The sequence below is a fragment of the Vitis vinifera genome, chromosome 10 (assembly GCF_030704535.1).
Source record: "Vitis vinifera cultivar Pinot Noir 40024 chromosome 10, ASM3070453v1".
In the NCBI taxonomy this organism is placed as follows: Eukaryota; Viridiplantae; Streptophyta; class Magnoliopsida; order Vitales; family Vitaceae; genus Vitis; species Vitis vinifera.
In genome coordinates this window covers 13,151,660-13,382,500 of record NC_081814.1, presented here as the reverse complement: position 1 = coordinate 13,382,500, position 230,841 = coordinate 13,151,660, and the positions used below count along the sequence as shown (strand labels likewise).

The following is a 230,841-nucleotide window of genomic DNA, read 5'->3' as shown; positions in this document are numbered from 1 at the left end:
AACAAATTTTTCTTTAAAGAAAAATATGTGGAAAAATTAAAATTTATTGATGTCAAGAATAGGGTATAATCTATAGTTGTTCCGATGATTCTTTTTAAAAGAAACTTGACTTAGGTTGTAGTTTGGTTTGAACCTTGGTGTGTCTTGGGCTTAGGCTTAGAATTTAGCTTGTCTTAGGCTTAGGCTTGAACTTTGGCTTGTCCTCAACTTGTCTTGGACTTTGGCGTGTTGTGGGTGAGACTTGGACTTTGGTGCAACTCACTCTCGCCAAGACCATGAATGCTTGATTTTAGATTGAAGACGCCTTGAAGTTGATCTTTGAATCTTCGAACCTGATTTTTGAACTTTTGAAAGCTTGATTTTTGAACCTTCAAAGGCTTGATCTTCGAATTTTCAAAGGCTTAATTTTTTAATCTTCAAAGACTTGAAGAACTTTTTGAATCCTTGAAGAAAGTTTTCTCTAACTTTTTTCAAGTGTGAAAGCTTTTTTATCTCTACTTTGGGTGATTTTCAAAGTTAGGGAGACCCTTCTATTTATAGGGATTAAGAGAAACATATTTGGATAATTTTTCTTATTTTTTACAAGTATTATTCTATGAGGAAAGTTAATATTTAGGAAGATTTTGAAATATATTTGGATAGGCTTAACCTTTGATACATTATTCTTTAATTGCATATTAATATTAAGAAAGTTGGAAAGCATATTTAGACACTTTTTAAATTTATTTATTTTAATGAAAATTAATGCTTATCTCTTCACTTATCAAACTCATCAAGTTCATTTATTTTGATAATTATATTTAATTATAAAATATTCCTTATATTTTTTGCCTGGGCCCATATGCCATGTCATAATTTGATTTGATATAATAATTGTCAAATGACAAACTTTTTTTATTATACTTATTTTGTATTGTATAATTTTTTAGGATGTATAATAATTAATAAGTGATTAATAAATTTTTACCAATTTATCTTTGAATTAAAAATAATTCTAATATATATTTAGAATGGAAAATGGAGTGAAATTAATCCCATGAAAATATGATAAATATATTAGAAAGGAAAAGACCAAAAAGGAGTAACAATGTGAACGAGTAGGAAACAAGATGAGGAAGAGGAAAAGGGGTGACGGGACGGCGCGAGGCAAAGGCAAAAACGGGTGATGGATGGCTGGTTGCGAGGGCATCCATGGAAGTATGGCATTGGCAGAGGAGCCTACACACCTTCTCTCTGACTACCCCTATAACCAACCCTCTCTGACCCTGACCATCTCATCCCTATCATTCTCTGCTCCTGTCATTTTCACATCCCTTCTGTTCCTCTCCCAACAATCATTACCTCCTTTAAAAGCTGATACAACCTCTTTCTTCTTTATTATTAATTTTTATTTGAAAATAATAAAAATTCTTGTTATATGATTGAATGAGTCATGCCCATGATAAGTTGAAATTTGAAAATTGGTTGGCTTGTAATGACATGTTACATACAATAGAAATGAATCCAGATGGCAAGTAGAACCTAACTCCTCACAATGCAATCATGCGTTTGTTACCGAAGCTCTTAGCTGCCTGTGACTCCCCCTGCCTCTCTTTGTGGGAGTGGGGAGTGGGTTTTTGATTTACACAAATCTTGAGCCGCCACCCACTCGCCAACAACCATCCCCTTTCTTTGTCAATCTCGTCACTCTCCACCCGCTTCTCTTTTTCCACCATTTCTGTGATCCATTTTGAGAGAGAGAGTCATGAAAGATGCTACAGCAGCTGCAGCGATGACTAGTAGTGGAAGAGGAGGAGGAGGTGGTAGTGGTAGTGGTAGTGGAGAGAAGGTGCGAAGCGTGAGTGATAAGGAGAAAACCAAGATGAGAGAGAGGCAGAGGAGGTCCATCACCACCAACATCTTCCACGGCCTCCGTAAGCATGGCGGCTACCCTCTCTCCCCTCGCGCTGACATTAATGAAGTCCTCCGCCACCTCGCCAGCGAGGCCGGCTGGATCGTCGACCCCGACGGCACCACCTACCGCCACTCCCCCACTCCCTCTTCTGTACTTTTTCTATCACCTCCTCTTCCTTTTTCCACCTTTTTCTTGTTATTTTCCTTCTCTTTCTAACCAGCCAAACATGTCTTCCTTTCCCAGGGTTTCGCTTCTTGCCCCGTCTGCGGCGCCGGCAAGAGAAGTACCGCCTCCACGCCCACCAGCAGCGTCGTCCTCGGCGGCGAGTGCTCCACCACGACATCCCCTCGCCGCTTCCAAGTCGGAGACTCAGTGCTTTCCCCGTACTTGGCTGGCTGTGGTGGGTCCGGCGTTGGTGATGTTGTGACGTCTGAGCGTGACATTCCTCTGGCACTCTACATGTACGGTGGACTTCAGCATTCCGGAACGACAGGAGAACCGTCGACGGCAGCGGTTACATATCAGCAGCAGCGGCAACTGTACCTGCAAGAGGCGAGAGCACCGATGACCTCTCCTCCCCGTCCGGCTTGAAATCCCTATTATTCCCTTACGGCCCTTGTTCTATATTTCTCTTTTCCCTTTTTTGGATTTTCTGCAGAAAAATTATTACTAAGAAAAGCAATATTATATTATATAGTGGAAAGATGGAACTGTTATGGTATGATTTCCTGGGTTCTATAGACATGATAACAGGCGAGTGATGAGGGATAGGGACCATGATTCCATAAGAACAGCAGAGGCAAAGATGAGAGGTTTCAGGAACAGCATCAATTTCTCATGACTCCCAAAAAGCATTAAGAATCAAGTCTTCCACATGATCAATAATTCCTGCAGTAAGCACCTCTAAGGCATAAACAGCTCATTAAAAAATTACACTCCTTGTAATCCATACTCACTACATTAAATTGCAAATCAATCATGACCTACGTTATTGTTTTAAATTGATTGCAGTTTGTCAAAATGCAGCCAGAGGTTGTTCACATAAATGCAATTCATTGTAATGTTACAAGCATCATCATTCGACCAAACTGCCCAGGAGAAGAATAAAAGCTTACTCCAGCTTTGATTGCTACTTACAACACTACAAAAATCTTTAAGCCATAATCTACTTTTGGAGCATCATACATCAGGGAAGCTTCTCCTTGCATTTCAAACTTGCTGTCCAATTTTTCAAGTGAAACCAGGGATTTCCCCTGGCATGGGAGCCAGCTCGTTCTTGCTGAACCTGTCTTCATCATAGAATGTGGCGTGAACCACCCTCCCACCAAAAAAGCGACCATCCAGGTCAACAAGGGCTTTTGTGGTTTCTTCGGATCTCTCAAACTGCACAAAGATTCTAACTGCCTCATCTACTGGGAAGTTTGGCTCTGTTATCTCAAATATGAGTACTCGAGTCACTGTGCCGTATTTTGCACACTCTGACCCAACCTCGTCTTCTAGTTCATCATCCACCTCACCAGGGCCCACCTTCAAGAGAATGAACAATACAATTAAAAAGGACAAACCTCTCCATTTTTTCACACTAGTACCCTGAATGTGGATCATGGATACAACAAAAATTTACATCTCAGCAAAGAAAAATATGGTGATTCAATTAGAGGTATACCACCAGGTTTCCATCAAGCAAAATAAACAACACAAATGGAATATACCATAAACGGTTATTAATCAGAAATATGCAAATGTTATATTAGAAATACATCATGACTGGCACAAGCATGCATCCCTTTCAAGATTTTAACATAGTAGAAGACAGAAGTATAGGTTACAAACAAGAATGAACCAAGTTTCCATTAATGATCAACCAGTAAAGTTCAGTGCTGTGATATTAGTCACCACGTAATATATGCCAAGTTTTCTATTACTCAAAACAAGACTTTGTGATGAAACTTTTATTGATGTTCTCAAAACATTGGCTCATTCTTGGTGTGGGTTATGATACCCTAAAGTTCATAACAACATACAGGTCTGGGATTTGGAGTTGAGGGGTTCTTCTGGTCAAGTTTTTATTACATTGAACCTTCTGAGGATATGATTGACAAGTTAGCACAGAAGATTTACAAAAGTTGTTTCACAGTAAAATCCTACTGCAATCCCCTTTATGTTTAGTGAGGGTGAGGGAAGGGGGTGGTGGTGCTTCATCCCATACAAGGCAGGCCTTTTACTGGGGATAAGATATGTGGGAGAAGATCCTCACACCATTGATAAGATTGATTAGGAGAAGGTCCTTGTCAACTACTCCTGCATACATAAATATAACAAGCTAAGTTGGCTAATCAATATTTACTGATTGTGAGGTGGCTCATAGAATCCAGGTTCTGTTTTTTTTTATTTTTTTATAAGTAAACAAGAATTGCATTAGAAAAGGCTAAACGCCACAGAGCATACAGGGAGTATACAAGACGGCTACAGCCTCAAAAAGAGAAAAAGGACCAAAAAGAACTACCTCCCCTCAAGTGGAAGCTATCCACTCTAAAAAACCTATAAGGGAGAAAGACATAGAATCCAGGTTCTGTTGTTCTCCATTTTCAGCATCAGTTAGGTATTTCCCGATTTGGTAAATGATAACATTACTGGCTGGCATGGCAATTTTATTGCCAAGATTAGAAGGCGACTTTGAAGTCCTGCTTTGAACTTATATCACCATTTATAGAAAATCCAGATTAAGACATTTGAAGGTTTGGAATAGTTGGAGCTGAATTTGAAGTTCCTAGGTGAAAGGGATTTTATCTCTTTAGATTCCATTAACAGCTTGATGGTAACCTAAAGTACCTACAGTGGCTGTCATTTGGCCTTCACTATTTTCCTTTATTTTTTTTCATGGCCTTGTATGCTTCATGTATCAAGGTAGTGGCACTTTTTAAGCATTTTCCAATGAATTTTATATTTTTACCACAGAAAACTATTGTTCAATAAAATTCATACATCACCATGCACAAAGCTTGTAATAAGCATACAAAAGCAATAGTGCTTACACAAAAACAATAGGAAGTGAAGGCTGATCAAGCAGGATAACTTTCCAGGTTTACAATCTAGACTAACACAAAACAAGACACATTTCTGTGGTAATTATCATCACATAAATAGTACAGCATAGTAAAAACCAGCAAACAAACACCACCATGAAGCTATGTGTGAGTGGAAGGTTAAATAGAAGATGAGAAAGTAGAAGATTCAGAAGTGCTTCATGCCTGAAATAATAAGCGGATCCCACCCCTTTGGTCTCAACAAATTTTGGAAAGAGATCAATATTGGAACTCACTTTAAATAATGAAGTGGTGGGAACACTATCAAGAAGCTGATAACAGATATGTTACCAAGAAATTGAGAAGGAATGTGTAGTAGTGGGTTTGAGAGATTGGAGAAAACGGGGAGTTTAAGAAATTAAAGAAAAATTAAAATAGGGAGACATTTTAGGCTTGTGAAATATCTCCATCAGGTCATCTTATATGATTATCTTGATTCTTTATCCAGTTATTTGGGTATAGAAGGAATCACAGAAGTAATGCATCCACCACCTAATTGCTAAAATTCACAAAAAAAACAACTAAAGCAACATTGCTATTTTATTTTCAATTAAAAAAAAAAAAAAATGAAAGCGCCCTAAAAGTATATAAGAATCTAATTCTCTTGTACACTTTGAGCAAATGCAAATAAGATGAAGTTTTCTCCCCAAAAGGGCAATGCAAAAATACAAGCATTTACAAATTAAAACCTCTATTACAGACTAACAACAAAATGTAAGATGACTCAATTTAATAGAAAATTGCCAATTGTTTGGAATGTTATGTAGAACCTAGCCAAGAAATATGGATCCCTCACTATCAGCTCCATGTAAATGATTTCCCATAAGTATTAATTTAACAAGCAGTTGGCTTACATCAATAGCACTGGTAGATTCCATGAAAACACTAAACCCCTTATCAGTATGTAGCAACAAGTACAAGAACAATATTAAAGAACAATCTTCTAGAGGTCCATTTTATGAGCTCCAAATATCTTAGTCAAACAGACTCCACATACAACATATTCATTAATTTCTTTTAAAATTTCAGCTTTGAGACAACTAAAATTGAGAAACAGACTATAAAAGAGATAGTTAGAAATCAGTGGATTACTCATTTTTAATTGTTACTATATCGATTGCAATGGAATCTTTAATATCACAGTTGGGTTTCAAGTTAGCAAATTCTACTTTTTTTTTTTTTTGTTACTTTCTTTGGATATAAAAAATATAGAAGACTTGGATGAATGGAAAAAAAAAAAATTACAAAAGAGGTTCATTGCCAAAGGTAAAGAAGTCCAAATAGCAGTTATTTTGGAATGTACTAGTTGTGAAGGAGTCAACAGCATTTCAAGATATATTCCTGAAAAAATTAGGCGTATGTCAGAAGCAGATTCCTCTATTTCTCTGTCAAACTCGTATAGTCTGGCAGTTACAACAAGAATTTCCAATGCACATGGTCATTATCCCTTCTCAAAGTCCATCTTGCAATTCACATTTCCCACTCCTAGTCCTAGAGTCCAGACACTCAGTCATCCTTAACATTAGGTTTAGAATCTGCCCTCCTTCCGCAGAAATCATTAAGGTTTATTAAAATCCATAAATTGAAAAATATAAGCTGAACACTATAAATGAAGGTTCCAAAAGAAAGGAGGTAATGTGTATAGAAAATTTATTACAAAAACACAACTACAGTTGATGGTCTTGCAAATGCAGGACTAATAGATTAATTCCCAGTAACCTGTTTAGCCCACAATTTCCTTCTAGGGATGATGTTTACAAAAAAAATTTCTCCAGCCCTTTACAGAAGGAGTTGACACAATATAAAGCCTGATTTAACACACATTCTATACACAAAGTGACTCTCTTTTTTGCTTGAATCAAAATATATAGTTAATACACTTACAAAAAATAGCCATAAAGGCCTACAAGAGATCTTAAACCTTTGTATGAGATTCCATGCTATGGGTTCTTTATCATATTAATACCCCACCCCTCATCATTGTGTTTCTTAGGCATTTAATAAACTGGAGAATCTTGATCAATTCGCTGAATTTTGATCTAATTGTTGGCTAACACAACATTTTACAGTACATTAGGGCATCTTATTAGCAAGCTGACCTAGGTAGTTTCATCGTATTCTAATATTATGGATCAATTTGTATGCACATGCAGAAATATTTTCTTAAGTTAGAAAATTTTCCCACATGAACACCAAAGAGCAAATTGGTCCCAAATGTGAATTGCAGATGCGAGCCCCACCAATCCCTGGACCCTAAAGCCTTCAACAAGATGAGGCTCTTTAGCCTAATGAGTAGGATGGGGAATCACCTTCACAGAAATCTCTCAAAGCCTTAATCCCACCCTTCACTCTACTATTAATATTAGTACAGAAAAAAATTATCCAACGAAAGACATTCCCTAATCTGTTTCCTCTTTCTACACCAGCAACATTTCATGAAAAAGGCATGATCCAGAAACCCCAATCAACATAGTCACAGGTTTTTTCAAATCCACTATTAAGACCACTCTTTCCTTCTTAAAGCACATCTGCTTATCCAGAAATTTATTCACTACCAAAGAAGCATCAAGGATTTGACTGTCCTCAACACATCCAGTCACCAAACTAATGGCACTAAGATATTCAATCCCAAGGGGAAGCATCTTTCATACAGATAAGAACAGTGAAGATTAGAGTTAATGGCTCATTAGACAAAGTTCCTTGATTACCCTAAATCATTCTCTCTCAAGGTTGACCACTAATCTTGATAAGAAATCAAAATAAAACTTTTTTTTTCTTTTTTTTTCCTTTATATATATATATATATATATATAGATAGATAGATAGATAGATAGATAGATAGATAGATAAAAGCATGTGTATTAAAAGTGCTGAAAGAGGGGAAAAAGTATGCATGATGTATACCCATCAAGGTAGCCCAGTTGGTCAGGGCGAATATTGGAAAGTGTGAAGTAAGTGGCACATGGTCTTGGGTTCAAATCCTACCACTGATGATACCTTGTATTTACCCAATGTTGGTTGTTGCGGGGCGGTCAACACCCCGAGGTTTGGGTCCTCATGGAGAGTCCTAAGGGCCTAGCCATGGAAGATTCCTCGGTGTATATATATAAAAGTATGCATGATGTATATAAGGCACCTAAAGCCAAAAAAGAAGAGGGATACACAAAAAACAATACCCTCACCTTACTTGCAGCCCAGCCAATTAATAAATCAAATAAAGACAACAAGCTAAGGCCTAAATGCACCCTAACCCATTTCAAGAACATGTACATAAAGGACCGTAAAATAGCTTGGCCCACCAAATCAGAATCTTCAAAAACTCTCCAATTTCTCTGCTTCCAAAGGGTCTAAAATAAGCACAAAGGAGTTTCTTTCCACATCTTCTTCCTTCTCTTCCCTACAAAGGCACCATGCCAACTAAGGAGGACATCCTTGACTAAAGAAGGCATCTCCCACTGAACACCCAAAAGAGCACAAAAAGTTGCCAAAGCACGACTGTATTGGAATGGTGAAGGGGGATATGATTTGTTGATGCCTCCTCACTTTTACACATATAACATCAACTCAATAAAAACTAACCCCTCCTTTTTAGCTAATCCAAAGTTAGAATTCTTCTCCAAATAGCTTCTCGAGCAAAAAAACTAACCCTCCTTGGGACTCAAGGGTTCCACACAATGCTTGAAGGGAACGCATTCTGATTGCTACCTGCTAAGGAGTAAAAGGATTTAACTGTAAAGATACCTCCCTTTGACAACCACCAAGTCGTGACATCCTCAACAACCCTTCTGATCACTTACCCTTGCAACCTTCTGAAAAAATCATCCACCTCTTCCATTTCCCAATCATTATTTTGTCTTGTGAACATTTGATTTCAACAACCCACTTCCCCCACTTGCACCCACATTAGGTCTACCCATGCATCTTCAGCAGAGGCTATTGAGTACAACTCCGGGAAAGCCTCAACCAAGGAATCCTCACCACACCACCATTCCTTCCAAAATCTCACTATCCTTCCATTCCCTTCCTAAAAACAATCCTTTTGCTAAAATCCTTCCACCCCTTCCCAATAGCCTTCCAAAGACCCACTCCATAACCTTCCCTCAATGATCCAGAACACCAACCCCCCTCTTCCTTTTCATACTTCCTTACAATCACCTGATTCAAGAGAGAGACAACTCTAGTGGTTGGGCTAAGGGGTGGGAGTGACTTTACATTCAAATCATCCATTAAAGACTTAGCAAAGGGGGAAGGCCATCTTTCTACGATAATGAAGCTTGCATTCTTAGAAGCAAATCTCCAACACCATTTTCCAAATAGGGCCTTATTTAGAGTAGTCAAATTTCTAATACCCAAGCCCCCATCCTTTTTACTCAAGAAAAGTATTAACCAGTTCACCAAGTGAGGCCAACAATGGAGCTCTCCTCCCACTTAAAGGAAGTCCTTTTGAATCTTCTCCAATGTTAGACTACCTTAAGAGGGATTAAAAAAAAGAATATGGAATAAATTGGTAAACTAGATAGAGTGCTCTTTATAAAGTTAGTTTCCCTCCTTTTGATAAGTATTGCCTCTTCCACAAAGCCAACCATTTCTAAAATCTTTCCTCCACTACATCCCACACTTGTAAAGGTTTAAAGGAGGCACCCTAAGGGAGGCCTAAATAAGAAGAAGGGAGAGAACCAACTTTACACCCTAACACCCTAGCCAAATCCTCTACATTAGAAACCTTCCCCCCTCCCCCGCCCCCTACCTATGAAGAAAAAGGAAAATGAACCTCCCCCACTAGGATCAACTCAATTTAATCCAAATTAATTTTCAAACCAAAAATCGCCTCAAATCGCATGAAAGCCCAACTAAAGGAATCCAAATGCTCCTTGTTTAAGCCACAACAAATTAGATGTCATTAGCAAATAAAAGATGTCACTACCATACCCACACCTCCACTCATATTGACCAAAACATCCTCTAGAAAGCTCCCTTCCATTGCCCTCTTCAAAATACAAGAAAGCACCTCCATTGAGATTACGAAAAGGAAAGGGGAAAGAGGATCTCCTTATCTTGGGCCTCTATAACTTTGGAAGAAACCTGCAAGGGTCTCATTAATTAAAACTGAAAAGCGAGCTAAAAAAAATGCATCACCTCATCCACCTTACCCACTTAGCTCTAAAGCCTTTTATTTCCATGATTGCTAACAAGAAACCCCAGCTCACATGGTAATAAGTCTTTTCAATATCTATCTTGCAAATAACCACACTTTCTGAGCATTTTAGTTGTGAGTTTAAAGCCTCTTTTGCTATAAGGACTACATAAAAAAATTATTTGCCCTCAACAAAAGCATGTTGGAAATTTGAAATCATTTTCCTTACCATTCTTGTTAGTCTATAAACAAAAACTTTAACTAAGAGATTATAAACACCCCCCACCAAGCTAATAGGGCAAAAATCCTTCAAATCCTCTACACCTTGTTTCTTAGGGATGAACACAATAAAGGCCACGTTAAGACTTCTCTCAAAATGACCCGTGTCATGAAACTCCATAAAAAAAGTCATTACTTCATTCTTGACAATATCCCAACAAAATTGCCAAAAAACCATTGTGAACCCATCTAGACTAGGAGCTTTATCCCCACACAAACTAGAGAGATCTAAAAGAACGCCGCCCTTAGAAAAAGCTTCCTCAAGGGACCTCGACTCTTCTCTGTCCAAAGAAGAATAATGCAGCCTGTTGATGCTCGGTCTCCAATCCCCTAGCTCTGACAAGATGCTTTAAAACGTGTTGATCACCTCCTCGCTTATCTCAACTTCCCCAATTAATCTTCTTCCATTCACATTGATAGCAAACAAGAAATTCCTTTTCCTTTGGACATTAGCCATTCTGTGGAAAAAAAAAAATTGAGATTTTATCCCCTTCTTTTAACCATAATTCTCTTTTTGTTTTTTGGCCTCCACGAAGTCTCTTCCATGCCCACCCATTTGCCAAAATCCTCCATGACCCTTCTTCTAGCATTTTTGTCCTCGGGAGAAAGATCAAGGTCTCTTTCAAGCCTCCCAAAAACCAATCTAACAAAGGGTAGCTTTTTTATTCATGGAAACATTCTCAATGACCTCTCTATTCCATACTTTGAGAACCTTCTTCAACAACTTTAGCTTGATAGCTAAGATGTGACTACATCAGCCACTAAAATTGTAGCTTGTCCATCGATTAGTAACCAAGTTTTTGAAATCTTCCACTTCCAACCACATATTTTCAAACCAAAAACGAGTTTTTCTTCCTCTAATGCCTCCTGCATCCAGTAAAATAGGAGAATTATCGAAAGTGGGCTTGGGCACCAAACTCTAAAATAGACCACTAAAATGACTCTCCCACTCTTACGAAACTAGGAAGTGATCAAACCTAGAATAGGATGGATTATTCAAGCCACCACACTAAGTGAAGGAGCCCCTTGTGAGAGGAAAATTCCTTAACTAAAGCTCTTCAATTATCTCTGAAAAACGCCTCATTGTTGTGGACGTTCTCGAGCAATATCTCTTCTCTCTAGGAAATCTGACCACGTTAAAGTCCCCATTGATGCGCCAAGGGTTACTCCACAACCCCCTATTATCACCAAGGTTAGACAACATATCCTCCATCTCAGCATTACAAATTGGCCCATACAATCTAGGGAATACCCAATTGACATTATAATCTCAATTCTTGAACCAACACGACAGAGAATATACCCCTCTTTCCATTTCTAAAAGCCCTAACACTTCTTTGTCCCAAAAAACTAAAATTCCCCATGCCTAACCTCTAGAATCCATAGTGCCCCAATTCGAGAACTTGCCTCTACTCCCAAATTCCTAACCTTAGTCTCCCACAAACAGACTAGGTCTACCCTTTGTGATCTGATAACAACTTTCACTACACTATGCTTTTCAACAACATTTATTCCTCTAACATTCCAAGATAGAATCCTAATATTCATCAACAAACCTTGAACAATTCCTAAAAGTCTTCTCTCACCTTCTTCCTGTCCCTGAAGCAAAATCATAATTAATAGAGCACTATAGCTTGCATAATTGTCTCCCAAATCTAGACTTAAAGGTTGAACCCTTCTTTTTTCCATGAACAAAGGCTCTACCCCTTTTTCTAGTCTCAAACCTCTGCAAAAGAGTCAAAATTTCATTCTCCAATCCTTTGACCGACAACCCCCACAAACCTGTTGAAAGACAACAAGTTTCCAAACAAGTCATCTTAAAAGGCCCCATTCACCAATCCTTGAGTTTCATCACCACAACCAACCCTCTCCTTGTTGGCTAACATCTCTTCTGTCAAGCCATCTAATTGGAAAAAAAGTGTGAAGGCCTAGGCTCTAATAAATCTCCTTCCATGGCTTTTTTTTTCTTTTAATTTGTTTTTTTTTCCTCAAAACAAATCTCTTTTATTTTTTAAACACTCAAAAGTCAACACTCAACACTCATTTCACACCCACCTTATAATGAGCATTGTTCTTCCATGCATGAGCACTGCTCTTCCATGTTTTATTTCTATTTTTCAATTGTTGATTTGATATTTTTTTTACTTCGATTTTTTTCCTTTAAAAAATCCACCTAACAATGAGCACCCAATTTCACACCCATAGTGAGCACCGAGCACTATTCTTGAGTTTTATTTGTGTGTGTGTGTTTGGTTTTTCAAATCATAAATTTTAAAATTAAATAAAATTAATTAATTTGAATTTAATGCTTAAATTTAACTTTAGGATTTCAAGTCAATTATGTCTTATTATTTTTTTGAAGTCAATCATTATGAAATCTTATTATTATTATCATTTCTTTTCTTTTTAGTATGAGTTTCTCTTATTAGAAAGCTTCACAAAAAGATTTTGTGGAAATATGTTATTGAAGTTTTCAGGAAGAAGCATATAAGATGTAAATTTTGCAATCAAAGATGCACGGAAGGGACAAATAGACTTAAGCATCACTTAGCCGGAACTTATCATGGTATAAAACCATATAACAAAGTCAATGAAGATGTTAGATTGGAATGTAAAGAGGCATTGACCAATTATAATGAACAAAAATAAAAAAGAAATAAATTGCTCGAAAAAATTGGTATGGGTCCAAATGAAACTACCTTTTCTAAAACAATGGGGACATTGGGGAGTGGGAGTGCAAGTAGGAGTGAGGAATTATACCCAAGTAACCCATGGATAAATTCACCACTTCACAACACAAACAAAGTGCTTTTAATTCCAAGTGGAAGCTAGAAGAAAGGAAGGAGGTGTGTATAAAAATTGATTGATTTATGTACTCAAAAGTCTCACATTCAATACAATGAATGATCCTTACCGGGTTCCTATCATTGATGCTATGACAAATTTTGGACTCAAGTTTAAGCATCTATCTATGCATGACTTGAGGGCATGGATTCTTAAAAAGTAGGTGAATGACATAAATATCATAATGGAAGTAATATGGATGCTCAATTATGTCGGATAATTGGAAAAATGGAAAGAGTAGGTGTCTTATAAATTTTTTGATGAATAGTCCTATTGGCACATGATTTATGAAATCAATTGATGCATCTAATACAATAAAAAATGGAGAATTAATGTTCAAATATCTTGATGAGGTGGTTGAATAAATTGGAAAGGAGAATGTTGTGCAAGTTATCACTGATAATGTCTTTAATTATGTGAATGTTGGAATGAAGCTTATGGAAAAGAGAAGAAGATTGTGGTGAACTCTTTGTGCTGGCCATTGCATTGATTTGATATTGGAGGATGTTGGAAAGCTAAATGTTCATGCTAATACACTTTTACGAACTAGACAAGTGGTGAAGTTCATATGGACACACTAGCTTGATGAAAACATTTATAAAAAATAATGTTATTCATTCAAATGTCTTATATTATGAGTTGTCCACTAAAGATAACAAATTATAAAAAATTGCAAGGGTTGCACTTGAAATTACGATCTCTACTAAATAAGATGAAGTTACGACAACTTGAATTTTAATTTGCAACTCATTGAATTTAGTAGAGAACTAAGATTAACAACAACAATAAAGAATTTTGCAAGTTGATCTTGGCAAAGAAAGAGATGAGCACCAATAAGATTTGGTGTCAATGAGCTAAAACAAATTAGGCAACAAATGAATTTAAAACTGATATTAAGTAAGAGTTGCTTTAAAAACAACAAGGAAATGAACTCACATCAAGTAATTTGAAACCATTTTTTAATCATATGATTCTTATGGATAAGATCATTTCTAAGATTTCAAGAAACTGATAACATTTTTTCATAGTAATAAAACCTAGGCTGGAACTATCAAATGCCCCAGTAAAGAACAAAAAAGAGGATCAGTTTCCATCCAATTTTCAAGCACCCATCATAATAATGCAGGTAAACATTTATGCAACACCCAATTTAAAGAAAGTTAATATCATTCATACCATGTTTCTGAGCAGCAGTACCCGGGTTGGTGGACTGTTAAAGTTGACACTCTTCACCTTCTTCTCTGGTTTAGATTCACTAGCATTCACAATAACCCCAGCTCGCCGATCAGTCTTCTTGGCCATCAAAGGAGTAGTAATTCCCTGTTCCTGCTTCCCAAGCCCTTGCCCCTCCTTCCAACCCATTTTCGCCATCATTCTTTGTGCTGCAGTCATTTGCCCACCCGCTCCAACCCCCAATCCAACCGTTTCTGACTTCCCTATAGTAAACCCATCTCCACTCGTTGGTGGAGAAGGTGACCTTGGCACAGCTCCGCTCATCGCTGCACGCCGCCTCCATGCTTCCTCACCTGAAATATTCAACCTTGAATCCCCATACTCCCTTTCCCTTTCTGCTGCTTCCCTTTCTCTCCGCTCTCTCTCCCTCTCCTCCTCCTCTTGCCGCCTCCTCTCGAGCTCTCTCTTCATCTCCGCCTCCATAGCCTTCCTCTTCCTTTCCCTCCTATAGTCCTCGTAATCATTGGGTCTTGCGGGGTCATACTCTTCAACCACCGACGATGTGACCCCGACCAATGCGGGCTGAAATGAGGGACTTCTCGCCCCTTCATTGGGTAGCACGGAAGGCGACGGTGCCAGCCCCGGCGAAATCAAAATTTTCGATGAATTTAGGGTTTTGGGTTTGGCTTGGGCGTGTTGGGTTTTAAGAACAGACTGCGGAGGCGCAAAAACCGACGACGGCTTGCGCAACGCAGCCGGCGCCATTTTGGCGCTGCTCGACCAAACCGACGAATTGGTCGGTTTGTCTTCATCAGCCGAGGAGGGGGGCGGGAGATCTCCGTATAACCCACCTAGCATTTTAAGAAGTATTGCTCGGATGAATGGAGCTACTGCCCACTCAAAACCCTAGAAATTCAAGGTACGATTTAAGCAAAATCAAGAGTCTTACAGCGGACTAATGTAAAAATCTAGGTTTAAAACACATTTCCTGGACAATAGTTTCGAAACAAAGTCTGTGAATCAATGGAATTAGGGTTTCCATTTTTTATAACAAGAGGGAGGACGTACCAGATAAATGACGCAGATGAGAAGGTTCTAGCCCGGTGTTAGCGATTTGTTATGCGGCTCATGCCCACTTGCTGCAAAGCGTCGCCTGCCCTGTTTGTCTGGGACGGAAAGAGAAATCAATTTTTATTTTTATTTTTTTTAAGTAGTGTTAATTATTATTATTATTATTATTATTATTATTATTATTATTATTATTATTAAGATCTTATAGTTATGAAAAATTCTGGATACACATTGGCTACCTATAAAAAATAAATAAAAGCAAGTACCAATAAATACGATGAAATATAAATAAATAATATTAGGATAAAAAAGAATGAGATCAAAACACAAAATAGTGAGTTAAATTTGAATACAAAATATTAAACTTAAAACCGTAAAAATAACATTTTTTTTTTATCGATTATGCTTTTCGACGTGTCCTATAAGGTATGATAGTGAAAACTTTTCTTTTTAAAAACATGATAAATAATATAAGAATACATGAGGTACCCGAAAATAAAAATGAAAAGCTTATTTTATTTTTCATTTATTGTTGTGTTTGAATTATAATTAGAAATGAACATAGAAATAAAAAATTTAATCTTATGAAAATTAAAATTCACTTTTATAAAAATTTTAATTTCCCTTTTTATATGGTATTATTATTAACCTCCCTTCCCTATTTCCATATAATTTCCAAACCTACTATAAAGGAAAATGATAAAATAAAATATAAAATGTGCAGGATTATGATAAATTTGACTATATTTAGAATCCATTTGGTAGTAATTTAAAACTTTTATTAAAATAATTATTTTTAAGTGCTAAAAATATTAAAAAAAAATACTTATTAAAATCATTATCAATAAAAGCTCTTAAAGGTTGTAACACATGGAAGTGACACTTGTTTTTCTTAACCAAAATTACAGATGACAATGGGCGGGTTTGGGAGGGGTCACCCTCATCCCAACCCTACTCCATTTATTCAAAATAATTTTCATTCCCTCCCATTAAAAAAATTAAGCGAGGTAGGATCAGGTTAGGTTGGGTGGGGTGGGGTGGGGTGGGGTGGGGCATGTGAATTTCCCATACCCACCCCAATCCATCCCACCCTTTTTAACTTTTTTTTGAATTTTTTTTAAGTTTTTAAGAGAATTGTTCTAAAAAAAAGTTTTTAATTACATTAAAATAAATTTATTTTTATAACTTATTTTATTGTAAAATAAGTTATTATTTACATATATATATATATGTATATACTAAAAATAAAAATTAATTTAATTTTATATATAATTAAAGCAAGGTGGGACGGGATAAGACAATGCTCAAACCTGTCCCTGGGTTGAAAAAAAAAATCTCAAACTTGCCCTTAACTAGTTTATTTAAATTTCAAACTCGTCTCATTAGGAGTGAGGTAAGGTGAGTACCGGAAAATAGGTTTTCTTTATTTCTCATATTCCATCAACGTGAACAACCATTTAGAAAACATTCCCTCAATTGACCAATAGGATTTTAGCCCTTAATATTATTTTATTATTAATTATCTTTTATTTAATTTAAAATATATATTTAATTTAAAAATAAGATTAAGTATTGAAACCCTATTGGTTAATTGAGGAGATGTTTTCTAAATAACCATTCACGTTGATGGAATTTGGTCCTCTCTTTACCTATAATATATATATATATATATATATTTATATGTGTGTGTGGGTGGTTTTCTCTCCATCAAGAAATGCACATCAAACTTAAGGGTCAAAAGAGAGAATCTTCTCTAATTTGTTTTTTTCTACAAAGAATTTCTTTTCAAGATTAATCTCATGGATTAAGGTATGTTTTCTTGATTATTTATTTTATCCGTGAAAAATCACAAAGTTCTAAGATTTGAGAATTAGAGTTATGATTGTTTTGCACAATTAAAGAAACCCTAACATGTGGTATTAGAGCGTATGGTTTATGAATTTGTGATTTTCCTTTGAAGATTATTTTATGTTTCTCTCTTATTATATAAAATCTTTTATTGAAAGAATTAAATTTATTGATATTTTCTGCTGCAATTGTATTGGTATACCTTTGCAAATTGGTTGTATGTTTTGACTTCCAAATAATTGATTATTCAATAATTATTGTTGACATGATTTCTTTAGTATATTATTGTTTATTGGTTTTAAAGTTTGTTTCAAGTCCTCCTTTGGTTTCTTTATACATATTTGTTGATAAAATCCTTAAGAGAATTGATTGATATATAATATGCCAATAGATTATGTGATTGAGTTTTCCTTTTGTCATAAAGTTTTGTTTTATTTTATTGTAACACTACTTTTACTGTGATAAACACATAATAAATACATGAAGTTTGAGTGATGTGTATATATATACTGTATTATTATTTATATTCATTGATATTATACAACTTGAATAGATATTATGAATGATTTGTTAATCGCCGAAGTGGTAGAACCCTAAAGCTTTATGTCTATTAAATTGTGTAATATTATTAAATAACTGTTATGACTATTTAATTTGATATTTATAGTATAAATAATTTGTCAATCACCAAAGAGGCCAAGTAACAAAACCTATGTAACAAAAAAATAATAATTATGAAAACATCTAATTAATTACTTAACTTAATACTGATATAATTTAATAGAAAAAAATCAAATTATTAATAAATTTTTGGTAACATTAGAAACTCATACCTTTATACCATAATTATGTATCCGAAACCGAGATTTTCATTCATTGAGGACTTGAATGGTAATATGAACTTGAAGGTGCCCATTCTCATTACAAATAAACCCAAGAGATTGGCAGGAAATCCCCGAAGAGTCCAGAGAAAATGGGGGCTTCTTGTTTACATATATTGTCAGTGTTTTCAATTTTCCTTGTGTTCTCAGTTCCATGGGCAGCTGCAGATTTAAGGGTGGACACCTTTCTCCAGTGTCTTTCGTACCGTGAACACCCCTCTTATCCAATCTCTGGGGCCATCTACACTCCCAACAATTCTTCATTTTCAGATGTTCTTTACTCGTATATAAGAAACCGCAGATTCATGACATCTACGACCCCGAAGCCCCTGGTGATTGTAACCGCTTTGCATGAATCTCATGTCCAAGCGACGGTTGTTTGTGCCAAGTTTCATTTTTTGGAGCTGAAAACCCGAAGTGGTGGGCATGATTATGAGGGCCAATCCTACGTATCGAATAACCCATTCGTCATCCTTGACTTGTTTAATCTTCGATCTATCACCTTTGATGATGCAACTGAAACTGCTTGGGTTCAGGCTGGTGCAACTCTTGGTGAGCTTTACCATGCAATTGCGGAGAAGAGCAAGACTCTTGCCTTCCCAGCCGGGGTCTGTCTCACTCTTGGCACTGGGGGACATTTCTCCGGAGGCGGATACGGGAATCTGATGAGAAAATATGGCCTCTCAGTGGATAACATCGTTGATGCGCATCTGGTTGATGTCGGCGGCAGAATCCTGGACCGAAATTCCATGGGAGAAGATCTATTCTGGGCCATTAGAGGAGGCGGTGGAGCCAGCTTCGGAGTCATCCTTCAATGGAAAATCAAGCTGGTTCCCATTCCTGAGGTGGTGACTTATTTTAAAGTGGGAAGGACATTGGAAGAAGGCGCCACTGATGTCGTGCATCGGTGGATTCAAGTCGCTCATAAATTACCGGAAGAACTGTTCATAAGGGCGCAGCCACAGGTGGTTCAGGTGGGTGATCAGAAGACAGTGAACGTCTCATTCATCGCCTTATTCCTCGGATCTGCTCAAGAACTTAAGCCATTGATGGAAAGAGACTTCCCGGAACTGGGACTGAAGCCAGAAGACCTCAAGGAAACGAGTTGGATTGAAACCACTCTACTCTTTGCTGATTTCCCAAGTGGAACCCCAACAACTGTTTTACTCAACAGGACAAGGACCCCAATCTACTTCAAATTCAAATCAGACTACGTGAGAAAAAACATTAAAAAAGAGGATTTGACACTGATATGGAAGAAGATGATAGAGTTGGAAAAGGTGTTCGTGCAGTGGAATCCATATGGGAAAAGAATGAGTCGGATTCCAGAGTCTGCAACTCCATTCCCACACAGATCCGGAGTCAAATTCAAAATCCAGTACCTAGTGATCTGGTTCGAGGATGGCGAAGAGGCCAGCAACCACTACGAGGGCCTGGTTAGAAGCTTGTATGATTTCATGACTCCTTATGTCACCAAATCACCCAGGGAGTCATTTCTGAATTATAGAGATCTAGACATTGGTAACACTACACGGTGTAGGACTTACTTACAAGCCAGAGTTTATGGGAGGAAGTACTTCAAGGACAATTTCCGAAGATTGGTTAGAGTGAAGACCATTGTTGACCCTGGTAATTTCTTCAGGAATCAACAAAGTATTCCCTCAATTATCTGGTATCCTAATGAAAAGGTCAAAGAATAAATGGTGTTACACGAAAACATTGGGAATAAAGAGGTCTTTTAAGCTATAAGGTGAGTTGGTGGGATGGTTTCTGTTTCTGGCTTTATATGTAGAAGTTAAAAATGGAATCCAAATTGACTGTTTTCAATTTGCAATATGGGTATTATACGTGTTTTATTAAATTCAAAATAGCTTCCCTAGGTCTCATGTTTTTTTTTTTTCTAAAATCATAAAGTAGTATTAAATTCTTTATAAAAGTGAAAAAATTTTATACAAGTATAGAGACTTATCCTATTTTTTTAAATATGTATATTTTCAAAAGTTTTAAAATTTAAGTATCCGTTTGGATACGCTTTCTATTTTTCCTTTTTGTTTTCAAAATCAATTTTAAAATAAAGTTGTTTATATTTCAATTTTCTTTTAAACAATTTCTAAATTCATTATTTTTTCAATGTAAACCTCCAAAAATTTTTATATCTTATGTAAAAGTTATTACTATTTTATTATTTTAAAAATAGAAAATAGAAAAGGGCATCCAAAAGACACTCAGGTAGTAAAAAATTTTACTCCTTTGATTTTTAAAACAATTTTTAAAAATCACTACTTTTTTAATGTAAGTCTCTAAAAATGAGCTCAACCTCAATTTTTTTTTTAAAAAATTACATAAACACAAGTCCTCAACATCATCTAAGGAGACATGTTATCTTAATCCCATGAGATATCATGGTGCCTACCTTAAGAACACCTATTGCTACCCGTCTTAATTAATAATATTCTAATTTCACTTTTATCCATCATTATTCCATGCATTATATCTTATGAGTATTCTGGTTAAACATCTCTTGCATTGTACATAACTTGGATGCATTAAGATTTACGTGAAAGATCCAAATCATTGGTTCTTTGCAAATAGATGATTTGTTCATAACCAATTCATGGACTACAATCCATTAAAGGTTGCAATGTACTACCTCCTAATTAGAAGAATGACTAGTCTTGGACATCAGGATGGGGTTCCCATGTTGGGTGCATTAGTGTGTTTGGTTATGCATTGAGAGAATATTAAGCTTATGTCAAAGTTTGTAGTGGCTTTGAAGTGATCATATATATCCTATGAATTAGGTCACTATTGATGCAACTTGGTAGCAATAGGTATTCTCAACAAAAGCACCATGATATCTCATGGTATCTCAAGGATAATAAAGATAATCTTGAAAGGCTTATACCTTTCACCTTGTTAGATTATAGACACTAGTTCGTGGGGAGATTATATATAGTGGATAACAGGTTATAGGTTAGACTTCCATCTTGTTGTAATATACATAGGGTATTGGACTGTAGTAGACTCTCTATAATGGAATATTGAATCAACTTTAGAATTGGATTTTGAGGAAGTCGGTATTATCCTGTGAATCCTAATAGTCCCTTTTGAACTCATATCCCTTGATGGCATGATATAAGGATTGGATTGGTTTTTGGTTCATTTATGTGCATAAAGATATTTTGGTAAATACGTAAGGGTGCTCAAAAGTTAGTGAATGGTATCTCCATTCTAGGTTAATTGATTAATTAACCTTATTAGATTAATTAATTAATTAAGACCCTTTTTAGCTAGATTAAGTAACCTAAATTCAAAGTAGGTTCAAGTCACTTAATCTTAGTGGAAGCTCATAAATACCCTTTCACAGATTAGGGCTTTAGACTTTTGCATTGTCGTTTACATTCTAGAGAAAGAACCCTAACCTCCATCCTCCAAATCTCCACCATCTAAGTGTCTAACTTCAAGGAGGAGTCATCAAGTCAAAGATTAATGGATTCGTGAGATTTTCGACAACTACCACACATTTAACAACATTCTTCACTGCAAGGAATCAATCTAGGGGCATCCAAATCTTGGTAAGAACTTATAATCTAAAGATCTAGACTTGTTTTTTTTTTCTTTATGCTTCTGCTGCTAGAATCTAATAGCTCTAAGGAGTTTTGTATATACCTGATGAGATCTAAGGCTAGAAAATGGAGTTATCTGGGATTCCCAATAATATGACCATCATAAGATTTCACCCATAAGTCAAATTCAATGAGGATTTTAGCGTTAGCTCAATATTCTTCCAAGGTTGATAGCCCATGTAGTATAGTAGCTTGGTAAATCATGACTACCCAATAGCCAATGTCATTATTCACCATAGATCTCATCTAATATATAACCATACAACCTAGTCTACTCAGCAGAGAAACCCATGCTAATGACCAAGATAAGTCATTTCTCTAATTAGAAGGTAATGCACATTGATGGATTGTCTAATTCCATAAATCAGTTATAAACAAATTATCATCTTGCAAAGAACCCATGATTTGGATCTTTTATGTAACTCTTAGAGCACCTAAGTCATTTAGAATGCAAGTGTATAGGCATGAATACTCAAATAATAAAGAATGCAATCAAGAATAAAAGAGAGACTAAAAATTGTAACATATAAATATATTAATGAATCTTATTCTATTATATCATGTCATACTTTTAACGGCTTTGTCCTAACAAACTCCTACTAGCCTTGACAGCATGTTAGGTATGTTAGGATAGAGCCTTTAAAAGCATGACATGATGTAATAAATTTGAAACTCATTATTTATTTAATGATGTTGTAGTTTCCCTTTTATCTATCTTTATTCCATGTATTATACTTTATGAGCATTCTTGTCTGCATTTTTTGCATTATACGTGACTTAGGTGCATTAGGAGTTGCACAGAAGATCTAAGTTAGAGGTTCCTTGCAAATAGATGACTTGTTTATAATCGGTTCATAGGTCTAGGCAACCCATTAAAGGTTGTAGTGCACTACATTCTAACTGGAGGGATGGCTAGTCTTAGCTATCAGGATGAGTTTCCCATGGTGAGTGCACTAGTGTGTATGGTTCCACATTGGACAGGACCTATGGTGAACCCTGACTTAAGGTTATCAAGTAGTCATGACCTCACCAAGCTGCTTCATTGTGTTGTCTCTTAACTTTAAAAGAATATTAAACTTGTGCTAAAGTTAGCAATGACTTTGACTTACAAGTGAGATCAGAAGTTGATCATATATTCCCTATGAATTAGGTCATTGTTAATGGAAGTTGGTAGCAATAGGTATTCTTAATAAATACACCATGATATCTCTTGTGATTGCGACAGTGTGTCCCTTTGGATGATCCTAAGGAGGCATGTTCATGGAAACTATGGTTATAGTAGTTCCTTATGTGGAACTTGACATAGGCTCTTTGAGAGCTAAAATATGACAATTGAACACATAATATGAGGATCTATAACTCAAGGATAGTAGAGGTAGTCTTGAAAGACTAATAGCTTTCACCTTGTTAGACTATGAACACCAATTCATGGGGAGACTAAACACAATGGATGGCAAGTCACGGACCTGAGCACTTGATATCTCATTGTTATTTACATAGAATACTGGAGTTCAATTGATTCTCTATAGTGGGATGTTGAATCAACTTTAGAATTTGATTCTGAGCGAGTCAATATTCCTATAGGTCCCAATAGTCCCCGCTATGAGCTTATATACTTTGTTGGCATGAGTTTTGGGGGGTTGAATTGACTTTAGGTTCACTTTTATGCATAAGGGTGTTTTGGTAATTATGCAAGGTTGCATAAGGGTAAGTAAACAAGGTCACTGGATTGGGCTAATTGATTAATTAGTAGGTCCTACTGGATTAATTAATCAATAAAAACTCATTTTGGGCTAGATTAAGTGACCCAAGCCAATATGGGCTCAAGTCACTTAAGCCCACTTAGGAATCCTATAAATACCCCCTAAGGGTTAGGGTTTCCAAAGTTTTTGTTTCTATCATCCAAAGAGATTGAGAACAATAGCCTTCACCCTTTTTTCCTCTCCATCGAAAATGTGCCAAGATCAAAAGTCATTGGGTGGAAGACTTCGGGTTTACGAGACTCCTGCGATTTTGATCTCCACTTCACCATGTAGATTTGATTCAGGAACATCCGAATCTGAGGTATGGTTTTCGTTAGCACTTTCTGAATCCTTTAAAGGTATAAAAATGTTATTTTTCTATTGTGCATAGGATTTAAAAAAAGCCTAAGATAGTTATCATGTTCCTAACCTGATCCAGACTTGGGAAACGGAGAGATTTGGGTTTTCCCATCAAGGTACAGATCTGACACTTATTTTATCCCTTTTTTCAACAAAGACTTTATGTTGTAAAGTCAATTACTTAGATATCTCCATTCCTATCCCTGGACCATTAGGGTGCATGCCAAACTATGCAAGACTTCTCTAGATCTATGCATAACGGAAACAATAAGCATTTAAAACTTGGATCTAGAGATAAGAAGACCATACCTATGATGTAAATGTTCCTAAATAAAATCTAGTTGGTTAAGAATCAATGCGGAACTTGTAGACTAGCAAATCTTCCATCTAATGACTCTTTTTCCTAGATCCCAACATGCAAAAAGGTGGAATCCTCTCTAAAGGGATGGAGACTAAGGTGGTGTTTGTTTTTTGGCTGAATAGAAAAAGCCAAAATATTTGGCTTTTTCTATTAAGCTAAAAGTAAGTTGTTGACACCATCCAATATAGCTAAAATGAACTTGTTATCAATAGGTTCAGTTTAGTTATGTTGGATGATGTCAACATGTTACTTTTAGCTGAATAGAAAAAGCCAAATATTTTGACTTTTTCTATTAAGCCAAAAAACAAACACCACCTAAGGTTCTTCTCTGAAAGAGTAAATGTCCAGAATCTTAGAAGCCTGAACCCTTAAGGGGGTTCATATAGGCTTTTTTATAGGCTTAAATGGCTTGAGCCCATCTTGGGCTCAAGCCACTTAATCTAACTCTATAGGTCATGGTTAATTAATTTTCTTTATTGGAATCCAATTAACTAATTAGCCTAATCTAGAAAGACAATTCACAAACTCCTATGAAACCTTACATTTTTATGAAAACACCCTTATGCACACATATGAATAAGGAACTTAAAATCCTTCAATAAATGTGCAACTAAGGAATATAAGTTCGGGAAGAGACTATTCAAATCTATATGAAAGTATTGGCTTTGTATGTGTTTGTCTTTTTTATGGTTTCTTGATTCTTTAGACTATATCACTATCCTATTGTTATCACAAAATAGGATAATAGGCAATACAGAACTTCCACAAGTTCCATGTTTGTTTAGTTTTTAGTTCACTAGTAGATCTACCTATTCTATCAAGTTTAATTTAATGTGATTTCCTTCCAAATTCAATTTTATTCCATACCCATTTACCTTGTATTTTTAAGAAAAATTTCACACAAGCTTTTCAATAAGGATAACTTTTGTCATCAAAATAAGTTGGATTATATATGGAGATCCTACTCTTTATGATTTAATGATTTAAGATCTTAGCAAGGATAAAATAAAATTATTTTTAAATTTTCTTGTTTTGATACCAATTAAGAATTTAAGATTTTGTATTGTGGAACTACCTAGGAGGGTGTGAATGGGTAGTCCTTCATTAATTACCCAAAAATTCAAATTTTAATTTATTTTGTTCAAGTTGATTGGAATATTGAATATGAATTAATCCTAACAATTCCAATCATACCAGTAGATAAACCGTTTACTTGAAAAACCAACTATAAAGCCTCTTAAAGACCTTTCAGATGTAAAAATCACAAGTCACAAACCAGAGAGTTAAAATCTACTAAATATGAAGAATAAGAATATAGTTTTACTTGGTGGGCACTATTTTCTCTTAGACTATCACTGTCAATACCTATACCCATTCTGGACTGCTTGAGTGCTAATAGCACTTGAGCAACCCCAAAGGCCTATTAAAACCTTTCTTTTCACTTATATTTTCTTTTTCTTTGTTATAATTTTAAATTAAAATTAAATTATAAATTAATTTTTTACCTAACTTTCATATAAGTCTACTTTATGTCTTTTGAACGTATTAACCTCCTCATAAATCAACAATATTTACTTAGATTATCCTAGGTTAATTTTGCAACAACCTTGAACCTTTATAGGTAATGTAAATCACAAAGTCTATAGAGTTTTCATTGAGGATAAATGAACAATGGTTGGATAACCAATTCTTCTCATTTGTTTGTTTGTATCATGCTAGTCTAGGTTTCTTTACCTTTTATTCTTTCATTCAAAACACATTAGCTTGAGTTTTTTTATATTTATTTTTCTTTAAACGACATAAAATTTTAATATGTTGCTTTTAAATTTACATTCTTTGCAATTTATATTTATGTCTTTAGTTATCTCATGTATTTAAACAATTAATATTATATATATATATATATATATATATATATATATATATATATATATATATATGTATATAAGATTATCATTTTTCTAAATCTTAATTTTTAATTTTCTTAGCAATTTTATTTTATTTGCAAGTAGTTGACCGATTTTTCATTATATAAATATAAAGAAATTTAAGGATTTAAAAGAAAATAAATTATGATAAAAATAATTCAAATTTTAAAAGTTACAAAACTTTGAGCTTGCTTGACAACATGATTTAAAAACAATTTATTATTTTTAAAAATTCATAGTACTTTTTGGTTAACATTCTCTATTTTCAAAATTTAAAAATAATGTAAAATAAAAATCAATTTTTAGAAAATGAGTAAAAATTGTTTTCACCGATTTTTAGAAATAAAAGGAAAATATAGAGACATTGAAAAAAAAACTATAAAAAGTAAACAAAATTAAATATGATATCTTTCACTTTCCTCTCCACGACCTAAGGGTCTCCAACGGGCCGGGTCGGGCCGAGCCCTTGGTAAATCTAAGGCTCGTGGCCCAGCTCATGGGCCCTCAAGTTGGGCGGGCTGGGCGGGCTTTGGGTAAAAATTAAAATACTTTTGAGTTTTGAAGGGAAGGGGATTCGAATCCCTTCCCTTATGGATCCATAAGCATTCAAGGAGAGCTAGCCACCAACTGAGCTGGCCCTTTTTTGTATAACTATTTTGCATTAGTTATATATATATTAGAAATGTTGTATGATTTTTGAAATATAGATACTGAGCTGGCCCACTAGATGGAATTCCACTTATAAACTTTTACAAACTATTATAAAATATAGAAAAGTAGTAGAACTATATGAAATACAATTAATTAGCAATGATTGTGAAGCAGATATTGATGTATTAAATGATTATGATTGGCATATTGCAGATCTTTTAAGAGATCTTTTTGAAGTATTTGATACTTCAATAAAAAAATTTTGTGGTGTATATTATCCATCTTCAAACCGAGTTGTCATGCAAATAACTAATATTTTTATTGTACTTCAAAAATATTTAAATTTGGATATATTTAATGATGCAATATTTGCAATGATAGAAAAATTTAGAAAATATTGGGGAGAAATACCTTTAATTTTTTATCTTGGTTTAATTGTGGACCCTAGATTGAAATTTGAAGCTTTGAATGAATGGTTAACAATTATTTATTTTAATGACCAAATAAAAATTGAAGAAATTAAAAATGAAGTAAATTCATTATTATATAATTTATATAACTATTATAAAGAAAAATATGGTGATGATATTAGTTCTATTAAATTACCACCTACATCTACAAGCTCTACATCTTTTTATAAAGGAGCTCTAGAAATGTTAAAAAGTTGAAAGAAGGCAACAAATAGTTCTCCAAACAACACAACTGATTTAGATAGATATCTTAATATTGATTTAATTTCATTTGAAGATGATGAAGATTTTGATATTTTAATATGGTGGAAATCACAACAACACAAACATCCTGTACTTTCTATCATTGCTCGTGATGTACTAACAGTTCCTGTGAGTACAGTTGCATCAGAAGCTGCTTTTAGTGCAGGTGGAAGAGTAGTTAGTGATAAACGATGCAGCTTAGCGCCGGATTCTATTGAAGCAAATATATGTGTGAAAGACTGGGCAATAGCAGATAAAAGGATATTTGATTCTATTCAAGAAGAAAATATGCTTGTCGATATGGAAAAACTAAAATCATCAAGATCTTCATGGATTTGCAATAGTTCGCCATCACTGCCAAGAGATAATGATTAAAATATTTTACTAAATGTATGTCATATTTTTATTTTTATTTTTGTGGTTGAAAAGTACAAATAATTGACAAATAAGTGGGTGCCAACCTAGTTGGGATGTATTTATTTTGTAGTGATGTAAACTTTTCCCACATTTTCAAATGTAATGTATACATTCAATGAATAAAATAGTTAGCAATGAATATTTTTATTAATGTAGCTTTTTCTATTTCTTGAATATTTTATATATATATATATATATATATATATATATATATATATATATATATATATTTTAAGTGGCGGGCCTATGGGCCTACTGGCGGGCCAGCCCGCCGGGCCGGGCCTAAATTAGGGCCCATGGCCCGGCCCATCCAGAAATGGGCTCGGGCCGGGCTGCGGGCCGCAGGCTTTTTGGAGACCCTTACCACGACCTAACACAATATAAAAATCATCAAATCTTATTTTTCTTTAAATTACACATATGTTTATGAATTTTCTTTAACTCCTATAAAATTTTTCATTAAACAAATTTCAATCAAATTATACTTGATATATAAAATTTATTTTAAAAATAATTTAAAACTTAAAAACTGATTTAATTAGTACTAAAAAATCATGAAACTCAATAATAATGGAAAATCATAGACTAAAATTCATTTTGAATTGCTTGGGTAGTCTCTTCTTTGCATAGGATTATATGTTTGCAAATTTTTTTCATTATGCAAATAAACTCTAAATCAAGCAAGAATTAATGTGTTAGATTCATTAATGAGTCTACTAATTTTTTAAAATAAATCCAATTAACACAAAAAATTTAGGAATAAAATTTGGTCTCTTTTCTATATAGAACCAAAATTTTCCGTTTTTTCTCACTAGACAAATAAACTCCAAATTAAGCAAACACTACATGCATTGGATTCATCAAGGCTAATCATTTTTAAAAATAATTTAAAATTCAAATAATAACTCAATTAATATCATAAATTATGGATATAAATTGATCCATAATATATATTAGGGATATATTGTGCACATAAGTATATTTTTATAAATTTTATCATTAGAGAAATGAACTTCAAATCATGGGATGCTTATTGAATTTATTAATAAGTTTAATCATTTTAAAAAATAATTGAAACTCAAAAAACTGATTCAATTGATTGCAAATTAAAGCAAAGCAGTCAAAGATATTTTGTCCATAACTGAATACTAAATATGTGCATGGAGTGAGAAATTTGACTCATTTACATGTTAAAAAAGTTAAACTTTATTTTTTTAAAATTCATTTAAAAAAAAATATGTTAGGATATTAGCTAGATCAATCTAAGGTAATCACCCTAGAGTAGGATCGAAAAGGTAATTGTCTTTTTTTGTAAATTTAAATTATATGAATATAAGAGATAATTATATACAAATATATAATAAATATCATAAAAAAAATAATTGCATATAAAATAAAGATAATAAGGAAGAGAAAATACAAACACTTATTTTTATAATGGTTCGATACAACTCGACCTACATCCATCTCCTCAAATGCCTAACTGATTGAGGGTTCCACTATTCCAAGACTTATAATCCAAGCCTCTAAGCTTTATAAGGATTATGTTTTCAATCAACTGTCTTGGACTTATGGCTCTAAACACCCTTTACAATCCTCAAGAGATACCTCACTCTTAAATAATCCTCCAAGTGATATCCTACACTTGAAAATCCCTAAGTGATACCTCATATTTAGATCTTTCCCTCTCAAAGGTTTGCAAGAAATGATAGGAAATATTCTCAAACAAAATTTAGGTTCAAATTATATAAGATAAACTAGTATTGAATAGTGCACTATTTATATGCAAAGTTTTGAAACAATTTACACTCAAAAACACTCCCTTAAGGTTCAAATATATTAAAAAAGGATTTTGAATATTAAGCTTACAAAACAATGAAGTTTGTAGCCATTTTATTAGAGCGGGAAGCTCAAGCTAGTCATTAAGCACAGTTTGAGGTCGTTTGATCGAGCACTTATTTAGCCAATTTACTAGTCATTAGCAATTAATATTTTTGACATTGTGACCATTGGGGTTTAGGGCTTCAATCAGTCCTTAACTAGTTGAGGTTTAACCTTGATCGATTAAGGCTTAACCTCAACCAGTTAAATACATGCTAATGGAAGAAAGAGAGTGTGCAAATGCACCTCAACTAATTGAGCCAACCGATTCCTCCCTGTCTCTGTTGGTTGCACTACAAAGTGCATATAAGACCTTAGTTAAGGTTTAGAACCTCCAATAAGTTGTATTTAGCTTCTTAAAACCTTTTAAAGTAAATTTAGGAAGAATGTGGTAAAAAGTTTTAATTAAAAGCATGAAATCATCCAAATATAAAAGATTTTAAAGTAATTCAACTCTTTGATGATTTTAGGTGCATGAATAAAATACATGACCATACTACATCAACAACCTTACAAAGAGATACAAATAGGTATTGATAGCTCTTTTCTTTAAAGCCTTCTCCTTCTTCTTCATTTTCCTTTGACTTGATATATTTTATTTTTGCTACTTTGGAGAAATCCTTTTGTCTAATCGCACTTAAAATGAAACCTTAGTTTTAAACTTTATTTTGTTATCATCAAAACTGAGATTAATAAAACTTTAGTTTTACAAAATGTTATTAGCAATTATTATTTTTTTAACATAAAAAACAATTCTGCTTTTATCAATTATTAATATTCATTTTTTTATTTTAAAAAAAATCAATTATTCTCTTATGAAGATGTTAATATCTATATTCTTATGACATATATTAAAATAGTATTTTTTTAATAAAAATATAATTTTATTTTTAATAAAAATAAAATTTATGATTTTATTATCATATTACTATTCATATCATACTAAAAAAATTTATTTATTTTTTAATTTAATTATGATTAATAAAATATTTTCATTTTTTTACAAGACTTGAAGTAACTTAATTAATATTATATAAATTGAATTTATAGTGTTTTCACAAAATCAAAATAGAAAAATTATTTTTAGAAACAACTTATTCAAACGAATTTTTAAATATTTATTTTTTAAAAAATAACTTACCAAATACCCTTATTTTTATAAAATCTCAAAAAAATTCATTTTTTTTATTTTAACTTAAAAAAATTAAAAATAAGAATATTATTTCATAGTTTTATAAGGCAAATGAGGTTGAGGAAAGTGGAAATACGGATTGTTAAACTTTATTTTATGATTGTTTTACATCATATATATGTTTATGTTTTGTCAATGCTATTATACTATATTTAAATTTTATTAATAATAAGTCCTTAAAATTCATATATTTAATTTTTTATTTAATAGCACATACATATTTCTTGGGGTTCTACAAAAGCAATATATTTAAAATAAATTACTTGGTATTTCTTTAATTTCTTTTTAAAGAACAATGAATATAACCTTAAAATCATGAATCAACAAAAAAGGGGTACATGCATGATGCCCTTTATAATATTGAATTATGCCATGTATAACATTAAGCATGCTCAAAAGCCAACCCTACCATGATTAAACACATCTATCCAAGCTCTAAAGATTTGCAAGAGTCCACAAATTCAAATGTCATGCAAATAGTAAAAGCATAGAGAAATTCAACATCTTCCCACTTGTGAATAAATTTTAGGGAAAATACGAGAAAAAATATTTAAAAAAAATAATAGGAAAGAAAAAAAATAGATTTAAAATTAATAAATTATATTTATATATTTATTTATATTCATTTGACTTATTTTTTCTTTTTTAAATAAAAATTAAATAATTTTAAAATATATAATTTTTTAAATAATTTTAATTATATTTTTTATGATAAACTAAATATTAAATTTTTTTTTTTTTACTATTTTCCTAGAACTAAACATGACTTTAATATTATTATGTTTTCCAACTTCCAAAAAATATGGTAATCCACCCATCACTTTTAAGGTGATATATTGCAATAAATTGTGGATTTTTGGTGATGTTTTATTGCATGGAAATAGAAGTATGAGGTACAATTGATATCAATCTCTCTCATGGGCCCATGGCACTAATTTTTGTAGCATCCTTTTCATGATGTGGTCAATGGTCATAATCCTAGAATTTATTGAAGTTGACTTCAACCACCATGGTCCTACGTGAAGTCAACATCTAACAAATGTAACTAGCTTAGTGATCAAGGCCTAGTGATCCATGCCAAGTACCCCCAACTTGTAGATGTTTGGATTTCATTATTTAATTTCATATTAGATATTTAACCATATTTCTTTTTCACTAACTGTATATATTGATTTAGACACTACTCAAAATATTATAAAACTCTTTGATGATAATTTTGTCAATTTATGACAAATTCATTTCCCAATCAAACTGCATGAAATTTGGCTAATTTGATTTTTAAATGAAGAATTAAAAGAAATTTTAAAAAGTGAATTTTATTTTATTTTTCAGTAAGAATTCAAGTTCGAGTGTTGTAAATATTCAAGTTAAAAAGAAAATTTAAAAAAAGTAAAGGTTCTTTATACCTTATAAGTTGATTACATCTACCTTGATATTTTTGTAAATGATATCACTCACCTCGATATGGTGATAGAAGTCTAAATGTACAAGGATGACCATTTTCCTTCACTTGAGCAAGAAAAATGGATTTCTAGTCTAGTTAGTGCATCAAAAAAGAAACTTGCATCATTCATTATTCCTTCCCAACTAGTATAAATAAATGTAAACATCACGTCAGAATTAGATATGCACATAACATTTTATGTTATAGTGTTTTATTTTTATTTTTTTACCCTTAAAACTAGTTTGTCTACCAATTGGAACTTAACCACAAATATGGGTGCCATCAATTGCACCGATGCACTCCTATAAGCAAGAAATAAAAATACCTATTATCATTAAGAAAAGAAAACAAGGATAGAACTTCTTATGTACAACAAGTTTATAATTCATAAATATTATTTATATAATCTTACCTTAAATCATGGAAAAAATTACGATTATTAACAAACATATGATGGTACCTCATTAACCTTATTGCTAGGACATATAAGAATTTTGGTTAGCCGACATAATGCTCATTTAACTTCATTAAAGTGTCAAGCAACAATCATTATCTTGTGTTAAAAATAGTTTGATACAACCTTTATCCTCACAGTATGTCCTACTATTAGTAAGAACATAGCAATTGTCTCTTCAACCATCACGCATCATATATCATTTATATTTTCATGTCTCTTAAAATGATCACAAAGGTTAAAAAATGTTTATTTATCAATTTGAAATAGTTCATAGCATGTTTGAAGGTGACCGTATATCATATCTCTTAAAAATTGTATCCTACTTAACATTGATGTCCTTTGAGGTGTCTTGCATAAAAATATTTCCTTATATTGATTTATTACATGATCAATAAAAAATTCATCTACATCATCGCCTCTTTCAGAAGATTAAGTTGACTCATATGGTGAACCACTACTTGTGTTGTTATTATATATTAGTTACTACACAAAATAAATTAACTCACAATATAAAATAACATTAAAGAAACATTAAACTAGATTCAAGTTTCATAACCATAAATAGAATTCACATAGCAAAAAGATAAATAAGATAGTAAAAGAGTCTAAACAAAAGAGAAATAGTACATATTACAATGCCACTATAAGGCTAATTTATCCAAATATAAGTACTCATATTTAAGGTCTATCAATCAATATTTTTTTTTCCTTTTATCAAACATATTCATAGAAATTTCTCTCCACTTTGAAGATGTGAACTTCTCAATAACCTTTAAATATTTGTCATTATCCAATAATTCAATGGTGTTGTGAGGCTTCTATGCACTTTATTATGTTAAAATAATTAATACCTACACTTATAGCTTTATTACTAGTTCCATTCTTATATCTCTCAACTTTAGCCAATAATATCTCAGTTCTAGCTTTAAATATCTTATTTCTAACCTAAATGTCTCACCCCAAGCTTTCACAGCATCACCCATTTGACTTAGTCTTGTCTTTTTCTTGCCTTTATGATTCAATTGAGAATCAATAGTTCAATTCCTAAAATAAGTGGTTACTCCTCCCATAATATTTAGACGTAGAGGACCATAAGGAATCTCACCATCTACATCCATATGCACTCTACCATATTGAAGATTTCCATCTATATTATCCTCATCATCAATGTTTGGAGAATCTTGGGTGGAAGAGTTGTGGAGGACACTAATTGTTATCGAAGGATTAAATGTCAATCTTAGCAACATATAGTATGAACATCTTTTTTATCCTTTTTTTTACATTTAGGTATGCCTAATAGAGCAAAAACAAAAACAAAAAGAAACCTTGACCCTTAGTATTGTGTCCATACTAAATATTTCAACTAAAAAACAATTAGTTTAGAAGTTGTTTTTACCTTAATGTAATTTTTCAAGCTTTCCTCTAGAGTATGCATTGTATTAGTGTCAGCATTTCAACCAAATACAGTATGTTTTAAAAAAGATCAGAGATCTCACGATGTGTTGCATGTAATATATCAAACTTTTGCATTAGCTATTTCATATTGAAATTTTTTTTCCCTTAACTATTTACTTTAAATAACATCTTCTTCCAAGTGTGGCTACTAAATGTACCATTGTCTAAGTTATCTTTATTAGCTTCAACTACCATTATGTCAATAAATATTTTCTCTATATTACCTCTCCACATTCCTCCATTCTCAACATCTACTATCTCAATTGTCATCTACACACATTCTCAACAAAAAAAATTGGATAATTTTATATTATTCATAATTGTGTATGTTTGTGTGGTTAAGATTGTTCAATTACATTTGATAATGTAATAAGATAATCAAAATGAGACAAATTTAAGTTTTTCAAAATATATATGACATGGATCTTACAAATTAAGTACTTCCAATCTTTCAAAACTCATTGATCTCTCTCTTAAACCTTCAAATAATAAAAATATCAAGTTAAATAATCTTAATTAGACATAATATATACAATATAAATAAAAGCTAAGCATTGTTAGATTGTTCTATCCTTTGATTAAGTTAATCATGAAGTATGATCAAGAGGGTGATATCTTTCTTTCTTTAATTGCATGTTTACTTGATTGTAAAGAATCAAATGAAAAGAAGGCATTCATTTTCCTTTTGAGTCCATGTGTTTACTTAAACTTTGAATCAATAAAAGGTCTAAGACTCATATGATATAGAAGAATCTCATTCTCCAAAATGGAAATTAGATAAAGATAGCTTTGGGATTGATGTAATTATTATAAACTAATGTAGAGACTTGTTTAATTGTGTTGAATGTATATCTTAATTTGATAGAATATCATATTAAAAATAATAATATATTTTCTAAAAAATAAAAATAATGGCATAATATAAAGATATAGAATTATTTTAATTATTTTTAATTGAAGAATAATATATTTAATCAACCAAATTTTAAATACAGATATTTTATATACGTAGTGTAGATTAATGCATCTTTAATTTGTTAAATAAATTTAGGATATTGGTACATTAAATAATATTAAATTATTGAGCTCTAATGCAAAAATAGTAAACTAATGAACAATATTTTTATACTCATTTTATTTTATTTATGTAATATTAATAATGATTTTTGAAATATTCGTAAATTAAGAATATTAAAAATATCTTGTTAATAATTATTCTTAATTTATAAAATATAAATATTCTTAATTAAAATTTCACTTTAATTATATATATCTAATGTTTTTGTACAACTAATTCTAAATTTGTCTCAAGTTCTTACGATGAAGGCACTCATTTAATAATATAACATTAAATGAGGATTATTTTAAAAATATAATATTAACATTAATATTTCTTATCTTTTTCTATAAGGCCATTATGATAATTAAGTTCATTTTCATTTTGTCTCGTGATATTCTTGTCAATTGTTTAATGAAATTCTTAATTTTGATTTTAATTCCTTTTATTATCTTTCTTTCTCATTTTAACTCTTTCCTTTTATTCTAACAAGGGAGATCAAAATTAATTTGTTTTGTGAGTCTTTGTATTAATCTATTTAGGGTTAAGCGAAAAACTAAAATGTCTTCTAATGTTACAAGGAAATAGACATAGCCACGAGTTTTCGATAATTATGATTATTTTCATGACTAAAGCACATATTTAATGCTAATCAAATGTCTAACACAAAAAAAAAACCATTAAAAGTAGTTTTTAAGGATTCAACATGTAGTGATGTTTAAAAAATGACTATTATGAAAACATATATTTGGTGATGTTTAAAGAATGACTGTCATGAAAACATATATTTGGTGACATTAGATGATTTTCCACTATAAAAGCAAGCATTAGTAGTGATCTTATAGGGAGATCAAAATTAATTTGTTTTGTGAGTCTTTGTATTAATCTATTTAGGGTTAAGCGAAAAACTAAAATGTCTTCTAATGTTACAAGGAAATAGACATAGCCACGAGTTTTCGATAATTATGATTATTTTCATGACTAAAGCACATATTTAATGCTAATCAAATGTCTAACACAAAAAAAAAACCATTAAAAGTAGTTTTTAAGGATTCAACATGTAGTGATGTTTAAAAAATGACTATTATGAAAACATATATTTGGTGATGTTTAAAGAATGACTATCATGAAAACATATATTTGGTGACATTAGATGATTTTCCACTATAAAAGCAAGCATTAGTAGTGATCTTATAGGGAGATCAAAATTAATTTGTTTTGTGAGTCTTTGTATTAATCTATTTAGGGTTAAGCGAAAAACTAAAATGTCTTCTAATGTTACAAGGAAATAGACATAGCCACGAGTTTTCGATAATTATGATTATTTTCATGACTAAAGCACATATTTAATGCTAATCAAATGTCTAACACCAAAAAAAAACCATTAAAAGTAGTTTTTAAGGATTCAACATGTAGGGTTAAGCGAAAAACTAAAATGTCTTCTAATGTTACAAGGAAATAGACATAGCCACGAGTTTTCAATAATTATGATTATTTTCATGACTAAAGCACATATTTAATGCTAATCAAATGTCTAACACCAAAAAAAAACCATTAAAAGTAGTTTTTAAGGATTCAACATGTAGTGATGTTTAAAAAATGACTAATATGAAAACATATATTTGGTGATGTTTAAAGAATGACTATCATGAAAACATATATTTGGTGACATTAGATAATTTTCCACTATAAAAGCAAGCATTAGTAGTGATCTTATAGGTGCCACAAGAACCATCTAAAAATGGTTTAAGTTTTCTTTTTTACTTTCATTTTTCACCAATACCTACACAACTAGAACCTAGTCATTATCTTTCCTTCCCCATCAACACAAGCAAATAGCTAGTGCTCCCTGTGGCTCTAAAGTCATCAACACATACCTTATATTCTCCAACATTTTCTTCCTTTAATATGCTTTACTAGATTTGGAATCTTCTCTAATCTCAAAAACATTTGATCATTCTAACTTTTAATATCTAGTTGTAGATTGCCAAAACATTATTCAACATAATAACTAACAATTTTATGTAGATTGCCAAAAATAAAAAATAAAAACTTTAAAAAAAATTATATAGTTATTTAAAATGAAATATAAGAGAAACCAAAACTCTAAGTAATGGAATCTTCGAAAAACATGTAATAGTTATGCAATTTTTTTTTGAAAAAAATTGTTTATGTTTAGACTAAAAAAACCATTTATTTATGTTTTTTATATGTTATTTTATCTAATTCATCATATTTTTTATTTAATAAATTAAGTTTTTACCATGAAAATTTTAAAATAACATGGCTTCAAAATTTATATATTTTTATTAAATTTTTAAAAATTTAATTTATATCTTCAAAATTATATTTGTTAAACTCACATAAAATAAAAAATCAAATGACCATTTTTTTCATTTTTTCGTGTGTTTTAATAAAAAAATATAATTAATAACTATTTTGTATAATACTTTTACAAAATTATTAAGTATGTAAATATTAATTATTTAATAATTTTATTTAGTTTTTAATTTATTACAAAAAAAAAAAGTGGTTCATATGTAATTAAAACAAAAGTAATTTTCTATCACAAATTTGATTGTGGAAATAAATTTAAACAAAAATTGAAATTTGTAAGTTTTCCCTTATATATTTTTTATTATAAATAATTTTGTACTAAAAAATAAAGTTCATAATATAATATCACATATTATGTGAAAATTATTTTTGTCATAGTTTTTAAACACGAAATATAATTTGTGGCTAAAAGTGATATTTTGTCATAACTAATTTTAAAGCAAAAAGTGAAATTCATGACACAGTGTCATATATCACGCGAAAATTATTCTCACCATATTTTTAGCAACAAAAAGTAATTTCCTTACACTAAATGATATTTTACCATGAATAATTTTGTAGCAAAAAGTAGAGTTCATAGCAAAATATCATATATCTTGTAATAATTGTTCTCATTATATTTTTAGTGGTGGAAAGGGAATTTGTGGCTAAAAGTGACATTTTCCCACAAAATTTAGTTTTTTAAAAAAAAAAAATTAATGGCAAAAAGTGATATTTGTTAAATGGGTGCCAATTAATTGCACTTCTCAAATATTTAAATTAAAAGTGTTATTTTAATGGGATTGAACCATTAAATATAAATAGACAAAAACTACCTTTCCTATGAAGCAAGATAAATTATTTTGTCATTTTTTACCCTCGAGAGTTTTTCCTCTAAATGGAATTTCTAACTTCATCATTGCCAAAGAATAATTAGTTTATGAGATTATAATAAAATCATTAGTTAACCAAGTAATGACAATAATGATGATGATGGTAATAATAATGATAATAATAACAACAACAACAATAAAAATAATAATACTAAGAGAAATAATAATAATAATAATTAAATAACAAAAACAGCAGCAACAACAACAACAACAACAACAACAATTATTATTATTATTATTACTATTATTATTATTATAGGCTATAAGGGTGTTTGTGGTTAGACATTTACTCGTTTGGATTTCTTTTTTTTTTAAGCTTGTGTAACAAATCACATCATGTTTATTGAGAATTTTACAATATAAGCTTTATCATTTTACCTTTTAAGTGAAAAACTATAATACCAAGTGTTAAGAGTAGTGTCCTTACATTCTTCATTCGTAGTGTAGCCTACTAAGAATCTTTAGTAATAACAATGAAATATGCAATAAAGATAATCGATCATCGAATCACTTCATTTATTTTGATTATAAGTTAATAACTAAAAATTAAAAATAAATTAAGAAAAAAATATATTCTCTATTTTCTCAAAACCAAAGTTCTTTATACGGTGAGAATTTTCACCTTATTTTTAGCTAAAAGTCCACTATTCTTTCCCATTTTAATGTGTAAAGCCATTTTTCATAAATATTGTTAATTTAATGGGCACTTATAGGTTATGATTTGGTGGTCATTACTTGTGCTCTGAAACTTATCTTATTTGGTGGGGCCCAAGGCAAGCCCCAACACCAAATATGTTAAGCTTTGGGCCTTGGGCCTTGACTTTGTTCTTAAGCTTGCATAAGGGGAGGGGTAGGAGGGGAGGGGGGAGAAGGGTTGGTAGGCAAACCTAGCCTAGTAACTCACCTACCCCTTTAATGCCCCATTTTTCTCACACTATCTCTTTGTACAAGATAGGTAAAAAAATCTAAACACATATTGATTTACTATTAGTTAGGTGTTTCGAGAGACAATTTTCAATTTGTTTAGCCACATAGCCTAATATAAGTCTACCTCTTTGGATTTTATACATACAAACAAACAAACAAACAAACATACATACATACTTACATACATATATGTGTTTTATGTATGTATGTATATGTATATATATATATGTTTTCTTTTTTCTTATGATCAATCACTTTCTATGGTCATTTTTCATAGGATTTGTATTACTTATTTAGATTCAATGTAGTGATGAGGACTAACCTTGGTTTTCTTCATGTCCTCATTCATATTGCCCCCAAGCTTAAGATCATGTTTAACATTTAGCTCTCCTTCAACTCCATTTGGGATACAACTTAGTAGAGTATGGACCAAAACTAAGCAACTCCAATTTAAGCTATATATGATGAGAGCTATCATGAATGACTAGTGATCGAAGAGGTTTCAGTAAACCTATCTCATTTCAACAAGTTTTGAATTCTTGATAAGATAAAAGAATTACAAGACACCTTTGGCTTGTACAACAATAAAACCTTTTTTTTTTACTTAAAAGCAATTAACATTAGGTTTAAAGTCACTTTGTTTTCCTTGTTAAGGGAGTTTTATTTCTTTCTAAAATTCATGTAGGACATTATCATTCAAAATTTTCTTCATTTTGATGAGATGTCTAATCCTAATTCATTAGTTCAACATAATGCATTATCTTGAAGAGATCCTATTTATTTGTACAATAGTTTAGTGCCTATTGCTTATTTTACCTCTCAACCGACTATAAATCTCTACAACTTGTGATCAAATCCTAGACATTAGTAAGGACTAGGTAAAAGGCAACATTATAGTTCTAGGCATGTGGCAGTATCATGATTTGAGCTAAGATTCACTTTAATTTCCTTTTAAACCATTTTATTATTTTTGTTTCTTTTCTTTCTTGGTACATTAATTTCACTTGTGTTCTCACTACTAAATATGTTATTTTAGAGAGTAAGTAGATTTCACGGTTAGATTAAATGGGTTTGATAAGATTTTTTTTACTACGAACATTTCAAAAAGAAAAAATGCATTCTAAGAAACCTCTTACTAGTGACAACGTTATTGACATTTTAGTCACCCAATCAACCACGTGAAGCAATCTTATATTGTCTTTCTTTAGTAATTGAACTAGATGTACATTTTTTGAGAGATTATTCTGTTCTAAAAATCTAAAGGCAAAAGAAGCAATTGCTTACCTTACTTGAAAAGAAGAGTAACAAAGAGAAGAAGACACCTTAAGATCTACAAGTCAAGTCTACAAGGGAATAGCAAGACAACTCTAAAGTGAAATGGATCAAAGTGGCTAAAAGGTTTTGTTAACAAGTGTTGCTTCTACAATTAGGCCCTTCCATAGGAGAAGATTGAAAAAATCATTCTATTTAAGTGGGATGAGCTAAGACTTTGATTTTTCCCCTTTATTAGTCAAATTGCTACCTAGGAGGCCAAAAATATCTATTGTAATTAAAATATTAAAGCCTAAATATGTGACAACTCAACTAAGAAAAAACAAAAATAGAGCTACCACAACTTTGTAATATTTTGGGTTGTCGCCTTTTAGAATCGATACTAATGTGTTCAATTGTTTTAAGTTAGAAGAATTAATTTTTTGCAAAATTTAATAAAACTCTAATATAAAAAAATAAGGATAAAATATAGATAAAGATTTCATAAAATATTTAATGAAATAAATAAAAGAAAATAAAGTGTTTTGGAGAAGTTAACAATCTAGTGTTAAATCATTATAGAGAGAAAGAGAGTACTATAAAATCTTGGGTTTTGAATCAAATTGAATCTTAAGACAAATATTACATTCAAAACTTAGTTTTTTCTTCTTGAAAGTGGATCTCTTGAACCAATTAAATATGATAGTTAATTTTGGTTTTCAATTATATTCAATTCAAGACTTATATCCATCTTATAAATTTGACCCTTAGATTTGTCAATATAACTAATGATAAAGGTTTTCCTAATAATCAGTAGTATCTTAGTAAGAATCCTTTGTACTTTATCTAGGATGAACTAACACATGATTTACTCCTATCAATTCAAACTTGAAAACATAAAAAAAAAATCATAATTTTACCATGTTTTTACTACATTTTCTTTGGATTCTTCATCCTCATGCTAGCATTTTTAGATCCATTAATTTAGTCAAACATGGTGGAGGATTTCTCCTGGCAAACCATGTTTATCTTCCAAGAAAATGAAAAAAAATAAAAAAAATAAAAAGTCAAAGAGAAAATAAAATAAAGAAAACTAAAGATTTATTAAAGAATTCAAGACGAACAAAGAAACCAATCTCCCCCATATATTCCATCTCCTCATAAACCTTATAATAAAACATATATATAGTCTAACCATAAAAAAAGACATGAAGAATCTTTAAATTGGTCACTTATTCTCCAAATAATTACCTAAAAATAATAATAATATTACAATTGTCAAATGTTTGAGATCCACTTAGGGTTGGTGGAGTGTCAAAAGTACAAGTTTCAAGGTAAATGAGGTGCAATCTCGGAGTGGTAGTGGCTTAATTCAAAATTGTGACCTTTTTTAATTTGATTTTGAATTGCGAAGTTGGATTTCTTTGCTTGGCAGTAACAAATTCAAGATTGGCATGATTTCAAATTGGTAAGTTGCATTTTGAATTCATAATTTCAAATTTGAAATCAACACTTATTCTGAGAAGTTAACTTAAAATGGTTATTACTTTCTTGTTTTAACACTGATTCAAGCACTATTTAAAGTGTTGGACTCGTGACTTCCTAAGCTTCAAAAAAATATATAGTTTACCCAAATATGATCTTAGGAAATGCTCTAAAATTCACCTCAAATTGATGATATATGCTAGTGCCAAATTTTGAATTTCAATTCCCATGTTGAAGTTCAAGCTATGGTTTCCAACTTTCTTTTTCATGCTTGCTTGCTCTCTAACTCTCTCCATAACACTCATTGCTTATCTTTCATGCCCATGAATTGTTCATTTTACCTTTGATTAGATCTCCTCACACTCCATAATGTCTCTCATTTATGCATATTTAAAGCTCATTTGGTAGTGATTCTTGGAAGTGTTTCTAACTTTTCCAACACTTGAAATTTTTTATCATTCAAGTGTTAGAAATGTTAGAAATGTCTCCTAAAATTACTATCAAACACACTGTTAGTCATTTCTCTTCCTTGGTTAAAATTGACTCTTACAACTTACATCATTTTCGTCACTTTAACTTGAAATTAAGATCAAAATATCTATTAAATCCATAACTAAGATATGTATCATCATTTTGAGTTGAATCAAAGGATTCAAGCTTTTTATATAACAAAAATCATATCATATATGGTTCAATGGAACACATATTTTGACTCCAATCTCTAGGTTATCCAAAAAAAAAAGTGACTGCTCTTGTTGTTGAGAAAAAGATTGCTTCTACAATATAGTATAAAGATAAGGTTAAAAGTTAACCCCTAAGTTTCATGCATCAAACACCTTCTAGATAGCGTTGAGAAAATATCAATGGACACTTATTTTCTTATTGATTCTAAACCATTTTCACTCTTCATTGACAAATCTTTCTCCCATACTTCTACTCATCATGGTCTAATTATCTATAGTAAGGAAGTGTTAGCCCTCATGTTGAAAAGTTAAGGTGTAGTGGGTTAATAATTACTCCTTGATGGAATATTTGAAAGCTTTGGTGAGTAATGTCTTATTTTGGATATTGAAAGTGAGCTCTTGACCACTAAAACTACCTATATGGGTGACAAGGTAAATAAGTAGTCCAAAATTTATTAATCCCAATTTCAACTTTATTTGATAATTATTAAGTTGTTTAATATTTATAATTAGAAATATAAAGGAATCCATTACAATAATCAAGACATAGAATGGGTGCAAAAACCACCTATAGAAAACTTTATAGGTGTAAAACTACAAGTTTAGAAAACATAGATCAAATCTAATAAATATGAAAAGAAAGGACATATTTTCACTTAACTTGGAGACTTCCTTATCCCAAGGAATATTGATTGGCTAAAACCTATATTTCTCTCTCACATCCTCAACACAACACCTTGTGCTTCTTACTCAATTACCTTAATTTTGCATTGAGGTCAATGGATTGTGTACTACTTGTCTACCATCAAAGAATTTAAAGACTCGTTCTTGAAAGCTTTGGAGAGTTTGGAACTTATAAAATGTGACAACAAAAGAATTAACCTTAGGTATTTATAGAAAAACCCTATGTATGAAGTCAACTTAGAAAATGACCTGACATAAAAATATAATTTTTTATGTTTGAAAAAATAAGTTTCAAATAAAAAATGTGTTAGGTGCTTAAACGTCCCCTAAATGAGCACTTCAATACCCTATACCTAGCTAGATGTTCAGTGTCCTATACTAATTTCCCCTTTTTTATGTTGTAAGTTCTATACTAGAATTCAGGCATCCTTAACACATCTTTTATCCTTGAACCAACTCAAAATTTCATTCTACTACCCTTACCTTCACTTTAATTTAAAACCATTAACTTACCTTATCTGTGCTTCCTTTTTAAAAGTACTTAACTTGTTTTAAAGTTGGATGAGTTCTATTAGAATCTACTTGTTTTGGTTTTGTATATTTTTGGAGCAAAATTGAAAATACTAACAAATCCTTCATTTTTTGTATATATATATAATTAAGTTCTTACTATCTCTATTTGGTGGTCTAGGTTTAGTTGGCCTTTGAGAACATGTTCAAGTGACACCATATCGTAAAAGAGAAAATGACTAAGTGCACTAACTTACAAGAGTTTGTTGATTATCAAGTAGAGAGAGCCTTGACCAATGGGCTTTCAATAAAATAAGTGTTGGACTGTTTGAAGCCAACTTGATTAAGGCTAAGTGTCACAAAATGCTTCAATTGACCCTCCCCATGGGCTTATATAGAAGGTAGGAACCTTCTAGAGACCCCTAGAGATATCTACACTTAGCTACAAAGTAGAAGAGTATGGAAGTTTCTAGAGAGGGTTAGAGATGTCCACACATCTCTACACTTGGCTAGGAGAGCATTAGATTAGTGTGGGGTGTTTTAAAATCTTCCAAATGCATCTTGTACATAGACTATGTCCGTGACAGTTGGTATCAGAGCACAGTTGCAAAACAAGCATTGTGAAGAAAGCATGTCGGGGTCCAACATTGAGGATGTTAGTGAGCAAACTCGTGGAAGGGAGATCGAGTCTATTGCATGGGGCAAGGGTAGGAAGGATAAGTCTCGTGATACCTTTGTCAATATGAAGGCAAGGTTAGCCAAGGTGGATCTAGCCATGACGGACATTCGAGAAGGGTTGGACTTGATTGAGCAAGGCATGGAGAAGGGAATGAAGGATCTTAGGGAATAGATCAAAGATCTTCATGAGGGGATTCTAATCTCTCGAGTTCAGCCAGTTTCGCACAAGGAGTTTATGTCCTTCTAAAAAAAAATCTTAAGCATACTTGCTAGCATGGAGTCTAGGATAAAGGCCTTGACTACTCGAATAAAGTCCCGAGACCAGGAGGTTAGGTAGGAATTGGCCATCTACAAGGTCGTTATGTTGGTACAGGTCATGACCACACGAGATGCATCTAGGGTGGAGATGCCAAAGTCATAGGGGTTTAGTGGCAAGTGGGATGCTAAAGAGTTGGACAACTTTTTATGGCATATGGAGAGATACTTCGAGGCTATCACACTGACTGATGAGGTGACTAAGGTAAGGATTATGACCCTTTACCTTACTAACATAACTACTCTATGGTGGCGTCGGAGGTTCATCAATATGGAGAAAGTCATTTTCACCATAAAGACATGGAAGAACTTTAAGAGGGAAATCAAAAGGTAGTTCTACCCCGAACATGTGGCATACCTAGCTAAGAAAAATATGAGTCATCTCAAGCACACAAGCTCGATTCATGACTATGTCAAGGAGTTCTCTTCGCTCATGCTTAAGATTCCAAATATGACTGATGAGGAGTTGTTATTCAACTTTATAGATAACCTGTAAGGGTGGGCCGAATAGGAATTAAGGCGCCAAGGTGTTCAAGACTTAGCCATTATTATGACAGTAGCAGAGTCTTTAACAGATTACAAAAAGGAAAACTTCTCTAAGGTTGAGTCTTTGGAGGATAGCCAAGCCACAGGTGAAGGAAACGAGGTTTCAAGTGACCACAATGCTCCTAGAATAGGATTAGGCAAAACGCTTAACGTCCAGGAAGGAAAATGTAAGATGGAAAATGAGTTTTCTCCTAAAATCAAATGCTTCCTGTGTGACGATCCACATTAGGTATGGGATTGTCTAGAAAGGAAGGCACTCAGTGCCATGATCAAGGAAAAGGAATAGGAAGACGAAACACATATGGGGTTGATGTAATTACTAGGTGTCCTCCAAGTCAACCCAAATCCTAGTATGCCTAAGACCTCTTTACTATTAGGGGTGCAAGTAAATAAGGCAAAAGGGGAACGAACTAAGGTAACCTGCGCACACATGACAAGGTCACCAAGGGAAAAGTGAACTCGATGGGCAAAAGGAAGCAACACTCCAAGTATTGAAAGTGCAGGTGTTAGCATCCATTTGAGGCCTCACAAGAAAAGAAGATGAATAATATTTTGGCTAAATGAGTCACTAGGAGACAAGGGGTCCCTCATGTGATAGAGTATTTAGTCCGATAGAAATGACTACCTAAGAGGCAGGCAAGTTGGGAACATGCGGATGCCTTGAAAAAGTTCTAGAAACACATCGACAGGTTTTGAGAAGAGACAATGATGGTGACATCGAAGACATGAGTGGGAGAGAGTGTCACAAGATGCTTCAAATGACCCTCCCCATAGGCTTATATAGGAGGTAGGAAGCTTTTAGAGACCCTTAGAAACATCTACACTTAGCTACAAAGTGGAAGAGTATGGAAGCTTCTAGAAAGAGCTAAAGATGTCAACACATCTCTACACTTAGCTAAGAGAGCATTAGAATAGTGTGGGGTGTTCTAGAGTCTTCCAAATGCATCTTGTACATAACCTTGTACATAGACTAAGTCCGTGACATAAGGCTAAGATTGAAGCAACCTAAAAAAATGGTTAAGGCAACCCAAAAGGATGATGAGGTATCTCAAAAAAGGGTTAAGGTAGCCTAGGAAGAGATAGGGGTTATCGTAAGAAAACATGAGGCATTCTCTATGCTTTTTTTTTTTTTTTGCTTTGAAGAAGGAGATCGTCAATTCTAACAAAACTTGAGTTTATCATCATTGATCTTAAAATTGAATTTTAAGCTCATTGCAAGAATCAAGTTTTCAAAATCCATGACATTGGCACTAATAAAGGTTTATAGCAACTTGTAAAAAGCACAATATCAAAAGTGAAATGGAGGAAATATAAGTATTACTAACAAACTATCTTACCCTTCTTAATCTCAAGATGTTGTTATGGGATTGGTGTTAATGATGACATATAAGTGCAATTCTTCTAATCACAATATCTTGTTTTGCTTGTATTTATAACATTAGTCAAATATGATCAAAATACTAATGCTTGTAAGGTTGGCCCATCCACATTTTGTAATAATTATCATTATTTAGTAAATGAATTTCCTCTTTTTGTATGTTTCACCTAGCCTACATTTGTGTTGACAGTTTTTTAACTCACCCTTTATTCTTGCTTTGAGTTTGTATTTCTTGCATTAGTAAAATCAAGGCTTTTCCTCACTATTTAGTTCAACTTTTTGCTATAGGACTTATTGGCTTTGAGGATGATGACCAACTTTTCTACAAATGACACCAATTTGATGGAACAAATTTTTCAATGCTCTTTGTTCATAACTTAGCCTAGCAAGAACTCCTAATAATAACAAGAAAACCTAAATATACTCAAGTTTTGCTAACAATGAATTATCTTCTTTAATGGTTAACAACCAAAGATGAAAAATGGATTAAGAAAAATGAAAATCTCTCTTTTGTCAAAACAAAGTTTTGTATCTAACAAGGATGCTTTCATCTTATTTATAACTAGAAAGCCATTGACCTTCCTCATTCCTCATAGATGACATTTCTTTTCTTTAATCTTGTTGAGTTTATGCCCACTTGCTAACCATGACTTGGTGGTTTTTATTGGTAGCCTCAAGACATGCTCAAAAATGAATCTTGCTTGGTAGAGTCTCAACTCCCTAAATTGTGATGGATCTTAGGCCTTCCCCTATTCCTTAGGTGACTCAAAATTCAACCTAAAGGGCCTTGCATAAAATCAAACCATGAGAATCTTGGGTGACAGGGCTTACCTAGCCTAGTAACTTGCTTATCTTGTCAAACATGACATTTTATAACTTAACAAACTACCTAGTCGTTTCCACGCTTGATTAACCTTAGAGAACAAAAGAGACACTTATCAAACAATAGTAGGTCCATTGTGAATGATACATTTTTCACATTTGTCTTTTATTACCTTCATTCCTAAGAATTTTTAATTAAGTCTACGATTTTATTCTTATGAGTTTATTTGGCTGTAATTTAGGTACTTGGTACCTAGACCTTTCATTTAAATATCCTTTAAAAATGTCATCTTATTGAATATATTATTAGCTATGAATTTGTTTAACCCTTTTACTATCACCAATTTCTATTAGTTTATTTATTACCAGTTTGGTTAACCTCATTACTGACCTATATATGGATGCTTTCCCAATATTACCATGGAGGCAAAGTGTGAAAAAAACCATCTTATCGATGTTTTCCCAATATTAGCATGGAGGCAAGGTGTGAAACAACCATCTTATTCTAAATTTCGGAGATTATTAATTTCAGGCATGATATGATATTTGTACTTCTATTTTTCCTAAATGGATTTTTTTCTCGATCTTTTGCCCCTTCAAATGCATTTTATTAATTAATTGAAATTTGGGTTAAACCTTAAATCCTAAATTTAGCTTCAAAAAGTTTAAGATCCATTAAAGAAATGATGGGATTAAGCTTCACCATCAATATATGTAGTTGATAAAAATTCCTTTTCTCATGCAATTGTAGGATCCATCATAATGATTGTCTCACCGTCATAAATATAAAAGTTTCATGTTTTGTCACATAAATAATATTATATTATAGTAGGCAAATATTTAAATATTTTATCAAGATATAATAATAATAAAGTAAAATAAAATAGAATGAAGAATAAAAAGAGAGCCACGTTGGATGGCCTCCGACAGGTGGACAAGGAAAAACCTCCAACTTCTGAGGGCAACTCAACCTAGCCAAAAAAGAAAAGGGGCAAAAAAAAAAAAAAAAAAAAAAAAAAAAAAAATCAAGGCAAAGTGGTCGCTACCTCCAGGGCATAATGCAAATGGTTAAAAACAGAGCCACAATGTCACAGTCGTCTAATTAATCATAATTTCCTCACAAATTTATTTATTTATTTATTTATTTTATTATTATTATTATTATTATTATTATTATTATTATTATTATTATTTATTTACGGGAATAGCGATACTTCCATTCTTCTCCAAACAGTCTCGCCCTCCCGCGATTACAGGTGGTGTGTGGCCTCTCTGTTATTGTCTCTCTGCGCTCTCCCAAACCCTCGAATCCGTCGAATCTAATCCAACCACATCTCTCCCTCTTTTGCATCTCTGGATTTCTCAGATTTTAGGGTTTCGTTCTGCCTCGATCGCCTCTCCTTCGTCTAGGGATTTTCTGAGTCCTCCATTGAGGGTTCGCCGGGGCGGTAGGGTTTCCGGCTTCGCGGATCTGATTTTTGAGAGTGATTTTGTTGACCAATTCACGATGTTCTGGCGCATGGCGGGATTGTCCACTGCGTCTCCCGTGAGTTCCCTCTGATTTCCTTTATTTTTTATTTTTATTTTTTACTTTTTTTGGATTTTTAGATCTGTTGATTTTTTTGGATGTTCGATCATAGTGCATGATGTTTGAATTGTTTTGTTTTTGTTTCTGTTTTTTTTTTTTTTTTTTTTTGCGTGTGTGAGATTTGTTGTTTATTGGGGATTTTGATGTTTTGTTGAATTGGGGTGTTGGGGGAAGTTTTTTGGAAAATAATTTTGGAAGTTAATATTTTTGTGTTTAGATTAAGCTGTAGATGATTGATGATACCGAGGTGCTGGAGATATTTTTTGGGCTTGCAGATTTTTTTTTTTCTTACAATGGAATTCTAATGCAACAGTGTCATGAGGTTTTTGATTTAGTAATTTTGTAGTTTTAATATTTTCCCCGAAAATGCTAGTTTTGGCATGAAAGTGTACTTCAACGAAAATCCATCTCTATTTTTTTTTTATTATTATTTTTTTGTTAAGAATATTTGCAAGTCATTAAATGTGACACTGTTGGATTCTGTACTGTTCATCTTTTGGTTCTTCCCGCATAACTTTTCAATGTTGACATTATTGTCTGTGCCCATACGAGATTTACTTTGACTCAAGTTTACTATAATATTTTAAGAATTATTGCTTTATTATGAGCCAGTAACGAGGGGTCTTTCAATGAAATAAACCATCAGTATAGTTATCTCCCAAATTATAGAACTTTGTTGCTTAAGTGTGAGCCCTGGAACTTTGGGATAAAACACCCCTCCATCATATATGATCATAATCTGCACAGCCAACTGATAGGCACCCAGAAAGATGAAGGTAAAAATACTCATAAAAGTAGTAGAAAAAGACAATAATAGTTTATGATTGAACATTAAAATAAGTAAGCAATCTTGTTATTTTAATATGTTATTTTGTGTACACTGGTTAATTTTGCAAAATAAGAAACTGGATCTGTAAGTGAGAATATATATTTTTTTGATCAGTAACAAACGACTTTAAGAGAGCGTACGGGTCAGTTGTTTATTGTACTCACTAAATTTTTAAACCATGGGCCTTCAATTTGCCGCAGAAGCAGGTAGAAATAGAAAATCCTTGGTTAACTTCCTTAGGCTAAAATTTCAGGCTGTTTTGCACTATTTGAATGGCTTGAAGGTAGGTACTATCAATTGCTCATCTACTGAAGTCACAACCATATCAAACATTGGTTGGATTGGCCTTCCTTTACAAGGATAACTGCATTTTCCAGATTAACTTATTATTACTGCAGGTAGTTGGGGTGGCAATGAGGGTAGATCGGCTTGAGTGGCTCAAGCAATTATAACACACCCATCCTGGAATCTGGTCCATATATTAAATTGGCTGGAATGCTAAAACCTGGACCAAGCCTTTTTAAGAAATTCTTAATTCAAACCCAACTTGTATAACCTGCTTAATCAACCATTATAGCTTTAGAATATAAAATTATTCTAAAAACTGTAATGACATTTAAGAATTATTATCCGTTGTTACATAATAATAAAATCAAGTGAAATGACCTTTTAAGTTAACAATTTATTGGGCAGAACCCTACTATGGAATGGTTGCCAAGTCGATAGGATATATCCATCCATACACACTTTCTTGTCTAACTGAAAGTTGTGTTTTTGTTGGAAGCTCCTTCTTCTTTGCTGAACTGGAGACCGCTACTCTAAGAAGAAAGTCTAAAATGAAAAAAAAATCCTTCCATGCCTGTTCTGAGATTAAGCTTTTTCTTTTCTTTTTTTGGGCGACTTTTCTTTCTTTACAAATATGTATCAGAACTGGCATAGAAGGATTTTTAAGAATTTTCTTTCCTTACAAATATGTATAATTCCTATGAGCCCTTTGGGCTAGCTATATCCTTTTAGTAACCTCTTCAAATATCGAAAGCATTGCAATATCTCTAAATGGTCCATATTTTCATTTATTCATATAGTGACTGGTTTTCCTATTAATCTTTGTGAAATTACCTATTCATAACAGTAAGCACAAAGAACAAATGAATTTGACCTTAATTGGGGTCTCCTTTAAGTTTACATTGGTTTGGAAGGTGGTGGTAGAGGAGATGTTCCACGAAAGACTAGTTTCACATAATGGTAGTACCTTTTTTAGGGCGGGAGACACTATGTTAGGAGACTCCCTCTAGCCTCCTTATTTGTTTTGTCTTTTTTTGTCATCTCTCAGGTGGAGAGCTTGAGGCTTTAAAAGATCGCACTTGACTTCCTCTAGTAGGTGGAGTCCTAGAGAAGAAACTCCATTTTGTCAAATGGTCGATCATGTATGGATAAAAAGAAAGGAAGCCTTGGTATCAAAGTTTTATCCTCCTTCAATAAAGCCTTGGTAGGAAAATGAGTTTAGAGATTTGCTTTGGAAAATGATCATCTTTGGATAGAGCATTTTGGGGAAATGAAGGGAGGAGTCACGAGGTTGGTGTTCTTGTATAAGGAGGGATCAATATAGGGTTAGTTTGTAGAAAGAACTGAGGGGTTCCAAGGATGGGGTTTTTTTAATTAAATATTTGTACTTGCATATGGAATTGAATGGTGGAGCATGTTTCTTACAAAGGAAGTTTGGGGTTCTTGGCCTCCCACAAGGTGGTTTTTGTGTTTAGGAAGTGGTTTGGGGCATTGTTTTGACCTTGGATTTGCACGAAAGAAGAGGGCGACCTTAGGAAAATTACTGTTGCCTATGCAATGTGAAGGGCCATCATCAAGTGAACTATATTCTTATCCATTGTGAGAAAGCTAAGAGTTCATGACATGTTGTTCTCTAGGTTTGTTATCTTCTGGAGGCTTCCAATTTTAGTGAAACAAATCTAAGAGCTTTTTGGGGAAAATGTAGTGTAAGTTTGGAGAATTGCTCTTTTATGTCTGTTTGAATTGTTTGGGAAGAAATTAATTACCTAACTTTTTGAAGGGTGGCGCTTTTAGTTTAATTGCTTAAAGTTCTCTGCTTTCTACCTTGTCTATTTGGTGTTGGTTTTTTATCCTTCTTAAACTTTATGTATTGGTTCAAGACTTATCATTGTGTTGAGGTCATTGGGTGTCTGCATTTTTTCTTTTATGTTTTTATTTTTTTATTTTTTTATTTTTTTTATAGGTTAATAGGCAAGCAAAAAATATTGTAACGACACCTAGTAAAGAAGCTCACCAAAGTATGGGTGTTTGTATTTTTCTTATTTGCCTATAAGAGAAAAAGTGTATGATATTATTTTGCTAGATATGTTGTTTTTATGTTGGCATTTGAAATTGGTAGGTGAAAAACAAAGAGCAAGAAATGCCCACACAAGGAACAAGAGCTAAAACAAAGACTAAGAAACAAGATGACACAGAAGGCATGAAGTCATGAACCCTCAAACCAAAGCATTTAAGTTGGGAGCCCATTCTTAGAAAAAGAGTTTGCTAATGGATTTGAGGAAGCATGGAATTAGAAAAAGGAGCCACTTAACTTAGTGGCTTAGATCTCTTTTTGCATTATCATATCAAGCCTCCTAGGTCCTAGATCTCTTTTTGGTAAGAAACCTTGAAAATTGCTATGATTGAAAATCACCCTTTGCTAGGAAATTTCTTAAACTCGAAGCAACCTCTATGTCCAGGTTGCTGTAAGTAGTGTGATGGAGTTGTTTTTTCTTTTTAATACCTCTCCACTCTATGTGGCCTTTTGATGCCTTTGTACATGCAGTGTGTGCCTTTGTGTGCTCCTTTGTTAGGCACTGTCAATATATTAAATCTTTACCTATCCAAATAGGGGAAAAAGAAGCCTTTAGGTCTAAATTTTGAACAAAGTTTGTTATCACCTACCTACCTCAAATTCCTAGTCAACACCATCAAAGTTAACCTTTAAGATATATGGAGAAGTTGAGCAACTCCATCATTCACTACAATCCTCTTAGAGTTATTGCCAAATAGCTTTGCCATCCAACATAATAACCTTTCAAATCCTTTGGGCCTGATTGGTCATTTATTTAAAGGGAGTGGAAAGTCTATTGGCCATTTGTTTGTGCATTATTCGATAACTTTGGGGCTTTGGCACTATATATTTAGACAATTTAGAATTTTCCATATACGGTGGGTTGCTCTTATTAATATATCTTCTTTCTTATCTATAAAAAAAAAAAAAAAACAATAAAAATTCAGACAAGTTAGAATTGATGGGGTTCCACCTAGAAGCATATGTGATATGATTATCATTTCATATAGGGGTTTGGGGAGTTCCATTAGAGGCAAGACCCTTTGATAAATTGCTTCTCTCACATTGCTTTAGATTGTGTAGTAAGAGAAATGTTGAAAATTTTCATTATAAGTGGAGGATGATTGGTGGTTGTGGGATTTACTTCACTTTTATTCCTCTTTTTAGGCCCATGTATTGAAGCTTTTGAAGACATTCCCTTCAATGCTATTTAATTCAATTGGCCTTCAGTGTGAATCAAAAGGGTATGGACATCATTGAGAGGAGCTTAGTAGCACCACATCTGAAACAACCTTCAATCTCCACCCATTCTCAAAGATGTTGGAATGATCTTAAGCCAGATTGAAATCAAATGTAGTCAAATGCCATAGAAATCCGCCTTGCTAGTACGATTAAATTCATGGAAAATGACTGCTATTATATTTGTTTCCTTTCTAGGAGGGACTTAAATCAATCTAGCAAGCTTGAATATTCTATTCCATAACTCCGCTTATCCCAATGTTGAAATAAATGATCAACCTTCTCTTACTACTTAAAACAATTATAATAGCTTAGGGTTGAGGTCTTGTTGGGGACTCCTCAACTGTAATAAATCATTGTTATTAACCTTTTTATTAGTCATAAGCTAATAAAAAACTCTAACCTTAGGCTAGTCTTTGAATTTCCAAACAGAATTAGCAAGAGCGGTAGTGTTGGCTTTTGTGATCATAAAAAGCAAGAAACAAAAAGAAAATATGTTTGAAGAGGTGAATAATCATGATATCTATTGCAAAGATGAAGATAAATAGAAAGGTAGTTTGAAAAAAAAAACAATATTGAGACATCATCAGTTTCTTTTTGTCAAGTTGAAAGTTAAAATTTCAAGATGTGGAGGGAGATGAATGGCCTAAGATTCGAGAATTGGGTGTATCCTTAAGACCTAGGAAGCAAATGTAGATTAGGGATGTGGAGGTGCTAGTGTCAGTGCCTCTTCAATGATTTCTTAGAAATGAGTTCTACTAGCATATTATATATATATTTTTTTTGATAAGTAAAGGAAATTCATTCAAAAGGCAAGACGCCACAAAGTATACAGGGGGTATACAAGGCAACTAAGCCTCAAAAACAACAAAACAAAAACAGCTCCCCTTAAGTGGAAGCCATCCACTCAAGAAACCCTATAAGGGAGAACGCCTCCTCACCTACATACAGTTTGGCCCAACTCCACAAATTACAAACAAAAATATTCTTTAACTTCTGAACGTTCAACACCCCCTCCCTAAAAGCTATCCTATTCCTTTCCTTCCACACCGTCCAAAAAATACACAACGGAATGGCTTCCCAAATCTTTTTCCTTTTCTTTCCCACAAACGAACCCCTCCAACTAACTAAAACATCCTTTACAGTTTTTGGGAAAACCCAATTCACATCTACTAAACCAAACACTATATCCCATAAAACTCTAACCACTGTACAGTGTATGAGTATATGATTTACACTTTCTTCCTCACAACCACAAAGAAAGCATCGGTTTGGAAGTTGTAACCCTCTTCTTTGTAGTCTATCCAAAGTCAGCACCCTCCCCCACGTCGCCTCCCATGCAAAAAAACAAACTTTAGTTGGCACCCTTGTCACCCAAATGCTTCTAGAAGGAAAGCCTGTATCCTCAGATCTCACCAGCAAATTATACGCTTCCTTTACCCTAAAATGCGCCCTTCCTCCTTTACTCCACAGGACTGAGTCTTCTACCCCAGAGGGTTTGTGGCCCCTCAAAATCTGAAGAAAATCTCCAACCAACCCCAACTCCCAATCATTGAAGTCCCTCAAAAAATTGAGATTCCAGTTTCCGTTGCCCGAATTTTGATCCCACATTTCCTCAACCGTTGCGTTCCTTTGAACCGCCATAGCAAAGAGATGAGGGAAACAATGGGACAACGCTGTCTCTGAACACCACACATCTGTCCAAAACCTGATTGTGTTGCCCTTCCCTACTTTGAAGAACATGTTATTCCAGCACCATTCTGATTCTTTACAAATCTCCTTCCAAACCCCTACTCCCACCGCCCCCATAGTCTTCTTTGGCCTCCACCCGAAATCCTCCTGCCCGTACTTCACTTTGATCACTTGTTTCCAAAGATTATCTTTGTCACTAGCATACCTCCATATCCACTTGCCAAGTAATGCTTTGTTCAACAAGGCTAGCTTTCTAATGCCTAGCCCACCTTTGGTCTTATCTGTACATACCACCTCCCAATTAACCAAGTGAGTTTTCCCCTCCATCTGTCTACCTCCCCACAAAAAGTCCCTTTGCAATTTCTCCAGTCTTCTAGCCACCATCTTGGGCATCCTGAAGATTGACATTTGGTAGATTGGCATGCTAGCCAAAGTGCTTTTTATTAAGGTAACTCTTCCCCCTTTAGATATATATTGCCTTTTCCAAAGAGCTAGTCTTCTCCTGACTCTCTCTTCCACCTTTGGTCATATATATTTCATTCAGATCATGGTTTTTTTTACCAGGCTCTCATGTCTTTCAACATTGTGCTTGTATTTTTATGCAAGTTTGTTTCTGGTTCCTCTAGGCGTAACTTTTATCATGTCCATGCTTTTTTGTCCATGCTTTTTCCTAATGAGGATGCTTCTCCATGGCTTAGGATGTCTCATGTTTCTGAGTTCAATGAACTAGATGCTAAGTGCTTATTATTAGTATTTTTTTTTAGTTGGAATTCACAATAGGAATGAAGATTTGGTTTGTTCCCTTCTCTTTATGTGCTAGTCTTGTTAATGGCACAATTCCAAATTTTTTCCGAAGCTTTAGGGGGCTTGAGACAAGGGGATCGTCTTTCTACCTATTTATTTGTATTGGCTATGGAGGCTCTTAGTTCTCTTAAAAGGGCTAAGGATGGTGGCTACATTTTGGGGTTTAGGGTGAGTGGGAGAGGAGGCGAGGGGGTGGAAGTATCCTATTTGTTGTTTGTTGATGATACCATTGCTTTTTGTGAACCTTCTCAAGATTAGATGACTCATTTAAGCTGGCTGCTCATGTGGTTTGGAATAATCTCTGGGCTGAAAATAAACTTAGAGAAGAGTGTGTTGATTCCAATTGAAAGGGTGGATAATGTGGAGGAGTTAGCCTCATGGATAGGTTGTAAGGCAGGAGTGCTTCTGTCCACTTATGTCTTCCTTTGGGTGCCCTTTTTAAATCAGTGATGACTTGGGATAAGGTCGAAGAGCGGTTTTGTGAAAGGCTAGTTGTGTGAAAAAGAAAATATATCTCCAAATTGGAGAGGCTCATTTTGATTTGGAGCACATTATCCAATTTGTCTATTTATTATATGTCCTTATTTAGGATTCCAAGGATGGTTAAATTGAGGTTAGAAAAGATTCAAAAAAATTTCCTCTAAGGAGGTGAGGCTCTAGAGAGAAAATCATAGTTAGTAAAGTGGGCAACTGTGTGCATAGACAAGGGGAGCTTGGGTGGTAGATGTATCTCCTCTCTAAACAAGGCCCTTCTTTGTAAGTGCATTTGGCGATATGCACCTGAATGGGATGTTGTTTGGAAATCGGTCATCGGTGGAATATATGGGGAAGAAGAAGGGGGTGACGTTGTCGTGAAGTGAGAGATGAGTATGAGGTTGGGTTAGGAAAGCTATCATCAAGGATTGTGATGTTTTTAACAGTAGAGTCATTTTCTGTGGGTAATAGGAAGAAGATGATGTTTTGGAAGGATAGATGTTGTGAAGATGAGCCTTTGTGTATCCTTCCCATCATTATATGTCTTAGCTATATCAAAAGAGGCTTGAGTGGTGGATTTAAGGGACTAGTCAAGTGAGGGGTGTTACTGGCATTCATACTTCTCTAGACATTTGAATGATTAGGAGCTAGACGATAAGGAAAGACAGTGGATAGGGTGATTTGAAGGGAGTAAGAATGAAATTTTTTTGATGAAGCTTTATACTATCCTAAAGTTTTTTTTTTTTTTTTTCTCCTAATAACCGAGGAACCTTCCATGGCCTTAAGACTATCCATAGGGACTCAAACCTCAGGGTGTTGACTATGCCTGTAACAACTAGCACCAGGTAAATCAAGGTAGTATTAGTGGCAAGATTCGAACCTAAGACCATATACCTCTTATTGGTACCACACCTTCCAACATTTACCCTTGACCAATTGGGCTACCCTAGGGGGCTCTATACTATCCTAAAGTTGAGAAGATCAATTCCTTTTCTGATGTAGTAATTTTGAATTCCTAGGTATCTTCTAAAGTGAGTTTTATTTTTTATTTTTTATTTTTTATTTTTTATTTTTTTGCTTCGGAGACAAGCTGGGGAGAAGTATTGACTTTGAGTCAGTTTCAAAGGAGAGAATGGTCTTTGGAAAATAGATGATTTCTTTGTAAAAATGAGGAAAAACCCATTTATCACATCCTCCTTCATAAGGGTTTTATTGTAGTTGTTGTTTTCTTTGTTTGTCATACCTTGGGTGATATCTTCCATGGTTAGAGAGACTCTCTTAGGATGACACGATTCCTTTATTGGAAAAAAGAACGAAAGAAGGTGCGATGAACCATTCCTTTGTGCATTTTTTGCATAATAAAAAAGGAAACATTTTGACCAAAGACTAAAAATACTTTTCTTAGTAAGCTTTTATTGTGGGTTGAGTTGTACATGGATGAAAGTCTAATGCCTTTAATTGATTTTGTTGATTAGTTGGGTTTCAATTGGTGGGGGGTGGGTGGGTTAGCTTTTTGTAGCTCCTTATTTGGTTGTGCCTTTTGGCGACTGTTATATACATCTTGTGTACTTTGGTGCACTATTTTTGGCTCTTTTTATGTATTATTATTATACTCACTTTATTCACCCATCCAAAAAAAAAAAAGGCAACTTGTGGCTAGAAACATTTGCTAGCTATGTTGACTTTTAAAAAAAAGGAACAGCAGTGGGAACCACTAATAGAGGTTCAACGTTAGAAGGCTAGGATTGAGAAGGCGGCCACCTAATCAACAAAACAAAGATATCATTCCCTTTGTGGAAATCTGCCAGACAAAAAAAAAAAATCCTTAGTTTTTCCTGATCATATGCAATGGGTTGTGAATTAGATAAGGATCCTACATTCTTTTCTAATCACAAAGGAAATTCTAAAAAGGAACCTTGATCAGAGTACAACTATTAAAGAAACTGGAGCTCATACTTAAAAGCTGTTTCTTGTTTCTGAATGCAAGCCAGGCACTACCAATTAGAAGCTCCTGAAAGTTGAAACTTTCACTTATTTGAATTTAGTTGTTTTGATGACGGACTATTGTGACTCACTGTGGCTGAACAAACAAGTATGCAGTCAACTAAGATTGTCCATGTATTGGCCTATCATTTACCCATGATTATAGGCTCATTTAAGAAGCTTGAGGGTCTCTTTTGACCCATAGTATAGACCTTTGGGCCCCAGTAATCAGTATGCTTTCCACACAATTCACATTGATCAGATTTTACAGAACAAATTCTTCCAAGTGATGCTGTTTGGGTTGGGTGCTTAATTGCAATTTTTAATGTATTATGTTCCAGAAAAAGCCACCCTTCATGCTTCTGTATTTGTCCAGACCTGCCTCCATCCAAATCATGAGCGTGCATGATTCCTAAAACCCAACATTGAACTATGTCTGTGATCTAAGTCACATTCTGACTCTTGAATCTCAAATCTGTTTGACTCCTTTTGGTATGCATTTGAAGCTTCTCTCTGTTTTTCTTACCAAAAAGTGTGACTCTCAATATTTTTTCTCTCTTACCATAAATTTCAGGTAGCCTTTATTATATAACTGATTGTTGTCACCCTTGGGGCCTGACTCAGGCGGCAAGGGGATGGGGTGGGGATGGGGGAGGTTCCAGGTTTGATTCCGTGTACCAAAAAGAATTACTTATAAAAAACATAGATAATCATTGTCTAGCTTGGTACATTAAGCTTTTTCTACTAGAATGTTTTAGAAAAGTGCGGTTTTAATTCTTCCATATTTTTCCCTTTTTGCTATATGTGTTGCAGGTGGAGACGATTTTGGACAAGGAAAATTTCACTTTGGAGGAGCTTCTTGATGAGGATGAAATAATTCAAGAATGCAAAGCTCTTAATGGGCGCCTTATCAATTTGTAATGCTTTCTTGAGACTGTTTACTTGTTTATGGTCTTTACTGTTTAGGTGCTTTTTTTTCCTTTTCTTTTCTTTATGTTCAACTGATTACTGGTAATTTATACATAGAGATCTTATCACAATGCTTGCTTTGTACTTTGGGGGATGGTTAGCATGCAGTTTGTTTGTTCTTCTTTTTATTTTTATTTTTATTTTTTTTGATAAGATTGTCTATAACAAAACTTAGTTTGCTTGATAATCGTCATCATAATAAAGGCTATGGAAGGTTATGTCATTACCTGATCAGGTCTTGGTTCTTCTGTGGATGTTCATTGTGGATACCTATAAAAATAACCTTTGTAAGTAAGGACTATATTTTAAAACAAAAGGAAGAGCAAATGGTTAAGTAATTACTGGTTAACTTGAGATGAGGCTTTTGTTTTATGTCATTTAAATTCTCATGGAGGGTTGGGGTATGTGATGCTTTACATTATCCCCATTTTGGTTGCCATGGTTGCCTAGAGGCAGTGGAATTGTGATAATTTTCATGCTAATTTGAAAGTGATATAATGCTTTAACCCTTCATTTTCTTTTATTAATAATATGCTTTCATTCATAGGCATCTGAAAGAATAACCATAAAGTTATGGTGGATGCATATTAAAAAATCTTACAGGTTTACTTTAGATGTGCTTTTCAACTGATTCATAGAATTTGATATCCTTGAGGACATGTCTTTACAGTTAACTTAAAAATTTGTATAATAATAGTTCAGTTGGAGCCTGTTTCTCACAACCCTCTTAACCCCTTTTGTTGACAGCATGTTCCTAGTAATGAAGAAATCTCCAGTTTTCTGCTTTGATTTCTTTTTTTACAATTGAGGTTGTAGCCTAGAAATTTTTGCTAGCACCAAGAAACAATGTTAGGAAAAAACTTGTATACATTTCCTCATTGTCATTACCTGAAAATGGTTGTAGATTAACCTATACACTAAGTGGTTGTGCAATTGAGATAAAAAAAAACATGGAAAGGATCAATTGTATCATTATATTTTTGTTATGTTAATCTAAAAACTGCTGTTATGTTATCTGATATCCAAGGATGTGGGATTGTGGTTTGGGTTGGTATTGGTGCTTTATTACAAAGTTGCCAATGTGTAGGCTGGGAGTAGAATTTCAAAATTGGTATCCGTGAGAGATTAATTTTTGAAGCCTCCTTCAATTGGATGAATTAATTTACTTGATCATGTATGAGATGTTGAATGATTCCTTGATAGATGGGATTTGAGATGTCCCTCATTTATTAAGGCTATTTTTCCTGGAAAGTCAATTCATTGGGATATTTCAGAATGGATGTGTTATAATTTTGTGTTGTTTAGTTGTTTTAGATGTGAATATTGAAATTGAATGTATGCAATATAAATCGTTTTTGTGTTTATGCATCTTTGTATAAATTATTTAAGGTTTATTTTTTTGAATTGATGGGTTCCTTGTGTACTTCAGAACCATTCTTTCTTTCTAAACTCTTTTTTTTAGTTATTTTATACTATTCTTTTTTGTAGTTTGCGGGAAAGAGCTCAGGTTGAACAGCTTATTCGGTATATTGTGGAAGAAGCTCCTGAGGATGCTGAAAAGAAGCGAACCTTTAAGTAGGTTTCTATGGATGAACATTTATATGTTGTTATGAGTTGTTTTTACCTGGATTTATTTTGTGCTAAGATGTGTCACTTCATTGTGAATATAGGTTTCCTTTTATTGCTTGCGAGATCTTCACTTGTGAAGTTGATATCATACTCAAAACATTGGTAGAGGATGAGGAGGTGAGAGGTTTTAACCAGTTGGTTTGTTTTCTCATTCAGTTACTGAATTTGACCAAATTTCAGCTATTGAAATGGTTATCCATTGGTGTGTTGGGCAGTTGATGAACTTGTTATTCTCCTTTTTGGAACCAAAACACTCCCATAGCACTTTACTGGCCGGGTACTTCAGCAAGGTATGATATTATTGAATAAAATAATATTAATCTTCCATGTCAGTAGGAACTTCACTTCTCTGACTTGAAGTTTTCTGTTTATGATGTGTTTCAGATTCTCGATATCTTTTCTTCTCTTTTAAATATTTAATTTTATCCTGGTGTTTTATGCCCTACTTTGTTTGTGTTAGGTTGTTATATGCCTGTTATTGCGGAAGACAGTTCCCTTAATGCATTACATTCAAGTAAGTTGGGGATTTTCTTCTTATCTAGTGAAAGAATTATTTCTTTTCATGTTACAAACATTTGAGATGATTGTTTGCTTGTTTTTGGTTTACCACTGAAAGGTATAATTTTGTGATTCTTGTGCACTTCTATGGGATAATGAAAATATAAGAGCAAAACTAAAATTTATGTGTTTAACTAGGTTAGAGGTTTCAAGGAATGATTCTCCTTAGTAGTAGATTTGGATTACTTTATCTAATAAACTATTCCATGCTTTTTTAGTGCATACTTGGATTGTACATGTGCAGCCATGCATTCTCTTTTATTCTGATATTTATGTTTATTATTTAAACTATGTTTTTTAGAGAGGATGCAATCACCTGCTCAATTATGTAGGGTTATGTTAGGCCTCATTTAGAAGGAAAGTCTATGTCTTTGATCTACTTTATCGATTGGTTAGGTGTTAAGTAATTTTGGGCAGGTGATTTTTTCTCTTTCGCTTGGTTCCTTATCAAAAAATATGTAGGGTTAGGGTTAAGGCCCTATCTATTCTTCCATCCTCTCCTTTATTTTATTTTTTATTTTTCTTTTGTTTCTTGACAATGTAAATCTGAATTTATAAAAGCCTAAACCAAATAACACACCTGCTCTTTAGTTCTGCATTTTATTTCTGTTAATCATTACCTGATTCTTTTAGTAGGGATTTCCATTTGCATGGGAAGTTGTAATTTCCTTCAAAAACAGGAAATGGTGCAAATTCATAATTCATTTCAAACTTTAATGGCCCTGGCTAAATTCATGCAAAAAGAAGGGGTACTACTGTAAGAAATCCAAAATATCTTGTTCCATGTGATTATGGAAAGTCTAGCTATCAAAGGTTCTTCTCCGAGTTTTCCTTCCAAATGCACCCTTGGGCTGTTGAAAAGGGGAGGCCCTCCACATCTACCCTTAGTGTGGCAGTTTATGGTCCTAAAATTGATAGGGTTAAATTATTTGGGCTTGAGTGCAAATATGTGTTTTTTTTTTTTTTCTATAAGCAGACAGAAAAATATTATAGATGGATGATAGGCTAAAGCCCGTCAACATAAACTAGGAGCATGCAAAGGGAGCCAAGTGGAAAGCACAAAAAAAGAGGGGCACAAACAATACCACCCACCCATAACTACTTAGCTCCTACCCAATCTATAAAATCAAACAAAGACAGGATTTCCTTCTAAGTGAAGCCTAACATGGTCCAAAAAGGAAAGCAAAAGAGAAGATTTAAGCGCTTGATCTGAAGTTTCCACATCTTCAAAAGCCCTCTGATTTCTTTCGCACCAAATGATCCAGAAAAGGCATCAAGGGGCAGCCAACCAAACTTTCTTCTGCTTTTTTCCTACTTGAATTCCACTCTAGCTTAGCAACATCAATCTAACTGAAGAATGCATCACCCGCTGCAACCCAAATAATGAGAAAAACAGCTGCCACAAATAACCAGCTGTAACACAATGTAGAAACAAATGGTCGATGGACTCCTCCTCCCTCTTACACATAAAACACCTATTTACTAAAGGAACCCCCCTTCTTTTCAAGCGGTCTAAAGTCAGGATCCTTCCCCAAGATGCTTCCCATGCAAAAAAACCAAATCTCATGGGAATCCATGGATTCCAAACCACTCTAACTAGGAAAGCCTTTGCACTCCGTAGAGTCGGGAAAGAATAGAAAGCTTTAATAGAGAACTTTCCATTCCTTGAGGCTGACCAAGTAATCTATCCTCTATCTCACGCCTAATCAAATGCTTTTGAATTCTCCGCAAAAAAGCCTGCAACAGCTCTAACTCCCAATCATGGAGGACTCTAGTGACCTAGATCCCCTTCTTCCTCCCACATGGTTACAACCCACGAGTCCTTTGAATTCCCAAATACTAGGATATGTTGTGGTTGAAAAGGATCTAAAGAGTGGGTAACAGGTACTTGGATACAAAAGGGGAGGTCCTCCAAATATACCCTTTGTGGGCTGTTTATGGTCCAAAAAATGAGTCATACTCATTCTGATAGAGTTAAATTATTTGGGCTTGAGTGCAAATATGTGTTTAGGTGTCTGATTTTTCGAATTCCCAAATATTAGGATATGGTGTGGGTTGAAAAGGATCTCAAGAGTGGGTAATAGGTGCTTGGGTACAAAATAAAATATTGGTATGATTAAGGATTAAGATGTATCATTTAGAATTTTATTTTTATTGCATCCACAATATCACTTTTTTTTTTTTTTTGCAAGACATAATGTTCTAAGCACAGAGGAGATATAACCAGAAAAAAAAACCTGTTATATTAGTTGTCATTATAGTCGTTAACTTGTAAAACATATCGTGTATCGTTCTTCTATTTTTTTGTATTGTGTATCGCATCGTATCGTGTATCACATCACATCGCATCGTGTATCGTAAGTTTTTTTATAGAGTGAAAAATCATTAGAAAAAATATATATATGCATATATATCTTTTGAAAGAATGAAACATAGAGTAATATATAACCAATTTTATGGAAGATAGGAGGAGCTAAATAGTTATATTATATTATATCATATGAAAACAGTGAATGTTAAAGTTTTGACAAGTTCAAATTAACATAATATGACTTTAATATATAGATTCATCACATAATCCACAATAATAACCTTCTTCAGATTTTAGCTATGCTTTTTAGTTCCAAATTCTAATTAGGCATATGCACTTATTGTTTGTATATATATACACACACACACACACACATACACTTTTATGTGTCATCTTCAAATTTTCAGCCTTTTAGGTTTGTCATCATTCCTTTTCCACCAAAAAAAAAAAAAAAAAGGCTAATATATTGAGTAAAGATTTTTATTCACTAATCACCATCATTTTCATTGTCAACATTCAAACTGGTCAAATGAAAATTATCTAATATTCATTGTAAAAATAAACTTGCTTGACTTCTATATAGCATTTAACAACAAGAATGTAGTTTTTCATGTAAGATTATTTTATCTATTTCTCATTTTTATGATCAATTTTTAATCTTTAAGTATATTTTAAACAATTAATATAATAAATTCTTTTAACAAAAAAAATCAATTTATTTTTTTGAAAAATTATAGAAAATAGTTGATGGTGTATGTATTGCTGTAACGTAATATGACGTATCATAAGATATACTTTAAAGTAAGATACAAATTGTGATACGTATCAATTTCCTTAAAAAATGTATTGTATCCAGTGTTGTCAAAAGCAAAAGGTGATAAGACTCCTTTTAGCCTAAGGCGAAAAACAAGGCGATAGCTTAACTATAGTAAGGCGATAAAAATATACATATATTGACCTATTCAATATTCAACCAATATAAGTGTTGTCTTCAACAATCAACACTATTAATTTTTTATCACTCATGATGTCGTATAAAATTAACAAAATAGTAATAATTATTGAAAGTTTAAAATATTATACCCCATATTATAAAAAACATTATATTGTTTAAAGATATTTATCCCATCTAAATGCATATTCTAATTTTTCAAACATCTAAAAAGCAAAATAAAAAACAAAATAAGAGATTGAACATTCTAGAGAAGCTTTAGGCATCATCATCATAGTCAATATTGAAATTAAAATTGTCATTACTTCCATCAAGACTAGATTGATAACCCTCCATTTTATTATCTCTATGATTGATAATATAATATTTTATCTTATACTTTGTTTAATCCAATGTTAGATTGAATGAAATTATAATCTAAGTATATTTAATCTTAAATCATGGTCAAAGACGACCGCCTCTATGCTTTGTGCCTTATCCCAAGGTGATTGCCTAGGCATTGCCTCTTTGAAGTCGCCTTGCCTAGGTCTTCAAAAGGCGACTTTTATCTACCCTACTTGGCTTGATGACCTAGGCGACCCAAGTGATTGCCTTTGATAACATTGATCGTATTGTTGTATCGTTCATGTATCGTAAGTGTTTAACAACTAGGGTTGTCATGTCTTATTTTTTGGAACTTTCTAATATTGATTAAGATATATTTGTGGGTTGGGGGGAGGTTTCAAGTTCAATTCCCTGTAATAATAAACAAATATGTTATATAAATTTTATTAACAGTTTTTTTTTTTAACTTAAGGTTTATAATTTTCAAATTAACTTATTTATCATAATAAACCAATATTTGATATGTGGCTTTGTCAAGTCCTAGAGTTAGCTAGCAGTTTGGGTTGTTCCTTCTGTTGTTCCACTCGTTTAGTTAATTTTGTTCTAGATGGAATAAGGAGTTAAGCAGATGGTTTGTTTTTCAGGTTTTTTTTCACACCCTTAGGTTGTACATTGTGCTATATTTTGTACATGTTCTTCTTTTATCCTTGATCATTATAGCTATCTTGTTGCTCTTCTCAGGTATTTCATTTTTTTTTTTTTTTGATTGGAAACGACACATAGATACATTGATAGAAAAAGAAGTATAATAAGAAGGATGAGAAATCCTCTCGCCAAAGAAAACTAAATTATAGGAAAATACACAGAAAACAAACAAACTCTCTATAAAGGACCATTCCTTATGGAGTACACACCGCTAACCAATCAAGTTGTAACACATTAAGGGGAGTCCCCTTAAACGCCTTGGAACAGAAAGCCCAAAAAGAAGCAAGGAAAACAATAGAGTTCCAAAAAACTTTGAATTCCTTGCTTTATCCTTGAAAATCCTCGCGTTTCTTTCCCACCACACAACCCGAATTAGAGCGATGTTCATAGCTTGCCACAAAACTATCCCCCTCTTAGAAGTACCAAAACCATTAAATTTGATGGATATCATGTCAAAGATGTTCATTGGGGGGACCCAATCCATATTAGCTAACTGAAATAACCTGTGCCACAACCCAATCGTCAAGGAACAATGAAGAAAAAGATGATCTGCTGATTCCCCATGCTTCATGCACAGAATACAAATATCAGGACTAAGGGCTTTGTAGGGTCTTCTCACTTGTAGCATGTCATTAGTATTCACCTTCTTGTGTGCCACTAACCAGACAAAGGACTTCACTTTGAAAGGAATTTGAGAATTCCAAACAAACTTAGAAGGGAAAACCTGAGGAGAGCCAGAAAATTGAGATAATGCTAGAAAGAAGGATTTGACTGAAAAAAGCCCTGAAGAGGATAATGGCCAAAATCTGGCATCTGGGACCAAATGAGATAGATGCAATCCATCAAGTGACCGCATGAGGCCTTCTAAGTCCTCTATCTCAGAATCTGACAGGTTACGACGGAAATTTAAATTCCAAGAGAAAGGACGAGTAGGACCGAGAACTGAAGAAATAGGAATGTTTTTATCCACGACTACTTTAAATAGTCTTGGATATTGGGTTCCCAAAGGTTGGCCCCCCCACCACAAATCTTTCCAGAACCGAATTCTTTCCCCATTTCCTACCACAAACCAATTAAACAAGGAAAACTCCTGAAAGACTTGTGCAATAGCCTTTCAAGGACAGCGATGTGACCATCTGACCAAAGTGTTAGCATCCCAACCATTGGAGTGTGAACCATATATGCTTAATATGACCTGATGCCAAAGAGCTGAACCCTCTCTAGGATACCTCCACAACCATTTCCCTAAAAGCGCGAGATTTCTTAAAGAAATATTCCCAAAATCCAAACCCCCTATTGCCTTCGGTTTACACACAACATCCTACCTCACTAAATGATCTCTTTTGCCTTCCCCAATCCCTGACCATAAAAAAATCCCCTTGCAACCTCTCGATTTTTGTAGCCACTGAAGCGGGTAACTTAAATAAGGAAAGTAAGTAACATGGCATATGGGTAAGGCAAGATTGGATAAGAGTTATCCTTTCCCTGAAGGATAAGTAGACCTTTTGCCACCCATCTAATCTACTTGAGATTCTCTCAATCACTAGATCCCAAAAGCCACACGCCTTAGGGTTCCCACCCAAAGGAAGACCCAGATAGAGTATAGGTCAGTCGGAAGCCTTGCAATCAAGCATCTCAACTAATCTTGAAAGATGAACCTGATCAAGATTGATGCCATAAATACTACTCTTGTCAAGGTTGACCTTGAGCCCAGAAATGTGCCCAAGCACTAACAAAAGACTCTTGAGAGTCTGCAGATCTTCCTCCCTAGTGTTAGAAAAGAAAATGGTATCATCAGCAAATTGCAAATGGGACACCCTAGTTCCGTTTCTACCCACCTTGAAACCCTCCAACATTTCTCTTTCCTCTACTCTCATAATCATCCTATTTAGTACATCTGCGACTAAAGTAAACAAAAAAGGGGATAAAGGATCACCTTGTCTTAATCCTCTCGATGCCTTAACCCACCCTTTAGTGCTACCTACCATTCACCAAGATTGCATAAGATACCGAGGATAAACATCCACTCATCCATTTCCTCCATCTAGGACTGAACCCTTTCTTCTCTAACACGTGATCCAAAAAATCCCACTTCACGTAATCGTAGGCCTTTTCAAAGTCTATTTTGAAGACGACACCTTCCTCCCCTGATCGTCTTCTCTCGTCCACTATCTCATTTGCTATGAGAACTGCATCCAAAATTTGTCTCCCTTGAACAAAAGCGCCTTGAATATAGTGGATGGTCTCATGTAGAACCCCTCTTAGACGCCCTGAGAGCACTTTGGCTAGTATCTTGTAGAGACTAGTGATCAAACTAATGGGTCTAAAATCTGATATTTTCTTTGTCAAACTCTTTTTGGGTAAAAGAACAATGAAAGAGGCATTAGTGCTTTGATTGATAATTCCGCTCCTATGAAATTCTGCGAACACTCTCAACAAATCCTCCTTAATCACATCCCAATAGTCTTGGAATACTGCAATAGTAAAGCCATCACGCCCCGGAGCTTTGTCCCTATCCAACTGAAAAATGGCCTTAGAAATCTCTTCTTCAGTGAAAGGGGAATCCAACCATAACGCGCTCTTTTCCGAAATAGGGGAACAATCTAATCCTTCAACACTCCAAGACTCTCCTGTAGGGCTCGCGTAGAGCTTTTCAAAGTAAAGTAAGATCTCCTCTGTGATACTCTCGGCATTCTTCAACACTAAGCCCCTCTCATTCTCCAACTCTTTGATATATTTCCTATTTCGCCTGCCATTAGCCACTTTATGAAAAAACTTAGAGTTACAATCCCCTTCCTTAACCCATTTCACCCTAGCTTTTTGTCTCCAATGGATTTCCTCCCTCAAAATTAATTCCTCTAGCTCCCCTTTTCTTAAGGCTCTTTGACTTAATAATTCAGAAGTGAGACCTCCTACCTGCTCAATGGCATCAAAGTTAGCTAAATCATTGAGGATACTTTTTTTCTTTTCATTAAGCTCTCCAAAAGAAAACTTATTCCACTCCTTCAATTTGGCTTTAACATATTGTAGTCTCCTCATGAACTTGTGGCCTTCCCATCCGTTTCCTTGAAAACCACTCCACCAATTTCTAAAGTTCTCCTTGAAATTAGGATGTTGCAGCCACATATTCTCAAACCTAAAAGGTGTTGGGCCCCACATAAACGGGTTGGTATCCAAAACAATTGGCCAGTGATCCGAGGTCCTTCTAATTAGGGCTTCTTGAAGGCCTCGGGGAAAGAGCTGCCCCCACTCATTTGAGTAAAGAAAACGGTCCAATCTCTTACACACAGGAGATTCTTGCAAATTTGACCAAGTGAAGGAAGCGTTCCGAAGAGGTGGATCAAGCAATTCACATTCTCTAATAAAACTATCAAAGTCCCTCTCGCTTGAAGTTAGACTCGAACCCCCCAATTTTTTTGAACGTCTCCTTATGACATTAAAATCGCCGCCCACACACCATAACGGAAAAGTTAGACCATATATGTCACAAAGTTCCACCCAAAAATCCTTCCTAAGTGAGGGACTATTTGGACCATAAACAACGGAAATCCAAAGAGGTCCACAACCGTCCAAAGTGAACTTGACTGAGACTGAGAACGATCCTATTACCACCTCCTCACTACGTAAATTTTTTGAATTCCAAATGATCAAAATCCCATTTGATGCCCCACATGCCGGAAGAGCAACCCAGTCCTTATTTCTGACCGTCTAGACACTACCCACAAACCTTCTGTCACACTTCTCCTTTTTTGTTTCCTGAATCATCACAACATCCGGATTCTCTGACCTAAGGAAATCTTTAACCACCCTTCGCTTATTCCTTGAACCCAAACCCTTGGCGTTCCAGCTGATAATTTTCATGGAAAAACACACATACCCTAACCTTCCAAACCAAATCCACCAGGTCTTAATTACCTGTGGAGCCACTGTTCTTCCTCTTGGAATACACCTTAATGTCCAGAGAGCATAAAACCTCTCGCACTTTAGCCATTTTCTCGGGGGACATGCCATCAATAAGGAAATCGCTCAATGGGGATACCTCAGTATCCCCCTGACTACCTGACAACAGATTGGAATCCTCCTCATGCGAGCTAACATTAGACTTCCTAGGGGTAAAGCTCTCGGACAACTGGTTTGATAAAGCACACTGGTTCTCCTCTTCATCACGGACAGGTATGTCAACATATTTTAAAGAGTCAACAACGCCTTTTTCAGAATTTTTTTTAGAAATAACTTGATTTTCCGTAGGAGACTAAGAAAGAGAGACTGAATTAGGTAGATGTCGACTAGAGGGACTTGACAAGGGAGATTCCAGACTACAAGAAGGAAAAGAAGAAGACTCGGGTGGTTGAGAAGGAGAGGGTTGACATACCTCCATGTTTTTCGCTCCCGGACTTTCGCAAATCCCCTCAAAGATGAGTCCTTTACCTCTGATTATTGAAATAGAAGGTAAATCCATGTCTGAAGAGCCACAAGGATTGGACCCCACTCGTCTCGTTAAACCTTCCTTGTCTTCTTCGCGGAACGCCGAGGTCTCTTCCCTCGAAAAGTTACAGTTCCGTGACAATTGACAATGAAAGAGAGGATTCTCTCTGATTCCTCGTTCCATTTGAGATCCTGTCCCGAAATCCTCTTCCAGATTGTGAACTTCGCTAGACGACGCTGAACCCGTAGGAGAAGAGGCTCACTGCTACTCTGATGTTCCTGTCGGTGATCAATGCTTGGAGGAAAGAGGGTGGACCACATCTTCTTTGAAACTATCGTCTCTTCCTCCTGCGTAGAGTCTCTCATCTGAACCACGGGAGCTTTCCCCTTTCTCGTTGCGTTTTCTTCCCTTCGAGACCAAACTTCCATACCAGAGGGCTTCGTTCCTCCTAAATTTTGGCCCAACCCCGACGGGCCTTTTAACTTACAACCCACGGTAGTGTCTGAAGGTGGGCTAGGGTTGGAAAGAGATTGGGCCTTTAACTCAAAGGCCCGACCTTCCTCTCCAAAGATAGCCTCGACGCCGGCCCTCTCATCACCTGGACAAAGTAGCGCAATCGCCTTTGCAGAGGAACCAACTCGCTGGAGAGATGGAGACGATGCCGCTACAATCTGGTGGGCTTGAGGAGCATCTGGGCTAGCGTGAAGCCCACGAATCCTCATCCCACTTTGGGCCCTTTCAGGCTAGGCTTTAATAGAAAGCTCAGGCACTATGGGCCCAATAAAATTTTCTTCTGCTGGGCCCAGGCTGCTCCTTCCCCTTCCATTCTCCCTTTTGGCCACCAAACTTGTACTTGAGTGCCGATAACGTGCCCGGGGAAGAAGCCTCCTTCTGTAGCACTCATTGACCCTAATGCTACCTCGTAGCCCCTCTGCAATTTTTGTTGACTGAGAGACGCAACTCCCGTTTTCACCCACTCGTTCCTGCTACGGGTTGTCTCGGACGTGACAACGTCGTCTTTGTCATCTTCTCCGGTGACTGAAACTGCTACTATATAGGTCCAGGCCCCATCTTCCACCTCAAGCAACGCTGGTAACACGACATTTGGAAGCATCTTCACCCACAGCTTCACCTTCGTCAAGTCCAACAGCACAGCTTCATTTTTTGTGGTTGCCAGTGCAACACAAGAATTTCATGTCTATCTGCAGTGAGGAAGAACTGGAATATTCGGGGATTTGGATTTATGAGAAGTTAATGTTTTTGTGGTTTTATGGAGGGGGAGATGCTAGTTTTTTTGTAACTTGATTGAATGTAGAATTTATTGTAGTTTGTGCCACTTGGACTGTAACATGTTTGTTAACTTTTGCATATAAGATATTTGCAGCAAAGATTGTGCACTGTTCTCTTTTACAATATTTACTTATTACTAATTAGATGTTCAAAAATAATTTGCAACAGTTTTGAGATTTGGATATTTCTTGTTCACCATTTGTCTTGATAGTATGGATCTGTTTTAATGGTCCGTGAGTTATTAAATAATGTTGAACTGCTGTACTGTGTTTGCATAGGTTCATCAGGAAATTTTCAGGCAGATGGTTGATCTTATTGGAATCACATCCATTATGGAGGTTGGTGCTTGGTAATTTATTTTTTGTTGCCTCTGATATTTGAATCTCTTGCTTGAGTTGGTTCTATTTCCAATTGAAAGTCTATGCTGCCTGGAGTGCGCTTAGGTGTGCAAGTGTTTTCCTAAGGGTTTGTTTGGGATTACTTTTTAACTTTTGCATTTAGTAATAGAAGTAGCAGCAGTTATTGTTGCTGTGTGATTTATTTCCTATTTGGGAACTTAATTTAAGAAATCCTTTTATCCTTTTATTCAAAATAAGGACAATTTTAATATTTTTGAAAGTTTTATCAAGTAAAATCTGGTTCCCTCATCGAGTTTGAGGAAAGGCACGAGTTTCCCTTTGTTTCCAAATCATAGATAAATCATGTTGGGAATTGTGGGTACCATATTTGAGATTCCGATCAAAACACTTTTAAAAGTTGTGTTTGAACTTCAAACAATGCATTTAGCCCTCCCAGACAAGGCTTAAAGCTCTTTGGGATGTATTTATTTATTTAACTTACAAACTGTTAAAGCTCTTAGACAAATATCCTAAACTACTTTGACCTTTTGTTGTTGTTACAAACAAAACTAATCACTTTTAAACTACTTTTGCAACTTCTAATTCTCCTTTACCCAGGGGGACTAGTTAAGAAATTTTTGAGCTGTTATACTGTTGGGTAATATATTGATTATTGGTTATTGATCTGAAATTGAAATCCATGAAACCCTTTTGCTTCTTCCCAGGTTTTAATACGTCTTATTGGTGCTGATGAACATATGTTTACAAACAACATGGAGGCAATGCAATGGTTAGATAGTACGGATGTGCTAGAGATGATTGTGGATAAGTTCAGCTCTTCGGTATGTTGCTTTAATTTGCTCTCAATTGACTTCTATTTGTGATTGCCAGTTTCTTGTTGGATATGGTTGTTACTTCTCAGTATTTGTGTGGAAACTGTGTCATTGACTTTGCTATATGCATGGTTCATGTCCAGATTTTATTGAATGTATCCCAATTCAAGTGTAATTGGTTAACTACCTACCTCTATCACAGAGCCCATAAATGTGACCACCTTGAAACTTGTTTGGTTCATTACTGATCTTTGCTTTATGATGGTTGACCTGATGTTTTCTTTTCAATGTCCAGATATAGTTATTTTTTAGAAACTATTTTTTTGTTCATTAAGCTAGAGGTCTGATTGGCATAATCTTTGCTCATCATTGTCAACATTAGTACTATTGGTCATTGGCTGGCAGTGGCTGTTATTGATGCACACTTCTGTTTGTTTTTGTCTTTCTTCCAGTACTATATAACAGTCTAGTTTTAAGTCCATAATTCACAAGTAACCTGGATTTTGAGCATTTTACTGATTCTTGAACAATTCATTCTGGACTAGACTGTTTTAGCACCATGTAGGTTGCTTGGCACTTCATGGTGTGTGGAGAACATTGTGTTAGAAATTACAAGGGTTTGGATGTGGGATATGTGTTTGTTATTGATCAAATATGTACTGTAGATGTGTCCAACAAAGACTTCAAAAAAAAAAAAAAAAAAAGCTAGTTTATTACAAGTAACCATAGACACATTGAATGTTTTATCTTAATTATACTCTTCAGTTTAGCCATTGGAGGATGAGACAAGAAAATAAAATTTAGGTTATTTAGCTATGCCTCTGTGCCCTAAGATATGGGTATTAAACAAATTTGATATCTAGATCCAATATTGGAACAGAGCATTTGTTCCCAAGTCGTTGTAACACAGATCTTAATAATCATCATGCCTGTCTTCATGTAGCTGTCGGCCAATGGTTAAATACTAATTGTTGCTTTCAGATTGTCCACCTTGATATTCTTTTCTTAGTCCCCTAATTTAGTGATCTTGTTTTTGTTCCTTTTCTTATTGACATTGTTTTTTTTGTAAGGGTTATTTGCTTGTTCATGAAATGAAAATATGCTTAGTGCAGTCTTTGCAAAATACTTATCATTTTTACTTGCATAGTTTTTTCCATCTGGGCACTTATGATTTTTGTGATAGCATCAATTGATTCCAGATAAGACCTTAATCCAGAGGAAGTACCTATTCGTTAGGCCTTAGCATTGACCTTCCAAGAACTGCCTTCTAGCATGGGCTATTTTATTAACATTATCGTTGTCATCATCATTCTTGTTGTCACTATGGTTCTCTTGGTTATTGTCATCATCCTTATTATTTTATTTTGGTTAATATTCTCTGATGCTATATGACACTCAATTTCTTTCATTCCCTTGTTTTTTAGATTAATGCATGACTGAATAATCATCAGAGATTATGAACATTTCTTATTATCATTCTCTATTGACATTTTTCACACTTCATTATTCTTAGTGAAAGGAAAAGTCTGGTCATGGTTTCACAATCTTCATGGTAATGAACTGCCTGCTTGTTATCTTAACGGTGTGAAGATTATCGTGGATTGGTTGATTCGAGATTATAATGATTGCTTATTGCTTGATTAGTTTATTTTCTATTACTGAATCCATATAAAGAATGTTTTGTTTTTTCTGTTTGCATTTAGACTTTATTTTATTTTTGAGTTGTTATGAAAGATATTTTGTTTCTTCTATTCTGGTTCAAATTTGTAATTTGAGGACATCTTGAGGTGACTTTATAGCTGCAAAATTCAAAAAACAATTTAGAAGCAACAGTAGAATGAGACAGTTGATCCAAAGTAATGAAAGCGGTTATATCCAAAAGGGAGAAAAAAAAAAAAAAAACTGAAAAAGTGACATCTTGGTGTTTGTAAACGATAAGTCTGGGTGGGGGATGGGAGGATGATTCCTGTTGATTCAGCAGCTTCTGGTATTGCTGTGAAGAGGACCTCCAATGCATCAACATGATGAGCCAAGTTGCGTCCTTTCATGTCCTAGGCTAGTGCCAGCATTCATGAATTGCTGATTTCGGTCATTCTCTACTAAAATTTTATTTTCATTGCGCACACATTTCCATCAGCCTGCAACAAAGCACTTTAGTTTCCTACTGGATTGGTTTGTGGATATTTTTTCAAGTTTAGTTTTGGTTCTGAGATCTTGTTAAGATTCTCTAGATAATGTTTCCCAACATAGTTTAGCAAAGTAGGCTGTAGCCTTCTCATCCCAACTCATGGTTTCTTTTTGCCTACTTTCTATAATTGTTTTGGCCTTTTAACTGTGGATACACTTGAAATTAATCTTTTTTGGACAAATAATATTTCAGGATTGTCCTGAAGTCCATGCTAATGCAGCAGAAACACTATGTTCTATAACTCGATATGCTCCTCCTGGCCTTGCCAGTAAAATCTCCAGCCCAAGGTATGACTTAATTTTTTCTTTTCATGTTGCTTGGAAATTTGCGAACACTTTCCATCTACCAGGCTGTTATTTAATAAATGTCTCTTTGTTTTGTTTGCTTTGATGCAGTTTTATAGGAAGATTATTTCGTCATGCTTTGGAGGACTCACGGCCTAAATCTGTTTTAGTTAACTCTTTGTCTGTATGCATATCTTTATTAGACCCTAAGAGGCTAACCTTGGGAACTTATCATATGTACAACCGCCAACTAACTCATGGATCCACAATAACTGCTAACCCAGAGACAGTTGAAGGCATGCTGGAAAGCCTAGGTGAGTCACCTTCTTTGATATTGGGTGTCAATCCATAATCTTGCAAGATAAAACAACAATTACTAGTGTTGATTTTATTTTTTTTTAATTTTTGATATTGAGGTGGCTGTGTGTCTGTGTGAAACCTAGGGAAGGTCATATTGGTATATGTCACAATATTTCAAAATGGAATAACAATTCGTTTTGTTAATTTTTAATCTGCGACTTAGTATGACTTGTGTCTGTGTGCATGTGAATTTTTTTGGTATTGGTGTGCATACTTGTGTGTAGGGATGACAATTTTGTGGGTTTTTCAGGTCACCCGCCCCGTCCCGCCCCTATTAGGACAGGTATGGGAGCATAGTAATCGGGGATGGGATGGGTTCAGGTGGTAATAATCTGCCCTCGAATATGAAATTACAAGTTTACCCCCACCTATAAATATTTGCTTCCCTTCCAGTCTTCCTCTCTTGTTTTAGGGTTCCTGTTCCTCTCCATCGTTAGGGTTTCCATTCCTCCCACTCAACGCAAAAATCCATCCGATAATCCCATTTCCTCCTCCTTTCTCGATTCATCCCTATCTATTGCATAAACAAATCTATTGGTAGTCTCATCACTTCAAGCCACTACCATTTTCTCCCTCCAAATCATATTTTTTTGCGTCCACGAACTAATATGGTTCTTTGTTCATTTGTCTTCATTTGTTTTTTTTTTTTTTTTTTGGATCTTGGACTTTAGGTATTTTTCTCGAATGTCGATTTGTTTGCTCTAGGTTTTTTTGGGAGATTCATGATGTTCTTCGATTCCCAATCTAGGTTTCTTTTTCATTAATGATAGATGTATTTTCTTCTTTTGCATGTCTAATATTTTATTTGAATCTCTTTATTGTTTGATTTTGATTGTGTTGCATGCAACCTTGCAATTTATTCGAATCTCTAATTATTTTTCTTAAATGGTAACGAAGTATGAGGGGGATAGGGGTGGATAGTAATCCTCATGGATTCGACATATTTTGGAAATGCATAAGCAAAGTTGGGGCGTTTTCTCTATCAGTTTTTGGGCAAAAGATGAGAGATTTTGTTGCAATTTGCCTTTTAGCAGGACAATTCAAGATTGAGAGTCAAAATTAGTGACAAATTTTTTTGTTGTCCTTGTTGGATGGTGATTCTGGTGAAGTTGAGGTTTAGGTGCTTCCCAAAAAGGAGATTGGTTTTTGGAAATGGCGTTTACCTGAATTTCCAACTTGTAATCCAGCCCGATGCAGCCCCTCGCTCCATTCGCCTTGCCCTGAAAACATATACCCGGATTGGGACGGGGTGGGGTTAGGATTTTAACTGTTGTTTCAAAACGGGGATGGGAGTGCATGCCCTGCCCCGCCCCGCTCTAGGTTTGGGACGGGGATGGGAAATAACTATATATTTTGGGACAGGGATGGGATAGGGGTGTCCAGTCCCAAACCCGCCCTGTTGCCATTCCTACTTTTGTGTGGGTGTGTGGCATAGCAAAGAGAAACTGCCAAAGATTACAAGTGAGTTAACCTTGGACTGTGTTTATACCAAGGTGGCATAACTTAAGTATGCTAGAGGTATAAACTACACTTGGAAGGACAAAGTAGAAGCAGAATGAAAAATAAAGGGGGAAAACAATGGTTCTATCCAGTAAGTGTCCAACACCTGGATAGTCTTGGGAATTTGCACATTGGAGTTGGTCTCCCTTCCTTGGACAATAGTGTGAACTTAGAGAAGGGGGAGTCTCCCTTGGATTTTCCATGGGTGACTCCCACCAACTTGTCGGGATTTGAGATGCTCGGTGATCCACCAAAGGGTTATTAATGCCCCAATGCTATAATGTCTTGGCAGAGGAATGTCTTTGAAAATGGTCTCATAATGTATACATTTTAAGATTAAAGACATGTAGTGCTGCATTAATGGAGAATTTTGTTATTCACAAGGCATCCAACTTGCTAGCCATACAACCTCTTAGATTGGTTTTGTTTGTTAGACTTGTGTTACATGATGGTTTGATGACATGGAATGAGTGAAATGAGACATGAAGAAGTTCTAGCCAGTTTTAGAATATTCAGTACATCTTCAACACCCATAAGCTTTGTTTTTGAATAGAGGAACGATGTTATTCCTCTTTTTGGGCCTCTATTGCTACAGATTTCAAGGGCATTCTTCTCAATATTATACTACTTGATTAGTCTTCAATATGTAGATCAAAAGGGTTAAAATAGCAAATAGAGGAACAATGCTAAGGGATTTTGAATTGCAAGACCCTGTGACGAATTTTGAATCATTTTTCTTTATGTTGCCTCCCACTGTACTATATCAATGTCTATCTTAGTAGGTTTCTCCTCTCTGTTTTTTATGAGATTTTGTATGTTGGGAAGGACGTCTCATCCTTTACTTGTATTTCTTTATGTTGCCTCCCGCTGTATCATATCAATGTCTATCGGAGTAGGTTTCTCCTCTCTGTTTTTTATCAGATTTTGTATGTTGGGAAGGATGTCTCATCCTTTACTTGTATTTCTTTATGTTGCCTCCCGCTGTATCATATCAATGTCTATCGGAGTAGGTTTCTCCTCTCTGTTTTTTATCAGATTTTGTATGTTGGGAAGGATTTCTCATCCTCGTTATTTTGTCGGAGTAGGTTTCCTCATTTGATTTCCCCTCAAATTCTTGGAGAAAACATATCCTTGAGGAAAAATTTATGTATAAAATTGAGTCCCAGTCTCCTTGAAGTTTTTGTATTTTCAGTTCTAAAAGAAGTTGAGAAGTGGGCAAAGCCTCTGCCTTCATCCTTCTTGTAGTTGCCTATTTCAGTATTAGGTGAGATTCTAGATTTACTTGACATTGATACTCATTTTTCTGGTTCTATCATTGGTGAAGGTGGAAATAGGTGGTAAAGCTACTACAATCTCATGAGTGCATTCACTTGTTTAGAAAGCTTCATTTAGTGAAGTGATAATTAATTAGACAGATGACTCAGAATTTGAGAATTTGGACACTGTATAAATGTGATCATTCTTCCTTACAAAAGTTTCAGGCCCAGTAGGTAGAAATTTGACTTTTTACCCCTCATTCATATGGAGTTCTATACTCTATTCTATAGTTTCTTGATTCATATGGAGTCCTATACTCTATTCTATAGTTTCTTGCAGTTTCATTATTTGGAAAACATGCATTCCTAACATTTACTGATAAATATTTACTATAAGAGAAGGTAAACTATTAAATGGAAGCATTTTAATGTGGTTGAGGCTATGCCTAAACTAGCTATTTCAGTTTTACATATTGCTGAATCACATTATTGACAGTTCAATGCTGGTTCTGTGTTTGTATGTCAGCTGATTGGGTGTGTATGTGTGTGTCTCTAATCAAGGGATTGGAATGCATTTCTTCGAAGTTTTGAAAATCTTTGGTTACTACAACAAAAAAAATGTTTGTCATGGTTCTGTTTTGTAGGTGATTTGCTCAAGCTTTTAGATGTTTCATCTGAGGAGAGTCTCTTGCTAACTACTTATGGAAAGTTGCAGCCACCTCTTGGAAAGCACCGTCTGAAGGTATCCCTTTGTATTTGCAATTGTTTAGGTGCTTTGTCGTGCACTATATAGGATGAATATAAATGTTTGTTTTTTTCTTCTTTTTTTTTCAATTATAGATTATTATTATTGATGACAACTTGATGCTGATTATCTATCAATATGGGAATTTTCAGATTGTAGAGTTCATTTCAGTTTTACCAACAATTGGTAGCGAAGCTGCCGAGAAGGAATTGATTCGTCTAGGTGCAATACAGCAAATTTTAGACTTGTTTTTCAAGTAAGTTGAGAAATTCTACTCCCTTATGCAGAGTTATCGAACCCTGTCATCATTCCTTGCTTGAATCTGATTGTAGGTACCCATACAATAATTTTATGCATCACCACGTAGAGAACATTATAGTATCATGCTTGGAGAGCAAGAATCGTCCTCTTATTGAGCATCTTCTTCGTGAATGTAATCTTGTTGGGAAAATACTTGAAGCTGAAAAGAATTATACATTGTCGGATGATCTAAACAAGGTAATGCACCACAGTCATTCATGAAATAATACTCACCTTAATTTAAATGGTGGTGGATCTAAACAACATAATGCACCAGCCATCCAGCCATCCATGAAATAATTCTCAATTTATTGCTTTATTTGGATGTTTCCCAGTTTATTTGTGGGCAAATTTTTAGATTAATTTTTTGTCTTAGTTATGTGGTTATGGCTACTTCTTTCTGTTGTGAATTTACCTATTGAAAATGTAAATTTGTTCAATCTTCCTGCAGCCAACTGTTCCTGCTGAAGGAAGGACACCCCCCAGAATAGGAAATATCGGACACTTAACACGTATATCTAACAAACTTGTTCAACTGGGGAGCAGCAACACCGAAATTGAGGCATATCTGAAGGTTCATTTCTAATTCTGTCCACCCCTTTTTAGATAAGAAATTTTACTTGTATTATATTTGGATTAAAGTACATGTAAAATGACAGTCCTTCAACAAATGAAAAAAAATGTACAAGAGTATAATAAGAGGAAAGAAAAATAAAAGACCTAAAAGGGAGAACAACAGAAGTCCTTACAGTAGGAAGCCTTTGGCTTCCTTCTTCTAAGGGAACAGAGCAACAAAACTCAAGCGGTACGTGAGGTTCCAAATACAATTGATAATGGAACCCAACCTACACACCTTGATTAGCCTCCTAGGATTCCCCATAAAAGAGCAATCCCTTGTCAAAAGACCCTCTATGGCCACTAGTTACCTAAGACAAATTTTTCTAATGATCTGGGCTAAGTAGCTCTATAAGGTTTGGGCCTTAGGCTCTCTTATGGAGAGGGCTTTAAAAGGGGGGTGAGGGCTCTGTTGGAGTCTTATGTAGAAGATGAAATCTTCACTGATGTCGGCAGGGGTGTCTCTTCCCCAAGGTTGGCGCCCTCGTTGCTGTCCTTCCGGGTGTCACTTGCTGATGATGCTCTCTTGGGGGAAGTGGCAAGATATCCAGGTTCATCCCTTCGTTCTGTTTCCTTTTTGGGGGCTGGGACTTCTACTTCTTTTGCAGTAGGGTCTCGAAGTCAGACGAAGGGGACAATGGGGGTGGTTCCCCAGCTTGAACACTCAATGCCTCTTGAGAATGATTTTGGCAGATAGAAGATCAATGGTGTTCTCAACCAACAAGGGAAAGGAGGTGGTGATTGGGGAGGCTGGGCCTGGCAGTGACAAGGAGAGTGTTTTGATGGCGGGTGAGGGTGATGATGCGCTGGAGGATAGGGTGTCTTTCAACAGTTTGCTTGCCTTCAGTAGGTTTTAAGGCTTGCAAACAGAGGGTTTTGAGGAGGAGATTTTGGTGCTTCTTGAAAAGATCAGGGAAAGGAAAGGACGAGAGGGTCAGGCCTTAAGGAGAGCAAGTAAATCTGGCTCTTCTGGTTTTGAAAGGGAGCTTAAGAAATTGGAATGGTCAGTAAAATACAAGAGAACATAAGCAGAGGAACAAAGGGACAGAGAAAGGGGGGTGTGTTCTTCAGGTGGTTTATGAAGCTAAGGATTTTAACTTGGAATGTAAGAGGGGCCAATGACAACAATAAAAGGATGGTTTTAAAATCTTTCATTATGGCATAGAGAGTAGATTTGGTTTGCCTTTAGGAAATTAAAATCCAAGTGTTGTCAGTAGGGATGGTGCGCAGTCTAGGAACATGCAGATTCTTAGACTGGGGAGAGCTGAAGGCGAGGGGGACAGCAGGTGTGGGGTCTTGGTTCTTTGGGACAATAGAGTGTTAAGAGTTGTTGGGTATGGAAGTTGGGGTGTTCTCAATCTCTTGCCATTTTAAGAACTGTAAAGATGGGTTTGTCTGGATTTTCATGGGGGTGTATGGTCCCTCTGGTGGGGGTGATAGAGAGGGTTTCTAGGTGGAATTAGGGGCCATTAGGGGTTTGTGGAGTGATTCATGGTGCATTGGAGGCAGTTTTAACATTGTTTCCTAAGGGAGCATATCGGTCCCAATGGGTTGTCTGTGGCCATGAGAAGATTTTCTGAGGTAATTGAGGAATTTTAGTTCAGGGATCTTCCTTTGCAGGGGCTTGAATAAACTTCACTCAATTAAGGTTAGATCAGTTTCTGGTCTCAGAAGGTTGGGAAGGCCATTTTAGCAGAGTGGTGCAATGTATCTTGCCTAGACCTATGTCAGATCATTCACCAATTCTTTTGGATGGGGATGGTGTGTGGAGAGGTCCTAGCCTTTTAAGTTTGAAAATATGTGACTCGAGGAGGAAGGTTTCATAGATTTGAAGCAATGGTGGACAGGGTTCAGTTTTAGGGGTTCTTCCAATTTCATTTTGGCAGAAAAATTGAGAAGTCTAAAGTGTAATTTAAAGAGATCAGGAAGAACTTAGTTCTCTTGCAAGTGGGTTTTTGGATGCAAAAGAGAGGTTGGAGGAGTTATTTGTTGAGGAGGTGGTTTCTAGGGAGGATTCAAGGGTAGAATTTTGTAAATGGACTATTATGGAGGAAACAAGTTGGACGCAGAAGCCTAGGGAGGGGTAGTTGAGGGAGGATGATAGAAATACCACTGTCTTTTAGAAAATGGCAAATGCACACATAAGGAGGAATACTTTGGCTAAGGTTAGAATAAATGGGGCGTGTTTAACAAATGAGATTGAGAACTTATCCAAAAATAAAATAAAAATAAGAAAACAGATGAGACTGAGATTAAGGCGGGGATCGCACAGGCTTTCTAGACTCTTCTATCGAAACCAGGGGAGTGGCGTCCTAATATCAAGAGTATGAGATTTGAGGCCCTAGATAGTCTAAATGGGGTGTGTTTAACAAATGAGATTGAGAACTTATCCAAAAATAAAATAAAAATAAGAAAACAGATGAGACTGAGACTAGGGTGGGGATTGCATAGGCTTTCTAGACTCTTCTATTGAGACGAAGGGAGTGGCGTCCTAATATCAAGATTATGAGATTTGAGGCCCTAGACAGTCTTGATGCAACAAAGTTGGTGAAGCCTTTTTTAAAGGAAGAGGTGTTCAAAGCTTTGTTAGATTTAAATGGGGATAAAGCATTAGGGTCAAATGGATTTTCAATGGCTTTTTGGCAGTGTTGTTAGGACTTTGTCAAGGATGAAATAATGGGATTCTTGGGGGATTTTCAAGAACAGGGTAGATTCGTAAAGAGTATCAACGCAAATTTTCCTAGTTTTGGTGCCAAAGGTAGGAAGGGCTGTAGACCTTAGAAGATTTTAGGTCTATACGTTTGGTGGGTAACCTTTATAAATTATTGGCTAAGGTGTTGGCTAATAGGCTTAAAAAGGTGTTGAGCAAAGTGATCCCAAAATCCTAGAATGCCTTTATGGAGGAGGGTAGGCAATTTCTTGATGTTGTGCTTATTAACAATGAAGCAATTGATTCGATGTTGAAAAGAAACATAGGGTGCTTTGTAAGCTTGATATTGAGAAGACGTATGACCATGTTAGTTGAGACTTTTCTGTTTGTGGTTTTGAACAAAATGGTTTTGGGCAGAAATGGATTAGTTGGTGCATTTTTTCACCAAAATTTTTTTCATTGTTAATGGTACCCCTTCAGGGTTTTTTGAGAGCTCTAGAGGATTGAGGCAAGGGGATCTACTTTCATCATACTTGTTTGTGTTGGCTATGGAGACGCTTAATTGTCTCCTGGAGAGGGCTAGGGAGGGTGGCTTTTTGTTAGACTTAAAGGTGAATGGTAGAGTTGGAGTGGGTTTGGAGGTTTCCCATGTCTTGTTCACTAATGACATGGTGGTGTTTTGTGAGGCTTCTATTACCCATTTGACCTACTTAAGTTGGTTACTCATGTGGTTTGAGTTCATTTTGGGTTTGAAGATTAACCTAACCAAAAGTGAACTTATTCTGGTTAGGAGAGTGGAGAACTTGGAGGAGTTAGCCGTTGTGTAAGGTTGTAGAGTAAGTGTGCTCCTGACCACCTATTTGGGCCTTCCTCTAAGCACCCCTCATAATTATTTGGCTGCTTAGGATGGAGTGGAAGAAAGGTTCCGTAAAAGATTGGCAATATGGAAATGATAATATATTTCTAAAGGGGGGAGGCTAACTCTGATTAGGAATACTCTTTCTAGCTTGCCAATCTACTTTTTGCCTTTGTTCTGGATGTTGAGGATAGTGAGGTTAAGGTTGGAGCAAATTGAGCGGGACTTTCTTTGGGGAGGAGGGACGTTAAAGAGAAAACATCTAGTGAAGTGGGCTACTGTTTATTCAGATAAGAGGAAAGGGAGCCTAGGTATTCGACGTCTTTCTTCTTTCAATAAGGCCCTATTGTGAAAGTGGAATTGGTGCTTTGCAAAAGAAAGGGAGGTGTTTTGGAGACAAATTATAAGTGGTAAGTATGGGGAAGTTGAAGGGGGCGGGTGTTTTAACGAAGTGAGTGAGAGTTATGGTGTTGGGTTATGAAAGACCATAAGAAATCTGTGGGAGAGTTAATTGTAGAATTTCCTTCTCAGTGGGCAATGGGAGAAGGGTAAAGTTTTGGAAAGATAAATGGTATGGCGATAAACCTTTAAGTGTTTCTTTTCGTTCTTTACTTGCCTTAGCTACTTCAAAGGAGGCTTGGATGTCGGATTTGTGGTCTCATTCTAATGGTAGAGGTATGTGGACTCCTAGATTCTCTAGGCATCTAAACGATTGGGAGATTGAGTGAGTGGAGCGCTTCTTGGCAAGACTACTTGTTAAGGGGGGAGTTAAGGGAGGAAAACACTAGGTGTGTTGGTTGGAGGCAAAGAGTGGAATTTTCTCTGTTAGGTCCCTTACTCTAGCTTGGGGGAGGGGAGTTCTCAACCATTCCCATCTAGTATTTTGTGGAATACTTGGGTTCCACCTAAGGTGAGTTTCTTTACATAGGAGGTGGCTTAGGGAAAAGCTTTGACTCTTGATCAGTTACTATAGAGAGATTGTTCTTTGGCCAATGGATGTTTTCTTTGTCACAATCACGAAGAGTCAATTGACCACATCCTTTTGCATTGTAGCAAGGCAAGGCGAGGGTGTTGTAGTAGCTTTTGGTATCTCATGGGTGATTCACTCCTCTATCAGAGACACTTTGTTAGGTTGACATGACTCTTTTGTGTGGAGGAAGCGGAAAAATGTTTGGGGAGTTGCTCCTTTATGCATTTTTTTGGATAATTTGGAAAAAAAGAAATAGAAGATTGTTTGAGAATGAGGAGCTCTCTGATCATAGACTAAAAGTCCTATTTCTATGTAGTTTGTATTCTTGGTCCAAGTTGTTTATAGGTGATAGATCGATGTCCTTATTTGATTTCATTGATTGATTGGGTTTAGATTGAGGGGGAATTCTCTCTCCCCCCCCCCCCCCCCCCCTCCCTCTCTCTTTTATTTGGCATTTTATGGACATCATGTGTACCTTGGTGTGCCTTTTTTTGTGCTTTTCAATAAAATTGCTTCTTATCTACCAAAAAAATAACAGAAAAAAAAAATGGTTTCTTTAGCTGGAGTATGATATTTGTGTGTACTTTTCTGTTAGCCACAAATCCAGAAAAGATGCGTTTTTTTGGGGTTACTTCTGGACTTCCAAACAAGATTGGGTTGGAGCTGGCACAAGAAGACCCCAAACTCCAACGCATTTCATTGGGGTTGGCAGGAGAGAGGAAGACGCTTTCTACAGACAACATAAGCTTGAGAGATCTTTAATCTCTCTATCTACAAGATTATTCCAAAATTAAAGATTCTAGGAGGGAAAATCATGCAGAAAAGAGTATACTTTAGAAATAGGGAGTCCTCTTTAACTTGAAGAGATCTGCACTTCTCTACTCCAATTTTGTTTATCAACCTGAACAACTACTTTCTTAGCTTGACAAACCTATAAATTGTACTTTGTGTCTCAAGACCCAGTCAAGCTATTAAGTGGTGTAATGGTTTTTGAGACTAATTGCATATGCACCAAGATGTTTTCTTATACCTAGACTGATTTTATGTTGCTCAATCCTCTAATTTTCTATCTACACTCAATTGTAGTTGTTCCATCTACATAAAAAATAATCTGAACTCTAGGAGTGTTGTCCAATTTTTTTAACAGTCTGAATCTTTCTTTCTTTTTACCTTTTTTTTTGTGCTCTTCTTTTCTTTTTTTTGTGCACAACTCTCCTCCTGTCTTCAATTGAAAGTAATTACCTCTTAAATGAACATGTATGTATGTGCTTGACATAACTTTTATAGTGTACTGGAAACATCTTAATGCAACTGGTGTTTCCCCCTCATGTTGTACTCTCAATCATATACTAGTGTTGGTTTTCCCTTCACAGGAAAACAGTGAATGGGTGGATTTTCATGGAACGGTACTCCTGAAGCGCAATGCAGTAGAAAATGTATACCAGTGGGCCTGTGGGTAGGTTTTCTTCCTTATGAATTTTTTTGCCCTTTCTCTTGCACCAGTATTGGATTTGAAACTTTGTATTCAGTAAGGTGGATGTGATCAATTCATAAATAAATAATCAATTTTACTTGTAGTGAGAGGTGAGGCCGCCTCACTCAATATGAACAGAAAAAGGTGTGAACCAGAAAGCCAAAAGTGCTAAATAGAGAAGTTTTTGTTTCTTAAGTGACAGCTTTCTTGGATGATGAATATTCTACTGTGTCAACCTTTTGAAGCATTACAGATTAGTTATATTACTGTTGTGTCTAAAATTCCTTATAAGAAGGATCAGTGTTCATGTGGACATGGATAAAAAATGAATAATTGTTTGAAAGGATGCATTTTGTGCTATTGAGACAGAAAAGAGGCTGAAAATATCTTACTTAAGACTAGCTTATGTCGGGTAGGATTCTAGTTGATTAGTGCTGCTTGTGTTAACAAATGATGGACTTGGATGACCATATTTGCATTCATTAAAACATATGAACTTTGTTGTTTGTTATGTGTTATATTCTTTGGGTTCTGCCTCGGTCAATTGAAAAAACTGTCTAGATGTTGTACAAGTTCCATTGGTGTTAAAGGAAAGGTGTGGAGAATTAACCCTCTGTGCTTCTTTTGGAGCCTGTGGAAGGACCAGGTTGAAAATATTTTGACTGAAATGTTCAGAGCTGGTGTTAAAAAACCATCTCCTTAATCTCTGTTTTCATGGTTTGACAGTCTTTTGGGGGTGGGGTGTTGAGAATTTCTCTCTTTTAGATTTTATTTATAGATTGGAATGGTTGAGGCCTTTTTAGGTCTTTAGGTTTCTTTTTGTTTCATGGTTCCTATGCACCATGTTTGTGTGCCATTGTGCTGGGCTCCATTTATGATTATACTTTTAAAGCTATTGATTTCTTAAGTCTTCTCATGCTATACCAAATAAATAACTGCATTTTGGTTCTGTGCTTACAATAAATCTGTATGCCTTAATTTCCAGTTTTCCATGTTCTGTGCTTACAATGAATCTGTATGCCTTAATTTCCAATTCTCCAATTCATTGGAGTTTAAACTACTTGGCATTATGCTTTATTTGCGGTAAACTTACGAAAATTCTAATTAGAGTCTAATGCATTCCATGTTAGCTTGGGTATGCATTTTCTGAACAAAATTCACATCTTGTACATTTTTATGCACTAGAAAGAGACTCTCCTTGTGGTGTTGGTTGTATTATACTTGAAGTGGGATTTGTTAGGTAAATGAAATCAGACAGTTATAAAGCATTGCAGCCTAGCATATGAAAGTGGCATATTGTTTTTGTATTATGGTGATTCCTGATACCATATGTATTCATACTAGTTTTTGTAACTAAAATTTTAGGGGCTAGGACTAAGTAAGATGCATCAGGCTTGGGTCAAACTGCCTTTTTCCCCAGCTTTCTGGAGATGATATTTGTGAAATTTAATCATCAATGTTTCTCATTAAATTGTAAAAATTTAGATCTACTGAATTTAATATTTTCCTTCTGCCTCTTTCCCAAATTATTCCCTTTTGAACTCATATAAGATTTTTGAATTTACGAAATTAGAGAACCAATTACTATATTAACGTAATAGAAAATGGTGTTATTTCCCCCCTCTTTTGGTCTGATATGTAATCTGAGTTTCATCAATTGTAACAGGAGACCTACAGCTCTACAGGATCGAACTAGGGATAGTGATGATGATGATTATCAAGACAGAGATTATGATGTTGCAGCTCTAGCAAATAACTTGAGTCAGGCATTCCGATATGGCATTTATAGTAATGATGATATGGATGAGGTATTGTTTAATCTAATTAGTCCATCTTTACTTTCTATTTTTGGTACTTTAACATATATATATATATATATATATATATAAGTTTACCCCAAATGCGAGTAAGGAACAAGGGGAAACATACTAAGCATACTAGTCTACAACTCAAGCAGTTACGCACTAATTGCAGTTTTACACTAATTAATGTGTAAAACGTTAGTACTGAGGTGTGGTTTTTGGTACAATACCACAGACATGCACCAATAATTTATTGACACATGTATATTTGAAGATAAAATAAAAATGAAAGACCACTTAAAAAATGCAACTGGAATAAGAAGGTTGAATTACATATATCTTCGAAATATAAAAGCTTTGCAACTCTTTTTTAATTGAACAATTATTATCTTAAAGAGAATTTTTTTTATAATTTTATAACTTGATAAATAAAATGATGAATTAAGATAAAAGTTAATTAAATATATTTTATTTAACATTTATCAAAATTCCGGTGAACACAACTAAGGAGAATGAAAAGTTAAAATTCTTTGTAACTTAGTCTAATGAAGATGAATTCAATTTTTGTGATAAAGAACATATAAGTTGAAGGTCTCATTATCTTGAGGTAACGTTCTTTTATTTATTTTATACAAATATGAACATGTGTAGAATTTAATTTTTGCATTATGATGACATTATTTGTATCATGATCAATCTTCTAATTTTGAGAATTTTAAAAGATTTAGGTTAAGGTAACATTCTTTTTATAGTAATTTATATTTATATCAATCTTATTGTAGTATATTGGTTAGTGGGTCATTCCTTTTATGTGTATCAACAGAACTCTTTTTCCCTATATTTATAGATTCTTTTACTCACTTACTGGTTGTTCTCTTTACCAATATCTTTTTTATTTTTTTTAATTGAATGGTTGAGATTCAATCTCCAAATACAATGGTTAATAGTAAATGTTCTGTCCCATATCTCTTTGGTACTGTAGAATTTTCCCTAATTAATTAAAATATTGTATTCTACTGTTATATGATTGATTATTCTTCATTTTGAATGTGCATTTTTTAACAATGTTTTCATTTTCTGTTCATTCATGCAGACTCATGGCCAACTTGAACGGGATGATGAGGTATGTTCAAGAAGTTTTATACCCTTAAATGGAACGTTTCTCACCTCCTTTCCCCTAGGCTCTAGAGTTATGTGACCGCCATGATGTGGAAAAACCTTCCAACAGTTTGGTATAAACCATTTGAACTTGAACCCAGTGTCATGAACAGGAAGGTTAACCTTCTGACAAGTATGAACAGGAAGATTAACCTTCTGACAAGTATAAAGAAACTACTCTTAACACATGCTAAAGGGAATGTTTTCCTCTATTTCTCGGAAAAATTTCACTAGCTTAATTATAGGGACCTTCCTACAATTTCCATAAAATACACCTCCCTCACTTAAGGTAACTGCAATTGCACCAAACATTGCATCATCACCCAAGTTTCACCAGGTTGTCGCTTCATATTATTCTCCTGAACTCTGCATTGATGAAAAATTTTTGATGTCATGCTCCACTGTTTATAGAAATGCCTATTTTACCCTTGCATAAATTGTTCTTAGGGGATAAGATAATTTATAAATAGCAGTTCCTGATAATTATTCTTTATGGATCTTAGGCACTGGGTTTTTGTTTCTAATTATTCAAATTAAAAAAAAAAAAAAAATTGCCAGTTCCACTTTTTTGTTTCACTCAAGTTGGAAACATGTAAGATGGAAGGTTTAAAGAAGAAATACCCCGTTTGATGTTTTTGAATATCCTGTTGTGCTTTGCCACTGAAGTTGATATTGGGCATAATTTTTCCAACCTACCACAGTTAATAAAACCTCATCTAAGTTTGTTGAGTTCAAAATTGAAGTTAAATATGGGTAGGAGAAATGATTCAAAATTAGAAATTTGGTCTACACAGAATCATTTTATGAAGTTTCGACAGTTTCAGATATATGATTGTTTTTTAGTTAATCTGATAAATTCATACCAAAAAATATATACAGAAGTTTTCTTTCTTTTGCTTGGAAGGATCTCTCATCCTTTAATCCCATAAAATCCTTTTTCTTTTTTTCTTAAAATATTTTTTCATTTCCCATCAATAGAAAGATGCAACTCCATCTGGGCACAGATAACTTTATAGATCTACACCTGATCTGAGTGGTTTTTCTGTCAGGAACTGTAAGTCACCTAGTCAAAAAGCACTATAATCCATAAAAATAAAAAGTAATAATAATTAAAAGATAAACCATGTTTGTCATCAAAACAGAAGATTGCTTAAGAGTTTTTACTTGGAAATTCAGAAAATCAAAAACTTATAATTGTTCCAGACCTGGGTTAAAGCCTTGCATGAGGTTGAACCTTATCCTTTTACTGCACTTGCATGGCATTGTTTAGTCGACTGCTCTCATGTTCATAAGCCATTGCTTTGATACCAAAACAAGTATTGTGTCAAATGAAATAGCTTCTTATGGAGATTCTTGGCAGGATGTCTACTTTGATGATGAATCGGCTGAAGTTGTCATATCTTCTCTGCGATTGGGAGATGATCAGGAGAGGTAGGTGGAAGCCCTTATTTTGACCTTCTCCTTCTATATGATACCTATTTAAAATGAAAAAAAAAAAAAAAAAGCAATCTGAAGGTCTTCTCCATTGTCCCTAACAAATACATTTATGATAGGCTTGATCCCACCACTCATGCCAGCTGTAAATAGAGGGGTTTGCTTAAAAGGCTTACACCACTCTCATTTTTTACCTTTCTTGTCTATCCACCAGATTTTGGTTTGACCATTTGAAGAAAGGATTAGGGCCTTCTTGAATATTTCTTTTGTCAACAAAGAGCCGACTCTGGACTATATTCTTCCTTTTTTTATCCCAGAACTTGCAACCATGATTTCTTAGTGAATTTTGAACTAGTTTGTTGTTTGCAAAATTTAGTAGGTTTAAATGCTATATCTCCTCTGCTTCTTTAGCTTAATTCTTTCAACCTACCTGCCAGTGTCACACATTAAGCCTGAACTTCATGCAAACAACTTATTGGGAAGTGGGGACTAAATGTTCATTTCTCCCGCTCTTTATTTTTCAGATATTCAGTTACTGTATCATACCAGTTGATTTACCTTTTATTGAAATTGTATTTGCCTTTGGTGTACACAGCAGCTCTCTTTTTACAAACTCCAACTGGTTTGCCTTTGAGGATGACAGAATTGCCAATGAGCGCTCCACTGGCTCGCTTGCTTCTCCATCACCTAATACTGAGACTGGTCTTACCAACAGTGGTGGAAATGATGAAGTGATTGTTGGTGAAGATGATGAGTTGGATGATACAGCAACATCATCTCCATTGCCAGAAGTAAAACCACACGAATCCACACAGAACAACCCATCTGATGATTTAAAAGAAATAGGACCTGATGAAAGTGATAAACCACCTGAGTGGGTTGAATGGAGGGAGACTTCAGATTCCAGCAATCCATCTGATGTGGATAAACCTCTGGTTCTACCCAATGGGGAGCTTCAATCAGGACATGAAAGTAATGAGATTGTTCCAGACACAACTGAGCCTTCTCCTTCGGTCATTGATGAATTGGTGAATAATGGCAATGCTGCTGGGGCATTACCAGAATCAATGGAGGCGGATCCAAGTTCCAACCTTCCTAAGCTGTCTGAATCATCAGGTGATGAGAATATGAACTTAGACCCAACTACCTCTCAGGATGTAGAGATGGCTGACGGAACAGAAGGCACTCCTGTAGCCACAGAACATGAGAAGAGGGATATGGCTGAAGAGGTCGGGAATTAATGTAAATTCTCAAGGATCAGTTTATGGGGCTAACTCACTTTATGCCATTGAGCAGGTGGGACATTCTGGATGCATTGTTGGTTGGCAAGTCTATTATGTATTTTTAGAGCCTTTGTACATCGATAATGGGGCTTTATTGTCAAATAGGGCTGATGATTCTTTCCCTCCCACCCGTAAAAAAACTGAGTGCTCTCTTCTCCCAACAATGAGGATAAGCAAAAGAACAGGTTCTTATTGGGAAGCATTTTTCTTTTCTTTTCCTTGTTTTTTTCAAATCCTTATCTAGCAAGTAATTCAGCAATTTCATTACCTTTTAGCCTCTCTCATTAGGTGAATCACAGACAGGAACTTGTCATGTGGCACATGCATTATTATCTATCCTGTTTATGTTCTACGCTTCTCGCCAGGAATGCCAAAAATTGTTGATTATAAGGCATTTGTTAATCTTCCAATCTCGGAAAAGCGCCACCGAAGGAAATCATGTTAGTCTTCCAACCTTCCTGAGCAAGAACATGGTTTTAAGGGATATTTGATTATAAGAACGATTATTTATTCATTCTCTTTTTGTCGTAATGGGTTGACAATGATGTTACAGTTTGATGGGCGTATGGATGAAGCTGATAAAATAAAACCATTACCTTATAATGAGTTCTCTGTCTTATTCAAATCTGGCTTCCTTTAAGACTTTCCATTTCAAGATGTTACTGCACTTGAATCAACCAAACTGAACAAAAGATATAAAAATTAGTCGACAATACATTTTTTTGTTAGTCTAATTTCATCTCTGTAAAGAATGGTGAGCTTGAAAATATACATATATAGACGCGTTCACTGGTTTGATCCTCTCGGTCAATATTCTCGATTAAGAATACTTCTCCTAGCAATGGGAGTGATTCATGCCCAATTGGTGTCTCAGCTGATTCATGTCCAGCTGGTGCTCCTTGATTAAGGGAGTAATCAACAAAATTTATAACCTATTACACCATACACTAGGGTAGCAAAGACAAAGCTACTATAGTATAGCGGCTCTAGGATCGTTCACTGGGAAGGGTTTCCAAATTACAAATGATATCAATTCGAAGTGAATTGGTACTTTTTCATTTCAAGGTTAGCTCAAGAAATAAAACAAAAACTTTGATTGGTAAAGATTTAGATTTTAAAATAACTACAAAGCAAGTGATGGAAATTACTTAGGAAGAAAAACATTCCTTGGAGGGTCAGGTTCACTGGGGAGGTTCCTCATGCAAAAGACATTGCTCCGGTCAGTTGGTTCATTTCCTCGCGTTAGAGAATCAACATATAGTCAATTCTCTAACCGGTGTTGTACAGATACATCCTTTAATTAGATTTCAACTTTAATTCTCTCACTGATGCAACTTGCAACGGTTCGAGCCTCTCACTAAGCCTTAACCATTCAAGGTGATCTTTAACCTTGGACTTCCCTTCTCAAGCTCGCAAGAGATAACTAATGGATGTCTCCTTGGAGTCCAAAAGCTTACCAAGTGTTGGCAATTCCAGAAAATCCTACCTACAAGTCACCTCCCAAAGGCTCGCAAGGGGTAAACTAATGCATCTCCATGGTTGGAGATCACTTGCCTTACCAAGTGTTGGCCCAGGTGACTCTAATGTGTTTTAAGTTAACTAAAAACATAGAAATCACTAAAGGATTTCACTTCCTCTTCATTCATGGCTGAAACCACAAAGCTTTGCATTCTTGCACTTGGAACCTTTCCCAGCAACCTTAGCTCCAAGGAACTAAAGGTTTAGTTACTCATTCTCTGGGGAAACTTCCTCAGAGAGTGCATAACTTAGAAAAAAATGAAAAATACAAAGTGAGAAGATAAGGCAAAACAAAGGTCCTGAATTTTACTTGCTTTCAAACTTTTACAAAAGGGTTCCTCCTTGAGAACAGGCTCTCGAGAGTTATTTATATCAACAAAAACAAATACTAATTATTACATGACTATTTACTCTTATTACTAACTTAAAAGCTAAGGAATCTTATAATTGGTGGCTTTCAAGGAGGATTTTGGGATTTAGACAACAAAAATCTGATGAAAAATATCTCCCAATGTCGGATTGCTTTGGTGATCAAAAGCTATCAAAACACCAAAACTTAACACATATTGATTAGAAGTGCTTGCAAAGGTCCTTAATATGTTAATTGGGTTAAAAGACAATAACTACTACTCAAAAGTGTTTAAAAAAGTTAATTACAAGCTATGAAATAGCACATTTTGAGTAGTAATCAGGGAGTGCTTGGAAGAACATGGTCATATCCAACTTTATCAAGTGAGAGTATGAACGAGTCCTGCACTTTGCATATCAAGGGCTTCAAATTTTACTATAATTCGAAATTCTGCTTGAATATAAGTTGATATAATTGGAATACAAATTGCAAATACATACTAGGAATGATACAATTATAGGGTTAAAAATAACTGGAATATTGGATCAACTTATTGTTTGCTTCTATGGGGTACTAGAATAATATTGTGCATAGTACTGTTGCTTTGGACTCATAGTTGCATCGAAATAATCTATAAAACGAGGATAATTAAATTAAGTAAAACACCCAAGAAGGGGGTTATGAATTGGGTTTTAAAACATTTTTGAAAAATATCTTTGATTAAACAAGTAATAATTCAATGAGTGTAAAGATATAGGATTAGAGAGATGCAAATTTGGTTTTATAGTGGTTCGCCAAATCTTGTTTGTCCACCTTTTCTCAATCTCCTTCAAAGTGAGAGTTTCACTATATCAAGGCTTCAACCCAAGCCTTCAAGTCTACACTTGGATTTACTGACTTCAATGGATGTGAACAAATCCCCATCAAGTTCAATACCAACATGAAGTTTCACACTTAAGATTACTCAAAAAGAAGAGTTTAAGAACACTCGACCTAGTACAATGAATGCTTAAATACAAAAGAAACTATGATGAACACTCGAAACAATACCAAGGCACTTGGAATAATGCCCTATTGATGGCATGCTAGATAATTGCTATTATCAATCTCTAGGCTAGGGAACTATCAAAGTAGCAACTTGCCCTAAAAGTGGGATGCCAAGAGATAGTCACTCTAGATTAGAATCTAAAATGGAATCATCGTCTCAAAAAATAAATAGAAATTAGGAAAAAAAAATAATATAACTAAATGACATTGATAAAGCAACAATAATTAGATAAATTAATAGAAAAGGTAAAGGCTCATAAGATGAGACACATAGCTAAGAATAACCAAATCCAAATTCAAATACATAAAAGAAATGGACTAGATGTCCCATAGGTCTAACAAGGAGAAGCATTGGATCTAGGTGCCCATTGTCTTATTGAAGTTGATTCTACCTCCTCATCAGGCACATGATAGTTCCCAATTGAAATATATTAAAATCTATAGGGCGAACAAAAGGCTTCACAAATAGTCATGATATACAAGTATTATAACGATAGATCTAAGGTTAAAAAATAGAGGGAAAAAAAACAATTCTAAAAGATATTATATAATAATTTTTTATATACAAAAACTAGCATAGCATAATCATAATAGCATTCAGGGTCTCACTAACCTAGATCATAATACAAAAGAACTCATCTTCTGGTCATCCCATTAGGGACACAACAGAGTGTACTTTGTTACTTTGGGCTCTATCACCCAACCAACATCAAAACCTACAACCCAAACTTTATGACCCTGCCCTTACTATTGAAGTGGTGTGGAATTTGAGAAGAAAAAAAAAAACTAAATGAAACACCTTATGAGTGTAAGTATGTGTTATCATGCTGATAAGATATTAATGTCCAAAAGTCTAGTCGTTTATTTAGATCATACCAAGGCATGTACTTTGGAAAACATAGGCAAGGAAGATGAAATAATATTTATATTTGAAAACTTAATATAAATCATATGTATTTGGCCAAATAGCAATTCAACATATATTTCATGCCATTAGTAAAACTAATCAAGTAACATATAACATATATTTATTTTTTTAAAAAAATTATAAAATTATGTGTATCATAACTTCTAAAGAAAAATCTTTAAAGTTAAGACTAGAGCAGAATTCATAATATGATGTCTCCTTAAACTTTGGGTCATCCCCTCATTAAAATAAAATAAAATGAATATAAAACTTTGGAAATTTTATAAAAATGAGAACTAAGATGCCTAAGGCCTTGCTAACCTACTTTGATGTTGACAACACTCTAAATTGGAATCTACAAACTTTCGAAAATTTTCAATTTCGGCCAATGAAATTCAACTTAGTGATATTTAAGATAATGAGTTGATTGATGAGTCTAAATATCTTAAAAATTGATAACTAAGTCAAAGGATCACTAGAAGATCATCAACCATGCATCAACGTAAATTGGTTATAGATTTATCCCAAATAGAACATGTTGGGACGTCATTTGTTTTTGTCCAGGCAGGGCCGCGGAGTATATTTGGCTCTATGCCAGTCAGGGGCATCACAGAGTGGCCTCCCCAGGTGGTACCAGGAGGGCAAACCAAAAAGACCTTAAGGTCTCGAGTTCGAATCCTAGGGAGGCCACTTTGTGGGGAAACGTGTAGTCTCCGGACTCGAGCATCCCACAGAGCCAAATATACTCCGCGGCCCAGCCCGAATAAGACAAATGACATCCCAACAGAACATATTGAAATAGTTATAGATTTATCCCAAATAGAACATATTGAAATACTACTTTTTTTCTTGATTCTTCTCACTAACCAAATAAGTTAAAAATTATGAAACTTTCAGTATCTAATATGTGATGAATCTAGGAAATTATAAAAATAATTTATAAACCAATAAAAAAAAATCAAATAGTACCAAATTTCCTAAAATCCAAAATTATCTTTGAACATAGTGTTGAAAATCTATTAACATTTGCCCAATTCTTTCCTATGCGAATGGATTTAAAATCAAGCGGATTTGAATTTTTTAGTTTCTTTTTTTAATATAATCAATGTTTAAAATACTGATAAACACAGATATATCAGTACTTGAGTTTTACAGATATATCGGAAATATTGAAGAAATATCGATTGATATTTTGATAAAAATGTCGATGGAAGAGAAATGGTTTAAAATACATGAAAATGTTTATAAAACTTTCAAAAAATGATAAAAATAAGTAAGAATACATATATTAAAGTTATTTTGTAAGTATAATTAAGATAAATACGCTTAAAAATAATATTTATCAAATTTTTATAAAAAAAAATAGCTTAAATTCATTTAATATATTTATATTCATTTATTTTAAAAATTAAAAAATACTTTTATTAAAACATGTTTTTATTATATTTTAAATAAAAAATTAAATTGATTTATATGAAATAATTTATTTGAGATTTCATTTCTAAAATTTTATTACAAATATGTGGTGTTAACTTTTTCTATTAACATTAATTTATTTAAATAATTAAAATTATTAATAATTTATCTTATCAAATTAATTTTAATTTATAAAATATTAGGACTTTGTGTTTTTTCATATATTATAGCAATTTTTGAGTAAAATTATATTTTAATATTTTAAAATAAAAAATATTTAAAATTAAAAGGATAAAAAAAATTAAGAGTGAATTGATAGTAATTTTTTAAAATATGATTAATGATATAAATATGAAAATTAGTTAAAAATAAAATGATAATATAAATTTAAACCCTTACAAAAACATAGGTGAAATGTGGGTCATCGAATTGTAAAAAATTCAAATATGATGGTTAGATAAATTTTTAAAAAAATAAAAATTTTCAAAAAATCATCCAAAAGATCATTGATTTTCCCAAGTTCTTCTCCACTGCACCACATGTTGCCTCACACTCGATTTTTTCACTGATATTTCACCTCCAAACTGATATATTGCCCATATTTCATCGAAATTACCGATATTTCATCGATATTACGGATATTTTACCGAAATTTCTACCGATTGATAATCGGTGCCTAATATCGTGTCAGACACCATCGATAATCAATATATCGACAATATTTCACCGAAAAAATCCAAAATTTTAATCCTTGAATATAATAACATATAAGATTAACCAAGGATCAAGATCCTTAGTCAACATTTCTAAATTTTGAGATACACAAGTGATTCAAAATTATCTTAGTTGACCTCTTATTGATGTTTGTAAATGTGTGTGAAATTTTCTTATGAAGCTTAAGTTATCCAAATGTAGCAAAACTTAAATGGTTGGACTCCTTATCAAGTCTATTATTTTATAAAAATAATTTTGGATCTTAATATCTTTTCAAAAAAAATTAGAAATTTAAAGAACCCAATCTAGTAAGAATACCAAAAACAAGGTATTCCTCCTTCAAGAGAATTTTCTTCTTTCTATGGAGTCATCTTTGTTAGGAATTTGAGGTTAATCCAACCTATGGTAATCACCCTAGAGGAGGGGGGGGGGGGGGGGGGGGGGGGGGGGTGAATAGGGTGATGGTCTCTTTTCGTAAATTTAAACAAGTGAATTCAAGAGACAATTATATGCAAGTATATAACAATCATATATAGACAATTGCATATAAATTAAAGAGTAGGGAAGAGAGAATGCAAACACAAGAGTTTATAGTGGTTCGGCGCAACCCGGCCTATATCCACTCTCCTCTAGCTTCAATCCCGAGCTTGAGGTTCCACTAATCCAAGGCTTCCAAACCAAGCCTTCAAGCAATACAATTGGATTATGGTTCCAATTCACCCTCTTGGACTTTTGGCTCCAAGCACCCTTTACACTTCTCAAGTGATATCCCACTCTTGAACAACCCCTCAAGTGATTCCCCACACTTGAAAAACTTCCTCTCAAAGATTTACAAATGAATGATCTCTCAAAAATCCTAACACAAGAACTTTAAGCTCAAATGATACAAGAAAAACTAGGATTGAATGGTGCACTAAAGATATGCAAGTTTTGAAATAATGGTACACTAAAAAATACTCTTCCAAGGCTCAAATATAATCAAGAAAGATTTGGGAAGGTTACTCTCATGAAACAATGAAGATTGTAGCCTTTTTATAAAAGAAAAAAGCCAAACTAGCCATTGGGGGTTCGTCCGGTCGAGTTAGGGGTCGACCGGTTGACTAGCCGTTAGCATTTAATGCTTGGTAGGTGACCGTTGGGCCTCAACCGTACCTCGACCGGACCTCAACAGGGAAGAGAAGGCCACTAGGAGAGAGAGAAACTTTTTGGCCTCCCTCAACCGGTCCTCGACCGGACGAGCACAACCGGTCGACTGGTTGAACCGATTGAGCCATTTTTTGGCTCAACACCCAAACTTTTCCAACTTAAAACCTTTTAACACAAGTTTGAAAAACATTTAACACAAGGTTTTAGTTGAAAACATGAAATCATCCAATTCTTAAGATATTTAAAACAATATTACTCTTGGATGATTTTGGTGCATAAATAAATAATGAAATGCATGAAAGTCCTAGTGCACCAACAACCTTACAAAGAGATCTTATGAAGCTTTGGTCTTGAAAAACTCTTCTCTTTGAGGTGGTCTTCTTCATGATTTCTCCTTGGTTTGATTTGTCTTTGTGATTGTCACTTTAGAAATCGTCTTGCCTAATCACACTTGAAATATGATCATTAGTTCTAAACATTGTTTTGTTATCATCAAAATCAAGATTAACCAAACCTTAGTTTCACAATCTTCATCAACCCAACTTAAATCTATTATATTAGAGATGATTGAGTTTCAATTTGGGTGTTTCAAATATTGTAGTAACTTGAGTTTCACCCATTTTAAGTTGAAAAGGCATAGCTAAAATCTCTTTGAGTAACAATACCATAAAAGTTCAATCTCATACACTTGCTAACAACTATAAATAAATTTAGACTTGAAACCTAATATTTTCCCTCATTTTTTAGCCTACCCAATAGCTCATAACTTGAAAAAGAAAAAAAAAGGAAAAAAACAAAAAAAAAAAAAGGGTGCCTATAGCCTTCCATTGTATTCTTATTCTAAGTAATGAGAATACTGACAACTAGACACATGTATTTTTATATTAACTTAATATTTTCCTTGACTTTCTCGACAACCAAATAGCATGTAAAGTAAGGGAAAATGGCCAGGCATTATAGAACTTTATCACATGCAACATTCTAGTCCTCTAGCAACATTCTCCCAATCAAATTAAGGAGAAAAAGAAAAAGAAGAAAAAAAGTTATTAATGAAAATTAAATTGATTTTAAAAAAATGAAAAATACTTTTTTACAATAAGATTACTCATAGTGGAGGAAAGTTTTCTCTACACTTCTTCCCGAATTTGCTCTCCTTTATACAGCCTCTTTCAAGCCTCACTACCAAAATAAAGAAAAAGAGAGAAGGAAAACTAAAGAAGAAGAGAAGAAATTGTGAATATTCTCTCATTTAACCTTATGTATTTTAAAGTACTTCTGAATTTACTATTGTGCCACGTACATGTGTCATAAAAATAACAATAATATCATTAAAATCTCCAAATTTAAGACATGACTGAAATAAAAAAAAAAAAAAAAATCAATCCATAACATTTATGTTAGCTTTTTTGTTTGAATGCATTCAAAACGATTGACTTTCTAGATGATCCCCTAAGAACAGGGTGATTATAAGAATCTTTCTAGTTACTTCGTTCTCTATTTCTATTTGAGAGAATCCAAAGGAAAAGCTTTTCGTTTCCACCAAGCTAAAACAATATTTCTATGTCTCTACTAAACCAAAGACATTCTTTACTAGCTAGTTTGCTTCAATCATCCCTCTACAAATACAAACACGCTTAGAATTGAAGATTTAATTATGATTAGAAATCTACTTTTCTATCTTCATCCATAGATCCTTTACTCACACTCATTCAATTGGAAGTATTGATCTAATTCATAAAAATTATGTTTCGTAATTTTATAATCCAATTTTAAAATTTCATAAAAAGTAATGAGAATGTGTATTCCTCCTAGAATCCATCACTGAGAGGTAAAGGATTTACATTTCTATAATTGTGCCAAGTGTCCCCTAAAATTAGTTACTTTAAGTTAATTAACTATTCTTCTTAATTTCTTAATTATTTTTAATTATTTAAATTAAGGTTGAATCTTTAATATTTTGATGTTCTGAAATTTATGATTTAAGGAGTATTTAATGGGCCATAAAAATTTGGGAAAATTTACCTAAAATTATATTTATTAAAAAAATTCTTAGGTTATTATCCTATAATATAATACTCTTATCCTACATTAACCTTCCTGGAAAATATATTTTCGGTTCTTATGCATTTATCATAATTTACCATTTCTACACAATATTAAGTAACGATTCAAGAGTCATTCTTACATATTTTTGGATAATTAAATTTTTATCAATGATATATGATTTTTTATTATCTATTTGTAATTTTAAAAAAAAATCCATTAGAAAATTTTTAATCAAAAATCAAAAAAAAAAGTTCATACTTAAAAATCTGAAATGTTATACTTCAACTTCTCAAATGCAACATGGCACACCTTAGTTTAATGGAATTTAGCATCCTTGAGTATCAATGCACATAAGGACTAAGAGATCTTGTTAAAATCTTGAATGAACCTTCTATAGAATCCCACATGGCCTAAGAACTATCTCACCTCCTTAACTGTGGTGGGTGTAGGTAGCCTTATAATTAGTTCAATATTCATTAGGTCTACCTTTAGACCCTCTCTAGAGATAATATAGCTAAGGACAACTCTTAAAGTTGTAATGAAATAACACTTCTCCCAATTAAGAACTTTGCAATGCGTCTCTTCAAAACCCTTTTCAAATTCAGAAGACAATCATCAAATGTCTTTACATATATTTTCAAATCATCCATGAAGACCTTCATTTTTCTTTCTACCATATCACTGATGATGCTAAGCAAGCATCTCTAAAAGGTGGTAAAAGCATTGCATAAGCCGAAAAGCATCCTCTTGTAGGGACGGTACCAAATAGGCACATGAAGGTAGTCTTCTCTTGATCCTCTAATTCAATGACCATCAAAAAGTAACCTAAATAGCCATCAAGGAAATAGTAATAGTCATGGCGAAGTACCCTCTCTAAGACTTGGTTTAGAAATGGCTATGGGAAATGGTCTCTCTTGGTAATTGATTTTGACCTCCTATAGTTAATGTAGACTCATATTGTGTTGTCAATCTCCTAGGAATAAGCTTTCTTTGATCATTCTTCATCATTGTGATCCCACACTTCTTTGGCATAACTTGGGTAAAACTCACGTAATTGTTGTTAGAAATAGGATAAGATGATTCCTACATCCAAGACCTTTAACACTTCAACTTTGACTACATCCTGCATCAGTGGATCTAACCTCCTCTATAACTACCTAATTGGCTTAGCATCCTTCCTTAAATATATGTGATGCATGCATATGAGTAGGTCAATCCCCATTAGATCAAAGATGAACCAACCTATAACTGCATTGTGTTCCTTAGGCACCTTTCAAGAGTAGCTTGTGCTCTTGATCTTTAGTTCACAAGGATAAAATCACAATTGGATTACTCTTATTTTCATCCAAATAAACACATTTCAATCCGTGAGGTAGGGGCTTCAATTCTGTCTTCTTGTTTTGATTTTTCTTTTCCTCTTCTTCTTTTTCTTCTTTAATACTATTCATTCTTTGAATCCTTCCATGTTCTTTCATAATATTTATATTTTCTTGGTTCTGCTTTTCAACTAATCATCTAACTCTTTCCCATCAAATGATCACTATGTTCCTACATTAGAGCCTTAATCAAATAAGATTTCTCCCTCTCTAAGTCCTCGAGGTCTACTAGTTAGTTACAATTAAAGGTTAAAAACAATCATTTAAATGTTACGTTACCAAAAGGTAACTGCATTTTGTCATTTCAATAGTTGATCAAGCATTTGATGTAGCTAGAAAAGCTCTTCCATGTATGATAGGCATTGAACTCACTTCTTTCCCAACATGCTCTATATCTAACACCACAAATTCACTGAGGTAGTAGAACTTATCAAACGATACCAATACTACAAAGACAAGCTAATTCAAACCTAATTGTACACCCAAGAGGGCATGAGGAGTAGATTAGGTGCCGGTCTCTTTTTCAAAAATTGATAAAGAATAATTAATTAGTAAAGAAAATGATAAACCGAGACAAATGTAAAGAGAATTTCATGAAAAATGTGAACTCTTATTATAGTGGTTCAACAAGTTGCGTAATTGAGTAAGCTCTTAATTGAGTAAGGGTTTCACTAAACTTCTAAACTTCAACCCTAAGTTCACGAGGAAAGGTCTCATTCAAACACACAAAGACAAAATAACAATTGGGGCACGTTGCTAAGGATGGCTTTGACTATAGAATAGATGAGCAGTACATATGCCATGATCAGACTATAAAAGAGAATGAATGTAGGGAGCGGGTGTACGTGTTTTATGAATACACTTGGATTCCAAGGTTTCAAACCTTCACAAATACCTCAAGTGATCTACCTTACTTGAAAAACTAAGATAGGTAAGACAAACACTATCAATGTTAATGAAATAAGGTAGGCTCATAATACAAAGTAAACTAAGATTGATTTGAATGTGCACTAGAAGAATTTGCAAGTTAAGAAGTAAATGCACTTGAAACAACTTTGAATAAGAGAAATAAGTTGGTAAGCAATTGAAATCTCTAGGTCTCTTATTCATAAATGCTCTTAAAAGCCTCAATACATAGATAAAGAACTCAGAAATCTTAAAGCCTATAATCTAGGCTTGACTAGCTCTCTAGTTGTTATGCTTTAAATGAACTTGTGGGTGACCGCTAAGGTTCTAAACCTCTACCAATTGAGCAACTAACTTAACCACTCTAGTTAAAACATGCTACTAGAAGTTTGGGGTACATTTTGTGCACCCTGATCAATCGAGCCCAACTAGCTCAATCAATTCCTCCCCGACGTGATCAGTTGCACTAAAATTGTTGAAAAAAAGTTTAATCTCAAGGAAATCATCCTTAACACCATAGGAACTCTCTAAAGCATATTTTTCAATAAAATAGGTTATAAAAAATTATAACATTTTTTTATTTATAAGATATATTTACTTTTAAAGTAATTAAATAAATTAAACGAGGGATGAGGTGAGCATGGGAAATTCTCATACCTTCCCTGCCTTGTCCCATTTAATATTTTTATTAAGGTGGGAATGATAATTACTTTATATAAATAGGACGAGATTGAGATGGAAGCAACCTGTCCTAAATTTGTCTCATTATCATCCCTAGTTACAATATGAGAACATCATACCAGAACTTCTTTTCATATAACGAAAAGTTAAAGATGATATTCAAGTTGACATCAATTTCAAGAAAACACAAGCAACACTAAACACATATTTTACAAAGACCTCTCCGATAAATCATATGGATCTGGTTGCAAATTAAAAAATTATTAATTTATATAGTAAGTGGATGTTATATTTATCTACACAAATTTTTCTATAATGTAATATCTTATAAATTCATCGAATGATTAATTTAGCATGTTTGACCCTAAGTTGAAACTAGCAAAAAAAAAACATTATTTCATCAAGATTATTGATTTATCAATATCCTATGAGATATTAGATCTTATTACCCTATACTTTGATCCATAACACTATACTTTGATTTCATTTATTTATACATTAATCTCACTCATTTGTACCCTTATCTTATTTATATGTACCCTATTTCCCATAAATTTGTACCTTTGTTCAAAGGTCAAATTTTACTATATATTTCCAACAACCTATATTCAAAGTTTGGAACCAATTTGATACTTTTAGCATTTTCCTAATAATAATCTCCTAAAACAAAACGTGTCTCAACACCCTCTAAATAAATAGATCCTTATATATTACCATAAGATTTAAGTTATGCTTGATGCCCAGAAGGTACTAAAATGAAAAAAAAAATACTAAGAAAAATTATTGTCACATTTAATTACAACATGAAAAATACCAAAGAAAATAAAAATAATTAAAATTAATCAAAGGCTTATACATTTTCAAATTATTTAACATTTATATAAAAAAAAGTTAGTAAGTGAGATAAGTTTAAAATAACATATAAAAATAATAAAATTAATAAAATAATTTATTTATCTCATTATTTTTATTTTATTTCACATTTTTCTTTCCTCCTAGTTTTTCCATCTATTTTTCTCCTTTCCATTTTCCCTCAAATTTTCTCAGAACCAAACATGCCATTAAAGTTAAAGCTACCTTTGAAGTACAACTTTCAATAGTTCGCTTTGAATCATATGAAACAACAAAATTCTTCCCAAATTTCATCACTACATGAAGCCCAATATTAAAATAGGCCTCTCCAGTCAATAGGTTACAACCAATTAACTTCCAAACTAGTGAAAAGAGCCCTGTAGGAAGATCAACTATTTAAAACACCCAGCCAAAATAACTTCTTTTTCATCAAATATGTGGAGGGCTCTTTCATCTTCACATGATATTCCCTTTTTCCCCTTCCCCTGGGAATGAAAATAATAGTACAAAAATCAATATGCTTAGTAAACTTAAATAAATTTATAGGCCATTGAAAAACAAATGAATGTTTTTCCATGAAATTTCTCAACTCATGACTAGTCAAAATTGAAGAGCTACAAAAACCATGTACTTCATCTCATGAGAGTTTAAGGGATTGCACTGCAACTCCATTCCGAGCTGCTGGAAGACGTCCCCACCTTCCTAGCCGAGGCTCCTGTTGCATTGCACCAAAATGAAAAAAATATTATTGCACCAGAATTTAAAAATATCATTGCACTAAAATGAACCAACACAATCCCAGGCTCCAAATGGCAAGAAATATAGCACGATCAAAAAATGAATATCTCATCCTGCAGTAATTCATCACCCCCAACCCCCTACCCATAGTCGTCCACCCCACTAGAAGGTCAACAATAACAATAATAAATGATAACAATATAATTTACAATAACAAAGTAGAACAAAATAAACAGCACATGACCATGACATTCATGGGTCATCACACGGGAGAAATTGCATAGAGGTTTGTTGTTCAGCTGGGCTGCTGCACCAATGACAGATTAAACAAAAAAAACCCTTGATTGATCTTTGTTGTAGACAATCAATAACTGGCCTTAGCTACCATATTATAGAAGACCATAGAAAAGAGGCAAATAGCTATTGGCAGTGGAGCATTACCATCATGCAATGTATTAAAAATTGGACTGAAGATCTGACCGGGAAAGTAGGCTAAAATCCACTGTTCAATTGTTCAACCCAGGTGGAAGGCCCATAGAGGTTAAAAACACATGTTGAAGACAGAATTTTAGAAAATTGGATAAAAACTCTAAATGATCAATTAAAAAAAAAAATCTAAACAATATTTAGTCTTATCTAAAAGCAAAATGCTATAGCATAAGCTAGGTTCAGAAAACCATACACCGCTTGGCTTGGCTCAGTTACCAATAAATATTTAGCTAAAAAGCCTAATACGCATATAACTAAACAGACTTTCATATCTCAATTGATGGGGGTTATAAAAATTCTTCATTGCCATACAGTGCTATCACAGTAGCATCCTTGGGTAATCAAGATGCCATACTTTTTTGTACTCCTTCCTCATCCTTCTTTTGGGCCTTCTTCCTATCCATCTAGAATATTTAACTTAAATCAAACTACTCCTGACCAGTGGACTCATGTCTTCTCATGTAAATCAACCGAACTCTTCCACCCTGTCCTCAATTGGTGCCAGTCCTAACTTCTAATTGAAGCATTCATTTGTTATTAGATCATTATAGTGTATTGCTGCCACTTATCCACCCCAACACCCTCATTTTGGTTGCAAGCCTTCTTTGAATGAATTCCATAATTGCATTTGTTCAGCAAATAATTTGATAATCTACTCTATAAGTTCAAAGTCAAGTGAGCATAAGATAAACCCAAGTGGTTCAGTTGAAGGCCACATTGACTTGAAGAAGACAATTTTATGCACATCGACCATGTAGGTCTTGGCACTACAATTAGGGGCTTAAGACTTTCCACTGCAATGCTTTGACTAAAGCAATTAGTCAAGTTTAAATCTCAACACAAGATTTTCTGCCAGATACATGTGTATTTTATAAACACTAAATTCAAAAGAAAACCAAAACAGTAAAGCATTTCTAGTTGCAAATGCAAATGTATTGGAGTTTTCCTACGGGATGAGATTGAAAGGAATAAAACTTCACCTGCCCAACTCCAGCAACCAGGAACTGTCCAGATTTTGAAAATGCTAGGGAATTTACAAACCCAACCTGTTTTACACAAAAAAATTTATGTAAGCAATAAATGATGTTAAGGGCTCAATCCTAGCTATTCAAATCCAGGATATTGGCATATTTCTCAAGAAATGAATGCACAGCATGTGCACTAGGACATATGATCAACAATTTCACACACTATCTACTTCTCTTTCTGACCTGATGAACAAATGTCTTCCCATAGGTCTTCATTAAACCTCACTGAATGAATGGTTACTTACAATCAATTTTTTTTTTTGTAATGGTATTTGTTTTTAAGAAAGTTTTTTGGTTTACGAAATCTTCCAAGAACATTTTTATGGTAGATCATCAATGTGTCAGGTTACCCTGCTTGTTTCAGGATTCAATAAAATTTTTAGATATTCCTGAGTAACCATCAAAATTTTATGTAATACATCAAACAGTGGTAAAAAAAATTTATATATGATTTAATAATTTTAATATATTATTGCTACCTCTATTTAAAAGCAATTGTCACATTATTTTACCATTAATATGATATTAAATGCATCAGGTTCCATTAAACTGTAACCCACTAAACCATGTCTATCAATTCATTTTACATTTGACCATTTAAAACAATGTCAGACTCGCATGCTAGTATTACATGAATAATCACCTTAAAAACTACAATTCTTACCATCTTTCCTCCCCACAAAAATACCTGAACATAAAGAAGGATCCAAGGACACCAAAGATATCATGCAAAACAAGGCCACTCAAGGCCTATTTTCCAGAACATTTGAAACCAACAAGACATGAAACTCAACTGAATATGTAAACAGTTAAATAGACAAATACGATCTAAGGAGAATATCGTTTCAAATTTTCAATCACAACGAAAATTAACTCTCATTTTGATCATAACTTCTTTTAGGCACCTTTTAGCTGGTTATATATATATAAATACACACACATACTAGGATATTATTTCTAATAGGATATGATATCTTAGAATAGTTGCATCCCAATATTTCGTACTAAAAATATCTCAAATCCGTCTCTTGTTTAGCATTATTTGGAGATCTATCCACAATTTATTTTTAATACACAATTTTATAAATAAAAAAATATTATATTAAGTGGTTAATAATATATATATATATATATATATTAGTTATTATAATAAATACATTATATAGTAACATTATTTTAAGTGTATTATACATCTAATATTTTTTATATCTCTTATTTATTTATTTTTTGGTTTCAAAAAATAATTAACATGAAAAAAATAGAAAAAAAAAAGGGAGAGAAACAAGATCCATGGAATATTTGTATATGTCATCTATCTCTCCCATAAAATTATCGAATCCCATGTATAGAGGACATACGGAATAACCTGGATAAGTTATCCTCACTTAAAACAAACATGGAATAGGATAAATGATGAGATAACTTATACAATCCCAACCAAATATAGAATAAGATATTTTATCCAACCACTTATGTTATACCATGTCATACCCAATGAATCAAACATGGTCTTACTATCAAATGAAGAAAAGCAGCAGTTGGATTTACAAATACTTTCAGGAATACGATTGACTATGAATACATTCAAAATTTTCAAATCTTAGTTTCAATGTTGGAAAAGATCACCTAGTCAAAAAATATGTGGGAGCAGCTCTCATCATAAAGGCTATATTCAGTCATTTATAAACATCACCAAGGCCCCACAACTAAATTCATAGTTAACTGTAATCAGAACTGTTACTGAGATTTACTGCTTGCTGCTTTTGCTTACCAGTGGAAGATTAAATAAGGGTCGAATGTCTTTGGTCTCACTTCCAATAGCCCATAATCGAACAGAACCATTAGCAGCTCCAGATGCAGCAAGATCACTGCTTCTACATACAGTTACAGAACTAACCCAGGAATATGCTGTTGAACAATTATAGTCTTCATGATTGTGGTTACCATTTTCTGCAGGATGAAAATTGGCAGCATCTCATAAGAATTGGTTAACCCAGAAAATAAAAAACAAGATAGAAATAAATGCATTGCATTTATAGCTTTTTTGAGTGTATAGAAGTGTGTTTATGGAAGAAGAATGACTTAGATTTACGATCACATCCAAGGCTTGTTTAGCATCCCCATCAGGGTAAAACAATTTTACGTGATAATTCTTTTACAGGATATGACAACCTTAACTACAACCACAAAGTAATTGGTGAAAAAATGAAGATTGACAAAAGAATTTTAATGCTGGCAGTGAAATATAGAGCAAATAACAATCCTAGGCTTTTAAATTTCATGTTTGCCTAGTAAAAGAAAATGGGCAACAGAGGACATGGTTAAGAAAGCATACTTTCTCAGAAATATAACACAAAGGAGGGAACACAGCTACCTATATAACCATTGGGAATTTTTCCAACATCACTTTGTTCAGGTTGCCGGAGAGTAGCTGACAAAGCATGAGCATTTTTAACAATGTAAACAGGCTTCTTTCGTAGCATGCCCCAAAGCTCAATACTTCCATCGTCTGAGCCGGATAAGAATTCATCATTATTAATAAAACAGCAACACTCCAGAGATGATGCAGGTGCACGAAATACTAACCGTGATTCCTCAGGGACCTATTTTACATAATAGGGAAGACATCAGGGGCAAATGAACAAAATATTAGAAAAATCAAGCTCAAGTTACAAAGACATTCTTTCAAACATCAGAAAATCATACAGCAGAAACAAAATGCTGTCAACGGAAACAAAAAGGGAGAGCTATGTGAGGATCCACATCACATTGACTTGAGAATATGTAATCCACTAATTATGGAGATCAGAATTCCGGGTTAACATTGCACTCGCCTCACTTACAACCCAATCAATCAATAAAATCAAATAAAGACCATGTGCTAGACCCTAAATGTACTCTAACCCACTCCAAAAACATGTGCATGAAGGAACATAAAATAGCATGGTTCATCAAATCTGAATCTTTAAAGGCTCTTCGATTTCTCTCCTTTCATAGGGTCCAAAATAAGTATAACAGAGCTGCTCTCCACGCCTTCTTTCTTTTCTTCCCAACAAAGGATCCCTGTCAGATAAGGAGGACATCCTTAATTATGAAAGACATTACCCATTGAACATCAAAAAGAGCAAAGATAAGGTGCCACAACAAGGTCACCTTTGGACAGTGGAGTAGGATATGGTTTGCTAACTCCTCTTCACCTTTATACAAAAAGCATCTGCTTGGAAGACGCCAACCCCTCCTTTATAGCTGATCTAAAGTTAGAATTTTTTCCAAACTACTTCCCAAGCAAAAAAGTTGGCTCTCATTGAGACCAAAGGGTTCCACACAATACCTATAGGGAAGCCTTTCAGAAAGAGCCCTAATAGGGAGGAGTTAAAGGAATTCACTATAAAGGTGCCTCCCTTTGTTAACCGCCAAGCCATGACATCCTCAACACCTCTTCTAATCACTTGCCCTTGCAACCTTCTAAGCAGCTCTTCCACCTCTCCCAATTCCCAATCATTTATCTGTCTTGTGATCATTGGATTCCAATAGTCCACTTCCTCAACCTATTCCCACATCTGGTCTACCCAAGCTTCTTTATCAGTGGCTATTGAAAACAACTCTGAAAAAGCTACAGCCAAGGGTTCCTCCCCACATCACCTATCCTTCCAAAACCTCACCCTAAAACCAACCTTATTATTGAACCCCTTCCACCCACTCCAAATCGCCTTCCAGAGGCCCACCCCATAGCCTCGAAGTTCTAGAACACTATCTCCCCTCTTCCAAAACCTCATCCTCCTACAATTTCCCATCCAAGAACACCAATTTTCAATATGAAAAACAACCAAATAAGTCCCAAGAAGTGTTTAATCATCCTTATTCATTGTTTTGGCACTATAGAGAATCTCTTATTGGTGTTTCAGAAGCAAGATCTCAAATGTTACTACAGTTGCCTAATAATCCATTTAAAAACTAGAATGACTTTGTAGTGGTCTTGATGACCATGCAAGTTCATCAAGGAAAAATACATAAATAAGAGTGAGGATTTGATTCCTGACAAGATGCACAACTTTCCTAAGATAGTTGATTGACTAAGGATGACAATGGGAAGGCATTGTGCATGACTATCTAGCAACAGAGCTATTTTATAGTTGATAATTCCTTTTTTTTTTTTTACTTGGTATTTGTTTACCAATGTTATAAAATTTAGCGTCATGCCACAACTTTATCTTGGCTGTTGTAAGGACATCATTGTTCATTTTTGTTGTTAGACTTGTTATCACAGTAGGACAGTCCTGACTAGCCATTAAGTACTTTAGACATTATTGTTCTTTTTTTATTAGACTATCCTATTTTACTTTAAGAAAAGGAGGGGGAGGGGGGGTTGGTGTGGTGTGGCTGGGGTGGTGTTTTTATTAACAGACAGGCAGAAATGCCACCACCCAGATGGGCATAGTCTTCTCAGGTAAATGTGCTCAGCAGCTACACTTGCCGAAAAGCACTTCCCAAATCAAACATGCTTCAGAAAATCCAGTTACCAGACACCATTATCAGATATTTTACTGCACTTCTTTCACACTAGAAAAGCACTTCACTAAAAGCTATGGCATGGCAAATTGAGCCCTCCAATAATCCTAACTCCCATGCTAAAGTAAGTCTACCATCTATTTACCAAGGTGACATATGACAACCTAAATTTAGTATTTTGGATTCAACTCAATAAAAAGTCGTCTGAATAAGATAATGCATGAGCAATAAGACCGCCGTCTGTTAATTACATGCATCCCCGCCCAAGCCAACTCCCACACAAACGTGTGAACACTTAAGATGTTTGTCATTCATAGGAAGAATAAAATAGATTAGCAGTGCTTTTTTTTCACCTACGGTTTAACTTCTGCGGAAACAGATCAGGATGTGAGCAAATGCAAAAATAGATCCTGGTTTGTGAAGTTTACTTGCTTCATGAAAGCAGGAGATGACCTCTCTACCTGGTTATAATAGTTTTTATGCACAATCTTCAAATTGAATTAAGTGCTGCTTACCTTCCACAACTGCATGCTCCGATCACGTCCAACAGTTAACACCCGTTCTTTTCGTAGGCAATCAATTGATAATACTTCACTCTGATGTCCAAATAATGAGGTTATGTAAGCTCTGTCTTCTGCACTCCATATTTTGATGGTTCGATCAAATGAACCAGAAAAAAGCTCGGAAGTTCCTTGTCTAAAAGTTAAACAAGACACAGGTCCCCTGTGACCTGGAAAGGCCTGAACATCACAATCATGCAAGAAAAGCAAATAAGAATATAGACATAGTAAAAATTCAAGTTACAGAGTACAGACATGAAAAAGGCCTCAAGTAGAGTATATAAAGGTTCCAATGTCCTGTCAATTGTTCAAAAATGTTCACTATTTCAGTATTTGTTCTAGAAAATTGTTTATGTAAAAAGCAACTCAAAGAAGAGAACAATTGCCAATCTAAGCATTAATTCAAATGGTCATAGAACTGTGCATATTGACCCCTATACAAGCTTATTGACCGGAGAATATAACCAAGCAACCTGATAAATACACACTTTCTTTTAGATGTCCAAGAATTAAAGAGTGGAATTGTTAAGTGGCGCATTTCCCTGATGGTGCAAAACAAGCAAAAAACATCCATCAGTAAAATGTCCTACCTGAGAGGTCACTTGCTTTCCTTTACCTTTAACAATTTTACTTGTGTTAAAACTAATATTAATATAAGGAAAATTTCAAATTTTTACTTCAAAGATGACCTTTTTAAATATTGTCCAACACAAGTCAATAAATTGGATTACCCGAAGATGCTCCCTTGTACGGGTATCCCATAAATGAACATGACGATCAAAACCTCCACTTGCCAAATATCGACCATCAGAGCTAACAGCCAATGCCAAAACATGTTTACTATGCTTCATAGCACGACCTTGTGGATCCTTGGCCCCATGGGACTTCAATACTTCCTCAGTAGGCCACATGTATTTTTCACCTTTCCCACTGTCAACATCCCATTGAACAATTGTCCCATCCTTGGAAGCTGAAAAACCCTTCAAGTCATCCTCGGACAGTGCTACGGCAGTAACAGACTGCCGGTGCTTCACTAAAACCCGAAATTCATCGACAGTCTCTGGCTTTTGAACCCTAAAAGCGTGCAGCAAGCAACATAAATCATCCAATTAGAAGGGGCAAGAAAAAGGAACTTCCATTCATTATCACAAAAATTTGTAGGGGTGCTTAAATAGGGCCCCTATAGAAGAACAAATATTGCTTCGAAAACATGCTTTTCCATAATCTATATTCATATTTCGGATCTTTTCTTATAGCAGCACTAATGTATTGACAAATTATAACATTAAGTGGCAGTTCGTTTCTTGCTTTTAAGAGCCTAAATCACCAAAACTTTTTCTTCCAAAAAGTAATAAATGTACTTCAGAATTGCCAACCAAATCATACCTAATAACTTTTAATCCCTACAATCCCCCCTGAAGCACAAAACTGAAACTTCTTTACACAGAGAGACTTGCTACCATCAATTTATACTCAAAAATCAAATCATCTGTTAAACCAATCAAAACCTAGTTTACAATAATCCAATCCAAATGACAAGTAAAAAACCTTTGATCCTCAACGAAAAATAGAAAGCCGAGTTTTCATCAAATGTCGACCAAAATGGGCAAAAATCAAATGCATATACCTAGAAGCAATCAATCTCCGAACTCGCCCGCTCTCCTCTAGCTGCTCTTGCTGCAGAATCTGCGCAACCAGCGAGTCTCTCTGGCCTTCTCTCTCCTCAGCACGCTCGCTCTCTTCCTCATCCTCCCTCTCTCTGCTTACAATCCCCCGAATCTTTTCCACATACGCCTTCGCCACTCGCAACCTCTTCTCATCAGCTGTCTCCGCCGCGAACTCATCCTCCTCCTGCCGTTCCTCTAGGCCGTCGGCGTCTGAACCAGTTCCTTCTTCATCGTCTTCTTCTTCGCTCTCAATGATATCATCCTCGGCGTCTTCATCTTTGGCTTTTCGCCTCCGCTTCGACTCGTGCCTGAAGAAGGAGTCCTCATCGATTGAAAATCTCTTCCCTTTTCTGGTTCCCTTGGAAACTGAAACTTTCTTCTTCGAAGTTTTGACCTTCATGATCAGTGTTTAGAAATTTGAACAGTTGCTGTATCAGCAGAGAGAAGTTTTGGTGGGGTAAATGTATTAGGGTTTTAGAATAGGGTTTTAGAGAGCTGGCAAAACAGGGGGAAAACCGAGTGTGAAGAGAGACTGTGCGGCGTTAGACACTCGGGTCATGGACCCAACAAGTTGGGCCGGATCTGGACCTGTCTGACCATATGCAAAATAAAAAATTTTGTTACCCAAAAACAAAACAAGCGAAGAAAAGAGAGTAAAGTTTTTCTTTTTCACTTTTTCATTTTTTTTTAAATTTTATATATTTGTTCCTAAAAATGGAGAAAAAACAAAAGAAAAGTGGCTATTTTCTTGCATTTGAAAATGATTTTCTTATAAAAATTAGGGGTTCGATAAAATTTAAAAAATTACTTTGTATTATAAATCCAAATAGAAAAGAAGATAATTATGGTAGTAAATAAGAGTCAAAGGAGTTCTTTCACATTAAAACCCCATTAATCCAAGTGTTGTTTTTATAGGCTCAAGGTAAATTGTGTAAGGGTTATTTGATTAAAAGGATTATAAAAAAGTCAGATTTTGAAATTTAACCCTTCATTCTATTTTGGTCTCATTTGCACAAAAATGCCCTTATTATTTTCTTGTAAAAATAACATTTTTTTAACCCTACATATAAATACTTGAAATGATAAAAGGACATTTATGTTAAAAAATTATTATTTTTCAAGTAAAAACATGAGAATGGTTAGATTCATAAATAGATGTATCATGTTATCCATTTTATCCAATTAATTCATTGTGTAATTAACTCACGTATGGTTAATATCATCAATAAATTGTAATCGCTATGGGTAATTGTGTGATCATTCACAAATTCTCATAAATTTGATAACATTTTCTTTTGGATGACCATTTATTAAAATTTTAGTAAAAAAACTTTAAGGAAGGATAAAAAATATAATATTCTTTTTATTTTCCTTAATTGTTGAGATTATCTCATTAATAACCTTGCCAATGAAGTGGAACAAAACCTAGACGAAAGGGCGAAAAAAAGCACCATCCATTACTATTCTTATTAATATGCTCCTCTTATTTCATGATCATGCTTTCTTCAATACTTTGTCTTGAAAACTTTTCAATTGTCACTTTCTATGTTGTCTTTAACTTCTTCAATATAACAAATGGTAATGCTTGTGTAAAAAAATTTGCTTAATTATTTCATGATTGTGTCAATATCAATTCATCACTCTTATAGAGTTTGTCACTGCGAAAGAACATAAATAAGATATGTATAGTTTTATCACTCTTAACAAATCCTCCTTTAACATGTGAATTCATGTTATATTATCTTCGTATAACACAATTAGATTGCCTTTTATGGAGGATAGTTTGCATGACTTCCTTAATATGATAAATCATAGATCTTAACTATACGCATCTACAACTTGCTTCATCAATTATGAATACTTTTGAATGATTTGAAAAAAGTAGTTACCATCCTTTATTTTACTAATCTCCATAAAATTGTAGTACTACTACAAGTGAATACATATCCTACCTATGAGCTTTCTAAGAGTTTCAACAAAATTCAAACCATCCACGTATATTACAATAATTGTAAATCTTATTTCTAATTTATTAATAAAACACATCGAGACATTGGATTATTCACATATTTTTCTTTTAACAAATATTCACTAAAACATTTGTTTCATGTACATTGAGATTGCCTTATTCCGAATAGGGGTCATTGTAAGCTTTCATTAGGCTAGACGTCTACTTTGTATCTTCCCAAACGTCGATCCAAATAGCAACTATAAGTACAATTTTTCAAAAGAAAATGTTTTTAGCTTCCAAAAAGTCAATTAACATCTTTGAAGACATAAAAGTAAAAAAATTAACAAAAAAAAAAAACATCTAACAAGAAAAGATGGTGCAAACCAACACAATGAGGCCACTTAGCCCACCTTATGCCCTTATAAGAAGCACTTATTATTAAACTAGTTTTAGTCTTTGCTAATTTGAAGCCCTTTTTGTAAGGTTAATTTATCATCATTGCTTGAATTAACAATATTTGTCTTCTTTATTATAAACTTCTTTTGCAATAAGCTTGCTAACATTCTAGTTGTGTCATCCATTTTGTTAATACTTTTTAGGAAAACATATAACTTCCCATGGGAGTATATTAACTCTTTATGACTTCTCATAGGAATAGATCAACCCTTTATACAACATACTATCCATGCTTTCATGAAATACAAGGTTGATCATGGTAGATAAGAAGTTCATTTTCTCCATAATTGGTTAGAAGTTTAAAACACTACGCCTATTTCTTGGTTTCTATAAACTAAGTTAGAGGACACCCAATGACCTTTTCAACAACATCAAACAAGGTTAAGGTAGCTTGGTGAGTTTCATTAATAATTATAAGGGAAAATCATGCAACCATACATCACTAATAAAAAAATATGATTTATATATATACCTATATTAATGTCATTAAACAATAAAGTGAATAAAGAAAGAGGAATTTTGTCAAAAAATGAACTAAAATTTATTATGTGTATTCCTCATTGTTTACGACATGTGTGTGTGTGTGTGTGTGTTAAAAAACAAGTAAACTAAAGGCAAGAAAAACAACATATTTGATGTCATTCAAGGAAACTACAATTAAAGAATATTATATTATACAACTAAAAATAAATCAAACAAATTTAGGAAAGAAATAAACCCATAAATCAGGAAGAAAAAACCTATCAATTACTATGTACAAAGTGTAAAACTTGGTAAATTTTAAACCTTTAATCTATCAACACTCCCCCTAAACCTAGAGAGTAAATCTATTTATTCCCAACTTACTAGTGATATCTTGAAAGAAATTGTTGACTAAACCCTTAGTTAGAGTATTTTCTAGTTGCATATTTGTTGAGATGTATGGAGTACAACTTGTTAAAATAAAGCCCTTAAAATCATGACATGATGCAATAAATTTGAAATTCATTATTTATTTAATGATATTTTATTTTCACTTTTATTTATCCTTATTTCATGCATTTTGCTTTATGAGCATTCTCGTCTAGCATTTCTTGTATTGTATATAACTTAGGTGCATTAGGAATTGCATGGAAAATCCAAGTCATGGGTTCCTAGCAAGTAGATGACTTGTTCACAACCAGTTCATGAACTTAGATAATTCATTAGAAGTTGTAGTATACTACCTCGTAATTAGTATGATGATTAGTCTTAAGCATCAAGATGGGTTTTCCATGGTAAGTGTACTAGTATGTATGATTACACATTGGATAGGACCTACGGTGAGTCATGACATAAGGCTATCAAGTTGTCATGATTTCACTAAGTTGCTTCATCGTGTTGTCTCTCAACCTTAAGAGAATATTGAGTTTTTACCCAAGTTAATAGTGGTTTTGACCTACAGATGAGATCGTAAGCTAGTCATATATTCATTATGGATTGTGTCACTATTGATGGAAACTGGTAATGATAGGTATTCTCAATAAAGGCACCATGATATCTCATAAGATTGAGACAGAGTGTCATCTTAGGTGATCCTAAGGAGGTGTGTTTATATAAACTATGGTCATGTAGTTCTTTAAGTGGAACTTGATATAAGCTCTTTGTGAGTTAAGATATGCCAGTTGATCACATAATAAAATGATCTATAACTCAAGGATAATAGAAGTAGTCTTAAAAGGCCAATAACTTTCTCATTGTTAAACTAGGATATCAATTCATGGAAAGACTAAATGCAATGGATAGTAGTATGTCACGGACTTGAGCGCTTTGTGTCTTATTATCATTTACATAGAGTACTAAAGTATAGTTGATTTTTCATAGTGGGATGGTGAATCAATTTCAGAATTGGATTCTGAGGGAGCCAATACTGTCCTACAGATTCTAGTGTTCCTTACTCGAGCTCATATACTTTGTTGGTAAGATTTATGAGGGTTGGATCAACTCTTGGTCCACTTATGTACGTAAGGGTGTTTTGGTAATTACGTAATAATGCACATGGAGTTAATGAACGATACCTCTAGATTGAGCTAATTGATTAGTAGATGACCCTTTAAGGTTAATCAATCAATTATGACCCAATTTTGGCTAAATTAAATGACTCAAGCCTTTGTGAGCTCAAGTCACTTAAACCTAGTTAGGAACCCTATAAATACCCTCTAAGAACACTTTGTCTCAATCCCATGAGATATCATAGTGCCTCTATTAAGAATACTTATTGTTTCTGACTTCATCAACATTAACTCAATCCACAAGGAATATATGATCAACTTACAATCTCACCTATAGATCAAAGTCACTTTAACTTTATGACAAGCTTAGTATTTTCTCAAGGTTGAGAGACAACACAATGAAGCAACTTAGTAAAGTCATGATAACTTGATAACCTTAAGTTATGACTCATCATAAATCCTATCCAATGTGTAACCATATACATTAGTATATTCACCACGGGAAACTCATCCCGATGGATAAGATTAGTCATCCCTCCAATTAGGAGGTGGTACGCTACAATCGCTAATGGATTGTCTAGGCCCACAAACCGGTTATGAACAAGTTATCCATTTGCAAGAAACCTGCAACTTCAATCTTCCGTGCAACTCTTAATGTAACCAAGTCACGTACAATACAAGAAAATGCAAGTCAAAATGCTTACAAAGTAGAATGCATGGAATGAGGATAGATAAAAGTTTACTAGAAATTTATTAATAAAAACCAAAAGTTTATTACATCATGTCATGTTTTTAAGAGCTTTATCCTAATAATTTTGAATTATTTAAAATGTTATTTTGTTATTTTGCATGGATCAAATACATTTTTACATGAAAAATAAATTAAAACATTTTTTTATATGATAGAAAAAGATGAAGATATTATGTTTCTATAAGTTTGGATAAATGAAACAAAAGTGTTTGATTTTAGTTTTTTTTAACCCCAATCAACAATAGTATTATTGTTGACCTTTACATTCTTTGGTGGGGAATGTGATTACTTTGAACCCCAACATCTAAGAGCTTGGTTAGAGGTTCTTAGTACTAGTAGGGTTTGGTTCCATCCAATTTAAAATGAATAAATTTGAGGCTAGTCACCTATTTGTAAAGTCCCACCTAATCAAACATCATTTGTTATTTGATAGCCAAAGTAAAAATATTCTGATTTGATTTGATATGAAATTGGTATTAACATAAATATGAAAAAGTTTAGTTAAAAAGTTTTGGATGATTTAACATGTTTGAATTTTAGAGTTTTTATGAAAATGATTGTAAATTGTATCTTATATTTGCAATCATAATTGAAAATCTTTTATCCATGAAACTGTATCGATATTCTTTATTGGGTTTTGAGCTCATTCCTTTTCATTGATAATTTTTTAAGTACTCTCAGTTTGAGCAATGAGTGATGGTTAGGTTGGGAATTTGTCATTTTTAAGATTTTTTTATTTAAAATTTTATTTTGGACATTGTTTAAATGTTAGAAATTAACTACTATTTGAATTGTTTAAATTTGAAGTTGTTTGGACAATAGCATAATGGTTTACATGTTAGGTTTTTTTTTTTTTTTATAAAAAAAAAAAAAAAAAGTTTAGGATTATAGTATGTTTTATTACTCTAAATAGGAATTTGGTAATTTGTAACTTTCTAGTTACAAGATGATTGTTTGAGTCATTTGTACTTTGAATTTGGAAGCTTAAGGTATGAAATGACCATAATGCCCTTAGAGTGGGTCTTAGGGTGTGACAAAGTAGTATCAAAGCATTGTGATATCCCACATTGGGTACGAAAAAAGTTCTTAATATATATGTAGGAACTTCTCTTAACAAAATAAACATGTTTTAAAGTTGTAAGGCATTTTGTATCCTAGAGTAGACAATATCTATAGGGTTGGGAGCTAGTCATTATAAATTGTATCAAAACCGATCTTTGACTTTAATGTGAGAATTTGTTAGCCTCATAAAGGTGTTTGTTTATTTAGCTCCACAATCTTATGTCTACATAGGAGAGGGGTTGTGATATCTTATGTCGGATAGGGAAAAAAGATTATTTTATATATGTATGAGCTCATCTTAACCATGTAAACATTTTTTAAAGTCATAAGGGTCTTCTAGGCCTAAATCAAATAATATCTACATAACTGAGAGTAAGTCATTACATTATATATGATGAGCATTCAGACCTATATCATTCGCATTATACATGACTTAGATGCATGAGAAGTTACACGAAAAATCCAAGTCATAGGCTTCTTGCAAGTTAATGAGTAGTTCACAATCATTCATGGATTGAGATAATCCGTCTAAGGCTATAGTGCACTATCTCCTAGTTGGAGGGATAACTTTTCTCAATCATCGAGATAAGTTTCCCATGGCAAGTGCTAGTGTGTATGGTTACATATTAGACAATATCTATAGTGAGTCATGACATTGGCTATTTGGTATGTATGAATTCACCAAGCTAATAAGTTACATGAGCTCTCAATCTTGGGAGAATATTGAGTTAAAGCTAAAGTTTTAGTTAGTTTTGGCCAATGGGTAAGACCTTAAGGTATGTACCCTATGGGTTAGACCACTATTGATTAAAATAGGTGGCAATAAGGTGGTAATAAGTATTCTTAAAATAGGTATCATGATATTTCATGGGTTTGAGATAGTATATCACATTGGGTGATCTTAAGAACGTATGATAATGAAATATGTGGTCATAATAATTCCTTAAGTGAAATTTGACATATGCTTTTAGAGATATAAACTACGTCAATTGATCGAATAATAGAAGGATTTGAGGCTTAAGGATGGTAGAGATAATCTTAAGAGGTTGATAAAATTCACCTTATTAGATTATGAATATCAGTTCATAAGGAGCTTGCATAAAGTCATTAATAGGTCACAAACCCAAGTTTTTTTTTTAATCTCAATTTAATAGCATAGGATATTGGAGTGTAGTTGAATCTTTACAGTAGAATCGTAAGTCAATTTTAGAATTAGATTTTAAGGGAACCAATATTTTCCTATGGATTCCAATGGTCCTTTCTTGAGCTCATATTCCTTAGTAACACATTAATTGAAGGATTTCTATTCATGTGTGCATAAGGACATCTTGGTAAATATGTAATATTGCATATGAGCATATGAGTAGACTTTCTAGATTTGACTAATTAATTAATTGGAGTCCAATAGGACTAATTAATTAATTAAAGCTTAATAAGACTAATTAATTAATTAAGACTCAACATATTAAATTAAGTAACCTAAGCCCAAGATAGGTTCAAGTCACTTAAGTTCACAAGTGAACCTATATAAATCCCCCTTAAAGGTTTAGGGTTCAAGGTTTTTCCATGTAGTCTTCTAGAAGAAGGAACCCTAGCCTCCATCCTCGTGGAAAGGATTCCATCATCCTCACATGCCAAAGGTCCAAGAGAGTGTCATTACATGAAAAATGTTGAGGTATTTGAGATTAGCACCACCTTCTCCATTGACTGGAATTGATCTAGGAATGTCCAGATCATAGGTATTATTTTCTAAGCACCTAAATTTAAGGTTCAAATGTTTTAATGCTTTTGTTGCATAGATTTAGAGATACTTAGGACAATCTAGCATACACCCCAATGATCCAAGACTTGGAATAGTGTAATCCGGATATTCCAACACATTGAACTTTTCATTTAGTATATTAATGTAATCATTTGTTATTGCAAGGATAGCTTATTTTAGATTTATTCAGTTGAATGTGCATGCTCTCTAAACAAGGGAAGGTGTTAATTAAACATTATTCAAGATTTTCATCATTTTCATATTTAATTAACATTTTATTTTATTGTAGGTTCATCACCATTCCTAACATGTAAAAGGAAGTCATTAAAAATGACATCAAATCGAGCCTCATGTTTGCAACTAATTTTAAGTTCTCCGTTTTGGGGAAAAGGTAAGCCTCTACTAAAATTTGCATTAATAGTTTTAACTTTTGTGCTACATTGTACTTTGTAAGACGTTATGGGCTATGCTTGGGAGTTGTACTCAAGATTTTTTTTTTTTTAAGAGAGAAAAAAAAAAAAAATATATATATATATATATATATATTCCCAAAACAAACTTTTTAGAATTGTTTTTTAATTCTTTTTCGATTGTTTTCACTTATTTTATGAAGATTAGTTTAAAAAATAATTATACACACATAAAAAATAATTAAAAATAATAACATTATGGGTAAAAGTTATTTTTAAGAAATATTTGAAAACATAAAAATAGAATAAAAACATTCCAAATTCCAAACTTGAATTTTGTTTTAGAAAACACAACTATTTGAAAAAAAAATTTTGGAGAACTATTTTCTCAAACGTTACGAAATAGGGCCCAATATTTTTCAATGTGTTCAAAATTTGAACCTCATGGTGGGTGATTAAAAAATTATAATGTATAGATTCATAATGAATATCCCACGATTTCCTGAAATCAGTGGGTTGAGAATAAAGATTTTCTAGAATCAATAACAAAAAGGTTATATATTGTTATGAGATTTGAAAGGACCGGCTTTGAGACATTTTAGTTGGAAATCAAAAGGATTAGCTAGAATAGAATTTAGTCATTGAATTAAATGTAAAATAAAAATAAATGGCAGATATCCACTTAATCAGGCAAAATGATGCACTGACTTGATCATTGGACAATGGTCTGAAGCATGCTATAAATATGTTCTGCAAGCTATTACAGACCTGGGAATCAAATGTGGGTGAAGGATTATCCCTTGCCTTGAAAGCCCTAGGGGTTCAACCCAAGTTCATAAGGGCATGATGGATAAGAAAGAACAACGGTTTAACAACCACCCTGAGATGGATCATTAAATATCGGAGGTTCAGAATCCAGGTCCACCATAGTGTGGAAATAAACAACACAACAAGCAGAGAATGGAAGTTGTATGCATCTATAGATCAAATGGTGAACAGCATCCTGTAGTCCAACACCTGAAGGAGGCTCATGAATTGGGTGGCCACAACTAAACAAAACAAATCAGGTCCATGGGTAGGCACATGCCTCATCACATATGTTTCCCATGGACGCCAGTTATCAACAAGTTCAACATACTATTACAATACAAAGCAAAGTAACTAAAGAAAAATCATGTCCCAACTCCCATCTAACTGGTGCCCTTTCCCTGATTTGGTTAGTTATTATATTTACACGTACCAAATATCTCAATTCTGACTAAAAACGAAATAGAAATTTGTTCCCACCCCTGATTTTATGCAGCTCTATAAAATCTCAATGCAAAAACAATAAGAATTTGATATGGAGAGCAAAAAGGCTCAATGACGTTCTTATAAAAACCAGGGAACAAAATGCAGGTGATGGATGGCTTCCCCAGTTAGCAGCATATCTAGCTATGCTGCTCAGGCAGTGGCATTTGCCAGTGATCAGAATCAGTGATAGCACCATCTTCTAAGCCTCACCGCTTCTTCTTTCCCTCTCCATGCCTTGACCGCCTTGGAGCCTCGTCCTCGCTTTCGCTTTCATCATTTCTAAAGCTATTTCCACCTCCAAATTGATCATCCTGTTGAGACTTCAATCCTTGCAGATATTGTGTCTCATCATCTGGACCTGCCATATCTTGGCCCCTGCCCTGGTCTGAGCCCCCACTGTATCTGTCATTTCGGTCATTAACTGGTGTCCTCTGATCCCTTTTAGTTCGATTGTTCTGCGAGTTTGGGGGTGGAGGCGGTGGGAACATTGGAGGCATACCAACTGGCCGACCAGCTCGAGTTGGGGCTGCTGCAGGAACTCCCATCCCTCCCATGAATGGTGCACGTCCTGGACCCATCATCATCCCATACCCACTTGCTGGAAAGACAGCTCCCGGTTGACCGCGGCCAGGAAACATCATGCCAGATGCAGGACCTGTGAAATCCCCAGAAAACCTGGGACCATATGGAGGGAAAGCACGGGGACCCACACCAAAAATATCTGGCATTGCAAAACCATCTGGTGGAACAGCACTATAAGAAAACCCATCAGCACCCATCATGACAGGGGGGAAGCCCCGCATGCTAGGAATAGGTCTGGCTCCTCGTGCTAGTGGCATGTGAGGAGGCCACATGATTCCTCTGCCCCTTCCTCTGCCTTGAGCTGCTGGCCCAAGAGCCTGGCCAAAGCTCTCCTCCTCTTCTTCACTTTCTTCCTCCTCCTCCTCTTCATTGTCCTCAAATGGAACAATATCTGGATTCTCACCTCCATTGTCTGGATTGACTCCCTTTGCTTTTTCCTCCTCACGTTTTGATTCTGCTGCAAGTGAGATTGCCTAGTGCCAAGACAAACAGAAAAACATTACTCAGGTATAGAACTTGTGCATCCAATTAAAAGATATATGAGGCATAATATAATCGTATGTAACAAGTATTTCTTCCCACCCCTCCATCCTCTCCCATAAAATGGGTCCCATCCAGTGGTTAGATGGTGAACCAAACTACTAACACATGATATCTCACATCTAATGACCAGTCCTACTGAAATTCAAGCATTTAATCGGCAAGCAAGTGTTCACCCCTAATTACAGTACCAAAGTTTCCTCATGTTGAACCTATTAATAGAGCAGTCAGTTCAAAAATTCAAAAGACAGACAATGGATGGATGAAAGGGGAACCAATGATAGAGAAAATAGGAACAGAAACAGAAATACTTGATGGCCTTGAGACTTGCTTGGAATTACAATCCAGTAGTGTAAGGCTCAAAGGGGAGCATACAAAGGCTTTAGTTACAGATACCAGAAGAAGAGAAGTAAAACATGTTGAAAATTACCTCCAAAGTCCTTCACCAATCCTAACAAATTCTTTCATTTCTTCCTACCAAATGATGCAAATTAAAGTGAGGCTAACAATGTGCCATAAAGTCCTAGCTCTAGTAAGTCCCTAAAAATCCTCAAAGGAAATTATCAGACATGTTGAAGATTATTACAGCTGTATGCACAGCTGTATATTATAGCTGTAATAATATTTGTGTTTATAATCCCTGATTTGTAGGGATCTTTAATAGGCTAGTTTCCAATTCTTTTCTTATTCTATTTCTTTTTCTTTTTTTTGGCTGTTGTATATAATTCTAAAAATATGAATGAAAAATACAATTTTTCTCCACATGGTATCATAGCTGAATTAGGCTCATTGGGATTTTTCTTTTCAACCTTCCTTGTTGAGTTGTAGAACCTTTTTCCTCTGTTTTTTGAACCCTAGTTTAACAGCCTTTATTGCCATTTCAAAGGCACTCTACTATATTTTTCTCTAAAATTGTTTCCAAATTTTACCCACCATGTCTGAGATTGTTGACAACTCCAACAACATGATTCCTCCATCCATGGCCAATTTGTCCAGAACAATGAATAAGGATACCATTTGGTGTACCTACTGCAAGAAGTAAAGATACACAAGGGACCAGTGTTGGAAACTTTATGGAAAGCCTCAAACTTGAGTAAAGATTGAGGTTTCAAGGATGGAAAACAAAATTTCAAAGGTGGACAACAAAGAACTCAGGCACACTTCACCAACTCTCAAATCAATAAAAACTCTTTACAAGAGAGGGTGAATTTCGGTGCCAACGAACATGTTGAGCTTAATAAGGAATAGATTGAGCAATTGAAGAATCTCCTAGGAACCCTTGAGAGTCCTAGTGGTGCTTGCTCTCTCACTCAATCAAATAAGCATTCCCCTTCTCTTACTTTTAGTGTCTCAGATATGTCTTTCCTAGGCTCTTAGGTCATCAACTGGGGAGCTACAAATCATATGACTCATTCCTCACAAAAATTTAGTACCTATAACCCATGTCCTAGTAATAAGAAAAGATAAGATTTGATGACCCAAGAGCATCTTTAGCCACTGTGGCTGGTCAAGGGGAAGTTCACTTGAATAAATCCATAGTTTTGAAGAATGTGCTACAAGTACCTAAGCTTTCCACCAATCTTGTTTCCATTCATCAACTTACCAAAGAACTTAATTGTCATGTGATTTTTTATCCCTCTCATTGTATATTTTAGGAACAGGGTACAAGGAAGACGATCGGACATGTAAGGGAAAATGATGTACTTTACTATTTTGAGCTACAATTGGTCAAAATAGGACTAAGAACCAGGTACCCTTATCATTCCTATCTGAAATCCCATCTACAACAAAAGATAAGATTTGACTTCATCATTATCATCTTGGACATCCATCATTTAGTGTTCTTAAAATTATGTTTCCTTTATTGTTCAAAGGAATTGATGAAGAAAAATTACATTGTGATGTTTGTGAACTCGCAAAGCACCGTTGTGCTACTTTTCCAATAAGTAACAAAAGAGTTTCAATTCCTTTTGTATTAGTTCACAATGATATTTGGATCTTACCACAATTCCTAATATTTTAGGCTCTAGATGGTTTGTTTCATTTATAGATGATTACACTTGAGTAACTTGGATCTTTCTTCTCAAACAAAAATCAGATGAGTACTGCATTTCTCAATTTCAAAAAATGGTCAAAACTCAATTTGGAGTGGGAATCAAGAAATGTGGGTCTAATAAAGTAAAGGATTACTTCAATCAAGTCCTATCTCCTTATTTTCAAAAAGAAGGTATCATCCATGAATCCTCTTGCATTAGTACTCCCCAACAAAATGGGGTTGCTGAAAGAAAAAACGGTCATCTTCTTGTTGTTACAAGAGTTTTTTTGTACCAGAAAAATATTCCTAAATCATATTAGGAGGAAACAATACTTACTGTTAGTAATCTTATAAATCGATTGCCATCTAGAGTTTTGAGGTTCAAAAATTCAATGAAAACTTTTTCAAAATACTTCCCAAACCTCACATCATCTATCAATCTTGTTCCAAAGGTTTTTGGTTGTGTTTCTTTTGTCCATGTCCACGCTCATAATAGAGATAAACTAGATGCAAGAGCAATTAAGTGCATTTTTATGGGGTATTCATCTACTTAAAAAGGTTACAAATGTTATCATTCACCCATTCGACAATTTTATGTCTCTTCTAGTGCATCTTTTGTTGAACATAAAAGCTACTTCAATCATCCTTATCTTCAGGGGGAGACATCATTCATGGAAGATATGGATATAGGAGATTTATTCTTACTTGACTTGCTTCCATTTGTGTCTAAATCCTCACATTCATAATCATTTGTGTCTAAGCTTGTGTCTGAGCACTCACAAATTCCTAAACCAACAAGTCCACCTTCAGGGAAATAAGTTCCCAGTTCTACAAGGCCAACTTAGGTTTATTTAAGGAAGAAAGCAACCATCACTGAACCTATGCAAGTTCAAGAGTCAAAACCGACCACTTCTTATGAGGTAAATGATCCATCTTCTCCTAAGATTTCTCTTGATTTTGTTGATATTAGTGATCTAAATATGCTCATTGCAGTTAGAAAAGGCATAAGCACATGTACTCAACACCCTTTATATCCACTTTCCCATTGTGTCCTATGAAAGATTGTCATCACCTTATAGAAATTTTCTCACCAGCCTGAACACCATAACCATACCTAAGACCTTATCCAAGGCACTAAACAGCTAAGAGTGGAAACAAGCCATGAGGGCCGAGATGGAAGCACTTGAAAAGAATGGGACTTGGGATGTGGATGCCAAGAGAGAAGAGTCCAATAGGGTGCAAGTGGGTGTTCACAATATAGTACAAGGCAGATGGTTCTCTTAAGAGATACAAAGTCAGGCTTGTTGCCAAAGGCTATTCTCAGACATGTGGAGTAGATTACCAAGAGACTTTTGCACCAGTACTCAGGATGAACATTGTGAGACTTTTACTCTCTTTAGCTGCCTAATTTGACTGGGAATTACAACAGTTTGATGTGAAAAATGTGTTCTTACATGAAGAGCTCAAAGAAGAAATTTATATGGATCTTCCACCTAGTTTTAATATGCACTTGAAAGGAAAAAAGGTATGTAAATTAAAGAAAGCTTTATATGGGCTAAAACAATCTCCACGAACTTCGTTTGGAAGATTTGTCAAAGCCATGATAACTGTTAGCTATAGACAAAGCCACAGTGACCACACCTTATTTGTTAGACACTTAGCCTCAGGGGGAGTAATTGCCCTACTAATTTATCTGGATGATATAATATTGATTAGAAATGATCTTGAAGAAAGAGAAGCAATGAAGCAATGCTTAGAAAAAGATTTTGAAATAAAGGAGCTTAGAAGACTAAAGTACTTCTTGGGAATTGAAGTGGCTCGCTCAAAAAAGGGAATTTTTGTCTCCCAATAGAAGTATGTTCTTGACTTATTGCAGGAGATAGGAAAAACAAGATATAAACCAGTTGACACACCTATTGATCTGAATCACAAGCTTGGAGAAGCAAGTGAGGATGCAGCCGTAGACAAGGGTATGTACCAAAGATTGGTTGGCAATCTAATCTACCTCTCACATACGCAACCAAACACAACCTATACAGTCAGCCTAGTGAGTCAATTTATGCATAACCCGAAGGAAGTTCATCTACAGGTTGTATATAGATTCCTACACTACTGAAAAGCAACTCTAGGGAAAGGAATTTTGTTTAAGAATAGCATTGAGCTATCATTGGAGGCCTATATTGATGCAAATTATGCAAGATCAGTAGTTGATCTGAGGTCTACTATGGGATATTGCACTTCTCTTCAAGGGAACTTGGTAACTTAGAAGATTAAGAAATAGAACATTGTTGCAAGATCTAGTGCAAAAGCAGAGTTTCGTGCAATGGCCTAAGGAATCAAGTTATTTTGGCTCAAGATTATCTTGGAGGACTTGAAGATTAAGTGGGAGACACTAATGAGACTTTATTGCGACAATAAGTTGACCATCAGCATTGCACATAACCCGATACAACATAACAGAACCAAGCAAGTGGAAATAAACAGATATTTTATTAAGAAAAAGTTGGACAGTGGCTTAATTTGCACACCATATATGTCCATTGGAAGTCATTTAGATGATGTCTTAATGAAAGGATTAGCCAGTGCCTAGTTTCAAGAAATCATTATCAAGTTGAGAATAGATAATATTTATTCACCAACTTGATTATTACAGTTGTATACATAGTTGTACATGAAGATTATTATAGTTGTATACATAGTTGTATATTAAGATTATTATCGTTGTATACACAATTGTATATCTTCCACAGTTGTATATTACAACTGTAATATATATTTGTGTATATAATCCCTGATTTGTAGGGATCTTTAATAGGGTGGTTTCCAATTTTTTCCTTATTCTTTCTCTTTTGTTGTTGTATATAATTCTAAGATTGTATACTTTTAAAATATGAATGAAAAATACAATTTTTCTCCATAAGACATCACACTTTTGTGTGGAACCCAATCAATTAAAAAATCTAAACCACCTACTCTACCAAGCAAAGGCTCTAAGGCAATGTAAAAAACAAGGTCAATTGATTCCCCACTCGTACATTGATATTAACCCACATTAAGGGCTTTTTAAGTCCTCACTCAAACTAATTCAGTAGCATTCGCCTTCTTATTTACTACAAGCCATGCAAACGTCTTTACCCTTTTTTTAAAATAAAAAACAAACATATTCATTCATTGAATGATAAATACAACAAAGGACAAGCAATCCTTTGAAAATACACAATTGTTGATTAGAAAGTAAACTACTATCCTACTAGACAAGAAAAACTAGACTATCTTCACAAAAAAAGAAAAAACAAACAATGTACACATATTAGAGAAACTTTATACAGGAAAGTAAACTACTTTTCCTGTATGCTTTGTGGCTTTTTGCCTTTTGTTAATATATCTCGTGTTTATTTATCAAAAAAAAAAAAAGGAGGAAGAAAATCTCCAACAAAGGAGACTAAGTGATTTGCTCCTTGCTTGGCTAACCAGTTTGCAACTTGATTAGTTGAATGAGGAAAACCAAACAGGAGCATCCCACTTCACTAGCAACATCTTGATTTTGCGTATCCAATTGTCAAACTTCCATGAGCCCACCTCTCTCCCTATTAGACTCCTAAGATATTATAGTAGCATAATCTCCCTCAACTGTTCCACTGGATAGGCACAAAGTTTTAGCTTACAACAAACCTCCTACTAACACTAACATATCTCCCTCAATAGCCAATTCCGCTTTTCAAGGTTTAAAGTAAGCTCTTAATATAGCACCTTAAGAGTCTCTTATCACACCTCTAATGCTTAATTGTCCAAGATTACCCAACAAACATTCTTCAAAGTTTAACTTTGTCAAACCTACTTAAGGGGGTGACCAATCAATCAAGCTTTCTCTTGAATTTCTTTCAATAAAAAACACTCTTCTAATCTAACACTAGAATATACGAAGGAATCTGCAAAAAGGCTTAATGACCAAGGCCTATAGGGAATAGGAAAGGTAAATCAAATCTCAAGTGGCATGTACAAATCTACATCGATCCTTAAATATCCTAGCATTCCTATCCAACCATAAAACCATATCTAGGATAAGATAGCCACTTGCCAAAGCGACCTTCTTGGTAAGCTACCAAAGCTTTTAAAAGAGATTCCCAACATCTCCGCCATGCCTCTAAGAGGGAATTGATCCAACATTTCTATACAAACAATTTATGCCAAAGTTCTAGTTCTATGGGATAATAAAGAAAAAGATGATAAGATTATTCACTATTCTTCAAACACATAACACATTGCTACAAATTGAATGCTTTGTAGGGCTCCTTGATTTATGCAAATTATTGGTATTGACCTTTGTATTAGCAACAAGCCATGAAAAAGCCTTAACCTTAAGTGGAACTTTTGAGTTCCAAATTAACTTAGCAAGAGCAAAAAGGGTCAAGACAGGAGTGATTGAAAGAGATTTATAGAATGAGCTCACTAAGAAGAGTCTAAAATCTTGAGAAGAACAGACCTAACCCTCCATCAGATTTGTTTAAGCTTGGGACCTGTCCTTAGGAAGAGAATGGGGCTTGTCCCCTAATTGGGCTTCTTATGAAAGAAGGGCCCCCATGCATACTTGGTAGGTGTATGGAGTCTTGGAAATGGGCCAAAGCTTCATAATTACTCTACCTTTTGCTTGGGGCCCCTTTAACCCCTCATTTGAATTTAAATTTAAGAATAGAGAAGGTGGATTATAGTTGTCCTCCACTAAAACTCTACTCTTGCCAAGTGTCCCATTTTAAGACTCCACCACAGCCATTTGAATTCCAATAACACAATGATTTCTGCCATGTGTCCCATAATAGGACACATTCTTAGCCGTTTAATAAACCTCCCCATGCTGATTCCTGCCACATGTCCTTGAGAATGACTCATTCCTCCCTCAAGTCAACTCAACCTTTCCAACCCACCTTTTGTGTTCATCTCCACCACTGCAAATGAGATAGTAAACGCCCAAACCCCATCTTTCACCTCAATCAATGCAAGCAAAACGGTGTGTTCATTTCTACTCTCACTCTCACCTTTGATAAATCGTACAACTAAGAGTATGCCAATCTATCTCTACCACCATCCCCTAAACTTCCACAATCCTCTTCAAATGATCTTCATACCACCATAAATGGAAAGGCAATCCTCATAATTTTTTCTTTGACCATATCTTTATGTAGAGATTTCAGAATCAAAATTTGTCAAGCTTGCCATAATCCTCTAGTTTTTTCTTTTTCCCTTTTTTATTTTTTTTTGGAGTCTTTTATTTATTTATTTACTTATTTCAGATTTGTGAACCTATTTAAGGGTATTTTGGTATTAAGAAAGAACTTTTGGGAATAATACAAAGTATTGTGATTCTTCTCCTAATCTTCCTTGTTCTTGGTACTTTTGTGAAAATCAACAAGACTCATACCCCTATTCTTGATATTTATGCATGAACAGGAAAGGTTCCTTTCTATTTTTCTGCATGACTAGGTCTCTAAAAATCATTCAATCAAGCAAAACAAATTAAAATTCCTTGTGCATGGCCTAGTCAGACATATGGGGTCAATTATGAAGAAACTTTCACGATCACCAAGATTATCATGGTTAAACTGCTTATTAGCGTGATAATTGGTCATCAATGACAACCTTTATCAACTTGACATACAAAATGTGTTCAATCTTAATTATGAAAGTTATATGCAGTCATTTCTCATGTCATCTTCGTCATTTATTTATGAATGCAAACCCCTGCATACCTGAAACCTCAAATCCAATCACACCACTAACAACAGCTCATTCACTCTCCAAATCACACTACCATCTAACCCATCTTATGCAATAAGTTAGGCTCTAATCAGTTTGCTAGTAACCTGCTATTCAACAAGCAGATCAAACATACTAATACTTAAAAAAATCTCACATCATTATCCTATTCAGATACTAGTTTTGCCTCATTTCCCTCCTGACAGTTCAAATAGCTACCTACTCACAAGGTCTGGATTAACTTCAGCACTTTCTCAAACTCTGGCTATGACGGACCATGGCTTGTGTTTCTCTCTCTGTCTCTCTTTTCCATTTTCTGGTGGGGTGATTTATATACAATCAACAAATACTTGCATATGATATTTAAATTAAAAACTTGTGTACAATCTGCTTGTTATCTTCATGTTTTTGGCCTTGTTTATGATAACAAAAATAATTTTTTATTCACTCATTTCCTGTGTAAGAGAAAGTATGTCATCAGAAATTCAGAAAAAAGGAATAATGATACTTTACAATCATATGAATAACTTCAAACTAGAACCTCAGTCTCCATGCAATTTTTTTCTCATTATTATTATTATTATTATTATTCTTTTGTTTTTCTATATGTTTCTTTCATTTTTCCTAATATTTTGCACTACATTTCCCAATGCCATAAATAAAATAATAGACATACCATAAGTTCACTGTCTGGCTCAAGATATAGTAAGGAAGCCAACTGTTCACCAATTGACGGCTCTAACTCCTGGCAGTCTCTGCTTATCTGCAGTTTTACAAAGCACAACAAAATCATAAGACAATTGGGAACTCATTAAGATTTGGTTACAAAATTACAATATCACATCCAATTATACTATGGAAAAATACATTTTGAGTGCTAATAAAGATCTAGTGGAATTATATGGACATGATTTATTCAAAACTAGAAGAGTTGCTCAAATATTTTCTAGTTGTTAGCCTTATAGGGGTTATTCAAACAATCTCTGATCGGAATGTACCATGACATATACATTACATTTTGACTTCAATAACTCCTTAGAAAAGCATCAGAACTGTGAGGCTTTTTGCATGGTTGGTCTAACTTGAGTTCTAATTTCATGCATTTGCTAACTTCAAAACTTGTTTTCCAACTGGTAGTCTTTCCATTCTAACATTCCAATAGTGATAGACTTCAAAGGCAGTTGGCAATTAATGTGCTCTTTTATCAAGTTGAATATTATTGATAGCATGCTCCAACTTGTTTGTGGAAGCACCTCCAAACTAATATTTTTATTGACAAGTGATCAGTAACGTAGGAATCAAAATGTCACTACATTACGTTGATACAAGCATGAAGCTCTTTCTATAATTCAAGAAAACATAATGATCTGAAGGAGATGCTATTTATGTATCCCAACCACAATAACTAGGGTAGACATGGTCCTGGAGGCACCAGAATCCAGGATTCTCCCAACCCACATTTCCTTGTCTTGGTGATCATTAGAAAGAGCATATCATAAAACCAGGACTAAATTGCCAGTGCCATTTGACTTCAGTCCAACAAGGGAACTGAAAATTCAAGTCTAGCCATTTTATATACTTTAGCTAGATTAATATTTTTTTTTTTTGATAGATAAACACAAATATATTAAAGGACAAGAAGGCCACAAAGCATACAGGGAGTATGCAAATCAGCCTAAAACAAGAACGCAAAAAACAAGCAACCTCACCCACCCTTAAGTGGCCGCTAGCCACTCCAAAAAGCCTAAGAGCGAAGAGGACTCCTCTCCAATATACACCCTAGCCCAACTCCACAAATTACATACAAAAGAATTTTTGAGTTTCTGTATAGCTAAAGATCCTCCCCTAAAAGCTAATTTATTCCTTTCCTTCTATACCGTCCAAAAAATACACAACGGGATGGAATTCTAAATCTTTTTCCTTTTTTTCCCCACAAAAGAGCCCCTCCAACTGAATAACGTCTCTTTAACTGACTCTGGGAACACCCACTAAACCCCAACAAGGGCAAGGACGATCTCCCAGAGGGCCCTTACCACTATACAGTGTAAAAGAAAGTGATTTACATTTTCCTCTTCACAACCACACAAAAAACAACAGTTAGGGAGCTGCTACCCCCGTTTTTGAAACCTATCCAAAGTGAGAATCTTCCCCCACGCGGCTTCCCAAGCAAAAAAGGCAGCTTTGGTTGGGACTTTATCCACCCAAATGCATTTAGTCAGAAAGGCGCATGCATTGGGAACAACCAGCACATTATAAGCATCCTTAACCCCAAATATACCATGACCCCCACCTTTCCATAGCACTGAGTCCTCCTCTAAAGATATCCTGAAGTCCCTGAGCATATTAAGCAATCATCTTATCAAGTCCAGCTCCCAATCATTAAAATCTCTATAAAATCTAAGATTCCAACCTCCTTGACCAAGGCTTGGGTCCCACATCTCATTAACCGTTGCATTCCTATGGACCGCCAAGGCAAAAAATTGGGGGAAAGTTTGGGACAGCGTCGCGTTGCCACACCACTGATCAGTCCAGAATTTAACTCTAGTCCCCTTCCCCACCTTAAACTTTATGCTATCCCAACACCACTTTGCCTCCTTCATAATCTCCTTCCAAACCCCCACTCCATAAGTCCCACGGGCTTCTTTAGTCCTCCACCCAAATTCTTCCTGACCATATTTCACCCCAATCACCATCTTCCAAAGATTGTCCTTTTCAAAGGCAAATCTCCATAACCATTTACCTAACAAAGCTTTGTTCAAAGGATGAATCTTCCGAATGCCTAGGCCACCCTTCTCCTTTTGGGTGCACACCACCTCCCAATTAATTAAGTGGACTTTCCTCTCCAAGCTTCCCCCTCCCCAAAGAAAGTCTCTTTGTAATTTTTCGAGCCTTTTTGCAACAATCTTAGGCATTCGAAAGAGGGACAGATTGTAAATAGGCAAGCCGGCCAGTGTGCTCTTTATTAAGGTAATACGCCCACCCTTAGATATATATTGTCTTTTCCACTGGGCTAATCTTCTCCTCATTCTCTCTTCCACCCCATCCTATATAGAAATAGCTTTGTGATGGGCTCCAAGGGGCAGCCCCAAGTAAACAGTGGGCAGAAACCCCACTTTGCACCCAAGCTCCACTGCCATTTCCTCAATCTCTTCCACCCCACCAACCGGAATTAAGATGCTCTTATCTAGATTAATTATGAGACCGGAAGACGCCTCAAACCAAGCCAAAATCCAGCTTAAAGTGGATAGTTGCTCTTTCCTAGCTTCACAAAAGATGATTGTATCATCAACAAAAAGAAGATGGGAGACTATCATCTCCACTTCCCATCTCCCCCGAAGTCTGCAACCTAACAAGAAGCCCCCATCAACCGCCCTTCTTATCAGATTGCTTAGCACTTCCATGCCCAACACGAAGAGATACGGAGAAAAAGGATCTCCTTGCCTCAACCCCTTAGAATTCGAGAAGAAGCCAGCAGGCACCCCATTGACCATGACTGAAAATTTGGCAATTGAGATGCACCACCAAATCCACTCCATCCACCGCGACCCAAAGCCCATTTTAAACAAAACTTTCATGAGAAAGTTCCAGTTGATGTTTTCATAGGCTTTTTCGATGTCCAATTTGCATATCAACCCTTTCTCGTTTCTTTTGTGCCAGAAATCAATCACCTCATTAGCAATAAGCGACGCACCCAAAATCTATTTGCCCCTCACAAAGGCATTTTGATCCCCAGAAACCACCTTGTCTAACACCTTCTTCAGCCTATTCGCCAACACCTTAGCCAAAAGCTTGTACAACCCCCCTAACAGACTGATTGGCCGGAAATCCCCTAGGTCTTCAACCCCTCCTTTCTTAGGGATGAGGACCAAGAAGGTGGTATTAAGGCTTTTGGCAAAAGATCTCTGATCATAAAACTCTTTAAACAGGTCCACAATCTCCTCCTTCACAAACTCCCAACTTGATTGCCAAAAAGCCACTGTGAAACCATTTGGGCCTGAAGCTTTATCATCATTCATTTCCATTGGGGCAGAGTATATTTCCTCTTCAGTAAAAGGCAGCTCCAAGACTTCAGCTTCACGGGAATTGAGGCGATTAAGGTGCAACCCCTCAATATCAGCTCTCCAGCCTTGCTCTTCTGAGAGCAAATGCTGAAAAGCATTCACTATCCCCTCCCTCACCTCCTGGTCCTCAGTCATCCACACCCCATTAATTTTAATTCTATCCAGGGAATTATTCTTTCAGTGGGAATTTGCCATCCGATGAAAAAAGCCAGTGTTCCTATCCCCTTCCTTAAGCCACAGCTCCCTTGACAATTGTCTCCAGTGGGTCTCTTCCATTAAAACCCACTTTTTAAAAGATTCCTTGGCTTCTTTTTTCAGCTCATTTTCTCCTTCAGAAAGGCTCCTCTCACTTTCTACCCTATCCCAGAACTCCACTTGTTGAAGAGCTGAGTTCTTATTAGCTTCCAGCCTACCAAACACCTCCCTCTTCCACACTTTGATTTTTTGCTTCAACTCCTTCATTTTAGTGGCTAATCTGAAACTGGCCCTCCCTCTCACCTCAAACCCCTGGCACCAACCCCAAAGAAGGTCCGTAAAACCATCAACTTTAAGCCACATATTTTCAAACCTAAACGGGGAAGGGCCCCTCCTTAACCCACCCCCCATCAGCAAGATAGGAAAATGATCTGAGGTAGTTCTGGGCAACCTACTTTGCACGACCCCATTGAAATGATCAAGCCAATTCTAGGTCACTAGGAACCTATCCAATCTGGCCCAAGCCTGATTATTCCTCCTCCCACTCCAGGTAAGCACACCCCCTTGCAAAGGAAGATCAATGAACTCTAACTCATCAACAATCTGAGCAAACCTTCTCATTGCACCCGTTAGCCTTCCCTAATTACTCCTTTCCCTCTGGGATAGGATGACATTGAAGTCACCCCCTAAACACCAAGGATCATCCCAAATGCCTCTAATCGCCCCTATCTCCTCCCACATACACTCCCTATCCTCTCTAGAGAAAGGCCCATACACACCAGTAAACATCCAAACAAGCCCATCTTCCACATTCCTCAGCCTACAAGAGATTGAGAAGTTTCCCACCTCCATTTCAAGCACTTCCAGGGTCCTCTTATCCCAGCAAATCAATAGGCCTCCCGCAGAACCATGGGCATCCAGGGTACCCCAATCGAGAAATCTACCAATGCCCAAGCTTCTCACCAGCCCCTCTGTCATTGCCTGAATTTTGGTCTCCTAGAGACAGAACAAATCCATCCTTTGATTTCTGATCATGGCCTTAATCACCTTTCTTTTGGAACTATCGTTAGCTCCACGAACATTCCAACTCAAGAATCTTAGCTTCATTTAACCTCCATGATCTAACACCCTCTTACTTGCATTCCACATTTCTGTTTTTCCCCCCCTCGTAGCTAATTGAGCACTCTAATCTTTTCAATTCCCTTTCGAACTTAGATTTTTCTAAAAGGTTTTTGTTGTGGACTCTTTCCCTTCTCTTTCGGATTTTAACCAAAAAATCCAAAATGTCTTTCTCCAGACCTTCTGTCGAAAACCCCAAAAACTTAATGAATTTGGCCAAATCACTTTCCTCCCAACTATCCTCCTCCCATCCCTTTCCTTCTCGTGGCATAGATTGAACTAAACACAACTCCTTTCCACAGTTTTCATTGCAGCCATTATTAACCTCCGTCAATTCCCAACGGCTGACATTCTCCTCTTCTATGGGTCCCAGAGTGAGGAGCATGCGTAATGGGGTTTCCCTCTGGGAAGTCTCCCTATCGTCCCCAGAAAGGTCGCAATACCCAAAGGAGTTCGACCGAAAAAAAAAGAAGGAGAAGAGGAAAACCCAGACGCCAACAAACCACAAGGGTTAGGAGCACACCCACACCTCGACGCTTCCTCAATTAGGGCAATGCCAGTCCTTGATCTCTCCACAGAATAGAGTTCCTCCTCAATTTGCTTCCGCCGGCCATCTTTCACCCATAAGGGAAAGCTTTTAGCGTCTGGGCCCCTCAGAAGACTTGGGCCAGCCCACACCAGTGGCAAGGCCACACCAAAGCTGCCCACCAAAGATTGAGATGGGCCTCGGCAATCGTCCATCCTAGCCGGCCCAGGTGCCCCAAAGGCCTCCAAGGCCTTAACCCTCCTAGAGCCCTCCAAAGACGAAGGCCCAGTAGAAGACGACCCAGCCTTAGGAGCAGGGGATAAGACTGGGTCAAGCCCAACGGGCCCAGAGCCCAAATCGGAGCTTCGAAGAGCCTCAGAAAGGCCAAGCTTAATGGGCTCCCCTATAAGCTGCAGACCTTCCTGGGCCCCCACTGACGACCCAACGAGGCCCCAAGACTGAGCCAAATGGAGCCCCGACCCACCTGTCTGCCCCCGCGTCCCATCACCAGACTGCAAGTGGGTCTCGATCCTTGAGTCGTCAACCTCTTCCAACACGCGCTTGCCCGCGCGTGCAGAGACATCACCCTCAACCTCTCCTTCTGCTCTGCTGTTCTTCCCCCTCTTCTCTATCGGCAGCAATCTCATTATCGGCCTTACCTCCCACCACAAGGTTAACGAATAACACACCCCTTCGACCCCAATTTCCACCACGCTAGGGATCTCCTCGCCGTTTAGCTTCACCAGAATCCTTGCCCATTGCAACTCCTCCAACTTCTCTGTTTGAGAATCAATAGCTAAAAATCCCCCACACTTCTCCCCTACCTTTCTAAGGATGGCCCGATCCCATAAAGAGATGGGTAACCCCACGATTCTCACCCATGCCTCATTCTTCTTCTCTCCTTCCATCAGACACCCCGTCTTAGGGCTCCATTTCTCCAGTTGCAGAAATGTCCTCCCAACCAAAATTCCTCCCAGGTTTAGAGCTTTTTTGGCTTCAATCACCATCTCAAACTCCAGCAGCACCTTTCCCTTTTCCAACTTAGCCAAACCTAAGTTGCCCTTCAACCCCCAAGTTTGTGCCATTTGGGTCCCCCAACTTCTCAAGTCATCCTCCTTCACTGATTTTGGATCCCAAGAGCCAACGAGGCAGTGATCCAACCTTTTTAGATTTTGGTTGAGGTCCTTGTGGTTGACTTCCACCCTAGCCACTGACCTGCCTTTGCGATTTTGCAGCTTAACCACTTCCGCATAACTTTTCCCCAAAATGGGCACCGACGGCATCGCCTTGTCCTTCTGACTCTCCTTCCTCACAGTAGCAACACCCAAAGCCCGAAGCGTCTCCACCATTGAAACCCAGCCCCCTTTCACTCCTCTTCCTTTGGGGATAAAGATGTTGAACCTTTTCTTCTCCAGATCCTCGACACCCAGACGGATGAAGCATTCCCCCCTTGTTTTCATCACACAACAACGAGTAGATCCTCCCTCTTTCCTTCCAATTTCTTACCCATTTGCTAGTTCGCGTGTCCTTAATGCACAGATCCAGACTTTCCACAAAAAGCCCTAGACTCTCCGGACCCATCTTAACCCACGAAGACACCCCTCTTTTCCTTTCCACAATAATGACTTGCACTTTGCCCTTCTTCTTTTCTACCTCAATCTCAAAGGTCTTCGACTCCACCTCGAAGCTGCTCTTCCTCAGGCTATTCCGAGGCTCCGAGCGGACGTTGCTTTCTGCACCCTCGCTCGCACACAGATTCACTTGCTCTCCTCCATCGCTCTCACTCTCTCTCTCTCCAGCCCTCTCTCTCTCGCTTTCCTCCATTTTTTTAAAATCCAGTTTCCTTTAGCTAGATTAATATTGAAGTTCTTATCATTTTATTTATATTAATTCTAGTGGTCAGCTTAAGAAGATGTTTTTCTTCTAAAGCTGACCATGCAGTTAAATTTAATCCCAACCTCTGGATAAATTAAGCACATTCCAAGGTAGTTTAAGTTATCTTCACTGATGGAATTGTTTGAAGTCCTGACTAAAACGATGGCCACCTTAACATGCAAAAGTGCACATGGGCTGAGATTCAACTGAGGTTACGTTTGGCCATAAACTTCCTGAACTGTCCCATGAGCAACTAGGAATACCCAACCAAGGCCAAAATTAGGTCAATTTTTAGGCCTAAGCCCAGACCACTTCTTGTCTGGATATAGACCAAGCCAAGACCAACAAATATCATGATAAATTTTACTGGCATCCCCATCTCAGTAACCTATGGGCAATTATTTTGGAAAAGCAAATAGCACTAAGCGTTGAAAGTTTCAAACTTCTGAAAATCCTCTTTATTCAATTTGTTTTGAGAAGGAAATTTCACTGGACCTTCTTTCTCTCTTTTTGTTGCTTCAGTACAGGGAGAATGATTTTTATGAAAGGCTCAAGAATCTTACAAAAGTCAGTTTGTTAATAGGACTAGGATTTCTAATATCTTATATTGTATATTGATTTGTCACACTTAACTAGTAGCAAAAATGATATACAGTAAATACAATCAAATGTTCAAAAAGCCTTGGGTTCTTGCCTGCCTCTCACCCAGGGCAAGGGAAAGAGCAGGCCTGGGCAGATTCCAAACTCCAGTGCAGATGCAAATTAAAGCCCATGTCAAGCCCAAATAATAAACTTGACTTGGCAGACCAGATCATTTACCATGTATATTTTCAGGTTTATATATGTCATTTGAAATCTGATCAAATAAAAAACAACCTTCATTTTCACCAGAAATCTGTGAGAAGCAGTCAGAAAAACACTAATCACCTATTTCACTTCCATAGTTGAAACTTAAAACTCTATGTTAAATTTGTCCATCAAACAGCAGCAGTCCAACATGCTTAGTATCTAGTAAATTACAAAAAGTACCCTGATTGGACCAAAACTAACAAATTGGGAAGAAGGCCTTCATTCTTGTTCTTCATAAATATAAGAGGAAAGAAGAAGAAGAAGAAGAAGAAGAAGGTAAAACTGATTTCTTGTACCTCATAAATACAAAAGGAAGGAAGAAGGTAAAACTCATTGTTGTAGTCACAAGAAGAAGAAGCAGCAGCAGAAGAAAAAGACAAAGAAATACAGACAAATGACATCCAGATAACATATGATTAAGCTTAGATTCAATTTCCAGATAAAACAACAAAAATAATATTTAAATAACATACGATTAAGCTTAGATTAAATTCCCAAATTATAAAGAAGCAGATAAAACAACAACAATAAAATCCAGATAACACATGATTAAGCTTAGATTCAGTTCCCAAATTAATTAGGAGATAAAACAAAAATAACATCCAGATAACCCATGATTAAGCTTAGATTCAATCCCAAATTACCTTCACTGGTAGGTTTTCATTGTATGGATTCCTCAAATGGCGAGTTTTGTGGAATGACAGTTCACATAGCTGCATCAGAAATTGTGGTTAGCTTTCAAATCATAATATATCCACTTATGCAGTATTCAATTATAGCAGTAAAATAAGCCACATAACAAATTTTGTCATTATATGCCTTGTTCTAAAGACATCCAATTGCAAGGGCCATCCCAGTAGTTTTACAAGAAGCCAAAAAATGAAAGTCCAACCAATAAAAAATAACAGGAATAAGAAAATGGAGGGTATTTTGTTTCACATTCTTATATTCACAAATGAATTGCCATATTGCTATGTTTTTCTAGAAAACCAGAAACATGCACTAAGAGAGTAAGAAGTACAACAAGATTCTTCAGGCCATGTGCATTGAGGACAAAGAAAAAAAGAAGGCATCATCCAAGAAATATAACACAGAAAGCACACCCACCCTGCCCAAAATCCCACCACTCCCCCAGCCAGAACCAACCTGAAGCTAAAACCTATAATGGAGTATGTGAATGTCTCCTAAAAACTATCAAGGAAATCAGCTTCCCTTTGACAAGATTATTTGCCTTCTGGATCTGGGAGTCCATCTAAATTCCAACCCCATGCTATTCTAACTATCTACAATCTCTTTTTTCTTTCTCCTACCTTTTGTTTTTTCAATGAAAGAAAATAAAATTCATCAATATTGATGAAAATACAAGGAAGGATAGAGGGGTGGTGGCAAGGGATAGTGGTTAGAGGAAGGCCGAGCTACAGGTTGGCAGCTAAGATGAGGGGTCTGAAACACAATTTAAAGATCTGGAATAAGGAGGTTTTTGGAAGGTTGGAGAAAAACAAAGCTGAAGCCCTTCAGCAAGTGGAGCGATGGGATGTAGTGGAAGAAGAGAGGGCTCTATCAGAGGAAGAGTTAGGTCACAAAAAAACAGCTAAAGAGAATTATTCAAAATGGGTGTCGATGGAAGAAGTGCATTGGAGACAACTATCAAGGGAAATATGGCTTAGGGAAGGGGATAGGAACACGGGATTCTTTCACCGTATGGCTAATGCCCACAGGAGAGTCAATAATCTGATCAAAATTAAGATTAATGGGGTGAGGCTTACAGAAGATCAAGAAGTGAGGGATGGAATAGTAAATGCTTATCAGCATCTTCTTTCGGAAAACTCGGATTGGAAGGCGAATATAGGGGGTCTTGTGCTGAAGCAGATCAGCCTATCAGAAGCGGATGCTCTTGAGCTCCCTTTCTCTGAGGCTGAGATCTATGCTGCATTAATGGGGATGAATGGGGACAAGGCCCCGGGTCCGGATGGTTTCACTGTAGCATTTTGGCAAAATTGTTGGGAGATTGTCAAGGAGGATGTCTTGGATATGTTCAAAGAATTCTATGATCAGAATTCTTTCATCAAGAGCCTAAATCATACATTTCTGGTCTTGATTCCGAAGAAAGGGGGGGCAGAGGACTTGGGGGACTACAGGCCAATCAGTTTGCTTGGGGGTCTTTATAAATTATTGGCTAAGGTGCTGGCCAATAGGCTCAAAAAAATCATAGATAAGGTGATTTCTCCTGATCAGAACGCCTTCATCAAAGGGAGACAGATTCTTGACGGTTCCCTAATCGCAAATGAGGTAATAGACTCTTGGCAAAAAAGGGGAGAGAAAGGCCTAATCTGTAAGTTGGACATTGAGAAGGCGTTTGATAATATCAATTGGCAGTTTTTATTAAAGGTTATGCATAAGATGGGCTTCGGATCAAAATGGATAGGATGGATGTGGAGCTGTATTTCTACCATCAAATATTCAATGCTGGTGAATGGGGTTCCAGCTGGTTTCTTTTCAAGTTCTAAAGGGCTTAGGCAAGGGGATCCCCTATCCCCCTACTTATTTATCATGGGAATGGAAGTCCTTAGTGCGTTAATATCGAGGGCCGTTGAAGGGGGGTTCATTTATGGCTGTAGGATATGGAAAGGAAGAGGGCAGCCCGTAAACATAACTCATCTCCTGTTTGCGGATGATACAATTGTCTTTTGTGAGGCAAAGAAAGAGTCCCTGTTGTACTTGAGCTGGATCCTATTATGGTTCGAGGCCGCCTCAGGTTTAAAAATTAACTTGGAGAAAAGCATGGTCATTCCGGTAGGGGAGGTGGAAGGGGCGCTTGATATGGCTGCGGAAATTGGGTGTAAGGTGGGACAGCTGCCCACTGTTTATTTGGGGCTGCCCCTTGGGGCGCCTAATAGGGCCTCCTCCGTTTGGGATGGGGTGGAGGAGAAAATGAGGAGGAAGCTTGCTCTTTGGAAGCGTCAATTTCTGTCCAAAGGAGGGAGAATTACTCTCATTAAGAGCACGCTGGCCAGCATTCCTTTGTATCAAATGTCACTTTTCCGCATGCCTAAATCAGTGGCAAGAAGACTAGAAAAGCTTCAAAGGAATTTTTTGTGGGGAGGAGCCAATGGAGGGAATAAGGTTCATCTAATCAAGTGGGAGGTTGTGTGTACGGATAAAAAGAAGGGAGGGTTGGGGTTAAGAAAGTTATTTTGGTTAAACAAAGCTCTCCTTGGCAAATGGATTTGGAGGTTTGCGCGGGCTAAGGAGGAGCTGTGGAAAAAAGTGCTTGAGGCTAAGTATGGGAAAGAGGAGTTTGGGTGGAGAACAAGGAAGGCAAATGGGGTGTTTGGGGTTGGTGTGTGGAAGGAAATTCTGAAGGAGTCCACTTGGTGTTGGGATAACATGGTATTCAAGGTGGGAAAAGGCAATAAAGTAAGGTTTTGGATTGATCCTTGGTGTGGAAACAACGTGCTGTCCGAAGCTTTCCCGGACCTCTTCTCCATGGCTGTCCAAAGAAACGCCACTGTGGAGGATTATTGGGATCAGAATCTGAGTCAAGGAGGGTGGAGCTTAAGACTGTTGAGAGACTTCAATGATTGGGAATTGGGGTTGGTGGACAATATGTTAGTTGAGTTGAGGAACTATAGTGTATCTATGGAGGAAGATTCGGTTTTTTGGAGGGGAGGAGCGGACGGGCTGTTTAAAGTTAAGGAAGCATATAGGGTGTTGATTAATGCTGATGGAGCGGCCTTCCCCCATAGCAATGTTTGGGTGGCCAAAGTTCCAACAAAAATTATTTTCTTTGCTTGGGAAGCTACTTGGGGGAAGGTTCTTACATTGGATAGGTTGCAGAGAAGAGGATGGCACCTTCCTAATCGGTGCTTCTTGTGTGGATGTGAAGAGGAAACTATCAATCATATACTAATTCATTGTACGGTGGCAAAAGGTTTATGGGATATTATTCTTGCATTGTGTGGTGTACAGTGGGTCTTTCCTAATTCTGTAAAGGAGGTTCTTAGTAGTTGGAAAGGCTCTTTTGTGGGGAGAAAAAGAAAGAAAGTGTGGAAGTCCATCCCGCTTTTCATTTTTTGGACAATTTGGAAGGAGAGGAATAGGCTTGCCTTTAAAGGGGGTGTGTTAGCCTTTCAGAAATTAAAGACTTCGTTTGTGTATAATTTTTGGGGTTGGGCTAAAGTGTACATTGATATGGAGTCGAATTCCCTTATAGGTTTCTTGGAGTGGATAGCTTCCAAGTAGGGGTTGGGTTCTTTTGTTTTTTGGTTAAGGGTTTGTAGCCTTGTATACTCCCTGTATGCTCTTTGGCTTTTGCCTTCGTTAATATAATCGTTTACTTATCAAAAAAAAAAAAAAAGAAAATACAAGGAAGGATAAGATATTCTTCAAGAAAGATAAAAGATGATAAAGGAGGAAGACTAGTTAAAAACACTACGAAAGTATATTAAGACATCTATGGAAAACCAAGGTGGCAAAGAACCCACATATTAAAGCTCAACCCTCCATACCGGTTACAACCTGCTTGGCCTTTCTAAGATGTTCAAGTGAGAGCAACCCAAACCACTTGAAAGGCCAATAATTATGCAAATCCCACCATTCAATTTCTAAGGCCTCTCTTATCTTGAGAAACCTGAGATAGAACATGTCAAAATTTATTTTATTTTGCTATATTCTAATTAGAGTAATTGATTAGTTATTAGGTATTAGTCACTTAGGGTATTTTTATAATCTTAGTTAATAACATGATTAAGTTAGAAAGTATAAGGAAGTTAGACAAACATCACAAACCATTTTTTTTTTTTATAGGTAGACAAACGTCACAAACCTAAACCTTTCTATACTTTCTTTTTGTGCTTTCTTCTTCCTCTTCTTTTCTGTAAACTAAACTCCAATCTCACACGTTTTTGCTTCTAACTTGGTACCAGAGTATCACTGATTTGAGAGATCATTTTTTAGGGAAAAATAATTTAAAAAAGAAAAAAAGAAATTTCTATGGTTGCATCGGTTGACTTTTCTTAAAACTATGGTATTACCGTATTTTATTATTTATTTGAGGCCATTTGATTGAAATTTGTTATTTTTCTATGATTTTCAGAATTTTGGACTTCATGTTTTGTTCTAAATTTGAGGATATTTTGTGATTCTTGTTGGCTTAGATCCTTCCTAAATGATGCACCAAGGCTAGGAAAGGGTTCAAGTTTGCCGATTTGCTAACTTATTTAATTTACAAGTGTGGAAATTAAATTACTTGGCAAACAATTCTCCTTTACCCAATCCTCCTCTGTTATAGGATGGCAATATGGAACCTAGATTGCACTGAGGTTGTGTTATGTGATACCTTTAAGAAGATTCAGGAATCCTAGCTTGGAGAACTGCTCTCTTATGCCTTTTTTGAACCATATAGAAAGAGAGGAATAGGCAACGTTTGAGAATACCAAAAAAGCACACCAAGCACTCAAGCAATCATTCTATCATCGAGTTCAGATCCCTAGCTCAAAAAGGTAATTTTCTTGCTACCCTGAAAGTAGAAAAAGGAAATTTTGAGTCCTTAGGCTACTGACTTAGGAGCTTCTGATCACATGATTCGAGATGCCACAATTTTTCAAAATTATACACCTTATTCTAGGAATTATACGATTCGTATAGGTGATGGTACAAGTTTTGTTGTCATCTCTAAGGACCTAACTCTTGACTCTGTTCTTTTGGTTCTGAACTTGGATTGCAATTTATTGTCCATTAGTAAACTCACTTAAGAAAAGAACTATGTTACTAAATTTTCCCAAATCATTGTGATTTTCAGGATTTGAATTCGGGGAAGATAATTGGCAATGTTGAGTTGTGTTCAAGACTCTATATCTTCAAAGTGACTAATTATATTGAAAAACAACCTTAATTGACGGTTGGTGAAAAATGGTCTCTTTTTGTTTTTAGTTATAATAAAGATAGTGATGTTATATAATGGCACTATCGTCTAGGATATCCTAATTTCTTGTATCTCAAAAAAACTCTTTTCCATCATTATCCACTAAAAGTGTCTATTCTTTTTCTCAGCTAACCCATTTTGTTAAGGAGTTTAAATGCCAGAACTTTGGCAAACTATACATTCTCTTAATAAGAATTCCCCAAGGATGATCGTTTTACCAAGGTTGTAAAGAGGTTTGGTTACTCCCAATATCAGTCTAACCACACTTTCCTTGTATAACACACAGCTGAAGGAAGAACTATCATTATCATCGTTTATGTGGATGACATAATCCTTACCGAAGATCATGAGGAAGAAATAGGCAAACTCAAGAGTCTTTTTGCCCATGAGTTCAAAATGAATGACCTAGGGAATCTCAAATCTTTTCTTGGGATGGAAATTACTAGATCAAAAATGAGTATTGCAGTCTCCCAACGTAAGAATGTTCTAGACTTGTTAAAGGAGACTAGGATGCTTGGTTATAAACCTACAAACACACCTATGGACTATACCACTAAACTAGGAATTGTCAAAGGAAGTGCTCCAATGGATAAAGGGAGATATCAAAGACTTGTGAGGAAACTCATCTATCTCTCTCACACAAGACCAGACATTGCTTTTTCAGTCGATGTGATCAACCCATTCATGAACAATCCAACTGAGGAACATATGAAAGTTTTGTATCATATTCTAAGATATCTCAAAATGACTCTAGGAAAGGGACTCTATTTCAAAAGAACACAGAAGAGAAACATCAAAATTTTTTCAGATACAAACTAGGTTGGCTCTATAACTAACCGAAGATCAACCATAGGATATTGCACCTATGTATGGAGGAATTTGGTTACTTGGTGAAACAAGAAATAGTTTGTTGTAACTCGAAGCAGTGTAGATGCAGAATTTAGAGCTATGGCACATGGAATCTATGAAGGAATGTGGTTAAAAAGACTCCTAAATGAGCTGAAAATTCCAAGTATCACTAAGAATCTGGTTCATCATGATCAAACAAAGCATGTAGAAATAGATCGTCATTTTATCAAGGAAAAGATAGAAGAAGGGGCAATTTCATTGGATTACACTCCAACAGCTCTCCAGACAGCAGACATCCTTACCAAAACACTTTTCTAGAACCAACTTTGAAGACTTAAGATCTAAGCTGAGAATGATCAACATTTACAACCAAGCTTGAGGGGAAGTGTAGAAATCTGGATTGTACAGCTGTATCACGGCTGTGTGTGCAGAGCTATGTTACAGCTATAGCTACTGTTGTATCACAGTCGTGATATAGTTGTATTTCCTATTCTAATTCTATTTCCTAATTTTATGAGACACTTTCTCCTAAAATCAAGGAAAAAAATAAAGAAATATTTTTTTCTCCCTCAAATTTCTTCAGAATATATGTATGTATTTGATAGGCAGAGGACATTTGAAAAATAATGGGTTCAAAGAAATAAAATAAGTTCAGCCTAATGTCATGGTGTCATCCCCATTTTTTATTATCCAAAATTTACTTATTTCTTGCCTTCTAAGTGCACTGAACAAGAGAGGAAGATCAGATCTTCCAAGAAAGCTATCCAATTTTCTACCAAGCTCAAACAAACAAACATTTAAAACATCATACATTACTGTGGGAAAGATTCAAAATTTCACAAGATCAACTACAACAAATCTTGATATGGCAGTGGCCACAAACAAAAGGAAAAATAACAAAATGAGCAAACTGTCTCCTGAGTTAGAAAAGTTTAAAGCCCTAAAAGAGAAGAAAAATAAAAACAAACTCCTCCAAAATGTCTGTCCAAATTTTTCTATCCAAACTTACAATTAAAACATAACAAGCAATATTTTTTCCTCCTCATCTCTTAAGTTCAGATGAGAACATACAAGTGGTAACAATATGACAGTGTCTTATCAAGAGAAATCTGGTAAAGCAAACAGAAAAATTAGAAGCATTCGATCACATTTGCAGGCAGTTACAACAAAGAGAAATTTCCAGATCAGAAGAATCACAGCATAATAAATAACACCTTAAAAAAATTAGCAGATAAAAGCAAAAACAAAGAAGAATCGACCTTTAACCATTTGACAGAGAAATTCCGTCCATAGTGTGCAGTTCCATGCGCATATTTCCAATTCCCTCCACCAACAAATCCACCAATTTTAGATGTCATCTTTGCACAACCCTAACAAACAACAAATAATTTTGGATTTAACATCTCAGATAAAGCAAATTATATGGATCTGGCCTAACTTAACAGAACAGCATTCAATATACAAGACAAAGATGAATATGGATTTTGGCCTAATTTGGTGGTATAAGTTACAGAAGTAATGTGTGGAATCTGTTGGTTGGGAACATGAGGATCCACAAAACACTTCCCACAATATATACTGGATTTACATCCTAAAGGTACCTGGAAATGGCGAGTCCGGTTCACTGAAAAGATCAAAATCACATTCTCAACACTGTCAAAAGCTTCATTTAGTTTAGCCTCATTGCTCCTTTGGGTTGCCCATACCCCTTGTTGTACAGATAATTCCAAATTTTCACGGTTGCAGCTTTTAACAATAAAATACCTAGATTCCATATAAGAAAATAAAAGAAGTAAATCATTTATGAATACTTTGCGAAACCAAACCAAATAAATTAAAGGCAACTACTGGGAAGAATAGTGAATATATTTAATGCAGGAGACTTCCATCAGGTGGAAAGACTGATTGAGCTAAAATTTCAAATTGTAGTTAAAAGTAAATGGAAATGAATACGTATCAAGAATAATGCCTCCTAAAAACTTGACCTGACATTTAACTTATAAAATAGTGCATCTCCTTATAGCATGGCCTTAGATCAAGTCCTAAACGCTTGCCTGGGGCATCTCTCACACAGTGTATTAAAATAAAGAATATGGCGGATACTTTGCAAACTTATCTACATGATGGCCCATTATATTTCAAGTTCAGTTAAACTTGAAAGAAAAAAGGGATTTTAACTTAAATTTCTCCTTTCTTGTTTGGTTTGGTAGAAACACTGCTGAGAGGGAAATAGAAGGGAAATCCATCCAGTTCTAATTTCTCTTAAACAGGATAGTGAATTACATGTATAATGAATGCTTGGAGATCTTCTTACTTTATCATTCTCCCCTTGTTGTTTTCTTTTTTTTTCTTTTTTTTTCTTTTTTTTAATCAAGACAAGAACTGATAACATTTTTTTTTTTTATTTGATAGGAAAATAAGACAAGAACTGCCAACATGCATAATTTCCTTCCAAAAAAATAAAGAAAAACAACAAAGAGAGAGAGAGAGAGAGAGAGAGAGAGGAGGGGGTGCAGTATGTTCACTTTCTCTCCTCTCTGACTAACAGCTTCAAATAGAATACCGTAGTTCCATGGTAGTGCATTGCAAACATCACAGAAATTACAAAGACATTATGGTCACTTGAAATTCACAGTGGTTTTTTAGGAAATTAATCCCTTAACCCACATCATTTAGAGCAGTTCCCTATATTTGTACCCCTCTACTTGGTATGGTCATGTGGTGCCTTTGTATATACTGTGTACACTCCAGTGCGCTCTTTTATTAAACGCTTTTAACACAATGAATATTTACCTATCAAAAAAAAAACTTGTAAAGCCTTCAACTCAAACTACAAAATTCATTCATACTAGGCCATCATTGATTTTTTTGTATAGCACTCAATCGTCTCAATCAACTTAACTTTGCAATCATAATCAATTAAGATAACTCTAGGATTAACAAACACCCACAAGAACCTAGCAATAAAACTATAGCATTCCAATAAAAAAAAATTAAACTAGCTAGCACTAAAGCATAATTAGCATAGTAAGCTACTGAAACTAACCAACTCAACTGTCCTCAATGACTTGCAACCCACATCTATGCATCCTAAGAAACATGAATAGACCCAATACTCAAGCTTTGTCGAATATAAAGAGAAACATAATCGAAGATAAGTATTTTTGTTAAAATAAATAGTTAATTCAAACTTTAAGATATGAAGCCTTAAAAGTTCTCCAAATTTGGCTTTTAAGGACCATGGGAACCAACAAATTATATCCAAATTATACATAAAATGAAAAATTAAAAGCATGAGGACAAAAGAAAGATTTGGTTTCCATATCTTTTTTCGAGCTAGATAGATTTGGTTTAAAAATCAAGGCGAAAACCCCTTAGCTTTATTGAGGGGTTCGATTGAGGCACCCCCAAAAGGCATGGGTAATTGTAAAGGAAAACAATCTAGTGTCTTGTGTTGGCAACTTGTAAAATGTTTTGTGATCTTGTATGAGTGTTTGTGTGGTATGATATTGGTATAAAGACCACAATCAAGTTTGAAGTCAATGTGCTAAAACTCCAAGAAGGTGCTTAAGCTCGAAAATTCCAATCAAGCAATCCACACAAGTTTTTTCAAAGTGCTTTTGCCAAGTTTTGAAGCTCAAGGAGGTTTTCTCAAAGACTTTGGATTTGCATCTTGAATGGTAGAAACTGTAATAAAGATTTTTGAAGTTTCTAAGAGATATATAATAGCAACTTCATTTTGAATTGCAAATATTGAGATTGACCAACTTGGTGCCACTTCAAATGCTCTACAAGTTAAATAATCCAAAATTTATCTAGGGTCCACAAAGGCCTTATTTAACCAATGGTGAAATTCTAAGGATGTAGGAGAACCCTAGGGTAGTTGTTTACAATCAAACAAAGTTTGCTAGGGCTTCACTTTTTTAGCATTTAAGATGAGGAATGAGGAATTAAGATTGTTGATGTGGGAAAAATAATAATAGAAGTGAGAAAAGAGAAAGAGAAGATAGGAAAACCTTAAGTTTCCCTAAGGCTTGCTACAAGTCTCACATAGAAGAGGAACAATGGACTCTCACCATTGGAAATTACATACCATGCACAAAAATAGGTACTATTCATCATAATGTTATTTTACAATGATTAGCCTTATTTATAGGCTATAGAAACCTTAAAAACCTAATAAAACCATGAAAAAAAAAAAACCTAACCTATATAGTAAACTTATTAAGACTGTAATTCTTCCTTAAGAGTCCTAAATCTTCCAAACAATGGAATGAAAAAGAAAATAAAGACTATTTTTTAAATCAAAAAGCTTAAAAATTTAGAAAAACGTCTCGTGATAAGAATTTCTAACAAAGAAGTCTTTCTAAATTACACAATGACTCAAATAGAAACGCTAGGAAAAACAAAGGCTTTTAGAGAAAAAAAAAATCCTTTTATGAAAAGAGTCTTTTACAATTAATATCTTATAGATGGGGCATTTTGTGCTCAAGGAGTGGGGAAACACTTGACCATTTTTTTTACATTGCCCTATAACTTTAGGCCTATGGCAAAGGCTATTCATATTAACAGGTTTGGATTAGGTTCCCCCTAAGAGCATATGTAATCACTGTCTCATATAGGGGTTTAGGAAGCTCTATCAGAGGCAAAGCTTTGTGGTAAATCACTTGTCTTTCATTGATATGGTTTGTTTGGAAGAAAAGAAATGTCAGGATTTTCGAGGATAAGTGGAGGACTTCAAAGACAATTTGAGATCTAATTCATTTCTCTTCACCTTTCTGGGCCTCTTGTACCAAAATATTCAAGAGCATCCCTCTCAATGTTGTTTAACTTGACTGGCATTTGGTTTTGTAGGTAATAAGGGTTTGAATATTGAGGAGGGGAGATTTGTTCTGACCCTATCCAATTGAGATGTTATTCTTCATGGATGTTAAGACATTTAAAACCTTATTCAATTGAGACATTATGTTCTGATTTTTCTCTTACAATTCTACATAAATGTATAGGTCTCATTAGTGTCCAAGAGGAGGTCAATCTCTCTTTTTGTTTAGCTTTTACATATATGGGGAGGATTCCTCATCCTTTTCATGTGTTCGCTTTACCTATTTCAAATACATTCTTGTTTCTAATAATAATAAATAAATAAATAAATAGAAAATTAGAAGTATAGAAACTTCTTTTCAGAAAAACTTTCTGATAAAAAAACTTCCCGGATTGTAGATAAGACTCAAATACCAACTATTTGCCAATAATAACTATAAAAAACCCCAAATCAGCAAAATCTTTAATTTCTTCTCTTTTAATCCTTATCTTGACTACACCTTTAAAGGTTCATCCCCATTGTTTGGTGTCTAGGCCAATGTTTTAAACGACTAAAGGCAATCTTGAGAATTTTTTCCCAAATGAGGCAAGGCATAAGCCTTAACTTAAACAAATAAATAATAATAAAAATTATCAAAAAATAAAAATAAAAATATTCATAAAGTCACAAAAAATTTGAATAATAAAAACAAAACTTTATAATGATAAAATTAGTTATTTATCATTCTAACATTTTTCTAAGTCAAGTCCTTTTTCCCTCTTATAAAATTTAGCTCTCTCTCATGGTTTCTTCAAATAATTTTCAACATTGTTGTCACTATCACTGATAGGATCATCAAATATAATTGCATCCAACTGCTATACTATCCTCCTCTTCAATATTAATATCATCCATCCATTCTTCTTCTTTGTCCATTAATTGTAGTAGTGCTTGTTCTTATTTATCAATCATAAGATAATAATTGATATATTTCGTAAAAGGTTTAACCAAGTCAAGACCCAATACAAAACTCATGAAAACTACATCAAAAACCCACAAAGGCCAAAAACAATTTGAATAATTGAGGCTTAGGCCCGAAGAGCCTTAAGGCTATAGCCTTAAAGTTGTAAACCTTGACAAGGTAACGCTCAAGCTTCAATTACCTTGACTAAGCCTATAGGCTCAAGCTTCAATTACCTTGACTAAGCCTATAGCCTCAAGCTTAATTCATAGAGCCTCACCTAGAGGCTTGCCTTAAGACATGAGCCTCAATAGCATTTTAAAACACCAATTTAGGCTATGGTAATTACATCGATTGACCACTCGATAGATTTGGTTTGGAGCTAATGTGTTAACCAAATTTTATTAGTTCTCAAAATTCTTTTTCCATTAGACTTAGCTTGTCCCACTATGTTTTGGGTTAACTAACTATGCTTCTAAAAGTGCATATAAGGCACCTTCAATTAACCACGAAGAACCTTTGGTTTTATAAATGTTTGTTCATTTGACCACATTAACTCTATTAAGTACCTTGTGGGGCTTTTGTAGAGTCTTCAAGTGTTTCAAATAGATTATAAACCCTCATATTCCCAAACCGTCATTTATTTTGTTCATCATGTAATCCCTGTTTTACATTTTTAACTAGTTACTTTTCATGAGGAAGAAAGACTATAATCTATGTGACAATACTTATTGGAGCTCTTTTTTTCCTTTTTTTTTTTAATCAAAGATTCTTTCTGGAGCTTTTCATCAACTTGAAGCTAAAGGGAAGTTGGAAAAGCATTGAATGTGAAATATGTCTTATGAAGGTAACCTTCCTTCTCAACCTTATATTCATTCATCGAAGCCACAAGTTTTCTATGGAATCCCTAGTTAAAGGAAGTGTTCCATTGTACCAGTTGAGTTTGTATTAGAGCTTTGTAGTTGTGATGATCTTATGTGAAATAGGAAAACCTATGATTGATAGTGGATTAAATACCAAGGTTTGGTATATTTTCGTTTTGAGTGATCGATGAAGTTAAAAATTTTGTCTTGGAACGTGAGAAGGCCCAATGATGAGGAGCAAAGGAAGCCGATTAAGTTTGTGATTAGAACTCAAAAGGTGGACCTGGTTTGCCTATGTAGTTGGTTAGAAGCCTAGGTGTTGGAAGATTTTTGGATTACTAAGGTAGTGGAAACCAAAGTTGCGCCTGGTGGCATTTTGCCTTTTTAGGGCAACAAGGGTTTACAGTTGTTGGAAATGAAGTGTAGAGTGTTCTCTATTTCCTACCGTTTCAGAATTTTCAAGGACAATTTTGTGTGGATGTTCACTAAGGTGTATGGGCCAATTCTAAGGAAGGAAGAAAAGGAAGTCTTTGGGAATGTTATGGTTAGGAAGGCAGAGGCTCGTTCTCAAACTGGTTTTTGGGATTCTAAGGAGAGAGTTTCTCTTTCCAATTGAAGTGGTAGGGTCTAGAAGGGTGGCTTTGGAGGCAAAAAGTAGGCTTCGATGGAAGAAACTTTGTGGAGACAAAAATCTAAAGAAATTTGGCTAAGGGGTGGAGATATGAACACCAAGTTTTTCCCCAAAATGGCCAATGCACACAGCAGATCTCACTTTTAACAAAGACAGACAGGTGGTGGTGTGAGACTAGGCTAGGAAAGAGGGTAGTTGGAGTCCTTACTTTTCAAGGCAGTTTAATGATTAGGAGCTTAAGGAAGTGAAGTTTCCCTTATAGAAATTGCAATCATTCTTAATCAAAAGGGAAGAGGATGACAAATTGAGATAGAATGAATCCAATAGCAGCACTCTTTTAATCAAATCCCTCTTTTCATCCTTGACCATGGGAGATATAGATCATTTCCTAGAAAGTGTAGTGTCAAACAAATGGGCACCATGAAGGTTGGTTTCTTTGCATTGGAAGCAACTTGGATCAGCTAGAAAAGAGAGGGTAGACTTTGCCAAATTGGTGTTATTTGTACAAAGGAGAGGAAGAAACAATGGATCACTTACTTTTCCATCATTCTAAAACAAGTAGACTATATTAAAGACACAACAAAGTACACATGGAATATACACATATGACCAAAACGAAAGCAAGAAAAACTAATGCCCACCTCCCTACCAATACCCAGCCCCCATGAAGGCTGGAAAGCCCTTAGCAAAAACCTAAAAGGAGAAAAAAAGAAAAAAACTGTCCACCCAACCCCAACAAAGAACCCCTTCTAGGAACAAAAACCTCCAAAGACTGACTGTGACCCCTTCTGTTAAATCCCCGCACCCCTTCCCTTTCCCTTTATAGTCGACAAAGCGATACCATGCCTATTTTTCGACTCCAATTTTCCGAGAAGAGAATTGATTTCCTTTTCAAAACCCACAACTGGCATCCCAAATAGTTGCTAAAATTAACAAAACCACTAGGAAAACTCTTTAAATCCTCTCCCTCACCACACCTCCCAAATCCAAGCCCCTAGGAGAATTCGCCTCCTTAACCCTGGCCTCCAAACCCCTATCTAAAGACCCCTTCATTGCCTTTCTTGAAAGCCCCAGCAAAGACCTATCTTGAAACAACATCTTTAAAGGTTGGCAGGTTAGCAACTAGGATCGTAGGCCTCGAGGAAGAGAACATAGGAGACCAAGGATGTCTATTCGCCTTCACTATGAGAGCTTCATCAGTGATTGCTACACGAGGAATCCACCATTGGCGCTAAGAAAGGGTCTGGCCTCTTGTCCAGAGCACCCTCTCTGCTGCCACGAGTACTTTATCCAAGGATGCGACACCAAAAGGCCTCAACATTGAAATTGGGGAAGTTTCACACATCTCCACCACTACCCCACCATCGTCTCCCCAACCCCCCTTCCCTCTTCCATCTCTCAACTGCCAAATCTTCGCCACCCCCTTGCATTGACGCTCAAGCCTCTTCAAAAGGAAGAAGCCCTAACAAACCCACAAAACCTCCATCTGTGACCCTACAGGGGTGTCCCTCCCTTTTAGCATCTTAAATAAATTTAAGCCTAACCCAAACTTAACAAATCATAACCCCCCTCCAACCAGCCCAGGTCTAAGTCTTTTGAGCCTTGAGCCTCCCCCACCCCTTAACAACCCATAAACTAAGACCCAAAACCCAGCCCACTTGAATCACTTTTGAACCTCGTCTCAACCAAACACATCCCTCCTTCACCAGTTGTATTCCTCTCACCGCGGCTTAGAACATTCCCTTCTTTGTAGCTTTCTCAACTGTTGCAGCATCACCTATCATCCGTTTCACGTACGAACATGGCACATCCACATCCACAGACAGCAAAAGTTATGCATTCTTTCCCACATCTGTGCTAGCACGTAAACCACCCACCACATCATCCCTTACCTCCAACTCACCATGCTTGTTGTTGCAACTTCTTGACATTACTAGCAAAAAACAAGGTGGCGCTTCCCACCACAACCAAAAGAAGAAACTAACACTACCTACTACCACATGCAACACCCTAGGCAAACTCTCCCAACTAATTTAACCAAGATCCTTGCCCATTGAAGATTGGACATACAAGCAGTGTCTTCTTCCATGGCAACAAAACCTCCATAATAGTCCCCGATCTTCTTAAACACCTCCCAACTCCACAAATGGAAAGGAAGGCCTAACACCCTCACCCACAAATCCTTGACTAACCCCCCTTTGAGCAAACAACCTACCTTTAGAGTCCACCTAACCAAATGCAAAAAAATTATCCTCAATCCTTCTTGAACATTAAGGCACCCCCAAAAGCATAAATCTTCAAACCACCCCCCCACCACAGACCAAAGATTGGTCACAAAAAGTTTCAACAATGGCAATTCAAGTAAAGAATCAAGACTCTCCCCAAACCACGTAACCAAACACCACCTCAAATACTCATCTCTATCATGAACCTCGTTTTCCCCAAGCTGAATCTAAACAACATCTCTTGTCACTCCCACATCTTTCCTAAGAGTATCAGCAAACAACACAAAGACTGGCACCTTCCTTGGTCCATTCCACATCTTCGCAGGAGAGACCACACTCTTAGCCTCTATTGAAGGGACAACGCCTAAGGACCGCAACTTCTCCACTAAAACAGACCACCCCCATGAAGACCCCTCCCTTTAGGGAAGATCAATGAGAAACGTTTCACTACTTTAGCCACAATAGAACAAAATAAAAATCTCCCAGACCCATTTGCTCGACATTTCAACTTGAACCTCCTTCCCCCCTTCTCCCAACCTTTACTCCACCTCCCAAACCTTCATCCCTACAACAAGCTTCCATCCCTTCCAACATGCCACGAAGACAAAGGTCCCCGAATTTTATCCACGTTGAAAGACCTCTACCCTTTTCCATAATCACACCTTTCAATTTCCCTCTAACCGCCTCTATAAAAAGATCAAAGGATTTTGAATCCACTACAAACCAGCATCACCCTCCTCTTGCAGCCATATTTCAATTTCCATCAAATCCTAGAGAAAACTTCTAATAGATGACACCTTAATGCTCTTTGGTAGACCACCAAATCTATTATTCCATGAAGGATCTGAATTTTGATATGTAAATATATAAAATGCTATAGCTAGACAGACAGCCTCTTAAAACAAGTATGTTGTGACAGTTAATTCTTTCTCTTTGAAGTGGTTTCGATGATGCATTCTTTAGTTAGAAGAAAACTTTTAGGTTGGTATGGCTTTTTCGTGGGGAAGAAATGAAAATAAATAAAGCCAGGAGGGCTGGACCCAGGTGCTTGTTTTGAACTCTTGGGAAAGAAAAGAACAAAAGGGCTTTTAATAACATTGAACATTTGAACCAAGCATCAAACCCAACTTTATGCATTCTTTTGTGAATTAGGTTAAGGTGCTCATAGAGGACTACTCGATGAAAATGATAGATTTTGTAGATTGGTTGAGCTTCATGTAAAGAGAAGGATTTTTTGTTTATCTCCTTCTCGTTATGTCTAGGCACCCTTTCTATACATCATGTGTGGTGCACTTCCCTTTAGGCGCATTTAATATATTTACTCATGTGTCCACCCAAAAAAAGTAAAAAAAAATCCTTCTTAATGAGCTATCTTAAGGTCGAACCACTATAAATCTCAGTAACTCTCTTGGTTGTGCTTTAAATTTCACATTTCACACTATTTATTTCAAGGCAATGGTTGAGAAAGTTGGCAATTGTATTGGGTTAGCATGGCCATATATCTTGCCCAATTTATTATAAAATTAGTTGTGTGAATTCCTTTCTCTTAAAATTGTTCATAAGCACAATTAAGAAAGGAATTATATGTAGTACTCAACCAACTTTATGATGTCCTTAAGTACCCTTGGGACAACTTCAGTAACCTTAATGCGAAGGGAAGTCTAATTTTTGCTCTCTCATGGGTGTCTCAAAGCAAGAAAGGCCAAAAAAAATCCAAAAGATTACTAATCTCACAATCATACTTTTTCTTGGAAGCCTATGTTGAAAAACCAATCAGTAGATAGCTTAACCAAGCAAGGAGCCCCTAACATAGAAGATTTTGTAGGGAATTTCTTTCCCTATTAGGTGATATTTTGCTTAGAATGAGTCAATGAGATTATGTTGGGTTCAGTTGAGGTATTAAGGTGGGTGTATTCTGATACCATCTGGCCAAGGATCTTTTAGTAGTTTTCTTTCCTAGTGTTTAATTTGAAGGATGGCTCATCCTTCCTCGTACTTCTGTTCTTATTAACACAATTTCTCTTGTTTCCTTTCGAAAAGAGAAGAGGAGAAATTTCCTGCTTAGTGATAAAGAGAATTAGTTAGGCTAGGAGATTTACAAGCTAATACCACATCTATCCACCTCTTTTCCCATTTATCCATGCAAAAGAAATAATGAAAGGGCAACCAAACACAATGCAGATGAAGAGAGACAAAATTCTAACATCAAATGAGAAAAACTTAAACAGCAATAATACAGCATGGAATGTGTGGATCATTCTCTATCATAGGCATTTTAAAAGCTAAGTACAGTTCATAGACGAGGATAGCACCTCTTATAATGATGTCCAAAAGAAATACAAAACCAATTTACAAAACCTAATAAAAAACCTCAAAACTCTTAACACACCTAGATATTCCTTGAGGAAGTGGTGAAGCAGTTTTGTTCGCCTGATTAGGCAGGCCATTGGGAAGATTTTGCATCGGGGTCTGGCTGACCTGTTGTTGGGGTGGTTGAACTTGTTGTTGCTGCACATTAATAGCCTCTGTGGTTGATGATTTTGCAACTGTACCTAGATTGACAGCATTGGAACCTTGCAGAATCTGAGATTTTTCTGTTTGTTGGTTGTATGGGTTGCGGTTTTGATAAAACCTGTTTGAGGAGCCATAGTTGAAAGAACTCAACTGCTGAATCTTCTGAAAGACTTCTTCCATGGTAGGTGGAGGTCCAGGCAGCTTTGCATGCCTATACCGGCAGTCAGAACCATTTGGACAAAAACCCAACTTGTACCTGCAATTACAGAACGCCCCCTTAGAAACACACAACTAATGCTCTCATATGTAGGGGATGCTCTTCCTCACACCATGTACAGATCCTATCCAAATAAATTATTTTGGTAAAATAATTTTTCTTCAGAATTATTTCCATAAAACATGCATGAACTCTCATATGAAGTAATCGATTTTTGCTTGCAACTTAACCTAGAAACAGAAGTCAAGTAAAAGTGTCATTTTTGCATATGGCAGCTTTACAACTTGAGCAGAATGCAGCAATGCCATTACATTGTTTATGATTATCATAATCACATATAACTGTTGGATATAAACAAGAAAATTTAAAATGTGGTTCCCTCCTTTTTAGACCAAATTGATGTCCCTCTGAATCTGGTTCATGGAACTCATGGAAGAACAACAGCTCATCGTGATCATGTGGCCCCGTGAAGTCATTTCCTCTGTAACTCACCAAGTTAATTAGGGATAATTCGGATAGAAAGGTTAAAATAGCAAAGTGAGGAGCAAAGATTAGGACTCTTTTTGTTAAGAGATGCATTGACGCTTTATATTGAAGAAAGCTTATTCATCTTTTCTTTTGATCAGATTTTACATATTTGGGAATGATTCCTCATCCTTCATATGTACCTTTAAATTCTTACCAATGAATTTTTTGTTTCTAATCAAAAAAAGATAATTGAGATGCAAAGTTGAAAACAAGTGTTTTTTAAGTATGCTTGACAAGCAATACTTGCTAACCAAAAAATTAATGGGATCACTTTATAAAATCATTTTCTGCCAATCGCCAACAAAACACAACTTCCTCCTTTTGAGTCTTCACCAATTCCTTTGACTTGCATAACCTAAAGAACCACCATATCGCATAATTTAGCCCCCTTGACAAGCTTCTTCTTTATTTCACAATTTTGCATAGCCCAAGTTGAATGCATGCAGAGAACTTCGACAAATTTACTCGAGCCCATGCATAATTAAAGTTCAGTCCTAATTATTTAAGGCTAAAAAAGTGAATAGTTAGCAAGATCAACCCACTAAAAATTCCAAATGGGTGAAATACCAATGGACATGCGGTCCCTTCTTCTAGACCAGGGGAATATAATTATGTTTAAAACTAGAATTATTCAATAACTATAAAAGCTCATTACCTAATATCCTTCTCTACAAAAACAAGTTTATTATTTCAAAAAAATTAAAAAGACAAAAAAAATATAACTGAAGTTTGGATGTACAAAAGGAAAATCACAGGTAAAAGACAACAAACCCCAAAAAAATATAAAAAAGATGAATAGCAATGTAAAAATAAACAGGATACCAAAATAAATGCAGCATTGTTTATAAATTTTCTAACTATTGATATAAGAACCAAGAAAACCAATAGTAAGACCAGCTCCAAATAAAACAGATCATCTTCTCACCTTGGTTCAAACCAGAGTTAGGAAGCCTTAGAGGATCCTAGAGAACTAACAATTACCAATCATACTAAGCAAAAGGCGATCAACATCGACATGCTAGAGAATCTCCTCCGATTCTCCTTCTGATTCATGAAAATTTCCCTCTCAGTTGCTTCCAAATTTATTCAAATTTGATATAGCCCCCAAGATAGCAACTTCATGTGTGTGTGCACATGTTTGAGTGTGTGTGTGTGTGTGTGTTAGTGTGAATGTGTGTGAAAGAGAGAGACAGAGAGACCAAACAAACATCTTGTAATTTCTAACATCGAACAAGAACATCATTATAACCGAGTAAAAAAAGACCCAAGTTTGGGATGGTTCTTGGTGTTTGAGAGATTTCCAGATTATTATGGGACGGGTTATCATTGGGGAATTTACAAACCCAATAACATAATCTTAAACTGCAATTTGGGAAATATCAGAAGGTGTCACAGGGGATAAAAGGAAACTGGAATTTTTGTATAGCCTTAAAGTTGAATAACTTGAATTAAACCATCCATCCTCAATACTCAAAAATCTCTAGTTCTCAATCCACGTGTCCAAACCATCACAGATATATTTAATCGTCCCATCCTCAAGCTTACCACATATACAAATGCATCCATTCTACAAGCTTAATTCATCAAATTCAGCCAACTCTACAAGCACAAAACTTCTACTCATTTCTACCATGGGTTCCTAACCATCTCGTTGACAATCCCAAATGGATTTCAGACACCACATGTGACCTCTCAAACTCAAGGTTTCATAAAATACCATCATAATTTATAACTCAAGCAAACCCAATTTGATCAAATTGGAACACAACATACTCCAATCAAATGGAGAGATAAAAGAAACAAAAACTCAACCACATTAACATACCAATGGAGTCCAAACACCATCTCTAAGACCTCAAAATCATCATTTTCTCAAATTCATATCACAACCCAGTCAAAAATTATACCAACTAACCCCAATACAATCAAACACAACACATTCCAATCAGGAATTTAAAAATAAATAAATTAATTAATTAAAATTAACAAAATGAATCAAAATCAAGCAAATACATACATGTTACACTCCTTGATATCTTCATTGGTATGCTTGTACACGCAGTCCTGCTCACGACACTCTCCGTACAATCTAAAGAATCGGCAAACAGGCATGCGCGACTTGTCGTACTGGTGGAGGAAGCCGCAGGCGTCGCCTTTCATACAGAGGCTGCGCAGCCAGTGCCGGCACACCGTCTGCCGAAAGCTGCGCCTGCCGGGGGCGCCGCCAGGAGTGGGCTCCGCGGAGACGACGGAAGATGGAGCCGCCGCCGCGGCGGTCGCGTCCGATTGTATCAAAGGCGCGACCGTGGCCGCTGTGCCGGGAGCAGCGTCGAGGCCGCCCTCGAAGTCAAAACTCAGAACTCCTTCCGCGTCCTCCATGGTTAGGGATCAAAAGGTATGGTTCTAGCTAGGGTTTTTTTAAAATCATACAAACGTATATAAATAATGAAAGAATGAATTGATGGAGAGAGCAGAGCGCAAGGCAGAGACACAAACACCAAACAAATTCTGTGAATCAACTCTCAGAATGAAATTAAATCTTTCCATTTAGAGAATTGGTTTATATGTGTGATGAAATAATAAATGGCTGTTAAGTATATATTTTAATGATTTAAATTCTTAATTTTTATTATTATTATTTTTTTGTCATTATATCCATTTTCTAGTTTCTCCTCCTCTTCTATGGTGTCGGAGGGTGTATAAAAGTGACTTAGGACAAAGCTATAACATCCATTCCTAAGCTGAGAGGTTGCAACCCATACAAATTAAGGCCTAAATTAGTAATTTTTTTCGAAAACAGATTATGAAAACTATGCATGTCTCGTAAAACAAAAATCTATATTAGAAACTGAAATGTCTTTAACATATTTTTAAATATATTTTAAATATAATTTTATTTTTAATATTTTATTTTTAGTCATTCTATATGTTTATATAATTATTTTTTAAAACAGTTTTTAAAAAATAAGTAAACAGAACTAAAAGATGTTCTTTGAAAATACTTGTTTTTGTTGTAAAATAAGGATAAATACAACACAAATAAAGTAGTAGAGATAAATTATATATTACTTTGATAATAATATACAATAGTAAAGAAGAAATCACAAAAGAGAATTGAGAAAGTTGAGAAAATGAAATACAAAGAGAATGAGAGAAAGTAAGAAATTTCTTTATTGCTTAGAGGATGCATATTACAAGGGATGGGAAGCCTTTTTATAGGCTTTCCAAATGGCTTCCATTAATATTCCCATTACTTCAATTATAACACTCCCTCTTGGATGTCCACCACATTGAAGAATATGTCTCATTAAAACCTTGCTAGTAAAAAACCCTATGGGAAAAACCTAATAAAGGAAAAAGAGTACAATATTCTTATAATTCTTTAAGTTGTTCTTGGTATGTTAGGACTATCTCGTTAAAAAACTTTGCTAGTAAAACCCAGTATGACAAAACTTAGACGAAGGGAAAAATAGTACAGTACACTAACACCATTTTACAAGCATACTCCCCCTCATGTCGATATCCTTGAGTTGACGCATTCCAATCCTATGTATTAACTTCTTGAATGTTGAGGTTGACAATGATTTTGTGAATAAATCTGCTAGATTATCACTTGAGTGTATTTGTTGCACATCAATTTCACCACTCTTCTGGAGTTCATGTGTATAAAATAATTTTGGTGAAATGTGTTTAGTTCTATCTCCTTTAATGTAACCCCTTATTATTTGTGCAATGCATGCAACATTATTTTCAAATAATATTGTCGAGTCACCTTTGATAGAGGAAAGTCCACATGATTCCCGAATATGTTGTATCATAGATCTTAGTCATATACATTCACGATTTGCTTCATGAATTGCTAGTATTTTTGAATTTTTGATGATGTGGCCACCATTGTTTGTTTGACAGATCTCCATGAAATAACAATACGATTACAATGAAACACATACCCGTTTGTGACCTATCTTTGTGTAGATCTGAAATATATACTGCATCTGCATATCTAAGCAATTGTTGCTTTGATTCCTTTGAGTAAAATAAACTAATATCAATAGTTCCTCGAAAATAACGCAATATATGTTTGATACCATTCCAATGTCTTCGAGTTGGAGCGGAATTGTATCTTGCTAATAAATTGACAGAAAAAACAATCTTTGGACGTGTACAATTGGCTAGATACATAAGTGCACCAATAGCACTAAGATATGGTACTTCAGGACCAAGTAATTCTTCATATTTTTCACAATGACGAAATGGGTCTTTTTTCACATCAAGTGATTGGACAACCATTGAAGAACGTAAAGGATGCGTTTTATCCATATAAAAACGCTTCAAAAATTTCTTAATGTATGTTGATTGGTGTACTAAAACTCCATTTGGAAAATGCTCGATCTGTATGCCAAGACAAAATTTTATTTTTCCAAGATCTTTCATCTCAAATTCATTTTTCAAGTAATTTGTTGTTCTTGTGAGCTCTTTAAGAGTTCCAAAAAGATTTAAGTCATCAACATACATTGCAATAATTGCAAATCCGATTTCTGATTTCTTAATGAAGATGCATGGGCATATAGGGTTATTCACATACCCTTCTTTTAGCAAGTATTCGCTAAAGCGATTGTACCACATGCGTCCAGATTGCTTTAATCCATACAAAGATCATTGTAACTTGATTGAGTACATGCTACGAGGCTTTATACTATTTGCTTCAAACAATTTAAATCATTCAGGGATTTTCATGTATATATCATTATCCATGGGTCAGTATAAATATGTTGTAATAACATCCATGAAACGTATATCCAATCCTTCTGAGACTGCCAAACTAATTAAGAAACAAAATGTGATTGTGTCGATGACAGGAGAGTATCTTTTCTCGTAGTCAATATCAGGTCTCTATGAGAAACCTTGTACTGCTAATCGCGCTTTATATCTTATGATCTCGTTATTCTCATTGCGCTTTCGTACAAATACCCATTTGTACCCAAAAGGTTTTACATCTTCAAGTATTTGGACTACAGGTCTAAAAACTTCTCGTTTTGTTAATGAGTTTAACTTTGTCTGCATAGCTTCTTTCCATTTTGGCCAATCATTTCTATGTCGGCATTCTTCCACAGTTCATGGTTTAGGATTTTCATCATTTCTTATGATATCATAAGCCACTTGGAAAGCAAAAATATTGTTAATAACAATATTATTTCGATCTCATTTTTCTCTCATGTGTACATAACTTACTAAGATCTCACAATTTTCAGGTACATGTGCCTCTCCAAGGGCTTCTCGTTCAATATGTGCCTCTTCTGGGGCTATAGATTTATCAATTTTAAATTGTCAATCATTTTGATGGCCTCTTCTAGAGTGTCATGTTTTACTTGTGTTCTCTTCTTCCGAGGAGTTACATCATTTGAGTCGATAAGTCTATCACGTTTCAGGTGTATCTTAGATTCATTTATGAATTGTCCTATAGGGACATCAATCCGTTCTGGAGTATTTCCAGTAGGGATATGTGACTTTGGCACTTTCTTTATATCAGTGAATGCATCTGGTAGTTGATTTGCAAGATTTTGCAAATGAATGATCCTTTAAACTTCTAGTTCACATTGATTTACACGAGGATCAAGATGGGACATAGTAGATATGTTCCTATGTCCCAAGTAATTTCTTGTCGTTCTTCAAGAATTAGCTTTTCTTCACCTAATGGCAGGAAAACATTCTCATTAAAATGACAATTTGCAAAGCAGGCTATAAAAACATCGTCTGTCAAATGTTCAAGATATCTTATGATAGATGGAGAATCAAAACCTACATAAATCCCAAGTCTTCATTGGGGACCCATTTTAATGCATTATGTAGGTGCAATTGGCACATATACTGTACAACCAAAAATTCGCAAGTAGGAGATATTGGGTTGTTTTCCAAGTACAAATTGTGAAGAAGAGTATTCATGGTAAGTTGTAGGTTGAATACAAACTAAAGTTGCAGCATGCATAATAGCATGTCCCCGAGCGGAAGTAAGTAGTTTAGTTTTCATTAGTAATGGTCGAGCTATTAATTAGAGACGTTTGATGAAGGATTCTACTAAACCATTTTGGGTATGAGTATGAGCAATAGGATGCTCAATATTTATCCCTACTAACATGCAATAGTCAATAAATGTTTAAGAAGTAAATTCGCCAACAGTATTAAGACGTATTGTCTTAATTGGATAATTTGGAATTTGTGCTCGTAATCTGATTATTTGTGCAAGGAGTCTAGCAAAGGCAACGTTACGTGTAGAAATTAGACAAACATGTGACCACCTAGTAGAAACATCTATTAAGATCATAAAATAACGGAATGGTCCACATGGTGGACGAATAGGCCCACATATGTCCACATGTATTCTTTTTAAAAAGACCGGTGACTCAAATATGACTTTAGTAAAAGATGGTCTGACTATCAATTTACCTTGTGAGCAAGCAGCATATGAGTATTCATTAGGCAAAATAATCTCCTGGTTCTTTAGTGGATGTCCATGTGAGCGTTTGATTATTCGACACATCATTGAAGACCCTGGGTGACCTAGCCTGTCATGCCTAAGGACAAAAACTTTTTGGTCGTTGAACTTCTGGTTCACAACAACATATGATTCAATAGGCTTTATAGTTGTATGATACAAAACAAAGGAGAAAGCTGGAGTTTTTCCATTATAAGCTTCTGACCAGATATAACGGAAGTAATGTAAATATATTCCACATTATCTTCATTCATAGTTTCAATATGATATCCATTTCTGTAGATATCTTTAAAACTGAGCAAATTTATTCTAGATTTGCTAAAATATAAAGCGTCATTTATATGGAATCTAGTTCTATTTGGTAGCATTATCTTTACTCTTCGAGAGCCTTCAACTAAGTTTATAGTACCAGATATGGTACTTACATTAGTTTTTATTAATGTCAATTTGAGGAAATATTTTTTATCTTGAAGAATTGTGTGTGTGGTTGCATAGTTTGCGAGACATGCATCATCATTCATCTTGAGACCAAATAACACATCGATTTTAAATATAACTAATATTAAAAAAAAAACATAATACTATATTATTTGATATATAAAGTAACATTAGTCAATGTTAATCTTCTCATCATTTATTAAATGGTCTGTTTTTTCACTAGGACCTCCAAAGAAATCAATGTCATAGTAGGTTAGGTCCAATCCATCACCATCGATAATGTTCATCTCTATCTCTTTTCCTTTTGCTTTTATTGATGCTTGGTAAAGGTCGACCAAATGTTTGGGCGTACGACAGGTACGTGACCAATGCCCCTTCATACCACATCTATAACAATTATTCTCATGGTTCTTAGGAGGTTTATCTTGTAAACACTTCCCATTTTCTTGTTTTACCTCAGTATTATTCAACTTTTGGTGGTGCAATGAGGCTTTCCTTTTTCTGAGAATTTGATGAATTATTACTACAAGAATCATGGTATCGAGGATTTCTTCCACGACCATGACCACGTCCTCGTTCTCGTCCACATCCACAAGTTTGGGACCAATAGTAAAAGGGCGAGTAGGAAAGTGGACGTTGGTATTTTTTTTTCTATACAATATGTACCCCAAAAGTAAGGAAATGGGAAAGCACTAGCCAATTTGATGGATCACCCGAGCATGGTTCATATCAAGACCGACTTTATGAGGCCTCAAGACGAAGAGCTCTTCTTAAGCAGACTCTCTCAGGTCCTGGTTTTCTGGGAATCTCTTTTGATCATCGGGTGAATAAGCTGGTCTAGCTCTCAAGGAACACGGGAGGGAACTAGATAGTCTTCATAAGTTCGATTCGAGCTGACAAGTGATCTGGATGTGGTGATACAAGATATGTGGTGGGGGATGGATCTCATAGGTTTAAGATAATATCCAGGTGATCCCTGCAAGTGCAAGGAATTGTTGCAGACTAAGAGTTAGGCCTAGAAGTGCGTTTTGGTTAACAGTTTTCATTAGCCCTCTAAGGCCGAGACCTTAATAAGGAACAAATGGATGGATGAAAGGGCAAAGGTGTGACGACAACCAACTTGACATTTAAAAAATAACGATTTGAATAAAATCTGACTCGGGAAAAGAGAGAACAAGCAGAACTTTTATATAAAATATATGACAGGACTATTGCCACTTTCTAGCTTTAAGTAAAGGCAAAAGGTCAGGCAGATTCTATCACAACCAATGAGTGCGAAAAAGCTGATACGATATTGCATTCACTTCAAGGAAATGGTTTAGATCCAATTGGACGAGACTGGTGATTTCTCATCAAAAGCTCATTATTTTGTTCAATAACAAGAAGACATGATATCAATTCATAATATTTTGTAAATCTACGCTCTCACTATTGCTGCTGCAGGAGCACATTCGAGGCATGAAACGTAATAAAAGTTTTCTCTAACATGTCTTATTCTGTTATTTTTTTTCTCCACCCAACTTTAATTGAGAGCTGATTTTGAAAAGTGCGGAGTTATATTCATTATCAATTTTAAAATCCTGCAACCTCAGGTACATCCAATCATATCGAGCTTTTGGGATAATCATAGTTTTCTGGTGGTCATATCTTTCCTTCAAATTACTTCATAGAGTAAAAATGTCATTTATCGTAAGATTCTCATTTTTTAAACCTTCATGGAGGTGATGACGAAGGAAAATCAGTGCTTTTGAGCGATCCTATAGGGATACTTGATTTTCTTATTTGATTGTAGCTCTAAGATTCATTACATTAAGATGTATTTCAGCATCAAGGATCCAATATAGATAGTTCTTTCCCGAAATGTCAAGTGCCAACAATTCGAGTTTTGTGAGATTCGACATTGTCAAATAACTTCATATATATGACAAAACAATATTATTAGAATCAGTTATAATAAATTGATAGCATTGGTATAACTTTTGATTATAAACAAAATCAAATAATTTTCTTATAACTTTTAACAATATATAACAAAAAAAATCAACAATAATATAAATATGTAAAATTTTATTTTATATAAACAACTTCTAGTTTAAGATACGAGAATTACCTTTAGAACAATTCGTGTTGATAACGTATTGTAAAACAAGGAAAAATGCAACACAAATAAAGTAGTAGAGATAAATTATATATTGCTTTGATAATGTTGAAAAATGAGAATAAATGTGACTCAAATAAAAGTAAGGATGGCTATGTATTACTTTAATAATATATATATAGAGGGGGGGAAGAAATCAAAGAGAACTGTTGAGAGAATGAAAGAAAGAAATAGAGAGAATGAGAGGAAGAATTTTTCTTTCTTTTTCTCGGGATGCTCTTACATGGGGTGTAAGAAGCCTTTTATAGGCTTCATAATATGAACTCCCATTACTCATCTTAAAGATGAGTAAATAGAGTTCATAATGACCATCAATGTGGTCATTCACCACTTCATTTACAACACTCCCCCTTGGATGACCACCATATTAAAAGAATATGTCTCATTAAAACTTTGCTAGTAAAAACCCCTATAGGAAAAACCTAGCGAAGGAAAAAGAATACAATATTCTTTTCTTGGTATATTAGGACTATCTCGTTAAAAACCTTGCCAATAAAACCCAGTAGGACAAAACCTGGACGAAGGAAAAAAGAGTATAGTACACTAACACCCTTTTACAAGCTTACTCCCCCTCATGTCGATATCTTTGAGTTGACGCATTCCAATCCTATGTATTAACTTCTTGAATATTGAGGTTGACAATGATTTTGTGAATAAATCTCCTAGATTATCACTTAAGCGTATTTGTTGCACATCAATTTCACCACTCTTTTCGAGTTCATGTGTATAAAAGAATTTTGGTGAAATGTGTTTAGTTATATCTCCTTTAATATAACCTCCTGTTATTTGTGCAATGCATGAAGCATTATCTTCACATAATATTGTCGGGTCACTTTTGATAGAGGAGAATCCAAATCTTTCTCAAATATGCTGGATCATAGACCTTAGCCATATACATTCACGACTTGCTTCATGAATTGCCAGTATTTCTTAATGATTTGATGATGTGGCCACCATTGTTTGTTTGACAGATCTCCATCAAATAGCAGTACTATTGCAATTAAACACATACATTGTTTGTGACCTACCTTTATGTGGATCTGAAAGATATCCTGCATCTGCATATCTAAGCAATTGTAGCTTTGATTCCCTTGAGTAAAATAAACCCATATCAGTAGTCCCGTGAAGATAACGCAATATGTAGACCCTCTATTTTGTCTTCCTCGCACATGTCGTTTATAGCAATTCCTTGGTGACCTATTAATACTCGTATAGCCTATCTTTTCTAAGCCACCTCGGAGACTTTGGTTGAGGGATTATCTGACCCCTTATTGTGACCCTTGGCAGCTCTAACTTAGACTTAGGCTTTTCTTGCTTTTTTTAGGATAGTTTTTAGGCACCCTAGGCCCACTTAGGCACCCTAGGCCCACTTAGGCACCCTAGGCCCATTTAGGTACACTTGGCCCATTAGGCATCACTTTAGGCCCACTTAGTCACCCTAAGCCCACTTAGATCACTTTAGGCCCATTTAAGAAACCTAGACCTACTTAAGCACCACCCTAAGCCCACTTAGGCACCATAGGCCCTTTTAAGCACCTTAGGCCCATTTAGATCATTTTTTGCATGGGCATGGTTTGCATGGTTGCATGGCTTGTATGACTTGCAAGACTCATTTTTGTAAAATCACATTGCTTGACTTTTTTTTACCTTTATATTTTTGTTTATTTTATTTTATTTATTATTTTGTATATTTCTTCATTTATTTTATTTTCCTATTATTTTATCACTTTTCCATAATACTTGTCTTTACTTATTTAGTTTAATTTAATAATTTTGTTTAAACGTTTTCATTATTATTATTATTATTATTATTATTATTACTTTATTAACTTTGAAATTTTGTAGGAAATCCACCAATAGAAAGATAAGAAAGTGCCTATGATGTGAAGCTCGGAGTGGGTAGCTACCATATTGGTTCCAAGAGTAGACATATGGAAAAAATGAATGGAGCCATGTTATGGGGAATATTCAGCTTATGTATGAAAAAAGAAATGATGAGCAGCAAAGAAGGTAATGTAATTTGTCTTTTGGAAAAAGAATCACGTGATGATGGAAGGAGGTTTCAGTAGTGTTTTGGGTCAAAGCATATTTTAAACGGGAAAGGAAAAGAGATGATATATTTTAGGAAGAATTGAGGTGGCATATGGAATAGACAGACTGTATTTTGCAAGAAAGAGAGCAGGGGGAATTCAGAGAAGAAAAGAGAAGTCAACTCACATGCAAAAAAGGGAGGAAAGACGTGATGAAGGGTTTTTGGGGTTTTTTTTCAAGAGAGAGACTGGCACCATTCAGAGGGAGAAGGGAGAAGTACCAGAATTTCAGAGGGAGGATAAGGGAACACGCAATCATGGGGGAATGACGGCTGCCAATGCGTGCATTGCTAGGAGTCCCGCATCATTGATAACAGGAACATGTTGTCACTTTGAGGATCCACCACGCACAGATGGGAAAGACGCATAAGAAGCGGGGATGATAAGGGTGAGAGTAGGAGACTTTTGGAGAGGGGAACGGGTGCACAGTTTGGGGTATGAGAATGAGGTGATCTTGTTTATGGAGAGAGAATCAGTGCATGGTTCAAGAAAGAAGAAGACAAAAGGAAAAGAGATTTTTATTAATCTCCATGGGGCACACTATGAGTTTGATAAAAAGAAAAGTGGCAGCATTCAATTTTTTTTTGGAACACAACCGTACAGTGGGGATTCTCCAAGGCTGCTACTTTAGGGTGAAGTTTTTTTTGAAAGAAAAGTGGCAACATGCTGCTACTTTAAGGTGAGTTTTTCTTGAAAGGAAAGTGGTAGTAGGCTGCCACTTTAGGGTGAGTTTTTTTTTAAAGGAAAGTGCAGCAAACTGCTACTTTATGATGAGATTTTTTTAAAGAAAAGTGGCAGCAGATTGCCACTTTAGGGTGAGATTTGTTTTAAAAAAAAGTGGCAGCAAGTTCCATTTTGAGGGGGTGAGATTTTTTTGAAAGAAAAATGGCAGCAAGTTGCACTTTTAGATGGTGAGATTTTTTGAAGGAAAAGTGGCAGCAGGTTGCATTTTAAGGGGTCCATGCCTCAATTTCCATAAAGATCTTCATGGTATTTTCAAGAGAACCATGAACGCCATTGATCCCCAAAGCGAGTAGGTTGCATCTTCCAAAGGTAAGTGAGTTTCCTTGTTCTTGAGTTTTTGATTTCTTTTTTTTATCCATTAGTTTATAAGTTTCTTTTTTAGATTGAAAATTAGAGCTTTGTTTGCTAATTTTTTACTCTATTAAGTTTTCGAGTCTCTTAAGTTTTAGTCGATTAATTTATTTGGTTTTATGTCATCATCATCTTGTTTTATTTAATTTTAGTTCATGGGTTCATCCTAATTAATTCGTGTGATGCTTTAAAATTTTAATGGATTAATTTATTTGATTCTATGTCATTATCATCATGTTATTTTATTCTTTTCTTTTTTTTATTTTCATCTTAGTTGATTCATGTGATGCTTTAGGTTTTTAGGTGATTAATTCATTTGGTTCTATATCATTATCACTATGTTTATTAATTTCAGTTATTTTTTATTTTTATTTATTTTTTGATTCATCATATTTGGTTTATGAATCTTTAGAATTTTAATTATTTAATTTATCTGACCCCTTGTCATTATATCCATGTTTTAAGTGTGTTAAGCTTTAGTTTCTGATTGATCCTTACTCAGTTCAAGTGTTTTAGAATTGTAAGTTCTTATGGTACTATATTTAACATTACCTTAATCGTAGGTTTGTGTGTTCGACTAGTCTAATTTAATTATTGATTATATCCTCAATTTATACGCTTTACTAATCTTTGTTAGTTCTTGATTGATATCTAGTTGACTTTATTTGATCTAAGGCCGTTTAGTTATTTTCTTTGACATTTGTTCGTTTATATTTGATTCATGGAGGCCATCGGAAAATTGTGAATATTGGCCTCCATTCACACCATTTCAGTTTGCTTGGTTGCCAAAAATTTTACTTTATGATTTTGTTTCTGTTTGTTTTACTTGGTACAATGTTTCTCATACATTTTATTATTCTCAAATTAATTTCTCTTATTTTAAAATAAAATTCTTTTCTCAAAATGTTCCTTATAAAAACCTATTTTAAAAATTCATTTAGAGTCCTTAGAATCAAAAACCCCATTTTCTTAAAATAATATGCAACCATTTTTTGATCGGTTTGCATCTTTCTCGGTTTTTAACGAAAATTTTGGTTTGAAATCAGACACGAATCAAAGCTTGTGGTCCCACATAAATGGGATAATTTTGAGCTAAATTCGTGTATATCAATTGGGGAATTGGTGAAACCCCTACATAAGAAAATCTTTTCAAAATTTATTTTTGTTGCCAGATTTGACACTTGTTGAAATCATGTCTGTCTATTTTTTTAGGAATTATATACAAGACGTATGTGATAATTGATGATTCTGTATACTTTGATCACTTTTGCTATGCTAATTAGATAACGAGCATGCTAGGATTTCTATATTTTATTATTTATTATCTAACCCCTTACAACTTAAGGAAGCACGTTACAAATCATCTATACTATCCAGGTATGTCCTGATCACCTACTTTCTGAATTCTGTGAATATGCTTGTCATTGTGAAATAATGCTTATGTCTAATAATGCTTGAGTGTTCTGATATACATGTTTCATTGTTTGGTTATTTCTAATAAAACACATGTTGTATGATATATTGTTTAAATTAACCATTGATGTTTTATGATAGCGCTTGAGAAGTGGTCCGGGTACGCATCCTAACCTTCCTTTATTATGATTTGCTCTTGTTTGGCATGTTATTCTTTGGAACCTCCTATCCTACTTAGGTATCCATAATTAACCGATTAATTGCCACATTCCCCTTAACTTAGTTAATAGAGACCTTTATAGGGCTTAGAGGGGTGCTACCTTTTAAAGGTACCTTCCCAATAGGTAACCTGATCCCCGGACTTAGACTCGGGTTTTTCAAAGACATGCTTTTTCCAAAAATTATGGAGTCACATTTTAGGGTTTTTCTTTCTTGTTTTATTTTCCCTTTAAAATAAAAATAAAATAAGTGGCGGCTCCAACTTTTTTCCAAAAATTAATTTTTCACAAATAAAAAACGAGTCTCGCCGATCGAGTGGGGGCGCGCGTGAAAAATGCGGGTCCACACAATATATGTTTGATACCATTCCAATGTCTTCGAGTTGGAGCGGAATTGTATCTTGCTAATAAATTGATAGAAAAAGTAATGTCTGGACGTGTACAATTGGCAAGATACATAAGTGCACCAATAGTACCAAGATACGGTACTTCAGGACCAAGTAACTCTTCATTTTTTTCGCAAGGATGAAATGGGTCTTTTTTCACATCAAAGGATCAGACAACCATTGGAGAACTTAAAGGATGCGTTTTATCCATATAAAAACACTTCAAAACTTTCTTAATGTATGTTGATTGATGTACTAAAACTCCATTTGGAAAATGCTCGATCTGCAGGTCGAGACAAAATTTTGTTTTTCCAAGATCTTTCATCTCAAATTCCTTTTTCAAGTAATTTGTTGTTTTTGTGAGCTCCTCAGGAGTTCCTACAAGATTTAAGTCATCAACATACACTACAATAATTGCAAATCTGATTTCTGATTTCTTAATGAAGATGCATGAGCATATAGGGTTATTCACATACCCTTTTTTTAGCAAGTATTCGCTAAGGCGATTGTATCACATGCGTCCAGATTGCTTTAATCCATACAAGGATCGTTGTAACTTGATTGAGTACATGCTACGAGGCTTTGTACTATTTGCTCCAGGCAATTAAAATCCTTCAGGGATTTTCATGTATATATCATTATCCAAGGATTCGTATAAATATGCTATAATAACATCCATGAGACGCATATCCAATCCTTCTGAGACTGCTAAACTAATTAAGAAACGAAATGTGATTGTGTTCATGACAGGAGAATATGTTTTCTTGTAGTCAATACCAGGTCTCTGCGAGAAACCTTGTGCTACTAATCGTGTTTTATATCTTATGACCTCATTTTTCTCATTGTGCTTTCGTACAAATACCCATTTGTACCCAACAGGCTTTACATCTTCAAGTGTTTGGACTACAGGTCCAGAAACTTCTCATTTTGTTAATGAGTTTAACTCTACCTATATAGCTTCTTTCCATTTTGGCCAATCATTTCTATGTCAACATTCTTCCACATTTTGTGGTTCGAGATCTTCATCATTTCTTATGATATCAGAGGCCACTTTGAAAGCAAAAATATTATTAATAACAATATTATTTCGATCCCATTTTTCTCCCGTGTGTACATAACTCACTGAGATCTCACAATTTTCAAGTACCTGTGCCTTTTCAGGGGCTTCTCGTTCAATATGTGGCTCTTCATGGGCTTCTTGTTCAATATGTGCCTCTTCAGGGGCTTTTTGCATTATTTGTCCCTCTTCTAAGGCTATATATTTATCAATTTTAAACTGATCAGTCATTTTGATGGCCTCTTCTAGAGTGCCAAGTTTTTCTTGGGTTCTCCTCTTCCGAGGAGTTACATCCTTTGAGCCAATAGGTCTACCACGCTTCAGGCGTATCTTAGATTCATTTGTTAACTGTCCTACAGGGACATCAATCCGTGCTGGAGTATTTGTAGCCGGGATATGTGACTTTGTCACTTTCTTTGTATCAATGAATGCATCTAGTAATTGATTTGCAAGATTTTGCAAATGAATGATCATTTGAACTTCTAGTTCACATTAATTTGTACGAGGATCAAGATGGGTCATAGTAGATGTTTTCCAACTAATTTCTCGGCGTTCTTCAGGAATCGACTTTTCTTTCCCTAATGACAGGAAAACACTCTCATTAAAATGACAATCAGCAAAGCAAGCTGTAAAAATATCGTCTGTCAAAGGTTCAAGACATCTTATGCTAGATGGGGAATCAAAACCTACATAAATCCCAAGTCTTCGTTGAGGACCCATTTTAGTGCGTTGTGTAGGTGCAATTGGTACATATACTGCACAACCAAAGATTCGTAAGTGAGAGATATTTGGTTGTTTTCCAAGCACAAGTTGTGAAGAGGAGTATTCATGGTAAGTTGTAAGTCGAATACGGACTAAAGCTACAACATGTATAATAGCATGTCCCCAGACGGAAGTAGGTAATTTGGTTTTCATTAGTAATGGTCGAGCTATTAATTGGAAATGTTTGATAAAGGATTCTGCTAAACCATTTTGGGTATGAGTATGAGCAACAGGATGCTCAATATTTATCCCTACTAACATGCAATAGTCAATGAATGTTTGAGAAGTAAATTCGCCAGCATTATCAAGACGTATTATCTTAATTGGATGATCTGGAAATTGTGCTCGTAATTTGATTATTTGTGCAAAGAGTCTAGCAAAGGCAACGTTACGTGTAGAAAGGAGACAAACATGTGACCACCTAGTAGAAGCATCTATTAAGATCACAAAATAACGGAATGGTCCACATGGTGGATGGATAGGCCCACATATGTCCCCATGTATTCTTTCTAAAAAGACTGGTGACTCAAATATGACTTTAGTAAAATATGGTCTGATTATCAATTTACCTTGTGAGCAAGCAGCACATGAGTATTCATTGGGCGAAAGAATCTTCTGGTTCTTTAGTGGATGCACATGTGAGTGTTCAATTATTCGACACATCATTAAAGACCCTGGGTGACCTAGCCTGTCATGCTAAAGGATAAAAACTTTTGGGTCGTTGAACTTCTGGTTCACGACAACATATGATTCAATAGGCTTTATAGTTGTATGATACAACCCAGAGGAGAAAGCTTAGAGTTTTTCCATTATAAGCTTCTGGCCAGAATGTAAAGATATTCACAGGAATGGATATAATGGAAGTAATGTAAAGATATTCTACATTATCTTCATTCATAGTTTCAATATGATATCCATTCCTGCGAATATCTTTAAAACTGAGCAAATTTCTTCTGGATTTGCTAGAATATAAAGCATCATTTATATGGAATCTAGTTCCATTTGGCAACATTATGTTTGCTCTTCCAGAGCCTTCAACTAAGTTTGTAGTGCCAGATATGGTACTTACATTAGCTTTTATTAATGTCAATTCGATGAAATATCTTTTATCTCGAAGAATTGTGTGCGTGGTCGCACAGTCTGCGAGACATACATCATCCTCATTCATCTTGAGACCAAATAACACATGGATTTCAGATATAACAAAAAAGAAAAAAAAAACAAGGCATAATGTAAATAACAAAGAAAATCGGATGTAAATATAATCAATAATAATATATTATTTCATATATAAAGTAACATCAATCAATGTTAATTTTCTCATCATTTATCAAATGATCTGTTTTTTCATTGGGACCTCTAAAGAAATCAATGTCATAGTAAGTTAGGTCCAATCCATCACCATCGGTAAAGTTCATCTCTATCTCTTTTCCTTTGCTTTTATTGATGCTTGGTAAAGGTCGACCAAATGTTTGGGCGTACAACAGGTACGCGACCAATGCCCCTTCATACCATATCTATAACAATTATTCTCATGGTTCTTAGGAGGTTTATCTTGTAAACGCTTCCCATTTTCTTGTTTTGTCTCAATATTGTTCCACTTTTGGTGGTGCAATGGGGATTTCATTTTCTAAGAATTATTACTATAAGAACCATGGTATCAGGGATTTCTTCCATGACCACAACCACGTCCTCATCCACGTCTACGAGTTTGGGACGATATTGCATTCACTTCGGGGAATGGTTCAAATCCAGTTGGACGAGACTAGTGATTTCTCATCAAAAGCTCATTATTTTGTTTAACAACAAGAAGACACGATATTAATTCAAAATATTTTGTAAATCTACGCTCTCGATATTGCTACTGCAGGAGCACATTCGAGGCATGAAACGTAGTAAAACTTTTCTCTAACATGACTTCTTCTGTGATTTTTTCTCCACATAGCTTTAATTGAGAGCTGATTTTAAAAAGTGCGGAGTTGTATTCACTAACAGTTTTAAAATCTTGCAACCTTAGGTGCATCCAATCATATCGAGCTTTTGGGAGAATCACAGTTTTCTGGTGGTCATATCTTTCCTTCAAATTACTCCATAGAGTAAAAGGGTCCTTTACTGTACGATACTCATTTTGTAAACCTTCATGGAGGTGATGGCGAAGGAAAATCAATGCTTTTGCGCGATCCAATAGAGATGCTTGATTTCCTTGTTTGATCGTAGCTCCAAGGTTCATTGCATCAAGATGTAATTCAGTATAGGATCCAAGATAGATAGTTCTTCCCGAAATGTCAAGTGCCACAAATTCAAGTTTTGTGATATTCGACATTGTCAAATAACTTCATATATATGACAAAACAATATTATTAGAATCAATTATAATAACTTGATAGCATTGGTATAACTTTGATTATAAACAAAATCAAATAATTTGTTTATAACTTTTAACAATATGTAACAAAACAAATCAACAATAATATAAATATGTAAAATTTTATTCTATATAAATAACTTCAAGTTTAAGATACGAGAATTATCTTCAGAGCAATTCGTGTTGATAATGTATTGTAAAATGAGAATAAATGTGACTCAAATAAAAGTAGGGATGACTATGTATTACTTTAATAATATATATACAGAGGGGGGAAGAAATCAAAGAGAAGTGTTGAGAGAATGAAAGAAAGAAAGAGAGAATGAGAGGAAGAGTTTTTCTTTCTTTTTCTCGGGATGCTCTTACATGGGGTGTAAGAAGCCTTTTATAGGCTTCATAATATGAACTCCCATTACTCATCTTAAAGATGAGTAAATGGAGTTCATAATGATCATCAATGTGGTCATTCGCCACTTCATTTACAACAGATAATAATATATAATAGGGAAGAAGAAATCACAAAAGAGAATTGAGAAAGTTGAGAGAATGAAAGATAGAGAAAATGAGAGAAAGTAAGAAATTTCTTTCTTGCTTAGGGGATGCATATTACAAGGGATGGGAAGCCTTTTTATAGGTTTTCCAAATGGCTTCCATTAATATTTCCATTAATCAATATTAATGGAACTCATAAATAACATTAATGGAAGTCATAAATAATATTTAATTAACATTTATTATAATTAATGTGGTGGCATTTATTACTTTAGTTATAACAGTTTTCTACTTTTAATAATAGAAAATAGAAAATAATTTTTTGTCATCAAACATATTTTTCTATTTTTTTGTAATAGATAATGGAAAATTACTATTAAAAACAATTGTCAAACTAATTCTAAAGCTTTGTTGGGAGACTGTTTTCTTTTTGAAATAGTTCTAACAAAATAGTTTTTGAAAATATTTTTTTTGAAAACGGTTTTTAAAATTTTTTTACAATATTATATAAAGCAAAAAAGTTTATTTGGAAACTTAAAATATTTTTTACTTGTTTTTTATATATAATTATTTCTTAAAACAACTTTTAAAAAATAATTACAAATAATTAAAAAAATCTCTACAAATATCTTGTTTTCTAATTTTAATAATAGAAAACAACTTTGGAACAATTTTCTATTTTATAGTTGTCAAACTTGTCTTCTTTTTTTTTTTTTTTTTTTTTTGAAGAACACAAAAATGTTTTTGGAAATAATGATTAAACATGGCATAAAATTGTGTAAGGTAACTATTTTAAGACTTCAAAGCACATTCAATAATTTTTTTAATAAAAAATATTTTTTTAAGAATTTATTATGAAACCAAAGTGTTTTACTTTAACATATTTAATTATTTTCAATTGTTTTTACTTATTTACTAAAAGTTTTTTAAAAAAATAACTATATCAAAATGAATAATAATTGAAAACAAAGTGTTACAAATAAAAATTATTTTTCAAAACATTAAAAAAATAGGTTGAGCACATTCCAAGTTTTTAAAAGAGACTTTTATTCTTAAAAAAAAAAACATTAGAGAACTTTTTTTAAGAGTGATTCTCAAAATTATTTTTTGAAAATATTTTCAAACATATCAAACAAAATTATAAGACTGGTTAAGGATCCATCGGTGACAAATTTGTAAGTTATTGCTTGTTGGTTATACCATTGGTTAAGTTTTGCTAGTCCTACTTGTAAGAAAATGATTAGTAGAAGAATCAAGATCAAATATCCTGTGTGGAAAGGGAATCTAACTAAAAAAAATTTCTTATTTGTAACTTCAATAGATAATGATTTCCAAAAATAGTTACTAGTTGAATTAATCCATATGTCATAAGCTTATTTGCCCATATGTCATGGGTTTGCCTATATTCATTTTTTATTTTTTTTTCCTCGATTTTTATTTCCATCGCCTTATTTGTTTGACTACCTTGGCATAGTTATTAATTATTGCTTATACAAATACCTAGTTTACATTGCTCCCTCATCCATAAAAATGAGCAAAAGAATCAAGGTTGAATACTATGTTCCAAAGGATTTGTAAGGCCACAACTTCTTCTCTTAATAACTTTACGAGGTAATCATTTCTTGTTAACTATTGAAAACTTTGACTACTACATTTGCCGTCATTTCATGAGCTTATTGATAACTTTTTTTGTAAATGATTCTATATGCTCCGATATCATAAACTTGTCGATACTTATTTATCATAATAGGTGATAACCTACTGATAATTATATTTTGGCTATACATCATGTGCTTGTTATGCTTCATTGTCATATTCATCGCTTTTAAATATCCTCGACCTTATTGACCGACTATGAGTATGTTTTTCATATATTCAATTGTACCCTATTTCTAGTTTACAATCACATTCATTTTTTTTATTGGTTTAATTAAAAAAATCATGTATAAACAAATTGAGAATGGAACTTTTGAACATCTCAAACTTTCACGCAAAACCTATGACTTATCTATTTGTTTATGCTCAAAATATAGGGACAATTATGTTTTGGACCCAATTGGGCCCAAAAATTAAGCTTTGGTCCATATAAGTGAACTATTTAAGCCCAAGACCTAGAGGAAGTGTCAAAATTGAGAAGAAGGATATGCATTTTTAATATTTCCAAAAATCTTTGTTAATTATGAAAAAAAAAAAATTCAGGTTGGAATTTTTGTCCTAATTTTACTCTCTCTTCAGCATTTCAGCCCTAAACAGTGGTCATTTTCCTCTCTCCCTCCTAATTCATACACCTTAATACAATGAGTATCTAAATGGAATTCTATGATGGCACCAAGAAATACAATGTGCCAATATTCTTTAAAGAAAAAACTATTGAGCATGTTACCCTTCAGCCTTGTAAGCCAAAGTCATGAGATCAAATTTAATCAACATTGGCTCACACTTACCTCAATATGAGCATAAACTTGTGTCTTGTGTGAAGAAATAGATAGCTTATATGACTCATCAACACCAATTTGTAACTGCACAACACAACAAATTTCATTGGTAGAATTGGCATTTATTTAGTAAAATAAATAGAATAGTGCAAACTAAAACAAACTTCGAACAACTTTTAGAGTCAAACATGTGAATATGAAAATAAAGTTCTAATGAAAAAGGAAATCATACACTACTATTTTCCTTAAAGAAAAGATTTTCGTTCCAAACCTTCAGCTCAGGACTTGATTTCAACATAAAAAAAAGTAGTCATCAAATAAAATGTACAGAACATCACTATAGTTCCCATACCAAGTCAATTTTTAAATTTTTGTAAGCCTAAATTGAAAATATATGAACGGTAAAACTCCTATGCATTACAAGAACTAAAAATCGAATCTCTTATCTTCATTCACAAAGAAAAAGTGTTTATTCAAAAGCTGTTTTCATATCATGATTTAATTTCAATTATTTGGAGACCTCTTTATGGAATAAATAAAAGGGTTTGCTTGCAAAATGTCAAGTGTACTACTTAGTCTTGGTTTTCTTAATCAAGTCTCTGAATTAGTGTTAAATTTGCGTTAATGATAGTAAGTTTTTTATTCTGTTAATAGTTCTAATTCCTATGCACATGAGCATAGGTGCAAATGATGCTATGAACAAGTTGTGGAACCTCAAATTTGTTCATCAATGTAAGGTTAAAGACCTAGTAGGGTACTTCATTCTTAGGAACCTGAATTGGTTTTATGAAGATTATGGAGCATAAAATCATATATGTTATTGAGGAAGCTAGGATTTAAGGTTTGGCAGTTAAAAGTTGTAGTAGAAGTGATATTCTGATGCCTAGGTTAAATGTTTCAGTAGCTACTGTGTCTCATGTATTTTTTATTTTCTTTGTTTCAGTGCATTATTATGATTTTAGGGAATGTTTTATATTTTTTCATGTTTGTCTTTATGAAGAAAAAAAACATTCAAAATTAACCGACACTAAGTCATGCTACGGTAAACATCTCTTAGGGTCAAACAAGGAACCCACTGCATTTTAACCTATGTCGTTGCAATTGTCAATATAACAGAAAGAACACAAAATACACAAAAAGTAACCAAATATGTTTGTGTTATTACCTATTATTAGATCAATTGATTGTGAATAGACTAAGTAATTAACAGTTACAAGTTATTCATCATGAAAAATACAAACCAAATTTCTATCAAGTGTATGAACCCTAACAAAGAAACAAGTCAACAGCTGAAAAGCTAAGCACTCAACTGTAGTAAGTGTTTACTACCAATTATAATTGTTCTGCTACACAAATCTTGTTTATCCATCAAACTGGATTGAGGGTCATCTCATCTCTAAATTTAGGGTCATATGGTCTTCTTTCCTCTTGTCTTTAATAGATGTTTGTGTCTAGGTTTCAACTAACATATTCATTTTCTAGTCATTTATCCATCTTAACATCTCCATTTCAACATGCTTATTTTATATGGGTAGGCACCATTAGTATAGGGCCTGTTTCTAGCAAAATTACTCTTTAATGTTAACCTATCAACCCAAAACCACTTCCCCACAACATCTATCATGCTCTAATCTTGTAATTAATGTTCACTTCATTCTCCATATATCAATGATCAGTTGAAAGAGAACAAAATAGTCATTTGGCCATCAATTCTTAGAATCCCTCCACTTCTACTCCTGTAAATATTTATAAATTCTACTCTAGGATTTTTTTTTTTTTTTTGGATAGGCAAACAATAAAATATAAAAGATGTCACTCAAAGAACACCGCAAGTACACAAGACAATTCTACTCTAGTTAGTGAAGTTATATTATATAAAATTTAATTTCTGTTTAATTTAAAATCCTTAGATTGAAAGACCCTTTTTCACAATTATAACTTAAATAAAATCCAAATGATTTACACACCACATAGGAAAAAAGATAAGGATCTAATGTGAACCTTAAGATAACCATGATTTGGAATTGATTTACCTATCTCTCTTTCAATACTCATACTTTTTAATGTATCAGTTCTTTATCACATTAATATATCTTGTGTCCATACTCATGGTTTATCTGTGTTCAAGATTTGAAAATCCTCAGCTTACATAGTTTTTCCTAGTGGTTATTTTTTATTTCCAACTACAACTACAACATGGTAAATATGGCGTATTTGGGGAGTAAGGCAAAACAATGCAAAGTCCCAAAAACTAGAGAAGAGCAATGATAGGTAAGCTAAACTAGTCCATAAGGTAGTTAATCCCAAGTTCCTTTAAATCTCAGTTTCTATGGGAATTCAAGGAATCTATTCATATCTGCATACTTGGAATCACATAGATATATTAGAGCATAAGATCTTTGGTTTTGTTGGATATATCACTTTTGTTTTGAAATTATAATCATAATCCAACTTTCTTATTCTTTACATGACATGACCTAGTTGAGAATCTCATAAGTCAGGAACCACATTGAAGCTAAAACAGTTGGACCCAAGTCTTAATACAAAAGCATCCTAAGTAATAAGTCATTGTTGGTGGCACGGCTAGTAGGAGGATGGCTTGAAATGCGCTATATCGGTGAACTGCTACACTTTATTACTTGTTCCTTGGACTAAAATGGTGTTTGTGCCCATTAAACTATTACTTTCCAAACTATAGTGTCATGTTACTTATTGGTAATGTCAATCTGGATTTTGATTTTGTTTCAATTCTTACTATATCTTGGTGTGCATTCCAATTATAATGTTTATCTAGCCTGGGTCACACTCTGATATATATTGATGCCATGCTTCTGAGTGTGCCAACACCCTATCATGTGTCCCATTATTAGGGTGAAATGGGAACAATTAGACCTTTGTCATCAAATGTTGATATTTGTGCTACTGCATTTTGTAACTCTTACAAATTACATCTTCATTATTTTGTCCTATTTTTGCATTACCAACTACACTGATAACATTTACATGTTATCCAACATTGGATGCATGTGGCATCAATGTCTACCCGTTGTTCAGCTGCAAGGTTCAAGAAATTATGCAATTGTTTACCCAATAAAAAATTACAAATCATATGAGACCTCCAATTTGGAGGTTTCCTGGCCTTAACCTGCATAGAGGTTCAACACAACATCTGTTTGTTTTAATCCAACATTTCAATGTTAGATTTAGACGCATAGAGTTGTCACCCCACAAACACTATGTTGTTACAGCCACAAATATGGGCCTCATTTTTGGGCTCCCAACAGAAAGGTGTATTCTGCAAGTGACATCTACCTTAATAGGGTATCAGTTTGATACAATTCGAACATGCGAGGAGAAACTCCTCAACTTACATATTGGGGAGAAGTTCTGTCGAGCATTCATGTACTATGCATGTGCGACCTTATTAGCCCCCACGTCTAGGCTTATTGGTTACCAAAACTTATAGCATACCATCCACAAGGATGGATTCAGAAATGACATCAACTAGGGCCAGTTCATGCTTAACCAGCTCATCGAGGTAAATAGACGATATCAACAATCAAACACCTCTTGGGTACATGGCTGTGTTTTGTTTCTACAAGTATTGAACTTACATGGGATTTGTCTTCATTTTTGTTATATAATTTTATTTCAGTTCTAAGTAACCTTTGTCCGCTGATGTTTGTATTTACTATGTAGTTGCATTATATAATTAAATTCCAGATTACTTCAATCCAAGTCCCCGTCATAGTGCCTACAGCGTTGGCATGGATTGATGAATTGATTAAGCAGCGACTAAGTGCTAAGATAAGGGAGTTTGGATCATTCAGACTTACCGAGGTTTATTTCTAATTGATGCATGTAGGAATATAGTGTCATTACTAGCACAACGGGCACTATTTCAATACTAATTTTGAGTTATAATTGTAGGAGTTCGAGAAATCTCCAACAACAAAGAGTAATGTGGAGCTTGAGAATAGTGATGTACACTGGAATTTTTTAAAATTTGAATTTAAGTTCATTTCATTCTAATTGTAATTTTTTATACTTGTTTACTACAATGAAATATGTGGTTGTAACATTTTTTGCGCAAATATAGTCAATGATCATGTGCACATGAATTTACATGTGATAGGAAATATGGCGCCAATATCATGACGTAGAATGGGCAATCGAGCAATATCAAACGGGCATACAACAACAACTGGGAATAATGTGTGGCCTAATGTAGAAGTTAGGGGCCCGAAGATGTAATGAGGTCAATTCAAATGTTGTTGATCACTCTGGCTAAGCACCAATCGGCAATCCCACACTCGAGGGCCATGCATTTCCTAGCGAAAAGGACATGCGTTGGCATGATGCAAACCATATGTTAGACACACTAGAATGCGATGCAACCTCTGACTTTGAGTTGCAGCCCAATGGACCCATTCATGTACAAAATGGTAAAATTTATGCAAACATTCATATAGTAGGCATCCCAAGTGCCCAATGATATAGTATACCTCTCAGTTGACTATTGTTAAATCCCGTATTACATATGGTGAAAAAGAAAATGAACTTGATGTGATGTCATTGAGTGTTTTTATTATACCCCCAAGAAACAGTAGCGTGTGAAGATGCCGAGTACGTCAAATGGCTCCAAACCTCTTATCCTCATTCATATCCCAACCAGAAACGAGACAATTTTCCACAAGAATGAACCTAAAAGAAGCAATTGCATTTGTCTTTGCAGGAGATTTGGATGGTAGGTAAGATGCTTTAGACACACTATATGCATTAGTTTAAGTTTGAAAATTAAATTGTTGTTACGACGTATTTAGTTGCTTACATTTTTATGATGTACGAAATCAGGTCGTCGATTCATACTGTAAATTGTTGCAGTATGAACATAAACCAAAGACAAAAATATTTCTATCGCCCCACATGGCTATAACGATGACTGATCCATTAAATCATTATTGAACTTTAATTTCTATCTTGAACCATGCATTAGCTATAGTTACTAATTTGAAGTTATCCCCTATTTGATATGTAGGAAATGGTCATCCTTTCCCAAGGAAAACTCTTAATGAGAGAGACAGTTATAGGACAATTTGAGCCACATTTGTATCCCATGGATATTCCATATGGTAATGTGAATAAGGTGAAATGTAGTGTTTTATGTTTGCAATTCATTTTCATTGCATGAAGGTCCATGATTCATATATATGTTTAATGGAAGTCCATTAGCGTAAGTCTTCTTACCGGTTCTTATAAAGAACCATTGGACACTCTACGTATATGACCTATACAACAAGAGAATCCAATAGTTGGATTCTCGCCCTCGTAAGAAGAAGACCACTATGACTGGAATACAACAAAATCTAGTAAAGTAACAAGTAACAACTAATAATTTGTTAGGTCTGTCTCCCAAAGAAGTTTCAATTGTTGCAATAATAAATGTTCCAGGCTAAGGTTGTCATATGGCTCATTGCACAGAAGAATGAGGTGCCACATTATGAATTGAGGACATTCAATTTCCTGACGCCAAATGTACCACCCCAACCTAATGAGTGAGTGTTTATTTTGTAGTCCAGGTTTATGTTGAAATGAATTGCAACTTATTCTAAGTTCCTTTGTTATTTATAATTCCACTCTTAGTAACGCATTTGTCATAATATTTTGGTAGGCATAATTGTGAAGTGTTTATTATGAAATTCATGGAGTTGTGGTCAATATGGGTTGTCCAAATCAATCGATGTGGTATGTAGGAGAAACTACATATTATCATCTCATTAATGTAAAAATAGTTACAAAAGGTGAAATTCATTCATTTGTTAATTTTTGCGTTAAACTTAAATGAATGTAGGGAAAGTTGAAACAGTATAGGTTAAAGATTATGGGCAGTTTGTAGTTTTCAGCACAGAATGCACACCGATATCGTTTCATGAGGGGGATAATGGGGACTGTACATTTCAATGACACAATATAAATTTTTTTTTGTTGTAATTTATGTTGGACAAACGAAGTTGTGTAAATTTTGTCGTATGTTCAAAATTGTGTAACTGAACAATGGCACTATGGGATAAGTAGGAAGTTGGACTATTTTTTAAGACAATGACAACAATAATTAAGTTGATTGTGTAACTAAACAATGGCACTATGAGAGAACACATCATGAAGCCCTATGACAAATATAGAGGATTAGAATTGCACACATTAGTTGTGATGAAAGTGACAGTTGCAGCATCTTAGGTAATAGAAAAATTTTAAGTTAAACTGATTGTAATTGTATTTGATTTGTATAGAGGCAAGTAAAACCTTTGTTTATGATTGTAAATGTATGTTCATTGTTACAGGTACTAATGTAATTGGAATTATACATAGATTTTAATTGGTTTATTGTAGATTCCATAATAGGGTACGTTAGGTGTTTGAACTATAATATAATATGTTTTATTATTTATTATAAGAATTTTTGTCATTATATTGCATTTGTAAATTGATTTATTAAAGTTTTAGTTCGTATTGTATGTAAGCTTTTGGTTAACCATTGCAATGTGATTAGTAATTGTTAAAGCAAAAGTAAGTGTTACTGTGGTAGCATATTAGGTACATTGTGCCGAAGTGTATAACCAATAGTAAGGAATGAAAACTTCAATTGGAGAAGTGCTTGTTTTTTGTGATCAGGATAGGAGAGACAACTCAAGTTAAAGAAAATGAAGAAGAAGGTGAAGATGTAGAACTGAAGCAATGGGCTTGGCTTGGCCATTACTAAGTTTATTTCCTTCATTGTCTAGTGAAATAGTACTAACTACTGGGGAGAATATGCTAAGTTGGGCACATCACACATTGTTTGTTGTTTGTGTTATCATATTACCAGGCTACCCAGAAACTCATTCTCTTTTAGTCCTATTTTCTATGGCACAAGCTTTGAAGACAGTTAAAGCATTTTACAAAATCAATTATTAGTGTCTTATTTTTGTTCTCATTACATCACACTATTTATGAGCATAAATAATGTCTTAAGCACTTTCTTGTTTCCAACATGTTTCTTCTTTAGCTTATATTGTGGAATTTATATTCAGTTTTCTCTAACACTGTAACAACCCTGATTCTTTTTCATACAATAATAAAGTTCTTTTTTACATATAGTTTTTCATATTGTAACAACACTGTAACAACGCTTTGAGACTTGTAGTTCTCAAGTTGTAACTATCTAACATAATAATTCAAGATGCATTACATATAGATATTGGATCGTATTCGTTCCAATTAATACGATTAAAATACTCCAATTTAGTAGGGCAAGAATTATCATCCAATTGTACTTTCACATAACATAGAATTGGTTACATGGAAGGACATAAATAATATAACTCGAATCTAATCGGACATGTATTAAGGTATGCGCAAAATGTTTTCATACTCCACCATTGACAAATCCCGACCATTGTTGGATGCAAATATGTAATAATGACTCACGAGCTCTATCACGCATCATTCGATTATTTTCTATGCGTATCTCAACTAAAGCATATTCAAATGCAAACATTCTTTCACGATGCATTTGAACTATAATTAATGGGGGAACCTTGACACATAGTTGTTGTAATTCCATCACTAAATCAGTTTGTTCTTACTCCCTATATACCCACTCTCTATGCATTATTCGTAATTGATCATTGAAGCTAGCACCATGTGGAACAATTAAGATGTCGTCAACTAGGATCCAATTCTTTCTTGAATCCATCCTCTTATGAACGAATAAATCGAATTATGGCAAATAAAATAGGTATAACACATGAAACCCTTGTTATAAGGCGATATTGTAAATGTCATCAATTGAGGTCTATATATATATATATATAACAAATGCAGTAAGAAACATTAATTTCATTGAATCTCCAGTGTAATGAAGAAAATAAAAAATAAAAAGAATGATGGGTTTTCACAGTACTCTATTAGATGTGACTACACAAACATATTTTAATGACAAAACAACGAAATTCTCCATTTCCCAATGGCAATAAAAAATTTAATTGTTACAATTGTAATGGAAATTGGTGCACATGAGTGTTAATTTTAAATGACAACAGAAAGTACTATCATAGGTTGCCATTGATGCATGTGTCATTCTGGAATTGAGAAGACAACACAAAAGACTCATCTGAAGTAGACAAAATTAGACTAAAGTGCTTTGAAGGGCTAACAAATCACTTTTGAGATTCATTTTGTACGCAATTGTAATGGAAATTGGTGAACACGAGTATTAATTTTAATTGACAACAGAAAGTGTTGTCACGGGTTGTCATTGATGCATGTGTCATTCTGAAATTGAGAAGACAGCATAAAAGACTCATCTGAAGTTGACAAGATTAGACCAAAGTACTTTGACTGGCCAACGAATCACTTTCAAGATTCATTGAATGAAATTTTCATGCGAAGTAGTGCACATGAGTGTTAATTTTAAATGACAACAAAAAGCATTGTCATAGGTTGCCATTGATGCATGTGCCATATTCTCAAATTGAGAAGACAACACAAAAGACTCATCTGAAGTTGATGAGATTAGACTAAAGTACTTTGCATGGCCAACGAATCACTTTCAAGAATCATTGTACGCAATTGTCATAGTAAATAGTGAAAATATGAGATGATATGTACACAACAAAGATATGACCGACAAGTCAGTTCAGCACATTGAAAAGACATAAAGCTAACACTGGGGAGTAGGAAAAGAAAAGAGAATAAGATATGGGATCCAAAATATTACAAAATATGAGCACGTATAGTGCCATGTAACCATAATATAAATAAGGGGTTCTACATCGAACTTCTTATGACTACGAAGAAAGTGGAGAGCTTAATTTTGCATCAATCACACATGTCATCTTATAGCTTATAACTTTCGTACAAAACTTCTTCATCATTCGATACCAGTGCACATTGTGAACAATTTTCTCGTATTAGTCACTTAGCGTCTATTTATTTGAAAGTTAGGAAAATGAATTTTTAATTGTCTTAAGTTGTTATTCAAGATTTTGGGGCATATGCACACTTCTTTGGTAGGTTTAATAGTTATTGCAGGAGATGGACAATAGAAGGGGTGGACACCATTTTCACTTGGAGAAGTACTACTGGTAAAGGGATATATTTGAGCTATCAAGCCAATATTGGGCATTAGGAAATGATAATCTCATGTACTCACTAAAGCCATCAGACAAATATTCGAATGTGACCATGTGCACCATGGAAAATGAGTGGACGTATCAGGTGGAGGAATCAACAAATCTAGTCCAACAACTCACTATTTTAGGTATGTGTACCATGTAGAAAGTCATTTGCCCGTCAATACAATCACAACAATTTATCTAAAACACTTAATAAGATAACAGAGGAAAACTATAGGATGACAATTCAAAAAAAATAGGGTAATAATGTTAGAAGAGGCACGCAACAAAACACTAGCAAATGGTCAAGAACTTAATGAAGAGGAACAAGCAGAAATTCTGTCTCTACCACAATGCAAATTTGATTTTGAAATCTCTGATGACGAGTAGTAACATATATGAATACCCTTACCTGAATGAACCCTATGTAACATATATAATATTGTACTCCGAGTTTTAGGGAATTTGTTGCAGCTTAAGTAAGCAAATGGTCGATAATTAATGATCAACTTTATTATTAGCGTCCCATTATTAGCAGACCACCCCATCATATAACATTAAATTAGTGTCACATCTTGTTAGTCTTGTGATCAATTTTAAATAACATTCACATATTGCATGTCACAATGTATCAAATATATTTGTTTTGAACACATTGTAGGTGAAGTAGAATTTGGTTAGGAAAAATTAATAAATACATTTTTTAATTTATCAATGATTTACATTTTGTCACATTTTTCCAATATGTGATAACGAAATTAAATAATAATAATAATAATATTTTGCATGTCATAGCAAATCGAATCGAATATATTCATTCTGAAGATCTTTCGGAATGACCCAATAAGACGTTATAATGTAAGTGAAGAACACTTTGGTGTAGGATATTATTAACTTTTACCAATAACTGAAATAGAGAGGTCACGAGAACATTATTTATCTGAAAATTGACTTCACAATGACACTTTTCTCAGGCATACATATTTATATTTAAAAGTTTCATATAGGTCTTATATTTTTCTGTCTGTATTGGAAATAGGATCTCATGCCAATATTACGACTAGGCTCTCCAACCAATCTTCAAACTATATAAATGATATAACTTCAACTTTAACACCATTGTCTAGTTCAAAGCACCGTGTAAAGAACCTTGATTCCAAACGTATATCAACCATATTGTCCAAGGATGCTTGAAGGCATAAATTTTATATTTCATTTCTTCAATTAAGCATATTATCAATGTTTTTGGAAAATATAAAAGAAAGGTCACATGCACAGATTGTTTATTTGTTTGCATCAATTTAAACAAAAACATGGCAAACGAAGACAAGATCTACATTGTTTTTGTTGGAAAGTGGTCAAGTGTATACACAACTTGGCCTGAATGCCAAGCTCAAGTCATTGGTTACAAGGGTAACGTTTATAAATCATACAAAACTCATTGTGGGACTATATCAGCATGGGTGATGTACGAGCCTCAATGGAAAAAACTCGATGCACCTATTGAATCCTCTGAGCCTGCAAAGATTAACTAGGTTATTGGCCAACTTGTAGATGACCAAGTATTAAAGAAGACTAAAGATCAAAAACAAAATTTCCTTGCTCCCTTTGTCCTTGAATGTGTTGTAACATTCACAGTCATGTTTGTCGTTCAAAAGTTCTTTTAGGTATGTTAAAATGTGGCGCGACTAAGTTACATGTTGTACTTGTATTACGTGTTTTGAATGCAATGGTACTCTTGTCTTTCATCCTTCATTATTTATTTCAGTTTTAAAACAACATAAAACAAAATAAGAAGTTACAAATTGTGGATGATGAAATTTAAGGGAAAAATGAGTGAGTGAGTTCTTCAAAATTCTTTAAAATCCTTCAAGATAGGCTACCTTGAATACCCTTGTACAGTTAGCACACGTACCTTCTACACTTAGTGTAAATGTCTTGTACACTTGCACATTTACATACACCTATAATGCAATGTGTGCATATGGGTGGGTTAACTTTGTTTCCATTGTCATGTCTCAAGAAAAAAAGTAAAAAAAAAAAAAATGAAATCAATCCCAACCATGTATCCCTAATCATCATTTATGAATACAAGGTGATGGAATGAATGTGTATGAGGTCAAATAAATGCATGGGTTGCACGTGATCAACATATGTGTGAGGAATGTCTCTTATCTCATCCTTGGAAAAGGGAAATGAGCGAGTTAGTTCCTCAAAATCATTTTAAATCCTTCGAGACAGATACCCTTATACACCCTCGTACAGTTACCATATTTTCCTTATACACTTAGTGTAAAGGTCTTGTACAATGACAGAAATTTCATACACCTACAACACATGAATCTATATGGATGGGCGAACCATGTTCAAATGTCATGATGGTACAAATTTTGAACAAATTGATGTCAAATAATGGTTTTATTCATTATTACTGTGGTAAGTAACATGATGAACATGTACAAACTCACAAAAATGAATGGGATGAGTGTGTGATCAAGTAATGTGTGTGACGAATCTCCTTCATCTTTGGAAAATGGAAATGAGAAAGCAAGTTCTTCATATACCTTTCAAATCGTTATAGATAGCTATCTTGTACACTGATGTACAATTAGCACACATACCTTGTACACTTAGTGTAAATGTCTTGGACAATTGCATATTTACATACACCTATAATGCAATGTGTGCATATGGATGGGTTAACTATGATTCCATTGTACTGGCTCAGAAAAGAGGTAAAAAAAAATGAAATTGAACCTAACCATGTATCCATAATCATTATTTATGAATACAAGGTGATGGAATGAGCATGTATGAGGTCAAATAAATGCATGTGTTGCACATGATCAACCAATATGTGTGAGGAATATCTTTCATCCTTGGAAAAAGGAAATGTCCAAGTGAGTTCCTCAAAATCATTTGAAATTCTTCAAGACAGGTACCCTTGTACACCCTTGTACAATTAGTGACTTTGCCTTGTACACTTTGTGTAAATGCCTTATACAGTGGCATAAATTCTACATAACTACAATTGAACGTGTACATATGAGTGGGTTAACCATGTTCCAATGTCATGCCTGAGGGAAAATGAAGAAAATTAAATCCAAATTAGCTTAGTATTCATCATTAGTGTGGTGGGTCATCCAATGAACCTCTACAAGGTAAAAAAAAAAATTGAATGGGATGAATGCGTGATCAAGGAATGTTTGTGACGAATGTCTACCATCCTTTCAAAAGGGAAATGAGCAAGTCATTTTAAAAAAAGATTTGAAATCATTCAACACAAGTACCCTTGTAAAATTACCATATTTGCCTTGTACAATTAGTGTAAATACCTTATACAATGTCAAAAATTCGACATAGCTACAACTGAACATTTGTTCATGCACGGGCTCACCATATTTGCAATGTTTTGGTTCATAGAATGGGGAAAAACTAAAATCTAAATTTGTCCCCCAACTACTAGTCTACCGTTCTTACACAATAATCATACAAACAAATTAATGAATAATGGAAATGAAAAACCCTTTTATTGACTTCCTACATGCACAATATTTGATATTGAAAAATAGTTTTCCCTATTATTATTCTCCTACTCAAACATAAAAGAGTTTCAATATACAATTAATGGGGTCCCAAACATAAAGAATTTTAACAAATATGGATGTGACAATTCATCCCTAAACCTAATTAAAACACCCTCAATCCTCCACAAACCTAGGTTCCAAATCCAGAAACCGTACTAACCCAAAAACCACTTCAACATATGGAGCATATTTTCATGTTCAAAGGAGGTCACTGGGCCTATACCCTATTACTAGTGTTGCAGCGGCTTTAGATATTGAAGAGAATGTTTGCTTTTGAAATTCGTTTGACCCGAAGGAATTGTGGAGGAATTGCATGATCTTCACACAGTCTTCTTCCCCAAAGTTCACCATCTCTCTCCATGAACCATACCCAAATCCTCTCTCTGAATTATATTTATTGGACAATAGACCTAGGTCATAGCCATGTACACATTTTAAAGAGATCCGACATGGCAACTTCAATTGACCACTAATGAAACCCAAATTTTACAAACATCTGACATGGAAATTTGAAAGGTATATTTGTCTCTTGATATTTTATATCCTCCCTCTCAATTATGCAACTTATATGGTCAAAAGTGAATTTTTCTTTGCAAATGAGTGTGCAAGTTCTTCAAAAGCATTTGAAATCCTTCAAGATAGGTAGCCTTGTACACACTTGTATAGTTAGCACATTTGCATTGTACACTTTGTGTAAATGCCTTGTATAATCGCAGAATTTGCACATAGGTACATCTAAATGAGTGCATATGGGTGGGTAAACAATGTTTTCATTCTCATGGATCAAGGAAAATGAAGAAAAAGTTTACCCTAATTTTGGTTCATATTCATGAGTAGTGGAGGAGTTAATAGAATGAATTAACATGGTGGACATCAAATAAAATGCATGCAATGACTATGTGGTTAAGCAATGTGTGTGAGGAACGTCCCCCGTGATTGGAAAAAGTAAATGAGTAAGTTCTTCAAAATCATTTGAAATCCCTTAAGATAGACACCTTTGTACAGTTAGTACATTTGCATTGTACACTTTATGTAAATGCCTTGTATAGTAGTAGAAATTCGACATAACTACAACTGAACAAGTGTATATGGGTAGGTTAACCACATTCCAATGTCATGACTGAGTGAAAATGGGGAAAATGAAACCCAATTTAGGTTCCTATTCATCATTAATGTGGTAGCTCATCCAATGAATGTGTATAAAGGGAAATGACGAATGTCTATGAGGAATGTCCCCCTTAGAAAAGGGGAATGAGCAAGCCATTTTTTCAAAAGGATTTGAAATCCTTCAACATAGGTACCTTTGTACACCCTTATACAGTAAGCACATTTGTCTTGTATAATTAGTGTAAATGCCTTGTACAGTGGCAAAAATTTGACATGGTTACAACTGAATGTGTGCATATGGATGGGCTAACCATGTTTCAATGTGATGTCTAAGGGAAAATGGGGAAATGAAACCCAATATAGGTTCATATTCATCATTACTGTGGTAGGTCATCCAATGAATATGTATGAAATAATAAAATTGAATGAGACGACTGTGTGATCAAGGAATGTGTGTGAGGGAATGTCTCTCATTCTTACAAAATAGAAATGATTATAACAAGATTTGAAATCCTTCAACATAAGTACCTTAGTACACCCTTGTACAGTTAGCACATTTACCTTGAACACTTAGTGTAATTGTCTTGTATAGAGAAAGAAATTCCATACAACTACTATTGAATGTGTGTTCATACATAGGTTAATCATGTTTGAAATGTTTTGGATCATAAAATAAAAAAAAAATTGAATTATCAATTTGCTCCCCAACTACTATTCATCATATTATTAATCTTCTACTCAAACATAAAGGAGTTTCAATCATACAATTAATGGGGTTGTGCTTTGGATCATAGCAAAATAATTTTCACAAATATGAATATCACAATTCATCCCTAAACCTAATAAAAACACACTCAATCCTCCATCAACCTAGGTTTAAATTCCAGAAAATATACTTATCCCATAATTCTACTCCAAAAAGGCATATACCCTATTGAACATATTTTCATCTTCACAGGAGGTTGTTGGGCCATTTCCATCATCATGACCACAGTTGTAGCCATTTTAGATCATCATCGAACTTCTTCATTTTATCTATTTCATGTGGTGGACCAATCTCACAATCATGACAACCATTTTCTCTACTTTCAAGATACGTTTGATCTGAATGATAGCTATTATGGAGAAATTGCATCATCATCGAAGAATCTTCTTCCCCAAGCTCACTGTCCCTCTCCGTGAACCATACCCATTTGTTCTCTTTGGATGATAAACCCAATAAGCATATTCTAAAGTTAGATTTTTAAGACAAGTGACATGGCATTTTTGTGGAGATCTTCTCCATAAGATTGATTATAAGTTTCTTGAATTGAATTGCATAGTGCTACATTACTATGAGCCAAAATGGATATGATCAAAGCCTCATTTGTCCCCTACCTTGCATCCAAAACCGCAATGTTATTAAGATCAAATTTTTTGAAACAGCCCAACTTGAGATCAAAATGGTTGACTTTCCTAAAACCCTGTACTGACCCAATAAACAAAGATCCAACACATCATCAAAGGAACCAACATTATCAAATCAAAATGTGGGAAAATAAATCAGATCCCCAATCATTTGGATATGAGAATGATGATGATAAAATACTTGCAAGGGCTTTTCTAAGTTGCTCATAATCCTTGACTGTTGAAGGAACTGATTGGGGGACGGTCAAAGTCACCATCGTGTGTGAGTATATTGTTTACTGAGGGAGAGAAAAGGGGTAAGGGGTGGTGACCCTTATGGCCTTTATTTCAGATTTTTAAGACTGGTGGCATGGCGTTTTTAGTTTACCATGTATGAAACCCATTAATTTAAAAGCATGTGAGTTGGAAATTTGAAGGGTACATTGGTCTCTTAATATTTTATATCCTCCCCAATAATTATGCAACTTATATTGACCAATGCTTAATTTTTGGGCCCAGTTGGGTCCAAAACACAATTCTCCCCAAAATATACTACAGTTATTATAGTACAATTTGAGATGTCGATCCCACAAAGAAGCAAATAACAAAAAAGTAGCAATAGTGAAAGGATGAAAAGCAAGTCTTAAAGACTCACTTAATTGATTTGTTTTATCATTACCAACTTTGATTCATATTTACCACTCAATTGCATGCTTCACATCCCAAACAAACAACTGGAAAATATAACTTTGAAGATCAATGATAAAAACCAATGTATTTCTTTTAAGAAAAATCTTTTCAATGAGGAACAATAGAGATCTATTCTTACAAGTTATCCAAGAGCAACAATATCAATATGACAATATTACAATAAAGGATCAACTTACCACAGCAGTTTGTAGGTCCAAGACAAAGTCTTTCCATTTAGTCTATAAAGCAATTTAGTGTATATGGTTGCTTGGGTCTCTATAAATAAAGACAGTAAAGAGTCGATTGCAACAAGCTAAGCTATTTTTCACTGAGGAAAGAAAAAAGAATATTACCTAAATGATTTTCTATGTTATTCTATGAAAAAACATTAAAGAAAATTATAATTAATTAAAAAAATTTATATTTTCAAACTATTTAAAATATAAAATAGTTAAAATAAATTAAATGAATTTGAAGTAGTATATAAAAATAATTTATTGATTTTAAATCCATTTTTTATTTTTCTTAATTCTGTCTTTCATTCCATTTTCTCACTCTATTTTCTTTTTCTCACATTTTTTGGAACTATGCCTATTTTTTTTTTCCTCACATTTTCCAGAAACCAAGCCTATGAGCTTTTAGGATCTCTTCTTAAAACATTTTGAGTAGGAGATTAAAAATGTTTAATCATGAAGTCATATGTCTAAATTGCTAAGAAGTTCTTGGAAGAATAATGGGTGGATTCATTAAATTGTGGATGTTGCTAGCACCTTGAGTTGTTGCTTCTATTGGTTCCACATTTTTTAACTAGCTTTCTTTTGGTTTTAATATGCACATTCAACTATGTAATTGCTTTTCCATTCCTTTTGTGCAATTCATTTTGTTCCTCCTTTTGATCCGTTTGTGTAAATTTTAGAAAGATTTTTCATCCTTTTGTACTTACCAATTTACATGAATCATTTTCTTTGTTTCTAATAAATTGAAAACACCAAAAGAAAATTACATTTGGTGAAATTTATAGAAACGGCCAACGCTGAGGTTTGCCTTAAATGAATGATGTCGTCCATGTTAATATTATTTGCATGAGAAAAAGAGCACTTATTTTTTAGCTCTAAATCAAATTTAGCAATCATGCGAGAGAGAAAAGATCAAGCAGAAAAATAATCATATTATCTGCTTTGAGGTTCTGAACACACTGCCCTCAACTTCTTTAAAACACATGTACTCATTTTAGATTAGTCACGCTTCTCCTTCCAAGCAATGTGGGATCTCACAGATATAGCTTTTAAATGTCAAGCATATTCATAGCAGTCATTTCTCCTCCCAAAATGGTGTGAGATCTCACACATATAGAATCAACGTCCAGCATACCCAAACCAGTCATTTCAATATTATCCAGATGGTGAGGAATGAACGAAAAACAATAATTGGGTTAGCCAAACAGGTGTAAACATCTTGCTCAAAGTTTTCCATGCCCTGTGACAATGCTCAATATGATGTGTGAACAAGCCTAGGCTCCGAGAAGTGGAGAAGTTCTTCAATTAAAAACTAAAATTTATTTCAGATGTTCTGCTTTTTCCATGGAAAATGAATTCACCAATCCTTCCCAGGACAGGCATGCATATTTTCAAGCTAGGATAAAAGCAGGTAGATGATTCAATATGAGACACCAGATTCAATCTGAATGTAAAAAGGTAAGGTTTGGTTGCTGATTCAGTATGATAAACCAGATTCAATCTGAGCATAAAATGTCAGGTTCAGGTTTGGTTGAAGCCTAATCCTCTACACCGTTATTTAACTGCAGTATAAACAGGTTCAATAGGGTGTACAAATTCCCCCATTCTCCTGAAGCTAAAACTTAACAGCAGAGACTGATGAGCAAACATGACTGGGAAAGGCAATACAGGCATTCCAACTTTAGTTTTTTTATTTTTCATTAGCAACATATGATAATATTTTATTCTGAAATACTACATCTCATTGTAGAATTTGTACAAATTTATGGCAGTCGATGAAATATGGTTTACATAAATTAGAAGAATCCAAACAAATCAATCTGGGTGAATAAGAAGCCACTGCCTGTTTACCAATCTATACCCAGTTCTCTTGTAAGAAAGAGTTTGTTGATGTACAGGATAACAGGAGCGGATGCATTGATATAGTTTTGCATCTGAATCCTTGCTGTAGCCTCTGAAAAAAAAAATGAAAAGAAATATATAAAAATCATGAGGAAAGAGAAAAACCCCCCTGTCAATGGGAAATTGGGATTGGATCAGTGATGTCATATCGAGAATAAGGTATCAAGTGCAACCTAGTTCAGGTTTGACTTCTAAAACCTAACTGAGGTTTCGAATGTCAACCCGAGATGTAACGTGATATCTCACATCAGATAGGAGAAGTTTTTTGCGCTATATATGTATGAGCTTCTCTCAACCATGTAGGTGGATTTTAAAGTGGTAAGATCCATTGAAATATTTTATGCTTTACAATATCTACATGGAAATGAGGGAGCCATTACAAATAGTATTAGAGACGATCCTCAATCCTGATATGGGACTTTGTTTTTCTAACTTTGTAAGGAGTGTTTGTCTATTCGACCTCACAATCCCTGGGATACAATAAGGACACTGTGTCCGTACAAAGTGACTGTGATATCCCTACATCAAACAGGGGAATAATTTCCTAACAAAATAAATTTATAAGCTTCTCTCAATCATATAAACGAGTTTTAAGGCCATGAGGGTCCATCAGGTCCAAAGCAAACAATATCTGCATAGGAGGGAGTGAGTCGTTACATGCAACCTATTCCTACTTTAAAAACAAGCCCAATCCCGACCTAAATCTTGCAATTTCAGATCCAACTAAGCCCCAACCTAAGTTTCAATTTATAATGATATACTGATAATACACTAAATGATATAACTCCAACTGAACTGCCGTGGACCAGATCTATGAGGAGGTATAGTATGTTAATTCGCTAACTGTTTAAAGTACAGATTCAGAACTTAACTGTGTACATTATCTGGAAAATGTGCCTTACTCAATTACAGAAACAAGGGGAGGGGGGGGTCCAATTGGGTTGCTTCATGCACTCACCATCTTCATTAAGCCTCGCCAATAGCTGTGCTTTTGTAGGAAGGACATACATCCCTGCAGCAACAGCTTTCCTGATGGCCCATCCATGATGGGGAGCAAGTACTTCTGCATATGCTGTGGAAGCTGGATTCCTTAGGGAATTATCACTGCCAAAAGATGAATTTATTAGCTTCATCAATAAAACTTCAACCACAGGATGTCAAGTCAACCATCACAGTCTACTGAGATTTATAGCAAAGGTTAGCTAATATTGTAGCAAATCTAAACAAGTACAGGCTATTAGGTAGAACATTTTAAATTGAATTTTTCAGACAGATTTCTAGACCATTTGGGCAGACTAGGTTTATAAGGCATTTTGGGCAAACAATCATTAAAAAAAGAGGTATTAGTTATCCTTGCTTTGGTGAATTCATTTAGATAGAAATTGCTGTTATGAATCGATACCCACTGGGCAAATCAGCTGTTCTCAGAATAGCACCTTTTCTTCACCAGTGGCCTACTTTGAGATAATCCATAAAAGGAAAGTTCATTACTTTTAGCTTCATTTTAAGTATTAATCACCATTCATGTCTCTTTTAAATATATGGCAATAAGGAATTCATGTAGCCAACCACAACTAAATGGGATAAAGCCTTTTTCCAGCTGACGTGCCATCAATATGTTTTTTTTTTTTTTTTTTTTTTTTTTGATAAGTAAAAGGATATGCATTAATAGAGAGGCGAAAAACCACAAAGCATACAGGGGGTATACAAGGCGGCTAGGGCCTCAAAAAACAAAGACAAAAAGAATCACCTCCCCTTAAGTGGATGCTACTCACTCCAGGAAGCCTATAAGGGAGAAAGCCTCCTCACCTAAATACAATTTGGCCCAACTCCACAAATTACAAACAAAAAAATTCTTTAACTCCTGAATATTGAACACACCCCCCCTAAAGGCTAATCTATTCCTCTCCTTCCATACCGTCTAAAAAATACACAACGGAATGGAGTCCCAAATCTTTTTCCTTTTCTTCCCCACAAACGAGCCTCTCCAGCTAATTAAGACCTCCTTTACAGTTTCTGGAAAGACCCATTTAACATCTACTAACCCAAGGACAATATCCCACAAAGCTCTAACCACTATACAATGTATAAGGATATGATTTACATTTTCTTCTTCACACCCACACAAAAAATAACAATTCGGAAGTTGCACCCCTCTTCTTTGAAGTCTATCCAAAGTAAGCACCTTCCCCCACGTTGCCTCCCAAGTAAAGAAGACTACTTTAGTTGGCACCCTAGCCACCCAAATGCTTCTTGAAGTAAAGCCTGTATCATTAGAATTGGCCAACAAGCAATAAGCTTCCTTAACCCTGAACTGACCATTTCTTCCTTGCCTCCAAAAGACTTGAGTCTTCCTCCAAAGAAGGCCTATGACCCCTCAGCATATGAAGTAAATCCTCAACCATATCTAGCTCCCAATCATTGAAGTCCCTCAAAAAATTTAGGTTCCAACCTCCTTGACCAGAATTTTGGTCCCACATTTCCTCAATCATTGAGCTCCTTTGGACAGCCATTCTGAAGAGGTGAGGAAAACAATGGGATAGCGCTGTATCAGTACACTAAACATCTGTCCAAAATCTGATCTTGTTGCCCTTCCCAACTCGGAATATCATGTTATCCCAACACCAATCTGATTCTTTCCAAATCTCCTTCCAAACCCTTACTCCAACCGCCCCATTAGCCTTTTTTGGCCTCCATCCATGACCCTCTTGCCCATACTTCACCTTAATCACTTGTTTCCAAAGATTATCTTTGTCACAAGCATACCTCCATATCCACTTGCCAAGTAAAGCTTTGTTCAACATGGCTAGCTTCCTAAGGCCTAGCCCACCCTTTTCCTTGTTTGTACAAACCACCTCCCATTTAACTAGATGAATTTTCCCCTCCATATTTCCCCCTCCCCACAGGAAGTCCCTTTGCACTTTCTCTAGCCTTCTAGCAACAATCTTGGGCATTCTAAAGATAGACATTTGATAGGTTGGCATGCTAGCCAAAGTACTTTTTATTAAAGTGATTCTTCCCCTTTTAGAGATATATTGTCGTTTCCAAAGCGCGAGTCTCCTCCTTACTCTCTCTTCCACCCCATCCCACATATAAGGAACTCTATTCGGAGCCCCTAGAGGAAGACCCAAGTACTGAGAGGGTAAGGACCCCACCCTGCAACCTAGCTCAACAGCCAATTCTTCAATCTCCACCACCTCTCCAACTGGAATAATTTCACTTTTGGCTAAGTTAATCCTTAGACCTGAAGCCGCTTCAAACCAGAGTAAAATCCAACTTAAGTGAGTTAGATGCTCCTTACTAGCCTCACAAAACACAATTGTGTTATCAGCAAAAAATAAATGGGAGATGTTCAAAGGGGATCTACTGCCACCCCTAATGTTACACCCTGATAAAAATCCCCCCTCCACGGCTCTCCTAATAAGAACATCTAGCACTTCCATTCCCATGACAAAGAGATAAGGAGATAGGGGATCTCCTTGTCTAAGGCCCTTAGTGCTAGGGGAAAAAGCCAGCTGGCACCCCATTAAACAACACTGAGAATTTGGCTAAGGATAAGCAACTCCACATCCACCCCAGCCACTTAGACCCAAAGCCCTTTTTTTACAGAACCTTCAACAAAAACTTCCAATTGATACTGTCATAGGCTTTTTCTATATCCAATTTGCAAATAAGGCCATTTTCTTTTCGTTTCTACCACGAGTCTATCACTTCATTTGCAATTAAGGAAGCGTCAAGAATTTGTCTTCCCCTCACAAAGGCATTCTGAGAAGTGGAAACCACCTTTCCAACCACTCTTTTCAGTCTGTTAGCTAGCACTTTAGCCAATAACTTGTAGAGCCCCCCCAGAAGACTAATAGGTCTAAAATCTCCAAGGTCCTCAGCCCCACTTTTCTTAGGAATCAAAACTAGAAAAGTATTGTTGAGGCTCTTGAGGAAGGAGCTATGCTCATGGAATTCCTTGAACATTTCTAGGATCTCCTCTTTAGCAAAATCCCAACAACTTTGCCAAAAAGCCATAGTAAAGCCATCCGGACCAGGGGTTTTATCCCCATTCATCTCCATCAAAGCCGCATGAATTTCATCCTCTGTAAAAAAACCTCTCCAGATTTTCCGCTTCTTGCTGGTTGATTTGATCAAACTGAAGCCTCCCAATGTCCGCCTTCCACCCCGTATCTTCTTATATCAGCTGATGAAACGCATTAGCAATTCCTTCCCTAATCTCCTGCTCCTCTGACAGCCATTCCCCATTGATCTTAATTCTGTCCAAGGAATTGCTTCTACGGTGGGCGCTTGCCATACGATGGAAGAAGCCCGTGTTTCTATCCCCCTCCTTCAGCCATATTTCCCTTGAAAGCTGTCTCCAATGAGTTTCCTCCAGAAGCACCTACTTTTTGTGATTTTCTTTTGCCTCTTTTTTTAACTCTGTTTCCTTCACAGTCAGGTTTCTCTCGCTTTCCTTCCGATCCTAGAAGTCCATTTGCTGCAGGGCTAAAGATTTGTTGCAGTCTAGCCTCCCAAAAATTTCCTTATTCCAAACTTTTAGCTTCTATTTGATTTCCTTCATCTTAGCAGCCAATTTAAAGCTAGCATTGCCCCTGACTTCAATCCCCTGCCACCAGCTACATATAAGGTCTTTGAATCCCTCAACCTTAAGCCACATATTTTCGAATCTGAATGGAGTCAGGCCTCGTCTTATCCCACCCCCCACTAGCATGATTAGGAAATGATCGGAAATCGGCCGTGGCAGCCTACTTTGGGTAATCCCACTAAATTGGTCTAACCAGCTAGGGGACACAAGGAATCTGTCCAATCTTGCCCAAGCCTGGTTATTGTGGCCCCCATTCCAGGTGAATTCTCCCCCCTGTAAAGGAAAATCCACCAGCTCCACAATCTCAGCAAACTTCCTCATTGTTGAGTTTATTCTCCTCTGACTACTCCTTTCCCTCTGGAACAAAGTGATATTAAAATCCCCCCCTAGGCACCAAGGGTCTTCCCACAGCCCTCTAATCGCCCCAAACTCTTCCCATGGTTCATCCCTTTCCACTTTGGAGAAAGGGCCATAAACTCCCCTGAACACCCAAACAGCCCCATTTTCTACATTCTGAAATCTGCACGATAAAGTAAAATGTCCCTCCTCCCAATCCAGAATGTCCAGGGACCTCTTGTCCCAGCAAATTAGGATTCCTCCCGAAGCCCCCTCCGCATTCATAGCTTTCCAATCTAGGAATCTCCCAGAACCTAAACTTCTCACAATACCCTCCGACATAGATTGAATTTTTGTCTCCTGAATACAGAGTAAATCCACCCTTTAGTTCCTTATAAAAGCCTTAATAATTTTTCTTTTGGAGCTATCGTTTGCTCCCCGCACGTTCCAGCTCAGGATTTTTAGCTTCATTAGGCAATTACAATTTGACTCCCTTTGCCTTGTACCGAGCCTTTCTGCTTATTCCCCCCCCTCATAGTTTACAGAACATTCCAATCTCTTTAACTCCCTTTTGAACTTAGACTTTTCCAAAAGCTCTTTACTATGTATCTTCTCGTGTCTTTTTCTGATTTTAATCAAAAAATTCAGAATTTCCTTTTCCAATCCTTCCGTCGGGAATCCCAAGAAATGACTGAATTTTGCCAAACTACTCTCCTCCCATTTTTCCTCAGACTCGTTTCTCATAGCTTGTACGTCATGTGTGCCAAAGGCCCCATCCATCCCCCTGACTTTATCACTGCTTCTCTTGGTTACTCCCAATTCCCTACAGCCACTGACCTTCTCATTGTAGCCCTCATACACTGTTAACCACATTGTTTTATCAACCCGAATTTCCTCGTCCATATCCCCAGAACGATCGTAAAACTCTCCCTCCGGAGTCCGATCAAAAAGAAAAGGATTAAGATGAGAAGCCCCCAAAACCCTTTCTCCCCTAGAACAAAACCCCAACCCATACCTCAAGGCTTCCTCTTCAAGCGCTCTGTCTGTCACTGAATAACTAGCCAAAATTTGTTGTTTCCTTAGATCCTCTGACTCCCGTGCGACAAAGAGCTCTGTCTTTGAGGAATTCCCGTTTCTGGAGATGGAGCGCTCCAACAGATAGCCCTTCTCCTGAGAGTCATTGCTCGAGGCTTGGGCTGCTGGCGAGATTGGGCCATCCCTTGTCTTTCCTTCTAAATCAAACAGCTTTTGGCAGCCCATTGAAAGAATTGGGCCTTTGCTTGAGACTTGGTCTTTTGACGAGACTAGGCCTTTGGCAAGGCAGCCCACTTCTTCAACCAACCTCCTTGACGATAGGCCTGCTTCTGGACCATCCTCGCTAATTACCACTCCTTTCAGCTTTAGGCCCAAAGGTCCATTAGCCAGGCCAAGCCCACCAGCCCTTCTTATCTCCTTTAGGCCCACGATTGGGCCTAAGAAAGACGACCTAGACAATATCTTACCAGTTGAGGCCCAATTCCGGATTGTCGGGCTTTGATCTCGGCTTGCCGTCGCCCGGCCCGACCCGCCCCCTGCTCACCCATCTCTTCATCTGACGAGTTCAGCATCTCGAGCCTCACGCTTACCCGCTCCTCCGCCACGCGCTGCTCCGCGCGTGAAGCACCGTCACCCCTAACCTTGACGCTTTTTCGTCCAGCCTCTTCTCTGAGTTTTCTCCTCAACACCGGTCGACACTCCCACCACAATGACAGAGCGTAGACCTCCTCCTCCACTTCGATTTCCAATACACTCGGCCTGGCCTCTCCTCTCGATTTGACCAAGATTCTAGCCCACTGGAGCTCACCCATCGTCTTCATCTATTCATCAACTGCAATAAAGCCACCGCATTCTTCCCCCACTCTTTTCAAGATCATCGGACTCCATAACGAGATTGGAAGCCCAACTATTCTCACCCAGACTTCATTTCCTACATCCGCCTCTACCCAGCATCCACTCCTAAGGTTCCAATGCTCCAGCCCTACCTGGTATCCTCCCATCAAACGATTCCCTGACGATATGATGCGTCTTGCTTCTTCCAGATCTTCAAATTCCAACAAAAATCTTTCCTTTTCCAGCTTAGCCAACCCTAAATTTCCTCTTAGACCCCAAAACTTTGCCCAAAGTTTTCCCAAACTCTCGAGATCTTCTTCTCCCCCTGTACTAGCTTTCCAACTCGCCACAACACAATGTTCCAATTTCTGTAGATTTCCTAGTGTTTCCTCCCTTTTAACCTTCACTGCGATTGAATTTGTATTACCCCAAGTTGACCTCTTCGCTATTGTCGCGTACGAGCTTTCCACAACAGCCTTCCCCACGGCCCTTACTTCCTGATTTTTTTATTTTCTACCAAAAGCTCCTACCAGTTGATGAAGCTTCTCCACCATAATCATCCATCCCCTTTTGTCCCCTCGATGAAGATGCAGAACCTCTTCCTCTCAAGATCAGAAACCCCTAGCCGGATAAATCCCCCCGCTCTGTTTATCCCTCGCGTCATGGAATACAATCTCCCCTTTTCCTTCCATTCCCTCCCCCATCTTGCTTCTTTCTCGCCCTTGATACAGTGATTTAGACCTTCTAAGAAAAACCCTAAGCTTTCCGGTCCCATACGAACCCATGACGAAACCCCTTACTTCTTCTCCACGATGAGAACTTGGGGTTTTCCTTTCCTATCGTCTACAACGATCTCGAACGCCTTGGACTCCACTACGAAGCTACTCTCCTTCCTTCTGCTATGAGACGCCGAGCTATTTTCTCTCTCCTCTCCATCGCACTCTCTCTCGCTCTCTCTCTCTCTCCCATCTTTTCTTGGATCGAAGTGCCATCAATATGTTAAACTGCAATTTTAAGGAGTTCAAAAGACAACAACTATAAACAACTTAATCCACAACCACAAATTACAAACAAAAGAGTGTTTCAACCTTCGATTCAAAATCTCCTCATTTTCAAAAGCAATTTTGTTGCTTTCTAAATTGTCTGAAGGATACATAAGGAGGCTATCATCCAAGACTTTTTACGTTTCTTGACAACATAAGAACCATGCCAATGTAGAAGGGTATCTCTAGTCATAGAGGAGAGAACCTAACACGCCAAAATGGGCAAAAAGCAACTATCATAGAACTCTTGTCTTTACACAATGAAATGTGATCAATGGATTATAATTCTTATAGCAAGGGAAACATTTGTCTACTAAAAACCACCCCCTCCTCTGAACTTGATCCAAGGTTAAGGTCTTTCCCCATGTCACCTCCCAACAAAGAAGCCCACCTTAAGTGCCACCCATGAGTTCCAAATGGTGCACATCAAAAAGGAGACCAAGCTTCTTGACTCCAAAGCAAAATAGAGGGTTTGGACTAAAAACTTTCTGCTCTTTAACTCTATCCAAACCACCTGTCTTCCTCATCCCTATAGACCTACTTCTCTTGAAGTCTTAAAAGAAGCCCCTCCATACTTTCCACCTCTCAATCATTGAATGGCCTACAGAAGCAAGGAGCCCAACCACCCTCTTCAACCAAAAAATTCTAAACATCCGCCACTCATGCCTCTTTCAAAATGGCTAATGCAACTAAAGAAGGGAAGGTAACACACAACGGTTCATCTCAACACCACTTATCCCTCACTCAATGTCCATTACTCACTAAAAGGGAAAATCTACAGCTCAATAGATCTTAATCCTTCCTTACAGTTTTCCATGACTCAACACTATACCCATCCCTTGCTTCACAAGAGCATCATCCCCTTCTTCTTCCCCATATTTCCCACTGATAACTTTCTTCCAAAGGCCTCCCCTTTCATCAATGAAACACTAACTCCATTTGCAAAGGAGAGCCTTGTTGAGCATTGATAGATACCTAATGCCCAAGCGCCTCTTCCTTTTTTCTGAATAAACAATTGCCCACCTTACTAAATGTGACTTCCGAATGAGAGCCCTATCACCCTAAAAAAAATCCCTCTCAATCCTCTCTAACCTTAATCTACAAACCTTGGCATGCGAAACAAAGACATTAAGTATATAAGCCTATTAGATACAGTGCTTCAAATTAGAGTAATACTTCCTCCTTCTGAGATATATTATCTTTTCTACATGGCCAACCTTTTATAGAACCTCTCTTCCACCTCATCCCAAGCCGCCACACATTTAAATGAGGCTCCCAAAGGATGACCTAGGTAAGAGGAAGGAAGTACACCCACCTCACAACCAAACTCTAAGGCCAACTTTCCTAAGCTTTCCACCCTTCCCATTAGCATTAACTTGCTTGTATCCAAATTAATTCTCAACCTCGAAATGGCCTTGAACCACAAAACCAATCGGCATAAATATGTCATTTAATGCTATGAAGCCTCACAAAAAATGAGAGTATCATTGGAAAACAACAAATTAAAGATTAGTACCCTTACACCACCCTTGCCCCTCACCCAACGACCCAATAAATAACCTCCAATCTTAGCCCTCTTGATTAGGCAACTAAGAACCTTTATAGCAATCACAAATAAATAGGGTGAGAGGAGATTTCTTACCTCAAGCCCCTAAAGCTTTGGAAAAATCCAAACAGCATGTCATTGACAAGGACAGAGAACCTTATTGTAGATATGCACCACTTTATGCAACCAATCCACTTCTCCCTAAAACCCATCTTTAGTAAAAATGAAAGCAAGAAGTTCCAATTTACATAATCATAAATCAAGCTTACAAAGAACTCCACATTAATTACTTTTCAACATCAAGTCAATGGCGTTGTTAGCAATCAACATCGTATCCAGCATTTGTTTACCCTCCACATTGGGACTTGGAAACAACTTTACCCACCAACTTCTTTAGTCTATTGGCCAACACTTCAGACAACAACTTATAAAGGCCACCCCTAATAAGCCTAAAATCTATAAGATCGTATATTCCCTTTTTTTGGGAATTAAAACCAAAAACATTACATCCAAGCCCTTTACAAATTTGCCCTAATCGTGGAAGTCTCTAAAAAAACTCATCACCTATTCCTTCACAAAATCCCAAATAAACTACCAAAAAGCCATAAAGAAGCTAACTGAACCTGGCGCTCTATTCCCACTAAGGTCCGAAAGGGCATTGAACACTTCTTTCTCTAAGAACAGCTCCTCCAACAATGCAACATCTTGAGCTCCTAAACCATCAAACAACAAGACATTAATACTAGGTCTTCAATCCCCTAAATTAGTCAAAAGATTCCAAAAGGCCTCACCATCCTTTATTTCATTCTCCTTGGGGAGCCCAATTCCATTAATTTTAATTTTGGTCAAAATGTTCAACAAGCCATCTTATGGAGAAACTAGTGTTTCTATCACCCTCTTTCATCCACACTTCTCTTGATTTCTACCTCTTGGAAATTTCCTCCATAAAGACCCATTTTTTAAACTCCTCCATTGCCTTCTTTATGACTTCCACCTCCTCCAGAGTCAAGGCGCTAATCCTCTCCTTAGAATCCCAAAAAGCCACCTTAAGGCCATATCTATTTTGTCTTCAACTTTGTCAACCAATTCTTTATTCCAAATTTTCAATTGGACTTTAAAGCTTTCAATTTTGTTGCTAGAATAAAGCTAAAGGAACCACTAAAACTGAACCTTAGCCACTAGTTCTTCAGAAACTATTTGAAGCCCTCCTCCTTCAACCACATGTTTTTGAATCTGAAAGAAGAGGGACGTTTCCTCAAACCTCCCCATCAAATAAAATGGGTAAATGATTAGACACTAATCTAGGTAAGATGCATTGAACAACCCTACTGAAGTAACATTCCTAACCCTCAAAAACCAAGAAATGGTCAAGTCTCAACTTGGATTGATTGTCCAAACCATCACTCTAGGTGAGAGGTCCCTCATACAAGGAAAGTTCTCTCAGCTCCAAGTCCTCAATGACCTTCAAGAATCTCCTCATGGTTGAGGACAACTTACCTTCTCTATTATGCTCCCTTGAAAATCTAATCATGTTAAAATCATCTTCAATGCACCAAGGATCATTTCATAACCCCTTAATGTTCCTTGGCTCATCCCAAAAGCCTTCACTATCCTATGTCCAACATAGGGCCATACAACCCTATAAAAATCCAAAAGAAGCCATCCTCGCAACTTTTAAACCCACATGAAATCAAGAATTGTCCCGCTTTAATTCCAACCAACTCAAGTACCCTATTATCCCAAAGCATCAAAACACCTACGAGTTGCACCTTTTGAGTTCACTGCTCTCCAATCTAAGCATCTACCCAATCTTAGACTTTGCATTGAACCAATAGACATCTCTTGAATTTTAGTTCCACGTAAACAAACCAAGTTCACCCTCTATAATTTAATAAGGACTTATATACCTTCCTTTTGTCTTTGCCATTGGCCCCTCTCACATTCTAGGATAAAATTCTCAATTATATTTGTAACCTAAAGCAATGACTCAACCTTCGTTGCCAAGCCCACTCTCACTACTCGTTCCATTGTAATTCTCTGAACACCCTAGGTTTTTAAGCTCCCTTTCAAACCTAGAAGACTCAAATTTATTCATCCTTCAGCCAATCACCTAACCCTTCTGCTCTTTTCTCACTTTCATCATCTTAAGCAAATTCAAAATCTCCTCCTCAAACCCCTTTGTCGACATGCCTAGGAAGTTACTAAACTTAGTCAAACAACTCAAGGACCAATGTTCTAAAAGACCCCCCCCCCCCCCCCCCCCAACCCACCACTAGCAAACTCCTGCTCCTCCTTGTCGTACACCCATGCCTCTCTCACCGACCAAAATAATCTTGAGAGGCCTATGGATAGCCTCCCCTTCCATTCCCTCCATGCCACAACAGTCACTTGGACCACCCTCACAAATAACCAAGGCTCAATCCAACTTAAAGAAAGGAGAAGAAGAAGAAGAAGACGAATCCCACAACCCCAAGGAAAAGAAAGAGCAAGGAAAAGAACCAGGGTACTTAGACACCTTTGCCTAAAAGAGCTTTGTCGATTATCTCTAAGCAATAGCTCATCGGAACCAATGTTGAAGTGTTGCATCACACTCGACCCCAATAAGAGGCCCTTCGTCAACCCTCCACTCCCTAATGATTTGGGACTGAACAAGAGCCCTATCCCCTTTGAAAAGGCCAAGAGAGCCCTTCGCATCCCCAAAACCTTGACTCGCGTTAACAACTAAAGTAAGCCCATTTCCCTCCTCTTTTGTCGTAACTTGACCCAAACTAAAAGCCTCCAAGACTTTCAAACCACCGGCCCCTTCCATAGAACCTTTAATCACCTAGGACTCTTTGAAAGTAAAGGCTTGCAAGGCCTAGGCCTCAACCACTAACTGTTGACCCAAAACCTTGGGCACACACCCAACCCCACTCAGATCTCCCTTAAGGGACACCTCTCCCACAATGTGTCTTCCAGTGACACCTAGACTCCCCCCACCAACGTTTGCATTCCACTTACAATCCCTTTTTCAAAGCTATCAGCAACAAAGCCTGCTCTCCCCTTTCTCCTTCCAACAAAGAACGACACTCCAACATCTACATACACTAGGAGCGGTGGCTCCTTTCTCATGCTAACATCGATGCATGATCAACCCTCTTCTTCACCCCAAACCTCCAGGACAGAGCTCCCGCTATCCCAACTCATTGAAACCACTTGTGAAAACCAAGGTGGAGCTTCCCACACGGTTGAATGGCAAAGAAGAACATTCCCATAACCACTTGTAACTATGAAAATTGAGCAATATCTCCATCCATAGCAATCCCCAAGATTTTTAAACACCTCCCAACTCCATAAATGAAGAGAAGAACCACCACCCCACCCACACTTCCTTAGCATGCACACCTTTTCAACAATACTCTTACCTCTCCAAATGCAAAAACTTCTCTCTAAACCTCCTTAGTTATCTTGCAAAGCACCCTCTCTAGCTTAAATTTATCCTCAAACTCAAACAAGAGAAGTGCAACCCCCCCCCCCCCCCCCCCCGGCCCAGCTCAAAAATTCTCACACCCCCCCTTCAAAGACCAATGGTAAGTCATTCATCTTCTCAACAAAAACAACTTTAGGACCAAGTCCAAAGCCCCTCTGCATCAACCAACCTGACAACAACCCAACTACTTATCCCTACTCTGCATCTCCCCATCCCTAAACTACAACCAAATTGGCTCTCCTACCCTCCCAAGATTCCTCTTAGCTACATCTACAAAAGTCCCTTTCATTGGCTCATTTGGAACCTTATGACTCTTCACAAGGCTTGAGGTAGTTAGGGTTCAAAGATTCCTTGCCTATGTTAAGGTATCTAGACCTAGAAGACAAAGCTTCTAGGCTAAAGTAGCACAACCGTTGAGAAGCCCCTTACCCTTAGGGAAGACGAAACAATATCTCTTTGCCTCCAAATCAAGAATAAAGAATGAAACTCCCCACCTCATTTGAATGGCGCTACAACCTGAACTTCCTTCCCCCATCTTCCTAGCTATTGTAGCACCTTTTACTTTCTTCCTCCCTATAATAAGCTTCCACATCTTCTAACAAACAGTGCAAACTCTGTCAAAGGACAGCTTTGCTGTCCACACTTCTTTCCTTATTTTAACCCACACTTCTTTCCTTATTTTAGCCTACAATTGTTTCCTTATTTCTCCATTTATTATTCTGTACAGTTAGCATATATTATTTGACAGATTATAGTTTACATGTATAAGACTAGAATCATGAGAGAATTTATTTGCTTTTATTTGCTTTTCATGTATAGCATCCTTGTAAAGTCTATATATAATATACAAAACTCAAGGCCAAGGTATTCGGCCATTCACACAATATTTTGACATGGTATCAGAGCTTGTGTTCTGAACCTAGAGTTTACACGCTTTCTAGTTTTTCTTTGGGTTTTCTCGAATTTAGCCCTAAGGGCTCTCAGATTTAGCCCTATGGGCTCTCGGATTTAGCCATAGGGGCTCTCGGATTTAGCCTTAGGGGCTCTCGGATTTAGCCCTAGGGGCTCTCGGATTTAGCCCTAGGGGCTCTCAGACTCTAGCCCAGCTTTTCGGTTCTTTTTTTTTTTTTTTTTCTGGTGGTTGTGACAACACATCTGTGATGTGATCTTGGAGTTTTCTTTGGGTTTCTTCAATTCTAGGCTCTTGGAGATCTTCGATTATTTGGAGGTTTGTTATCAGATTTAGGCTCTTTGACGATGTTTTTTTTTTTTTGTTTCCTAGGCTATTTCTGTTTTTGTAATGTCTGAAGAATATTCTATTGTTCGTTTCAATGGCAAAAACTATCTTAGTAGGGAGTTTTAGTTTAAGATGTTTGTGAAAAGTAAGAAGTAAGATAGAGTCTCTAAGTCATCTACGGAATCTGAGAACCGGGCGATGTCTCTTGCTTATTCTAAAATCATTTGGCTTCGAGGTTTGCTTGCGGAGTTAGACTTTTTTGAGACCGATCCTACACCTCTACATGTCGATAATACAAGTGCTATTCAGATCATGGCCAATCCTGTCTATCATGAGCGCACAAAGCATATTGAAGTGGACTGTCACTCTATCCGTGCAGCCTTTGAAGCTCGTGTTATCACTCTTCCACATATTTCCACTGACTTACAAGTTGCTGATATCTTCACCAAGGCTCTCCCTCGTCATCGACATTGCTTGCTAAGTAGCAAATTGATGCTTGTTGATTAACCTGCATCAATTTGAGGGGGGCTGTCAAAGGACAGCTTTGCTGTCCACACTTCTTTCCTTATTTTAACCCACACTTCTTTCCTTATTTTAGCCTACAATTGTTTCCTTATTTCTCCATTTATTATTCTGTACAGTTAGCATATATTATTTGACAGATTATAGTTTACATGTATAGGACTAGAATCATGAGAGAATTTATTTGCTTTTATTTGCTTTCCATGTATAGCATCCTTGTAAAGTCTATATATAATATACAAAACTCAAGGCCAAGGTATTCGGCCATTCACACAATATTTTGACAAACTCCACTCCCCAAACATAATCCAAGAAAAGAAGCCTTTAATTCTCTCCAAGTTGATCCCTCTCAACTTTCCACCAACTACCTTGATCAAGATTTCAAAGGACTTGAACTCCACTGCAAACCAACACCTTCCTCCTCTCAAAGTCGTTCAAATAAGAAATGTACATTGTGGTGAGTGTGGTAAGTCAATTCATGCATGCTCTTCATGAAACACAGATGTTGGTTGTACACAAGATTCTCAAGTATTTAAAATCTACTCTTGGGAAAGGTTCACTATTTTCTAAACATGGCCATTTAGAAGTAGAAGGATAAAAAAATGCTAATTAGGTAGGATTTGTAATATATAGAAGATCAACTTCAAGTATTGCACATTTGTGGGAGGGAATTTAGTCACATGGTGTAGCAAGAAACAATCTATCATGGCTAGAGCAAGCGTTAAAGCATAATTTAGAGTTATGGTTCATGGTGTATGTGAGATGTTATGGCTAAATTCCGTATTAAAGAAGTTCAACTTTAGTTTTGTGGTTCCAATGAAGCTTTTCTATGATAACAAAGTTGCTACATAGCCTGCATTTCGGTACAACATGATCATACTAAACATGTTGAAATAGATAGACATGTTATCAAGGAGAAGTTAACTAAAGGATTAATTTTTACTCCTTATTGTGTAGACAGAGAATTAGCTGGCAAATATTTTAACAAAAGGAGTGCTAATTTTAGAGTAATACTTGACAAACTGGGCATTCAAAACATCTATGCTCCAGCTTGAGGAGAGTTATATTCAGAGATTTCCAACCTTATACTTTCTTTAACTTCTAGATTTGATTTAGTTGACCCTTTTATTTTAAGAAATGATTATTTAAATTCTCATAAGCAAGGAGCAGATTTGTAATTGTGCTATTTAGCTCCTTAATTGTAGGGATTTGATTATTATTGGTGCAAGTCAAGACCAGATTGAGGGATTTGTTTTAGATTCTTCCTTGTATAACCTTTTCTCTTTTCTTATATACATTGTATAATTTATGAAGAAAATATACAGAAAATTTTTCTCTCCAAACTAGCACTCACTACCCCATGAGACAACACTTTAGTACATTTGCCTTCTTAATAATATCTTCTTTTGTTAGCCCCACCTGCATCTACGTCTCAAACTTTCCTATTTTCCCCTTCATCATATCTGCAAAGCTCACCCTTTCTTATACAAATCCAAAGGATCCCCCCACCTTTGAAGAAATCACCACACCACTTTAGCTAAGACTAGAACTAGATGAGGTTGAACCTAGAACTCCCAAGTCCCTAATTCTCAAAGCAATAGTTGACCAACTCGGCAAGTCAAAACCTTCTGAGAAAGTCACAAAATATTTCCTGGAATCGTCTGACAAGACAGAGCACACTAAGCACCTCTTTACCTAGTTATGCCTCATTTCAACTTTGAACCACCTTCCTTTATCTTTCAATTCCCCTAAGAGCACCTCTATATCTTTCCACTTGTAACAATAATCCCTAGCCTCCAACAAGCAATCCCTTTTTTGCTTCGTTTAATCCACTAATAGTAACCCTTCCCCCTCTCCAAAATCTTAACTTCAAGTGTCCCCCTTTATCTTGCAAATCGTCTGAAGGATTTAGTGTCCACCACCACCACTACCTTACTAGAAGTCATTTTAATGCCAGATTTTCTGTCTCCTTCATAATGGGTTACAAAGCACTTTTCTCCTCTTTTTACCAGTACAATTCATATGACATCTCTTGTCCCCGAAGATTATAATTAGTCTCTAGACACAAATACACACATAAATCTGAAAAGTACCTATCTTCCATTTTCTTAGAGAATCAAAACAATGAAAAGTAGTTGTTCTTCAACTTTTTATGTCTTTTTATCCTTCTCGTTCGTCATGAAGAGCATCAAGAATTTATCAAAAAAGACAAAATACAAGAAAAGAGTAATCACACATACTCTGAAGCCAACATATGCTCAAATAGCACCCTGACCATGTCTAGTCCACGCTTCACCCTCAAAAGATTTCTTGAATTACTTCCTGCTTTTCTCACGCAATTACCTTCAATATCATGATCAAGTAATGCTGACAAGGTTGAAATTGAACTAGATGTTTTTGCAAGATCATTAACCTGTAGTCAAAAGCAACTAAAAACCATGAAATACAAACTTCAGGGTTGGTAAGTTAATATTCAACCAGAGGCCAACAAAATTAGATTAATCAAACCAAAAGAAAAAATAAATAAATAAACTCCCTATTTGGCTAACGAGAAAGTTCAGAAGAATGACAACACATAAAATTCTGACTCACGTATCTTCTATCCATCCTGGCTTCTGGAAAATCAAGATCTCAGGTCAATTAACAGAATCGGTTATATTAAACTCGGAAATTTCTGTTTCTGTTCTCTCAAGATGCAGAAATTGAAATTTCTAAGGTCCTAAATTCCTTATCTCTTTCCTTTTCCCACATTTTCTCCCCATGGAAAAGAAACTAAATCCTCTATGTTGCACTAGTTATCAAAAAGATGAAAATTACCAGTAGATGAGCCAAGCAGCTGCATTGGCCCGGAACAGTGAGACTTTCTACTTTCTAAAAATCACGAAAAACCTAGGATAAAAACTTCTAATGTTTTTTTGCTCTTCCTATAGTGTCCATGTTTGATCACCGAGAAAGAGAAAACTCAACCGGCCCAGGAAAGTTAAGGCTTTTATTCTTCGCAGAAGCAAGCAATGGAAATCCGGGTTCAAAACACCGATTTCTTTTCTAGTCTTTTCTTTTCCCTTCCTACATTTTCCCGAGAACCAAACAGGCATTAAAAACTGTTAGGTACCTTAGCGACATAATCCATCTCGGCGAACTTGAAGGCGATGCCGAGGCATCCGAAGAGAGGCGAGACGAGGGAGCATGCATGAGAGAAGGGAGCGACCTCGATGTCTACGGTTTGGGAATTTACAGCACTTGCGATCTCTTTGAATGCCTCTCCGATTTTCCTAAGAGCCTTGTCGCCGTCTCCGTCTTCCATGAAAATCTGCTCTCTCTCCCTCTCTCTCTCTGTTTGCTCCTCGAGAAATTGGATTACCTCAGGCTGATTTGGAGACGGAAATTGGGAAAGCTCCGTGCAGAGTTCCACGCAGAAGAAAAGAGATTTGGGTCGTTTGGCTGCGTGGGGTTTTGTAATCTGGTTTTCGAATTGTGACTATTCTGCACCAGTTTGGGAAATTCTTGAGCTGGATTAGTGAAGAAAAGGTGCCTCGTTTTTTGGTCTTTTTTTCTCAAACTAATTGAACACGTGACTCCCGCGTGATTGAACAAGAGCTAAGCGAAAGTGGCAGGCGGCAGGTGGCCCGAGGGCCATGCCGCACTCACGCGTCAAAAAGAAGAACTTGATTCGAGGAGGAATCTTTTCAGCCTTCGAATCGGGAAGCCTTTTGAAAATGACTTCCATTTTGTCCGATTTGTTTCCATTCTAAAATAAATTCTATAGTATTTAAAAATCCGTACTTTCATCTCTGTTTTGAGAAACAAGGGAATAAAAGTCCATACCTACATTATTTGTTCTTATTTTTATAAAAATAATTAATATAAAAATTAAATTAAATGTTTTGAATTGCTTTTTCAATATTAGTTCTTATTTAATTTTCAAAAGTTGTTGTAGTCAATAATTCAACTACCAAAATGGGCCTTCTTGCATGGCACCCCCTGACCTTGTCTCTGACTGCCAATCAAATAAAAATGAAATTAGAAATTTTAGTTTGAATTATTTGCCACATTTTATGGGAAATTAAAGAAAGAGCGTAAGGCAGAAAGAATCAAAGCAGCTAACTTATAGATGACTCCATTGTAAAAGTGCTTTTGCAACCTCTCCTTTTGTTAAAGCAATGAAGGAATTTCTCAACTTCAATCCTTCCCTTTTTTATCTTTTTTTTAATCCTCAAGTGTGATCCTTGTTTTTTTAGAAAAAAAAATTAAGAATTTGTTGGAAAACTATTTTTAAGAATAGTTTTATGTTCTTTAAAATAAAAAAATATAGAAAACATGTTGGATAATAAAAAATTGTTTTGTGATTTTATTTTTAATAATAGAAAATATAATGTTTTTATATAAAATATTTTTTAATTGTTTTTGTTGTTTTTATTTACTTTTTTATGACCATTTTAATAAATTATTATATAAACATATAGAATGATTAAAAATAAAACATTAAATATAAAAAATATTTTTAAAACATATTTAAAAATATTAAAAACGGATTATTTAGGTTTTAAAATAGACTTTTATTTTATAAAAATGATAAAACAATTTTAAAAACCTATTTTCTAAAACTATTTTTTAGAATTGTTTTAAAAAACAGTTACCAAATAGATTTTAAACCTCCAATAAAAAACATAAGCATATACAAAGGGACAAAATTATTTTACCAAAGTCCTTTTCAACATCTTTGCTCCAATATCATTTTAGGGGATAAAGCAAGGGATTAAGTTCATAAATCTAATGAATAAAATAAAAAAAATAAGGATTGTATTGGTTTAATTGATAAGTGAAACGCTTCGTTAATAATAAATCTTGCTAAACTAACCATTCTGATATTAAAACATGATTCATAAATATTAAAACATGCCCATAATAAAAAATCATCGTTCATGATCACATGTTAAACTATCGTGAGCAGACACGTTACTATCATGTCCATAAAATCCACAAATCATACTCGGGAATTAAGTTGTTGATATCATAACCGATTGTGATAATCACATCATATTATAGTCATATACAAATACTTTGGCCTATATTAGTGGAACCTTACATTTGTAAATTTACGAGCATTGTTTTATAAACAAATTCAATGACCATCATATGCGTCACGTAATTAACATGATACTTACCTTAAAGACAAGTACAAGGTAAGGACCAAAAAATGAGATAATCTCCAACAAGTTGTATATCCTAAACAATGTGAGACAAACCAAAAAATGATCAAAATCTCATATTTAGCCAATTTAATCTCATTTTACTTCTTAACCTGTATTATCCTAAAAAAATTATCCAAAACTTCCCATTAATCATCCAAATAAGTTTCAAATGCATACAATCAGTTTTTAGAAGCCATTTACTTTGACTTGAATAAAATAGAAATATAAAAAAATATCACAACTCAAAAAGCTTTGTTTTATACAACATCAAGATTTTATAATAAAACTTAATCAACATCCCTAATAAGCAGCCAACATTGCTAAAAACACACACACAAAACCAAACAAATCAATCAGAGGCAATAAAAAAATCACCCAAACAATACAGAAAAATTAAGTGTGTTCTAAGATGTTTCTATTTAAAATATTTTTAATAAAAGTGTTTTTTTTTCATAAATATTTTTAGGAAAATCATATATTGAGTGTTTATCCGAAAAATATTACTAACGATTTTTTAATGCTATAAGTGACTTTTCAGATTTTTATAAATATTTTCTAAATTTGTCAAACACTTAATTTTTGTTTTCAAAAATATTTTTTTACACTAAAAACGTGTCGTGGAATCATTATCAAACAAATTCTAAGTTCTTGACAATTATACTAATAATCCTTTTATTTTTTTGGAATTATACTATGCTCCCCAATGCTTAACGTCCATCAATGAAAGTATGAAATGTTTGAAATTGATAGGAAGTGTCCAAAATTCCTAATTAGTATAAATTTCTTTTTTTTGTAAAGAGTAGTGTATAGAATGTTTCTAGGTTGATACTTAATTATAATATTAGACTTTTTTATAGAATAAGGAAGGTTGTTGGAAATATCTCTATAAATATTCTAAGTCATTAGGGGAAAAAAGTTATAAGATGGGGATGGGTTTGTAAATACTATACGAGATGGATAGAATGTGAAAAAAAACGGGAGGTACCCGGTAGAGCGAAAGGGTTTATGGTAGGGTATGGATACAAAGAGGAGGAAACATGGGGTGTTTCGGAAACCCAATAATTGTATCTGGTTCTATCATTTGTAGTATTCTCTATTGTATAGTGGAATTTTTTTTTCTTATTTGTGGTCATAGACACAATTGGCAAAACCACATTAAAACCTCATATATCATATGTGATTGTTTTATCTTTGTGTTCTTTAATCAACCTTGTTTGCATGAAAACTTCCATTGTCACAACAAATTGGTATCAAAGCTTGGGTTGAAGACTTCTAGAAGAGTAAAAGATCATAGAACACACAAGATGAAAATAAAAGGAATTTTCGGTGAAGGTGGAGTCGATTGCTCTCTCGTGGTGATATGATACAAAAAAGTTTGTGTCATGGAGAGTTTGAATATTGACTTCCTGGAATTTGGTCAAAGGTGGAGATTGTTATAAAGTGTCTCAAATTACTAATTAGTATAGATTCATTGTTTTGTAAAGAATTTCACATAGAATATTTGTAGGTTGATATATTATTGTAATATTAGACTTCCTTATAAAATAAGAAAGGTTGTTAAAAATATCTCTATAAATATTTATTTTAGGTCACGAGGAAAAAAAAATTATGACATTGAGATACGAGATAGATAGAGATGTGAGGAAGAACGGGAGGTGTCCGATGGAGCGAGATAACTCGTGGTAGGGTATGAACACAAAAAGTAGGAAAACATGAGATATTTCGGGAACTCAATAATGGTATTTGGTTCGATCATTTGTAATATTTTCTATTATATAGTGAAATGATTATTTCTTATTCATAAACATAGACATGATTGATCAAACCACATTAAAATATCGTGTACCATATATGTAATTGTTTTATTTTTGTGTTCTTGAATTAACCTTGTTTACATAAAAACTTCCACTGTCACAAGATAAATCTCCTTAACAATAAACCAAAACATGACATTTTGCCTTTGGTAGAATGAAAAGAGTTAGTAAAATTAAAAATTCCCAAAATTAAAGTCTAAAGTTCACTTCATCTCCATAATCCAAATGCCCTAGATTCAACCCCAACAGAAGCTGTGTGATGAAAGGCATAAGGAAAATCAATAGCAATGCCTCTGCCCCTCAAAAGCTTCTCTACGTACTTTACACAATCATCATTTCTATCACTACTGCCCTCCCCTCCCTAGAAATCTCTTATCCATTGAAATATAATGCTATCATTCCCTTTCTTCCACTAGGGCAAAAGCCCTCAATTACCAAGATGATTATAATCATTTCTTTGTTTTCTTTGCTTCCTTCTAGAATATTACGAAGTGAACCAACACATAATTTTGATTCAATATTTCAACTTGTTTTGTTTTTAAGAATGAAATGAATTGTTTGTAGAATTTGAAGGTTTTCACTTTCTAGATATTAGAAAATCCAGTATTGAAAATTATTTATTTATTTATTTATTTTTGTGACATATATATATATGTAACGAAAATTAATTTTTTTCAATGGGCCTCTTCAAATTGTAAGTAAGTCCAAATAATAATTACACAATTGATATTTCAATTGGGCTTTGTCGATTCTAGGTACATTGGGTTAGATTTATGAAGTGTGAAGATTTTTTCATTTACAAAAATTAAAGTTTTTTCTTTTTTCCTTGCAAACACCAATGAATTTGGCTCCATTAATGCTCCATTTAGTAATGATTTTAGGAAACATTTTTAGACTAAAAATTGTTTTTAAATAGAAATGAAAAATAGAAGAAAAAAATATAAATAAAAAATAGATTTAAAGTTAATAAATTATTTTTATATCAAACTTAAAACTTATTTAATTTATTTTAACTTTTTGATAGAAATGTTACTTAATTTGAAAATGTATAAGTTTATAATTAATTTGAATTATATTTAATTTTCTTTAATATTTTCCCCGGAAAAATTATTTTTCTTCATATTTTTTTTTCTTAGTACTTTGAACCCAAATATAACTATAGAAAGAATGTGCAATTACACTCCTAGTTCTGTGATGGAAGGGAGGGAGGGTCCATGTAAAGTCATGTAGTCATACTAAATAATTAAAATGGCAAAATTTACAAAAATATTGATAATCGGTAATTAAGGAAATATTAGATGAAAATTCAAAGAAAAAATATTAATAAGACCAAAATTTATCCAAACACATAAAAATATTGAAAAAATTAAAAAAAAAAAAAAGAGTTAAAATAAATAATAAAACAAGTTATATTAGTAAAAAAAATGCATGTTATGACCCTTGATTCATTGTTTCTCCTTTTTCTTGTAGTGTTGTTTTAATGAAGAAAATAATATATAAAAAATATAATTTGTAATATTTAATAATAATATCAAGTATCTCATGAGAAATATGAACTTTCACAAAAAAAGTATAAAAGTTCTTAGGATTATAAAAATTATATAAAGGAAAGTCTTAAAATTATAACTAAATTTGGTTATTGGAAAATTTGGGAGAAAATACAAGGAAAGAAAGTACAAAGAAAAAATAGAAAGAAAGAAAAAGTAAAGGAAAATAAAAAATAGATTAAAATTTGATAAATTATTTTTATTTGCTACTTCAAACTCATTTTATTTATTTTAATTCGTCAATATAAAAATTAAATAATTTAAAAATACATAAATTTTTAAGTAGTTTTAATTATATTTTATTTTCTTTGATATTTTTAATAAGACAACCAAATATGAAAAATCATTTTCCTTTACAATTTTTTTTTTCTTTCCTTAGCATTTTTCCATAACCAAACATAACCTAAATTTTAAGAACAATCATAACCAAATTTGAAGTAATATATGAAAAAAAAAAAAAGATTTGAAGTGAATTATCTCACGATAATGCCACATCCATCATCTCTGAGGTCTCATTAACCTTCTTAACATATTCCACAATTATCTCATCCACAATTTTCTTAGTATCATCATCCCTTCATATTCATCCATCCTTTATAAAGTGCTAACATTTTTACCATTTCAACTTGTTACTCATGTACTTCTCGAGATGTTTGATTGTGTCGAAATCCCATGTTTGCAGCAACATTCTTCATATGCAAAATCATGCTCAAAATCAAGTGAATCTCGTTGTTGGGACCTTGATTGCTCAACAAAGATTATTTGTTGTCTAGTTTTAACTCGTTTCCTAACTTTCAAAGTTTGAGATTTTTAATCTTGGAGCCTAATAATTCCAACATGGTTTGACACCTTCCTTAGCCATGCTATGGACCCTGGGAGGGGCGTAGTGTAGTGGGTGTACTAAATGAAAGCCAAGATAAAAGTTGAGTAGCAGGCACTCAGATAAGATCACGCACAACCCAGCACAATAAAACTACGATGCGTACTAATGCATGCTATCTTTTTCTTCTAGGAAAGTATCCAGCAAAAAATGTTAAATAAAATAAATTTCCCATATTTTTAAATTTGTTTAAAAATAATTAAAATTAAAATGAAACTCAAGTGTTTTTAAATTATTTAATTTATATGAAAAACTAAAATAAGTGAAATAGGTTTAACTATTTTATCTTTAATTTTTCTAAAATATAAGAATAATTTATGGACTTTAATTTTTTTTTTTTTTGCTTTTTTTTTTCTTTTTTTTTCCTCACATTTTCCATAAAATTTTCCAATAACCAAACATACCTCAAAGGAAATAAGTATTGCATAAATAATTAATTAGGATACTTGAGGCTTGTTTGGAAACTGTTTTTAAGAATAGTTTTTTATTCTCCAGAAAAAAAAAATACAGGAAGCATGGTTGACAATCAAAATTGTTTTTTGTTTTATGTTATTGAAAACAAAAAATATAATGTTTCCAGACAATATCTTTTACTTATTTTATAGTATTTTCACTTGTTTTTTAACTTTTATTTTAATAAACAACTATACAAACATGTGAAATGATTAAAAATAAAATACTAAATTTAAAAAATATTTTTAAAATATATTTAAAAATATTAAAAATTGGATAAAAATATTTTAAGTTTTCAAACATATTTTTGTTATACAAAAATTTTAAAATAAATTTTAAAATTATTATGAAAAACTATTTTTTTAAAATAATTACCAAACAGTGGACCCGTATTTCGTTCGATGCAATCCCACTCGATGGCGAAACTCGTTTTTTTTTATTTTTTTGGTGGAAATTCGATTTTTATAAAAAGACTTGGAGTCGAAACTTATTTATTTATTTATTTTTAAAGAGAAAACAAAATAAGAAATAAAAACCCTAACTGTGACTTCTTATTTGAAAAAGCAAGTCTGTGAAAAACCGAGTTGGGTGAAGTCAGGTTACTTGTTGGGAAGGTACGATAAAAGACTGAGTCTCTACTAAATAGGATGAGACAGATGTGGCAATTGATGAGAAATTAATGGATACCAGTGAAATAATCAAACAATAAAGCGAATCATGCATAAGAATAAGCAAAGTGAGAATGAGATTGTACCTTAACAGTGATTAATAGTGCGCTATCATAGAAACAGGGTTAGCTAAAGTATAAAATCATTACATATGTATCAAATAGTAAAACAAAGATCAAGTAATACTCATTAAGCATAACAGTGGACAATCGAAAAAGAAAACTCATATGTAGGGCCCCCCACCAAAGCCCAATTGATTTCGCATGAATTAATACCATAAATTCCATTGTTTTTGAATTATGAAAATCATTATTGCTTATTTAAAATCAAGAGAAATAGAAAAATTATTTTAAAATCAAAGAAAGATTTATGAAGGTACTTGCCTGAAAGGAAATGTAGCAAGTTTCTTAAAAAAATTAAGTTTTGGTGACTTGGGATTTTAATGAAGAAAAGAAAAAAAAATAACAATAATAATGACAAATAAATAAATGAATGAATAAAATAAAGTAAAATAATAGAATAAATAAACAAATAAATAGATAAAAGATGAATAAATTAAATAATTAAATCATATCAATAAACAAATTAATAAATAAATTTCTAAAAATTAAAACCATTTGAAAGACAAATTTATGAAAATCAAGGTTTTAAAATAAGTGTGAGAGATTAAAAAAAATGAGAACATGTGACCTTTGGGATCGCATGCTGAGGGTGGTCATGCATTCTCATGTGAAAGCAAGGTCTCGGATGGAATCAAAATTATTTGAAAATCTAGAGTTTTGCAAATTAGTTGAAAATTGAAGTCTAAAAAATTATTTGAAAATTGCAGTTTTAAAAATTAAATTTAAAAAAAAAATGGAATTTTGAAGAATGATTTGAGAATGGAATTTAAAAATAACTATAATAATAATAATAATAATAATAATAATAATAATTATTATTATTATTATTATTATTATTATTATTATTATTAAATAAATGTGAAATTTTGAATTTTGGAAATTGAAAATTAAATTTGAAAATTGGAATTTTGAAGAGTTATTTAAAAATGAAAGTTTTAAAAATTAAATCTGAGAATCTGAATTTCAAAAAATTATTTAAGAATGGAAGTTTGAAAATTAAATTTAAGAAAATAGAATTTTTGGAAATTTAAACTTAGAAATTGGAACTTTGGAAAATTATTTGAAAATGGAATTTTTAATAACTAAATTTGAAAATTGGAATTTTGGAAAAATAATTTGAAATTGGAAGTTATGAAAATTGGAACTTAGAAAAATTACTTGAGAATAGGATTTCTTGAAAATTAAATTTAAAAAATTGGAATTTTGAAGAATTATTTGATATTTGAAGTTTTGAAAATTAAATTTAAAAATTGGGATTTTAAAAATTAAATTTGAAATAAATTGGAGTTTCAAAAATTATTTAAAAATTGAAAAATGAAATTTAAGAATTGGAATTTTGGAAATTAAATTTGAAATAAATTGGAATTTTGAAAATTATTTGAGAGTTTGGAGTTTTAAAAATTAAATTTAAGAATTGGAGTTTTGAAAATTAATTTTGAAAGAAAATAGAAGTTTGAAAAATCAAATTTGGAAATGATCTGAGAATTGAATTTTTTTAAAAAATAAAATAAATAAATTTTAACACCAAAAGATGAAGAAAAACTTAGAGGATGACATGTTAAAGGTCATGCATGGCCATGTAGGAGTGGGGCCATGTAGTTGAGGAACCATCTTCGTGAATCTATGATGACTTCCATGCATCTACTCTAAACTTCTTCATTTCCCACTACTCAATTCAAAAATCATAGATCTTTCCCCACAGCCCACCAACCTTTGGCACAATACCCTATGCAAACTCCCATAATTGTTGGATATTTCATGCACATAAACTTTATTTTTTTAGGATATGATTGATTAGAGATAAAGAAAAAAATCCAGAGCCAAATATCCTTGTGACGTCCCTTTAAGTAGAACCTTTAGAACCATATTGATTTAAGTATTCCGTTTTACTTGAGAGCGAAGCGGCAGACGCATTGGCCATTTTTGCATGGCGAGAAGCAACGACAGTTTGGGAAGGGAAAAGAATTCTCCTATGCAAAGCACCCGCAGCTCATCTCAGAAACATTTTCTTAGCAACTCTGTTTTTTGCACTCCCATTCGCAATAAAGTTATCATCTCCATCGAACCGATTTTCCGACGGGAATGCGAAGGTGGAATCGGCTGGGAAGGTTACCACATCCCATGACAACTGGTTCAGTTGGCGTGCGTGTGTTTGGAGCATCTCAGGTGGGTATGTAGGAGCTATATCGTCTAGGTCCATGATATCTGCGATCCTCGCATTTCCCCGGATCCTCATCCTCGATTGATTTTCTCTTAGTTTCTCGTGCTTTCTTTTCATTTCTCTCATCCCTTTCACTCTTATTGTTTTTGCAGATCTCACACATTCCTTTCCTTTTAGAGCAGCAAACCATCAGCAGGAAAGCAAAAGCCAAAAGCACAGCTCCACTCGTTTTCACCAAACCCCAGATCAAGCAATCCACCAACCACAACAAAAATATAGGAATGACAGCAAAGACGGTAATTAGAGTGAACAATGAGGATTGGGCAAATAGGAGAACATGAAGCACATAAATGTGCAGAGCCTCACTAACAAAAGAAAATAAGCATGAGTCTCACATGTCAAGTTCAGAAACAAATTCATGCGTCAATCTTGTATGGGGAAAGGCAAAGAAAACCCAAAAATAGAGCATGCACGCAGAAGACTGAGTTCAACAAAAACAAACAAATAGCTCTTCCCATCCACACCAAAACAATAAATTGATGTTCAGAAAGACAGCTGAAAATGAGAATAAAACAGTGTAAAAATGAGAAAACCCGAAGCTATAGTAGTCATACCTGGAAAGCCCTTCTCAAGTAAAGAATTGCTTATTCTAGCTCCCATCTCTCAGCTTTTTCTCTGGTAATCCTTCAGACCTCCTATATTTTTCTCTAAAACTTTCAAAATACCTCCCTTTGCCAATTTCTTCCACCCCGCTCCCTCTATATTTTATTATGAGTCAAACCTCACCTGCCCCCAAACTCCTTCATGTCTTAGGTGGTGTTTGTTTTTTTACTTAATTCTAAATAGAGCCTTAATACTTAATAGTATTAAATATTAGGTTGTTTGTTTTTGTAGTATTTTATTTCTATTAAGTATTAAAAAGTAAAAAAAAACCCATTGTGTTATTTTTTCTATTTAGAAAAAGTCACATATTTTGGTTTTTTCTATTTAGTAAAAAGTTTATAATAAGTCATGAAAAAGTAAAAAAACAAACAACCTAAATTCTAAAACTAAATAATTTTCAGCAAAAAGCCAAAAAAACAAACACCACTTTAGTCCCCTTAATCATTCGATTCACCTTTTTTATTTTTTATTTTTTATGCAAGTCTCTATCGGCTCCATGCTCATATCAGACCATCATTTTCCTCTATCCCGTTCTAGTCATCTCCTCTACCAGCTACTCTAGTTGCTCCAATGCTTCAAGGAAAAGTCTCGTTTACCCGATCCCAATGAGGGGTGGTAAAAAAAAGAGAAAAAGCCTTTGGTCCATTTAGGGGTCTACACAAACTTCTCTCTATGCAAATAAGATAATATTTTTTAATCTATTGCTATAAATATACATTAGGAGTTAACGCAAGGGGAGCACTTTAGGGATGTTTATCGCTTCTACTTCCTCCAATGAAAAATATTACATTGAAGGAGATGTACTTTTCTTGCTAATTTATGCTTCCAATGACCTCTTTATCCATTTCTACTAATTTTCATACATACAATATTCTATTATTAAAAGATTTTTTTGGGCCCTACAAATAGTATTGGCTCCACGTCACCTCTCCCAAATAATTAAATTGTTCTTGTTTTAAATTTTAAAATGTCTATTCAAGTTAAAATAATGAAAAAAAAAAGGTAGAGATGGGTGAAGTGACAAAGATAATTTATTTTATTTATTTTCCAAGTTTTATTTTTTCTTAATGTGAATCAAACACGTCACCCATATTTTTTTAAATATTTGGTATAACCACTCAATCTTGGAAGACGCATGAAAATAAAATTTTGCTTCCAAAAGCCATTCATTTCATACAATGAATAAATAGTAGATTTGTTAAAGATGACTTTCCACCTCATAACTTTAAAAAATCACTCTGATTTGATTTTTTACCATAAAAACAAACTTTATTTTTTCTTTTATAAATATTAAAAATAATTGCAATTTGGCTTGGAATTTATCACATTTTGGTAAGTAAGTAAAGTTTGTCTTCCAAAAAAAAATATATATTTTAATATTTTTTATGTTACATTCTATTAATAAATAATAATTGTACATTTTGTATACTATTTTAATTTTTATATTTTTAAAAAAGATTACATTTAATGATACTTTACATAAGGGTGGAGTGATAATTATTTATTTATTTATTGGGAAAAATGGGTTTTGAATTACTAACATGAAAATACATAGAAAAATGAATTCTAAATTTTTTAAATCAGTATTATTTTTATCTATTAAAAAATAATTTGAAATATGTGCATTATTTAATGAGTCATTTAATTATTATTTAAAATATTATTTTTACTTGTCATGTTATTATCTATTGATAACTAGACCTCTCTATATAGATGTTTTCATTTCTTTTAAATTTATTATTATTTGGGATTCTTTTATATTTATTATTATTTGAGATTTTTTTTACCTTAACACCTATTTCAAAAAGTTGAAACTTTTTTTTTTTCTCCATGAACACACATTCTATAACCACATTAGAAGCAGTGAAATAAAATTCTAAATAATAAAATAATAATAGTAATAATAATTATAATTATCCTATGAAGGATAACATTTATATGAAGGAGTGTAGCTGTCAATTAATTTTGATGATATGACAAATAAAAAAGACATTTTATGAAATAATTAAATGACTTATAAATATATATATTTCAAATTATTATTTTTTAAATTATTAGGTTTTTTTAAAAAAAAGTATTTTCATATTACTGAATCAAATTTCATTTATTGTGTATTAAAAAACTTAGAATGAGTTTGATAGTAATTTTTATAAAAAAATTAGAAACACTTTCTAAAATTTTTAAAATTACTGTCAAATACATTCTTAAGGGATTAGAATAATTTATTTTCTCTATTATTTATATCTCACATTTTTATTATTTCTCCATTTTAAAATAATTTATAATAACTTTTAAAAGATATTTAAAAAAACTAAAGCATTAAATACTTTTTACTATCTCATAGTTTTAAAAAATTAAAATTAATTTTTAAGGACTTAACATAAAAGTTATTATATTTTATATAGAAATTATTATTTATTATAAAAATGGTAGAAACAAGATGGGTAAAAAATGGAAAAGACTAGGGAAAAAAAG

At 34.9% G+C, this 230,841-nt stretch overlaps 7 protein-coding genes across 14 annotated transcripts; 3 read left to right on the top strand and 4 right to left on the bottom strand.

Moving 5' to 3' along the window:
• Nucleotides 1-1,505: 1,505 nt before the first annotated feature.
• LOC100854662 (protein BZR1 homolog 3) lies at nucleotides 1,506-2,597 on the top strand. Its single transcript, XM_003632950.4, has 2 exons — nucleotides 1,506-2,044; nucleotides 2,138-2,597. Exons 1-2 carry the CDS (start codon nucleotides 1,745-1,747, stop codon nucleotides 2,483-2,485), a joined length of 648 nt encoding a protein of 215 aa, XP_003632998.2. The 5' UTR covers nucleotides 1,506-1,744; the 3' UTR covers nucleotides 2,486-2,597.
• Nucleotides 2,598-2,905: 308 nt separating this feature from the next.
• Nucleotides 2,906-15,604, bottom strand: LOC100265303 (DNA-damage-repair/toleration protein DRT111, chloroplastic). Of its 2 annotated transcripts, XM_010657435.3 has the most exons (3): nucleotides 15,479-15,604; nucleotides 14,414-15,316; nucleotides 2,906-3,421 (listed from the first exon to the last, which is right to left on the bottom strand). In XM_010657435.3, exons 2-3 carry the CDS (start codon nucleotides 15,266-15,268, stop codon nucleotides 3,125-3,127), a joined length of 1,152 nt encoding a protein of 383 aa, XP_010655737.1. In that variant the 5' UTR covers nucleotides 15,269-15,316; nucleotides 15,479-15,604; the 3' UTR covers nucleotides 2,906-3,124. The 2 variants fall into 2 exon arrangements, with proteins under 2 accessions (XP_010655737.1, XP_059596152.1); XM_059740169.1 differs by having other exon boundaries at nucleotides 14,414-15,604.
• A 2,698-nt stretch (nucleotides 15,605-18,302) lies between these two features.
• On the top strand, nucleotides 18,303-19,910 carry LOC100265190 (berberine bridge enzyme-like 8). Its single transcript, XM_002275009.1, has one exon. The coding sequence runs from the start codon at nucleotides 18,303-18,305 to the stop codon at nucleotides 19,908-19,910; it is 1,608 nt and encodes a 535-aa protein (XP_002275045.1).
• Nucleotides 19,911-49,189: 29,279 nt separating this feature from the next.
• Nucleotides 49,190-92,653, top strand: LOC100243011 (uncharacterized). 5 transcript variants are annotated; one of them, XM_059740167.1, is made up of 21 exons: nucleotides 49,194-49,241; nucleotides 49,349-49,528; nucleotides 59,504-59,591; nucleotides 59,743-59,846; nucleotides 61,387-61,473; nucleotides 61,569-61,644; nucleotides 61,743-61,817; nucleotides 61,988-62,041; nucleotides 72,372-72,431; nucleotides 73,157-73,273; nucleotides 75,645-75,739; nucleotides 75,848-76,050; nucleotides 79,497-79,594; nucleotides 79,750-79,853; nucleotides 79,930-80,095; nucleotides 80,349-80,471; nucleotides 86,362-86,444; nucleotides 88,129-88,270; nucleotides 89,358-89,387; nucleotides 90,783-90,853; nucleotides 91,452-92,653. In XM_059740167.1, exons 3-21 carry the CDS (start codon nucleotides 59,565-59,567, stop codon nucleotides 92,095-92,097), a joined length of 2,361 nt encoding a protein of 786 aa, XP_059596150.1. In that variant the 5' UTR covers nucleotides 49,194-49,241; nucleotides 49,349-49,528; nucleotides 59,504-59,564; the 3' UTR covers nucleotides 92,098-92,653. The 5 variants fall into 5 exon arrangements, with proteins under 5 accessions (XP_019078203.2, XP_059596150.1, XP_059596149.1 ...); XM_059740166.1 differs by lacking the exon at nucleotides 59,504-59,591 and having other exon boundaries at nucleotides 91,455-92,653; XM_010657433.3 differs by lacking the exon at nucleotides 59,504-59,591 and having other exon boundaries at nucleotides 49,195-49,241.
• Nucleotides 92,654-105,361: 12,708 nt separating this feature from the next.
• Nucleotides 105,362-114,661, bottom strand: LOC100248133 (U3 snoRNP-associated protein-like EMB2271). 2 transcript variants are annotated; one of them, XM_010657432.3, is made up of 8 exons: nucleotides 114,049-114,661; nucleotides 113,153-113,495; nucleotides 112,377-112,601; nucleotides 109,727-109,955; nucleotides 109,124-109,302; nucleotides 107,305-107,370; nucleotides 105,729-105,812; nucleotides 105,362-105,582 (listed from the first exon to the last, which is right to left on the bottom strand). In XM_010657432.3, exons 1-7 carry the CDS (start codon nucleotides 114,486-114,488, stop codon nucleotides 105,735-105,737), a joined length of 1,560 nt encoding a protein of 519 aa, XP_010655734.1. In that variant the 5' UTR covers nucleotides 114,489-114,661; the 3' UTR covers nucleotides 105,362-105,582; nucleotides 105,729-105,734. The 2 variants fall into 2 exon arrangements, with proteins under 2 accessions (XP_010655734.1, XP_002281628.1); XM_002281592.5 differs by having other exon boundaries at nucleotides 105,362-105,812.
• Nucleotides 114,662-123,406: 8,745 nt separating this feature from the next.
• On the bottom strand, nucleotides 123,407-163,396 carry LOC100253258 (30-kDa cleavage and polyadenylation specificity factor 30). Its single transcript, XM_002281558.4, has 7 exons — nucleotides 162,806-163,396; nucleotides 159,919-160,299; nucleotides 149,650-149,812; nucleotides 149,308-149,418; nucleotides 141,921-141,989; nucleotides 133,328-133,414; nucleotides 123,407-124,798 (listed from the first exon to the last, which is right to left on the bottom strand). Exons 1-7 carry the CDS (start codon nucleotides 163,165-163,167, stop codon nucleotides 123,950-123,952), a joined length of 2,022 nt encoding a protein of 673 aa, XP_002281594.1. The 5' UTR covers nucleotides 163,168-163,396; the 3' UTR covers nucleotides 123,407-123,949.
• A 36,623-nt stretch (nucleotides 163,397-200,019) lies between these two features.
• LOC100258392 (accelerated cell death 11) lies at nucleotides 200,020-218,528 on the bottom strand. 2 transcript variants are annotated; one of them, XM_002281528.5, is made up of 4 exons: nucleotides 217,979-218,528; nucleotides 217,107-217,279; nucleotides 201,212-201,357; nucleotides 200,020-200,305 (listed from the first exon to the last, which is right to left on the bottom strand). In XM_002281528.5, exons 1-4 carry the CDS (start codon nucleotides 218,168-218,170, stop codon nucleotides 200,199-200,201), a joined length of 618 nt encoding a protein of 205 aa, XP_002281564.1. In that variant the 5' UTR covers nucleotides 218,171-218,528; the 3' UTR covers nucleotides 200,020-200,198. The 2 variants fall into 2 exon arrangements, with proteins under 2 accessions (XP_002281564.1, XP_010655733.1); XM_010657431.3 differs by having other exon boundaries at nucleotides 200,096-200,305; nucleotides 201,126-201,357; nucleotides 217,979-218,372.
• Nucleotides 218,529-230,841: the final 12,313 nt, after the last annotated feature.

What these genes read in the sequence shown, in the direction of transcription:
- LOC100854662 (XM_003632950.4), top strand. Translation starts at nt 1,745, where the DNA reads ATGAAAGATGCTACAGCAGCTGCAGCGATGACTAGTAGTGGAAGAGGA. An exon ending in ACTCCCCCACTCCCTCTTCT is followed by an intron (nt 2,045 to 2,137) that starts GTACTTTTTCTA and finishes TTCCTTTCCCAG; the next exon opens with GGTTTCGCTTCTTGCCCCGT.
- LOC100265303 (XM_059740169.1), bottom strand. Translation starts at nt 15,268, where the DNA reads ATGCTAGGTGGGTTATACGGAGATCTCCCGCCCCCCTCCTCGGCTGAT. An exon ending in TACTGCTGCTCAGAAACATG is followed by an intron (nt 3,422 to 14,413) that starts GTATGAATGATA and finishes ATTCTCTTGAAG; the next exon opens with GTGGGCCCTGGTGAGGTGGA.
- LOC100265190 (XM_002275009.1), top strand. Translation starts at nt 18,303, where the DNA reads ATGGGGGCTTCTTGTTTACATATATTGTCAGTGTTTTCAATTTTCCTT.
- LOC100243011 (XM_010657433.3), top strand. Translation starts at nt 49,490, where the DNA reads ATGTTCTGGCGCATGGCGGGATTGTCCACTGCGTCTCCC. An exon ending in GAAAAGAAGCGAACCTTTAA is followed by an intron (nt 61,474 to 61,568) that starts GTAGGTTTCTAT and finishes TTGTGAATATAG; the next exon opens with GTTTCCTTTTATTGCTTGCG. An exon ending in TGTCGGATGATCTAAACAAG is followed by an intron (nt 80,096 to 80,348) that starts GTAATGCACCAC and finishes ATCTTCCTGCAG; the next exon opens with CCAACTGTTCCTGCTGAAGG.
- LOC100248133 (XM_002281592.5), bottom strand. Translation starts at nt 114,488, where the DNA reads ATGAAGGTCAAAACTTCGAAGAAGAAAGTTTCAGTTTCCAAGGGAACC. An exon ending in GGAGCATGCAGTTGTGGAAG is followed by an intron (nt 109,956 to 112,376) that starts GTAAGCAGCACT and finishes TATGTAAAATAG; the next exon opens with GTCCCTGAGGAATCACGGTT. An exon ending in TGGTTGCTGGAGTTGGGCAG is followed by an intron (nt 105,813 to 107,304) that starts GTGAAGTTTTAT and finishes GCAATGCAACAG; the next exon opens with GAGCCTCGGCTAGGAAGGTG.
- LOC100253258 (XM_002281558.4), bottom strand. Translation starts at nt 163,167, where the DNA reads ATGGAGGACGCGGAAGGAGTTCTGAGTTTTGACTTCGAGGGCGGCCTC. An exon ending in CTTCCTCAAGGAATATCTAG is followed by an intron (nt 149,813 to 159,918) that starts GTGTGTTAAGAG and finishes TATGGAATCTAG; the next exon opens with GTATTTTATTGTTAAAAGCT. An exon ending in ACCGGACTCGCCATTTCCAG is followed by an intron (nt 149,419 to 149,649) that starts GTACCTTTAGGA and finishes GTTGTTTGTTAG; the next exon opens with GGTTGTGCAAAGATGACATC.
- LOC100258392 (XM_002281528.5), bottom strand. Translation starts at nt 218,170, where the DNA reads ATGGAAGACGGAGACGGCGACAAGGCTCTTAGGAAAATCGGAGAGGCA. An exon ending in AGATGGATTATGTCGCTAAG is followed by an intron (nt 217,280 to 217,978) that starts GTACCTAACAGT and finishes TTTTGACTACAG; the next exon opens with GTTAATGATCTTGCAAAAAC. An exon ending in GAGCATATGTTGGCTTCAGA is followed by an intron (nt 201,358 to 217,106) that starts GTATGTGTGATT and finishes ATCTTTTGGCAG; the next exon opens with TGATAATTCCCTAAGGAATC.